Source organism: Drosophila sechellia, chromosome X, assembly GCF_004382195.2.
Source record: "Drosophila sechellia strain sech25 chromosome X, ASM438219v1, whole genome shotgun sequence".
Lineage (NCBI taxonomy): Eukaryota > Metazoa > Arthropoda > Insecta > Diptera > Drosophilidae > Drosophila > Drosophila sechellia.
The window spans coordinates 14827212-15097751 of NC_045954.1; the positions used below are offsets into that span (position 1 = coordinate 14827212).

Below are 270540 nucleotides of genomic sequence, written 5' to 3' on the forward strand. Positions count from 1 at the left end.
GGTTCATTAGCTCTCCGGAAAGGAGATGCCTTAACTCTGGATCAGCTATGAATTTGCGTCCATTATCCCTGTGGCAAACATGGAGCAGCCAGTTGCAGTTAATTATATGCATTAAAGGAACTAGGCAGAGAGGCAGCAGCGAGACAGGATGAGCCAGCCAATGAAGGGTGAACAAAATTAGGCGGTCGGGAGGACATTGTTGGCAAAGTTTATGCTAGTCAGCCAGTCACTACATCACCATCTCCGCAGCTCCTCATCCGCTGACGCTGACCCTCCTCCGGGTTTCACTCCAACTGGGCCACTGGGACAGCTCCTCCTGTTACTACTGCTCCTTGCTTGCTCCTGGGCCACGCATTAAAGCCAGAAAATTCATAAATGCCTGAGAGCGCTACTCGCTTACACTGAAGTGCTCCTTCCTCCTTCCTTTCGCCCTCTAATAAGCACTTACGGCACCAGCAACATTGGCAACATCCATAGTCCATGCTCCACTAACAGCACCAACAAAGAAGCTGTCGTTGGCGTTGTTTGAATTTTAATGAAATTAAAGATTACTGAGCTCAGCCAGCAGCCCTGCAGGAACAAAAACAGGAACAAAACAGCTCAGTACAGCAGTACCAGCAGCACAGGGGCGTAGTGTGAAAAGGGGGCATTTGTTGAGTCACTGAAATACCAATTCAAAGTCTATTTCACTGTGCAACTGTTGCTAACTTTGGGGCACAAGACAAGCTTGAATATGAAATGCTTTTCGGATGAAAAACCCCGTAATAATTGCATTCTTGATTTTGGTTAGAATAATTTTACACAGTTAAGAGGTAATTTCCAAAAAGGAACTACAGTTAATTGCAAGGTTTATTATTGCTGACGGATTTTTTTTTGTGTTTTTAAGTGCTTTCTTTTACGACGCTGCACAACACTTGTTGATTATAATTTCGAAAAATTAAAGTTGAAATGATTGTTTTATTTTTCACTTTGTTTGGCTTTACTTAAAGCAAATGACATCCTTTCATTTGCAACAGCTTCAGCTTAATTCCTTTTCAGCATTTTCCCGCCACAAGGATTCACTTGATTCACTGCTTCCTTCCTTAAGTCTAGCTCTCAGTCAAGCAGCATATTCCGCCCACTCTGGAGTATATTTAACCTTTAAATGCAAACATCTTGTTGCAATGCCTGGTCTAATGATTACATCCTTGCGTTGCGACTACTTCTGTCTTGGCTTCGCCTGATTCCAGCTATTCATAATCCTCATGTTTCAGTTGCTGCCGTCGTACTCGTAAGCACGCCCCACGTCCTGGCTGCCAATTTAACCCGGCTCGACTCAATCCGATCCTAATGAGTCTGTTCCTGGGCTTCACAACTGCCAGGACCTTCAGGAAAGGACCTCCCTGTGCAGCACCTGCACCTGCTCGGTGAACTTCCTGCAGTTTGTAATTAGTGCGTGTTGGACAAGTGAATCAACTTTGTTCGGCTGTCTTCTTTAATTAGCCAATTTGCCGCTGCACTTTCGTCATATTCCTTGCGATTTTATTGCTACCTTATTTCGCCTGGCCCTGATAATTGGCTAATCGAGTTGCGTAATTGACGCACAAGACAGCCAATTGATGGCAGGTTGACTGCTCATTAGGGTGTACTGAATGCGGATTTCGGCACAAATCGGTCTAACTTCGGCACAAAAGAGTTATGTGAGAGTTATGCCACTTATCGGGTAACACAGAAGTGGCATGGCCATTGTATGTATGTATAGGAATGAGATAAGCAGGCGAGAGTAAAGAATTTGTGGGAAACAATGCATAGATTACGCATACGCCCGATTGTCCGCTCGAATATCGTAATTAATTGTGAAACTTGTGCAAAATTTGCACATCTTCTGCCCAAGTGCGCAATCAATGCAATTGGATGTTACGCACGTTGCGTATGCTTAATGTAACCAAATTTAAATTGCATAAACTGCATTATTAATGCGTCTTGACAGCAAAACTGAATGTGAAAAGGCCTTGATTCGCATTGTTCAATTTAAACAATTTTACTAAAATGCCTTTCGTGCAATAATTAATTTCAGGAATTAAGTGCTGTCATTAATTTGTCATCGAACAAATTTTTGGGTCTAATTTCCAAAGCAAATAAATTCAAATTTGCTAAAAACCTATAATCTTTTTTTGTGTCGCTATAATTGGGTCTTAACGCTATCTGCACCGTTTTGATTGGCTTTCAATTAGTTAAAATACTGCGATTTAATTTGTGGTTCGATTTATGCAATTTCCTGATAAATAAATTCAATTGATTTTGCCACTTTCTCAGTTTCGAATTGCAATGTCAAAGAGCTGGGTGATTAAATGTGTTTAGACTCACTCAAATTTCAATTTTATTTGGCTTAAATATTCCGTACACGTGTATACGTTTTGTCTATTTTATTTCATATTGGCCAATCGTTATCAATAAAATACAAGTTATGTGTAATTTGAATGGTAGCCAGATTTTCTCTGTCTTGAATAAAGTTCTCATATTCAAGGAACTTGGCTTAAACGGGCTATGATTTAATGTGCAGAATATAGATATTTTTATAGTATTAAATAAATACATATAATTCAGGATTCTAAAGGTGGGCAAAAGTGAGCTGCAGTTTAATATTGTATACGAAAACAATTATTTTATTTGCAAACTTGCACACATCTCTTGTAGATTATATTCCCTCCTATGTTTAAATTAAACTAAATCTTAAATTAAAAACAAAAATGTATCTAAACGTATTTCTTCTTCTTTCTATTCCCCACAGTGCCATATGCAACCGATAAGACTGTGTGAATGGTCAAGTGGTCATCAGCATTGAAGCGATTCTCTCTCCCCGCATGTGTGTGAGTGACTGAGTGCGTGAGTGTGTATGTGTGAGTGGGTGAAGAAGAGCGAGTGAGCGAGCGAGAGAGAGAGAGAGAGAGAGAGGGTGAAAGAGAGTGAGACAGCATCAGAATGACGGACGCCCGGGGAAGCGAATTCCCCGCTGCGGAATTCAAATGAGCCAGATCCAAAGCCACGCAAGATCGGTTCTGGACGCACATCGACTTGTATTGATCTCCATCTGAGAATATCCTGCGAAATCAGGAGACAGGATCTAGGAGAAATCAGATATCAGGAACCAGGAAGAGCCACCTCCGCCGGCCATCTATCCATCAGCTGACAACTGTCAGCCGTCAGCACCTGTCAGTTGTCAGTGCAACGCAGCGTCCAGTGCAGGAGGCCAGCTGTCAGCGGAAGTGAAAGTGAAAGGGAAAGGGAAAGGAGAAACTGGGGAGCGGAAGGACACCGGGGCCAGCAAAACGGGACAGCAGGAGCAGCTGGAGCAGGAGCAGGAGCAGGAGCAGGAGAGGATTGGGCAGCGCGACGCGTAGCGTGTAGGCGGCAAAATGCCTGGCGGACGACGTGGACTGGTTGCGCCGCAGAACACATTCCTCGAGAACATCATCCGGCGCTCCAACTCGCAGCGTGAGTACTCCAAACATTTGCAACTTAAAATGGGGAAGATATAGTATATTCTTAAGGCATTCGAACGAAATACTTTCTTGAAATATTCTGCATGTTATGTTCAATTATAAGAACAGTTACATAGTTAAGTATTTCCTTTGAGCATTTAATAGCCAGCTATAATCCAGCAATGATCCATATGTTTACTGAAACTGCATCTGTAATCAAGATATTTCAACCTGCATTCGACAGGGCCTTCGAGAGAAATTGCCACACATCGTGGCATCGATGCATACTCGATTCTCCCCTGTTGCAATTGGCATTTAACGCATGCCACACAATTATCGGCTGCCTGCGGGCAAAAGGGGAAACCTTTTCGACCTGCAAAAGTGCGAGAGTGTGAAATGAATTTTCCGTTAAGTTGTCAACGTGAACAGGATGCTTTGAGCGTGTGTGTGTGTGTTTGTATGTGTGTGTGAAGAAAAAGAGAGCAAGTGAAATGAGCTATAAATAGAGCAATCGTGGTCGCACACTCGCACAACATCGAGAGCAATGGCACACACGCACGTGTGACCGAGAAATGTCCGATTCAGTGAAATTGAATTGTTTCACTGTGGCAAGTGAAAAGTGCGAGGAGAGTGGGTGAAGGTGGGTGAAAGTGGGCGAGAGCCGGAAGGTGCTTTGGCAATTCGAGACCCGGCATTGAAACCCCTTTTTGGCCTGCGGTCAATGGCAACACTTTTAATTAGGGCGGGCCAATTGAGGTTTTGGGCCAAGGGCCACAGAGTATTCCAACTCCAACTTTAATCGGATTTTCGGATGTCTCAGCTGCAGTCGCAGCTGCGTGAATTGTTTCTGGTATCCGCATCAGCATCAACTTCAGCAGCACGAATCCATAAATGGCCCCTGGCCGAACAGTTGTCACAGCAACTTGAGTTTCCATTTGTCCATTTGCCATTCGGCATTCGCCATTTCCCATCCCTGCAACAAAGTAGCAGCAACAACAGTCATCAACGGCAACACATGCAGCCATAAACAACATGAGATAATTAACAAAAGTCCTCCACTCCACTCCCCTCCTCCTGTGGAGCTCATTAGGGAATGGATGCCGGCGAAACTGAAGGGTCCGAGGCGAACAGAGGACCAGTGGACCAGAGGATCGCAGGAGTGACACAAATGGACGCACAATTGATGCACTCACTCCATTGCCATATTGCCATATAACCATGTGACTGACGCACAGAGTCTGCATTTCGACTGGGAATGCAAATGACCGAAAAGTATTCCGGGCATTCAGATGCTTAATCATCACCGGGGAGAGTCCGGAAAAATGACAGCACTGATGGCAATGGAATGAAAAGTTCGGACAAAATGGCTGGCCATTGCCAGTAATGATCGATTTTATTGGAAAAATCAAAATAGATACTGAAAATCATTAACATCCTTACATGAAGTAGGGATTTTAAATATAATATTATATATGAAAACCCCACAACATGCCACATCGACTTTATTTTGTGACTACCTGGCAATTCTCAACTGGGCCATAGAATAGCCATATTTATCGACCCAATTAGAAGAAATAAGCTCAAATATTATTGAGGCTTCTTTCAAATTCCATTTGACGAACGGCGACGGATGCTTGCCCCATCAGCTCCGGATTCCAATCTCGATAAAGGCGCCATCAATAGATTTAGGTAGCGGCCCCACGGAGAATAGACAGTTCGCTCCACTTCGTTCGCATAGTTTTCCCATTTTCCATACACGCATTTTCCCGACCCGGCAACTGTCGAAAGCGGATTACTGCGAAGACGCAAAGCCTTTTCCAAAAGGATTTCGTTTCGTTGGCAGTCCCCAAGTGGGGAGAAAAGTAAAACAGCTTTTAGGTCGCTGTAGGCAAGGATGAAAGTTCTGACCTGAAACGGACAGATACAGATACGTAAACTGGAAATGCCATAAAGGCAATGCACACAGAGATCCGTAAGTGCGGCATATTAAGGTGGCAAATGCAAATGACTTGGTGAGAAATGGGTCGCCAGGTGAAGCAAATAGATTCTAATGTGATTTTCATGACAAACACAAATAAAAAAACCAGGCACAGATTGAAGTGGCACTCGATGGAGAAATGGGCAAAGGCACCAGAAACTTAAGTTTAAGACCGAGTAAATGCATGGCTCTATTTGAATGTCTGTCTACAACACTTGACCTTCTTTCTCGGCCCTTGACTGTGTCCCAATTTAGTAAACATTAACGAGAAATTGAATGTATTGCTAAAAGCTGGGGGGTAGTTATCCTTTCTGGGAACAAAAACCTAGCCTCATTATTTTCCGAACTAACATGTTTTTATTGCAGCTAAAGTTATACATGAATACCATACAATAATTCTTTAAAAAGCATTCTGAAATTAAGCTAACTAAAACAAATGTATAATTAAGTTTTAGAAGAAAACATTCTGAAATCTGGCTAAAGCTAAAAAAATCCCTTATTCAAGTATTTCCCCCTGATATTTTGTCTAACTGAAATCCATCAACCGAAATAAATGGTTTGGAAAATTTAAGCAGGATAAATGGTTTGGGCTGGTCGGGTTCCACCCTTTCATGGTGTTTGTTTGGGCCAGCAAAATTTTCAGCCGCGTTGGCGATAAACTGACCAAAGACACTGCCCCCCTCTCGCCCAAAAAGAGCAAGTGGCTTAGACAGATTTTTTAATTAGTTTACTTTAACGCTTGCGAAAAACCCTTTTAGCGGTCTGTTCGATTTGTCCACAAGTTGCAAATAGGCAAAAATTCGTGTGTTTGTCCTTGTTTGGTAACAAACTCATTAAAATTGAACGCAAAGCCGGGCCCGCTGCACAAGGAAAAGCCAATACTCACACAGACACACAGGAAAAACCAAAATCCACAAAAATCCCGACTAGTCCGATGGCAAGCATTTTTCAGTGGTTTATCTGCGGACTGGAGGTGTGCAAAAAAAAGATACAAACAACTTTGCCCTTGTTTTTCTTTTTCTTCTTTTTTTTCTTTTTTTTTTGCCCCTGTGTTTGCCTTTTTTGGGTTTGTCACTTTTGCGGTTTGCCTCGCACGTTTATCTCGAGTGCACATTGCTCTTCCTCCAACAACTGCCCCCTCTCACCACCCCTCCCCCGATTAGAAATGGCCTTTGGCCCCCAGGAGGTCGCAGCTCGACACTTGGCGCGGCTGTTTGATCTTCGTCAGCAAGCCAAACAGCATTAGCAACAACAACAACAGCAGTAGCAAAAAGCGCCCAAAGTGACCAGTAGACATTAGAAGTGGGCGGTTGGCCCACTTATCCACTTCTCCACTTACTACACATACACCTCCAGAAAAAATAGATTTAATCAATGCATATAGATCTGGATTTTCTGCGATTTCTTGGAGAGCATATATGTTAATCATTTTATTTAAGTAAATAAATGTTGATGCCCCAAAATAACCTTTGTTTGTTAGAAACAAAGATAAAAGCTCTATAATTAACACTATTTAATTACGAAACAGATATTGACCCTCATTTTTCCTAAGTGTATTCATTCTCGTGAGTGTTTTGCTGTTGACAATTGATTACGCATACGCCTCGTGACCCACAAAAGAAAACACGTGCCTGGCGATATCCATCACTGCCTGGCTGGTTTTCCGTTTGCCCAGGTCAAAGCTGTTGGGCCTCCCGATGGATAAATGATAACCGAATAAATGATGAATCAGCGGACTGGGGGATTGCCAGTTTGAACTGGTATTGAAGCTAATGGCACATAAATTGCTTCGATTGAATAGAAAATTCAAGTGCTTGCAACAGGATTCGAGGATTAGAGCGTGTGGGTTATACTTTTCAATTGAATGGGTTTATTTATCTGGTAGATACTGTGCGAAAGAGATGGAGAATTGGATAAACACGTTCGCTTATCTGTGTGCAGTTGCATGCCGCGGCGACATGCAACAAGCCGCATTGCGAAACGCAACCCAATCGGTGAACAATTGCAATTATGCACAATCATTGTCTGGTGTCGCTCTGTCCCCCTCGCGGGCGCCATTCGCCCCACTTGGCGCCAGTTTCCATCCTCCGATGTCAGTGTGTTTGTTTATTATTGATTTTCATTTTTCATTTCGTTTTCGTTGTTTGTTTGTTTTGCTTGGCTTTTTTTTTTTTGTTATTGTCGCTGGGTTCGTGTAAATTAAGGTTGTTTTTTTTTTTGCCGCCATGGAGGCGGTGGCAAAAAGGGGCGGTCATTACATTTATTGATTTTTTGTCCCTGGTCTGTGTCTCTCATTTGTTATCCATTTCTTTGCTTTGCTTTGCCTTCGTTTGCCTTGCTTTGCTTGCGTTTTCAGTTTGCGACACTTAAATTTTCGCGTTGTTTGTCGTTTGTTGTTGTCGCTACCATTTTCATTGCTGTTGTTGCGTCTTTGACCCGTTTTCCTTCATTTTTGGGCGGCCGGAAATGCGCGACTGCACCCCATTGCCCAGCTTTAAAGAGCACCCCTCTTTTTGACCCCTGCCATGCTACCAAGCAGAAGGTCAAAGCATGGCGAATGCCTTGCAAAAAATGTAAAAGGAAGGAAACGCTGAAGAGCTGAAAAAACCAGGCAATAGCAATAATAATCCGCACTGACCTGGCCAAAAAGGTTGATCCTGGGCCGAGGACAGTTGACATGGACTCGGACTTTTGCACGCAGCAGTAAATCAAAGCAAACAAAAGAAAGAGAGAGAAATTTAAATAAACACTCTTTCTTTTGGCTGGAGGAGTTGATTCGAGTGCTAAGATTTCGTGTCATTTGGCCATTGCGCTGCGGTTTCTCAGGGGTTGGCGGAATCCGACTGGGTATAGAAATATTTGCGGCACATTAATCATACGCCACGTTGTCGCGGCAAAAAGCGGCAAGGTGTAATCATAACAATTGAGCCAGCAATCAACGCCCCAAAAAACAAGAGTGTTACGGAATGTTGGTAGGAATACGAAAAGTATATATTAACAGTTAGACGGGAAATATAATAAATGATGGGCAATTAATCGTATTTGCTAGCTTCTAGAGTTTTTAATTTTTCAATTAAGAGGAATTCCTTAAAGATAAATCGTATATTAACATTTCCATTGGCTTGAGGGCCTTGGGCCGCTTTGACCTTTGCCAGAAATTCCATGGAAATCAATGGCCACCTTTGAAAAAAAGGCCACTACTTGTGCCTGTGCCTGTGCCTGTGCCTTCAATGCCATGGCCAAAACCTGACCATCAGGGCCAACTGGCCCACGATCGCAGGTCTACTGGCCAGGTGGCGACAATTGATTGAGCACCGCCCCAGACGTTTTCAGCTTACTTGCCCATTATTCTTTACTCCCACGCTTTCTGATTGCGGCGTCCCCGACTTTTGCGTAATTTATGAGGGAGGACTGCGTTTATAATCCATTTCCCTTCCATGACGAAACCCCCACACTCAGCTGGGGGGGCGCAGCAATGGCCACCCTTTTTGGGTGTTGTTATGCGTTCGGTATTCTGTCCATCACTATTCAGCGGGATATGCCACAAAGTTATTGCCCATTATTATCGACATGTGACCAAAGCCAAATCGCTTTAATTAGACAACAGCGAGCGTGGGTTCCAACTACTTTTCGGATTGGTTGGTGGTCTGGGTTTTGGGTCGCGAGCATCGAGGAGGAGTGAGTGTGGGGCAGCACAGCAGTCAAACGACACTTAGCTTTAAGTAAAAGGCCATTTAAGAATGACCACAATGGTCGCTGGCGGGAATGGGGGCCCATGGGTGGCCAAGTCCAAGTTTCGCCTCCGTCCAGTCAAATTGGATTAAGTTGTTGCCCCATCCCCATCGCCCATGTCAGTGTGAAGTGCCTGGCAGGTGTGCCTGGGCGGGGGGCACAAAACAGGGGCCTACTGAAAGTGGCAGAGCAGACCACATCAAAATTAAGACACAGCCTAATCCCTGACAGAACCAGAACGTATTGCACACAAAGGAATGGGCAGAAGGGTTGGTGCAAGCCATCTCCCCATGCCGGATTCTGCGGATTTATGTATCCTATTTTATTGTTTAAGTAAACATTTAAGCTAAACTTCTCAGAAGCCACATTTTCACTTGAGATTTTATGCTCCAAATGCCTTAAGGGTTAATTAGAATGAAAGCTGATGTTTAGAAGAAAATTCGTTGTTCACTTAAGCTTCTTTTTCTCTAGTAGCAGGAAAGCTGTATTTATTGTAAGCCTTTATGTTTTATTACACAAATGGATCATTTTATTCGAATTGCACACAGATTCCTGCTTTTTAAAGTATTACATATGAAATGTAAACCACCCTGGAAGAATTATATTGCTGTGAAGCCCAGCTGTTTTGCTTTACGAACAAAGACCTGTGTAAAAATATTTATATTGGTATGAAACTACATATATATTGAAAGTATAAAAAGGAAATCATCAGCGCTGGTTTCAGAGTGGGTTACGTTATGTTTTATGTCCTATGAATAGTTAAAATTCAATTTACAAAGTGTTTATGGGTGTTTTTTGACCGAGTAAATAGAATGAATAGCTATTAGCTACTAACTTTGATCTAAGGATATTAATCTTCAGTTAAAACGATGCTTCAGTGTTAAGTACTTAAGGTGGCTACCGAAAATTCACTAAAAATCGCGTGTCAAGTGGCGTTTTCTCTTCCTTTCCGCAAACATATCGTTCGCTCACTCTATCTTACCCGCTCAAGCCATCAAGTGTGTGTGTGTGTGTGTGAGAGTTTCGAGGGTGTGTGAGTGCGTGGCTAATTTGCTTGGCACAAAAAGTGTAGCATGCTTTTTGGGGCCACTCGCAACACGCAACGCAGCGCAAAAGTTGCGGCCAAAATGCAAAATGGAGGCAAGGCAGCGAGAGGGAGAAAGACAGAGAGAGCGAGTGAGAGAGAGAGGGTAGCAGTCACACACACACACACATCCTGGTAATACAGATGTGAGTTTGTGTGGAACTAAAACTCGCTCTTGCACTTCCAAACTGGGGAAAAGTTGGCTGCTTTTCCCGGCCACTTTGTTGCTGGTTTTGGACCGAGTTGAAAGTTTACGCAATCAACTTTTTCGCCATTCTCTTTTTTTTTTATTTATCAGCCAAGGCATTCCCCTCCCCACGAACACACACACATTTACAGAGATAGAGAGAGATGGCGATGGCGATGGCGACGACGTTGACGGGGCCAAAAACTTTAATGTGGCATCAGCAAATGCGAGGCGAAGCGGAGCGTGGCAAACCGATGGCGCCAACAGCTCTGCGGTTGTCTGTGTGTGGGTTTCGCAGTGTGCCAGTGTGCCAGTGTGCGTGTGCGTCTGAATTTGTGTGTTTGTGAGTGTTGGTCAACCCACTAACACTTGCACACACTCGCACACAAAAAGAAAGTGCCAAGAATTGGCAAGCAATCGGTAGTTAATTCAATATGGCCGTAAAACGTGTTTCTTGGATTGGTGACAAACTATTAATGTTAGTTGAATAAAAATAATTCACTTTGAGATTGAATATTATGAAATTTAGCTTATTTTTCTTATTAGTAAATGTTGCCTAAATATGCTGAAGTTCTTACCTGTCAATTTATGTAACTTTTATACTTATTTTTGAGATCTTGAAAATTTAAAAATATTGAACATTCTGAAGTTGCCATTCATTTTTGTCGCTGTGTAGGCACGTACACATTTTGTTTGTTAGCGAAAGTCTCCGAAATGCTGGAGAGCATTTAAACTAGAAAATATTGGAAGGTCTGTGGAATATCGCAAAACCACAGGGCCGCGGGCCAAATTAAATGAACAGTTTTGGGTGGGCATTGCGATTGCGGTGGTATGGGTTGGTCTGGCTGTTAGGGGTGTGCACGAACACTCTGGTGACCTTGAAGTCAAATGTCCACCAAACAGTCACAGAACATGAAAAGTAATCAAGCAAAGTTGTGTGCTGGGCCAGGCGGATTGGAAAATGGAAATGAAAAAATGGAAAATGAAATTTGAGTCAAGCATATGGCAAGATCCAGTGAGGCATTCTTGTTCACAGCAAATTGAGAAAAGTCACAGTTTTTTTATTTTCATTACTGATAGAGATTCGTCAATAAGTACATATATATTCTTGATAAAGATCACTAGTCGAGTCGATCGAGTCGGAACTTATAGCTGGAAGAAATCTGACAGCTACTGACTTTTTCTTTCTAGTTTAATGTTGAAACGAGATTAGTTGTTAAGACTCTAGCAAAAACTTATTCAAGCTAAAACGATGAAAAGCAGAATGAGTTTTTCGTTGGAACTCTTAGCCCTTCTTTTTACTTAAAGCCCATTTCTTATCACATTCTTTCTCATTTTCATTTCCATTCCCTTTTTTTTTAGTTTTTTTTTAAAAAATTTAATTAATTTTTGACTCACCAGAAGCTGACTTATGCATTTTTTTCCGCCGACTATCTGTAGTTTCCCTTAGTTACCCAACGGTTTGGTTTCGTGCTGGATCGCAGCTTCTCACTTAATTATGCAAATTTAATAACAAACGCCAAATGGCGCGCATAAAGACAGAGTCAGAGCTAGGAAGTGCGAAAGAGAGAACAAGAGGTTTATTATAAATGCCATTATGCGACACAGAGCAAAAAAAAAGGGAAAGAAGGGGAAAGAAAGGGGGATGGAGGGCCTGAAAACTTGGCTGCAATTCTTTTCAAGCATGCCCCAAGGAGTCGTAGCGGTAACAGGCTGGCCTAATCAACGTGGTTTTGTCGTGTTTTCCCCCCCCCCAAACTTCACTTTCACCACCCCCGTTTACTCTACTTTACTTTACTTTACTTTCACCACACACTCTCACTTAACCCCCCGCTGGCCAACCCACTTTTGTGCATTCTCCAGCTGTCGCTAATGTAATTAAATCGCAATGCTGTCGGAGGCCGAGCCTTTTTTACTTTTCGGACAATAAAATTTATGCACTCGACTGCTGAAAAGGGACTAAAGTGAAAGCGAGAGGAGAAAGTGTTAGGTGTAGTTAAAGGATCTGCAAAATGGAGGCAGCTGGCAATCTGTGGCCTAATCGCAGTTTCAAAGGGGCTGCCAGCTACAAATCGTATAAAAGGTGGAGGAGCCTCTCTAGCCTCCCAAAAGAGAGCATAGAAAGGGGTAAAAAGAAAAGGAGAAGGAGGATAATTGCAAGGACCGTTGTGTCGCCTGAACCGTATAACGTTCAACATTCACACTAATGTCATAAAAACCAACCAAACAAATGATTCTGTTAGTGTGAGTTTAAGTGTGAATCTATGTGCGGGTATGCGTGTGAGTTTTGCGGTAGGTAGGTGTGTGTGTGTGTGGCTAGGTCTGTGTCTGTGACAAGTTCCAAACAATAGAAACAGCAACAGTAACCGACGACCACAAGGAAGATGGCAAATGCATAAACCACAAAAAAATAATGACAAAACTGGCCATAAAACTGCAGTGGTGGGGGGATGGAAATTAAGGGGTGCACATGAGGTAATATGGACGCAGGGGGAAAAGCAACAGTAACCGAGAAAAAGTGGTCCGCACAGTGGGAAAATTAAGATAATCTGGTAAAATAAAATAAAAAGAAATAATACAAACGTACACCATTGAAATCATAAATGATTATTTGAAAATTAAACCCTTTAACATAAAATGCTAACATAAAAATGGTAGCAACTCACAATAAAGTGTTTTCCATTTGCTTGTAATAACTTATTTAAACATTTTCTAAGGATTTAAAGTTATTTGTTGCTTTGAGGCGAAACTAATTAATCTATTATTAAATGATTTGATATATATAATTAAATGACCCACAATCTTTCGCTTTTGACCCACTGTGCGATGCCCAAGCGGAAATGAAAGTTTTGCGGAATTGCAACCACATTTGCATGTGTGCCAGTGTATTTAGTTAATGGACTAGTTTTGTTGTATCCCTTGGAGGTCCCCCATCCAAGGTCTCCTCTCCTTCTTTCGGCTAACAAATCCACTTAGGAGGACTATTTTTGGGACTGCGGTCGACCGCACAAATTCAAATCAATCAACGACAAGGCTCCCCGCTTTTCTACTTTTTTTTTTTCTTCGTTTTTGGGCCAACTTACAACTGTAAATGCTGCACGGCTAATTGGCCAAGAGTGGGGGCCTAAAGTGGGTGGTCGTTTCAGCCACCTCATCAATCATCGAGAAACACGGACCGCCTGCCGGAAAAAAGGAGCCCAATCCGAATCCCGATCCGAAATGCCTTTGTTTCTCTGCCGTCTTGTTGACATTTCAGGTTGAGTTGTCAGCTCCCAAACGCTGATCCCAATACAAAATTCTCAACACAAGATATAGCCTCCTTGCGAATTTTCCATACTTTGTTTGGGCCTTTTCCGCTTTTGTTTGCCTTTCAAATAAAAATCAAAAAATCATTAATTAAACCGTAAGTTACCCTCCTGGCCAGCCATATTTTTTTTTGTTGAGAAACAACGATTGGCGGTTGATGTTGACATTTATAATACATCATCCTTGATCGAGCTCATAAATAATTGGGCAATCAGGGCAGGGAGATGTTGCTGTCAATCAGCAATGAAATATTCATTTCCTAACGATATTATTATTTGATTTGGCGTTTTGAGTGCTTTATTAGTTCGAGATTCGCTATCCGTGTTATTTTCTGAGTACTTTCCTTGGCATACATACAGCCCCTTTAATTTATTTAAATCTCGAGCATCATATATATATATATATATATATATATACAATATTTATGATTACCTTGAAAGCAACTTCTCTTTAGCCGAATTGAAAAAAAAAACAATATTCTGAGAAACAGATGTAAATCAAAGTTGAAAAGGGTTCAAATGTCGGTTTAAATATTCAGTGACATCTGTTGAGCCGACATCGCAGCATCGCAGCATCCTAGAAGGACATAGTTTACACATTCATTGTGATCCGATTTTGTGGATGGAAATTGTTCCGGGAAAACCTTGCTCCCAATCTGCTTTCAAAACGGCTCCCACGGCATCCAGTTGACATCTCTGCCGCATTCTCGCTTCAGTTGCGGTGCCAAATCGGGTTAAGGGATGCCATGATGCGGTGGGCGGTGGTCGGTGGGCCAATGGAAGCCGCGAGGAGATGGCAGCAATGCAATCCGCGGCTTAAAAGCGACTGGAATTGCTGCCGGACAAAAATGGCCAAGGCAAATTGCAAAACTTTGTGCGCCAGCTTCGAATGCCATTAAGTGTCGCAGTCGCGGAGCAGCAGCCGTGCAACCACACATGACCGATTCTGAGCTACCGTAAGCCACCCTAAACCACCCTAAACCACCCCACGCCAACCCGACCACCCCAACCACCCCATGCAAGCCGTAAAAAATGTTGTGACGCCAACTTGCTGGCAAAATCAGGAACGCACATAAAGACAAACGCGAGGTTTACTCCACTGCAAGGATTAGACCGATCCGCGAAGGAACTGGCCATTTGACGATTAGAGTGGACCTTTGTTGTTATATCAACAATTATCCTAAGAGCTTAATGTATTCTTTTTATGCTCAGCCCTGCTCCTAATAAACCTAACACACAGTATTGAAATGTATGTTGGATGTCTAGTTGAAGCAATCGAATATGTACCAAAATGGTTTTTCTTTAGTGGAAAGTGTAAAAGAAATTTCCTTCCAGGGGTACTTTACGTCCCTTTTGGTATATTTAAAAACATATTGAATATGCAAAATTCTCAAAAAATATATTTATTGTTTAAGAATTAATATAAAATTGAAATTGCAAACTGGAACACCTGGCGTGTTGTATTCGCTTTAAACATATTTATTAAAATCGACATATTGACGCAATGAATATGCAAACTAAAGCCTGCCCACAAAAAGTAAACTGACCTGGATAACGTGGCGTATGTGTAATATTCCCATGCACCCCAAAAAGTTATAATTTGTTGTTTTTAATCATAATAATTATATATAAAATATAAGCCCAACGAGTGCCTATCACATGTGTTAGGAGAGTCTCTTCTGCCCCACCCAAAAAGTTATAATTTGTTGTTTTAAACATAATTTTCGGGTAATTAAGTTTGAGCTTGGCCATTTTAGTTTTTAGAGTAGGAGAGTGGTCTAACCCATTTTTCGGTTGTAAACGTTGAGGTTGCTCCTTTGCCACCATTTTTCCAGCAACAGTCAATTGCAGAGCGTAACGAGATAGCCGTTTGGACCACAAATGCAGAGCCACCCGCCCACCTCCTTCAGTTTTTCCTTTTCCTTTTTTGTTGTTTTTCTTTTTTTTTTGCTTCAGTCACGGCAACTGTTGACACTATAAAGTAGCAAACGTTGTTGTTGTTCTTGTTGATGATGTCCTTGTTGCAGTCGTAAAAAGTGCTCCACATGTGTGTGTGTGTGAGTCAGTGGACTTGCGTGCCACTGTGTATGTGTGTGTGTGTGTGTATCACATAAATATGCATTTCCCATTTGCCAACGGCAGCAGAGCCATCGAGCCATTTCATGCGAATATTTTTATACATATTCATTGGCTTGGCCATGTCCATGTCAATGTGGGTTAGTGTGCTTTTCTCCTACCCCTCCATTGCTTTTCCTCCCGTTTTCCCCTTGGATTTTCCCCGCATTTTCCAGTTCCTGTTTCGGCTGCTTCCGTCGTCTGGCACCTGCGACATGCAACTCGGGCCAGGAATGGCGTGCCTGCCACATTTGCATTTGCCAGCTGTGCCGGGACTCCACTAACCCATCTTCTCGATACTTCTACCTACCACGTCCCCCCACTTTCCACATAATGTCAATACAAAGTAACAGCAACTGATTTCCACACGCGTCCTTTTCCTTTGATGAACCGAATATGTTGTCAGCTACTTAGTGCTTAAATATTTTCTCGTTGCAAAGGATTGGTTATTTGCAAATATAGCATATCAATATTAAAAAATCAATTGTAGTAAATTGTTCAATTTATTAAGAATTATTATTAATTTACATTATGGAAATACTTTTTTTTTGCAATTTCCAGGAATTTTACTTCCGTTTAAATTCCCAGCAGGGAGGCCACCTCTAACGCCACTAATAAAATCACCCAAAAGTAAAACGAATGTTTGTGCCAAAAAAAAAAAAACAAAAAAAGACAAGGGAAAACAAGCCAAATGGCAAACAGCAAATAAATAGTAAAACAACCAGTCAGACTTAATGGGATAGTAACGGGCTGGTCTGCAGGTCGATGCCAGTTACACGTACGATGCCATGTCCGTGTCCGTATTGTTGTCCGTGTGTCCGTATATTTGTCTGTCCGTATGTCTGCGTATCCATGTCCGTGTCTATGTCCCTGCCATGCGATGCCAGCGCGTGGTTTACACATGTTACCTGCTTACCCGAGGACTTGAATTCGAATTTTAACTCGTACCTGTAACAAATTCAGCCATAACAACCGCCATTAGGCGATTCACGGACTGGAAGTGATGGGCACTATCCGTATATATAAACAGGTACTTGTATTAACTCTGTTTCCAAACGAGTTCCAGACCCTTTGATTTTCAAAGAAAATTTTAAAACAATTGACATTCCTGGCCAGTATTCAAGCTCAGAAATTTCTTTGGTAAATTACTTTTATTTGAAATAAAGCAAGTAATCCACGTACAAATCTATTACTTATGAGTTGAAATTGTACCTCCTATTTGGGTACAGTTTATTTCAGAGTACCTCTACCATTTCTGACAACTGACTACACCAATTTACCAAAAAGTGAGTGGGTGGCTGGCAGTCAATAAAACGATTTTGATTATGAATGACAACATTTGAAATGTTCCAATTACGCTCAAATATTTTGATAAACTTCCACGCCAAAAGCCCAATAGACTGACTTACTGACTGACTGACAATGACAAATTTGTCGTTGGCCATTTTCCGAGGAATTGGTGAAATGGAAAAGTTGTCCTTTGGAAATGTAAGTTCTTTTATGTCAAAATATTCGTACAATCGTGAATGAATTGGTGAAGAGGTGAATCTACTCAGGATAACAGGTGGATATTTGTTTAGTTATGTGTAGGTTTTGGGTGGAAAACTTAATATTAATGGTTTGATTGATATATGCATATATATTCGCTTAAATGTTTTATAGATTACGAATTAACTTGTGTAATTTGGTCTGTTTTTTTTTTTTTAGCGGACAGCTCGTTTCTTTTGGCCAACGCACAAATCGTCGATTTCCCGATCGTCTACTGCAATGAGTCCTTCTGCAAGATCAGCGGCTATAATCGTGCCGAGGTCATGCAGAAGTCGTGCAGGTATGTGTACGTATTGCCGATTTATACTCACTTCAACTACTTTCGCTCTCTTCTCGCTGTTGTTGGTGTTAACTGCGTTTGAATAATCGGTGCTTTAATTGTTAATCCCCAAATGACTATTGATATATGTAACTATATATATTTATTGGTGTCCTTGATGTCGCGGCTTAGCTGGCCGATAGCGCTGGCCAAATGTTGATTTATTACCATACACATATGTGGTTGTCAATTATTTTTATATTTATTGTATGTATACGATGTATGCGCATTTAATCATTTTACTTAGTTTAACCATCAATATATAGTCTGATTGTACTTCTTCAGATTTCATAGCACTTATCTTTGTGTACAACATCATCTATTTAACTAACTTTCTTAGGTTTGACTTTTAATCACGTTAAAGTTGCATGCTCATTTCTTAGGCAAATATTAGCTTTTGAGCAGTGCTGCTCAAACTGTAAGCTGCACAGTGGCTGCCGGTGGAAAATGGTTAAATAGAGGAGAAGCAAAAGCGGGGGCGTGGCAGTCAGACAGGGCGGAGACTCTTCTGGACATTTCCCTTTGGGAGACTTGACAGCTAAGAGGATTTTCCCGAGATTGCAGGAGATTTCTTGCCCCTCTTGTCCCATTAACAACTCGTTCACGCACCTGACCTGCCTCATCCGGAAAAACCCACGCCCACGCCGCCTTCCCCGCCCCATGTTTTCCACAATTTTCCACCGTGTTTATCTGCTTAACGGCTTATCCGCAGCTGCTTACACCCGGCCATTGAATGTGAAGTTCATTTATTGTTCCAGCTTCTTTATCCGCATATATTTTTCTGTTCTCTTTTTCCAATTAATTTGCGCATATTTTTGCTGGCCATTAAAAAACCATTGTCGAACTTAATGCACTTTGCTGCTCAGCGAACTTAATGCAGATGGACAGGAGGCTTTTACTATTTTTTTATCGTTTGTAATTGGGGAAAATGCCACAACGCATCATAAAGGGAATATACATATAATGCAGACGTAAGAATCATAAAAAAAACTATTAATAAAAAAAAGTTTGTTTTTAAGACAAAACGTTCATAGTCATTGTTAGTGAAAAATAAATAGAAAAATGGAATAGTTGCTCCACATATGTTTTAATCAATGCAAAAATTCCATCAGCAAGCTAAACAGGCTAACAGTAATGTTGTTAGTTTTGGCGTATTTTAATGCTTTTTTGGTTTCCCAAACACAAAGATGAAATTTAATAACAAATTACGCTAATATCTCTTAAATACATAATGAATATCCAAATCGGCATACCAAAAATGTTAAGGCAATGTGAATCCCCCTGGTAAAATTGGTTTAATTTTTCCGCGGGAAATTGGTCTACTTTTCCCCCTAACCCGTTTTTCTTTTGTGCCTACCGCTTGCGTTTCCATTTCCCGTTACACTGTTGCAAATTGCCTGCCGGTGGTCCTGGCCAAACAAATTTTCTATGCAATCCTTTGGTGAATTGATGTGATGGGTGGAATGGGAGAGAAAGGGAGTGGAATGTGAAAGAGATGACTATAACAAAAAAGAAAGAGACGGGGAGAAATAGTGTTAACTGCATTTGTTTGCCTGAATTCGGCGAGGACTTTCGCTGGTCGTGAACTCGGTCCCTCAACCAATTTTTTTTCTGCTTTCGCCTAAGCCCGTCTCTTTCTACTCCATCTCCATCTATCTCTTTCGCCCACCAGCCTCATAAATCAACAAGCGGCGGCCCAGAGGCCAGCGTATCCAATGATTCTCCCGAGAATTTTTTGTAATTTGCAGGCCAAAAAAGCGGCCCTAAAAAAGAATAGGAGTACGGTTCGTTCGTCAGCTCACCTGCTGCAGCATCAGCGGTCCCAAAAATTCCCCAGGTGGAAAAAAGTACAAGTTTTTAATGCCAATCTGCCGTTTAGCTAGCGCAACTGCCATCTCCTTCACACACTGGGCCCCTCTTTCTATCCCTCTCTTTCTTTCGCTCAATCCGCCAGTGTTGTTGTTGCTGTGACCCACTTTTGTTGTTGTCCTTCTTTTTGTTTGTTTCTGTTTTCTGGTCGCGTGTGATCCAAAAAACACAAAAAGAAAGCAATGAAACAACTGGAATGACGTCCAAAGGCAACCAGAAAACATTGGCCAGCAAAAAAAGCACAAAAAGAAGGAAAGGAAACAGAAGAAAGTGGATGAAGAAATGCAAAAAAAAATCCAAGGGAAACGTTTGATTTTCACTCGACATTTGCTTCAATGCAATTTCTTTTGGCGCAACGCAAATCGCCTTTCGTTGCTCTAAAGTTTCCTGTACAGTAGAAGCTCGTTGGGAAGATTTTCCATCTAGCTAAGACTTAAAAATGTTTTCTAACTCTTAGAAAGGCCAACAAGGTTGCGTATACGACTAGGTGCTCGAAATTTTTTTAACAATTTCTAGAACTTAAAATAATAACTTCTTCTGTGCGCACTTACTTACATTTGATTTCAATAAAAAATCCTGTCTTAAGAATTTCATCGCACACTTTTTAGCGCCATGAAAAAGGGTTTCGAAATCACTTAAGTGCATTTTCACCTAGTAAAGGCCTTTGTGTACGGCTACCCAGTATATGTTAGATTGAATTAGGGATTTTCGTTGAGTGCTTTTCCTTGGACCCCCTAGAAATTAATAGAATTTCGAGTGCTTGTCGAGGGCTTTTACTGTGCTCCACCCGTGAGCACATAAACACTTTGTGCATCCATATCTATACACGTACATATATCTATATCTATATCTATGGCCATATCCCCGAATCCAGGACCTGTTTTTTGTTTGCTTTGTAACCCAATTTCGTTTTTTGCGCCCTGTGTGTCTGTGTGCGAACACAAAGTACACACACACACACATTAACGAACCCGTGACGTCGCCGTTTCGTAGTTTATTGAACTTTTGTTCGGGGCACGAATAAAGCAAAACAACAGAAATTAACTACTGCTCCTCCATCTCCACTTTCCCCTTCGCGCTTTATGCGCATTTCCTTCGGCTGCGTTCTCGTTTCCCTTCGTTTGCCGCTGACGTCATCAAGCAAGCCTGGCCCGAAAAGTATGCAACACTTTTTGTACGGCACTGCAAATGGTTTCCCTGTCCCGATTTTGAGCTGACTTTTCCAAGTCAATACACATAGGCAACGAAAGTTTGGTGCCCTGTTTACCCCAGAAACTCGATCATTAATTATTTGGTTTTCGTTGGAAAAGCGAACGAAAAATAATACATTCAACTAAATTTATCCAAAGAATATGCATAAGGAAGCCAACCAGTTATGAACTTTTTGTTCGGAAAAGCCGGGAAAAGTTTTCCACGCATAACTTTCGGACATACGGCCGAGAGTATCAAATTTCCGAATATAGTTTTTGATTTCAATACTCCAGGTAAAGGCAACACTGGCAGAAAAGAGTGTGCTTCTAATGAGTAAATTACAAATTCTACGTTAGCATCTCACCAACTTTTAGGTTTCAGTAATTTAATATATTTTAGAATAAAAACCAACTGCATTTAATCTTTTTTAGCTCACGGAATTTCTTTAGGTATTGCAACTACTCCTTGACCTAATATAATATATAAATTATTGACCTGAGTCCCAAGGAAATGTGAGACCCCATCGATTGAGCAGCGGTGCATTAAATTGATATTTGTTTAATACTTTTTGCTGTGTGCAGTGAAGCTTCTTCGTATTTTTACCCGATGGGCCCCAGGTGCATCAATCTTGTTTTGTTCGGCATGTTTTCCTCCAATTGGAACGCTTTCTGTTTTCCCATTTTCCGCTGCATGTGCTTGCCCTGTTGTCCATGTGTGTGTGCATATGTGTGTTTCTTTTTCATATAGGTTTGCGTGTGTGTTGTTGTGTGTGTGTGTGTGCATTTGTGGCATGCAACCAATGTAAAGCTAACCAAGAATAATACCTCGTCTGCTCTCTACATCTCTTTCTATTTCTCCTGGCATCTCCATCCCGGCAACCTGACAACCTGGCATTCTGGCATCGTTGCATCCACATGCACATCCTTGGAAAAAAAAACCCTACAGATGCGGCTTCATGTATGGCGAGCTGACAGACAAGGAGACGGTGGGACGGCTGGAGTACACGCTGGAGAACCAGCAGCAGGATCAGTTCGAGATTTTGCTGTACAAGAAGAACAGTGAGTATGCTTTAGGAAGTGCACTGGCCTTTGACCCCCTTCCCAAGATCGATTGTTGTGTGCTAAATTGCCTGCGCCTAATGGCCGAAAGTTGAAGCTAATGCTATACCCACATCAAAGTCTCCCTGCTATGCAAAAGGTCCTTTGTCCTTTTTTTTACGACGACACACTTATGGTAGAAAAATCAGCTATTGTTTAGGAATAATTATTTAAGCAGAAATTGCAGTCTTTAAATTGATTTACGTAATAAACATTTGGAGGAGTTCAAGTAATTTTATAATACATTCTCTTTTTTTTTAAATATAACACCATAAAAAAGCTATCTTCCAACATGTAACTAAGTCATAATGTTCTTTCTACAAATTTCGAATCCAAATTAATTTTTTAACCGGCACTGTAGGCTATTTGGCTTTATGCTCGACTTGTGCCCATTGTAAATTGTTCATTTCGTAAATTTCTGACTCCGAACCTTTCATAATTCATTCCCAAACAGCCCCCCAAGCCCTTCGAACCCCCTTTGAATTCTATTTGCGAATGTGCACAACCCTCTACCTCTACCACCTGCCACCACCCCGTAATGCCAACAAATTGGGGCTGCGATGGCAGCCCGCCGGCACTTTTGAGTGGGGCCCATCAATCAAGCTGCCAGACCGCCCAGACACCTGTAGTATTTGCCCATATCCGTCCAATCCCAGATCCCCAAACTCAATCCCCAATCCCAATCCCAGCCAAATCAAGTGGAATCGAGTCGTGCCACGGCCACTCATAGAAGCCCCCCAGCGAGTATCGCCAGATATTTTTGGGTGTCCAGCTCATGAATTAACGCCTTAGAGTATCAATTTTCAGATTTGCAGTGTGGCTGCGCTCTCTCGCAGTTTGGCAAGGCACAAACCCAAGGTATTGAAAAGTGGTTGCTATTGAGGGGGTTTCGTGGGGGGGGGTGTGGAAGGGCGTCATTTTCCGCGCTAACAGTGGAATTTTCCGAGTGGCCATACTACTGCTGCCATGGTTTCCATCTCGATTCGTGTCTTGGCAGTCTGCCCGCAGCAATATTTCCACATCCTGTTGCCTATGCGGTCAGAAATAAAGGGGAAATATGGGGTAGGGGGTATAAATTGGCATAAATCAATTGCAAAATATGGGAAAGTGCAACATCTGGCGCACTTCGATTGGCGAAACCGAACTGAGATAGCAAAATATTTGCTTCGATTCGGATTTGGGCCAAGGAGAGCCAGACTACCGAGGAACAACAATAGCTGAATATCCCACTGACAGGTGTCCCCTGCCAATTGGATATAGACAGAGCAAATTAATCCAGTCAGTTGCCATCAATCCCGGCATCGGAATCGTATACTTATACATTTAGAAATGGGAACAGAGACTGAAACAGTGTGACCGCACATAAACATTCGCCGGAAACGGAAGTAGCAAATTGTGCTTGCAATTGGTGAATAATTATGCCATCAAATACAAACGCACACAATCGGAACGGAAGAGAGAGATGTCCTTTAATGGCAATTACGAGAATTGCGGTCGTTAGCAGTACGTGTAAAAAATAAATAAGTACTTGGCAATTAAAACTAACGTACTGGCTGCAGATACCTTTAATAACTAATAATTCTATGCAAAAACACATACATAGTCCTCTGATGAAGAAGTTTCTTTGTAAATTTTATATAATATAGAAATAAATACTACAATTATACTTCTATTATAAAATATATCGTCTTTAAACACGGACTGCTTTTAAGTAAATGAATGTGTGACTTTAATGCGTTCATGTACATTGGCAAGCCCCTCGATTGCTTCGACAATCGGTCGGCGCATTGGATTATTCATGCGCAGAGACAAAGGACAAACAGTTTCAGCTGTTGCACACATATGGAGCGCACTGTACGATGGCGATTTACATGCTGACCATTGTGTCTGAATGCTGCATTGAGCATTCCGAATCCAACATCCATTAACCAGCGTTCCATATCAATAATTGCAATCCAATGAAATGTCCGTCTGCCTGTCTGTGTCCCCGCTGTTTCCGTCTCTGTCTCCTGTCATGACCCCAATGCGAATGGAATTACCAATATGTCTGTATGGGTATACGCATCTCTGGTGTTCGTATCCCCTTTAGCAACGTCATTGTGCCGCACTTACCTATAATTGTTATTAATTCCGATTCGCGTACCCGCAGAAACCCCACTATGGCTGCTGCTACAGGTCGCACCCATACGCAACGAACGCGACCTGGTGGTGCTCTTCCTGCTGACCTTCCGGGACATCACGGCCCTCAAGCAGCCCATCGACAGCGAGGACACCAAGGGAGGTAAGTGACCGCTCCGCAGTTCCTTCTAGAAATCACCTATGGACCACGGTTGCCTGATGAAAATGGAAAAGCTCATAGTGTAAATATTTACATTATGAAGTTTTCTTTAACATAAAAAAAGAGTTGTTTTTAGTAAAGAAATAAATAGGAAAACAAAGAGCTCTTAGTGGTTTTTAATCAGTTTTGGCAGCCGTGCTTCATGCCCATTTTTTGCACCTCTACACGAATGTAGCCGTCTCTTTTCGCCTTACTACTCAACTTATCTGCTCTCTCTTTCCATGTCTACACACACCATCACACACGCACACAAACAATCACAACACCCACCTGTAAATACGCTTGAACAAATTGAAAACCAACAAAACGAAACCCCGAACCAAATCGAAAAACAAACCCAATTCGCTGTGCCAACACTCTCTATATTGTTTATGTACATATATATGTATATGTATATGTATAAACACCATCTCTGACTACTTTGTATTTGTTATACTTCTGTACTGGATGTTTACTAATTCGATGCACTGTTTATTTATCGGTGTTTGTGTGCGTGTACCCACCTCGTAGCGGTTAATCTATTTTTGCCAGTTTTAGGTCTCTCGAAGTTCGCCAAATTGGCAAGATCGGTGACCCGGAGTCGCCAGTTCAGCGCCCATCTGCCCACGCTGAAGGATCCCACGAAGCAGTCCAATCTGGCGCATGTGAGTCCTGATTCTGCGCCATCTTTTTACCGATAATATTACCCCTTTTTGTGCATACACAGATGATGTCCTTAAGCGCGGATATTATGCCACAGTACCGACAGGAAGCCCCCAAAACGCCGCCACACATACTCCTGCATTATTGTGCATTTAAAGCAATTTGGGACTGGGTGATATTGTGTTTAACATTTTATACAGCCATCATGGTGAGTGAGATACCTTCGTTGAAAAATAAAATTCTAAGTTTAAATATATCAAACATTTTATGGCGAGCTAATGCAACATCTCTTCTATGATAAATGATCATTGTTATTTGATTTATTTAGTATTCAATCGTCTAATATTTTCCAATTCTTATTTATCTTCTTACTCCATATTGAAGTACAATTTCATTGTATTATTATCATATTTTTCCCACCAGCAAACATGCTGTCTAACCAGCGATTGTGAAATGTTTTATGATTGGTTATGGTCTGGTTTTTGGACGCAGGTGTTGGCAAAGGAAAGGGTTTTTCCAGCAATGAGATTATCGGGGGGAGGCATCCCCCATCCCCATTCAGATACAGATTGCCACAAAGCCGCATGCGATGCCTTTTCATAAGCTGATGTCGTCTGTCTGCTCGAATTGTGTCTATTTCCGTCAACAAGATGTTAACATTTTCGCTTAAATTGCGCTCAACATAAGTTTTCATCCGCACACGTGTGGATTGGGATTGGGATTCGTATTCGGTTCGGGGTGCCCTTAACACCCTCCCCTGTCCCACCAAAAACCACTATAGTATATATATCAACGAAAAAGAAAGTTGCTATTCCCTGTTAGCTTCTTGTTTCGGCTTTCATGTTGCACACTTTTCGTTTACTTATTGTTTAATGACATTTTGCGGAATTAGTTGTTGTCCCAGGGTGTTTCTATATATTTGCTTTACCAGCTTGTTGTTGTTCGTGATTGTGGTTGTCGCAACTTTGAGATAAATGTATGTATAGCCAACGACAAATTAAAACTTTGTCTGCAACTACGCCAATACAAATTGCACACAAAAAAGCTGCAAAGTTCAGTGATATTTTAACCAGGTGGCCAAGGGATTTGGGAACATATAAACGACTTAAAGTTTCTGTGAAAGAAAATCTATTTTAAATCACTGAAAACAAAAACAAAGGCTGCAAATGGTAATTACTTACACTACATAGCTTTCAGCGACAAGAGCCATTCAAGGCTTAAAGTTTAAGCATAGCATTGCAATTTTACATATAGTATTAAATATAGGTATACAATCTTTTGTAACAGTTCTGCTTCCCCGCCTTCGCATCACCTTCAATTAGCCAGTTCACAGGTGTATGTGTGTATGTGTGTGTACAGTATGCGACCGCTATGGCCTACAATTAGGAAAATACCCTCAAATCGGATCAGAAGTGGCTCGTCGCTTGAGCTCAGCCTCAAGTGAAGAGTTCAGATAACGACCCTCTGTCAGACATTAATGTTTTGGTTCCCGCCCAGACAAAGCCGGCGAGGAGAACGAGTTGCTGGGCCAGGGATGGCAGCCGACAAGTGCACACATTTACATGACCAAGTGGCTGCTCAGACGACGAGTCCTTCCACCTCATCATCCACATTCACATTCACGTTCACGTTCACATCCCCATACCCATTTCTGCCGCTATTGCGGCCTCAAAGAGGGCGGCTTATGTTTCATGCGCTTAAATTAATATGCTCGGTCGGCGGAGGATGAGACAGTTCTTGACAGGACATAAGCAGCGGCATTCGTGGCTTGTAATCCAACCTCCGACCAGGACAAGACGAGCCACGTTAAGAGGCTTCTAACTGCCACTTGGGGCAACAGTTAAAACAACAGAAAATAGACGGGTTGGTGTTGGGGCGCAGCAATACCAACTGTTGCTCAGGTGATGGAAACAGGAATAAGCCAACTCGTTACTCACAGACTGACAGATCACTCTTAAATTATTAAGTATGCAAGAACACAATAACAAATAGCTTTATTTGTTTATTTGGAGTCATTAGAAATAAAACAATGAAATATGTAAAATTCTATAATACGGATTATGGGACGTATGAGTAATGTGATGAGTAGATAGCTCGTCACTAATACGCCCTGTTGACTAAGCTTCTTTTCATAAATTTTTAATAATGTTATCAAATTGAATTTTATTAAATAATGTTTTCAATGCCATCAACTGTTATACTTTTTTCCAGGTGCCATACAATGTAGCGTTTAAAAATAAAACCTCAGAGGATGTTTCCCTGCTCGTGGTCGATTCGATAGTCGATGTTATATTCTTTATAGATATTGGTGAGTAACCCACATACATATGTATGCCATACTTTACTAATATCTTTGAATAGTTTTAAACTTCCATACAACGTTCGTGGGTCCCGGAGGCGAGGTTGTTAGTGACCCAAAGGTGATCCGAATGAACTACCTAAAGTCGTGGTTCATCATCGACCTACTGAGCTGCCTGCCATACGACGTGTTCAACGCGTTCGATCGGGATGAGGACGGTATCGGTTCCCTGTTCAGTGCCCTCAAGGTCGTCCGCCTTCTGCGTCTGGGGAGGGTGGTGCGTAAACTGGACCGCTACCTGGAGTACGGGGCGGCCATGTTGATCCTGCTGCTCTGCTTCTACATGCTGGTGGCCCATTGGCTAGCCTGCATATGGTATTCGATTGGTCGCAGCGATGCGGATAATGGGGTTAGTATGAAATTACCCAACATTCCCTCGATCTAAATCATTTGTGAACCATTCCGTTTCAGATCCAGTACAGCTGGCTGTGGAAGCTGGCGAATGTCACCCAGTCACCGTACTCGTATATATGGAGTAATGACACCGGGCCAGAATTGGTTAATGGGCCGTCACGGAAAAGCATGTACGTGACGGCCCTATATTTCACCATGACCTGCATGACCTCGGTAAGTTTGTGTGTGACTGTGGATTATCCTTTGTAATCATTGCTCCCAACTAAATAATCCCTTAATTGTTCTCTATTCTCTGTTCTATATCCTCATTTGATTGTTCTCTTTTTTGTACAGGTGGGCTTTGGCAATGTCGCCGCGGAGACAGACAACGAGAAGGTGTTCACCATCTGCATGATGATCATTGCAGGTGCTGTGTCCTTAACACGTTCCGTTGCCGCGTCCAAGTTTCTTGATATTCCCGCACACGCGTCACGCTTTTGAATTCCGGTTCCGATCTCTCGATCTCGATTCCGATTTCATTTGAAAGCTAGGCCATCCGCTTGCGCCGCTAGAACTAATAAATCGCTCCAGTTATTTGGTGTAGAGCCTCATTACGATTCGTAGCCCATGTCCATTTGTCCATGTCCCAGTAGAGCAACTCACTCGCATTCTCACAATGCCAATCATTGATTGATCGCAGCCAGAATCAAGTGTCAAATCTTTTTCTCCACCCTTCTTCTGCTCCGTCGTCATCTAGTTGCACAATTTGTGGCCATGTGTGAGTTGCATTGTGTATTCCTCTCTACTCGTTGTCCGTAACTCGTTACTTGTTATACGTAAATCGGCAATCGTAACGCATGATCCGTAATAGTAACTCGTTGGACGAAACTCGTTACTCATCATTAGTAACTAACTCGTTGATAATAACTTCTTTTTTCGTAACCTGTTACTCGGTAGTCTTAATCTGTAACTCGTTATTTGCAACGCGTACCTTTTCTGCTGTAATGTACATGTCAAACAAAACAAGCAAAAAAAAAAAAATGATGTCGAACACTGCGCATGACTAGCACTTCAACAAATGCGAAAGAAAACTGCCATGGTAGTGCTGATCCTGCGCAGTATTTCGCACATTTCAGTGACCTTCCCACTCCCACATCCCCCCTTTCTTACAACTCACCTATTTGTCTGTGTCTTACTGTGTGCTCGTCCAATCTGTGGCATTTATTACTGTTCTAGCCGCGCACCTGTGCGTCTCTTTTTCCACAGCGCGTAGAATCAGCGAATACTGATAACACACACCCTATGACTGTCTAATTCACACATATCACACGCACACTTCACGTACATGCTGGGAAAAAATACCACTTAACGTTCTAAGTTTTTTAACTTGTTGATCTCTACTGCCAAAGACTTTAAATATCCTTTATTGTACAATTCATTTGATTTCATTGGTTGAGATTTACAAATAAAAATCTTAGTCTGTGGCTACTTTTTCTCTGCGCACTCTCACACATCTCAAGTGTTATCTAGCTGATCGTGTAAAGTTTGCTTTGAATGGAACCCCCAAAACTACGAGCTCTTCAACTTTGTGTGCACCGCCGTCGCTTAATCTGAATGTCTCATCACGTTTCTCTCTTTCTCTCCATTTAAAAACCCTCAACGATATAGCTCTGCTGTATGCCACGATCTTTGGTCACGTTACCACCATCATCCAGCAGATGACGTCGGCTACGGCCAAGTACCACGACATGCTGAACAATGTGCGCGAGTTCATGAAGCTGCACGAGGTGCCGAAGGCTCTCAGCGAACGAGTGATGGACTATGTCGTCTCCACCTGGGCCATGACCAAGGGTCTGGATACCGAGAAGGTAAGTTCTTGATACGACACTCCTATTCAAACGGATCTTCCAGGAAGCGAAATTACCTTGAGCCTTTTTTCGTTGCCAAATCAGCTTATAGCTTCCAGAATCATTCATTTTGGCATTATGTCAGATGGAATAAGGATACATTTACTCATTTTGTGTCTCATTTACAAACGCTTTTATGTATAACGTCAATGCGCTGGAACTGGGTTCCAATTGTACATAGCTGGCTTCTCCACAGAGCTTAGCATACTTCAGCCTTTCACTATCTCTAATGCACTTGGCATACGCACACATACATGACATACATTAAAGAATTGGCCCTCTCCACTCGTTACTAGCCACTCGCCAATTGCCACTATATTTTCCACAGCTGATTCTTCTGAAAATTTTTGTTGACACTTTTGTTTAAATCATATCTTCTGTGCGTCTTTCATTTGTATATTTTATTTATGTAACGATCACTCCATAAGTAAATTAAGTCAGATTATTATTTGGGTACTATACCAATAAGTTCCTATTATTTGGAAATTAATTTATTTATTGGTCAATCGCTTAACACAGACAATTTCACCATACACGAATTACTCGTACGTTAAACTACAGACACCACAATTCTCGCTAATTGTTATTCGCTACCTCACCATGACACCTGTACTATCTCTCTCTCTCTCGAAAACTCTTCGACAAAAACCTTTGGTCGCTGCTCTCGCGCTTTCTTTTTCTATTATTTTCAAGTTGCTACTCGCATTTCTTTAGGCCTAAGATCAAGTCCCATAGAAGCAAATAGCCCAATAGTCAAAGACTACCCACAGAGCAAGGTCCTGGTGATGGGTCCGAGGTAAGCTGTGGGTGGCCGAAAAACTGAAAACTTATAAGTGAAAAAGTGCGGAATCACCTTAATAGCTCTATACATCTAACGAAACCATCTTTAACAGAACTCAGCTAATCGATCTATCTTTTCATTCTCTCCATGTGTCTGCCCGCGAGCGAGATCCGTGCCAAAACGAAAAGCGTCCGTCAAATTCATGCCTTTAGATGAACCTGAACCAAACGGCGCAGCGCCCCCTAGAAAGCTATAAACCTATTACCCTGATCACAGAAATAACACAACTCAGGGGTCGTTTGCGCCTGAAAATTTGATAATATATAAAACCGAGTTTGGTTCACAGAGAGAAACATAGTTTACAACCGGTCTAAGCCGTATAAACTGACCTTTATAACTATCTCGTTGACTGTAGTTTGTGCCGCAATTAAGATACCACAAAATCCCCGTCCTTAAAACCCAAAATAAAATTGTGCTGTTACTTCCCTAAAAATTGGAAATAGCAATCAATAACACTCATAAAACCACACACACACACAAACAGTCACAGACGCAAACACTAAAAAATAAACAGGAAACACTCACACTGACACACTCGATCAATGTTGTATGTGTATTAGTGTATGTGTGCGTGTGTGTGCGTGTCCCGTTAGCCACTAGAGCTGAAGAATTCCGCCCAGAGGGTCAACTAATCTGGGTGGAAAACCTCCGTGGTGGTCCGCAATTTTTAAGTGTCCATACAGAAAAAGGTTTTTTAAATGAACCCGATAATCCAATTACCACAATCTCGATTGCAATCGCTTCGATTCGATTACTCTCGAATCGAAGCCTATCGAACCGCCACTCGCAACTCGTTCACAATTCGCAGGTACTAAACTATTGTCCGAAAGATATGAAGGCTGACATATGTGTTCATCTAAATCGCAAAGTATTTAACGAGCATCCGGCATTTCGTCTGGCCTCGGATGGTTGTCTCCGGGCACTGGCGATGCACTTCATGATGTCGCACTCGGCACCGGGGGATCTGCTCTATCACACCGGCGAGAGCATCGATAGCCTATGCTTCATCGTCACCGGCAGCCTAGAGGTGATACAGGACGACGAGGTTGTGGCAATATTGGGTGAGTTACGCGGTCTAGGCAATCGATTCGATTTCCCCTACTTCCCCACAGAAAAAACCGCAAAACTATCTACGCCGATTGTTTCGATTATTTCGATAACGGAAGTCAGTGCAATAGGAGGTATCAGGTAAAATGACTTATCACATATAACTTTAAATTATGTTTTAAAGGTAAAGATTTAAAGAAATGTGTTTCCAGGAAGCACAAAAGCGTGATGTATCTGTTATATGTTTTAAGAAAGTGACAAGAGACAATCGATATCGGCAATAGATCTGCGGCCCTTTATCGAACTATACTCCACACTGAGAACACTTTCTTTGCAGGCAAGGGCGACGTCTTCGGCGATCAATTCTGGAAGGACTCGGCCGTTGGCCAGAGTGCGGCCAATGTGCGTGCTCTGACCTATTGTGATTTGCATGCCATCAAACGTGATAAATTGCTCGAAGTCCTCGATTTTTATTCGGCATTTGCGAATAGCTTTGCACGCAATCTGGTGCTCACCTACAATCTCAGACATCGACTGATTTTTCGCAAGGTGGCCGATGTGAAGCGCGAAAAAGAATTGGCCGAACGGCGTAAGAACGAGCCGCAATTGCCCCAGAATCAGGACCATCTCGTCCGGAAGATCTTCTCCAAATTCCGTCGCACTCCGCAGGTCCAAGCGGGCAGTAAGGAGCTCGTCGGCGGTTCCGGCCAAAGTGATGTCGAGAAGGGTGACGGCGAGGTGGAGCGAACTAAGGTGAGTCCTTGGGATTGAAGTGTTCCTTGCTCTTTCTCTCTCTGTCTCAATCTCTCTCTGTTGCTGTGCATTCTGCTTTCTGTGTTATATGTTCCATTTTCTGTGTTTCGTTGTTGTTATTTAATGTTCCATTTTCATGTTTCGTTGTTGTATTCATTGGGTAGTTCAATATGCGGTATACTCATGACCTCTCGGCTTGTGCGATATAAAGGGGTATTTTAAGTTCTGCTCTACGAACGATCTTAGCTTCTAACAACCGGCTAAGATCAGTGTGGTACTGCAAATTTTGTTAATATATTGATATTTTAAATTCCATAAAACCTTATTGTTTTAGTATGTTCAATGTACTTTTCATAGATAAATACAAATTTTTAACATTGATAATGGCAGAAATTTACCACTATATCGCACAACCGCAGGAGTATAATCTTATGTTGCTGTTAAAATTCTTTGTTCCTTTCGGTTCGCTCAAATTCACCACGGTGCGAACCCGTTCCGTTGCCATTCGTTTCCGCCGTATTCTTCACAGTTAACCGAACTAACATTTCTTTCGAAGCCTCAGCCTCACAATTCACCAATCACAGCTCCAGCCAGAGTCCAAGCCCCCAGGCGAACTGAAACACCCGGGCACTGAAACACGATCGGTGGGGCAACTGTTTGCCGTTTACCGTTAACTGTTAACTGTTTACAGTAGTTAATAACCGTTATATTGCTTAACTAATGTTGTTTACTATTGAAGCGATAAACTGTTTACAAAGTGACTTATGCTCGTTGTATGTCTTTCTTTGTCTCTGTCTTTCTTTAACATGCTTACGCATAATGCATATAACTGTTCACAATTCACCACGAAACCACCAAATCTACCACCCATGTTCACCACCCACGAAAACAACACGTACACAAATGTATTTTTCGCTTTGTACATATTACGGTTTATGTTGTGAATTTGGCTAAATTACAATTGATATGAAATTAAACAAAATTACTAACGGAAAATTCTGTATTATTACCCTCACACCCGAATCAAAATTTTCCCATATCCTGCAACCCATGCGCTTCTGAAAACGCCACCCAAATCCCCCCCACACTATCTCTTTCTTTTCTCTTTCTCCCCCAAAAATTTGTTGATCGCCAAACGCCTGATATGATATGATACGATAATGCTTGCTCGGTAAAATGCTCGATAATGCCCCCCTTGCCAAAATTAATCGAATAAATCGACAACCAAAAATGCAACAACATATACAAGAAGCTACCAGCCAAACTGACACTGACCGAGGACGCTCGCATCCTCAGCACCGCCGCGGCGCCCTCGCCATCGCCATCCCCATCGCCCTCATCGGGTCCACCATCTGCGCGCAGTACACGGGCCAGCAAGTGGGGACGCCTCCTGGGCAGTTCAAGCGTCGATTCAGCTAGCGACACCAGCGCCAAGGTAGCCGTCTCGAGAAGTTTGAGCGCCCGCGAAAGCCTCCGAGAGAGCACCGCCCAAGCGCGGCAGAGTAGTACTTCGAGTAGCAATGGTGGACAAGGCAACAAAGTAATTATGCGCTTTATCAATCGGATCTGGGATCTGAGTAGCCGCTATACGGTATCCAGAGTCCGCGATCTGGCATTCAGCAAGAAACGAAACATACACTCAGAGACACAGGGTCACACAATAAAGCATTCGAATTATATAATGATTCACCGAATCAAAGCAACTAAATTTGTAATTTGATATAATAGCTTGATTCCAGTGACACTATGGTAAAAATTTGACTAAAATTCTGTAAATCCTTAAACCATAGGAAATGGTATCTAAACGTATACGTAATTTTTTGTTATGTATGCTGTTGTATGATGATGATCCTGAACTGTAAATCGTTGAAATCAAGCTAACTTTTACATACTACGTTTAAAAGCCTGTCTTCAATCTTAGAAGCACCAAATAAAAACTAAATCTAAATGAAATATCATTGGATGAGTTCTGTAATCCAGTAATTAATGATATCCAATTAAAAACGGGCATTTAAACGTAGTAACATTCACATAACAAGTATACCAAAACAGACATGTCGAGGAATAATGCTAAAATGCATGTTTGTTGGGGCTTTTCGAATTTAATGATAACTCTGTCTCTCCTTTTTTTTTTTGCATTTCGTTTGCTCTTCTCACTTCCGGTTACGTAATCGATATCGATGCGGTTACTCAATCATTTTACGTTCATTTTCTCAATTATCATTTTGTATTTCTCCATTTTGAAAATTGTGCAATCGAATTGAATAGCATTTACAATTAAGCAAAGTAAGTGTACGAACAATTAGTTTCTTAAACCGCTATTTTAGTTGGCTGTAATGTACCACTCTGGCACACAAAACACTGTTATCGGTTCGACAATCGATAGGCAAATGGGCGGGCAAATGACAATCGTAATAATCGTTATAATTGTAATAATGTTCATCAGTTCATAGATTATTATGCACTGTGTGTATTTATTGTATTAAAGCGCTTTAAAGTCCATTCCATTATAGATATAATAATACGATTGAACCGTAATAATGCCCGCCCATTGCCAAAACTTATGTCCCTGCACCACGCCCACCGCCCTTCAAGAAATACACCCAGCAAACTGCCTTTAGATTGTTTATACTGCAATGATCCCGAACCAAATTGATATATTTTTTCGATCTCTTCCGTTTATTGTTGACTTTTCTCTCTGTCTCGCAACTAAAAAACTCGAAATTGAAATAATAACATTGCCTGCCTTGCTACAACAACTAAAAATTGATTCCGAATTGGAAAAACAACAACTGCAACTCGAAAATGAATTGGATAAATATACAATGCACTGCACTCTGCCAATCTGCAATAAAACTACAATCCTGCAACGAAATAAATGCCTCAACAACAATCAATCAATCAATGAACCAACAAACCAACCAAATCAATCAAAAATGAAACCACAAAACTAATAACCCGAAAACGAAACCAAAAAACCAACTCAAACACAATTTTTCTCACTTTTCTCCCCTGCCGAACCGAACAAAAAACATGCAACAACCCGCCACCCCGCCTGTCTATCCCGCATTTGCATCCGCATCTCCGCATCGCCCATTGTTCCATTAAACGTCACATCCAGGTTTTTCCCAAGGCGCCCAAGCTGCAAGCTAGCCAGGCCACCCTTGCCCGCCAGGACACCATCGACGAGGGTGGCGAGGTGGACTCCTCGCCGCCAAGTCGCGACAGTCGCGTGGTCATCGAGGGTGCAGCCGTCTCCTCGGCCACCGTGGGACCATCGCCGCCAGTGGCTACCACATCCTCGGCGGCGGCGGCGGGAGCTGGAGTATCTGGAGGACCCGGAAGTGGAGGCACTGTGGTGGCCATTGTCACCAAAGCGGATCGCAATCTGGCCTTGGAGCGGGAGCGCCAAATCGAAATGGCCAGCTCGAGAGCCACCACATCGGATACGTACGATACCGGGTTGCGCGAGACGCCGCCCACGCTGGCGCAGCGCGATCTCATCGCCACCGTGCTGGACATGAAGGTGGATGTGCGGCTGGAGCTGCAGCGCATGCAGCAGCGGATTGGCCGCATCGAGGATCTGCTCGGCGAGCTGGTCAAGCGGCTGGCACCCGGTGCCGGTAGCGGTGGCACCGCTCCGGATAACAGCAGTGGCCAGACCACGCCCGGCGACGAGATTTGCGCGGGCTGCGGCGCGGGCGGCGGCGCGGGCGGCGGCGGCACACCCACAACACAGGCTCCCCCAACATCTGCGGTAACCAGCCCAGTGGACACTGTGATAACCATTTCATCGCCAGGAGCATCAGGATCGGGTTCGGGAGCGGGATCAGCAGTAGCTGGCGCTGGTGGCGCTGGTCTGCTAAATCCGGGCGCCACAGTTGTGTCGAGCGCGGGAGGCAACGGCCTGGGGCCACTGATGCTCAAGAAGCGACGCTCGAAGAGCAGGAAAGCACCGGCGCCTCCTAAGCAGACACTCGCCTCGACGGCCGGCACCGCGACCGCAGCTCCAGCGGGCGTTGCCGGGTCTGGTATGACGTCATCGGCGCCAGCGTCAGCAGATCAGCAGCAGCAACATCAATCGACGGCGGATCAATCGCCCACAACGCCTGGGGCAGAACTGCTGCATCTTCGCCTGCTCGAGGAGGACTTTACGGCGGCCCAACTACCATCGACATCGTCTGGCGGCGCCGGAGGTGGTGGAGGATCCGGGTCTGGTGCCACGCCTACAACACCGCCACCGACCACAGCGGGGGGCAGTGGAAGCGGCACGCCCACCAGCACCACAGCCACGACCACGCCCACAGGCAGCGGTACAGCAACGCGCGGCAAGCTGGACTTCCTGTAGCCCACGACGATCGGGAAGGAGCGAAGAGGAGAGGGGGAGGCCTCCAGCCAGGAGCAATAATACAAATATGGGGGAGTAGGGGCCCAGCCACGCCCACTCGCAAGCCTACGCCTACGCTTAGTTAGTCTATATACTTAAGATACAGCTGTAACCTCAACTCAACACTGAAACTAGCTCATCTATCTCAAACACTTTGCAAGTCCACTGCAACGTATTTATCCGAAGATTACGAAAGGCTTTTCGCAAAAAATAGTTTAAAAGAGGTTTTGAAAATCCGATTTTTAAAAGTTCAAATGCTGCGTACAAGAGAAACGCTTAAATACTCATAATATGGAACACAAGCGATTTAGGATTGCAAATTTTTGAATATATTGAATTGATATTTAATTTGAAGGTTGGATAACGTAACCTGAAAACAACTCCTACCATGAATATCATTTACTTACATTTGAGTAGTATTCAAATACTTTTTTCTTAGTACCTATAAGCTCTCTGGTGATACTCTTAATACCTGTTTGATATATCATTACCAACAATTTATTTATGATATTTTTTAAAGGCAAACGATTGTTACTAAGTTTTGTTTCGTTGAACATTTATTAAAATTAGATAGGAAAAACATGCTGTAGTGGAGTTTTGGATGAAAATCTTGTATTTTTTGTTGCATAGATCACGGCCGAGTGCTATCCCTCTCTCTCTCTCACAAACACATACACAAACACACACACTCTGAATGGACGTGCTCGATATTCAAAACTCTATAACCGTTACATGATTATGATTATGATTACGGTAGCGTTAGCCATAATGATAACGATTACGATTAAGGCAAGCATATTGCTTACGAATTTGCTACATTTACTGCAATTATTTACCTTTTTATGTATACACATATATACAAACGTTGTAAAGGACACACAGACAGAAACACACTCACATTTATATATATGTATATATATAAATATACATAGCTGTATGTATATATGGATAATTTTGTGATAACTGCTGAAGGAGGCAAAGAACCAGAAGAAAAAGCTTACAGACCGAAACAATGCCCGTGAATTGTACATAGCATGAAACTAAAACCAAACTAGAAGAGGATCCAACAGGATCCAACCAAACACACACACACACCCTCACTCACAGATAACAAGCTAACGAACAAAGTGTAAATAGGTATATATATATGGATATAACCCGTCCTAACTAACTAAACAAACTAACTTAACGAAACTCGGCTTGAGCACTCCGGCACTCGCACTCGCTTGGCTCCCTATATTGTAGGCTTATAGACTCGAAAACGATAACGAAAACTCAACTCAACCAAATAGTTAACTCAGCAACAGTAAAGCTTAAGTAAACCCAAAAGGATATAGACAGCAGACATGTGGCCGCTAAACGAAACGACAATCGACAGACCTAAGAAAGGAAAACGAAAAAAATACTAAGATCCACAAAAAAAAAAAAGAAATGACGGAAATAGCATTATCTGTAGTTACAAGCACGGCTCAAATATTATTTCTTCGGGCATTGTAAATACTTGGATTTAAACTTAGCAAAATATGTTACTACACGCCACTCACCAACACTAACAAACAAAACCTACACACATATTTTGTGATAAAAACATTAGATAAAGCAAAAGTTTAGACAAAAAGAATTAACCTAGATATTTGTTTATGCTGGCATTTGATAGGCTTGCACTTGGCATATAGTTTATACCGGAATAATACGAAAAAACACTCTTGGGGTGACGATAGTATAGTACGGTTAAGTATGAGATTGAGGAGAATAAGGAGTACGATTATCCTGGGCAGTTTATAGGCAAGGTTTCATTACGTTTAAGTCGCCAGAGACATAGCATCCATCAGTTGGAGTCCACTTGCATCTCGTTCGGTTATCGTTTTGATTACCTAGTTGGTATTTAACAATTGCTATTCGACATTTGATACTTATGATACCTAGCGTAGAGAGAGGGCAGAGCCGGAATACCCGATTACTTACATAAATACGAACTGTCTTCCCTGTATAGTTGGGGGAGTTAGGAGGGGTGGGAGGCTGCAGAAGCGGAGTTCTGGGTTCTGTCCGCGAAAGTTACTTAGTTCTAGTTGTAGATTTTTTTCAATTCCCATTCCCAAAAGGGCGACAGCCCCTCCCCGTTTAACCAAATCAAACCAAAAAGCAATTCAAGTGGTATTAAATCTGAGTAACCAACACTCACTCACTTACTCACCCAGTCAGACAGTCAGGTCAGTCAGTAACTCACACCCACTCCTTTTGCATATACGTATTTCCAATACTCAACAATGAATCAAAAGTTAATGGATAGCGAGGAATAAACATTTGTTGCATATGTTTAGGCCTTAAGTTCTAGTTGAAAGTTTAAATGATGTAGCGGGCTCACTGTAAATAGGTTTTTTTAATAACTAAAATCAAATATACCTAAACATAAATACATATATAAAAAAAACTAATTAGTTACGAATAATTAGGCAGCAAACCAACTGAATAAGGAAAGCTAAGACGCACTAGGCAGGAAATGGGAAATGATAAGACGCAGGTTTACCGATAGTCCTCATATGATGATACGATAGCACTGATACGATAGCAGCGTAGTACTCGTTCTGGTTCTCGACTCGTATTGTTTGACCCTTCCTCTCGCCAATCTCTCTCTCTCACTCTCTTAAGTCTGTCTCTCGCTTTCGCCCCATCCTTTGCATACTTCTCGGGTGGTTTAGACCCTACTACACAGAGCCTTATAAATATAACCTAAAGTAACTAAACCAACTCAAGCAGCATTCAGAAAACTAGCAACTCAGACCTAATACTGAACCTAGCATTAGCATTAAAAGTGAACGAAAACGTGAAACTAAAAATGGTGCAATTACAATTTTTAGATCAAGCTGAGCAAGCAATTTAGTCGAAATTTATATTGAACAATTTATGGGAGAAGAAAACTTGTGGATTTATATATGCGAATCTCATGTATATACACCCAGACAGTAAAAATGTTAGGTAGCTGAAGAATAAGAACCCCCACTTCTAATCCCAGATAAAAATGATCCCATGATGATCTGCCCCTCAATTTGGCCAATAAAACGCCTGATTCAGTCTGATATCTATACAGATCGCCAGATGATAGGCTACTAAAGGTCGGTTCGGAATGGGGTTTGGGTTCGGGTCCGGGTTCGGGTTCGTCTGTTGGGATATTTTCTGAGCAGCGCCAAAGAAACTGATTAACCATATTATTATTATTATTATAGACATGTACATGTATATATGTGTACCTCTAGATACACCTAGAAAGATACCGACGACAACCTATCAAAGTTAAGCTTTTATACGCCAGAATTTTTTTCTAAACAACTAAAAAACAAAACGGAAGTAAACTTAAAGAAACACTCAAGAATATACACAATTATTGCAAGCCAGAGAAGAGAGCATAATTAACACACAACACTCACTTAACGAATACCGTTTACAAAAAGCCCCAAGTGAAAACTAAATTAATTTAAATATACATTATACAAAGATAGAAAAAGCCTTAACCAAGTAAACACGCGCCTCATTTTCGTTTTTCCATTTATTACGTAAGTCCCACAGCAATGCTAAAAAGAAAAGTTAAGAAATACAAGTACTACGGCTAAAACATCCTAAATATACCGAAAATACCAAACAAAAATATTTAGCATTATGCTCTAGTCTCTAGACGAAAAGAACCAAAATTTTACAACAACAAAACGAAAGAAGAACAAACGCGATCAAGCAATGTTAAACATTTTCCACCAATTTGAGAAGCATAGTTGCTAAAATACAAAAAAATAAATACCCAAAAAGAGAAACCGAAAATTATTTCGTACACGCGCCCTTTTGTTTTTAAAATCGAAAAGCTGCCTATTTATATATTTACAACCAAACAAACGAAACTAATTGAAATGAAATAAACATGTAAGAGAATTACCATTTAACTACAAATTAAACAAGCCACTAAAATACTACATAATTCAATTGCAACATTCCATGTAATGAGAAAATACCAAAAATAATACAAGCATGTAAAAATAGTTTGAAATCAATTGAGTTTTGGTTCAACGCGCCGAAAACTTAGATACATCGAGCTACGGCTTGGCTGAGCAGATTTACAGTTATATACATACATACACCCACATAAGTATATATATATACACGTGCATATACTCCGATATATGTACATATAGGTAGTTTATACCATTTAAAGCTTGCTAAGACTCGTCCTTGGGCCACTGTTTAAACGACAGGAGACAAGCCGCGAAATCGATAAAAGAAACAGAAACAGAAACCGAAACCGAAACCGAAAAAGTTGTAACATTTATTTGAGAATCGCTGGATTAAAGCCTAAAGTTAATGTGTATAGTTACTTGATTATTGCCGCATTCGAACCACACTGACACAGACACACACACCCCAACACCAGAATCAGAATCAGACAGGCTTTAAGCCCATATTTCTGGGTCTAAACCGGATCGATCGAAAATAAGGGAACTCAATACTAAGAACGCGGCGAAGCAAAGAATGATGTTTCAGAACCGCAAAAGGCGCAGAACAGAATCTATGACACAATAAATGAAAAGAAACAAAGAAAAGAGAAATACATACATAAATGTTTTTAAAAAATACCATTCCATCTTATGATTTTCTCTATGGATTGGAAAAAGAATATTCAGATCGTAAGTATGATCAGCCACTATAAAATGATAATACAAAAAACATCTATTGATTCCAAAAAGATTAACATTGTCATTTGTTAGAAGGCGTCAAGGTTTTTTCAATATACTTACTATTTACGGTTTTTCATTTAAAAAAAGCAATATGAGATAACAACAACAGAATTATACATTCAGAATTGATTTTTATTGCATCCTTCCGTTCGTCGCATTCATAATACATATATATAATTAAGTTATTTGCAAAATTTATAAATATAGCATAATGTGCTTTTGTTGGAGTGAGGTTGAGGAGAAGGAAAGTAGGGTGAGGGACGATAGAAGGAGGACACAGAGGTCAGGGAGCAGGATTATTATGTACACACTTCTCGTGCTCTCCCCCGCACTGGCTCTCTCTCGCTTGCACCCGCTCGCTCGACTCCGAATTGTACATTAAATAATTAGTGAGAGAATTTTTGATCTTTCAATGGGAGATTCGATTCGGTTTGATTTCGAGCGTTACAAAATAATATTGCATGGGGTTAAAAATATGCTATACGCTATTTGCTATTTGCTAATCTGTAATCCAATATCCATCATCCAAATATCAGCTATTCCAGAAAATGCCTATCCATTTCCGATTTTCATTTCCTTTCCAATGAGTGAATTAATATCTAATGGAATGAAAGTAATATTCATCCATGTTGTGTACTGAGTGTGGGCATTTTTCTTCTTGGGGGATTTAAATCTCTACAAATATGTCCGCGAGTCATCTGACTGGGTCCAAACGCTCGACCACATGTCCGGCGCTGGATCCTCGTCGTCGTCGTCGTCCTCCGACTCTGGTTGGGTTTCCCATTGATCATCGCGCTTAATCAATGTGTGTGGCTAAAATGTTTGGGCATTGCGACAGACGCCGCAGCCAAGGGCGAACTCCTCGCCGGTGGGCGGATGCATTACGTGCAGCGGGCACTCGTCGCCCAGCAACTGCTTGGCCTTCGGTCCGGCCGGGCACTGCGGCAACTTGACCTTGGGTATATTGGTCAGTCGCTGGAAATCGTCGTGGCAGGTGTCACAGAAGTGTGTGGTTCCAAAACAGAAGAAAACCGCCACTGAGCAGCAGTAGCGGCACTTGTATTCCAAGAAATCGGTGCCATGCTTCGGACACATCTGTGCCCTGGCCACATCCGAACAACCGCCGCAGACCAGCTCCTCCGGATCGAACTTCTCGCCAATTTCCGCGTCACAGCGCGCCTCGCCGCCGTAGTACGCCTTCTGGCATTTAAAGCACACATAATAGGCATACCGATCCATTGCCAGCTGGGTCATGTTGACGTTTTTGCTGTCCGTGTCCTTTACCACGCCCTCGTATTTGATCCTGGAACAAAGATAAAAATGTGTTCACCAAAAGTTTGTAGTTAAAAACCATTGCCATTACTTACCGCATGAGAGCTTTCCGTTTGACGTCCTGTTTGAGACCATTGATCGGCTCCAGGATATCTGACAGCAGGGGATGCTGGATGTCCGCCTTGCAGATGGGACACAGGGAGAAGCCAAAGGTGATGCGTGGTCCGCTCCAGCGCTTCTCCAGAACCGCCTTGCAGCAATGATAGTGGAACACGTGACCGCACTCCAGCTGCAAGATCGTTAAGAATGATTGCAATTTCCTGAGACACAAGCTAGCATTCCACTTACATGTATAGATGGTGCACAGGACAATGCCTCAACGAAGCATATCATGCACATGTCGTCCGCATCCTGGGTGAGCTTCGGATCCCTCAACTCCTCGGCCAGCTCGTTTTCGCGCGTATGGCACACATGCTGCAGGCAGGGCAGGCACTTTCGCTCGCCCGTGACTCCTCCACACGCGTGACCACACGGCTTGGTCTTTAGACACGAGTTGGCCGCGTACTCCTGGCACTGGGCATCCGCACACACGTTGCCGATCTCCAGCAGTCCAGAGTTGCCGGTTAGGCCGCAGAAGCGACACCTGCCCACCGCCTCTTGGGGACCCGAGATTATCGTGTGACTGCCATCTCGGAACTCCACCATGGCCTTCAGCGTCTTAGAATCAGCCAAGGCCAGCAGCCAAAAGAGCTTCGTTCGGCCACAGGATTCATGCAGCTCCACACGGATGGCTTCCTCCTCCTCCTTGCACACCTGTAGTGCAAAATGGATGAATTTTGTGAGCATAAATATATGCGATACAAGGGTATGGCTACTCACCGTTCGCTTGTGGGAGCGAGTCTTGCGGTTCAGATGCAGGAAACGATCGCAGTCGCCGCAGAGCGATCCGCAGGTCTCGCACTGGATGATGGCCGCTGTTTCACCGTCGTCATGGTTGCTGCACAATGGACGCGTATCGCACAACTTGGACCACTGACCGGAGGACAGCTTCTCTACGTGATCGCGCTCCAGCACACACAGACTGGCCAGTGCCAACCACAATGTGGAGGTCTTGGTGCAGTGCTCTGGCGAGCGGTAAATCTCCTCCAGCCGGGTTAAATTTAACACGGATTCGGCTATGGCCGCCTTGGTGATCTGTGACCACTTTTCGCTGAGCTTACCCTGTAAAAAAAATAACGAAAATATAAGGAACATGTTTGCGGGTTTAAGTTTGCAGGTTTCACTTACGCTGGCCAAATCTCTTATGAGACTGATAATGCTCTCCGCCTGCTTGGTGGAAATGACTCCATTAAGGAACCACCGCTGGTTGAGGTTACGTTTCGATTCCTTTCTCGGTGGCAAGGCATCGAACTGGAAGGGATCTGTTGTTCCCGGCTCACCGGTGGGTGGTCGTGATCTCAGCTGCTGCACGGAAAGATCTAGGGAACTCCAGAGTCGCACGAAGGCTGGAGTCTTCTCCTGCTGTCCCGCCTTTAAAACAGCTCCTCCGTTGCCCGATGAACTGCCGGATACGCCTCCAGATCCAGATGGACCCGTTGAGGCTACTGTGGTTTTTACCTTCACCTGCAACTGAAGTGACTTGGCGATGACGGCCAGGAATATATCAAGCAGACCAAGACGGCTCATATCAAAATCACTGGCAGACTGATGAGCGATACTATAATCCGCTGGAGGTAATCTTTGTACTCCCAGTAGCTCGGCGAAGCTCTCGGGTGTTATTTCCGGTAGGATCCGGCGTAACAAAGCCGTAACCTGTCGTTGGACTCGATCACTCCCGGTGTGCAGGAGTCCCAGGAGATCCCTGAGCAAACCATGTTGCTGGGACAGATACGAGCGACCAACTACGCTGCCCGATAGAGCGAGCACCATGCTAAGCATCTCGAAGCAATAGGTATCCGGCGCTCGGCTCCTCTCCGGCGTACTCTCGCAGCTGGCGAAAGCGGCAAGAGCGGGCGCGGTTTGCTGTTGGGGCGACTGCTTCAGGACGTGCGCCAGGTTTGCCAGCTCCCAATCCTCCTTGGCTCGCTGTGCCTCCTTGCGAATGGCGTGGACAATGTGGACGATCACCTGTTTCTGCAGGTGAGATAGTTTGCTACGTGAGAATAGAATGCCCACCATGTGCTCCCTGAGATCCAGCGAATCGGCCAGCAGTGAAGTACTGGCTGCGCCGCCACTTGGAGGTCCTATACCCGCCGAGTCCGGTGGCACCAAATCCGAACTAACATTACTGATCAGTTTACCAAACACCTGACCGGTAATCAATCGGAAAACTCTCAGGGTTTCCGCCTCACAAATCTGCTGTTGGATGCGAGACGCATGGCTTAATCGCAGGTGAGGCTGGTGCTTGTGATCCGAAGAATCCTCCGAGCCCACTGCTCCTCCTATGGGCAGGCCAAGCAGCTTGATTTGACGCACACGTAGCGTGTTCTCCGGTCCATGGAGCTCCAATCGGAAATGCGTGCAGCTGTCATCGCAGATCTTCGCCGAAATCCAGGAGCAGGCCTTTGGATCCACATCCGCCGACTTGATTATGTTTGTGTCGCCCAGCGACTGGCCGGCATAGAACACCACGTTGAGTACCTTGTTCTGGAATAACAAAATGGATTAAATCAATGCCAATTTAAAAGATCCATTAGACCCACCTGAATATCTCGACTATTGTCGATGTGCACCAAAAGATAGCGACAGGCGTAGTTCAGCTTGGTCAGGGACAACTCGATGATCTTGCACTTGTTGCGATCTTCCTCGTCGCTCTCCCAAAATGTTTCCGTAGAGTTATCCGTCAGGGATTCCGCCATGGCTGGACGCGATGACACGGTTACCTCAAACATTCCAGCCAGATCTGTATAGCAAAGGAGCCGTGCTCCTGCACCTGACGATCCGTTAGTTGCAACGGGATGCACTTGATTGTGCTCCACATCGCAATCAGGCTTGAGTATCGTGGAAACGGCCATTGCATCGTTCTGCTCATCTGACTTGGATAGTATCTTCGATATGTTTCCAAATACATGAGAGCTATGTAAGAACTGATGGTCCGCCTGGCGAAAACGAATGCCAAAGCACTGGATAGCAACCCGTTGCAATGGCGATCCGAGTGGCAGGTGGAGCGTAAGATCCGCCACCGATTGCAGAAGCACGTGCAGGGACTGCGTGATTAGATGGGCAAATCTGCCGCTGATCTGGGTATAGGCCACCGGATGTTCCAGTGCTGGCTCGGACGCCTCCTCGCCCCTTCCATCTGGCTGATGACCAACAGTGGGATTTAGGGAGCTCACAAACCACCACATCAGATCGTGCAAGCAAACACCCTGGGTAACACTGCGCAGGAGCCAGTTAAGGGCTTGCAGGGCGTAAATCCTGCAGGCAGCAATCCTCAAGCTTCTTCGCATGGCTGCCCTCAGGCGGTCCAGTTCGTGTTTTTGAGTGATGAACGCCATGGCGGGACGGGTGAGCAGAAGGTTGCCTCCCCCATTCTGGCCAGCCGACTGGTCTAATCCCAGCGTGCCAGACGCATGATCCTTGCCGGTTCCCTCTCCGCTAGCTGTCTGCATAACGGAAACGCTGGCCAGCAGTTTTTGCGGCACCAACCGACGCAGATGCTCCGAGGGATAACAAATCAGCAGGGATCCATCACCCTCGCTGGTAGAGTTGTTCCTTCGCCTGTAGACCACCTTCGGTTGGCCGTCCACCGGTGGCGCTTGGTGCTGCTGCAGCTGCAGGTTCATCTGTTGCTGCTGGTAGTGCTGTTGCTGAGGATGGTGCGGTGGCGGGTGGTTATGCTGGGCCAGCGATGCCCAGCCCTGGCCCATCGAGTAGCTGCGATGGAACTTGGATAGATTACCACCCCCCACTGAGGCGGCGGCCGTGGTACCAGGCGCCAAAGAGCCGGAGAGCATATCGTAGTTATTTGGCTCGCAGGACTCGTAGGAGATCTCCGAGAGCGGCTGAGTGCGGGAAAGGAAAGATTAAGTTAGAAAAGGGCTCAAAGCTATTCCAGCAGCTTTCATATACTTACCCTATCGTAGCCATTGTCATTCGAGTTGGGACCCAAACCAAACATTTCGTATGGTAGGTCCTCGTGCCCAGCCGTGCCCAGGCACTCCAGGCAGGCGAAGCTCTCCGGCGCCAGCCACACGTTCTCCGGTGCCGCCGGTGGGCCACCCACAAAGCTTTTGCGGAAAGCTCCGCTACCGACACCTGGACAGAATTTGGAGCCACTTAACCGAGCCATACGGCTGCAACGACTGGTGCTCGGCTTCAGATCGGAGTTACCCAGCTGGTGCTCGATCACCACGGGCATGGCCACCACGGACATTTGCTGTGGCGACCGCTTGGAGCTGGAGCTAGTGGCGGCTAGGCTACCTGCTGCCCCGGATGCTGAACTGGAACTGGAACAGAGCTCCAACAGAAATGTGGCGTTCTCTCGCATCGTTGTGTACACCTCAGCATTGGCTATCAATGTGGTTGACTTCACACCAAACAGATTCAGTTCGTTGCCTGCAAGTTCAATAAGTATAAGGATTAGAATTTTACTCTACATAGTGAGCACCGGTAGACACACCTTCGGCGGCACTGGACTCCAGTTGACGGGCGGCACTGTTGATGTTGTTGGCGCTGCGACAAGAGGCGAGATAGCGATCGCGGCAGGGATCGCACATCAGGAACCAGGACGAGGCACCCTTGCCACCCTCGCCACAATTGCCAGCCCATCCCTCGCAGAAAATTCCCACGGAATTGTAGCCCTTGCCCTTGGCCGATTTACCGCAGCCAGGATGGGCAATCCTCATGTGATAGGTCACGGGCATGGGCAGGAATAGTTCGCAGATTTCGCACCAGCTGCCGTCGTCCTTCTTTTTGCGCTTGCATTTCCTGCCCAGATCTTTCTCCCCGGCGGAAACCTGGTCCGAATTCTTGCCCTCCTTGACCTCGGTGTCCGCATCTCCGTTGAGATCTCGGCTTCCGGGTGAGAGCAGCCGAGGCTCCCTCTGCTCCAAGGCATTCGACTGTACAATCTGAACGCAGCCGGAGCAGATCTGTTCCCACAAATAGACAAGACATCGCAGAGCCGGCGGCAAAACGCTCACCATTTCGGGCAAAGCCTGCAATTTCTGGGCTGTATCATCGCCGGAATTGATGGCTCCACCACCGCCGCTCAGAAGATTCTTTCGATACTTGCTGCGATTGTGCAGCGAGCAGTTGCCACTCTTGGTGAGGGTTTCCAATGTGCTCGGCCGGATGTTCAGGTAGTTACCCGCATTGGCCACCTCCACGGAGTGCCGCTGCTGGGCCTTTTGCTCCCTCGATAGCTGCAACCTAGGGTCCCCGCCCTCGCCGCGTCGCGTGACCACTGTGGCGCCCTCCTTGGGCAAACCGGGATGGAACTTGAGGAAACTGGCACAGGCCATGGCATCGTGGACAACACCTTCGTGCCAAAGGAGGGCAGCAAACACCGCACGGATGCTCTCCGCGAATGAAGGCGGCATGGCCCGTTTGATGGGACCCATGGTGTTCCGCTTGGAAGCCGAGGAAGCAGTGGAAGTGGTGGCCAGCTGCAGTTCGCTTTGCTGCTCTCCCTGACCCGTCGTCGTTGTGGTAATCTGCAACAGACTTAGCTCATCTTCGAGGCCACTGGTTTCACTCGCCACAACAGCACTCCGTTTGGGCGTATGCTTCGGAGTGGAAAGCAGCGCCGCCGTTTGACTGGCCGAATAGTTCGGTCTCCTCATACTGGCCAGACTAAATTCCGGATCCTGCTCCTGCTGGCTGCGATTGCCATTGCCGCGTGGCGAGTCCTGTCCACCCATCGCTCGTACCAGCTCACGCACCGACACTCCGGCGAGCGGAGGCGAGTGTGACGGCGTTAGGGGCTGGGGTCCATCGACAACGTCGCCCTTGAACCACTTCTGCAGGGCCTGCAACTTGATGGCTCCACCGCCAACGACGCCAGCTATGGCAGATCCTATGTGGGCGGGGAGTAGTTCAACGGCGGGCAGTGTCTCCTGTTCCGGTTCTCTATTATCGGCATCCTCATCATCCACCTGCTCCTCCTCCTTCTCGCGTTCCTCTTGCACTTGGGCCTCCCGTTCCGCGAGATCGGCGTGCTTCGCTGGATAGAGGAAGGGATTGGTGGACTGGTGACCGGATAGGAAGCGACCTGGCTTGGCCTTGGCCGGACTGAGGACTGGACTGGGATCTGGTTCCGGTTCGGGACTCGCCTCACCACTGGCCAACGGAGTTACAGGCGCCTGCTCCTCCTCCTCTTCCTCCGCACCCACGCCCTTCCGCACTGGATTCACCTCCTTGTCGGTGACCGGCTGTAGAAGCATCCTGGCTAGGTGCTGATTGAACTGCAGACACCATGCCTCCGTCGGATACCAGCCCATGGTGCAGTGCTGCCGTATGGACTCCGTGGATAGGCGCAGCCAGACCCCATCATCGTTTTCGATCTCGTCGATGAACGAGATCACACCGCCCACCCGCACCACGCCCACCTGTTCCGACTGCAGCGTGGGATGGGATCGTATCCGCAGTCCTGAACTGTGACGAGCCTGAAATCAGTATTGGGGATTAGATGCGAAATATGCAGCATATCGATAGATAGATCGACTCCACTATTGATCCTGATCCTTCCATCTGTTACCTACTATTCAACAAATCTAGTATACCCTATAACTCTACGGGTAAGGGGTATAAAAATGACGAGTTGCCTACCTGAAAGCGACGCAATTTGCTTGGTGCCTGTGGTCTTCGCTGGGCGCTGTTCCTCTGAGTGGGCGGTGGGAGAATGCCCTCCTTGACGTCCACGCGGTAGACCTCCTCCAGCGGTATGCCATCGATGGTCACCGCCAGGCAATAGGCGCCCACCGAACTGGGCGTCCACTGGACGCTGAAGGTGCCATCCTCCATGTCCTTGGCGTTGAGCAGTTCCGTGACTCGCGTTTGCACCGGACTCGCATAGCGCAGCTCCTCGAACGAGTAGTTGGCATAGGGCTTCATGAAGGTAATCGCCTTGAATACCATTTTCTCCTTCAAGGTGGGCTCGTAGTTGAGACGCGGTGGTGGCGCCATTCCGCCCCAGCCCCATGTGTCCCCGGAGGCGCGACGCATCCAAAGATTCGGACCGGGTGCGGAAACTCCGGGCGCAGAAGTGCCGGACGTTCCCGTTCCGATAGCGCTGCCATTGGGACCCGAACCCGTGGGTATCGCCTTGATTTCAACCTTGAGTTCCGGCACCAAAACCGCATCACCATACTGATCCCGTATGGTGACCGTCACCTGGGAGGGCCAACCGTAGCGCAGTGGTTCCGTGATGGTGTTCAGCTCACATCTGCCGAGAAGGTTGCAGTATTAGTAAGGGAACGCAATATTTGTAGTTTGTAGACATGGGAATGGGCAACCTACTTATTGGGATCCAGTCGTGACTCCGGCTGCAACCAGGCGGCCAAACGGGCGCCCGACGATCCTGGCGCGCCGCTAATGAAGTCCTTGAGGAACTGTCGCTCATTTGACTGCGATCTGAAATAAATACATAAGTGCTATGTATTAACATGCCCAAGCCAACGAAGTAATAAAAACTAAAAATATCAAATCTTATCACCACCAATATGTGCATCATACACATATACCATCACTCTGCAGTTACAGACAAATCATCTCAATTCATCAACCAGCTATATTTGAATCGTAATTTCAATGACTCAAATGTATAAAACCTTTCATTGCAAATATATATGTATATATATGTATGTATTTAGATAAAACTCTTTGAGTCAACCAATATTTATTTTCCAACTAATGTAATAATGTTGTAGAGGTATAAATGGACATGTATAAGTCAGAATTTCGGCCTGGATGTGGGGTCAAGCGTTAGGGTCACGAACTGATCAGGTAGAATCCCGATGCACTTAAATCCATTCCACTCAAATCCCATCCCATCCCGACCAATCCAATCAGACGCACACAGCATCAAAGTTGGACCGACCGTCTGACCTGCTGTTCGCAGGCGGAAGAAGTGCGGCACGTAGGGCGACTGGAAGTGGGGCGGGGGTTGGCTGGAAAGGGTCGAAGGGCACGTAACTGCACAGCGGGCGGTGCACATGCAGACAGGCACACACATGCAGCAACGTGCGAGAAAATAATAGGACAACCCACCGAACACTGATTCATGCCAGTTATCTTATCGTACTTATAATACTTATGTATCTTGAGTTAAAATCTTTGATGTGTGATTTTTAGAAAACTGTTTAAGCGATAGCTTTGGAAATGAAATGAAAAGTTTATATCAAAACTGCATTGGGGGTGCTAATCTGATGACTCGCAGTGTATAGTATAGAAAAACAACAGTATTTAATCCAGCTAAACAACTCTATTTTTTGTATTGTCTATTTATGATAATTACTCGAATATATAGTACTTATTAGTAATGACCGAAAATGCCTTATATATTTTATACTTTACTAGATAAAATGAATTTTACAAGCGTATTGATTATATTGACCATGGAATGTAAGGGACTAGAATCTATCATGATCATACATGACTGTATCCAATATAAGACTGTTTGTAGAATGTAAAGAGCATAGAATGATTATAATTTTAAATAGAGCTTAACAAATGTTCGAACGCGGTCAACAGGTGACTTTACTCGTGACAATCTTTCCGCTTTGGAAAATTTGGGGTGTAACGGTCGCATTTTTGGGGGAAAATAGGGAAGTGGAAATGGAAATGGGATGGGGAATCCAACCGAAACACACGCAAAGCTGCGTACACACATTTTTATTTACATAAAATGCAAATAAAACAATACAAAAAAAAAATAAATACATAATATACAAATAAAATGGAAATGGGTAACAAAAAGGGGAGTAGGGGAAAGTGGAGTTTTAGTGTTGCAATGGAAATGATAATGTCAGCCGGGGAGCCCCAAACTCATGGATGCGACCCTGCACTTCGGGGCGAAAACAAAACAAACCCGATAAACGGGGGGGAGAAAGAACGAAAGGCATAGATAGAGAGATGGAAAAACAATAGCAAAAACAACGACGAAGGCCAGTTGTTCATCATATGTATGTGTGAATGTGCGTGAATGTGCATGAGGTACCTGTGGGAAACACGTTTCCACTGCAATTTACCCCATTACCCCCCTGAAAATACCCCCTCCCCCAAAACCTTACTAACGCCTACACTTAGAGGAACATTTTTCATGGCTTTCTGCAAGTTCAGTGTATATAATTTGTTTTACTTTGACAAATGCTTATACATACACATGTACATATGTACATGTTTTTTTGGGAATATTTATGGAAATATCTTAAATATTTTTATAACTGTAATACTGTTAATACTATTAAAAGGACCTATAATATAATTTAAGCACACTGTTTTTGCTACCACATTTCGCTCAGTGCACAGTCGCACACAAGTGAAAGTAAGGCGCGGAGAAACAAGTTGCGGGGTCCCCAACTGGAGTTGCATTGATAGAAAGGGATGGAGTGATAGGAACCGGCCGGTGGAGTGAGCGAGATTGGTAGACGTGAGTGCTCCCTATTGCGGCAATGTAATCGTTCATTCATTCATTCAATTCAGTTTTTATCGTGCCACAAAATGCGGAAGAGTTGTCTCGTCCGAGGGGCAAAACAAAACAAACAGCAACAAAAAAGGAAACTGGGGGCACAGAGAAAGAGGGGATAGACAGAACGCAAGAACGAGACAAAGGCAAAATCTTTATCGCACTCGCACTCACTCAGGAAAAAGTCGAACCACTCTGCTAACTCGTAATAAGACATAAAATAAATAATTTCATAGTATATTTATATTAATCGTGGTTCTATTAACTTTAATGAAATGCCGTATTTTGATACAGCCAAGTAATAGAATAAGAACGAAATCGGAACTTACAAAAATATTATAAATTTAATTAATATGAACAGTAACTTGCTATAAAATAACAAAAAAAATGTTTTGAAACAAACGATTTTTAGAAACAAATACCTAAAATGCATCACTTAAAGATATCAGTTAAGCCTGGTAATTAACTCTTAGGCTATAAAATCACTTTAAATATTTAAAATACCAATTTATAGTCAAATGATATGGGTATTTTATTGATCCAAAGTAATGAAAACGAAATGTTTGGCTTGAGTTCACTCCAAATAACTTCGGGGATTCCTCTGGCACGCCCCCATTATAAGTTAATTTTTGTTTTGGAAATCGGGGAGGTTTTTCGAAAGGAAAATAGCATGATGAAAACTGAAACTCAGACAAAAATCACCGATACTACGATAATGGAGTAGGTTCGGATTGGACGGGGAACCCGTATCTGCGTCCACCCGGACTGATCATCTCACTCTTTCACTCGCTCGCTCTCTCTCTCTTACTCTCTCTTACTCTTACTCACAGCAACTTCCGCATTACGTTTTGGTATCAAATTGATTTGCACCAAATTGAGAGAAGGGTCAATATCCATTGCTCTCTAATGGCTTCAATTAAATGTACTAACCAATTTTTACCCCAACGAAATGCTTTCGTAGTGAAGTTCGTTCGGTTTTCTGTTAGTTTGGAAACTCAGGCCCATTGGATTTTACTAATTATATATAAAATATTATCTTAAGAGAAGGCAAGGCTTTTTGATAATGTAAAATATTTACGGAAATATATGTATATCTGATTTTAAAAGAGTCATCTGTCAAATATGTAGCAAAATTGAATTGATAATCTTCTGCACCAGAAGGCTATAGGAATATGCATCGGATCGAAAAAGACCGCAATGAATGGCGACTTCGAATGGAAAAAGTGTTCTGGTTATTATTTTTCTTTATCTACTACTTCACCGGCGAGTCAGCTTTTTATTTATTATTTTATTTATTTTTTAAACGTATAGCTGTGTTCATAAAAATAGCAGTGCATGGGACCTGTGAGTTTAAGATAAAAAATTCCTATGCTTTACAGTTTTAATTTAATTTTCAAATTGTTTTATAATTGCATTAGGTATTTAATTTCAAACAATTCAACAAATGTTTCACTGAAATGGCAGTGCTATGTAAAAATTGTAAAATAGTTTGAAGAGAGACCCAACATGGGATAACAGAAAAAGTGGTTTATTGGATTTAATTTATACAAGTATATACATGAAAAGCCGAACGAAGAAGTCAAATCAGCTGTCTGAATGTCTGCTGAATGTGAGTGTATGAGAGATAGAGAGAGGGCGAGAGAGTAAGTAGGCAGAGATACATTGGGCAAAACTATTTCTCTTCCACAATTCCCCAACATTAAATAAACAATGATTAGGTTTAATTAAATGAGTAATTTTTGCTGAGATATTTCAAATATTTTTTGATCATATGATTCTCCCAAGATATTTTTACAATAATAAATTAAGCTCCATGCGATTTAATTTTTGTTGGTAATTTAAAAATGCTTGTTAGGATAAATATCGTTGAATATTAAATAAAAACTTTCCATACAAAATATTTACAAAGTTTAAATATTCAACAGTAGAGATTCCTAAATATTTTTCATTTACAAGGCTTATCAATTTAATACGTGAGTTTGCAGTGTATTGTCTCTACACTGAGAGCGTAATGTAAGGGAACCGTGGAATCGGAACACGGGCACCTCGCTCAGCGATCGACGCCTGAGACGTAGCTTTATAGTCAAACGAACTGCCATCGGGTGAACAAGTCTCGCGACGTTCATCGTGTTAAATATACATATATTTTTTTGTTGTGCCTTTTTTTCTTAAGTTTTTTTCTAAAACATTATAAACATAAAACTGCGGATGACGAAGAGACACATTAATATGCGTTTTAGTGCGGCCCCTGAAGATCGGCGATCGTGAGAAGGGAAAAAAATTGTGTGGAAGTGAGCTAAGCGGTTTTGAAAATATCTATTGGCAAAACGAAAACGAATTTGTTAAAGCACAAATAAACAAAAACGAAATAAGCTAAGAGAAAAGTGTTGCAAAGTAGTGAAGAAAACCAGAATGAATTCGCGATGGATTGCTCCGGTCCTAATCGGCATAATCATTTCGTTTTCTGGCCATGATGCACTAACCTATCCGGAGCGCTTCGATCGCCTGCCCACGTGGGGTGGTCATTCCCAAATTGGTGGGGGTGCGCTCCTGTATCCCGCCCACCGGGAGAATCGGGAGAACAGGGTGGACCTGTGCCGGCACTGTTTCTGCATTCATCTCAAGGCGATCTGCGATTACAAGCTGAACAAAACGGTAAGTTTCGGTGTCGTCATATCATGTCACCTACGCACACACATACATAATATAACTCATCGAACCGCAGCCGTACAAAACGGTTTAAAATATTACTTAATTGGCCATCGATACGATTAGTCATCTCTACTGATGCATCTCATTAACACTCTTGACAGCGAGTTTTCTAATTGAGAAATGGGTTTATGTATTTTGCTTATTGCTTGTGGATACAATCCAAAACGCTCCATAATTCTATCAAATTGTTGACCATTCACATAAAATGGAAGAGTCTAGAACAACCAAGGCTTATCTTTCAGCCAAGTTAAGAAAAAGCTCTCCAAGTAGAACTTGCTGCAATAGAAACTGAATTAAAGCTGCACTTATGTTCATATATGTATGTACATATGTACATTAGGTATATAGGAAAGTGGACCTCCTACTTTTGGCACTTCGAAATACTTTAACTTGGTTTTCCAATTAGCGAAAAGTTTGAATGCTTTTGTCTGTTTTGGTGTGACATTTTTAAATGAACTTCATTATACTGTCTGACTTTTAAGTCGTATTTGGTAAAAATAACGTTTCCAATCGCATTTTGACCACTTGCTATTAAAAGTGGTCTAACATCGTTTTTTTTTAAATACAAGTTGCCTTTCGTCAACAATACCAGTGCAATGTAAAATCATTCCAATATTTTAACTATTATTGGAATAATACGTATTTTCATACTTTTTTTTCGTTTGAATAAGCCCAGTGAACTTTTGAAATGATACAAATAGCATTGTATAATAAATATATTATGCGTAGTTTTAGATCAAACTGGAATCACAGCAGAAATAGAATCAAAAAATAATGTGAAGAAACCAAATCACACCACAGAGTGTGTATACAAGATATTCACTGTATATTTTCTCCATGTACTTCAAAGATATTATCGCCTTGAAAAAAATAAACATTTTTTTCGCTTAATGTGTAAAATGTAAGGTATTTGACCGTGGCAATTTTTTTTTTTTTTTTTTTTTTTGGCGAAAATTATAGTTTTCCGGACTTGAGAAAATGCGCTCTTCCAGCACTTTTTGAAATGTAAACAAAAGTCAGAGTTGCGTGCAAAATAAAATGAATGAAAGAATAAACTGAAATGAAAGAAGACGGCGCCGTTGCCCCGCCCTCTTCCGCTTGCCGCCCCCTTCTACAATGTGGAACGCCCCACCCCAACCGCCTTGCTCGCCCCACCCGTTCAACAGGTTATGCTAATGAGTCAGGTGTGTTCATTTGTTGCTGCTCTCCGGACAAAACAAAAACAAAAAGACCAAGTGCAAGTGATCGCAGACTGAATTTATGACCAGTTACCCAGAATCTGGTTCTTATAAACACTAGGTATCATATAGTACCCTGTATATCTAAATTTTTAAATTTTATGTTCCAATGCTAGCTATATACTTACTTAAAAGTTATATTATTGTGAACTTAGAACTGGGAACATAATACTTAGCTATTTATTTAATGACGTTGTAAGTTCACCGATCTTACAATATGAACTACAGTTCACAACAATTATAAGAATATTGAAAATGCAAGTGATTGCTATTTATAATTGAGTTTGCACACCGCGATAAGCGGCGGCTCCAGTAAATAATGCTTTAATTAATTTACATACGTAGCTTAGCCGTCGCAGGCACTTAGTGTTATACTTGCAATTTTTAATTGAAAGCAACTATAATTTATTTCGATTAACAGAAATATGAAGGTCATTTTAATTATTCGGCCTACGTGCGCACATATATATGTAGATTCAATTGAGCAGGGAATACATACAATTCGAAATTGATTTTGTTATTTATTAAGCCAATATGTTTAGAAAACAAATCAGAGTGCCGTTCCAAGAACTAAATCAGTAATCAATAATCCAAATGCTCCACTTTTCCGCTCTGCATATACATACACACGCATATGTTTGTATATATAGAAAAGACATATGACCTAAGCGTGTTCCAATCCAAAAATATATCTCTTAGTTTCATAATTGATGCAGATATGCGCCTTCTATCGCTCCCATTGGATTCTGCACTTCCTCAGCAATTGAATGAACTTAGATGCTTTTTCCAGCGGATGTGGGTGACACTTAACCCACCCCCTCGCCCCGCCACTTATCGCTTCTTTGTGAGCGATTGCTTTTGAGTATGTGCGCGGCATGTGTCGTCATCTTATAGATACAGAATCTTATTTATTCTTTTGGCTGCAATTCGGTTTCAGTTATCTGTGCGCAAAGTGAACCAGACAGAAACCGAAAGCGAAATGAAAACCGAAAATGTAGTGGAAAAGCATTTCATTGTTGACTTGACAGTAATAAGCCAGAGAACACTGGAAAAAACAGGGCCAACTTCTCGAAGCAAAAGTGATTCAATCTATGGATCGTAAAAAAAAAAACACCGCAGCTGCACTGTGAGAAAAATGTACATCAACAGGGCCACAATTTGCTGCTTTATTTTTCAAGTAAATACGAAAACTGCAATATTTTCCAACATTTTCTCGCTGTGCGAGAAAAACGGAATTTTAAGGTGGGGGCTTATTTTGGTTTCGAGTGTTTCTGCTTTAGTGGAATGCGACTACTTAAATTCCCATTTCGAATGGCTACTTAAACTACTTGGGACGAAATGTTATGGCTGTGAGCTGCTAAAAATCCATCAATTGCCACAAATTGAATGCTCGTTCCACAAAAACAACAATAAACCAGCAACAAAGTGAGACGACGAGGAAAATCGAGAAAAGAGGAGTGTGAATGCAATGAGAAGATAGCGCTGTAGGAGGTATCCGAATGTGCACCAACTAAAGATACAGATACAAAGATAGTGAGTGCTAGTGAGAAGAACTGTGCACACTTTGCAAATATTTTCGTTAAACGGTGAACAACTTTTCGAATGTTTGCACAACCCACAGCCACTGAAAACGAGTTTTCCACTGAATCATTCACAAAACATATGCGCTCGATCTATAAAATCCCTATCCCTAGTCATTTGGGACAGCAAACCAAATGTTAAATCTTATCTTATCATTCGGGGTAGAAAAGGGGACGGAGGGGAGATTTGCAGATTATACTTTCTGTTTTAAGAATCCTAGACATTCGATAAACAAAGTTAATTCGATGCGCCAGCAAAGATGCAAAGATTACATAAATGTTGTTTATATAATCGACATTATTCGATGCAATTGGTAAACAGAAGAATATTCCAGTGTCGATCGACCGAATAAACATTTTCGCAGTACATTTCCATTAGGGAGTGCAGACTTCAGATGTCCAAAACACACTGGCTCATTAAAAAAAAACAATTGCGTGTTGTTTTATTTTATTGGTGCACAAATGCGATAATTCAGGATAGAAAACATTTGTCACTTTTACTGTAAGTATCGCCATAACTACTGTTTCGTTTTATCTAACTATTTCCCGAGAGCCTTAGTCGAAAATGATGCTAGTCCCTTATCCGAGCATTATGATTAATCGGAAAAGAAAAGAATTCTCTGCCAGCAAGTCACGTAGTCGTAGTTTTCCAAACGAACGTGTCATAATTGCATTATCTCGCATTTACACACAGATATCACACACCAGATGCATTCGCTGTAGGGCATATGTGCCCTGGGAAATGCATTGGGAAAGTCCTTTTCCTTCCATTTTCCAGCCATGTGACCAGCATGCCATTTGAATTTCGGTTTTCAGTTTTCTTGGCCGCACAATATATGTATATAAAGAAATGAAGAGATATAGATACAGATACTGAAAGCGAGCGAGAGGTGGATCATAATTTATTTTTAATTGGCTTTGTTTGGTTATTTATGTTCTGTTGTTGGTTTTGGCACTTCCAACCAGGCGACGGCAGCTATTTCCGCTTGTCTGCCACGCCTTCCGCCGCTCCGCCCACCGACCATCGTATCTCTTCCAAAACTCCATACCCATACTCCTTGCTATATGGATTCCGTTCCAAAAATATATCGCTTAAAGTTGTCGCCGACAGAAAAAAAAAAACAAAATGACCGGAAAATGTGAAAATTGTGAGGCGAAATCTTTTGGAGAAAAGCGCCCTTAGATATATCGCTTTGGATCAGTTAAAGAGTGAGAGGTTCTATATATAGAGCCTCGATATCAATATATAGCACGTATCTACACGGGGAGAAAAATCTTTATTAGGTATATTTTCTATCTGAAGAAAAATGGTGAAATTGAAGCCAAGATCTTTGGGTTTTTACTTTCTAAAATTTATAAAATATATTGCTATTCATTAAACATAGAATGTATGAGTGCATAAAATGCATGACTAATATCTAGGAATTTATGTAAAAGCTATGGATGTATTATGTATGTATGTTTAAAACGGTGACGATGTATGGACGTCGGCCGACGAGATACTTCAGAGAACTTCATAAACTTTTTCAGATATTTTGGCCACAATTTTGTTTGTTATTCCGCGTCGAAGAAAATGGGCGGCGAATGGGAAATGAGAGGAAAAACAAACAGAAAGAGAGTAGGGGAGAGATTGGAAAAATGGGAAAGGAAGCGGTTGGAAAAACTGTCTGTTAGACAAACAAGCAAATTAAAACTCACACGTAATTGAGACTTCCTCTTTAGAAGGGGGAAAAAAACCGAGAAATTGGAGCAATTGAAAGAAATTGCGCCCAAACTGTAACAAACTGACAGTTTTTTTTTTCCAACCAACGAAGGCGACGAAAATGATTAATGCTATGATTTTGAAGGAAAATCTGAAAACCGAAGTTAGCTCATTATAGATTATAGAACTCAGATAGTTCACTAGTTCCTTTAGTAGCAAGTATTAGAAAGTATTCACTATTAGTCAGATATACACATACATAACAAGTATTTCACCAGTATATCATATCACCTAATGATAATGCCCATTAAAACTGTAAATCATAAGATTTTTTATCATTAAACAGCGAGTACTGTGAGTGGAGTGTAAGTTGTGAGTCAGTGAAATACAATTGCCAGATATATACATATAGATACGAACTTAGCAGGAATGGAGCCGCGTCAAGTGGTTCAAAATGGCATAAAAAAAAAAAAGCAAAACCAAATCAACCCCACTTCAAGGTCACTGCATTAATCGTGGAGAAGCCAAAGCAGACGCAAGTGGACTTGTTGACTGCGCACAGCTGCATAAAATTATTTAGTGAAAAAGAGATATAAGCGACGCTGATATGGACGGACGGACGGACGGCGAGGCCCCTGATATTCATAACCCGCCATATATATATATATTTCCGTTTTTTTTTTTAAGTACGCATTTAGACTTTTCTTTTCCCGTTGCATTTTCATAATATTATTCAATCACATCACTTCAGAGTGATCTAAACAAATCTGAAAGCACAATCTCGCAAACCCTGGGATTTCTTCTGAAATCCTCAGCTCTTCGCTGCTTTCCATTCACTCTTAAGGGCCGAGGTAATCCAGATTCATTAACGCAATGAACAAGATCTTGTGCGCTACACAGCGTGATCAGCAACACGACCATCGTCATCCAGCATCATTAGCGACCATATGGCGATGGCTGGACATTTCGTCAGCCATCGCCAGCACTTTGGCTTGCAACTATTTTCACTTAATTTAATGAGAAAATTGCACCCTCGGGTGATGGTTCGAATGTGAGTTCGAGTTCCTCAATGGAGCAATGAACGTTGCGGTCAAGTTGCCGTTGTTGTCGTCTGACGTTGGTGCGTTGTTACTTCTGTGTCTGCTGCTGCTGTTGCAGTTGCTGATTTTGCAGTTGCAGTGGCTGCTGCCGCATCTCCCATTGTTGCTGTTGCAGACTATGCGTTTAAAAATAGCACTACAGTGAGAGGGATACAGACCGCAAGAAATGTAAGTCAAGCGGCACAGACCCCCGGCAACAGCAGCTCCAGACCATCAAAAAAAAAAAAAAAGTAAATGAAATGAAAAGAAAAGAATTGCGATAGCTGCGGAAAGTTCCTGGCAAAGCGCAAACTGAAAGTGCACCGAAAACATTTCTGAGTAATGTGTCATATTTAAAGAAGCTAGCTTCTTAAATGCCCAAATAAATAGAAGTCGAGGTTGGAATAAGACATTATCGGTTTGGGTTCAATTACAAACGCTAATCAACACAGGAATATTAAATTGTTGATAGTCACAACAATTGATATCTTTTCTTAACTATATTTCCATCAGCTCTCGAACGAATTTAACGATAAGCTATTGGTGCCGCTGAACATAAAATATATTGAAGTGCGACTGACTGCTGGCACCCAGTTCGTGATGTACGAGAACTTCTTCCAGGACAACCAGGTGAACTACTTTGGTGTGATCGGAGTGGGGAAAGATGACCAGGTGGAAATAACCAGCAATGCATTTAGCCACAACAAAGGCGGCTTTCCCAACATCGAAATAAGAAGTGTATTGCGGGTTTTCCTGCGCGAGAAATTCCTGACCGGTAAGTCAAAGGTTGTGGCAACTGGATCAGAGTTTATGATCTCTTATGATCATACAAATTATTAATTTAGGTGCGGACTACAAGCTGCTGGTGGAGGATGTTGCTCAGCTGTCCGTATTCTCCAATGCCCTTCAGATGACCAATCTGGACTGTTCCCTCAAGCGGATCAAGGAGCTGAATCTGATGAAGAACGCTTTCAATCCTGGCGTTGCCAAGTATGGGATAAATGTGAGTGCACTTGGAATACATGGGCATTAAAATTCGATAATTTTACATAAATCAATCGATTCCACAGCTCCGCATCGAGGACTCGAACATCAATCAGCTGGGTATCTTCGGCGTGTCCATGGGCAAGGTGAGCCTGTTGCGCTGCCACATCGACATGATCATGAGCAACGCCTTCGATGTCACCAGCATCAAGGAGCTGATCATCGAGGGCTGCAATATCGAGGTGATCGAGTCCCAGGCGCTAACCAACAAATTGCATAGCGATAAGGTGGCCATCGTGGACACGGTGATCGGTACGATTGAGGGTCAGGCGATCAGTCAGAGCGGTATAACCACCATGATTATGTTTGGCAATACGTGAGTCTACATCTATATATGTCTATGGCGATTGGCCTCTTCCATACTAAATCATATCCCCCCCTCCTTCTTGCCCATCCAGAATCACAAAAATACGTTCGAATGCCATTCAAATAGTGGCCGTTAGTCTGTTCATACGCAACAATTCAATGAGCCACGTGGAGCCCAATTGGTTGAGTGTCAGCCAGGCCGATCAAGTGGAAATTGCCAATAATCGCTTCCAGAACTACGGACGCTGCGAGCTGAACATTGGCTCCTCGAATTGCAGTTTTCGCAACAATATACTGCAGAATCCGCAGTCGGGTAGCCTCAATTTCACATGTCGCGTCTACCAGGTGCGCGTGGGCACCGAGTGTTCGTGCAACAAATCCTGGCTATCGGAGCTAACCGATCACGATCTGGAATCGGAAATCCTCTGCCAGCTGGCAGAGCGTGATGGCAACTGCTTCAATGCCACCAATACGGATGTCCGCCGGTATGTCAACGAGGCATGTGCCAGCAATGTGACCCGTTACTGTATGGGTGGCCAGTGGGTGACCAAGGCGGCCAGTGATCAGTCCAGCGACTCCGGCAAATTGACCATCGGAATGATAGCCCTTGGGATTGTAATTTTAACACTCTTGCTTGTTACCATTGTCTGTGTGTTGGCCAAGAACTGGGGCAGTGGAAGCGGCACCGCTGGCGGTTGCCAGTCCGCTGATAAATGCCTAATCGAGGAGGACATTCGCGACCAACTGCGCCAGCGCGCACAGGAACTAAGCGGGGGCAGTGCCACGCGCAAGGGCATACTGAAGCTGATCAACGGTCATCTGAGCAAGAAGGAGTGCAACGATCGGGTCTTCCTTATACTGGACAACATGCCGCAAAAATCGCAGGCGATCGAAAGCCTGCTGCTTAGGCACATATCACAGAGTCACATGGAGGCCAGTGACAGTGATGCTTATGCCAGCACCGTCTTTACTGACAGTGCCAATGCAACAGCACCACCACCGCCGCCCAGCGCGCCCAGTCCCAGTGCCAGTCAGGGCGGACTCGAAGATGAGCACATCTACCAAGTGCCCGATCAGCAGCGACCGCTCATCTGCGAGTACTCATTGCCGCCGCAACAAGTCGAGCATACGTACTCCGTGCCGGATAATGACATCAGTAAGTACGACAATGACCACAACCTCAACTACGACTGCACTGGCACCAACATCAGCTATAGTTCCGTGCAATCCTTGGATCCAAGTCCGAACGGGCCCCTACTGCCGATTGCAGTAGTCTAGTCTAGTCTTTTCCCTCTACTTGGCTGGGCTAACTGTTCCACGAATATTATATTATATAACAATCCATTATTGTACTTACATATAACCTAAATGTTTAAATAAGTATGTAGCGGATGTTGGTTTAAATATTGATAAATATTTATGCTGTTAAGCCACATCGCCAAAAAGTTCTCGGAATTGATCCTTTCAAGAGACTGACCTAAACCCTCACGAATATCGAAAACATTGAAAAACCTATAGAAAAAAACATGATCTGTATATAATAAAACACCTAAAAAAGGAACCAAAAACTTGGTACATGAAAACCTAATTTTTATTACTATAAAAATATAATATAATAATAATATATATAAGAACATATAAACTTAACCTGAACAATAACACGCATAGCACAATATCCATCTATATATCAAATCTATTTTTTTTTGAAGTATCTCCTCACTTTACTCTCGCACGTGTACGTAACTTTAGCGGCAAAATATAATTGTATAGCTACACAAAATTATTATTTAAGAAAACACAAGGAGTCGAGTCACAAACACATAATGGCAGAATGGCAGTTCGCAAATGCGGAACGTATTAACCCACAAAGGTAGTAAAAACAAATCGTAGTTAAATATTTCCAAATGCAACCCAAAAACATGGTGACGGTTTCCAAATTCTCTATTTTCTATAAGTATCTTCGGTACGTGTATGCTGTATGTATGTGTAGATTGCTATTCTATGTACTATGTTCTATGTTCTATATACTTCCCCTCAATGTTGGTGTAATTAACTGGTGTAATTCGTTTACTCAGCTCATATTTATAGCCAATACCATTATTCTTTACAGATACGAACGACATGCCACCGGCATATCAATATGCCACGCCGATGCGCATCCTGGCACGCCCACAGATGCAGCAGCAGCAGTCGTCGACGATGGACTGTTATGCCACCCCCGTTTGGAGGTCCACCCCAAGTGCCACGCCCACTAGCCGCCCGCCCTCGGGGTCACTGGGGGGGTCGGCCAGCGCCACAGCGCCAATAGCTGTCAAGGATTTGCGGCAGGCTCTGCAGAACTCCCCACAGTTCCATCCCAACCAGCTGACCTCAACGCGCAACCAAAGACAAATCCTGCAAGTTCTGCCGCCGCCCTACACTCAGAGGTCACAGGTCAGGGGTCAGCGGAGGCGCAGCTTCGAGTGCCTCGATGGCGCCGCCAGCTTGGCGGCCATGGAGCACATGGACTCCGGCTCGGATCACTCCGGCGGCAGTGATGTGACCGTCCAAATTGCCGATGTGATCGACTACGCGGATGCCTAAAAGAATGCAGAGCACCGAAATATATATAATACTACATATATATATATACCTATGAATCTGCCACAACTGTCACACCTGCCACCCACAAAAAAAAGTATAGGATGAGTGAATGATTAGAGAGAAACAAAAAAATACCGAAAACACAATGTGATATTCTCTGGATATGCGATGAACTGAGGAGACCTACGCATATGTTGATATACCTAATTAGCTAGGAAGAAGCGAATAAGGAGATATAAACTATAAGCTAGATTAAGTGAATTAAATTTAAATAAATAGCCCGACCGACCAAGTGCAGATATTATTTATTCCGGGGCTTAAATGGAAAGGTACGTCATATCTTTATCGATAGAGTTTTCATATAACTCTGCGCCCCAAAAGGCTGAGTTATCGATTAAATTTCGTATTCTAAAACAGAACATGATACATACATACATTATATGAGTCAATAAACAGATCATATTTTAAGTAGCTGTACCAGGAATGTATTGTAATGTATTATACTTCTGTTATATCATCAAGCTTTTCATTCAATCTGTGAATTCCGATGTGAATACATTATTGTTTGTAATTTCAAGTTCTCAGTCTGAAGTGACAAAAGCCCAAGCAAAGCAATAAACAAACCTTAGAACCCATTTATACAATTTTTTTCGAGAGGGTTGTGGCTTATCAAATGGCAATTTGACTTCTCAGTTGCTCGAACAAAGCACTCGCCAATACATAAATACATGCATATGTACATAAATATTAATCACTATTGGCTTACACAGCTGTTCAGCTGTTTTGAACAATCGGCTACTATAAACAAAAACTGAAAATATTATCAAATTGAAGCCCAAAGACAGAGAGAGACAAAGCCCAAGCAAAATGCCAGGCGGCGGGTGTGCTGAAATTGCATTTTGAAATGTTGCTTAACTTGATTTGCAAGCGCGATCGATTAAACGTTGTTGCCGCTTTTGCAGCCGCGGCTGCCATGCAAATGCGTTCTAAAAGCCTTTTCGAGTTATTAATGTGCATATATGGTCAGTAAGTCAGTCAGTCAGCTTGATCAGCCTGATCAAAATAAACGGTACACTGCGAGAAAAGCAATTCAATCAGATTGGTATGGAAGTGGGTTCTTTTTTCACTTTCCAAATATTTCATAATTGTCAATGTAAATTGCATTAGTATCTTAGAAAATATCAAATTCCAAATCAAATTAGTTATATTATTTATGTTAGCATGCCTAAATCATTTTTATTCATTTCAGTGCAGGTGTTAGCAAAAAGCAGCATACATTTGTTAAATAGAATAGGCATATTTATGACGAAATTACCTCACAGTCATCCATTTCAAAAAGTTAAATCGCTTGCTTGCTAATTAATTCTCGAAAACAGCCATAAATATGAAATGCTTAATTTGCCATACTATTTTTTTCGCATACAGGAATGAGTTCACCCATTCAAAGGTTGAGATATGGGTTTAACACAACTTGGAAATCCGTTTTAAATTTAACTAGTGATGTGAAAAAAGTTAAATAGTGCCGTTACAAACCGCTTTAACTGTGGAGCCTTTCGTCACATTAGTTTGTACATACATACATACATATGTACATATTTACATAGCCTGAATCTTGAAAAGCGCACCGCTAAGTGCTCCATGTTTGCAGTTGCCCCCGAGTAAATTTGATTTGATTTGTGTTGATCTACTGTCCACCTCTTCATTCTCCCCATTTCCCATCCTTTTCTCGTCTTCTCTTCTGCACTCTTCTTTGGCCCCTCTTTCACCGCTTTTTGCGGGGGCTTTTTAAAAAGCGGCAAGTGTCAAGTAATGCGTGGCATCGTTCAATTACGCGCAGCGCAAGAAATTCAGAATCAGATTTAAATTAAAATCCATGCTCAGCTTCAACTTGACATACACTCAGAAAAGCGGGGGGAAGTACCAAAAATTATTCTTGATTTCAGTAAAAAGCGAAAAATTCATTTAAAACGCAATTGATTTTAATGTTAATCTTGTATTTTAGTACATTTGGCAACCATTGTGGAAGCGAATTTCTCTGAGTGCAGCTAATAAACGCAAAAATTCTTCACCTTTTTTGTGGTATTTTTTGGTTTAGTTTTGAGTGTTTTGAGCTGGCGATCGTTTGAGAGAAGCAGCCGCTAAATCGCCGCAGCCAAAGTGGCGCTCGATCCACTGAAATCCGCTCAGAAGAGAGCAGAGAGAGATTACAACAGTGATGGCGGAAAAACGCTAAACAAAATTGAAAGTGTAGATATAAAAACGTCTCGCATCTAAACATTACGTATACGCCTCAGTGATGACAAATTACACATACGACTAGTTGAACGGGCTGAATTAAATTACTTTTATAATAGTTATAGCTTAATAATAGTTGTAGGCGCTACTCGCATAGATAATTAAAATTAAAATATGTTTAAATTTTATTATGGAGCGAACGTTCGCTAACAATCATTTGAGTGCCTTGCCCCAATGAAATTCTGGCGCATTAGTAGCCAAAAGAGCATCACTGACTTCTGGCCGGAGGTTGGGCATTCGCGTTTGGCGTTCGCCGCTTTGGCGCTCAGTTTGTCATTTGCACGCGCTTACGCCGGTTGGCCGCCCAACAAAAACAAGGCTGTAGAATAAAAAAAACCGCCTGACCGACCGCTCGCGTGTTTTAAGTTTTAGCAGCTAATATAAATACATAAATGCGACTATTTACTTGGGCAATTTGCGACTAAGGTGCGCTTAACTACATCACTTATTTTTTTTTTAAGGTGCAATAGTTTTCATATGTGCCGAAAGTCGAGAGTGTGTGCGTGTGCGTTTCTGGAACCGCCATAAAGTTCAAAGTAATAAAAAAAAGTAATAGGGAGAGAAGGAAAAACTGTTTGCAAATCTGCAGGGCAAGCCAAAAAAGAATGCAAATAAACGGAGAGAAAGAATTCATTCCTCTTTCAGCTCTCTTCTCCCGATTTTGTTTCTCGTGATCACACAGCCCACGCATCAAAACAAAACAAACAGAACACAAACAAACCGAAGCCCCAAACAAGAATTTAGCATCTCTCCATTCTTGTGTTTTATTCTTGTTTCGTTTTGCTTTTTTTTTTGCAATTCCCCCGGGGGAATATAAATTAGCAGTGTAGATTTGTGAACAAACGCCCCCTTGCTAAATAAAATACAAACGTACATATGTACATACGTATTTAAATTGGCAGACACCTTGCCATATATCCATATCCATTATGTCCGCTGCTCGTCATCGTCGTATTTCGATACTTCAAGGTTAAATGACGTCGGAGAAAAGCAAACGTTAAATAAAAATCTGTTTTTAGTTGGCGTTTGTCGTAAAAACTGTTTCGAAGCGACAAAAAGTCCAACCCCAAAGTCATTGTTACAAAAAGGTATTCGAAATTTGCTACAGGCCACAGTGAAGTCTCTGGAAAACGAACACTTTTAGGTGTTAATTGGATATGCTTACTAAGAATTCAAACGAGAACTAATGAATATAGAAACAAATTCATTAATCCCTTCGGAATCTAAGTTAAATCGGTTTTCTTTGAACCTTTTAAGACTTGCAATTTGTATTTTGAGATCGGTGGTTTCACTCAAGGAACTTTTACTTTTACGAAACGTTGATCGAAAATTGTGCCAAGTGTATGGAAAGAGGTGGCGCAGAACAAAAAGCAAAGCAAATGCCCGCTTTTCAAGTAGTAGAAAGCAATGAGCAGGCTAAAAACATTAACCCCATCAAGTGCCCTCAGCATTCTACATGTACGACTACTTTTTCGCTTTTTCAGGCGAACGAAGTTTTTGGCTAAACGAGCTTCGCTTTTAACAATGAACTTCGGGCTCTGAAAGAAAGTCGGTGACAATTTTGCAACAGATAAGAATTGCTAAATCTCTGGAAAGCTTGTAGTTAATTCGTTAATAGACATTTTTTGGAAAAAAAAAACGCATTTAGAATAAACGGTCAAAATATGCCCTAAAATGTTGGATATACTCCTGGTTTAAGCTAAGTCTGCTGAAAGTTGGATCTAATCATTTTTATAAGAGATAAAAAAAAAAAATATATTAATTAATAGCTTAGAAAACTAACAAAAACCTTTCTCAAACAATAGTTTCATTCTTCTTTTATGCATAAAATACGAATTTAAAATGTGCGATATATCGAAGTAAAACTTTAACTCGCAAATTTCCACCATGACTGATTTCCCCAGACATAAATACTCCAGTTAGTCATTAAGTTTACCGTTAATGCCTTTCGGCTGTGTAAACTGCATGGAGTAATACTTTTGAAAAGCTCTGGCAACGAAATACACATGTGTCATCCTGCGAGAGTTGAGTCAATTGGGTGGTGATGGTGAGGCAATCGGACTCATTTTGTTATCTTATCGAATGTACCGATACCAGGTGGCGATAAGAAAACCGTTTCGAATCGGGTAATCAATGGAGTTCATCGGCACTCAACCCAGTTACTAGTACGATGTGAAGTAGTACATTGCAAGACTAGCTTTCGATTCGTTCGGTTGTGCCTCGATTAAATTCAAGTCAATGCAATTGCATAAATGCAAGTCCATGAAATGTGCTAACTATTATTGGCACATGTGATTGTGGCCAAAATAACGATAACGATATGCCAAAATACATGTAGCATGTACATACATTCATTTTGAAAGCATTGCTGGGGCCCAACGATTGCAAAAATCCTTAAAAATTTTTATTGTCCAGTTGAAGAGTATGAATATTAATTGAAAGAGTGCACAATTCCATTGCCAGCTGTCATTATTAAGACCCTAGATTGTGGATTTAGTAATAGTAAGTTGTGATAATAACTTATCGAACATAACTATTCTATTTTTCCTGTTAAAGGACACCTTTTTTTAATTTAAATGCGTATAGATTTCAGGACCAAAAGGACATATATAACTTAAATAGTAAATATCATAATTGCCGCCTAATTGAGCGTAATTCAGAGGCTTAGTCCCTGGGGGGTTTTTATGGTCAGTGATTCTACGGATTTTACAGTGCGTGTGCGCGACTTTTTACTTGACAGGAAACGCAATTGCGCTTTAATTCAATTTCCTAACCGCAAGTCAACTCAATGAACGTCACTTGATTCACTTGATTCAACCCCAAAGGGTTGGCCACCGCGTCTGCGATGCATCCGGAATTCTAAGGCCCCGGCCGATAAAGCAGAATGTACTATACTTTAGCGTAGTAAAAGTGGGCAATAACGTATTATGACTTTCTATATTTATTTCCCATGTTTGCAATGAGACATTTGTTCTCCCCTATCTTAATTCCACTGTACTTGGACATTATCTTGACAATATATTTCGAACAAAGTCAAGTCAAATTGCAAAGGTACTGCTGTTATTAATGATTTTTTGTTTTTTGTTTTAAGGGGCTTTTTCCAAAACATTTTCAAATACAGCTCTGTGGCATACTTGGCACAATCGTATGTGATTTTGAACTTGTAGCCTCTGGAATGCCCATTCGTGCCGGTTTCTCGAATTCCTCGACTCGTGTGCAAATATTTAAGCAGCCGCCACTTGAGATCGAGATGGAGACTCGACTCTCGACTCGACTTAATTTTCCTCTCGCGCAAATTGAGTTCTATAAACAAATGGAAATCGAAATGGCCATAAACAAATAACAAAGCATAATTGCTCATGTTCGGGCTACCATCAGAGACCCAGACGACGTCTCCATTTCCAGGGCCAGAGAGATTTTCAGCCCAGGGTTTGGCCTCAGAATTCAATTAACGGATGGAGGAAACGGTGGTGATTGGAGGGCAAGAGAAACTACTGACGAAGTGATCACAATTGGAGAGGGTGTTGTGATTCAATTAGACCCTCGTCCACGTCCGCGACTTGAAAAACGAGTGTGTTTGCAGATCGTTGGGCAATATCGTTAGCTGATTATGATCGACACTCTCAACTAACCTAAACCCCCCCTTCCCGACACTAAAGTATATATTCGAAATTCGCCTCAAGATCGGTAATCGATCACTTTGTTTGTGGAACATGTGAAATTTTATTATGTCGTTCCTTGCGACACTTTTTCACTCAATTGGACACTGGAACTTTTATGTATTGATTCGCAACTTTCCCAAGAGTATTAAAATTGTGTAGCAATTTAAAACCAAACACTTATTATATGCATAAGCAGATCAGGAAACTTTTAAAAATGTTAGAATATAAACAAAAACACCTATGTAAGTCGTCCGCTTAAGTATCTGACTTCTCGTAATATCGATCCAATTAAAAAAATAAATAAATAACTTACATACGTTAACTGATCCTGTTTAAATAATCAATCGGGCGAGACAGGAATAAAATTTTTCACAAAAAACGTAGAATAACCGTGTATCCTCTACAAAAGCTAAAGGAATACTGATACTTTTGAATGTCACGCAAATATATACTGAAATCTTATCTTAAACTGTATCGGGACAGTTAAATAAAGCCGATAGAGTATACTATAGTCGAGTTCCCCAGCTATCAGGTACCCTGCCCAGCTAGTGTGAATGCGAACGCGAAATTTCATAATTTTTCTAGGATATCAATAGATATTGGGGAATAAATGAAAAAAAATTTTTTAATTGTTTCAAAGTGTGGGCGTGAACGGTTTGGCAAATTTAGGGCGTTAGAGTTTGCATAGCAAAAAGTTTTTTTGGCAAATCGATAGAAGTTTACAAGACTAATAAAACTATGAAAAAATTTCGAAAAATGTTTCAAAAATGTAGGTATGCCAGTTTTGTGCGGCTTGTGGGCGTGGCAACATGGGTCTTTGTCTATAGAATCTGTATGCTGAATCTCAACCTTCTAGCTTTTATAGTTCCTGAGATCGAAACGGTTATACGGACAGACTTTATATAGTCGGAAACGCTTTCTTCTGCACGTTGCATACTTTTCAACGAAATCAGAAATCCATGAATTGAGAATCAAAATTGATTTTCACGGTTGTGTACGTGGCATTTAACATTTAACATAACATTTATCATCATCTGCTATAAAGAGAGAAATATGAAGCTTGATTACAGAGCGGAACACAAACACATACACACACACACACCATGCAAACGCACACGGCAATAATATGAGCTTCACGTGTATTATAGATAAGAAACACCTTGAAAGATTAGGTTGGAGCGAAACGGTCTATAATCGGCAGTTCTACGGAACGCACACGGCAGAGAGCAGTGCACAGCAGAGCGGACGGTAAACACAACTAGAAAATGAACAAAGAGTGGACCGGAGAATAGAGAAGGCGAAACGAGCGAGGGCGCGCAAAAGGCACCAGTTAATATGAGTGAATAATTGGCCACAGGCGGATCAGTCGACCAATCATGCGGAATATCAGAAATCTCAAGGATCCGACGACATGGACGCGGATACTCCTGCCGTTCCTCTCCTGCCTACTCCTCGCTGTCCAGGCGGATCTGGTGAATGTCACCTGCGGGGAGTACGGCAATACCATCACTTGCGACTGCAATAACTCCGACCAGGTGAGTCAGTTATTTGGCAAATACCTAATGTTTACATAGCGTTTTATAAATTAATGAAAGCGTTAAGTGATATCATAACCATTCTTTAACCATTCTGCAAGCATATTCAGCTAAATTCTGGAATATTTTTTGAATTTGCATTGCTTATTTTTTGGTTTTCTATTGAGATATTATTTTATAAATAAATAATGACAAATACATGTCAAGTTCTTTAAAGTACATCAGCCTTTTGTCCCACTTACCAATGAGTAATAATTTAAGCAACATTTTATCGCTATTCTTTATCAATAGGCCTAACTGTTAGATTAGTTATAATGCGACCCTATTTGTTGTGCTTTTTCAAGCGGATGTTGTACATTGTAAATGCTTATTGATTTCATATACATAGATAGCATAACTATGCTAAGTCCCATAATTATAGTAAGAGAATTATAAATCTAGAAACTGAACTTATATTTCTATAAAGCTCATCCGTTTCATTATTTTCAGACCATGGGTTTGCCATTGTTGCGCGGAAATGTCTACATTATTGAGATCCGCAATTGCCGCGATCTTCTGGTGGAGGCCAATCGGCTGGCGAACACGATGGGCCTGCGCAAGGTGGTCTTCCGCCAGGTGGGCCAACTGGTGCTCCGGGAGCACGCGCTCAGTGTGCCGCGATATGCCAGCAATAAGGCACTGATCGTGGAGTTCGAGAAGACGAACCTCAAGCTGATCGAATCGCATGCCATCAACGGCAACATCGAGGAGATCTCATTCGTGGGCGGGCGGATTGAGCTAATGAAGCCTTTCGGGTTCACCACCACGAAGGATAGTGCCATACTGCTCAAGCTGGACGGGGTCACCGTTCAGCGCATCGAGAGTCAAGTGAGTGAAAGTATGTTGTCGTAAGTAGAGTCTATTACTTAAATTCTGTTTGTGCGTATAGGCCTTTAAGAAATTCGCCGTGGAGCAGATGAGCATCGCCAACTGCCAATTCCTGGGCGATCTGCCCACGCGCGCCTTCTACGAGCTCGAGGTGAGCAACGAGCTGAGTCTGCGAGGTAATCAGTTCCAGGAGGTCCACTCCCATGCCTTCTCCTTCAAGCGTAAGTGTTTGTCAGTATGAAATTATGAACAAAAACATAATTATGTCTGCCTCAGTTGTCTCCAAGTTAAGCCTGAGTGATAACCATTTCCTGTCCGTGGATGGTGAGTGGTTGGAAGCCCAAATCAGAGATGCGGCGACAATACGAGGGAACGAGTTCGGCGCCACCAGTGAGATTGCCTTTCGCAGCCTCACGGTTCATCGTTCGTATCAGTTGAGCGAGCGTCTGGAGCTGCGTTTCCACAACAACAGTCTGCGCAGCTCGCGACCAGGTGCAGATCCTCGAGTCGATGGCACCGCCGAGAATGTGACACCACAGCCCCTCCGATTCGACAATAGCTTCGCGCTCAACGTACGCGACATCCGCTATGATAATGCCTGGAGCTGTGAGCAGCTGGACAGGAATGTGGAGCCACCATTGCCGCGAGCGGAGTTCTTCCGACTGCACAGCGATCAGCTGATGTTCCATCCGCCCAATTTTGGCGGACAAGGCCAAATCCAGCCGTATATCCCACTGCGATCCCTGATCACGGATGAGTGCCGGGAGCGCACCTATATGGCCTATATAATCTCGGGTAGTGTTCTTCTGGGACTGCTGCTGCTCCTCCTGATCCTTTTGCTGTGGTGGCGCGTAGTCCAGAAGCGACGACGTCGCAAGCTGGACGTAGTGCAGCCAGAACCACGCACTTACAAGGAAACCCAGATAGTATACCAAATCGAGAACGCTGGCCTGCTAAAGACTGATTTGTAGACGCCAAGGAAAGACACATCATAGATCACAAATGCCTGTTTTGCACTGTTTTTCAGTACCATAGCAGAGCATCTACCCACAAGAGACACAGAGCTGAATGAAGCTAGAGGAGCGGTGGGCGGTGGAATGGTTGGAGCACCATTGCCATCATTATCACCACCGATCATACGGAACCACCAATGCGTGACCTTTCGCTGTACCAAAACCATAGCCTACAGTTAGTCGTAATATATCTTAAGCTAATTATTCATAACTCGCAATGTTCGTCAGTTGTAAGTGGCCCATGTATATAGTCGCATGTAGGCTGGGATCTTGCCCAGAAATATCCAGGTGGGTTAGCCATATCCCACCAAAAACGTATATGGAATAAATCAATTTAAAGCCAAAATGTGGTGCTCTTAAATGTATATGCTACATATGTACATATATGTTAATACTATTTGGAGGGAAGTCAGCTAATATTATATTGTATACAAATAGCGGATGACAGACGAGATGTACATATATATAAACAAAAGTTTTATTGATCCTATGACTTTCAAAAATATTTTTAGAAGCTTGACACATGTTTACAAGATAATCGTAAACTTTTAAAGGGAAATACTGTTGGAAGGAAGCCCATTTTTGTTTACGATACTTAAATATTTATAAATAATATTATGTTTCCCATAGTACTTTATGGACTCACCCGATGGGCAAATACGATTCCAAAGCCTGGTGAACAGTCAACTGGGGTTCAGATAGGGCAAATCCTTTAGAGAGCAGGGTATGATGAGTGTTGATGGTCTCCTCAATGCCGCTCATGTCCTCCACGTCTTTGTCATCTGTTGTGATACATATTTGGTTTTAATATAATCCTAAGTAAAAGTAATGCTCGCATAAATTACCTGGCAGATTGAGCTCCTTCTTCATCAGATTGGCACTGCACATGCCACCCAAATAGGCCAACTCCTGTTCCAGTCGTATCAGACACGAGTTGCTGGCATTAATCTGAGCGAGATGGGAGAAAATGGTTTAGAAAGAGATAGTATTACACACGGAATCAACTCACCGATGTGGGATTGTCATAGCCCACCACTAGACACTTGAAGCCATAGCGATTGTTGTGCGGATCCTGGGCGTAAAGTGAGGCTGTTTCCAAGGAGAACTCCACGCAGTTGCCGGGCAGGATGAGGACGTTGTGGAGCCAGGTGGAAGCACTATAATAATAAGAGCCATTTGGGATCATAACTCCTCATTGGGATTTGTTGCTACTTACGTATTAAACTTCTTGACCACAATCCACTCCCTGTCATTGGGGTCCTGGCTGCGCAGAGGCATGGAACTGGGTGCGGCAGCAGATCCCGGAGCCTTTCCACAACCTGGACTCCGGCAACAACTAGCCATGGTCAACTGGACACTCGCGGAGCGTTGGTGTGTGTGCGGTGCTGCTCCACTGCCGGCGATGCCACCGCCCGTAGTGCGCCTCCTGTCCCCCGCTCCATTCACATTGTTATCCGCCTGCTCTAAATAGTCATCCACATGCGGCACTGGCGGCGCCTGCGATGCTGGACGCATGGGAATCGACAGGAGCAGGTAATCTTCCAGCTGAGCGGTGCCACACTGCGGGTCAAACTCGATGGTGAGCCACTGTACGCAGGGCGGAAACTCCACGCGATAGCTACTAATGCTAGCACTCTTGTACGGATGGTCACTCTCCACTACACAATAATGGTTACTGGTGGTGCTGCTCGAATTGGAATTGCCAGAACCAGAGGTCTGTGTAGCAAAAAGAACCGGCTCCGGCTGTCGCTGATCCTTGGACACGTGCAACTGATTTAAGGCCGCGATGTGCGGCAGAATCTCCTTGATTAAGCCTAGAATCTGGACGGAGCTCTTTGGATCACTGCAAGCCAGATTGGCAATATGTGCATAGACCAGTGGCAGTAACGTATGGAACATATTGGAGGCGGCCAGATTAAAGACCTCGAGCAGCTGCACTGCAGCTGCCTGACTGCTCACTCCTGCCACTCCAGCAGATCCATCTGCCACACTTACTCCGCCACCGGCAGCCATGCCGGCTACCTCCAGAGGAGCCTCCTCCGAATCGGAGTGCAGATGCTGGGGCATTGACTGTTGAGCCGGTTGCTCGGCGAACTCAAAGTCCGCGGTTCGTTCATTGCCATTTATCGGAACACTTTGACTTTGACTCTGACTTTGGCTTACACTTTGGCTCTGGCCATTTCTCAAGTCTGCCGATTCCTCGACTTCGGTGGCTCCGATCTCAATTTCCATCTCGAAGGGATTCGTGGATCGCTTGTCGAACTTCAGGGTCTCCATGAGACCCTTGCTGAACGACTCAATACGTTTGCCCAAATCCCTGGCTGTGGACAGCTGCGGATCTATGGCTGTTGGCAGGGCAGCTGTCCTGGAATTGTTCGCCCAATTGATGTCCATGTGCTCCTCGATGGGTGTGATATTGTGCTCGGAATCGATGGTCTGAGTGTGATTGGAACTATTATCAGACGGCGAACAAGATGCAGCCATGGCATTGCGTGCCAAAATCAGCAGTTCAGTGCACTTTTTGGTTATATCAGCGGCGATCTGCAGGGCTGTATCGCGCGTGGAGATCTCATGGGGTCCAAGAAGCATAATCCGATCATCCAAATGAGTTGCTACATTAGATCCATCGCCTGTTCGCCCGCTCGCCGAGTTTCCATCCTGCTTCATAGGCGTGCTGTAGTACAGGATGCAAGGCAATTGACCCCTAGCTGGAGTGGTTCCATTGAAGCTAAGATCGCATGCATAGAAGTGGAACTGGGCGCCACAAGGTCCTCGAACCTCCGGCATTCCCGCATCGCCAGAGCAAGTTCTTGCTCCTTGGGAGCATAGCCGAAGGGCGTAGCGGGCATTCTCCTTGATGTGCACCGGATGGTCAAATTTTATCTCCGCCAGATCGTTGTGAACTGCTTCTTGATCGTAACTGCCGGATACCGATTCCAGGGTCTCCCACTTGTGCTGCGGCTGCAAATCCGCCGTATTATCGTACAGCAACTCCAGCTGATAGTCATAGCTCCCGGATCCCGAGTAAACCATGGCGCCAGCAATGGCCACACCGGGTCGATCCACGGCGAAGGCAATGGCATCGGGTCCAAAGTTTCCGGTATTCCAGGTCCTACTCACATCGCAGCGGGCAAAGCGAGCTCCCGTCGAATGAAGTGTTCTGGGTGGCATGAACAGCTTGTCATATTCACCCATCGCCGTTTGGTAGACAATCTCGGCCAGAACTCTGGCCAGCAGATGACAACAGTTGTCAATCAAGCCTTGATTAACACACTCTTTACCTCCTGGATAGCTAAGACTTCCCAAGCTCCGGCTGTATATTGCCTCGATGCGAGATCTTATGGGACTGGCAATAATGTCTAGCAAACGCACGAGTACATCCTTAAATGTCCAGGAATTGCTGAGAAAATCACTCTTCTCCTGCTGCGTGCGATAGATCATTTGCTCCACGAGCACGGGATACGGATGTGCATCCGTGGAGGAGAGCATGGGCAAGCCGGAGTTGTCGCTGGGACTGATGATTGACTGGCGTTCGTTTCCAGCCGCACTAAGCAGTGAGAAAGTGGCTCTGAGTTTCACCGATGGCGAGCATAATCCAGCAAGGATCGCGCTTAGCAGGCGAGAATGCAAGGCTCCTCGATCCATCTGAGCGAGCAGATCGCACAGGCAGTTCCACTTCAACGAGGACGTCGGGTAGAATGCATCGAAACAGGCCACAAAGCTCAGATGACACTCGTCGAGAATCTCCAGCGATAGTTCATAGCCTGCAAATTAAGAGATATCATAAATAGAATAGGTAAACTAACTTCCAGACTCAAACTCACCCTCATCCGTGGCTATATCCTTGAATATGTCATCGCAAAAGATGCCAATGAGCAGAGCTCTAACATTGCCAATGCACTCCGCCAGCTGGATGTTCTCCATGTTGGTCTTCCGGGTGACGAGAGTTCCGCTCCCAGGTGCCACCGCTGGCGAGGCCGATGTGGATGGTGCTCCTCCGCTGCTGGCACTGCTAATCATGGCTGGGGCCACCGATGGGGAGGGATCCCCAAAGTACTTGGCCATGACGGCTGCATTGCCCACCACACGAGGGGCATTCTTGTCTATAATTGAAGGAGTACATAAGTAAAATATTACATTAAATGGAAAGCAGATGCGTTCACCTTTGTTTGGCTTAGACTGAGCCTGCTTGGCAGTGGTCACTACGCCACTACCATGTGCTGCATTGGAGCCACCGCCCGTGGCAACCGATGTGGAGGAGTTCCTCTGCGGGTAAATCTCATTTGTATACTTGCGCAGCAGGCGGAGACATGACTTAATGACATAGCCGAGGTACTGCAGCGACTGTTGCAGCTGCAATGGCCGGGAGCGGTCCCGCTCCTCGCGCAGCTGCAGCTTAAAGCAATCCCACGACCAGCTTAGCAGAACCACCAGGCTCTCGAAGCACTCACGACTCACACTGTTGGCAAAAGCCCGGGAAATACGCTGCACAGGATCGGCGTCCATTTGGGCCGGCGTCTGTTTGCAATCCTGGGTGACCAAACGGTACAAAATGGCCGGTATCTGGCCCGAGTTGACATCGGTACCGTTGTTTGCCTTCTTGCTGGATTTGAAGGAGAAAACCACCTGATCCTCGGTGGTCACGGACGCCTGACCGCACGATCCGCAATCGGAGGAGGGACCTGCAATACGGGCCCACACCAAATACCATCTGCCAGCTACCGCACTGACCGGTTTGGGCAGAAGGATGTGGTGTTTACTTCTGGCGCCGCACTCGTAGGGCACCTCTTTGGTCTCGCTGATCAGGATGCCTTCCTTCTCGTAGCCACCACCGTCGCCGCCCAAATCGAAGAGCTTCAGTTTGCAACTGTACTCCCCGCGGCCACCGAACATCCCGAAGCCACAGATCACAATATCGGTGTCCGCCGAGAAGCGTATGGCCTCCACACTATGGCCGGAGTAGCCCCATCCGCCGCCAAAGTTATCGAACCGATTGACTACCTGGAATTCACCGGCCTGCGTTTCCGCCGTCTGTTGGGTTTGCTTCAACAGCGGCTGCTCGAAGCACCCGGGTATGTTGTCCTGCGCCGAGGTGAGAATGTCGAGACAGGCGAGTAAGTTCAGGGAGGCCTGCGAGCGGGCCACACGGGAATCCACCCGATCCGGCAAAGATAACTCCGGCGAGAGCAACGATCGATAAGTGGCCGCGTTCTGGAAGATAGTATAAGATAAGAGGAAAAAGGGAAAACTGATTTCATATATTAGCTTACCGCATCGCTTTCGTTGATGTCACTGGCCACCACATTGTGGCAGCGTAGTTTCCGTGCAGCTCCATCGAAAACCCAGAGAACATTGTATGTGGGATCCATGGTGAAGGCTAGTTGTGGTGGGGATGGAATGGGTTCCGGGGAACTGGTACCCTGCTTGCCACCACGACGACTCCTCGGCACAGACCCCGCCGATACCGGTGTCCCAGGTGCTGCTACTGCTGCAGCTGCAGCAGATGATCCCACCTCCGGTAGCTGTTCCTCAAAGATCTGATTCCTGGCCTCGTGCATGCTTCGGGACATCTGCTCGTTGATGGGCACTCCAGCCGTAGCTGTGCCCGTCAAAGCCGCAAGAAGCGACGAAGTGGAGGCATGTGCCGGCGAATCAGCAACCGGAGTCACGGCCACATCCAAATTGGAGTTTATCTCCGGTTGCTGTTGCTCCGGCTGTGCTTGCATCAGTTTCACAAAGTTGGTTTGTCCACGATAATGGGCAGTACAACTACCATCCCGCCGATTTATGGAGAGCGTGTGGAAGGACAGCGGAATGCTGGGAATGAGCACTATATCGGGGATGAGTAAAATAATGTTATTTGATTTTTTAAGAATCTAATGAAAAACTTACATATCGTCTTTTTGTTGGCCACCACATGCATCTTAGGCAGCATTTGTGCCGTGATCAGGGATTCGTCTATCTTGATAAAGGTTTGATCTCCATTGGCTCCAATCCAGGTTACCTTCTTGCCGTAACAGGGGCCCAAACCACTGCAAAGGATAATAGATAATCATTAGCAATCATTATTCTACTAATTCAATGTGGTTTTTTGCATACAAGACGGCTCCAGGTGAACAATTCCACAAGAACTTCTGACGCTGGGTGAGCACCGGCAACAGTGGAGGCATCTCCTTGGAGCCACTGGGCTGCACATTGGCCGGCGATTGGGATCGTTCCGGTCCAGGCATTCCGACCGGCGCAACTGTAGGTGACCCTCCTGCTCCTCCATCAGATCCAGCTCCCACCGGAGAGTCATCGTCCTGGGGCGGAGGCTTCAGTCCATAATCACTGGGCAGCCGGCCCAGTTGCCCCTTCTGGTAATTGCCAAACGTGTAGACCATTCCTTTCGATGTCAGCAGTACGGTGTGATTGCTACCAGCGGCCACTTGGCTGATGGCACCCGGTACCTGAACACGAACTGGTCCGCTCACCGGCTGCAGATCTCCACTGCCCAATTGACCATACTGGTTGCTTCCGAAAGTGTAGACTTCACCGGCCAAGGTGAGCACCACCGTATGGTGCAATCCACAAGCCACCTGCACTACAGGCGATGAGCTGGTGAGCTGAAGCAGCTGCGGCGCCAGTGGAGCCACTCGAGGCGGATCCTTGTCCAGGTCAGTGGGCGTTGCAGCTCCTCCTCCGGCGGCTCCCGTTTCCAGTTCGCCCTTGCGCTCCTTGCGGCGCATGATGAGGGTTTTGGAACGCTGCTGGCGCTGTTGTACGTCACTGGGTGGAGGTTTTAGTTCCGTTTTGGCCTCTGCAAGTAGAGATCGGTATTTAAAAATGTAACTAAGGATTTCTCGATCAGTAGATAAACTCACCATCGCTATCCTGGAGGGCAATGCAGGCGGCGCATAGGCCACACTTGGCACAACCCGCATCTCCGTGACCACAGGGACATATACTGCCCGCCAAACGCTGATCCAGTGGTACATTTAGAGCGGAGACACAGCTAACATTGTATCCCGTACATTCTCGACAAATGACGCACACGCGGCACTGACCCTGCACCAGATTATGGTCATCGTAGTCGCACAGCGTGGAGAAGTCCAGCTTGAGGCGCTTGTCCAGTGGCAGCAGGGATGCAAAACAGGCGGCGGCCGTTGAGGATGAGGCAAATGGCGGCACATCCTTCACCGGCTGCAACTTGTTGAATATCCTGCCGCACTGACCCTTGTTGTTCAGCCCGAACGAGAAGAGCTGCCCCTTGGCATTGAGGGCCACACAATGGGCCTTGCCCAGCGCCACCTTGGTCACATGCTGTTCCAGCAGCTCACTGACGAAGCCCATGGCATCGCAGTGGGCCGTATCCTTGCCATACATGATCAGCTTTCCGGTTTTGGTTACAAATGCAGAGGTGCCATTGTTGCAGGCGGCATGCACCACCACATGGCCATCTATCTTGGTCATCTTCTTCGGTTTAACCGCCTTCGGTTGCCTCCGGTTCTTGCTGCTATCACCATCTTCACCGCGACGAGCTGTGCCCGCAAAGAAAACGGTGCCATCATCATTGACCAACAGTGCATGAATGCCATCGTGTCCCACGGCCACATGGACTATATTGGCCGCCTTTGAGATGACCAGCTCGGTGAGCTTGAGGGTGGGGGTGCGACCCACGCACTTCAATCCGAGCGCAGCCGATTTTCCGTAATAGTAGACGCGACCATTACTGGCCCGCACCAAGCCAAACTCCTTGCCGCAGGCCATGCCCATAACATCCACATCCGCATCTCTGCAGGGAGCAGGTAGCTTTGGCTCGAAACTATTGTGGGCCGACTGGATGCGCTGAATCTGATACTGATTGAGCAGCTCGTCCTCGAAGGCCGCATACCCCAAGGTCCGGAACTTCTTGCGGGCCAACTGGAGCGGCAGTTCAAAGGGTGGCGGATCAATGTTGTAGCTATTGTGGTACAGATTTAGTTTCTTGACCACCAGTGTATCCTATTCAAAAAAAAAAAAAATAATACTCATTACAAAGTAATCTTATATAGTTATACATTCATTTTTAAATGTTAGGGATATTCTGTCATATTTTATTTGAAGAAAAATATTTAATAATCGAAAATTGATTTTAATTGTGTTATTTTCTATGATTATACTGAGATTTTAAATAAAATGCAGATACTTACATCGCGATTGCTGCAGATGGCATGCAGTGAGTCGTCGTCCGTGAAGAGCACGTAGTTGAGTCCTTCGCGCATGTGCAGCATACTCAATGGACTCATCGCCTTGATGGCCAGCGTGTCCAGGCCCACCATTTGCAGTTGGTCGCCAGCACTGCGGCGACAGGTGCGCCGGAAGTAGAGCTGCCCGCCACTGTAGCCCAGCCAGGCGCTCCTCTCATGGCTGAAGTCCTCATTCTGGGCATAGATGTGACCTTTGTAGGATCCCCCAAAGCCAGTGCCGATTTTTAGCAACGTTCCTCCATAGAGTAGATAGACAAACACTCCATCGCAGGCCATTGCTGGCGAGGTGATGGGAGCACCTGTGCTCAAGGGCGGCAACTTCACGGGAAACTATGAAAAAAGGGGAACATTTTTGTTTTAAAAAATTCAACACCAAACAAACACCTAGATAGTAGATGTAAACAAGGAAACACCAAATATAGTATAAAACATGAACTCTTTATAAAATAAAACAACAAAAAAACACTAACCATGTGCCTAACTCACCTCATCGATCAGGGAATTGTGCGGCACCCCGTGGCTGTGAAAATCCGGTCTGGTGGGCTTATTTAACGCCGCACTGATCACCGTGTGCTGCAAGGTGGCCAGTACCACCGGCAGCTGGACAATCTGGGCGGAGAGCTGACGCGGCGTCATCAGCATGGCGGCAATAGCCTTGAGCATCTTGCCCGTATCACCGCGTGCGATGCACAGTCCCAGGAGAGCGGCACAGGCCATGGCCGACCAGTTGGCCTCCGCACCGGTGGCCGAATTGAGTGCCGCCGGCATGGTGGCCAAATCGAGAAGGAGATCGTACAGCGGATTGATCAGCTCCTCTGGTTCTAGCTTAAAACTCTCCGGCTGCTGGCCCTGGATGACATCCAGCAGGGCCTTCAGCGCCTTGGTGCACAGCAGCGGATGAACATGCCGGGCATCGGCGATCAGCTCGAAGAGACTGCGCAAACCGGCGCCCACAATCAGCGGCACTGTGGCGTAGACGGGCTCCCGTTCGGTGGGCTCCTCCGTGTCCGAATCCGCATCGCTGTTGGCGCTATCCCGACGTGGTCGCTTCTCTGCTGGCAAACCGGGTCCTCCGACGACCACCGGCACTGGAGCCGGTATCCGGCCATCGACAAGGACCCCAACTGGTCCGCCAGGACCTGCATTCCCAGGCCCAACAGCGCCGTGCATAGCCATGTGCGCGTGGCAAGAGCAATCGAGTAGGTTGCTTATCATGCAACTGTGGGCACACATCATGCAGCAGGCTGAGTTCACGTTATTGCTCCACTTCTTCTGGCTCGATCCGCTTTGGCCACTGGGTGCACCGCCCTCCTGGAACAGGGAGTAGCGGGTCTCTGCCTCCAGCACCGTGGATCTAATTGCCGAGAAGACAGCAAACTTGGACGCATTTGGATCCAGTTCAATGTGCGCCACCGGAAACGAGGGCAAGATCATCAGTTGTTCCTTGACCAGCGGTGGATCTAGCGGATTCACCAGTCCCCCGGCACCCGCATTCCCTTCCAGAACCGCTGCAGCAGCTGCCGCTGCCATTGCTGCGGCCGATTTGTCCTTACGACTTTTGCGTTTCGTTAGCACCTTGCGATCGTGTTGCATTTTTCTGTAATAGAAAGGAATAAATGGGTTAAAAAATATTATACAAAATGTATGATGAACTTAAATAAATAATCAATAAGCGCCTACCATGAAAATAACATTAAGCTATGCAGAAAAAATACAAGAGATTGAGGAAAAGAAAACTCTAAAATTCATTAAAACAATAATATAAAATAATACTTTGTATCACATTTTTGAACTAAAATCCTTTGAAAATGCAGAAATCTTTTTATTTTTTTTAAATGTGTATCTGTTCGACAGGTGGAACGCACATATGTATATTTTGTACTATGAACTATGATAAAGTTGAAAACTTTGAATTCGTGCGTTATTTGTTATTAGTTTATACACTATGTAATAGTTGATAAGTAAAAAGCACGGAATTACCTTTAAACGGACTCACTTGAATGAAAAACTTATGAAAATATTCAGGGACACTAATCAAACTCTAAGTCATAAATCAAAAACGCATTCCAACTAACTGAAAAAGGGGAACAAGCTTAATTTGCGAGGTCCTGGCGAAGGACTTGCATTTGTTTTTGTTTGCCTACAGGAAGCTTTTCGCTCTTATTGGCTCTTATCAGCCTGCAAGCTTTTATCCTGGATGGCGGTCGTTATTTTTGGACGACAGATGCACATGCATATGTACACATATCGGGCACCAAGGTGCAAGCTTTGGGATGCACATATGTATATATGTATGCATACTCGTATACCCACATGACCATTTTTGCGACTGAATGCATCCGGAACTTTTGTATCCTGCAGCTGACAGGTGGTTTTCAATACCGTACACATGTAAAAGAGCTCAAAGTTCGAGAAGAAGCAATTACTGCCTCGAAAGTGTGTAACTTCCTCAAAGTCATTTACATCAATTCATTACAATGCTTAAAAGAGAGCACTTGAGGAATTTTTAAAAGGTGTTCCAAATATAAATGCTTGAAAAGTGTCGGTATCGAATGTAAATATTTAAAAAATAATACAATATGAAGTAATGTGTTTGTAAAAGCAAGTTCTTATTGGCAAACTCAAATTCAGTGTACTAAATCCGTGAAACTCGAAAACCCAAAACCTTGGTGAAAACGTTTAATTATTCTAAAGCAATTTGTCAGTAATCAATAAAAGCAAGACAATAAGAAACTTTTTACACGCCTCCTGCCAAATCGATTTTCTTGAGCTGATTCGACATTTTGCCAACTAACTGTTGTCCAGGTATTCAATTAAATAATATTAATTCCAAGGTCCCGAATTGGTAACAATTCCTATATATGCCCTATATTTAAGACTCAACTCATTAAAGCTATTAAAGCAATGTTTCCTTTTCGTAAACTTTAAACTCTATTGATCTTTGATCAATTCTAATGTTTTTTTTAAACTACAAATCTGTCATAGCATATATATTCCTGATCTTAAATATGTTCTAGACATTCAAATTAACATTTTCCTTCGCCAGATATTGTTTTGTTGATATATTATATGAATAATATATATAGGAATATCTAATCCCCAATCCGTTTGATGTGGTCTCCCAAAGATAGTGTTTTTTGGCGGTTTTAACGGGGAGGGACATTCAAAACGCCGCACCATCGCCTCGTGGGCCATCAGTGTATTAATGCAGGTCGCGAGGCACTCGGCAGTCAGCTGATTGAGAGCAGCGCTCAGCTGTTCGGCGCAGGACTGTTCACTTCCGCCCGTTGCAACCCCCAAAAATCGGGGGGTGCTGCGACAGCGCGGAGAGCGAATGTGAATTGCGTAGGGGTTGAAGACCCAGATTGGAAGCCGAAAGCCGAGTGCAGCAGATCGATTTTTCCACCCCAAGTCGGATGGGCTGTACGGGACGTAGGGGATGTAGGGCCCCTAACCCCTACATCCTACATGGCAACTTAATGGGACTCCGAGACATCTACTTATCCAGATGCTGGCGGGGATTACCTGCGCGTGCTGTTCGTGTACAGCTCGTAGAAGTGGTCGCCATACTTGAGCGGATTGAGCAGGCCAACCATTTTGGCCCGATTTTCCGTTAGATCCAGTGCTCCAATCGATATTTTCTATATATTCTAATGCTCCGTTACCGTAGCCGTTACTGTTGCCGTCTACCGTTACAACGTTATGCTCGCTCTCTCCCGTTTATCTCTTCTCTTCTTTGGCTAATGATTTATATTGCACAGCGGTTATTAAACAAAATATGAATTAACAACTAGAATTTAACTATTTTGCCGAGCATCGTCTGGCAATTTGAGTGCCCTTTGTTTTTGCCATTTGCCTTTTGTCACTTTCACGCAAAAAAAAAGGAAACACACACCGAGCGACAACGCAACGGTACAATGGGAACGAGGGAACTATAACTTTCGTCCCTCTTGCTCTTGTTCGCTTCCTGCGAGAGAGGACGCTCAGCTGTGTGGGAGACAATGACAGTGTTGGTAACAGAGCGGCATGTCCTATTCTGTGCTTATAATCTTAAAGATTTCGGAGCTTTTCGATTTAAGTTCTGTCTGAGATTAAGATTCTTTAAGTCGCAGGAGTATTTCATTCAATTTTTATGTTATTTATTTTAAATCAACAAATTTGGTTTCTACCTCTCAGCCTTTGTTAAGGTTTTATATTATGAAACAACGCAAAAGTATTGATTACTAAAATCACATTTATTGTTCAACTTTCAAAATCTGTTTGCCTTTTCCTTAAAAGTTCCGTTATAAAAGTTAACATTTAAAAATATTTCACATACATTGCAACACAGCAGCTGTTCGAGCAGTGCTGAAAAACGCCGACGTATCGCGAGCTGGCAACGCTGCCAGCAGCTGTCACTTGCAACAAAAACAACAGGGGCAGGAAGAAGAAGAACTTTGACAGCTGCGGCACAACCGAAATCGAAGAAAAACAATTTACGTAATTTAATTGAGCGAATTTCAATGGTTTGCGAGTGTACTAAAACGACTTTTCCCCACCCGCAGGATGGGCAACGCGCTGACGCACTACATGAAACCGGACGTGATGCCCGGCCCGGATATGGTGCCTACCTTTGACCCACTGATGGGCTTCGAGTCGCGCAAGGAGCGTGTGATGATCGCCACCCAGGAGGAGATGGAGTCCGCCAAGCTGCCGCTGGAATTCCGCGACTACTGCGCCCACCTGGCCATCGCCTACCAGGCCTGCCGCAGCGACACCTTCCCGTTTGTGTACAAGTGCGCCCACCAGAAGCACGAGTACCTCACTTGCGAGTACGAGGACTACGTGCTCCGCATGAAGGAGTTCGAGCGAGAGCGCCGCCTGCTGGAGCGCCAGAAGCGCCTCAACAAGGCCGCCTTGGCTTAGGCTAGATACCCCTATACACAAAAAAACACCCCCAACAACATCAGGCGACGCTCCTGGCCGCGGATTCACTGCCACTGCCCCATGTTGCAAGCTAGTTTCCAGCGGAAATGTCAATAAACAACTCCATGCTAGTAATAATGCGGATCTGCTAACCATTTTTTTTTTATTATCCATTAAACGATTGAAAAACTGTTCGAAAAAACCGACGAGTGTCTTGGAGATGTGGATCGTGGATGGATTATCCATTTATAAATGGATTTAGTTGGATGAGCAGTGGGATGAAGGTATGGATGTTATAGGAAATACGAACTGCAGTTGAACTGAGCGGAAATATCGATAAACAAATCGTCCAAAGTATCTGCCAACTATTTATTTCTTAAACAACGCAGTTGTTGCCACCAGTGACGAATACTTCAATAAGTTCCAAAATATTTTTTAAAAAATATAACTAATGCCTATACAATGCAATTCAATTCAATAGATTGCATAGATTCCAATTGTCAGTGTAGTTCCTAATGTAATTTTTGTGTTCACCTCACCATAGGTAATTGGAACACAATGGCGTTTGGTTATCAACAAGTATTCTTTATCTAAACAATTGGCAATTTTAAAAACATTTTACAACTTTGAGATAGCTGGATATGTCGTTCTTGCCCTTTGGGTGAGATGTTCATACAGGAAGTCTTTCAACCAATTAGCTTTAATAGCTTAGAGTAAACCCTTCCAAATGGCTTCCATTTAAGCAGAATTATTAATGAACTTAGCAAGCCCCCGTGTAGGCAGTAAAACTCCTTTTATTCACAAAATTTCTGCATTTCTCATCTGCTTACAATCGTACAATTGCTTTCGTTTAACAATGCAACGAACTTGCGCGCACACACAACACACCCCGTATATCACAAGCACACACCCGCATATCTATAAATATGCGGAATACTATATCTCTCCTGACTACATAATGTATGATATATAATCGTATATGCATAGATACTAACGAACTACTGATGATGGCAAGTGGGTTGTTTTATAAATTACATTCTAACTAGTGGGGGAGGATCCAGCTGCCGGATGCCGAGCAAATGCATCCTCGTTGCTCCGGCACACACATCTTTGGTAGAGGCTTCTCCTCGTCACCGCGCACAGGACCGACCCATCAAATGCCCAATTTGCGCCACAGATTGTGCATCCGTCCGCCGGTGGCAAAGATGCTGCGCAGCATGAACACCTGGATGAGGCCCACACCGATCATGGCGCTGATCTGCAGCATAGACCAGTGGTTGACCTTCTGGAAATTGGACTCGGCCAGATTGCGATCGCGTGCCTCGTGCGAACGGAGCACATCCTGCAACTGGCGGGCCTTGGTGAGCTGCAGACGAATGCGTCCTATAAAGTCCATAATGTCCTGCACCTTCATATCGTAATACTCGTCCCGCGAGAGCCCAGTTAGCTCGTCCACCTCGTTCCACTGCGAGTCACCCTGCAGCTCCTCTCCCTCGCGCTCCACAATCAGCTCGAAGAACACTGTCTTGCGGTTGAACATGCTGAAACTATTGTCGAAACAGAACCGATAATCGCCCTCCTTGGCCACCTCGTGGCGATGGACATTCTCCGGTTTCTTGAAGTCACTGACTATCACCAGGCCAATGGGGTCCAGCAGGGTGAAGCTGATGTCCAGGTCGCCGTGCCCGCCATCGATTACCTGGTACTCAAAGTCGATGATCTCGCCCTGGCGCACCGAGTGGTATAGGCACTCCGTTTTGCCGGCGTCCACATAGACGGTCATCTCCTTGTCGTACGCATCCGCATCCTGGACGCCCAGCAGAAGGGCTGCGATGGCAAGGAGCAGGACCAACCCAGGCATTCCCAGCCAGATCTGGACGCAGTGACGCAAAGGTAATGAGTAATGGTGGCTAAATTTAGCCGGCTCCTTATCTTACCGCTTGCATTGTAAGTTGTTTAACCTAATATTAAAAAATACAAAATGCTCGCTGTGGCAGTGTGACCGCTTGCGGTGCAGAGTTCGGAAGTTTAATAAGTGGTTTCGCTTTTCGCAGTTTTTCAGCGATGCAATGTCAGCTATTTTATAGCCAGATATGCCGACGTACAGATTTTGTATAAATATCTTAGCACGGTAATAATAATATGAAATGAGAATATAGAATAAAATAAAGATATACTTTCCCAATTAAATAACTTAAGTGAAAAAGTATTAGTTTTAATGGCCCGTGTTCTTAATCAATTACTTCGGCGAATTTGCTATCTTTCCTATAGTATTTAATAAACATTTAGCTAGATTTCAACGGGAAGATCTGGCAACGATGGCAATAACGGATTTTGAATTGGCGGCAAATTTAAATGAGAAAATTAAATATACCAAATTGTTAAAAACAAAAAAATTATATGATTAATACAATAAGCAAAAACAATTTTAAGCCCGTTTTTATAACTTTAAGTTTAACACTTAGACCTGTGTCGCAAAGAGATGGAATAATAATCCAAATATACTACCAACATAATAAGCAATCTCAAAAGTAATACAACCATAAATATGTTAAATTTAAACAATATGTCGTATTGCTTTTGTTGTTTCCAAACCCTTTTAATTAGTATTTTACAGTATTGAAAACAACTTTGCAAGGTCACACTGACCAGGCCAAGAATAAGCTCGAAAGAAAAATTGGAAAAATAGAATAAAAAACGTCAACAAAAAATCGGAAAATCAGGCGAAAAAGAGACAGGCATACCGGATTATATGTCAGTTTTAGCTGATCACGTGAAGAGCTTATTTGCCACGAATCGGTTAAATTAGCAAAGATGAAGATCCGAACCAGGAGGAGTCTTTCCTTTTCCGGCTGTGGCTTCTTGGGCATCTACCACGTGGGCGTGGCCGTCTGCCTACGCCAACACGCCCCCCAACTTTTGCTGGAGAGGATTGCCGGCGCATCCGCCGGTGCCTTGGCCGCCTGCTGCCTCATCTGTGATCTCCCGCTGGAATGCATGGCCGGGGATTTCCTGCGAGTTGTCCAGGAGATACAACGGCATTCGTTGGGCGCCTTCAGTCCGTGGTTCAATCTGCCGGAGTGCCTCCTCGAGGGCATGCGAAGCTGGTTGCCCGAGGACGCCCATCTACTGGCCAGCGGACGACTCCATATTTCCCTTACCCGCGTCAGCGATCGCCGCAATGTGGTCATGTCGGAGTTCAGCTCTCGGCAGGAGCTCCTCCAGGCCCTCATGTGCTCCTGCTTCATTCCCGGACTGTCTGGATTGGTGCCTCCACAGGTGGGTTTCTTAATTATTATTGGTGATATAGAAGCCAGAAGAAATCGCGTACTTTCCATAAAATATCTAATAAAGAAATTTAAGAAATTTAAATGCTTCTTTTCTGCGAAATTAAGATTATCAGCAACGACAAACCAAAATTTCAAACCAGGTGTTCCACTTGAATATATATGTATATATGAAATATATGTATGTCTTATCAGGTCCGAGGAGTTCGCTATATGGATGGGGCCTTTTCCGATAATCTGCCGCTGCTGGACGAGCACACCGTCACCGTAAGTCCATTCTGCGGGGAGAGCGACATATGCCCACGGGATCAGAACCCCCATCTGCTCCAGCTGAACATCAATTGGGCGAACACTTGCATCCGATTGTCCCGGCGGAATCTGCGCCGCATGGTGCGCATCTTGGTGCCGGGCAGGGCGGATTTCATGGCCAATTTCTGTCAGCAGGGCTACGATGATACGCTCCAATTTCTTCGCAGGAATAGCCTACTTAAGGAGGGATTCAGGGTCCAGGAGAAGGGCATGATCAGTTGGATCCATCAGCAGATGGAGAGGGAGAAGGAGCTGCGGGAGAGCCCAAGGGATCTTGAAAAGGAGCACCTAAATCGCATGACTACAAACAAAAAGGATGTGCAGCACAAGAAGCGAAGGAATCGAAAACATAAGACTCAAAGACCAAGTCCGCAGAGGATCAAGAAAAACCAGCACGAAAAGATCAGGAACGGAAGGAGTTTTGAAATGGAGATCAGAAATCAGGAGAAGAACCACCAAAAAAGCACCACCAGCGTGGAGAATGGGACACCGATCAAAGAGCAACGTCTGGAGAAGAGGCCACCAGAGGAGCACGATCACTATGGCAGCTCGCTCATGGGCTCCACCTGGGCGCTCCTGCGTCGCGTTATGTTCGCTCCGCCGCTGGCCAGGCACATGGTCCAAGTGATCGCCCGCCATCTCAGCCAGAGTCTCACGCTCTGCGAGCAGCCGCACTTTGATCTCGCTCTGATGCAGGCACCTGCCGCCTGCCACTCCGCGACCATCTCCTGCCCCCCATCGACGCCACTGGGTGATAGCGATAACGACAAAGTCAAGGCCCAACGAGTGTGCGAGGCCAGCCAAATTGAATCGGAAGATCAGGAGGCTGAGGTAAAGGGGACATCCGGCGTTCATTAGGCGCCATTAGCTTTATCAGCGATCGTCAATCGATCGGTTTCCAATTGATTTTTATGTCTGTTCGCGCAATTACTTTTATTCAATGGACAAACTTTTCCGCGTTTTGTTTTCTCAAACATAGTAGTTTTAAATGTTTTTTATGTACTGACTGCTGTGAATAACTTAATAAATTTGATCAAACATAATTGTAATTGATGTATAGCAACAAATCAAATGTACACGTTTTACTGAAAATATTTCAGTACACAAGATAAATGAGTTCACTTTATGACTGCATTTTAAGGTCCTAGCAAAAAAAAAAAAAGAAAGAAAGAAATCTCTGCGAAGATTCTAAGTATTTGGCTACCGAAATTGAAATCCGCTTGCTGCGTTGCACTCGATTCTTCTAGCCGAATAAACTGATATAACCTCCAGATCCGAGCCTCTGACGCAGATTCTTATCAGCTAGGTGCAACGCAGGAGAGAATGATGCACGACGAGATCAGAGAAGTCGGCGCAATAATACCCATATACATATGTACATATACGTGCAATATCATACTCAATAATCAGAAGCGAGAGAATGAATAATAAGAATCACGCCACTTTCTGCACTTTGCACCTCGCCCGTCTCGCTCGCACAATCGTGGTGATCAAAGGATGCCACGCCCCTTACGCCGAAGGCGGTTGCTCATCCTGAGGCTTTAACACCGCCTGCCCCCCGGAACACTTCCGCTTCAACTCTCTTTCTTGGGTCTCTTCCCTCTCGTCGGTGTTTGTATTTGTGTGTGTTTTATAAAGTCTTTCAGTTTTTTTTTTTTATAGTACTTACTCTTGATTACGTTTATAGTTGGAACGCCTGTATGGGTCCACTCTCTCCTCTTCCCCGCCCCCCTTTCACCGCGATAAGAATTGTCGTTGCCAGGCGAGGACTGGAAGACCAGACCTCGTCATCATCGCTGCGAGAAGAATCGGAATCTGAACGGGGGAGACCGGTCCAAAGTCCGGGTCCATTAACATCTTTACACTCGGAGGCCCCCCTGTGGAAGTGTACACACCTTGCGTTTCGCATTTCCATTACATTGGGCTGTCCAATGACGATCGTTACCTCCATGATCATCGGAACGGACCTACAAACGATCGGTGCATTGCACTTACTCAGAGGATCTACCCATCAAGAAAGTTAATCAACGAAAGACTAGCAGAGCTTCATCGAATATACAGCGAAGATTTACTTATCATGGCATCAAGTCTTCAATCGGAAGAATCGGATTTACCTATCAGTATCAATATGGTATCGAGGACTCTAGTGTTGTAGAGCACAAGAAGTAGATATACTTATCATAATACCAATAATGGTTCTTCTAGCGAAGAGATCCAATAAGACCATAATAGTACGTAGAATTGGTCTAAGCTAAGATTTGCGAGTTTCTAGGTATTCTACTAGTTAGCAGTTACATTTATTAAGTGATTGATTTTATTTTGATTCCGTTTTTTCTCCTTGTGCATGCCATATTAGTCGACTGCGGTTTCGGAAACCCGTCGAGCAAGTCATGGGTTCCATGGGTTCCACAAGAAATACCAATACCTCAGCGAAGCCCTTTTCTGGCCAGACCGAAACTCATGAATATTTTCAGACCAAATGCATTTCGCAAAACTCAAAATTATGCCAAGTATGCTGGGTCTGGACCTGAGATTGATTCCCCAGGCACCAGGCGGCGGTCAAACTGGAACCTAGTCCAGACTTTGGACAGACCCCTGAGCCCCTGGGCATGTTCCTCTGGTCGGGAGCGCAAAATTAAAGCGATCGGCCAGACGTGGAGCATACAAATGAGATGGTTGAGCATCGGGGGAGAATCCGCAAAGGAAGTGGATTGGCGAAGCCAAACGAAATGAAAAGGAAACTCCGAGAAGCCGACGTCGACGTTTTGCCCAATCTACAAGACGGATAATTGCATGGCCATTAACGCCGTCATTATCGACAGGGACAGAGTCACAAGTCCACTGGGCGACGACAGTGCGGCTCAAGAAAGTGGGATCTTAACTCTGGAACTGGAACTGGGCCAAATGGGCAAGCAGAAGTAATTCCCCCATACGTCATTGTAACTGGCAACCAAATACAAATTTTGGTATTATCTAGCCAGCTAATATTGGAATGGTTAGTTGACATACATATTATATGTACTATAATATGAAGCACATGGTTTTAGCAGCGATTTTTGATTTCCAGCAAAACGCACTTTAATATCACATGTTCGAAAACTTAGTGTACATACATATAGACGCCTTATCTGGCCAGCGAGTGCTCCATAAATTCATTCGCTGCAGCGACTGAACTCGAAATAAATCAGCGGACCGTACAGTGCTGTCCCGATAAGGCGCCTAATCAGATAGGGGGCAGTAGGAGCTCCTCTTTCTCCCCTTCGCTCATCATCGAGTGGCAGAGGCAAAAATAATTGAAAGAAATTCGTTGGCAATTCTCTTGTTCTTCGTTCCAGTTTTGCGTTGGTTCTTTTTATTAATATTTAATATTATCAATCTAATTGTTTAGAGCAAACATTATGGCTAGGTTCTCCATACAAGTGTGTGAGGGGAGGGGGGGTGTGTGTTGTGTTATGTATATATATATGGATATATATTAGGCATAATTCATTTTCATTAGCAATTAGACATCATCTGGTTGGACTCCCAGCGAGCGTACAATGGAATTTAAATAGATATAGAAATAGCATTAGGTATTATATTACGTATACGTACAGCTAAACCGCACTATGCCAACCGTGTGCGTGTGTTTCTCTCTATTTGTATATATATCATATATCTGCGTATATATCAGGCATATATAGGTGTGTGTTTTAGTATATATATATAATGTATTATTCAATGCATGCGTGGCACTTTAGCACAGCTAAAATTGACGAAAAAAAAACGCTCTCTTCTGACTCCCGAATCTCTGCGACTACTATATCTTACAACTAGGATTGGTGAGGGCTATAGTTCAAATAAATATTTACAAAGCAGGTGGCGCAGGAGGAGGCGGGCTTCTTGGGTGTGCGTTCGAATAACCTTCTCCACTTTAGATGATCCTCTATTGAAGTACTACTAGTACACTCAATGAAATAGTACGCAACAAAAAAAAAAAAGAAATTTATAAAATACATTATAAAATGGGCGGCGTGAGTGGTTGGTAGGGGGGTATCTTAGGTGGTGAGCGTGTGTGAAAGAGGATAATATCTAGCTATAGATAGATATAGTTGTAGATGGGCTGCTGTTTCTCCACTGCTGAGAAGACACCGCCGGCGCCCGTTTGCTTTCGGCCACATGTGGCTAGGCCACAACGGGCTTGTTGTTGCTGGTGGAGCTGGCTGAACTGGTGGTAGTGGTGCTAGTGGTGGTACCAAATGGCGAACAGGCGTCGCTGCTGCTGCCGCCTGACTGCTCCACATTCGTGCCCATCGACGAGTTAATAAAGTTGATGTACTGATGCAACTTGAGGGCGGCTATCAGGGAGCTCAGATAGTCGTTGATGTTGCCCTTCTGGACCTGCTTGATCTGTCGGGAGACATTTCGATAGACGCGACGCGAGATCTTGTTGGATAGCCGTCCAACCGTCTGTACTGTGTGTAGGACTGGATCCTCGCTGGCGGGAACTGGCACTACAAGTAAAATGAGCAAAGGCAATCGCCATTAGCGAGGGAAGCGAGCAATAGTAATTTGAGTATTTGTTACGGGTTATAAACAAGTCATTGATTGATTAGTAAGTGTGGCGCTGTGTGGGCTTGTGTGTGCTTACCATAAACTTGTTGAGTTCCCTATCGATAATGCCTACGATCTCTGGATTTCTTCTAACGTACTCAACAATTTCGGTTATGATTTTCAGGGACATGGACAGAAATACCGTCGAGGCGGCCACTAAGAATCTATCATCAATCTCTTGATCCTGATCCCGGTCGTAGCTCTCCCCAACAACAATAACTAACAAATGGCACAGAGAAAGAGAGATAGAGAGAGAGATATTAATTTAGAAAATTAGTGTCACTTTTTGGAGGGTGTTGGGCGGTTAATTAAAGTTAGGGGCGGGCACAGGACCAGGATCAGGATCTGGGTGTCGGAAATCCCAAGGCTAGAGACAACATTTATGGCTCGACTCGAAATCGTAAATATTTCTGTATATTAATTATATTCCCATTTTGTTCTCGTTTTGTGTGTGAAATTATCACCATGCTTGATTAGTGTTCATGCTTTTTTATTTACTTGCTATTTTTATGCTTATTAGACGGTGTGTTAGTGGTAGACAAAGAAACAAACGATCGAACGAACAAAAGATCGGATCGGGGATCGGGAACTTACTGTCATTTTCAGAACTCTTGCCATTCTTCACGACGGCATTTTGTTTATCATCTGAGAATTAAAAATATTTACGATTTATATTTAGAATTTTGTTTACACACCGCGCAAAAAAAGTGAGGGCAGCAGAAGGCAAACAAGCTAATTTTAAATTTTTGGGCCAACAGATGGAAAATGGTACGGAGCCAATAAATAATGTTCTCCACCATCATACAAAGTTCTTAAATAAAACTGAATTCTAAACTTATTCGCTCTGAAGACAGTATTATTACATTTTTTTAGAAAGAAGTATCTATTATAATAATAATGGAAGTACGACAGGACAAAATGATCTCATGTAGCTGATATTAAATTAATAAAAAAGTAGTTTTAAACGTAATGAAATGTTCAACAAGATTTCAATTTAGTTGCATCAATTAACTTTTATTTTAATAAATTTTAATACGAATTTTACGTCATGGCAATTGGGAGATTCCAAGTGAAACCACTGTGCAACGGCTCCAATGAATAAATATATAAACAAAAGAACCTCACATAGTGCCCTACTTTTTTGTAACTATACCGTCAACACTCACCATTATCTTCCTCCACATCCGACTCGCACTTGGGGAAGTAGTATTCCAGGAGGCGCTCGGCCAGCGCCGTGGTGGTGTCCACTCCGTTGACAGCCAGACTGCCGTACTGGGTGGCCAGCACCTCGTTGGCCTTCTGCCAGGCCAGATCCTTCAGCGAGGCGGCCTTCTGCTGGCCAGCTGCCTTGAACTTGACGACGCGCTCCAGATGGGGCTGCACCACATCGATCACCTTGCTCTTGGCCTGGTTGTAGATCTCCTGGGGTGTGTCCTTGATGATAGGGGCCTTTACCTCCAGCTTATCGATGCCCTTGACCAGGGTCTGGTCCACATAGGCGATGGGTCGGTCCAGTTTGGTGACGAAGGGAGCCGCAGTTGTCACCGCGCGCGTCACACAATCCTCGGCCGCCGTTAAAGCCCATTCGAAGACACGATTTTTGCCTGAAAATATGAATAGTTAACATTACGATGAAACATACAGATTGGAAATCATATAGGTATACTTTAAAAGTTAACAGCCTGTTTAATTTAGAGATCTAGAACTTCTAGAATTTCTAGAAATGTGTAGCAATACCCCACACATGTGACACAAGTGAGAAGAGCGCGCTTATCAGTTGCAACCGTAATAATAATAACAATAATAACAATAATAACAATAATAATAATAATACTAATAAATATGTAGCATTTCTGGCTGATAAGCAACTGCGCAGTTCACGAATCCCAGGGCCCCTTGGACCCCTATTCTATCTGTCTGGGGCCCGCCAGTTTAGACTTTGATAGTTCGTCACTCGGCAAACACATCATCCATTCCAATTCCAATTCCAATCCCAGCAACTGCAGCAACAACAACTGCGAAATATCACAAACAAGTCGAAAGTCCAACTAGAATTGTTGTTGTTGTTGCTGCTGCTGACGGTGAGACCCCAAGAGCCCCTTAGCATAAGTGCTGCGCGCTTTAGTTAGTTTCCAGCCAAATCTAGCTTTATTCGACAGCGGTAATTGGTATAATCGGTATTGTCTAGTAAATGCATTAAGTATTTGTTTTTCAGAGATCTGTGATTTTACGATCGGCAAACTTAGGCTGGGATCAATATTGAGATAAAAACTAGTAACTTTATTCTAGCTATAATTAAAGTATAACCTTAGCTTAACTTTTGCTCAGACCTAGCAGCACTGTCAGTGCCAGTGGAGTGGCCATTGGGTCTGCTTTGCTTTTTCTCTCCTCAAACGAGCCCCCTTTTATTGTCGGCGCCTCTGCGGCTGCAGCCTACGTGCGGTGGCCTTTTTGCCGCCCGCCAACTGCTCTCTCTCTCTCTATCTCTCTTTCGCTCTCTGTTGCGTTGGCCAAGATTGTTTTATTATTATGTAAATTTTAAGCGAACTTTGAACGCAACGCGTCACGAGGGCAAAGTGCCGGCCTTTTTGCTTTTCTTATTGCTAGGTCATGGTTGTTGTTGCTGTGATTTCGATTATTGAACGACCGGCAATCAATTTATATCAATTGAGCTTAATTTCTGGCCAATTAAAGTTAAAAAAAAATAAAAACAAAAAAAAAGAGTGGTTGTTGCTGCCCTCTATGTGTTTCGAGTTCGAATTGCAACTCGAATTAAAATGGCGAAGCAAAGTCAAAAAAGCAACGGTTTCGGTTTCGATTACGGCTTCGAGTGCATATGGTCGCTGCAATTGTTGTTGCTATTTACCTCCTCCTCCGCCGGTCGTTTATTCTCTATATGTGCCGTTAGGCGCGCCAAAGTAACGGGACTTGGCCGAGTTCAATGCACCCGGAGGAGGTCTTATTTTCATTTTCTTCTGTTTTCCTTTGCTGCACTTACCTTTTACTTTGCCATAGACATCCTGGGACTTGTCCCATGCCGCATTTACCACGGGCAATTTGATGATCCTCTCGAGGGATTCAAGGTGCGGCAGAAGGTCCTTGGCATCCTTGGGCTGGTCCACATCGTTTATCGCCGTTCCATTGCCAGTTGTTCCGTTCCCGGTGGCATGTTTCTGCTCTGCGCTGGCCATGATCAGTTCTCTTTGGTTCCTCTTGTGCTGCTTTCTGCTGCCCTTTTCACGTTTTCTTTCTGTCTTTCGCTATCAAGCTCTTTCGCTTGCCACCGCACTTTTCTTTTCGCCTCTTGCTTCTTTTTCTTTCACGAACAAAAAAACAGCTTAACCTGCTAGTGAGTGTGCAAATGTAGGGTATGTCTGTGTCTGCGTTCTGGAAGCACTCTGTTTTATTTTATTCGTAGCACTTTTTGGCACGTCTGCTCACTTCTGCTTGCTGGGACTCTCTGACTGATTTGCGAGCTGCGCGGCTGGTTTATTATATGAGCGACTGCCGCCGCCAGTGTTGCCAGCGCCGAGCAACAAAAAGCTATGGGCAACAGTGATGCCGCATCTGGCAAGAAGTGGATGAGGAAATTTAAGTAAAATAGCTAAAAAGTACAGTTTTTACCAACAGATCTTACTTCTTGGATCAGACCCCAGCGAGTTTTTCCAAGATTTATGATCAGTCGAGGGTAATAGGGCTATAATACAATTAATATTATTAAAATTGAACCATGAGCTTTGACAATCACGGTTGTTACACAATATAATTATAATACTAAACGCTTCAAGCTATAAACCATAAACCATTCAAACCATAAAAAAATTTGTTTATCAAATATGTTAAGCATTGTTGTGATAACTTGTTTCAGTAAATGGTAATATTGGAGACAGTGAATAAGCAGTGCTAAACACATAAAAAGGTTAAAATAACCAAAAATTATAAATCAGCTTAGGAACATTTCTTTGCAACATCTATCGTGAAAATAGCTAGATCGTTTGCTGCTGTAAGATAGTCTTCGCTGCGGAGAGAGCAGAGCGCCAAAACAGCAACAGCGAGAGATTGGATTAGGACTCTCTTTGGGGACCCCATATAATTATAATATGAATAATTGTACTCTAGTTTTTGACCAGAACACTTAAATTATTATGATAAATTATTACAGTACAAACGATTTGTTTGAAATAATAATTGTGTACTACATTTGTTTTAAATGAAAATGAAAAAATTTTTGACACAATTTTCATTATCTTCATTTTCGAGGTAAAACATAATTAGAAAATCAGGTGAAAAAACGTACCATTATCAATCTATAAACAGTTTTTCTATCATGATCTTTCCAAACTGATTTTGATCATTTTTCCCCGATCTATTCAGAGTTCATAGTGCAATTCTTCTGTGTTGTCCTTGAAGGGGGTCCAATTCTTCTGCCCAGAAAGCAAGAGAGCTGAAGAGAAAGAAAGAAATTTGGGAAAAGAAGAGAGACAGCGCCTATGTTTGTTCGGCATGCTTGACAACTAGATTAATTAATACGTAGTGTCGGGCGCAAACAATGTTTAGATTGAAGTACATTCCAAAATATATTTATGTAGGTGCATACACTTCGATTATCAATGGCCAATGGGCAAAACCACGCAAAAGCTTCGTGCGACCTTTGAACCCCTGCCACCGCATCGATAATACGCCACTGCACAGTCAAACAACTACATTCAGTATTCTACGTAATACTTGCCGAATGCTGTGTAATTCGCTTGACAATCCAAAGTCCGATTAGTGACAAACGAAAACAAATTACGAGAACTACAAGCGCGAAACGTGCTAGCCACTAAAAGTTAACCCCTAAAAAACGGAACCATCCCCCTTTTTTTTAAAAAACATCCATCCGCACGTTTTTAGTCCCTAAAATCTACAATTAGTACATAAAGGAATAATTTCCTTGATTTAGATGAAGCGTTAATGAAAACGTTGAAAAATAACCTAATTCCTGCATTTCAGATTCAACGGACTTCATTTAAAAAAAAAATAGTTAAAAATACATTTGTAACAACTTAGTATTCAGGTAATACAATTGGATTTCAATTAGATCCCAAAGAAACCATAAAAGTAGAGCATTCTCCATCTTTCGAAGCACCTAGATTCCAATAATCCAAAATGGGTTAATGGCCTCAGTGAATTATGAGCTATATAAGGTAATTATGTCTGTCTGATAAGGCTTAACCACTAATGCGCTTATTAACCAGGCCCTCGAGTTGGGAAGGTTACCAATGGCTGCCAGTCCGTAGTTCCAAAGTCCGGAGCTGTCGTCACAACACTGTTTATGTTGTAACCAAGAGCAGGTGCTGGACTTATCGTCACTACTTGGTCCGGGTTGCGATCGTCGACATCGGACGTAAATAAAGCAATGTAACCGATTCGATCAGTTTGTTGCACATATTTTAGTTTTTATGTGGTTTTATAAACTATTTTTAGTTTATTTTATGTAGGCGTGGTATCTGGACATTACAGTAAACGAAGGAAATCACTTCAGCCATGTTTACCTAACTGATTTCACTAGCTGATAATTAAGATTACTGGAATGAATAAATATTGGAGGGTTTGTAACGAGTATATTACGAAGCTATTTCATATTTTCTTTCTACAGATAAATAGGTTGAACAAGGTGAATAATTTTGAAATGAAATGTTAAGATTAAATTACGTTTTAGTAGGGTTGAGCAAAAAAGTATTTATACATAAAAAATATTCTCAGCTTTTTATGGATGGATGTATATGATGTATATACATGCATTAACAGAAGTTATTTGGAATTGGAATAATCCGCTCAAGAGTTTTATATATGTAGAGCCGATTAGCAGTTGGCCGCACGTAGACAAGCCCCAGACCTTATACTATAGGCTTAACAGGCCCCAGTATATATAAATACATACATATATATATATACATATTTATATATATACGATTGACCGTTATCGAGACCCAAAGTGTGTCCGTCTGTGGGTATTTTCCCAAACGGTTGAGCCTATAATTCCATTGACATCTAGTGCCAAAATTGTAGAAGCCTCGGCATAATCTTTATATAGAAGGAGGAAACATTCAGGTAATGATGACATATATTGGACTTTGGATCAGCGGCGTGAGTGAGTTCCTCTATATATGTACATACATGTCGGAGATTGAGTAGATCTAACGTATTATTTGAATTATTATTTAAATGCAACCGAAATTATGTGGTTGATCCGTTATGTCACGAATGAGCAGCGAATAATAAAATTCACGGAGAGCGTTCCGTTATTGAGTGGACATCATTTGTGTGTGAATCAAATGAGCATGGCACCTGTGGTGGTTTTGGTAGAGTTTCGTGGCAGCGAAGAAAGGATGATGAAATAATTGAGTGAAGTTGAGGACTAAAGGAAAAGCATCGATAGAGCGAGGCTTGATTAAGTTAGTCTGGTGAGAACGATCGAAGGAACAACACGCAGCGACATATTGCAATATGGACGCTGAAGAAAAATCGCTCTCGGCTTCTCCGACATATGTACACTTGTACATATGTACATACATACATGAAAGGCGAATCAGTCGCTTGCTGATTATATTAAGTTTTTATTTCCTTTTTTTTCGTACTGCTTTCTAGATGGATTGTACTTTGCAGATAAGGGGGTTTTGAATACTTTTTTTATACGCTGCTTCATTCATTTAATGCCTTTGTTTTATAATTGTCGCCGGTTATCGTTATGAGGTAAAGCCTTTAAGCCACCTATTAAACAAGGTTCGCCATGCTTATCGCAATCTAGTGACACACGGGTTCAAATTACTCGAGAGTCCAATTGCAGAGGCGATTAAATTTTTGAGATTCATTGAAATGGGCCAAAAGACCCACATACATATGTAGATTTCAATTGATGGGTGCTAACTAAACTAGTTGTGTAAGCTTTAGAATTAAGGTAAATCGTAAGCCTCAAGTAACTTGACCTCTGCACAGCTTATCACAATGAAATTTGGTATGCAATCTTATTATTAAATGTAATGACGATAAATATAAGAAAGTCGCCATTCAAAACATTTTTTTTTATTCTAAATACCACGCCCTACATTGGTCTAATGAACTATTTCAGTTCACTGAATTGTACGGCAATCGGATTCAAATCGTCATGGGGCGAAAACCCACAGAAGACTAGAAGGAACAAGAATGCCGGTCACCACAAAAAGTCGTGTGGCGGTTTGGACTTTGGACGGTTTACGGATGTCGTCGTCGTACGATGACGATGCCTCAGAGACTGAGAAAATTCGATTCTGGTGCTGGAGCGTGTGTGTTCCATTAAAAAACAGAAAAGAAATAAATACATAATAATGAACGCAAACCAGAAATTAAAGAACTCTTCGACTAATTTTAGACGGGGCCAAAGACCAATTCATGCGAATGCGTCATTGCTTGTAGATAAATGGGTGTCTTCGTACAATGGGGTGCAAAAGTGGTTCAAACTTGTTTTGACGTGCCCAAACTAGAAATAAAGCTGTTAGCTTAACTAGAACCCTAGTTACTTGGAGCTGATCTTATGTAACTTGACTATGGGATAAACAATATTTGTTACATTTAATATACAACTTTAATTTTCAGAAATTAGGCCTCTTAGATATTATTTACGAGCATTTTCTGACTGGTACCATGGATTGAAATGAATATATGGGTTTACAATATCGTTTGCAAGAAATTTCCCAGGTGGTACCTCAGTATCTTGGAACCAATCAATCAATGCCTCCTAAGCTATATATCTCCAGGGGGATATATATATGGGAAATTGGATATGTGGTATTGTATCAGGCTCCCTGGAAAATGCGTCTGTGCCCCAGATTGGGGATCACATCGGGCATGTTCCGAGTTTGAGTGGGTCTCCATTAAGCGGCAGACATCTAATCAGACGGCGAATTGCCTCGTTTCAATTCATTTTCGTCTGCCTGAAAGACGCTGACAAACCAACGACCCTACAAACATACGCACATGGATACTTGTATGTATGTATATTTTAATGATTTCTGCGGTTTTTGTACACATGCTGATAGTGATAATATAGTTGGCCCCACGCATTCAAAGCGTGAAATGTTCGCTCTCTTCTTTTTTCTATCTGTCTGCTTCCGTTTCCCCCTCCCCTGTCATCGAGCTGGTGATAATTTTCTTTAAAATATAAAATTGATATTTAATTCCAAATGAGCTGTGTAAATAATTAGTAGACATACAAACGAATCGAGTGATTTAATATTAATTAACTGCCATGTTCAGAGAATTTAAGGTTATTATCAGTGGCTGGTTGAAATATAGGTGGCTCCCTTTACGTATAATTCGAAAATTGAAAAGTGAGCGCTAGATGGCGCCTTGAAATCTTATGCTGTTGCCATGTAGATAATATGAAGAAAAAGTGAAGTCTTATTTTTTTGAAGTCTGTTACTTTAGTGGATTATCATTTCTCAAGTTGGCTTGAAAAACTGCTGGGGGAATACCACATAAATGGGGTCGATGGGCAGTATTTCCTTTAAATTATTAATAAAGTGTAAATGAGGCCAATTGAGGGAACCATGTCACCTGTTGTGCTTCCTCCTCCACAAATCGGCCTCCTTGGCCACGCAATAACCTCCGGACTGTTGACGAACAAGGAACACTTGCCATGGACAACGGACCGACGGATGCCACGCCCACTGCCGCCGCCTTCCGGCTGATTCTGCTTAGCAAATCGAATCCCGTGATGGGCTGCTACATGTTCTGGACCAGTCTGCTCGTGCTGAAGATGCTCGTTATGTCGCTACTCACCGCCCGCCAGCGCATGAAGACCAAGACCTATGCCAACCCAGAGGATTTACGCCTCAGTCGGAGTCCGGAGGTTCGGTTCGGGGATCCCAATGTGGAGCGAGTGCGTCGGTAAGCGAAAATAGTTGGACATATAAATAAAGGTACATTGCTACCACCTCATACTTTAGCTCTAATCAAGTTATATTTAGCAAACTAAGATTACCTACATGTTGGATATCCGAAAGTATGGAACTGTTATATACTTTTTTCAGTGCCCATCGCAATGACCTAGAGAACATTTTGCCCTTTCTTCTGATGTCGCTGGCCTATGTGGCCAGCGGACCGAATCCCCTTACCGCCCGTCTGCTCATCCGGATCGGTGCAAGTGCCCGGCTTCTCCACACGGTGGTCTACGCCATCATCCCGGTTCCGCAGCCAGCAAGAGCCCTGGCCTTCTTCACCACCTTCGCCATCACCTGCTTCGAGGCGGGCTACGTGCTCGTCTGCTGTATCAAGTACATTTAGACTACTGCTGACCCCACTTTGCCAACTAACTACTCCTCACCCACTCGCATTCATAGCACCAGTAATTTCAAGGTACTGATATGGGTGCTCATTTTTAGTGAAAACTTATGGTTTATACATTTAGATGCTTTAATTTAGCAGCATTTGTCCTAACTTTGAAGTATAAGTCACCTATAATTGGTATAATTGGTTGGTACGTTAAAGAATATATAGGTAATGCAATTGGTTAACAAAATTTTGATATAGATTATATACACTAAATTAAAACTTATTAAAAACATACTTTTGTCAAGTCCCACGTAATAATAATCATTCAACATCAAGGTTTAAACAAAAAAAAATTCAGAGGGAAAATAATCAAATTTGCATTAGTTTTATAAGTAATATTTAGTTTATAATACATTTTTTTGCATACACATATGTTTTAGTTCTAAGAAATCAATTGAAATACTAGTGTACCCTGCGTAGAGGCGTAGTTTAGCTGGCCCACATGGACAAAGTAGAGATACTACTTGTCCCATGGCTGCACAGCACCTTAGATTCGCTTCGACGCAATTCGTAACCAGTTTGGTCGCATGCTTATGTGCTCCAATCTCCACAATGAGCTGAGAGTGCGTCTCTACCATTTGTCGAGATCGGCTCAAAGCGAACGCACACACATTCCGCATCCGCCATGTCGGCCGCAGCTAGTAATTCCAGCAAGATGATGACATCGCCCGGCGATATGTTTACCCTGGAGAATCCAGTCTTTTGCTGCTATCTTTTTTGGTCCACGGTCCTGGTGGTGAAGATGCTGCTCATGTCGCTGCTAACGGCCGTCCAGCGTTTCCGGTACAAGGTAGGTTATATGGAGATAACTTTATGTCGCTGCACTTGCTCAAAGGTCATCATCGCTCCACCATTTCATTCACAGCTGCTGGCGATCGTACCGTTGGCACTGCGGCGCAGGGTAAAAACTTCAAATCTCCATGTCATCGCGATCACATTCGATTATTTAGATTAACCTGTTTTAGCCTCGTTCTAAAAATGGTTATTTTCCGCTCTTATAGATCTTTCCCAACCAGGAGGATCTGTTCTTCAAGAATCTCGAAGTGCAATTCGATGATCCGCATGTGGAGCGGGTCAGAAGGTGCGTTATTACCTTTAATCTACCAAACAAGAAGTTTTGTCCTTGAGGAAGTTAAAAACTAGTAGCAACATATTTATCATACATGTGTGTTTCTACTTGACTCAACCGTGATTTAGAGAAGTTCGACTGCAGGCCATGCAACTATAGGTTCTCATCTTAATAACCTTTATTACTTTACTTTCCTAGGGCCCATCGCAATGACATGGAGAACATTCTGCCGTACTTTATCATGTCGTTGATTTATATCAGTACCAATCCGAATGCCGATGTGGCCTGCATACTGTTCCGAGTGGCCTCCGTGGCCAGGATCATACACACTCTGGTTTACGCCGTTTATCCGGTGCCGCAGCCATCGAGGATTCTGGCCTTCGCCACCATGCTCCTGATCACCTTCTACATGGCCGCCGTGGTCGCTCTGCGGACCCTAAGCTTTATCTGAATAAATTCAAGTCCCTTTTGGCTTAACTCTCAAATATAATATGAGCTTTTCAAGAAGATTAACATTGCGTATCTAGTTTCTGGGTTAAAGGACGGAAAAATTAATAATTTCCCGCTTCAACTGCTAAATCTTTAGGGACCCTCATTTGCGAGCATAGTTAATTACGATGTTGATAATTAAAGCTCTTAAGAACTACTTTTTGAATGACTAAAGGGGTACTTATTTCCTTATTGACCAATTAAAATCTAACAAACTGCTATTAGCGGCATCCTTGGACAAGAAAATTGCAAACCGGTTGGCTTTCAATTAATTTAGTTCTATAATTAGCTTGAGATGCAACAAAAACAAACAGTTGAAGGGACTGGGGATCCGAGGTGTGGCACAGGGCGTGTGTGTGCAGGACTAGTGTTATCCTATAATCCTGGTGTCCTCATCCCAGGATATGTCGGTATATCTAGATATTGAAGCCGGCATCGCGCATGCACTTCTTGTGCGCCTCTATCAGCGCCAAGCAATTCTCCTCGCCGTTCTCCACAATGCTGGTGGGGATTGGGTATCGAAATTGGATAAGAATTTAGTTGTTAGCCATGTGGTTGCGTCATGGGATGCAAGGTGCACACTCACCAGGCGTCACGTGCCCGCTTGGTCTCCGGGCAGGCGCAACATGCCTTGCACTTGGGCTTCTCGCCGGATGCGGTGGCTGCGGATGCGGTGGTCAACGGGTGGGCCGCCGAAACACTTGGAGCTGCAACTCCCTGAGATGCACTGTTGCCCATTCTCCAATCGGGTATCGGTCAAAAAACGGCTGCGAAACAATAATATGGACGTTACTGAACCGCCTCACGTTTGTTTATATAATAAAACTCACTTCGAGACGGATATTTCACCACAATTCGGTTTATCGGCGCACAGCACACGAAAATAACTAAATTCAAGTTCAGCGAACAGGGCTGCCAATGGCTGACAAATATCGCCGTGATTGCTAAGGGTTGGTAGTCCGTGAAACTATCGTTACGCGTTGCTTACAATTGTTAGGAAATTGTTGTAGGAAATCTGTTATTAAATCTGTCCGTTTAAAAATAGTATGCTACTACGAAACTATATTAAATTGCAGATTCTTTTCAGCATTGTATATACATATATTTGGCAATTCTTTCTCAGTTGCGGAATTTGTAAATAAAGTCATGATTTTTCATTTAGTACTATAATCTGTGTTATAGTGTTTTAATATCAGGTTTCAGAATTTACGGCACGCAAGTTTTTAAAGCCATGTGACAGATGTACGACACGTGACAACCCTACCGAAGTTTATTTTAACACACAGAACAGCTCCGCCGCCTATCGATAGCGAGTAGTGTTGCTCAACAGCAAAATGCGAATGTCAACAAACAAATAAAATTTTAATTTATATTTATTTTATGTTTCCATCTGCTCGCTGGTTTCTTTTTTCTCAGACTGCTCCTTCAGCCGCTGCAGCATGTTATGGGAGACCAGATCGAGTTTCAGGTGCTGCACACTGAGCGCACTCCCGTCCCAATCACGCAGCATTTTCAGCTTGAGTGGATCGCAGAGGTTCATCAGCTCCAGACCGCCAGTGCGGAATTCGTTGCACTCCTTCTCCAGCGTCATGGTGATCACATCCTTGCGAGCGGCATGCTGATTGGCCCGATGCTTGCCAATCGACTGCTTTAGGTTGATCTGCTCCAGCTCCTCGTCGAATCGCGTGAAATAGAGCTCAATCAGGTCCTCCAGCTCCTGCGGCGTCAGCGGTTCAGTGCGTCCCTCATCAATTTGGCCAAGAAACCAGCTCAACTTTTCGCCGGTGATGTTGCTTTTGATGGCATGACCCAAACGGACCTTGTGCTTGTTGTTTTGGCGACGTGCCTTCTTGCCCAGCGCCTTGGTTTTCCGGCTGTTGGGGTGCTTGCATTTCTCCAGTTCCTTGCGCAGATTTGTCTGGGGTTTGAAGTTGTGGCAACTTTAGTTTTACAGATAAATTGCGATTTATTTACCGCGCACTTACCATTTGTACGTCTGCTATTGTTTTTCACGTTGTTAGTTCTAGTGCTGGTAAACACGGGCAAGCACATGTTATGTACGATCAGCTGGATCCCTAGTGGTGGGCACTTTAGCACTGACGATATTTAATATGTTTTCATAATATAATATTTATATTTATTGAAAAATTAAATAATCATGCATTGTGAATGCAATAAATATATTTAGAAGGGGTTTATATTGATTAACCACAGTAGTTCAGCTTGTTTTTTTAAGTTATGCATTGGTGATCTTGCAGTTGTATCGATACTTTGTCTATCCCTTCTCTGAATCATATGTTGCCGCATGCACACATACAAACACACACAGGCACAGCTGCTCGATCGCATGAGGCTAAAACCCACGATCAGATCCGCGTTTTTATCCCTTGCATTTCTAGGTTCCAAAGTCCCGCTAAATGGCAACACACCTCCTCCGTAACGGCGCTACCTGTTGGCTGTTCAGGAACTGCATTTCCCAACGTGCCACGGTGAGTAGCCACCAAAAACCACCCGCAAATCGGTGGCCAAAAGAAAAACAACACCGCTGTTATGTAATCTCACAAACACCATTCGCGCGCGAAAGCGAGATAGAAGTACATATCTCTATACTCTTTCAATCGGCGGAATTTGTTTTTCTTACACAGAGGAAAAAAGTGAGATCAAAGATCATCAAGGTTTAGATGTGTCGGAATATTTCTAAAAAATAGTTTATTCTCAAATAATTATTGATTTCTCATGTATGTATTTGTAGTTTAATTTTTAATAATAAAATATATGCGTTTTTGATAGGGCATTTTGTGTATTAATGAAATAACTTCTTGTTATTCCTCTTAACTTTAATTCATATGTATATCGCAATGCATTAGAAATTAATTTTTAAAAATTTTTATATTGCTTTAAATTTAAAAAATTGCTATGTATGTAAATCAGTAGTACTGTAAAATCAGTATATATAGATATATAAAAGATAAAGAATACAAATTCGTAGCATGAGTTAAATAAATATATATTTTCCCCCATCCAGTTGAGACGCTGCCTGCATGTGACCTCCAGCCTGGATAAGACGGTCTCCTTCAACCTCAGCGACATTGGCGAGGGAATCCGCGAGGTGACCGTCAAGGAGTGGTTCGTAAAAGAGGGCGACACCGTGGAGCAGTTCGACAATCTCTGCGAGGTACAATCGGACAAGGCATCGGTGACCATCACCAGTCGCTATGATGGCAAGATAACCAAGATTCACCACAAAATCGATGAGATTGCCCTGGTTGGCAAGCCTCTGCTCGATTTCGATGTGGTGAATGAAGAGGAAGATGAGGCGGAGGACTCTTCTTCCTCCTCCTCCTCCTCCTCCACATCTTCCGATAGTTCTAGCAGCGAAAACGAGGAGAAGAAATCAGCTGAAGCCTCTGCGACGCCCACAGGTGGTCGTGTGATCATACCCGCCACGCCCTCGGTTCGTCGTCTGGCCAAGGAAAACCAGTTGGATCTGGCCAAGGTGCCAGCAACGGGAAAGAATGGTCGTGTGCTCAAGGGTGATATCCTGGAGTTCCTGGGCCAAGTTCCTCCGGGTACCAACGTTCCACATCCCACACTATTGGCCAAAACGCCCAGTGCTGCTCCCACTGGAGCAACGAGTGTTCCTGTGCCCGCTGATCGCGTCGAAGTGCTCAAGGGAGTGCGCAAGGCCATGCTCAAATCGATGACGGAATCCCTGGTAAGTGCTTCACAAACTAACGCACTGATTAATTACTTATTACTTACTTTTTTTTTGTCGCCATAGAAAATCCCCCATTTTGCTTACAGCGACGAAATCGACATGACCCAGTTGATGCAATTCCGTAACCAACTGCAATCGGTGGCCAAAGAGAATGGCCTGCCCAAGCTCACGTTCATGCCGTTCTGCATCAAGGCTGCCAGCATTGCGTTGTCCAAATATCCAATTGTTAACAGTTCCCTGGATTTGGCCAGCGAATCGCTGGTCTTCAAGGGTGCCCACAACATAAGCGTTGCCATCGATACACCACAGGGTCTAGTGGTGCCGAATATTAAGAACTGCCAGACAAAGACTATTATCGAGATTGCCAAGGATCTGAATGCACTGGTGGAGCGCGGTAGGACTGGCTCCCTGTCTCCGGCCGACTTTGCCGATGGCACCTTCTCGCTTTCCAACATAGGAGTGGTGAGTACAACTGAATACTTGGGAATGATTGCAAAAACGATCATGTTGTGGTGTATCTTACAGATTGGCGGTACCTACACACATCCGTGTATAATGGCGCCTCAGGTGGCCATCGGTGCTATGGGTAGGACCAAGGCGGTGCCGCGTTTCAACGACAAGGATGAGGTGGTCAAGGCGTACGTGATGAGCGTTAGCTGGTCCGCCGACCATCGCGTCATCGACGGCGTGACCATGGCCAGCTTCTCCAACGTCTGGAAGCAGTATCTGGAGAATCCTGCTCTCTTCCTACTGCACTAGAGAGTCTATTACTCGAAAACGCTAGCTTTTACGGATGAGGCTTTTTCCCATGCATTTATCTAGACATATCTTATATTGTAAATTGTACGACAATCTGTTTTGAGCTGGAACGGGTGCCATGTGCCGCCACCCATCCCCAAAATGTGCATTTATAGGAGGTAAGCCACTCTGAGCGGCTCCTCGATTACTTTAAGCTCCTGGCGCACATGGCTAACTTTCCGTTTATCTACTTTTATCGTTGTTAACCTGCATTTATATATCAGTTTTTTTTTAAGTTTGTTAAGCAACAACTTCGGCGTACAGTTCAACTGTAGTGCATGCATTTATATTAAAGCTTTGTTTCAATGGCTGTCCAATAAATATCAGAAACGGTTTATGTAAAGCCCCCATCTTTTTGCATATTATCCGGGGAACTAAGTGAGTTTAAAACTGTTTGTAATTGTCTTATAGCTTAATCTTGCGATGCCTTTCCTTGCTTGGTTTACCTTGGGTATCTCTTTCAAGCTGGAATTAAGTAAGTTAGTTTGCTGTTGTGGATGTTCTTGAAATGTGTTTCGCTTAAATTTTGGGTTTAAACACTCGTTAGTACTTAGGATTATTATGTTTTGTATAATATAGATAATTCAAGCTATTAATGTTACTATTTATTGTTGACATAAAATGAACTAATGCAGGTTTTTAAGAACACTTTTGCGTTTTACTATCCTAACTCGCTATGCGGATATGTACATGCGAGCTTTAAAACTTTGTTTTGCTGCAGGTTTAATTTAATTTTGGGCATCCGGTCGTTCCGTTCAGCTCCTGCTCCTCCAGGACCCCCAGAATCACTCGCACCAAACACCTTACTATATATGTATGTATGTAGGTATATATATGTAAGATTGTTTATTATTATTAATTTAATTATTAGTTTAATTCTAAATGCGGTAATTATATAAAGTATTCTTAGTTTGTGACCGAACGACTGCTGCTGAGAACTCGACTGACTGCTACGCTGACTTCCACCCAACTCTACTGCTGCCTTGCGATCGTTCCTTCGATGACTGATTGTCGATAACTTCGATTTCCGACAATCATGTTGCTGCTCAACAGCGCTGCCAACCGGGTTGTTGCCAGCCTTCAGCCTTACTCCATGTTACATTCGGCCCTCCTGATCATCATCATCCGACCCGGATGACAATAGGTCTGCATTTTCGGCTATGTACTTCCACAACTTCATGTTGTCACAGCTGGTGGATGTGACATTGGGTCCTTCGACGTTTGCTGCTTTTTTAACGTCATATCTGCCATTGTCTTTGACTCCTGTGACTTCGTATGGACCTAAATACCCGCTTGCCATCTTGCGGCCAGCTACAAATTGGGTCCTTTTAATTGCAACCAGATCATCTGCTTTGTATTTGTATTCAGCTCGGCGCTTTTTGTCGTAATTGCACTTGTAGTCCTTCTGCGCCTGCTCGATGTTGCGTTTTACCAGCTGTCTCATCTCATAGCGGTCCTCGTTGAATTGACAGACCACTTCTTCTTGGAGCAGTTCCAGTAACCGATCCTCAACTCGGGTGTACATCTTGGTGCCAAACATGACCTCAAATGGTGACAGCTTCAGTGATGAATGCACGTGACAGTTGATCGCCTTTTGTACCTCAGGCACATATTTGTACCACTTCGACGGTTCGTCTGAAGACAGCTTTGGTATTATTGCCAAAATTAAACGATTTACTCGTTCTATCTGGCCGTTGCCTCTGGCCACTCCAGTAGTTGTGCAGACGTGTTCCACGTTATGGCTGCTCATAAATTGTTCGAACGCACCACTCGTAAAGGCCGTTCCTTTGTCGCTAACAATTCGCTTAGGGAAACCAAAAATGTTTGACCAGTCGGTCAGCCTCTTGACCACTTCTTCCTGTCCGGTTGATTTGGTTGGGAATAACCAGACAAACTTTGAAAACGCATCGACTGTTGCCAGAATGTATTTATACTGTTTGGCCGATGAATCCATTGGCCCCAAATGATCGATGTGTAGTGTGTGCAACGGTGCGTCTCCTTTATCTATGCAATTTAGATATCCCTCCTGCTTTCCCAACTTTTTGCTGTGGATGATACATTTTATACAGTTAGAAATTAGCTTTTTTACCTTGTATTCCAAATGAGGAATAAAAAATTGCTGCTGTATGCTATGCATCGTCTTTTGCAACGACAAATGGCCCACTTCATGTGCGCTTTGAATCACCTCCCTCTCCATTAGTGCAGGGACAACCAGTAGTTCATTGCCATTGACCATACTATACAACAGGCCACCTTTTAGCTTGTAGGGTTGGAATAGACGATCTTTTAGAATTTCCAGGATTGCTCTAATTGAATCATCGTTCTGCTGCGACTTTTTAATACGTGCTGTCAACTCGGATGTTATCATCATGCATGCTTGGGGATGGCGGCTTAAAAAATCAACGTGTCTCATTCTTTCTCCTGCACGATGTTCGGGTTGAAAATTAAAATCCTGCATATAGAGAATCCATGGGCCAACTTCTCTTGGGACATCTGCTTTTTTTGTTGTCTGTTTAAATGCGACACAGTCCGTGACGAGCTTGAAAGGGACTCCCAATAAATAGTGTCTGAACTTTTTCAGAGCTAAGTATGCGGCTTTTACTTCAAGGTAGTAACTATGACGATTTGATTCGGCTTTTGTAGTTTTTCTGCTCCAAAAGCAGACTGGGTGAAAACTGCCTTCGAACTTCTGCAATAAAACGGCTCCTAACCCGTCCTTAGAGGCATCTGTATGAAGTTCGGTTTCTGCTTCTCGTGAGTAGATCCTCAATACTGGTTCGTTTACCAGAATCTCTTTCAGCTTATTCACCGACTGCTGCTCTACTGGTCCAATGTTGAAAATGGCATCTTTTTTTAATAGGTCCGTCAGTGGTCTCGCAATTTGGGCGTATCCAGGTATGAATTTTCTGAAGAATCCTGTGAGACCCAGAAATCCTTGAACGGCTTTTACATTCTGAGGTGTTCCAAAGGAATTCACTGCTGATGTTTTCTCTTTTCCAGGGCATATTTGTCCACCTTCGATAATATGTCCCAGGAAATGAATTCGCCTCTGCATAAAGTTGCACTTCTTCCATTTTATTTTTAGACCAAATTCTGCAGCTCTCATAAGTACCATTTCCGTCTTTTCCATGCATTCTTCTGGGGTAGCGGCATATACAATTATGTCATCCATATATAGCTGCATTATATTGGAATTAATTAGTTCTTGAAAAATAAATTGAACGAACCGTATAAACGCTGCTGGGGAATTCTTAAAACCAAAGGGCGCTTTGTTAAACTCGAATAAGCCTTCTCGGGTAACAAATGCTGTGTACGGCTTGCTGGCTTCTTCTACGGCCACATGAAAAAATCCGTTCTGTAAGTCCATGGTTGTAAACCATTTGGCACTCTGCAGTTTTTCAAGCACCTCCTCCATTATGGGTACCGGAAAACAATCCATCAGAACCATGGTGTTCAATTTTCTATAGTCCACGCAAACGCGTAGGGTACCATCCTTTTTCTTGACAACGACTATGCGACTGGCAACATTTGATGTAGATTTACGGACGATTGACTGCTCGACCCATTCCTCTACCTGCTTCTTTACAGCTATAGCTTCTTCTTCAGATAGTCGGGTGTGTCCATGGCGAAAGGGTTTAATCACGCCATCAGGAATAATTTTGAGTTCGACTGGACATTGCTTTATCTGCTTGGGTGGTGTTTCGTATGTTCTCTCTATCATGCGTTCAACGTCTTCTCGGTATTGTGGTGCAACTGTAAAAGAAGATTCTTCACAAATATTAAACATTTGGGAATACTCAACCGCTTGTTTTTTATCTGCTTCCAGGTCAAGAAAAGTATAGCCTTCTGCACTACAGATAAGACGAAACTTGCTGATAAAATCGTGTCCCACTATTCCATCGCAACTGAATTTAGAATCGTGGACGACTAAAACGTTGTGGCTTGCTTCCACCTGGTCGGTCTTGATTAATGCTCTGAAGCATCCAATCGGCTGTGTTGAGGCATTTCCCAAACCTCGCAATACTGTTGCAGTGCGGTTTAAATCAACATCTTTCATCTTCTTGAATATAGCTTCTTTAATTATGGTCACATCTGATCCTGTGTCCACCAGACAGTTGATGATAATCCCATTTATGATTACTGGCTTTGTTCGTGCACTATCAACGTGAATGCGCATGCTGTTTACTTTTTCCGGACACTTGCTTGAGATATGGCCCTCTTGATTACAGCTGAAACATTTGGTAGGAAGTGTACAATCCTTTCGTTTGTGTTCCCTCGAACCACAGTTGAAGCAGTGATCTGCTTTTACACCTTGTGTAATTTGCTTTGGTTTTGGTTGAATATTCGGCTTGTCAACAATATTCAGACTCTCGTAGATTTCGAATTCTTGCTTTAATTCCTTAAGAGTTTTACAACGGAGCATAGCACCCTTATACTCCTTTTTAATGTCGAGGCCGTTTACGATATGAGTTATCAAAGCAACTGTTTCAACTTCACCTAAGGCTGCTATTTTCTTCATTTGTAACAAATAGTCGTGTAGAGTCTCCTCCCTCTTCTTCTTCCTGTCTTGCAACTTTTTGTGAATAACGGCGCTATTATAGCTGCCTGAAAATTCTTCAATTAGTAACTCTTTGAGTTCAGTGTATCCACTGACACATTCAGATTCTAAGAAAAGTTCTGCTGATCCAATCATCTTACTTCTGGCTTGAACATATTTTTGTTTCTCCGAAAGTTCATATGCCTCGGCATTTTTCTCAAAAATTTCAAACCATTTTTTAATAGGAATTGATTTGCCATCACAGTCACTTACAACTTTTTCAAATTTTTCTGCAGCGATAATTACTTGCCCCTCTTGTTTAGATTTTGCCAACATGCTCTGGGTTAGAGTATTCATCATTTGTTCAAATTTCTCTTCGACTTTAGCACTAGCGTCTTTATTCTGCTTCTTTGCCTCTGCTTCTCCTACAGGCGCCAACTTTTGATCTTCTTCGTTCATTTTTTCTTTTCTGCTTTCGTCCTCGCTTTCGTTCTCTAGAATTGCTTGTATTTGGTCGGTGTTAAGTTTTTTATTTGTAGGTGGTGTACGTGTGAACATTCCGCGACAAGGCACTAACACCAGCAAACAACGACAATGTTCTAACGGCGCGACGGTAGTCGATTTTGCAGACGGCGCCACCGGTTAAAAGACAAATTTTGATTTTCGTTAGAAACGAATTTCACCACCTTTGCAATTTAATTGTTTTAAATTCCACAACAGCAAAACGACTTGAGTCTGTATGAGTTCAACCGATTTTTTCAACTTTCAATGCAGTAGACGTAGCCATAACTTTACAACTTTAAAGACTAAATCCACGCACACGACAATTTCAACTTTATCAGTTCTCTCTAGCAGCTTTCCCGACTTTTACCGACTTGTGTTCAAACAAAATCTGTACAACTGATTTTTCCAACTTTAAATGCAATAGATATAGCCACAACTTTACAACTTTTAAAGACTATATCCACGCACACAACAATGTCTTTTTTCTTTAAACAACTGCACCTTCATATAACCGATTTAGGACTGGACGAGCCCCCATGTAAGATTGTTTATTATTATTAATTTAATTATTAGTTTAATTCTAAATGCGGTAATTATATAAAGTATTCTTAGTTTGTGACCGAACGACTGCTGCTGAGAACTCGACTGACTGCTACGCTGACTTCCACCCAACTCTACTGCTGCCTTGCGATCGTTCCTTCGATGACTGATTGTCGATAACTTCGATTTCCGACAATCATGTTGCTGCTCAACAGCGCTGCCAACCGGGTTGTTGCCAGCCTTCAGCCTTACTCCATGTTACATATATGTTGCTACATGTTTGCCTAATATGGCCAAAAGTGCTAAAAACGTAAACTATAAAGCTAAGACCATCCATAATATTTTTTACCACATTTTGACCTAATAAATCAAATTTAATCTGAATGCGAGTTCGTGATATCTTCCAAATATTGCAGAAGGTATAATAATGTTTAAAAGGACATTTGTTTTTATGTTTTATTAATGTTTAAGAGATTTCTCCAATAGCCCCATGTACCAAAAAAAAGCTAGTTTCCAAAAGCGACAAAGTGCCATCACCAACGTAGCACCAACTTCAATGTGCGGGACATGCGCAGAAATGCGAGAATCCAACAAGTGCGGAATGGAAGTGCTATTCGGCTGCCTTCGTATCGCTTCGTTTCATTCGCAACGGTACTTTTTCAGTTCGAACAGAGCAGAGGAATTTCAACACCACCACGCACATTGCACTAGCGCCCGAGCAGGGGCACTGCGGTGGGTATGGACTTGGCTTGGCGTCCTTTGGTTAAGTTGCTCGGCCCGACGGCCAGAAAATTCAGTCACACCACGGCCATCGCGCAGTCAGCTACAGAGAATCAGAAGCTCAACGACCTGCTACACAGAGGTCCTTCGTCTGCAACTGACCACGAGAGCTGAGCAAAGAAGAGCCTATATATTTTTTTTTGCTGTTTTGTACAATTGAAACGACATAGGTATAGTGATTGGTCCGGTGAATTTTGTGCGTGCTCAGCCATGTCAGCAGAATGCAACCATCCGATGGGAAACTACCTATAACTACCTACTGAAGTTAAACAAACAATAACTAGCACATTAAGGTGAGTATTTCAACATAAAATTCCAAAAAATCGAGAGCCCCAAAGTACTCATATGAGTACGTACATGTAAAATTGTATATACAAGGCATTTACTGTATCATTGTTGTTTCTATTCCGCCGTCGAGTGTGTATTTTTTTTCGTTCTTAACGATTTTTCCAGTGACCTTGTTGCGTACGCTAGAACGTACAAATTTACTCGGTATGTGTGCGTGTGTGTGTGTGTGTGTGTGTCGCTGCTGCTTAGCCTTGTCCGCCCCCTTTTATCCACATTCCGCATATACACATACACACATCTCGGTGTTGTGTTCTGCGCATATATTTTGGGGCCAAAATCGGTAGCATACTTTTGAATTTATGCGGGAGTTTTGTCAGGGCCGAAAAACCCGACATCCAAGGCATTTCACTTAGCATATTGCTTATTCCCGGGTTTTTGCATACCGTGGATTGTACATACAGCCACAGCTGCGGTCACAATAATAGCCCCCCCCCCCCCCCCCCCCCACAGAAAAAATGTACCCATAATTGACTAAGCTTACATTGTTCCAAGACATTTCCAATTAAGAACAATTATAGACTTGACTAATGGAGAGCTAGTTGGCAGATTATGTTTGGCTAAATAATTAACACACATTTGGACCAAATTCTTGCATAATATAGTACTATGTATGTTTCCTTTTAAATACGAGAATTGTTTATAAAAGAAAGCAGTACTATTGTTTTGAGCGTTATCGTACTTTGATTGGGGCATGTTAATACCCGAATGATAAGACCATTGGGCATCAACATTTTTGGTCTGGCCTTGATGTACGATTGTATATACTATATTTGTATATGTACACAAACATGGATGATGGCTTCAGCTTGTTGTCAGGGAATGCAATTGCCGAGCCCTTTATTGATTTTATGATACCATGGCCAGGAGGAACCACCATCCACCATCCGAAGTCCAGTGCCCCGCCCCCAGCGGTGGCACGTGCAAAACAACAAAACAAGCGGGCCAACAACAAGTCATTACACAATTGGAGTAGGAGATGTAGATGAAACAGGGCAAAAAAAAATGATGAAAAAATAATGCAGAAGTAGAAGCTGGAGATGTGGGTGTTGAATGAAAATTGCAAACCAGAACTCGGCTGGCTTACAGACAGGCCGCCCACTCTAAGTGGCTCGAGTGGTGACAGGAGGGCTTTTAAGAGAAAAATGCATTCTTTTTTCTGCGAGCTCCGCTCAGCTTCCATGAACCTTTTCCTTTTCTACGCTTTCGCTTAATTCAGCGAAGGAATTCCATTGCATTCCGTCATGTATCTTACCCTGAGGCGCCTTGCACGACGATTGGCACAATTGGGGCCTAGACACACGTCGAGAAAAGCTTTATTTGCTATATCCGGTTTGAAAGAAAGTACGATTGTTATGGACTCCTATTGTAAGATGCCAACAACCAATGGAGAATGCGTCCATTTCCTGGCTAAGTTTTATTTATTCTATGACTGTATTAAAAATGGCCTAACTAATTGAAAGTAAAAATGGTGCCAGAAGCTACATACATCCAAAAACCACACCACTATGCTAAGTACCTTTTCAATGTATTCCATTTCATTTCCAAGCTGTGTCGCCCTGAAAGTCTCAAGTGACTGGTCAGAAAATAGGTTTGGCGCCATTTAGCGAGCTTTTTGGGGCTTTCAGTCTCAAGTGACGGCTAGAAGTTCTTGGAGCACTTGAAACCACGCAATCAGAACGCATGCCACGCGTCACATCTCCGATTCCGATGGCGGGTGATTTCATAATACGCACGCTGTCCACGACGTTGACAATTTTTCGGTTAATGACAGTTTCGCTCTTATCCCCGCTACTCTGGACTATTTTTAACCGTAGTCGAAAAGAGTTCGGGAATGGGAAATAGGGATTGGTATTAATATTGTAACGCCTATCACGTCCAGGCTGATGTCATTTTGCGGAGTCTGCGGTCTATGGATGGTATGGGGTCTCCGCAAAGTGGCATCCCTTCAGTGGGTTCTTCCTTTTCGCGGAACGCGTTACCCGGAGGTTGGGGTTGCAGCTGTAGCCTTGACATGATTCGCCCTGACATGTGGTGGGAGGTGGACTGACGAACTGGTTGACCAAGTGAACGCGGGCGTCCTTTGTTGGTGTTCTACTCTCTCAAGTATGTATGTTTAATGTAAAATGTCTGTGTACTTATATTACATGACTTTTAAAAGCTTAAGAGTCTAACACCGAAATAAAGGACCTTCATTAAAAGAAAGAGGTTCTGGGATCCTATAACTTAAAGGCACTCAGTGAATGATGGCTTTCATTATAGAATGCCATCGTTCACTTGGTGCTCATCCGATTAAGAAATACTTGACTTATTCCGAGTGCGCCTGTCAATGATATTCATTTGTGATGGATGCGCTAATGTTGGCTGTGGATTTTAATATAGCATCGCGTTCTTTCCTTCCATTTTCTTCATTTTCCCTCGTCCTTGGGACAAATTCCACGTGGAGAATTACGAAGGGATTCGCATGCCAAGCGGGCTAAATTGGCATTCTTTGGACCACCCACAGTACATTTTGGCACCTTAAGGGCCCAGAACCCAGCATTAGCTCACTCCCACTGACGTCAATGGGGATTTGCAATTTGTGATTGGGCACTTTAAAGTATTTCTGCTTTGACATTCAATTTACTCGACCTGGCTTTGTTTGCCCTCCCCAGCTCGTCTCCATTGGCATCCCGCCTTCTTTATCCCGACTAGTTTGCCAGCGGCAAGGTCATGAGCCAACAAAGAAAAGGCCACTGGGTTGACTGACTGACTTTAACCCGAAATCTGTGGAAATTCCAAAGGAGCTGTCGTGCCTTGATTAATTTGATTTGACTAAAAGGATGCGAAAAACTAGAAAGTCATGTAAGACTTAAATCAAATCAAACTAAAATATAATATCTGTATGAGGAAGCAACACGACAGCTACTACTTAGTTGGGTGTCCCTGAGGGGGATTTCACTTTTTAATAAGCTTTTGCCTGACTGCTAACGATATCAGCCTTGAAACTCTTTTACATGCAACAGTCCTTGGATAAATAATCCTTTTCTCGTCATCTTTACTGTCATGGCAACTCATGTTTTCGCATTTCCCCTTCTGCCTTTCAATGACAGCAAACACAATCCAGGATGTCGGACCAGCAGAAAGCCTCCCTCTGTCCCCGTCTGGTGGACTACATGGCCATAGTGGGTGCACACACGACGCCTCCGATGCCGAAAGGACTGCAGGGCCTCAAGGCTCCGCCAGTGCAGGTAAGTCGTCCATTGATTATGTAGGTTACTCGATTTATCACTTACTGCGGATTACAGCGTACAAGTGCCATACTTTACAGGAAAGCATAAGAACTCGCTCTAGATTGGTTTTATATTTAAATGCCATATTATTATTTAATCTTAATTATGTTTGTTTTAATTTTAATCTGTCGCAGGTGCCCGACCTGCTGCGTCGCTATCCCCCCTCGGATCATGCGGATTTCCCGCTGCCCCTGGACATGGTGTACTTTTGCCAACCGGAGGGTTGCACCAGCGTTGGACCTCGACGCACTGGCTCTGCCATTCGGGACATGACCTCCTTTGTATTCGCGCTGACCGACAAGGATTCGGGCAAGACACGCTATGGCATATGCGTGAACTTCTACCGTCCCATTGAGCGACCTAGTTCGGCGGCGGGATCGGCGGGAGCTGGCAACGATCGTCCGGGTAATGGAGGACCTGGTGGCCATGGGGGCGGCGCTGGAGGAGGAGCCGGAGGCGGAGGGCGTGGTGGAAGACGGTCGTCGGCCTTCAGGCGGGAGTCGTGGCGCAAAAGCATGGAACGCAGCTCGGATTCGGCATTTAGCAGGCAAGTGTTGTGGGCCAGACGGATGTGGGCGATGTGGTGATAAGAGTATATTTTTTTCTTATGCTAAAGCCTGTCTAACGCATCTCAAACCATTTCCATAATAGTTACGGCCTCTTAACTTCTTCTAGCGACTACAGAAGTAACGTAGCGCCTAGCGATTCGGACCGAGAACTGACCTCGCGTCGCGATTCGGACCAGCAGCGCCTGCACTCACACCACTCGCACCACCAGCCGCATCATCCGTCGGCGAGCCCGGCAGTGCCCAAACTGGGTCTGATGGCTCCCTCGGCGGACTCCGAGTCCGGCGGCAGTCATTCCCCATCGCCGCGGGCCTCGCGAAAGAGGACGAAGCTGCGCAACCAGTCCCTCACCTCACTGTGCATCATCTCGCATCATCCGTTCTTCACCACCTTCCGCGAATGCCTCTTCATCCTGAAGAAGCTTATCGATGCTTGCAACGAATCCTCTTCGCCGAAGCGGGTTGGTGCCTCCCAAAAGATCAACCGGGACAATGTGTGGACGGTGCTGACGGGCCATGTCAGCGATGCCACGCCCTCGATTGTACTGCACGATGTGCGCGAAATCGAAACCTGGATCCTGCGACTTCTCTCCACGCCGGTTCCTGTGCCAGGATCGACCAGAGTTGAGGTGAGTGGTTGGGATCATTTGTTATACCTAAAACATATCACGTTTCCTTCTAGGTTGAGGTGCTGTCGCCGACGGTGCATGAGCCCCTGCTGTTTGCATTGCCTGACCACACTCGCTTCTCTCTGGTGGACTTCCCGCTCCATCTGCCGCTGGAGTTGCTCGGCGTGGAGACGTGCCTGAAGGTATGGACTCTGATCATGCAGGAGAACAAGGTGCTGTTCCAGTCGCGCGACTATAACGCCCTCTCCATGTCGGTAATGGCCTTCGTCACTATGCTGTATCCGCTGGAGTACATGTTCCCGGTCATCCCGCTGTTGCCCACCTGCCTAAGTTGTGCAGAGCAGCTACTGTTGGCACCTACGCCCTTTGTCATCGGGGTGCCCGCCTCGTTCCTGGTCTACAAAAAGAACTTCCGGTATGATGAACATCTGGTTATTGAAGAAAATTGTATTGTAACAACAGATTCTTTTTAGTCTACCGGATGACATTTGGGTAGTCGACTTGGACTCCACCAAACTGACGCCACCGACTGGTGGCTATGAAGAAATACCACCGCTACCTGAGCCCGAGGGCACCATTCTGAAGAACCACCTCAAGCAGGTAAGCCCAAAAGCCCTAGCCCTAAACTCCTGTATATAACCAAATTTCTGAAATCTAATGGATGCAATGAAAATAATATTTTTCTAAATTTTGGAAATTCACCCAAACATAAAATGGGAGTAATATATTACTTGCATAATGAAGGGTTATATATTTTTTTATATTTCTTGCTTGCACTATTTAATTTGTCAAACGAGAATGTTGAAATTTAACTTGGCAGCTCAATTAATGTTTTCCAGGGAAGATTGACAGTTATTGAGCAGCTCGACGCAGCTGTCGTAGAGGGTGGTGTCCAGTTGGCGCAGCTCCTGCTCCTTGTCGATGTCGAGGAAGCGCTTCAGCTTGTCCACCTCGTTGCGCATTTTGAAAACGATGCCAGGCAGCATGCCCTGTGCCTTCTTGAGCACTTGCTCCTGGATCTGCAAACGGCGTTCGTTGGCTCCCTCGCTGCGGAATCGCTCGAGACGCCGGAGTTCCAGCTCCCGCTCGTGGTCATAGTGGGCCTTCTGCAGCAGCAGATGCTGCAGCACAGCCCGATAGACAATCAGTTGCTCCAGGCGTGGATCCGTGGGACGACTCTGGGAACGTAGCGTGGCATTATGGCGCGTATCGTTGGCATGCACGGCCGATAACAAGGCGATGTGGGGATTGTTCATGGTACTACCTGATCACTACAACGGATGAGAATATTTATGAATATGTAGGCACCGACATCGGGCTAGTGATTCGATTATGATTATGATTGAAGTAAAACTCAAGGGCTTCTGATTTTCTGGAGTTTCAATGAGGGTAATGCTTGGAATTTTGTTTTTAAATGTTTAAATATTTATAGCCAGATCGAAATATAAGAAGATGCTTTTCAAAGTTGGTGAATTTCCAGAATTTAAAAAATATGTGTGTCAACTTAAGGCATTGTCACGCGGTTTTATATTCTATAATCGTTATAAATACTCGCGGCACACAACTGGATATCGCTTTTCCATGTCTATTTACCCGATGTTTCCTGAAAATGTATCTGCATCTGGGAAGAATTTAATCAAAAGTTGTATTACTCAGAGCAGATGCATCTGAACGGCGGTTACTCATTCTAGCTAACGTTATCGCTGTCATATAATCGTTATCATTGCTCCATTCAAGTTTGGTGTGATTGTTTTAATTCAAATGATATATATCTTACCACATTCTGTGGCCTGTCACAGAGCAAATATATATGAAGAGAGCACCCCAGCGATATTATAATTTGAATTTGTTTCTATATTTCATTAACAAACTCCTCTTACACTTGTACAATTCTCTATCTCTCTCTTTCTTTTATTGTGTTTTTTTTTGTGTACTCACTGCCTCCCTTTCTGCCTATCGATGTGTGTCCATCTCTGTCTCTACTCTAATGCTATACTTTTTACACTCATGCATTATCTGTTATATGAAATTTATAATACTCGATCACAACTTTAACTACAACAACAACTACTACTACAACAACAACAACAACAAATCGTATATCTACAACAACAACATGGGCAGGCTATGCTATTGATGGATGAAGCTGGACTTGGTGTAAATATCGTTCGCAAAAGTGTTAACTACGTTTGGTTTATCGTTATATTTGAGTTGAAACCGTTTGTACATACTAAACATAATCCATATTTAATATACTAGCTATATGTGAATATTCGTAACGATAAAGTACTTGACATAGAACATAGAACTAACCGCATGCACAGTCATTCTACATAGACGTAACGACCCTCTCTTAATGTTCAACTTTTCAAAATCGGAGCTCGAAGTCGGGCTCTCAATTAGCTAGGTTTAACTTTCAAGGGGTTAAACTCCTATCATATTCTCAACCTATCAGTCGCTGTCCTTAGTGTTACGTGTTTCGTGTGTGCATGCTCTGTCAGTCTTTCCTTCTTCCCTTCCGTTTATCAACTTCTATATCAACCTGAGTACCTAACTGAAGTGGCCTTACGCCCCAAAAAGCTTTCCAAAAATCCCCCCCCAAAATCTTATAGTTAGACAAGTTGGAGTCCTCATTTAGATGGCTAGTCATCAAATTAACACCGTGCTAATTGCTCTAAATGGATTGTTCCACAGGCACTTACCTCGATGACGGCCACAAATACGGCGGTCTCCTCACAACAGCTATTACCATCGGTGCGGGATAGTCTTCAGGAACCACCGTTGCTAGGGTAAGTATTAAAGTCTTAAGACAACACTACCACAGAGGTTCAAAAAGAGTTTGTTAAGTCTTAAAGATATCCTCGACTCTCATCCTTAACCTCATGTTTTTTTTCTGATTATCGAACAGGGTTTCTCAAGTGAGACTTCCCCTCCAGACGCCTCCTCACTCGGCGCAGGCCAGTCAACGGAACTCGATGTCCGCCCAAGGAACGATTAGTTCCCGCCAACCGAGCCCGATGAATTCACCAGCCCTCAATCCATTCGTTTATGGAACGGATGTGGATTCCGTGGACGTGGCCACGCGGGTGGCGATGGTGCGATTTTTCAATGCTCAAAATACATTGGCTAATTTCGCTGAGCACACGCGCACTTTGCGGCTATATCCACGTCCAGTGGTGGCATTCCAGATCAATAGTTTCCTACGATCCCGACCAAGAGCCTCGCAGTTCCTGAATCAATTTGCCAGGACTCAGGCCGTAGAGTTCCTGGCCGAATGGTCACTAACGCCCACGAATGTGGCGTTCCTTCGAGTGCAGACTGGCGTTATGGATCCCATGCAGGTGGGCGATAAGCCCAAGTGGTTCGCCCACGCTCTGACCCCCATCCGATTTTCGGTGTGGGACGATGGCAGCTCACTGAATGGAGCCCTACGATCGCTGAAACAACTCGAGTGCCAGCCGACGGACGAGAGTGGTTCGGACTCAGAGGGAGCGGATAGTAGTAGCTCTTCGTACAGCTCACTCAGTGATTTTGTCTCGGAAATGGCTTCCTCCGATCTTTCGCCCAGCCTGCATGATGTCTTTGGGTCTTACAATCGGCCACATGTTGTTCCTCAGACTCTCTCCTCGAATTTGGATCCGGCCTTGGTCTATCATCCGCCCAGCAAGCTGCAGTATCCCGAAGGCATTGCCGATGCGGTGGCCAGCAAAGAGGAGGAGGATGAGGAGCGTGCCGATAGCCCTGTGTCCTCGTCCTCCAGTCGCTCGGATCTGAGTTCGCCCAGCTTCAATCGCGATTCGGAGTTTGATTTCCAGCCGAAGGGCGGACAAACTCTGGGATCGACTACAGTTGGCAGTGGAGCGGCTGCACCCAGTTTCGAGTTGGCCACTCCGTTGGCCATGCGACTGGAGGCCACCATTAAGATGGCAAGCATTGAACAGGAATCTGACACGGTATCCACGGCGACGGCCAAGACCATAGCCGCCGGTTCGAAATTACAAAGACATCCCAGCGACTCCGAGTCGCGACCTGAAAAAAAGATTCCGGTAAGTAAAGGTTTATTGAATCTTTAGGGTAGCTGATTTATTTCTCAATAATGTTACCTAATCATTAGCCACCACTTACGCCACCGGTGAAGCAGCCTGGAGTAAGCAATATCCTGGCCCGAACTGGTAGTTCCGGCTCCAGCTCCAGCAGTCCTGGACGTCAGAGTTCCCAGAGCTCCCTATTCGAGAACTTTGCCTCCCATGCCAAGGAACTGGTGCGCGAAACAACGCGTCAGAGCAGCCAGGAGGGTCTACTGGCCCATGTGGATAAGGTGAGTAAAATTAAGGTTCATTCTATGGGCTGGTTCTTTAACTAGATGTGCTGTTGTACTATGATCGTTGATCTGATTTTCTTGCCTTTCTTTCCGTCCGTAAACGTGATTATTATTTGGACTTTTCTCCTTTATTTGTTTTATTAATTTTAATGGGTTATTTGCGTTGGTTAATTGAACCTGACATAAATGTACCGTACTGTAGCATGCGCTGGACGAAGATCTTGACGACAAAATGCGTCATACCTTCGAAAAGGTTGGTACTCCCGCCGCACTGTCCCATCCCATCCAGAATCGATCCCACCACGCTTTCATGAACATTGCCTTAATCTTATACCATTTCTCTATTCATCACATTGCACACCACATACACACACACATCATTAATTGAACAAAGTGAGTCTGGTCATGGCCTACTATCAATAAGGTTACAGTATATTATACCCATATATACACGCGCTACTCATTTCTCTAGACACTATTTTAGGCTATTCATACAAGTACATAGAATATTTTTTTAAATGTTTATCCAAACAGTAACATGTTTTTTTATCATTCAAATGCACCCACACTTCCAACAAGAACTGAGACTAAATCCCTCCTTGAAGCATCCTGACACCCATATCCTCACCACACCTTTCCGCAGATTTGTAATTCCCCCATGGGATTCGTAGTGCCATTGTAGATTGCTTCAAACTAGACCTCAATCCGGTATCACTTGGGGTTGAGGGACTCAAGCTTTGATTGTTAGCACCACTTAGGCGATTGTGTAGTCTTGGAATACCAACCAATTTAGGTCTTGATTACTAATACGTATTCGATTTCGGATTCATAGTTTACGCTGCACGCAAAGAAGGCAGCTGGAGAGGCTTCGAAGCAGGCCCTGGAAGTGTCCAAACAGGCGGCTGGGGTGAGCAAGAATACCCTCGAAGATCTCACATATGTGGGCAAATCGACGCTGGGCGATCTTACCAAAACGGCCAAGGAGGCTGCCACCAAGAAGGGCATCATTAAGATTGAGGAGCATACGGCGGGTGGTGCTGGACCACCGCCAAAGTCACCCGGTTCCCAGCTGGCGACACACAAACAGGTGCAGCAATCGGGCGGCCAGGGTGGCAACAACTTCTTCTCCGCGATTGGGACGGATTTCAATGGGCTAGCCTCATCCACATCCACTATGTTTTCGGGCATGTTTGGTAAAAGTAAGTTACATTTAAAGATGTTCTAAAAGGAATTTCTGATCAAGAATTCTCTTCTTCCAGAGAGCCAACAAAAGCAGGTTCCTGTACAGCAAAAGCAACCTAACGTTTCCGCTGGGAAGGCCAAGTCTGGCATTAACTTCGATCCATTTCCTGGTCGCAAGGGACTCGTGGAGCGGACGCCGTTAATCAAGCATTCGGGTCCTAGGCAAACACAAGAGGAGCTGACCCGCCAGCAAAACCAGGAGCGTTCGCACAGTAATGCTGAGAATCAGACCTTCCTCAAGGATGTGACCAATCAGGTGCTCGCTGGAGAGGGAGTCGGTTGGCTGAAGCTCAATCGGTTTAAGAAACTAATGGAGGACGAGTCCTATCGCACACTGGTGCTCAGCAAGCTCAATAAGACGCTGGACAAGAAGATTGCCCCAGATGATCATATTGACGATGTGGTAAGCTTAAAATATTTGGTATATTGAAGTTCCAGGGTAACCCCATCGTTTATCCCTCAAGTGCGTGACGAAGCCCGTGTGGAAGGGTATGCTGAAGTGCATCCAGGCCATAGCCGGCGGGTTGGACGTGACCTTTGCGAATTTCGGCCTGGGCGGTATGGCTTCTGTGTTCCAGTTGATGGAGGTAGCCCACACGCATTATTGGAGCAAGGAGATCAACGAGGGCAGCGACATGTCCTCCAGCCTGCTCTCCAGTCACGCCGCCAGTCCCATGGGCAGTAGAGAGAACCTGCGATCGCCTAGCTCGCCAAATGGCTCCCACTCGGCATTGGGCAGTGAATGGGCATCGCCGCAGGAATCACGAAAGAGTTCCACTCAATTGGCACACGGTGGACCGGGTGGTTCGCATTCGGGAGCACCGATCAACCGACGATTGTCGTCGGCGGACAGCCAGGATGGTCAGTCCACCACGGAGATGTTCAAGGACATGCTGTCGCAGAAAAGAAGTGCCTTGAAGAACATGCTCACCTCCTTCGATTCAGATGTAAGTTGTGTTGCTCGATGTAGTTCCTTGAGATATGAATAGCCCACTCAGACATTTATAGCCGCCCATTCCATCAATGCCAATTGTACTCAGCTTGTCAAACCAATCCTGTATTTCGCTCAGTGTGTATATATATATATATATATCGTATCGTAGACTCGCCTATCAGCATTTCAGTAAATAGCTAAATCAGTACCAATTAGCATATATCAGTATCCACCAGTATGTAACATATACATGTATGTATGTCACATAGCGAGTGTCAATCGATGTAGTCTGCCGATCCTCCCACCGTAACCTCTCAACCGTATCTATATATTCGTAACCGCCACCCGTTCCGCCTACATCCCGTATCGTTACCGTCCAACCGATATACCCGATTGTAGAGTACTCTAACACTCATAGTGTGTAATCCGTAGGCTGCTGGCTCCACGGGTGCGCTTTCCGTTGTCAGCTTGGGCGTCCGCTTGCCCTCCAGCTGCCGATCCACGGTTTCTGACACCGAGTACGAAAATGTAAGTACACCAGAGGGTCAAAAATACGGCAAGTTATCCATTGAATTTTTTGGAGAAAAATGAATATTCTGAAGTTGGCACAAAAACAGAAACCTCTTTAAACCGAAAGAGAAATCTGAGTGCCATTAAAATCTTCATTCGGGAAATCATTCTAAAACCTCCGCAACAACCTTTCCAAATAAATTAGTTGTCTACCATTTCCTGTAACAAGCTTTGGGTAGACATTTTAAACTTAAGAGTCCTTATCCTCGTTTGTCCTAAATCTGGTCCGAAATCAAAATTTCCGACCAAATCTAAACCGAAATTCATTTTGCAGACAACCACGTCGAAGGATTCCAAAAAGAGCTCTGGAAATCTATGGTCGGGCAAGTCAACGCTAAGTGCCGGATTTCGTTATACTGGAGGACACCTGATCAACACGTCATCTTCTCCCTCGCCGGACAGTCCGCGGGTTTATCTCTTCGAAGGGTTGCTGGGCAAGGATCGCCTTAATCTTTGGAACCAAATGCAATTCTGGGAGGATGCCTTCCTCGACGCTGTTAGTCAAGAGCGTGATATGATCGGCATGGATCAGGTGAGTGTTTGTTTGGCAACGGTGGCCTTCATTCCATTAATACTTCGATTATTTCACAGGGTCCTATTGAAATGATGGAGCGCTACAAATCACTAAGTGAATCGGAGCGCAAGCGTCTTGAACACGACGAGGATCGTTTGCTATCCACAATGCTCTACAACCTGACGGCCATCCTGGTGATGCTGAATGTCGCCAAAGACGAGATCCGACGCAAGATTCGTCGCCTTCTTGGAAAGAGTCATATTGGCTTGGTGTATTCCCAAGAGGTACACAATGTCGTCGATCAGATAAACAATCTGGTAGGTTATAGAGTTAAGAAGGCCTGATTTATATGTTTTGTAAAATACACTTTCTTGTTGCAGAACGGAAATGACATTGATCTAAAGCCCCTGGGTTCACGATTGCTGCACCGCCAGAGCTTCACCGTCCACCAGGGCACGGATGTGAATGGACCACTACGATTCATGGAGGTGCGGGACGATGGTCTGGTACTGCGATCAGTGGATGGCACCATTGTGGAGCGCTGGTGGTACGAGCGGCTGGTCAACATGACCTATTCACCCAAGACCAAGCTGCTCTGCCTGTGGCGCCGCAATGGCGGTCAGACGCAATTGCACAAATACTACACACGAAAGGTGAGTGTTTTTAGTTGGTCAAGTAAAGATATAGCCCATCATAGCAACGAATACTCTTTTCCCGTACAGTGCAAGGAGCTGTATAATTGCATCAAGGAGGCAATGGAGCGGGGCGGCACGCCCACCAATGTGCCCGAGCTGGGCGGCGAGTTTCCCGTTCAGGACATGAACACAGGCGAGGGCGGCCTGCTGCAGGTGTGCCTCGAGGGTGTCGGTTTGTTGTTCTCCAACAGCAAGGTGAGTGCCAGAGATATATAGACTTGCCAAAAATCAAATTCCCCACCAACACTTGGCATACACAAAACATTGTAACACACCCAAAACTTATACACAACCAACCAGCTTCATCTCCGAATGCCTCAAACTACTAGTATTCGTTTTTTTTGTACACCACTCCTCATCAAGCAACGCATATATTTCCCAATACGAATCCCTCAAACCAGATCCATATATAATTGAGTACAGATACACTGTAAGCTTATGATAAACTTAATTAATCCGAAGCATAAATGAAAGACCTTGATATTTTTATTTCGCTGTTTGGGTCACCAAATTGGGTGTTGATCTGGGTCAACCAATATCATACCAATGGAACACCAGACCCCAAAAATGACGGGATTTACATACAGATTGAAGAAAAAAGATATTTACGCCTCAATTGGATTACCCAATATAACGCCACAAATGGTGTTCACCTGGGTCACCTAAATAATCCAGAGTTAAACTAGGACTATACTCGTACAAATTCGCGTCTATCTGTCCAGATATCGATACATACTCCCACTGCCTTCGTTTCCGTGTTTTGTTTTCAGTCGTTACGTTTCATTTCGTTTCGGTTTGGTTCAGTTTTCATTTCCGTCTAGCTTTCTTTGGTTTCTTTTCCTTACGATGTATAAGTTCGATCAATTACCAATAATTTTCTTCTTGTGTGTGTGTGTATCGACTGCATCAAGATCAAGGGCCCTCTCAATATACATCTCTATGTATAAATATATATATCAAATATGTTCGTTTTCAGTTCATGCCTTTCTGATATGTCTAACCTAATACTAATTTGAATGAACAACCGAAACAGATTATAGAAGACTTGTGTAGGTCCGCCCAGTCTGCTTTGAAAATAATAATAAAAAATATGCTATAACCGAAACTGAATGTGAGAATATATGTTAACCTCTATATTCCTGGCCAAGAAGGTCTGGATATCGGACTTTATCGACGACTGAGTCGATTCTTGTCGGGTCTTTTCATTTGTTAGCAATAACCGGAACCCCGTCTCCACCTATCCAACTACCCAAGCTAAACCCAACTACGTATTATATTTTACCGATCTCTCTCTGTCTCTCTTTATCTATCTATCTCGCTCTAACTCTTTCTCTTTTGTTCATTGGCTTTGGTTTTGGCATTTTATTTTGACTCGCCTTCTTATATATCTACTTATATTATTCCTAAGTCATTATATAATCCACAAAAAATTGAAAAATCAATCGAATCTTTTATCTTATCCAATTTCTAATCGATCAAGTGAAAGTATATATGAACAAATAAATATATATATATGCAGAAAAATCCATCTATATCATACCCATATATTGTGCTAGTGAATGTACTGAATGCTGTATTCATTATACTCTCTATTTTATTTATTACCTAACCGATTCAATGATAACGCCATCAAAACCAATAGCAAAAGAAAAATAAAAAATCCCAATTCTCCTTTTCATTCTTTTCGATTACGATTGTCATTCTAACGATCCTTACGTTTGGTTACTTATACTCACCGTTTGATATGTTAATATTGTCATCTTTATCTCATTTTGATTGTCTTTATTATCGATTACTCAGATTACAAATTTACCGATTTACGATTACCGACTAGTATCGTTCCTAAGAGTACTGTACTTCATAGAAAACAAAAACGATATTTGTATGTATGTACCCTCGAAGCACCCACGACTAAAGTGTTCCTCATATCCACATAAAAATCGATTTACCTTAAGAAAAACTTAAACTACAAGAAATTATTAAGTAACATTTAAACCTTTGCCTCGAATATTTCGAATAGGTCCCTCGAACGTTATTGGAGTCTATTCAATTTCGTATGTCCCTTGTTCATTACTTTGGCAAAGTGATTTGTTTTCCTGTATATATATAGAATACCCTCAATTCTTTGATACGGGAAAAAACAATTGTAGCACAAGGGTCTAATTGATTCTGGGTTAAAACTAAGGTATATTGTTGTTTATTTATTTTATATTTTCCTTATTTATTTATGTTAACCTTTTGGAGCTCGCTATTGAAAACAAAAATAATAAATCTATATATATTCATATATATGTATGACATAGAAAAGCAATGCATCGAAAAAAAATATGGCAAATTGTTTAGCAAGAAACAAAAATATTCTAAGCTGGTAACTTTTGAGATGGTCCTTGTGCAAAATCCTCTAAAGTGCTTTGTTTTTTCGTTTTGAGTTCGATTTGGTTGGTTTTAATTTGTTTTTTTGGTTTCCTGTCTCTAAGTTTGCTATTTCTATTGACATATGTGCGTATATACATATATAAATAACTTCCTTTTTATATATAAATATATATATATATCTGTCTCTGTCTATCTTTCTTCTAAATCTAAATCTTTCTCTTTTCCGTGTTATATATGCGATATATAAGAAGTCTACGTGAGCTCAGAATTTTCTGTCTTACGCAATTTTCGGTTCCATTGTTCCATTTCAATTCGATTGCGTTCTTACATTCAGTTTTAATTTATGGTAGTGATTTCATGCCAAATTGTTTCTTAAGTATGATAACTAAAACCAACAAGTACAAACAGCAAAAGTAATATAAGCTATAGTAGACATTTCCTACCCCATGATATCTCCACATTTACCGTTGTAAAGCCGATAGACAATATCGATACCGATACCGATACCAAAACCGAAACCGAAAATCCTCAAAAAATAATGTCCCACCGTCTTTAAGCAAACGACTCTAACATAACAACAACAGCAACAACAACCACATTTCATATCGTTTCTATTTAGTCTACCTACAAAAAATCAAAATATATACAAAAATAATACAAAATTCGCCAGCAATTTGGAAATTTGAACAGAAAATAAAATGAAACAAAAATATTTGAATGAACAGTTTAAAAAACAGTTTTCTCAACTTTCCTTTTTATAATTTTCTTTGTTGTTTGTTTGATATTCTCTGTCGAACGCGGAACGCTGCACCGTTGCTCGCTCTCCCTCCTTTGTGGACCAACCAAAAATCACGTTCCGTATTCGGAACGTACCGATCCGATCCGAAACCAAACTGAACCGAATTGAATTGTATTATTCCAATGATTGGTCTACTTTTCAAACGATAACAAAAACAAAACCCAAAAAACAAATCAAAAATCGAAATATAATCAAAAATCTATGATAAAACGATCTGAAAATGTCTGAAAAAACGATAAAGGATTTCGAGGTATTGCAATGAACCAATTTCTTGTTATATTTGAACTTAAATTTATAAGCAACTATTGTTCTTTAAATGCCCTGCTGTCCACCACCCACCCAATCCCTGAACCCATCCTCTTTTTCCCACCTCAACCACCCACTGAATTAACCTGCCCTTTTATATGAAAACAAAGAAAAATAGTAAATATATATTTTAGTTTGCGTTGCCCTTTAGTTTTAACTTGGACTCTTTTGCGTTCATAACACTTTGTTTTATCCTTCACTTTCACTCACCCAATAAAGGTAAAAACCAAAAAAGTATACAAAATAATCTGATATGGCATTAAACAGTTAAAAAAAAAACAAAAACCAAAAATTTGTAGTTGATATTGAATTTAAACCTTAAGCCGCAAATAATATATATACCATAATGTAAATTATTTACCCATATTTTTTGTGTTTTATTCTCTATATCTCTCGCTATCTCTCTAATCCAACTGAGATTTTCGTTTTTGAACTGTTGGTTGATTGATTGGTTGGTTGGTTAGTTGGTTTGTTTGTTGAATTGAACTTGATTGAATTGAATTGAAACTGAGCCGTACACTTTGTATACCTTAATGCCGATTACCGATTGCCGATTATCAATTGTTGATTACTGTAATTGATTAACGTTAGATTTACCCAATTATCATTTGGGCCCCCAGTTGTCGACACATTATCGATTTTCATTTACCAAGCCACCTGCGATTTATGATTTTTTTAATGTTAGAGAGCACACACACAAAAAACGCAAGACTTCAAAATAATGAATGGTCACACTCTTCGCCCAACTCATAGATGGTCACACTGGGCTCAAAGTAAAATCTCCAGACTTTGAACCTAAGCATGCTTAGCACACTGCACAGTTTAAGTGCAATTACTTACAAGGACTGCACCCGAATTCACCACAGTCTAACACAATTCACCACACTTGCATATGTCCTAGTCTGTCCGATATCCTTTCTATAAGTAGATAACCATTTAACTAGACATGATCACGATTTTAGTTATATAACACACACAAAAATAACATATATACTTGAATATACACGTGGCTGTACTGATCCATTCCATTTCGTTTCGTTACTTTCCGTTCTATTCCGCTTAGTTCCGTACCATTAATTTTCGTTGGTTGCGGCCAAAGTTAGATGACCTTTCACTTGGAGGGAAAGCAGCCCCTAAGCACTTATAAAACCTTTTGAAAATGATGCAGGGTTTGTTTAGTGGTCACGAAGATACTATCACATCTTTTTAGTAAAGACAAGATTAAAATAATATAGTATTCAGATCACTACAAACTAATTACAAACCCTGTGTCTCACATAATTTTGCTATTACCTTTCCTTCTAGTTCCCTTATAGAGTGTGCCAGACAACCAAAACCGAGTTACCAACAATAGACCAATAAAGATTACTTAGTGTTGATTTTGAGTTTGCTTGTGTAGAGTTACTTGTTTAGCAAAGAATTAAACGCAAATTGTAGTTGTAGTTTATTAATTAAGAAACCAAAGGAAAGTATTAAATAAAATGAGACAAACAGATAATTATACCGTACACTTAGAGGTAAAATTCCCACTTAGAAACCCCATTAATATAGTCGTAAGCTAACTACCAAAACTGCTGGAATTTTCATTTCAATATCTATAAGCAATTGCTAAAAGTCTGGCTTTTCCGCCCATCTTTTCCCCATCTCTCGCTCTTTATCTATTTCTAATTTACTCATTTTCAGCCTGTCTCTATCTCTGTTTACCTTCTTTAAGCCTTTGATATCGAGCCAAAAAAAAAAAAAAAAAAAAAAAAAAAAATAGTATAGAGTATAGTAAACTGTTTGAGTAGGATGCTCAATATTGATCCTATTCCGATTATATTCACTGGTTCTTAGTGGTAGCGCCACATGCTGCATGCTGTTACATGTAATTATCCCTTACTCCTATATCTCCCATTTCCCAACTGACAAACATTCACCCTATAAAGCTACAAAATCTCTATAAACACATCGACCAACGTATTGTAAGAGCGACTGTACCAAAAATCTCTACTTAAATCTATTTATTACTTTTCACGGAATAATAAACGGGTTGCCCTCAGAGAATCCTCTGATATAACCCATTTAAAAACGTAATAAATATTTGTTTTAAATACTTTTTTTTTATATTCAAACCACTTCTATAGAGAAGTACACACACTCGGACACCCAACACTGTACCTAACTTTATTCATTTAGCGTTTGTATTAGTGCAATTTGGGGTTGCTCAGGAGAACAACTCTCGTCAATATAAACCATAATTATGCATAGAACCAATGCGTCTCCGTATCCAAAATTCAAACAATCTAGTATACGACCATCTCACAAGTGCTAATTGGAAACGTCCTTTATCAAACAAAAAAACTTAAAAATAACATTTAATATGGAAGAAAAATTATTTTTTACAATAAAAAATAGCAAGTAAAACAAACTAATTACCAAACTTTCATTTGATTTTGCTGCATTCTCTTTCTGTCTCTAACTCAATCGGTCTGAGTCCCTCCGTTGAATTCCTTTAAGTTTTTAGTTCTGCCATTCCATTTGATTTAATATTGCGTTTGGTTTAATTTCGTTTTAAGTCCTGAGCACTGATTATCGCCAAAAGCACTTGATGCGTGCCGTGTACATAAATAAATGTCGTTAACTGTACTTGGTGTCCTTGTCTTGCTGCCTGCATCGATTAGATTGGCCCATGCGCTTGCGTAGCATTTAGCTTTTGTTTGCCTGCCTGCCTGCTTGCTTGTGTTCCAATACCGTACCGTACCGTTTCGTTTGGTTGGGTTGGTAACTGTACTATTGACGATACAATAAAAAAACAAAATATGAAAACTTTTCAAGGAATCCGCCAAAAACCTCCCAGTTGCTATAATTTATTACATTTTACTGCCCACGCGTAAATGCTATCTCTGTTCCAACGCTCTCCAACTATCTCTCTCTAACTCCCACTCTGCCTATCAACCAGTCTCTTCCTCTGCTGAACAGCGTTTGTGTGAAAGCTTTTTGGTTTGAACCGCCTTATAATTTGCATTCCGTTACCGTTATTTTAAGTTGCGTTCCGTTTTGCTTGATTTCGTTTCGTTTCGTTTCCCCCTTTACGTTATGTTCCATTCTTGCGTTCCGTTTTGCAACGGAGCCTTGAAGCCGAAGAAAGAATGAAAGTTGTTTGGCATTGAAGCTTAACTGATTCCATTCTCCGCCCGTATTTCAGTTCTTCGTCCGATTGGACCACATCCGCAAGTGCTTCACCCAGAAGGGTGGCATTTTTGTACTGGAGGAGTACAGTAAGTACTGTATAAGTTGTACTCTTGCGATTGTTTCCAAACCAAAGTCATACCCTTGTATTATCTGCTTTTTCAGATCCCAAGACGCGCAATCTCATTCAACGAAAGTACCAGTCGAGCATGGTAAGTGACTTAACTAAACTACAAATCAACCACTATTCGCCAACACAGCCATCATGCACTTCGCACCACTTGTTCCGAGTTGCATCCCGTTCCGTTCCGGAACTATCGTTAATCGATTAAATGTACATAAACTTGCTTAAGCCTGCCGAGTTATGCAATTTTCTGTACAAATCAAATGTGAGCCCCAAGCCCATCTCAATATACATATGTATATCAATATATCTGCATATATGGAGATTTCAGAATTTGTTTACCACTGTATGATATGGCACATTCAATTGCACCGACAGTTTGTATATACGATATTGAGATAATCTCTTTGATTTTCGATTTTTCTTTTCTTTCCGTTTTCGTTTACCCTTTGGTTATTTGCATTCGTTTTCTGTGAATATATTTCTATGTCAACGACAACTCAACTACTCAACAACAAACAATGCCTGCAACAACAACACACAAAACACCAATAACACCACTCATATGTCATCAAACCAAAATATAATACGACCACACACCGCAAAATAACCTTCACCAATTAAATTTGAAACTGAAATCGAAACACCCGAATGTGTAATTGAAACCAAAGGCGTCGGAAATTGTCTTGAGCTTCCATCGCGTTACCTCCGTGCAGTTTGCCTACATCTGTCATCTCAATGGCGAGCGAGGTACAGTCACCAACAAAAGCACAACTGGAACGATGGAATCGGATACAGCTAAGCCTGTGGACCCACTGGAAACGAAGGAACCACCGCTGGCGAGCGTATAAATAATGTGCCTAATCTGTGAAATCTATGTAAATAAAATCAAAAATCCTTTTTATGTAACTCCTTTGTATGTATGTATTTCCTGTGACATCTGAACGAGAAACACCACAACAAAAATCAAAGCATAAACAACAAAAATAGTATTTTAGTTTGGCTTATCGTGATTTTAGTTTAAAAGAATGTTTTCCAAATTTTTTACTTCGTTTCTTTTTTTTTTACTTATTTTTGTTAGTTGTCTCTACTTCCAATTTTGTAAGACGCATGCTTTTAATTATGCTTTCCTGCCTTGTTGTGTTGTGCAAGCACCACCCACCAAAGAAAAACCAACCATCCACCTCACTCAAAAAACGAAAGACACTTTTCATTTTGAAAAACAAGAATGTGGCCATTAAGCAGCACTTAAAAATTACGTATACGCTCCGTAGTCCGATCAGATTTGCTACTCGGTGCTGTGCGTATTCTCCTACGTGGCCGCCGGTCAGGATCAGAAGAAGAATCCGGTGGTCATCACTCCGCAAATCCAGGACATTCATGCCCAGCAGAAGCAAAAGCACCAGCAGCAACAGCAACATCAGCAGCCGCAGCAGCAGCAGCAGCCACATCAACCGACCACGCAGCAACATCAGCCCACAGCAGTAGCATCTGCAGTGCCCACAACAACTGTTCCAGCCGGACAAGTCAATCCCAACCGGATGACGGGCAAATCGCAGGCCGGCAGCATCTCCATACGCCACACGGTACCCATGCAGAAGCCCACTATCACCATGTCCACGGTGCAGCCGCAGGCCAGGATGCCAGCCCAGGTTGCAACCGCATCTGTCACTGGTCCGGTCACTGTGCCAGTTCTCCCCACTCCCGCTCCACCCACATCCAATCCCGTCAAGCTGCCGCAATTGCCGCCGCGCGTACCATCGCAACCTTCCACGGAAAGCCTGGCCTCGATCTCATCACCGCCTCCAAAGCTACGGACACCCATGTCCGCTCCACCCGGACCACCGCCGGCCATACCGCCGCGCACGGGGGCCATTTCACGGAGCGGATCGGTACCGGCGGCCCGATCCTTTGTCCGCCAGGCATCGGCAAACTCCACACCGCCACAGTATACGCCACAGCCGCCGCCGCCCTTCGTGATACCCAAGCGGCACAGTGGACTGGCCAGGGCATCCACCTTGTCGTCATCCACATCGGCATCGATGTCATCATCGTCCGCCTCCAATCATCCCGGGCATTCGCAGTCGCAGCAGCGCGCCAGTCACGGCAGCGTGGCCGCTGTGCTGCAGTCAATGCCGGAGGCTGAGCCCGGTTACGGATCCGGCTCCGGTTCGATATCCGGGTCCAGTTCCGGCTCCGGTTCGGCATCGGGCTCCATTGCCAGCGCTTCACCGCAGGCCCATCGCAAGCACTGACGAAGGAGTTCGTTCTTCAAGTTTGGAGGCGGCGGAGGCGGAGGTGGTGGCGGCGGACCAGGGGGCGGGGCCAATCCAGGGGCAGGAGGCGGTGGCGGCGGACAGATGGGCGAGGAGCCACACCCACATGCCCATCGACGTGACGTCTGCCGCACCATCTGCATCCCCTGGCTGTGATCCCGGCAGTCGACCGACTAAGACGGTTCATCATTCCAAGCGGGGCTTTCCTGATCCATGTTACCCTCCACAAAAACCAGCCAGAAAAAGGTGCCACGTTTATGCGCATAATATAAATACATCTAGCTTCTTTGAACACAACATATTTCAAAATTGTTAAAACATTTGTAAGTCCTTCAACATAAAATTATGTATATCTTTATGGAGGGAAAAAGTATAAGAGGTCAAAGTAAAGAACGTATCAATGAAATTTAAAAATAAATATTAACATTAAAAGAAGATTTTGTCAAAAGCTTTTCTACCACAATGCTTTGATCTTAATTTCAAACAACTTTCACATTTGCAACCTTTTAGTAAGTCAAGAATAAATTTAAATTAAAGTTCTTTTCAAAGAAGTGGACATATGCTTAAAGACAAAACAATCAACTCTATGAATATATATTTATTTAAACATAGTGGTGAACAAATTATGTTACAAAATTGCGAGGTTTTGCTGTCTGTAAATACACGAAGTATCAAAATGGACCTTAAACTTAAGCGTGCGCATAAACGTGGCACTGTCCTCGGTCTCTAGAGCCAAAGTTACAGTATTTTCCAATCTTCCTCTTCCGCACGGATCGCGAAAGCCCCATCCGATCCATCAGTTATGCTTTATACATATACATATATATATATATATATGTACCGTATTCGATTATATTTTAGCCAAATCATATCATTAGCCGCCTCTAACTAATCCCATAGACAAATTGTTTCCTGCTAAGCTTTAAGGCAGAAAGCGCCAAACAAAAACAAAATCTCGCTTACGACTACCTAAAACATAGATAATGACAAATATATATACATACATACATATATATACACTCAGATCGGGACTTGACTTCACTGTGGGCCCTTTGAGAGGGCACAAAACAAACGAAACACAAACGGAAATTGAAGGCAATCTAGTTAGGGATATAGTATACTATACCAACTAAATTCAAACAAACAAAATAATAATATTAACACCCCAAGCATATGTTTATGTGAATATCTATCAGACAGCTACGATCATACAAAAAGTAAATATATATAAATATATATTTATGGTAAAGGAATTTAAATAGTTCGTACAGAAAATATTAAGAGATGGTATGGCAGCAAGAAGTGGTCCTAAGTTCAGATCTGTTGGGATCGGTAGTTTAAGGAATTTTCAGGGAACACGAACACGGACGACGGAGAGTTTTGGATTAACGGGGACTCTGGAGAGCAATAAGTATGTGTCTGTGTATGTAGTTTGTAGAAGGAGATCGGCGTACATCCAAAATACACACACAAATATATATATATATATATCTAAATATATATACACAAATATAACTATTTTTTTGTTTGCTGGCTCTGGATGTTAACCACAAATAAAGCCGAGCGCACCCATATACATGCACATATATATATACCTCTTTAGTCGTGTATATATGTATATGATCGATTGTATTTTTCAAAGTTCAAAGCGAGAAATAAACAAAGAAAAAACAAAAAAAAAAAAAACAAAAAAACAATTATCAATGTTTTTCTAATCTATATGGCAAGGTTGTAAGTGATAAGAAATGGGCCCCCAGCTGGGCTTTTCAAAGTGCGTCACTACGCTAAAATTGTTTTTCATTGTTCACTATATCGTTAGCTTAATCCTAATCTAGACATGATGGTGGTGCCCTAAAAAACTAGCAATCATATTGAGATAATGGCTTTATGCTGTCGTTCCGTTCTCATCCCGTGGCAAGATCCGAAGTCGAATGCCATTTCCACTTTTTGTCACCAATTCGGCCAACGGCTTTGGCTGATGATCCCCGTCGGGCAGGAAGCGATAGCTTCTCAGCAGCATCGATAGCGAGGTCTTCAACTCCAACATGGCAAACTTTTGACCTGAAAGCAAACAAACAAGTTAAACTAGAGTCATATCAACAAACAATGCACTGTGGTTTTTTATGCGTTTTTTTTGGCAGAAATTCGAAATGATGACCTATCTTCACCAAATTTGGTTTGTGTTACTCTTTTCTTCCCCCAAGATGATTCACAAAGTTTCAAGTGATTTGGTCAGCTTTCATATATCTGCCATATAAACGATCTGGCCGATATGCCATAAAAATATTTACCTTACCAAAAAAAAAAAATTTTGTATCTATATTTAATTATATTATATAAGCATCATATTTAGCATCAAAAATATCTGAATTAAAATCATTCACATTCATTAAATGCGTTGACTTTGCTCCGCAAATCGGGCAACATTGGCAAGAGTTACATCCTGTTAATATGTTTAAGACTTTGCCGTCTATTAGTGTCATTTGACCGACATATTTTACAAATATTTTAATGTTGTTTATTTTATGCAAATATATGTGCAGATTACAAATCTGGGTATCCAAGTTTTCTTTTTCTGCTAATATAAGCTCTCGAGTTTCCTTAATAAATTCAATTTTTAAAGGACGACAAAACCGTAGCTATCTGTTGATCCAAAAATGTGCATATGAAACTAGTTGTATAATATTATACACATGTTAGTTAATAACTTGCCGTTAAAATTCTTTTGAAGTGGTTTGCCATAAAAAAGTTATATTCCACGAAACACAGCTACATTTGTTAAGTTGACTGTAAAAAAGGTACATAAACAAAACACGATACAACTACACAAAAACATATAACATACACAAAAATTTTACTAGAATGGTAAGTACTAAATTCTTTTAAAAGCCTTTAGTTTTTGGACACTTCTTCAAAATAATCTTTTGCTGCATTGTGTTTTCATAAATGTTCAGCTCACGTTTATGAACTTTGAGCTGTGAGTGATGTGCATTATGAAATAATCTTGGCATTATCAACAATTAATCTAAAAATATATTTTCATTACTCTAATAATAAATAAACCTATTTTAAACAGTGTGATCTTCCTGTAAACCAGGCATCCGAAAGCTTTTCGTTCTTATCAATTGTTTACATTAAGAAATGTTTTTTTGGAAAGCAACGAATGACCTTCACTCCTTCCTTACGAATTTAAAATCGAAATTTTCGGGTTCTGTGACCCGTAATTTTACCTGCTGATTGTTATATTTAGATTATACACTTCGAAGTTTTAAGAACAAACTTTTTCAGGGTAAGTAAGTGACTAGATGATCTTACCTATGCAATTTCTGGGTCCCGCACTGAAAGCGGCGAAGGCGAACGGATGCATTTGCTTCTCGTTGAGCAGGAAGCGATCGGGATCGAATCGCTCGGGATCGGGGAAGTTCTTGGGATCACGATGGAGCATGTAGATGAGGCAGCTTATCGAGGCGCCCTTCGGCACCGTCAACTTGCCCACCTCCAGATCCTCGAGGACTTTCCTTGAGAAGAATGGCACCGAGGGGTAGATGCGCAGCGTCTCCTTGATCACCGCCTCCAGATAGGGCATCGATTCCTTCTCCCTGCCCTCCAGTTCGCTGGCCTCCTCGTAGGCGCGCTGCTGTACATCCGGATTTTTGGACAGCAAACTCAGGGCGAAGGCAATGGCCGAACTGGTGGTGTCGTGGCCCTCGAACATGAAGGTGTCCACCTCCTCGCGAATATCGGTGTCGCTCAGCTCTGCACCGCCCTCCATTTGGGTGAGCAGCAGCATGTCGAGGAAGGCCAGTCGCCGCTTGGCGCCCACATCGTCCTGCTCCGCTTCTGGGCGGGATTCGTTGCGCTCCTGGATGAGCTGCTCACGACGCAGCCGGATTACCCGATTGGTCTCGTCGTGGAGTACCTTTAGAGCTGCCTCTCGCTCTTTTCCGGGCTTTGTGTGCTTGAAGAACACGTTGAGTCGCTGCCAGAAGGAGAAGCTCTGCTTGTGCATCACACGGCAAATACTGTGGTTAAGAGTAAAATAAAAAATTTGATTATAAATAAAATCATGGGAACTTTCGCTGATTTAAGCAGTTTTAAAATTTATACTTACGATTGAACAGCCTGCACATATTCGGAATCGCTCTGCAGCTGGGCGTGCTTCTTGATGCCCATGGCCGTCTCGCAGATGGCGTCCAGGGCGAACAGGGTAATATAAGGATAGATGTCGAAGGACTCGCCATTGGCCTTGGCCCTCAGCCGACGCACCAGGATGCGGCAGTTCTCCTCCATGGGCTCCTTGAACTCGCCAAGGATGCGGAAATGGAAGCCCGGAGTGAGGAGCTTTCGACGACGATGCCAGGACTCGCCGCCATTCGTGAGCAGACCCTTGCCCAGCCAGGGCTCGAGCAGTTCGTAGTTCCGCGACTTGGTCAGCAACTGGTTGTTGCCGAGCAGCTGCTTGATGTCCTCCGGATCCGTGAACATCACCATCAGGTCCTTGCCGAACCAGATGCGGAATACCGGACCATGCTTCTCCCTCAGTTCCTTCAGCCAGTTGAGGATCTCTGGGTAACGAAGAAAGGTATTGGACTTTAGTTTTTACGTATTCTATTCATTAAATGAAAACTGAAATGAGCTCCAGCTAAAAAAGTCTATAATTTAGCTTGTTAGCTAAATCAAAAAGCACACATAATATTACGAAGTTACGACCTTATAAGTTATGCCAATTGCATGCGAGTAGAATTACAGCAGCGAGGGCAACGCTGCGTATGCGTGATAAAATGTAGAACAATTTCATGGGTATTGAATTCACTTATTTAAGTCTCTTTGCACAAACTCACCGCCTTTCTTAACATTGGCAATCAGTTCGCCGATCGTGGGACCAGGCAGAGTTTTCGCAAATCTCTGCAGTCTCAGAAAGTTCAGAATCTTGGGTAGGTAGCGCAGAAAAGCTGCCCAAAGGACGAATGCCACCAGTGCCAAAGTGCTCATTTCGACACCGAGTTCAGTCCACTACTGGCTCAACGACCCCAAAAACGACGGCTATATAAATCAAGTGAAAACTTGGTAATGTGATGAGCTCGCGATACTGGACGACTTTGCTGGCGAACTTAAAGTTTGTGCGAACTGCTCGACGATGCGGCTCGTTTGCAACTAATTCGCACTCGGAACGCAGCTGTCTGATTTGTGGGTCTGGGGGTATAATATGCGGTGTATGTGGTATATGGTCCGAGCTCTGGGTCTCGACAGATAGCAGATCGCCAAGGTGGGGCACTCTGGATGCCCTCCGATTGGCGATAGGCGGCCACCAGGTGTATGCGAACGGAAGTGCGCTCGAGATTCCGAAAAGATGTAGCATCACTTCGGCTTGTAGCATGAATAGTTTATTAATTATTCCTACTACCACTACCTAATATCTTTAATGAACCGCTATATATTTTGTTTTCTTCGAATACCATTTTACAAGTTATCTTTTCTTCTCTTTTCTTCGTTTTTCAGATCGGACCACTTTTTGACCTACAAACAGCTACAAAATATTGCGTAGGCAATCTGATTAATTGTTCAAAGTACGCCCAAAAACACTTTGGTCATAAACAAAAAATTACGTGCTCGAAACTAGATTATGACGAAAAACGAACTAAATGAGAACGTTACATATTAAGCGGGGAATTTCAGAGTGAAAAAAGGTACAATTTAGAAAGCTAAAAAGATGAATATTGATGTTTACTACTATCTATTATTATTGAGTATGTATATATGAGTATGTAGCCTAAACCTTTCAACTGCATATTTCAATTCCATGAAAAGTATTCAAAGGTGTGCATACGATCGAACAGGTGTAGCGAATCGCTCGCCAAATTGAGGATCCCATGGAGCTGGACGACGGAACGTGTCAGGGGCTATCATTGCATCGGTGCCGTGTGTCAGACCCAAAAACGAGTTCTATTACAACGACCTTCGTACGAACGGCAGATATGTGATAGGCGTTGACCCACTTAGAACATGTGGATTTCTTTTAAGTATTTATAGTAAAACAGCTCTTTAGAACTGGTTCTATTTCTCCACTTACCCCCATTGATATAAAAGATTTCATCATTTTGTTTTAAGGTGAAAAACAACTTAATCATTGGGAATAGTAATGCTAGTGAGAGCAAAGTTCATGTTTTTCACTGGTAGAATTTAGCTTGTGTACAAAAATATAAAAGAATATAATACATTGTATAATTATATCTGTCTTTTTTGCGCCATATCTTATCTTGTGAAACTATACAATCAGGGAGTATTTCAACTATAAAAATTTCACAAAGTTGTTTATCGCCTTAGTAACTTAAACTAACTAAGACCACACACCTGGCAATCCAAGCTAATCAATGTAATTAACTGAATTTGATAGTTTAACCTGACTGATTACTGGCTGATTGATTAATCTGTTTATATTATTATTTCAATAAGTTACATTGTTCTTATCACAACTATTTTCTAGGTTTTTTACATAAAGCTTATCATTTGCGGATGGCATTTGCTTAGATTTACAGGAGGAAGTTATGTGCTCTTGAGAAAAAATGGTTGATAAGTTTTTACATTATTTATAATAATTAAGAAAAATATATTATTGTGCATGTTAAGCTTGTTAATTTTGCATTCCCTAAAAGCTTTTGGTTATTTTCAGATTATTTGGAATACTTTTAGGCTGTGATAGTGAGCATAGCTAAGCAAATCTAAGCTTTTTCTAATACTAAGAAATGTGTGTATTAAAATAGTGTTAGAATAGCTTGTTATATTATTGAAAACAATTTGTATCTTTAAGCTAAAAGGTACATATGATTTTATTTGTATTTCCTTGTGTTAATGAAAACACATTGAAATTGAGTAAATTATACACTATTATGATAAGAATTATAAAAGAACATAAGCAGTTGGTTAATATCTAAAATGCGAAACTTTAGGTAGGCATATCTAGAGTGTGCATGTTTTTCTGGCACATTCCCAATGCCCATGTCCAAAACTGTTTACTTCGCAAAAAGCGAGCGAAAACAAGTGAATAACCAGCGAACAACCGGCCACAATATGGTCTTATAGGGTGGGTCAAGGTCGAGCTGCACTTCGAGCCGGGCGCCCAGTTGGCCAATAAGTTGGTAAGCCAAGGCAAAAATCCAGGGGAGCTCCCGCCGTCGATTTCGCATACGAACGTGCTGACAGGTGTTGGCCAAATCGGATTCAAACAAAACTAAACAAATAAATAGTAAAAAAAAGGTAGATGTTCAAAAGTCCAGCAGCGAAAACCCTTAGATTAGATCACTCCGAACCGGTTGCCAATTTGGACTCGTTGCCGCTGTCTTCGTCACAATTAAAAGCGGTTAAACAGAATTCAGCAAAAACCGATTGCCAAATAAACCAAATTGTCAGCAAGAGCCAAGCCCCTATACGATATAGCCAAATATCTGGGTATACAGATAGCCAGTATTTCAATAGCCTTGGCATGCCAGCGGATTTGCTGAAGACGGCACGCTGGTACCAACTAAATCCAAAGAAATGAATTAAAATATGGTAAACCTACACACTGCAGATGGGTCAGCAGAAAAGCCATGGCATAGAATGGATCTTAACCTGTTCGGGTTTCGAATATTCCGGATCGACCCTTAAATGGCAACCGAGTCCAGAAATAGAATTACGTACCGGTGTAATTAGCATATTCCGGCATTCTGCTGATTGATTATTTATGCATAAATTTCAGATATTTGTCGACTTGATTACCCACACTTGAGTTTAGAGACTGTACAAAGTCTAATTTAAATAAGAAACTGCTAACGCGCCATGATAATTGAATAAGAAGAAACAGAAAGTGGATAAACAAAAATGTTCTAAGAACGAGAATCTGTATTCTACTGTTTAATGATGTTTTTGCTCACCTTCCAAACGACATTAACTAGTTGAATTAGTTGCAAATTGGTTAGCTAAACACAGTAGCTTATAGCGAGCTACTATACTATATAAATTATAAGAACTTCGATATAGAACAAATCTTTGAAATGCCAACGAACTATCTGTATTTTGATTAGAGCCAAACCTGACCTAAGAAAAACCGCAAGTTCTATATTATTAGTAGTCCAATAAAGTATCGAAATAGCGCCATTAAAACCACTCTCTCTATGCAGATCGTTTTGAAATCAATTCAGTCTGAATTCATTGGCCCCAAAATAGACGTGTCAATGACTTGAGTCAACGTTGGCCAGCCTCAGACATACTGACCGCCATATCATCTATTACCCGCCAAGAATGACTCGGCACTATATATAGCACGATATCGGGGGAATAGGAAGAGCTAATGGGCGGGCCAGACGTTCAGCTTCACCGATTACTATTTGAACTATATTCGAGGAACCGATCGGATGTATCGGCTTCTATTTTTCCTACCACGCCTCAGTGCTTCGTATGTTTCCGGGACAAAAAATCGCAGATAATCCCAATTCTCGGCTTAGCGTCCCATCGATTTGGGAATAAAGGCGCCGCTTTTGGCCATGAGTGCTTAAAGTTGACAATTAAATGTATGCAAATGCAGAGAGACTAGTTTTGGCATCATATCCCGCCATTAATCTTAGTCCGAAGCATTCGATTTGGCAAACCACTTTCGGAACTTCGACGGGATTCTGGTATTGGAATGCCAGAAATGAAAGAACCAAACATTGAATATCAATTCTTGTTCACAAATTCGATTGGTAGATTCTGTCAAATGTAAACACGGAGCTTTGTTTTAGTGCCTTTATTGTGGGGCCTTGAACCTGCGAAGGGGGAGGCTGATCTCAGTCATCTTTATGAATTGGCCAAAAGCAAACAGACAATCGTTTCCATATGAGCGTGGCTATGTGCACATATCTTTTGGCGACAGTGCGCGACGAAAGTGAAAGGCTATCCTCGTTGAAAGTGAATAACTCAACTCACATTTCAATTCAATTTATAAACGATTGGAAATATATTTATAAGTGTTTAAAATGTTGTAATATAATGAAATTATCTCATTGCCAATGTTTCAGACTGTTCAGCAATGTTCAATTTTCAAAAAAATATATATGAGGTTAAGTAACCTGCCTTACAACGCTGTGACGCACTGTATCTACGGTTCGCTTGGATTTTTTCGAGGCGTAAAATACGCGAACATAAATCGTTTTTACGGCATTTAAATTGCTGCCCGCTCTTCATCTTTGGTTGGCTGCTGTTAGTTGTTCGTTTTTAGCTATTCACTTGTACAATGTGGATTTAGTTATTCGGTTATGGACATACAAGTACGAGTGGTCATGGATGTGTTTTGTGGCAATGTGTGCCCGCTGTCGACTTCCTTGTTCTTTGGCCACTTTTATGATGCATCCAGGTACTTGGAAGTGTAAATGTAGTAGCTATTATGGCGGAACACGGTTTAAACTTCCTTAAAAATCACGGAACAGTCACTTCAATTAAGGTAACAATTAAGTTACTGAATCGCGAAATTGGCGCTAGTATCATGGTTCTACTGGAGGTCTTTCTGAATTTATACTACGTATTTGCTTACAGAAAGTAAATATTTTATAAAATTTTTACAACTATTAAAATTTATGTTGGCATTAAGTTATTTATAACTAAACATACTCATGCTCAAAAACTGATTGACATCTTAGGCTTTTTTAACATAAATAGCTAGAGGGTACATTTTAATGTGTCGCGTGTCAGTTTTTTGAATAGGAAAAATGATTTAATGACTATTAATCTTAATTTCAGTTTCAATTCTATGATCTTCAAACGGGGAGCAAAGATCGCTGGACTTCTTGAAAGTTGTTTGTTCCGGAGCATAAACCTCTATGTTTGCCCTCAGGTGCTGCAAATTTGATGATTGTGGAGGCATTATGCGAATTAAGTGCTCATTAAATTCGTGCATTAAACAAATTTAAATCAAAACTCACAACCTAAACCAGTGATGGCGACTAAAATAATGTTTCGACGGGGAGATTCTGAAAAATTTAATTATATTTAATTACGCAGTGCGATTTGAGTTTGAACTTTAGCATTAGTTCAACTTGTTAATTGGACAAAGAGCCATTAAGCTGAAAACTTAAAAATACAATAATAAAGTTTAAATAAAATAAAGATCGCAAAGTAAACACGAATCCAACATGCAATGTGAATTGGATGGATTTGATGTCCGGTGACGTGGCCACGTTTTTTGGGCCTGGCTAAAAACCAATCCCAATCCGATTCCGAGTAGGAATTAGCCAAGCTACAGTGCCCTTCGAGCCAACAAGACACTTGGACCCGGGCTATCAGCCAAGTGCCATCGACATCATCATATGCATATCGTGGGCCAACTCAAAATACGAAATACGACAAAGAAACTGTTTAAAATTCCACATACAAATCGTTGCAGTGGCAGCCGTTGAAAGCGAAATTGAAGCCGAAATCGAAATTGAAACTGAAAATGGGTTACAACTGTTCAAGGTCGTTGCAGGAGTTGGAAACCAAAGCGAAAGCGAACCGAAATGGGGGGTAGGGCTGTTTGAAGAGGCCCCCCTTCAATGCACTTTTGAAAAAAATCACTATTATTAAAATTTAATTACTTTAAATGTATAGCTTACTACACGTTGACCCATGCTCAAGTGGATTTTTGATTGGATTGGAAAACCCAAAAATGGGAAAAAGATGCGTGTGTCTGAAACGATCGCACGCACATTTGTTTAAATTTATCTCTGATTAAATGTTTTTCATTACTATTGCAAAGAGACGAAATGAGCAATGGCTAAGTCTTTTTCGTAAGTTGTTTATTCAATTTGTTACTTTTTTTTTTGTATTTTAAAAACAAATGAGGAATTCCTATGTTTTTTCGACAATACCAACATGACATTTCTTCCTTTTCTAATTGTTTTTTAATTACACACACTCTTTACGCAATTCTTGATTACCAAAAGGCTTAATTTCATTTATTTTTTATGTCTAGCCACTCATTAGGTTTCATTGACATTATGCATTCTTACGCTTTGCCACTTTTTTATGCGTTCTAAAAAAAACCAAATCACTTGTTTTCCAAGCGCTTGTTCTTCGCTGACTCTGCATTTTGCTCACACTATTTAATGTTTGATTTGCAACTCTATGTATTTGACCGGCAAACATATTTGTACACATGCAAACAAACAGAGACATCGTGTTATCAATACGCCCCGTTGGCTTTAGCCGATCCACGAGTGTTGCCATCGCATTTGATGGATTTGATCTTTCGCCATTGGATCGCTGATCTTTGGATGTCGCTGGTGCATGTTGGACACCATACTGTATACGACGATATACACCATTTGGTAACATCTCTTTGTTTTCCCGGGGAGAACCGGTTCGTTTGGTGCATTCGAATGCATTTGAAGCGCCGCAAATGGGTAAGAGATGAAATGGCATGGCCCTCTCTGTTTGCCCAGGCAAACAAGAATTCTAGATGGCTAATGGAGTCGAACAGCCGGGAAAATTCACGAAAATTCGCACGAAATGCCAAAAAGCCAAGACGGCAACATTTCAATTGGCAAAGCAGCCACGCAAACTTCACAAAATTGCCAAACTCGAGTCAATCAGTCAGTCACTCCGTCACTCCGTACGTCAGTTGGTTAGCCACTTGTTGGAGCCGCAAGTCGAGTGTTGCACGTTGCCGTTTGGACGTTGGTTGTTGCCTTTTGAAAAATCGCAACAGCAACTTGCAACTTGGCCTGTTAATGAGTCGCAGTCGACGTTGGATCTTGGTTCCGCGGAACCAAACTCGCTCAGATTGCCACAGGCCCCCCAACAGACATGGCCAAAACTACGGCCAGCCGTCACAGCTACAGGTGCACTTCGAAAAACGTAGCTAGCTTTTAATTAATTAATTTTAATTAATTTAATTTAATACCGCCTAAAACATGAGACTCACAATTTGAGGTATTCTCCATAGGATCTCACAAAGTGTAACAGTACTATAAATTCATTGCTATTCTAATTAATTTAAATAAATTACTTTATTTTACATAAATTGTATTTTCCATAATGGTTATGTCGTATTATAATTTAAATAGAATATATAAATATATAAACACACATTTTTTTTATCAGTGTGGAATCATAGCGGCAGCTGCAGAGTCAATTGCCACATTCTTCCTTTTTTCGAGCCGACGAAAGAGAATGGTTACTTTCGCATTCCCTGTAAATCTAGTTCGATTTCATGGGTAGATCAGCACACATATATCACTCAGAACATCGTCATATTTGACATTTCAAGAACACTTTGATAATATATATCTGAAGCTTCAGCCAGATTAAGAAGCTATATTTTATTACGTCAAATTTCAAGTTGTATTAGAACTGGATTATTTATTGCGATTTATCTTGCAATTAATTTTGTTCTGAAAGTAGATATTCATATTATTCTTGACTTTTTTAATGAGAAATTTAAAGCTAAGCTTTATTTGATATTGGCTAAATGATTTTATATAGACATGGCCAGTTTAAGTTATTTATACAGTTTAAGATGCATTATTTTGTGTGAATATTTTATGAAAAGAGAGTAACAAAAAAGTCGTTGCTTTTTTTAAATACTTGTCATCATAGATAAGCCTGCGGGCTTTTGGGGGCCCACGATGTGTGTTTTATTTTGTTTATGTTTTCCTTTTCTTTTTTATTTATTTCTTTTTTTTGCTTTGGTTGGCACTGCTCTGGTTCCGCTTGCAATTGGCGCCTGTTGCAAGAACCCGCTGGCCAGATATGTCCACAGCCATACACACATATATATCGGTGGATAGAGCACTGAGCCTGGCTATATGTATAGCCAAATGGACATATGGCTAACCGAGCTGTAAATTGCCGGCGTCGGGACGGCTTGGGTAATTTGATATTGGCAACCAGACCAGACCGGACTCACTTTCAATGGATTTGCGTCAGTTTCCATTGCGAATGTGACTTGCCCCATTAACGGCGGTGGTAAATGGCAAGTTCTGGTAAATTCTTAATCATCTGCTGATTTTTTTGTAGAGTCATTGGAGATTCTCCCGCAAATATTCATATCATCGAAACGAGTTATCGGCCCATGTCGGCAAATTGGCTGTAATTATATTTCCAAACTTTTTGCGACTAGATGTCCAGAATGCGATTGATCAGCAAGAAATGGTTGCGAAACATCTTCATGGCCAATTTGACCTCAAAGTTTGGTTTATTTGCTTAAAAGCTAAGCTGATGTCATTCACCCTTTCTTTGGAATCTTTTACCGCTTTCGATTCTGTCGCGTCATGCCAATTTGCAAATTTCCCCTCTATTTGTATGTGTAACCCAAAAAAAAAATAAGAAAAAAAAAATATTTTAATTTTATAATATCAAAATCAAGTTTTAAGCCATATATATATGATGTTGTTTATGTCCCAGAGGTTGGACTTTAATTGGAACGTCTTAATTTTGATTGCAGTTGCAGGTATTTTTTTTTTTTTTGGAAATTTTTATAATGCGTAGCGATAATTCTTGGGAAAATGAAAATATTTCTTGATCACCAGACGAATCGAATAGAGCAATCAGGGCCCTAAGTGTGGTCACAATTAGCACTAGTCGATAACTGAATAGATAGTGGCGAATGTGGGAAGAAGAGTCTGGGATTCTCGGTTGCAATAAGCAGGCTAACCATTCGGCCAATGCAATTCTCAGAGCTACGAGATCGGAGATCGGAGAATGGGAATCGGAATCGGCTATAGGCGCAGTCAGTCGCTCAAAATTCGGCTTGCATTTGGTTTTGAAATTCGGTTTGCGGCTAACACAGATACATGACGCCAACACAGATACTAACCTACACATAGAGCCTCGCTGGTTTTAGGCCCCCGAACCGCTGAGCCGCTGAGCTGCTGAGCCGCCGCCGAACCACCCAACCAGCGAACCACCGACCCACCGAACCACCGAACCGCCGAACCGCCGAACCTGAGCGGTCTTCGTATGCTCGGCGGCATTTGGACAATCAGTTGACGTTGAATGTTTCGTCTTGGCGGTCGCTTAATTTAATTTGCTGAACGCTGACACGAACGATCCGAAAAATCATCGATCGCCGCAGTTGCAAGACAAAATTGACTATTTCAATAGTTCCCATTTTTTTTTTTCTGGTGTTCACTTCTGTTGCGTCCTTTGCTCTTGTGTGTGGAGTAATTGTGTGATTATGTGCCAGAGAACTGCAAGCTTATAAGTCGCATAGAAAAGTACTTAAAAGGGGTTGGGTTAATCCAGGATCATTGACAGGATGTCGCGGCATATGCTAGCACTACTACTGGTAGCTATTGCCAGTAGTCAGGCGCTCGAGGGCGTGGTCCAGCCCACGTGCAATCTGAAGGACAATTGCAATTTGGGCGATAATCTTTTGGCCGGAGCTAATTCCGCATCCGATGCTGGCGATGTGTCTGCTGATAAGCTGGAGAGCAAAATAGCATCGATTTTCGAGGATAAGGTCAACTATAGTCTGAAGCTATTTGCGGACGATGCGACGACAACAATCCTAGAATATCAGACGGCCAATTTGAGTCAGCTGCATGCGGTAACGCCTGGAAATTACACGATACACCAGATGGAACAGGCGGAGGATGACGACGACCAAGTGGAGGAGGATGAAAGGGGTAAGTCAAGTGGGCGATCCATTACCGATCCATTACTTTCTCACGACGCCCACATCGTGGCCTTGGGCACTTTTGAACGCTCGTTCGTCGATTTCTGCAATTGTAATGGGATTTTCGATAGCGATTGCATAAGTGGCGCGTGCGTCAAATCAAAATCAATTGCTTGACCGTTTCGTATTTGGCCAAGATGCGTCACCTTTGTGGGCCACTTCCGGCTGATCGTACCTACATGTGTACATATGTATGTTAGGTCCATCCCGAAAAGTGAGCTTAAATCACGGCTTATCTAATCGATGGCTCGCCTTTTGTTGGCCACTTATTCTTGTTAAAAGGTTTGGCCTTGTTGGATCTTTTTTATTTTCTTTTCCGGTGCCAAATATTTGCACTTAAAGTTAGGACCTCATTTCGGACCTGGCTGATTGGGGGGTTTTCCAGACACTCGATATTCACTGGTTCCTGCGAACGGAGTGGCCCCGTCAATGCAATGTGCGAAGTCTCACGTAAACGAAACAAATTTTCTTTGTATTTTATTGCATTTTTGCTCTGCATAATGTGATAAGGTCGCGCCGCACGTAAGCGAGCTCAGAAATTTGGAGGTTTAGCCCATATAATTGTTTCGACTGTTATCGCCTTAAATTACAGAAGTAATTATCTTAATTGCTAAGCAGCATCTTAGGATTATTCAGCAGCTCATGTTGTTATTTATGTATTTATTTATCGTCGCCTTAATTATTTGTCGCACTTAGAGAATGTCGAAATGAGCGACATGTATTATTTGTTTGCAAGTTATTTACAATGTGCATGCAGTAAAATATATTTGTAATGTATTTATTATGATCAAAGCTTAATGCACAGAAAACAGCTGATGTATTTTTATAATTTAAAAAAATTTAGATAGCTTAACATGAAAGCTGAATATCGTATTTTATATCGTAACGAATATCGTATTATATTTATACTCAAATTATAAGAAAAACAAATTACATAAGTTTAGAAATTCGTGTATAAGATTAAGGCTATTCCAGTACCTAACCCTTATATCGTAAGCAATGTCGTAGCGAATATCGTAACATCAAATTGTTTTGCCATTTCATCAAGCACCATCGTAATGACATAACGTTATGCCAATAACACTTCCTCGCAAGCACTCGAAAGTGCCAATGCGTAACGAATATCGTTTCGCAGCAGCGCCAATTCTGAGTGTTATGTCCGATGAAGATGTTTCTCCCCCATTCAAGTCGCAGTCGTAGTACCTCCAAAAAAAAAAAAAATAATAAAAAATCAGCGCATAACATAATACAACCGAGTGCCCAGCCCATTTGACGACCCACCTTAAGTGGCTTTTGGTTTCGGTTTCGGTTTTTTGCCCACTTTGTGGCTGCTTAGTTTGTAATTGATCTTCGCCGAGTGGTTGCTTGTCGCCGATTTGTTGCTATTGCTCTCTAGTGTTGTGTTTTTATTTTTTTATTTTTTTACTTCTTCTTTTTTTTATTCGTGTCGCACCTGTGAATGTGCATATACTTACACCATATCACGAAGCCATCATCCCACCCATAAGTGCGCGACCACTTGACCAGGTACCCCAGGTACCGTTAAAGGCCTGTCATAAAACGCATAACGTGTTGCCCACCATCCATACATCCATCCATCCATACATCCAACCAACCATCTTTCCATTCATATGCCCAAAATAGTGCGAATAACGATTCACCAAATAGTTATGATGATGGAAATGGAAATGAATATGACTGCGATAATGAGTCGTCCAGCTAAAGGTTAAGATATCTAACCCGTTAAGATACCAAGAACCTATAAACGGTGGCAAATTGGCTACCTCCACAAGCTGCTTTTTTTTTTACTGTTCGGTGGCAAACCAAAGTTAAACTGCCAATTGACTTGATAAATATTGACTTAAAAGCCCAGTTTAAGTTGAGTAGTGGTGCACTGTAAGAAGTTGGGGGTTTTTTTTTATTAATACTATGAACATATATTCAGTTGTTCTACAGTTGTAATTTTATACTATTGGCATCCATTTAGTGGTAGGATTTATACCACATCTTGTCTTTCATAGATTTAAAAGTGCAGTGCAAATGCGAATATTTTTGTCTCAGTGTATGATGAGCAAACAAACAAAACACTGTTTCATCCGGGGACGAAGTCGATCGTGATCGCATTGCAGTGGCTGGCGAAAATGTTTTCGAACACAAAGTGACAAGTGCTGATCGATTTTGTTTGGACTGGTTACCAGGAGAGGAGGTGCCAACAAATAGAGATAATCCGCTGCTAATTGGCTTAGATGAAATCATTGTGCACTATCAAACGAGATGGGTTGTTTGCCAGCCAAGCGAACATGAGCTGCTGTTCAAATAAATCAAAGCCAAGCAACCGCAAACAGCCAAGACATTAAATGGCCCATTCACCGCCACAATTGGCCATTACAATTCTGGCTGGTGGCAATCGAAAACCAGATCCACTAACTAGAACGCTCTTTTGTAATCGCAGGATTGCGCGAATTCGTTGGACAGGAATATTGGCCAATATTAGCGAGTCCAGCTGCCATTTAGTTGAGTTGGCTCTTGGCATTCGCCCGATACAGTGCTGCTCAGTTTTTAGTAATTTCAGTTTTCAGTTTTTCAGTGTTCAGTTAGCAACTCGGCCAAGTGGGTCAGAGACGAATACGAAACGCACACTCAGCTGAGATAGACGGTTAATTAAGCCGCCAACTGGCAGCCAGTTGCCACTTGCACTTGTTGGCCCGGTCCAAAGTGCGATTCTTGTTCAACATGGCATTCTCTGCCGGCCATTTAGCAAATGCATATCTTTCAGTTAGCATTTTCTGGCCAGCGAATTTACTTTTCATTTTGATTTGTTTTCATTGTACGAATGCAAGCAATGAATTGTCTTGGCTTTTATGGTTCGAAATTTACGATCATGCGTTGGCTGGAAGATCGTAAAAAGTCTCTGTGACTCTAAGTTTAGGATTCGGCAAAACTTTTGATGGACTTCGTTTAGATGAAATGGGTTGGAAACGAATTGCATAATAATTAACTAAGGGGCTTGTTAGCAGGATCCTGCGATTTATGATCCTCTTAAACAATAGTGTCAGTACCTCCATAAATGGCTATTTTATTTCTAAACCCACTTGAGTCACTCAAACCACAATTAAAAACTATATTTTCGAAATCCTAAAGTGGCAGTGCCTTAAAGTAACGTATTGTGAAATGAAAATTAAATAGAAATGGCATTCAACCGCGGTTTTCCTAGAACATTGGAAGCGGTATCCCAAGGGAGTTACCAGCTAACTCACGCCACATTTACAAACTATCCTAAAGATCTGTTTTGTCATATCAATGCCTCTGTATCTTCATAATTTGCGATGCTAATGAGCTGAGCCGGTTGTAAATGTTTCGCACGGATGCCATTGTTGCCGCATCTTCATGACGGGACTGACAATTGTAGAATTCTCCATTCTTCCTTCTTCCCCGCTGAGCTCCGTAGAGCCGGCGAGTTTTTCCAAATTTAGTTTAGATATAGATACATATACTCATATATATATAGAATATGACGACAGGTGGCGAAAGGCACTCGGTAGTCAGATCTCGTCGCACTCTGACGCATTTTAGCACTTTGGGGACTGCCCAGAGATACCCCCCTTTGTTTTTTGGGATGCCCCCTTCTACGCCCCAAAAAATAAATATATATATAAGTAGACGGATGCAGGCGGCGACTGATATATTGATGTTCGATGGCTGGAGCCACGCGATCGGCATTTGAAATGAGATCTGCCTAGCATAAAAAGTGGGCAGCATGATAATGAACATGTTAATTAGGATTGGGACACCAGTTTGGCATGCTGATGAACGGCTGTTCACTTGGACTTGGAAGCTCTCCAAGATCCAGGCGATGTTCTGGCATCACCATTTTCTTCGTCCATTTGGCGGCGCCTCATTATCCATCTTGGATCTCAATGAATGGCTGCTCGGTTCGATTCACTTCCTGTTTGTTCGGATGGCCCACGTGCCCAGGGGCCTGACCTTGTCCAATTTGGTGTCCATCCACATGTGCATATTGTGTGCCTTTTGGGGTTCAAATGGCCTGCAATCAATAAACAGGCCCCATTTCGAGTGAACATGGCTACGGATCAGTTGTACAATCAATAATTATTGCAATTGTATAAGCAAAGTGATTTCTTTAATGCATAGAGAAAGGATTTAACATAACTCTACTCATAGTAATATATAGTTACGTTCTCTAACTAAATAGCACACATCCTACAATAATTTTGTAAAATTGAATATATATTAAATAATAAAACGAAAAATCACTTTGTTACATGATCTAAATCGGATTAATAGACCAAAATCCGGTCCAAAATTGATAAGCATTAACATAGTGATCCATAATCAGCGGTTATCAAATTCAATCACAAAATGCTTACTCTTTTTTGCAACGAAAAAATATCAAAAATTTAAAACAATAACTACCAATTACAAATTACCAGTGATTTATACAGAAATCATTTCGATGCCTTGTAATTTCCGTTACGATGATTGTTTAAATTATAGCAAACAGGTAACAAGTGGGACTTAGTGGTTTTCTGAACTGTTAGAAAATTGTTCATATTTGTTGAACACGGCTTAGAGTTTGCTTGTAAATATGAAAAATAGTTTAATGGCTTGGCTGACTTGCAACTTCGTTTGTTTATTTGGGTTACAGTGAATAACGGGGTTTTTTAATTCTTAATAACAACGAGTAACAATTGAAAATCAAATTTCCTTTGCTTAAAAATAATCATAAAAATCTATAACATAATAGTACATTTGTTAACTAAGTGGGCAGCATTTCAAAATTATGTCAGCAGCAAAGTAGTCATTTCAATATCGTATAATTTAGTTAACTACCAGCTTTGAAATATGGAAAAATGTACTAAACGGAAAAGTGTAATTGGTTATTTAATGCGTTAAAATAAATTAAACAATTATTTTGTTAAGAGTAATAAAAAGTGATTTTTTTAAGTTTAATGTATATAAATTTACTAATAATTCCTATGCACTTCCTTCCTTCCAGCCTACTTGTACAACATTGGCAAGCGTTTTCTGGCCATTACGCAACCATTCGACGCGGCCAGAAATCCGGATGCTTCGACTTTGTGTCGCCGGCAGATGCATCAATTTCTGAACGCCTTGGACAACTTCGATCTGTGGGCTTTGAAGAGTGAGTACTCAAAAGCTGGCTAAACAAACTTGGTGGTGGTGGTTAAGTTGGGTTGGGCTGAGCTGACTTGGCTTGGGGGCAATTGCAAGGTCACGCCATGACAGTCAACAAATTGGCCAGTTTGGCGTTGGGGTTCTAGTTCTGCAAGTGGACACTTGGATGCATAGAACCGGAGAGCTAAGGAACCGGAGAACGGTAGAACCATAGAGCCATCCAACCATATAACCAGTCGGGGGACGTTCGGCTCGAATTGGAGTCATTGCCAACTGGCAGCAGGTGAAGCTGCAGTCGCAGTCGCCGTTGACTTTCAGCATCGACTTCGACGTGACCGCCAGACGAGTCGACATGAATCGAAAGACCCCAAAGTCGAATGCATCAAATGATACTATTCCGGCTAAGATAATAGATACACAACGAATATATAATCATACGTATTAATGGAAATTCTAAAAGCATGACAAAGTTACTAAGCTAAAGGAAGAAAAGCATATTAGAAGAGTGCAAATTTTAGTGAAAATATATTTTGAAACAATTCTAGGAAGTAGTTTGTAGTTGTTTAGGAAGCAAGCACATGCCTTACTTTTATGGCCGGCACTGTAGCTGCAGCTGTATGTGATCCAAAGTGAAGGCCAATGGTCGAACTTTACCCACATTCACACACACACACCAACACTCAGATGAACGAGCATGTGGCAATGCCAGTTGCATCTAGCGAATTTCCAGCCAAGAGCAGCAAAATTGCAAACATGAGCGAAAATAGCGATTTCAATTGCCACTGCGAACGCGAACTTGACACAAAAGACCGCAACGACGTCGACGTCGACAGAGGCTTAGAATCAGAACGAGAGGCGCTACGAGTTGCGATCACAGTCAAGGTAACAGTCGCGCCGCCCACCGCCCACCGCCCACCGCCCATCAAAACACACACACCCACCACTCGAAAGCGAAACGTGAAGCTGAATGGAGCACATATTCAGCTATTCGAGGAATCTCCAACTGAATGAATAAGATGAATGCCAAACGAATGGGCATTCATATTTCGAAGATCACATAATTAAATAGGTATAGTAGTGAAAATACTGTGCCATGTAATATTCATAATATGAATATATTGATATGAATTTCATATATATTTAAGTTAATCTATTATTTTTCAATCGGTCGCTGACTTTAAACGACTAATTCATATCAATATGCTAATTCCTCACAAGTTTATTGACATTTACTATTTGATGAAGACAGCAAGATCACTTCTTTATATGTATACCCATTAACCAATGAGTTCTGGTTTACTGGGAATGAAACAAACATTAGGAAACGGGAGAAATTTAATTTGCATTTAAATGGATAGAACCTATTTTTAAGAACAGAACTTAAAGCTAAAATGCAAAGGTCCTACAAAAACTCCAATGAAGACTTGCCAAACGAGTAGATACATTAAAAATTCAAACTTAAAGGGGGTTTTTATACTGTAAATATCAAACGTAAACCTAAAATATTTACTACTTTTATTTTTATTAATAGTGCACGACTCCAGTGGCAAATTGAACTCGGGCATTTTGAATGGCAACATCAATCAACCCGGCGACTTTGACCAGTGCCTGGGCATTCAGCAGCGCATGAAACCGGATCAGGATGCGGGCCAGGATCTGGATCTGGACTCCATCATCCGGGGCCAGTATTGTTTGGCCTATGCCCAGCCCGTTCTGCCACACAACTCGAAGCGTTTGAAAAGTTTCTTCAAGCTGATCCAATCGCATGGACCTTTCAAGAGCGAGTTCAACGACGTGAGTAGTAGCCAGGCATTTGAGTTCCCACATCGCAAGGTTCCTTTAATGGAGCACGTGACTGGGATACCAGATCAAGGGAATGAACTGCATCACTTGGGCACGCGGAATTTATTGATCTCAAATATATGACATACATATGTTTTTTGCGCATTCTAAAATTGATTAAGTTAAATCAAATTATACTATATATATATTTTGGGTTTGTTTTGTTATTTATTTATTTTTTATTTCGCAAACATTTTTTTTGCTTGTGTATATGAAAGTATATACTTGCTGGCCAAATAAATTGATTAGCATTGCTCCGCTAAAATGTTGGACTTCGACATTGAACTTGACCAAAGACGAAAAACTGCCAACGGAAGGCGAAGGCGAAATAATCAAACGCGATAGATGGTCGTAAAATGCAAATTTTGAATCATAGCCAAGAAATCGAAGCCGTAAGCTAAACTCAGGCCAGTGAACCCAGAAACCGGACAAACGGACAGCCGGACGGACAAATTACGGATCTCTACATGGGAAAGAAAAAGAAAAGAGTCAGGCATTTGAATATAAAGTGTTTGTTGTGATTTATACACTTATGTCAACGCAATCAGAATTATATAAATTTCACTAAAGAATGAATAAGTAAATCGTTCCGGTTTTGATTTCATGTAAGCTGAACAATTTTTAATTAACTTACGATCGCTTTGCAAATACTTTTTAAATATTATATATAATCATTTGGGTGTTCAATTAAATATGCGCATAGTTTACTAAGCTGAAGATCTTAACAAGTTATTTATAAATAATACCAACAATGGCGAACTGATATAATGGCGAACTAATATAACCTACATATTGAAATATTCTTTTTATAACAGCAAGTCAGGAAAAGAAAAACAGGTTCGAGTGAGCAGTTAAAATCGCATAATTGAAAAACCTATGTAAACACGTAATTTACCGTTGAAAAGATAACTTAGTTTAGAACACACATAAAGATAATGTTAATTGCAAAATTATCAAGTGTACGGGCGGAACAAACGCGACCTGGCTTAATTGAATTGCCACTCGAATCCCGTTCAACTAGTCATTGTTTTTATGTTTTCGAGAGTAATGGAGGCGTGTGGGTCAGAGACCCCGGTTGATTCAGCATCGGCAATTAACCTGGCGAGGATGGGGCGGTTCTCCTGCGTCATCGCCAAGCGAACGATCCGCTCTAAACGTTTACATTTCTTGCGATTCCAGCCTGGTCACCGAGTGCCCCGCTATTCCTTGATCAACTGGGGCCTCTGTGTGCCCTCCGGCTGCTCCGCCCGCGATGTGGAGTACAGTGTGACCGAGTACCTGGGCAACCAGACCGCCTCCACGGGCATCACCTTTAATGTGCGCGTGGAGCCCCAGATGTGCCAGGTGCGGGATCAGCGGCCCTGGGATCGGAACACCACGTGGGCGGTGCGCTTCTTCCTGCTCGTGCTCTCCGTGGCCGTTCTGTCCACCATCTACGATCGGTCCACCAAGTGGCAGCCCAAGCAGAGTGAGCTCTCCAAGCTTTATATCTAGTTGCAGTCATATAGCTAAGGGTGATTCCATTTTCAGATCCCTGGTTCACGGCCTTCTCGCTGGACAAGAACCTCCGCTGGCTCTTCAGCACGAGCAGTGCTCCCGGAGACATTGAAGCTGTACATGGCATCCGCTTCCTGAACGCCATCATGCTGATCTTCTCGCACAAGTCCATGGCCATGTTCTTCAATCCGTACAACAATCGCACCGCCATGTCGGAGAGTCTGGGTCAGCCGTGGACGGTCATTGGGCGAGCTGCCTCCCTCTACACGGATCCCTTCCTGCTCTTCAGTGGAATGCTGACAGCCTACTCCCTCTTTGGTCGCCTCATGAAGCAGCAACCCATCAGGCTGAAGAACGAGTACATTAGTCGGCTGATGAGGTGGGCGTAGTTAGATTTTATTAGTTAGTTGCTTGTACTAATCGAATTGGTTTACCCGCTGCAGGATTGTTCCGCCCCTGGCCGCCTTGATCCTCTTCTGCACGTATGTGCTGCCTCTGTGGGGCAGTGGACCCCAGTGGAATCTGGTGGTGGGCCACCATGCGGACATCTGCAAGAAGAACTGGTGGCGCAACCTGCTCTTCATTCACAACTACTTTGGGTTTAGTGAGATGTGCCTGACGCACACGCACCATCTGGGCATCGATACGGAACTCTTTGCGGTGGCTCCACTCCTCATCCTGGTACTGTGGCGCTGGCCACGACGTGGTCTCTTCGCCCTCCTGCTGCTCTGCACGGTGGGAACGGCGGCTAGGTACTACACCACGATTGTCAACCAGCTGTCCAACTATATCTATTTTGGCACCAAGTGAGTTTGGCCATAAGTGCAAATATATGATGGAAATTTCATCGATATGCTTGTGATATTCCTTCCCAGCATTCAGCGCCTGTTCCGCACCGCCGACTACATGTACTCGTTCCCGCCCCACCGCTCCACGGTCTACATAATGGGCATCCTGCTGGGCTACGTGCTGCGCAAGTATCAGAATGCCCGGCTGAGTAGCCTGCAGCTGCGACTCGGTTGGCTGGTGGCCACCGTCTGTGTGCTGGCCTCTCTGCTGGGACCGGCGCCCATGGGTGACATCAACTACGTGTACAACTCCACGCATGCAGCTATATACGCCGCCTTTGCGCCGATCGCCTGGTGTCTGTTCTTCTCCTGGATCGTCTTTGTCTCCCATAATGGATATACAAGTGAGTGTTGTGAACGAATATCCATGGTTTCGAGTTGTTAATTTATTTTTGTGTTATTTTACTCAGATAAACTGACGAAGCTGTTTGCCTGGCGCGGTTTCCAGGTGTCCACAAAGCTATCGTATGCCATTTACCTGACGCAGTTCCCCGTGTTCTTCTTTAATGTCGGCCGAAGGCGTCACATTCACCACTACTACAACTTTGTTTCGATTATTGTAGGTATCCCCCCAGGTCTAGCATTTATAGAGAATTGTATTTTTTTGTTCTATTTGCTCATCGCAGCTCGATACCAACGAATTCATATCGATCTTCCTGGCCTCCGTGGCCCTGACGGTGCTCTTCGATGCGCCGTTCCAGAATCTAAAGAAGCTGCTGATCAAGCGACCCACTGCGGCAAAGGTGGTGAAGGATAGCAAAGCCAAGGGGGCAGAGTCCCAGGATGCGACGACAACGACACTAGCCTCACAGCCCAGCAGCACTGCCCTCCTACAATCGCATCATCCGCACTCGGATTAGTCTGGATGCACACACTCTTTCTTAGCTATGTATAACTTGTAAATGTCTTAGCATTTAGTGGCAGCGAAATCCCCGTCCATGTGCTCATCACATCCCACAGCCTTTCCCCCCGAATTCAATACAACAACGCCCCTAGTTTTAGTGGAACGCTTTATACATTGTAAATTGTAATATTAGTCAAATCGAGCGACAATTAAGAACCGAACCGATTCGTAGTCATAAACCAATCAATCACTGCTTGATGTACGATATTATCTTGCTTGCTAAACCGGGCCTCGAGAGGTAGTCTCTGCTGGGGAACCCTATATCATATCATATTCACATGATATTGGGGCCCTGGACTTAGACTCTCGGGGCCCATGTTTATCAGAATACTTATGTTACCTTAAGCGATGTCGAATGTCAGTTTTTAAATGGTAATTTAATTAATAAAATATTTGAATATGTTACAAAAAACCTTCAAGCGTTTGGTGTGAATGAATTCCTCAAAGTATGCAATATTCGAATTCAGAGCATACAGTTTTGGAGCGATTGAAATGTGATAAGAAGCGCGGCTACAGTTTGAGCAGCCATGGTAGCGAACGCCAAAAAATTGGTTAAGTTTTAGAGGGACTAGATCGCCAATACCAATACTATAAAACTGTAAGTACCAAAACGTAAATCGATTTTAATAATACCTTTTATACTTTCATTATAGGCAAGTGGCAAGTCAAAAAAGCTTGTGTAAAAAAAACTTATGCTTTCTGTCTAATTCAGTACTCAACACACTTGTCATGTTTTTTATGCTGGTATTTGTTGCAAATAAGAAAACCTTCAAAATGCAATAAGCCCCAATTAAATAAATATTAATTTCTGCCTGCTACCCTAGCTGATTGTAACTAGAATTTGGTTAAGCCAAGTGGGAAGCAAAAGGTTTCGATGTTACATCGTTAAGAAATGTGAACGGAAATAAATATTTGGAAATATCACATTTACATTCCTAAAACATATTAGTAATTGATCTTTAATATAGGCATATATTTATATTTTCGACATTGTTTGCTGTCTTGCTTGTTGAATTTTGTGATAAATAAATGTTTTAGGAATTGGCATTGTAACAACCGGCAATAAGTGTTTTTTCTGATTATTTTTAGAACTAGTGCTCTCATGAATTAACTAACTACAACCATTTTAAATCGTTAATCGTTAACCATGTGTTTTACTATATATGGGGCTACGTCCAAAAAACAAATTATTGCACTTCAAAGTAACCAGAAACTATAATTTTATGAACAGAACACGTTTTTCGAGGCTTTAAACGATTTATGGTTTAGTTAAGTAAAACAATAATCAGAATCAATTGATTGGCTTTAGAGTATGAACTAATTATGAACTGAAGAATATCTAAATAAGTTTATGTCAAACAATGCATTCTAATTAGAATAGTTTGTATAGCACAGAAAGCGATTTTACTTTACATTTGAGTGGAATAAATTGCCATGCTTTTGGTTTAGTTACTGAAGCTCTGGGATTTTATAGCTGACTATACCGCGTTTATAAAAGCGTTCTTTTTTCGGTTTCAATAAAAACTGCTTGTATAGCCTGCCCTAGAAATGTCTTCGACTGCAAGCGGTCACTAACAATTTCTGCGAAAACCACGAGGAAATCAGCTCTACAAACGCTTGGTTATGGATCTTGGACGTTTGCACGCTATCTTTTGATCGCTTTTCGGTCACATTTCACTTTTGTTGCACAAACAATAAAAAAAATATTCACCAGTTTCACTTAATAAAAAAAAACGTTCATTTATTAGCGCTCGAGCGATTTATTAGCCATGTTGAGGGGCCATTTTCAGTGGATTTTGGATGGTGTGTACACGTTGATCAACTGGAGGCTGTCGTTATCTGCGGTTAAAGGACCAGCTGCTATCACCGTCCATATATCCCGGTGTGGGATATACATCCAGGGATACACAGAGCCCTCTACTTGCTGGACTGAGCGGCCTTCTTGGGCTTAGCCTGGGTGCCCTCGCGGAATCCGTTGCGGAAACGGCGACGCACAACCTTCAGGTGCTGCATGCGACCGGTGCCGGTGGTTTTCCTCCTCTTGGCCTTCACGGACCAGTTGTCTAGTGTGCGGGGGGGGAATGCAATTATTAACCTGGTTACTGGGCGGGGATTGGGGCATCTTGACTTACAGGAACGCAACTTGGCGGCGGGGTATCCGCACTGGGCGCAAGTGGACTTCTGGATGTGGTAGGAGGAGCGGCCACAGCGACGGCACAGAGTGTGCGTCTTATTGTGGCGCTTACCAAAGCTGGAGGTACCCTTCGTCTGTAATGGAAACACGCAGGGTATTAGTAATTCGGCTTGCAGGCACACAACACAATTAAAAAAAATATAGGGGAAAACACTCGAAATGGGCTGCCTGGCTGGCAGGGAAAGTGTATTTCGTTTTAATGAGCACATTGTACTCACCATCTCTCGTGGCGAACGGTTCAAGAATCGAACGAAACTTGCAAACTACAAATTTAGCACGTGGCTTCTAGTAATGACGACTTCTCCGGAAGCGCAGCAAAAAGAAAAGGGAAGAAGAAGAGACGCTGGTGGTGAGCAGAGATTAGTGTGGCCGTGTTGCGTGAGTATCGATAGTTGTGTTGCGCAGGGTTGCTTAAATACCGAAAGTTGGTATTTATGGTGCTGCCATTTGGTGGCTTAGCAGGCGCAAAGTTGCCAGCCCGATAGGAAATTTTATTATATACTGAACTACAAGAATACTTAATTAATGTACAGCCACTTTACGTAATTATAGAACACTTCACAATAATGTCTCCGTTTTATTTAAACTATTATTGTTTATATTCAAACCGTTATCAAAATGAACAGCCTCTTATCAAAAAATACCAATTACATAAATGTCTCATAACAGCAGACTTGCGCCTAACAGCACTACTATCGGTTGCCAATTCGATAGCACAACAGCACGTGGCATGCAGGCACTTTAACAGCGCCCCCTATGTTAAATCAGCTGCTCCTACAAAAGGCCAATAGATGGCGCTTATTGTTGCCCGCCAATTTTGTAGTACGATTTTATTATGTTTATTTACAAACTTCGTTAATTGGAAATGATAAAACCAACCAGAAAGGTAAAAACCCAAATCTTGTTTAGTAAAAATATTCATTGTTTTATTTATGAAATAAATTATTATTATTTACATTGGAAATAATGCACAAAATTCAAATAATATTGCATACTGAGCGACATTTTAGCTCGACGATACACACGCGAAAACAAAATCTACAAATTACAAGACTCTGGAAATACAAATACAGGGCGATATATAATGGATAGGTACAAAAACATAATGAAATGGTGTAGCTTGGTGAATTGGGGATAATAATAAATATACTCTTTCGATCCTGTGCAGATTTTTATAAACTGTGTGGTGTATAACGGTGTGGCACGCGTACTACGATATTATTTGCTGTTGCTGCTGCTGCCGATTGGAAATTTGTGATTTGTTTTTGAATTTTTTTTTTTTGGATTTTTCTTGAGGAATGGATGGGTAGTTCTATCTAGTGTAAGTGTTTACGTAACTAATTTGCGACTATGAGCAAGTCGATTGGGCTTGAGACCTCAAACGAAACCAAGTTGCACATAATTTGGCTGCAGCTGTGTGATCTGCTTGCTGGGTGAAGGGGAAAGGGGGTGGAGTGACCTTCGGGGGGTGTGGATGTGGGTGGACTGGTGCCTTGCAACTAATTACTACGCCTCGCCTTTTTGCCCTTTTTTCACGCCTTTACATACAACTAATTCATAGAGAAAATTTAACTAAGAACCTTACGAAAGCTTTGCGAATAAATTATACGAGTTCGGACCAAATCTTAGCACGAGTGCATATATACTTATATATGGGGTCGTCCCCGAAACTCTGGGACTTTAAAAACCATATAGTTTTGGTAAACATTTAAGCAAATTTTCAAGCGGAGATTCAGGGTTTTGAGTATAGATTTTGTAATTTTGTTTCCTAAAAGTTCTCAAATGGATATTTCATTAACCAAAGGTTTTAAAGTCTCCGGAGATTTCTGAGTTTTAACCCAAAAAATAAACATCGCATACGATTATATAGCTAAGTACTGACTTGCAAGTTAAATGATCTCTTGCGCTGATGTTTTAACATTTCTCTCTTTTTTACTATAAACAGAAAAGTTTTCTCCTTTCATTTTCCGAACCCTTGTTTTCTTCATCTGTGGCTTACATAACTAATGCGCGAAAAAAAACTGTTGCTAAAATTAAACAAAAAACGTTTCGTTGTTGCGCTCGCATTGCAGTTCTCAGATCGCGATTTTCGAATCTGAATCCAAATCCAAAACCAAGAACCCGAGTCCAAATCAAAATCCAAATCCAAGTCCGAATCCGAATCCGATTTCTACGCCGACTGCTGCTGGCCACTATCGTTCGTTTGGCTACTGCCGCTCCACGTTGATGGTGATGACCATGGTTGGTCAATAGTGGCCGCCACCACCGCCTCCGCCGCCACCGCCACCACCGCTATGTCGGTGGTGCTCGCGTCTGCCGGAGGAGTGATCCCGATCGCGGTAGTCGCCGTTGCGGGAGCTGCTCTTGTGGTGATGATGGTGATGGCGCTTCTTCTCGCCCTTCAGGCACACATCCGACACCACCGAGGACACCACCATCTCGGAGTCATCCCGCATGCCGTAGTTGTCCCTGCCGCATCTGTTTCGGGGAATGCAACTGATTAGAATTGAACTCCATTTGGGTATCTAATAGTTCCTCCACTCAATGACCAAAGGTGAATGACTAACCTGTCGAGATTTTCGCGGGATCGCTGCATATTGTCGCGCAAATTGTCGCGGGAACGGGTCATGCTCGGTGGATCGAGGGTCTCCTTGCGGCGCAGGGCGTTGTGCGAGCTGTTCTTCGAGGCGGACTCGTGCAGGTTCTCCCAAGCTTGGCGGTAGTACCTACGAATGAGAATTTTTAATATTATTAAACTATATATTGATTCAACGGCACATCAACTATAAACGCTGATCTTAAGATCATATATTAATATTTGTTTTTAGAGTTATGAAGCTGTTTTGGACCCACCTGTTGAGTCCATTGCGGGATCCGGAGGTGGAGCTATCGAAGCTGGCCACAGTGTTGCAGTCGGGCGAGGCGCGATGGCGATAGTGTTGCGTGGTTCGGTTTCTGGGGATTATACGAGAAATTACATTCATCAGTTGATATTTCTAAATAAATAGTAATAATACTGAATGCCAGGACGAAACAGTGTTGGGTTAGTCACAAAATCAGGCCAAAAAGAGGGTTAGACACGGAGAAATACGCACACAGAGACAGAGACGGATAGATATGATTGGAGAGAGACAGATGGAGGGCTAGAGAAAGAGACAGGCAGGCAGGCAAAAAAAGACAGAGACAGCGAACCAGGCGTGCAGTGTTTCTGTGTGTGTGTGTGTGGAAGAGAGTCTTGTTGGTGGGTGATAGATGCATTGATTGATTGACTGATTGATTGATGGAGGTGCAACAGCAAGGAGTAGGATTATCGCTTCACAGCCCACAGCATTCGCAGCTTTCAGTATTTTGTTTGTTGGTGTTTGTTTCAGTGTTGCTTGTTTGATTGACTGACTGATTGATTGTTGTTGTTTCGTGTGGTGTTGTTGTTGACTGATTGATTGATTGATTTTTGGGCTGCTTACATTTGTGCATATGGCCGCTTTGTTTGTTCTTGCTCTTAATTATTTTTAATTCGTTTTTTTGTCTTGCATCTTTGGCACGTTTTTTTTAGCTTTAAGTGGTTTTTCCAGGTAGTAGCAGGTCTCTTTGGCTTGGTTTTCCATCGGTTTTCCATTGGTATTTCCTGTCGCTTTGCTTTTCATTCGGCTGCTCTACATATGGGAGTTGCTGAAGAGTCCAGCCCGGGCACGATATCCGCGTCCATAGCTGCTGAACTCCCGGCGACCCAGCTTTTGATCATCGAAGGGCAGTGCCAGTACGCTGTACCACATGGATGGCGCATGGACCAGACCACCAGCACTGCTCGATCCCACGCTCCCATAGCCACCGCCGTCGGGAAAGAGGTGACTCTGGGTTAATTGGGCGGTGGATGCGTAGCTGGTGGCACTGGTGGCCGTCGCCGTGGCATAGCTGGGCAATCGACTCGGTCGCGGTATCCCGATCCCGATCCCAATTCCGATTCCCCCCTGGCTTTTCTTCGATTGCGATGGCTGCTTCTTTTGACGGTGGCTCTGATGCAGTTGCTCCTGTTGTTGGTGGTACTTCTGTTGCTGCTGGCGTGTGTGGTTCTGGTGGTGCTGCTCCTGCTGCTGCTGGTGGTTGCGGTGGTGGAATTCCTGCTGGATCTGCTGGTGGTGGTGATGATGAGCATGATGATGTTGGTAAGCGGTTAAGTGTTTGGCTAGGTGCCGCCGTTGGCTGTTCGGGGTGCTGACGAATGGTTTTGCCAAAAGACAGAGAGTGGGAGAAGCAAAAACGAAAAAAGAGAGTTGTACAACGAGAAAGAGAAAGCGTTCGATGTTCAGGTGTGTGCGTGTGCGTGAGAGACTCTCTTTTTTCTGTACAGGTGTGTGTGTGAGTGTTGAGGTTTTCACAGAGAGATAGATTCAAAACTCCGGGGATTACTGAAATCAAAATAAAACCATCCAAAATTTGGGGGGCGCTCAGCGACGAAAGAGAGAGGTTGTGACATGAAGAGCGAGACGGAGACATCGTTTGTGAACTAGAGGGAGCGAGGCAGACAGATCGAGAGAGAGAGAAAGAGACATACAGAGGACGTGAAAGGGACAGGGGGTGGCTGGGCAGGTGGTGACCCCGACAACGACATCGACTTTCCTCCACACACAACATAATTATTGATATGAAATCACGGTCAATCTGATCTTATTACAAATTCCGTTACTGTGACAATTTAAGCATACTTAACAAAGATTAAAATCGAATTAGATTTACTGGTATAGTTTGGCCACAGTATTGCATTTGGAAGATATTACAAGATATTTGAAAAAATTACATTTAAATGTTTTCATTGATTTAGAAAATATGTTTTGCTATTAAAAATTATATGAGTGAAAATCATAAGTGTTTATATAAACTTAAATCGAAAATTCTTTAAGTTTATCCAATTAGTTGCATTACCATTATAATTTGAATTAAATGTATCCCTATTAAAGCCTATTAAAGTTGTAATATATTAAAACGACTAAATGTTGGATAGCAAATCATCGCCTTGATTATCTGTGGAAAACCTAACCAAATTGACCCCGAACATATCGGACTGATCACTGATCCCATATCTGCTCCCATTTTTCTGTGCCCGTTTACCCGGCTGGTGGACTCACCTTCGCACAAGGATCACGATCGTGGTGATGACGGCGGCCAGGAAGACGAAGCCACCAAAAGCGCCCAGAGCAACGATGGCGCCCAGATTGAGTTTGACCTCCTTGGTCTCCTTGCGGTCGGGATTATCGACGGCGAAGGGCACGTTGACATTGGGCGACTGGTTCTGTTGGATGTTGACGCTGTCGGGGATCTCGTTGTCTTGTGGATGCGAGTTGGCGATGATCTGCTGTGTGTTCCGCGTGGTGGTCTCCACTCCGCCGGCGCTATTCGGAGCACCACTTGGTCGCGAGCTGCGCGGTGGTGTGGGTGCGTAGGTGGACGGTGGTTGCGGTGGCACCTGGTGGGTGGTGGGCGGCATGGCAGCCGGTGTGCTGTTCGGTTTCTTCGGAATGAGCACTGGACGAACAGTGCGTCGTGGTGGGAACTCCTCGCGAACGGTGCCAGGCACTGGAGGCACATTGATTTCCTCCTCGGATTCAGCTGAGGATTAAAGGTTAAAGGTGATGAAATTAGGAATAAGTTGCATACAAATTAGAAGTAAAAAGGCTCTACGAATCTCTCCAAGAGATAACTAACATAAGACCCTGGAACATGAGATTTAATTCGTTGCTCTACTCACATTCGCCGTTGATCTCCACCTGCGTGGGACTGAGACTGGGATACGTGCCCACAGTGCTGGTGGAGCTGCCGCCGATGCCACTGCTCGCTGTGGAAACTGCTGGGCGGTAAGGGGTGCGGCTGGTGGTCGAGCTGACCACCTTGGGGCGGAACGGTGGTGGCGTGGCCACGGACGAGGGCACCGGAATGGTGGACGCGGCAGTGGGCTGAGTGGATGGCTCCAGTTTGATGCAACGCGGCAGGGCACTGCTCCATTGACCACTGGCCAGGCAGGTAAGCACTCGGGGTCCTTCCATGCGGTATCCGGGTGGACAACTGATCTCCGCCTTGGAGCCGTAGTAAGTGCCATTGGGAGCGTTGATAATGGTGCTGTAGTAGTTGCCAGGCAGAGTGTCGCACTCCACAACTAGAAAATGGTAAGAGAATCATTGGGATTAGGGATCTCTATCGATTGAGTTATATATTTATGTCTACTCACTCTCACAACGTGGTGGAGGTCCATTCCAGCGCTCATCAAAGTCGCAGGTGAGCAGAGCTCGTCCTATCATCTCGTAACCCTCCTCGCACGAATACTTCACCAGGCTCAAGTAGCCAACCGTGTTGTTCAGCAGGGCGTAGGAACCATGGGCAATGCTGGCCGGCAGACCACATTCGATGTCTAGAGTAGGATTAGATATTAATTACCATACCATCAGAGAGATTCCTATGTGAAGTTGTTTCTCAACGGAGTATTAATACATACACTTGCACACTGGCGGGAACTCATTGTAGAATCCAGTCTCCAGGCAGGTCCTCGTGGCGGGACCCACCAGCAGGTGATTAGCATCGCAGCTGTACTTGATCTGGGCGCCCACCTCGAATCCGTTCAGGGCCACCATCGTGGAATTGGGCGGTTGCTCCGGTCGTCCACAGGTCTTCGGTTGGTGCTGACAGATGAAGTTCAGCAGCGTGTTGCAGTTGGTATCGCTCCAGAGCCAGCCCTTGGAGCCATCAAATCGGGCACAATCCTCATCGCCGCCGGGATGACTCCAGAAGGAGACGGTCAGCTCGTCGCCATTCACCCATTTCCAGCTGCTGCGATCGCTGCCATCGCGTACCGCTCCCATCCAGTACTGCGAACTGACGTCACTGCGATGACGTCGCCACAGCTCCCAACTGATGAATCCCTGCAGCGCCGGATTGCTCTCACTGATCAGTGTACCGCCACGGGATCGGCAGAAGGACAGTGCGTCCAGGAAGTTCAGCGGCTGGCGGTTGTAGAAGATGTAGCACTTGCCATTGTACGAGGCCAGGGCTCCAGGCGGCTGATCGCGGAAGGTGGGACACCGCTCGATGGGCAGCGCCTGGTCCGTGTAGACGAACGCCTCGCAAATGGACAGCGGATTGGGTGTGCTATTCTCCAGGTGGACACTAACGAAGGCTCCCGGCATCGGGGGATTGCAGGGCAGGAAGAGCGGCTGTCCGGCCTCCAGGAGGCCCGTGAATCGGTTGCAGATCGGATTTGTGCCCAAGTCCGGTCGGTTGTTGCCCACTCGCACCACAATTGTGGCGGGTTTATTGCCTGCAATGGGAGCATGTGGCAATAAATGTTATTAAGGTTGCTGGTCAAAAATGTTTTAACTTTAAACATACATTTTTAAATTAGAATTCACATTCTGATTCTCCTTAAAAAATAATCTGCCTTTTGGCCAAAAATAAGAAAATATTGGTCCAAATGTGGAATGTTTCACCTTGTTGAACTCGTAAGAGAATTTGCAATCGAGTGGCATTTACAGATAAAATTATTAAATTTTGGCCGTTTTTCGCAAAAAATTATAAAAAATGCAAAATTTTGTTAAATTTTTAATTCTGGAAAAACATCAGGAATGCAAAAGGAAATGTTAGAAGGAAGTAATTACTTTAGATGTGCGAGCATTTCATGTTTTTATTTTCCGCAAAAAATATGAATTTAGCCAAAACCAAGAAAATAATGGACCAAACTACTGTCTCACATTCATTTTCAACAAAATGTTTATTTTCATTTGATTCTATAAGCAATAGACCTTTGATTAGGTAATCACTTGTGATATACAAGTTTATATACCATTAATTAGGCGCTGCCTAGTTTCTCAGCTATTTCTATTGGTATTCCTGTTGTCACCATTTGGGCTTTGGCTTTGTCTGTCAGCGGGTCAGGCGGGTTCAGTTCAGTTCAGTTGAGCTCGGTTCGGTTTGGTTTTGCTGAAAGCTGCAGACGACTCTGCCTCATAGTCAGCCAAGTGAAAGTAATCATAAATTTCGGGCCGCACTGACTCACTGGGTCTGGGTTTCTTGGGTTTTTTTCAGCTAGTAAACCGAGTCCGAGTCAAAGTCGCAGTCGAAGTCTTCGCTGTCGTCGCCAGAGCCGCACGAAAATCACATAACCAGCCAAAGATTCGAGGAGATGGAGATGGAGGCGAGGATGAAGATGAAGTTGGAGATGGGGATGGAGATGGGGGACTTCAGGTTGCTGGCAAGTGAAAGCATTAGGGAAAACTGGCTGGCAGTTGTTTGCTTTTGCCGCCGTTGCTGTTTCGGCAACCCTTTTTTTCACTTAAAACAAAGACGCTGTTTGGGGAAGAAGATCGTGCAGCATTTGCCATTTCAGCCAGTGAAGCTGGAGAGGTGCTCGAAAACCTGGTGGTAGCCTGGGCAGACTTATAGACTGGCTGACTGGCAGCCTGGGAAAAGCGGGGCATTGAACTGTCCGTCGGGCAAGAGAGTTTCGTCCACAGAATGTGGTCCAAGCAGGTCTATTATTCGACTGTATCGCCATGTATATATATTTACTATATGCTTGCGACAGGTTTAGGGTTGGGCCGTCGCGATAATGGTCGACTGCGGTTTGAATAAAAGCGAAAAACTTGCCCAATTTAATCAATTTGCTGGAGGATTACCACGGGCTAAGCGCCATTTACTCGTTAATTTTCTGTCTACCAAAGTTGCCATATATTGTGGCAACCGAAAAAGGGAACAAAGTGTGCAGCATTCATTCACTTTCCATTTTTATTTGGATTTTTTTTTGGCCAAGATAGTGAGGGGAGTAAGATAAAGCTACATTAAGTTTCCTACAAATATGCAGTCAGCAGATTTTTACTATTTTTTTCGATTTTTAGTTATTCAATTTCCTGATTATACACACATGCTTATTTATAGGATACTTGGATCTAAACTTACCGCAACAGGATTTTCCAAAGTCCAGGCGCACCAGTTGCACCATGTAGGGTTCCAGGAGGTTCACATACCACCAGGGCGATCGCTCCGCCTTGGTCAGCGAGCAGGTCTCCGGCGTGAAGAAGGCGGATGTGGAGCCATCGATGGCCTTTTGTGGAGCACCGGCGCCATCAGTGGAGATCTGCATGGGCGCCTTGCCAGCGGCAACGTTCAAAACTGTAAGTAGAATGTCAAATTAATTGATAAGTCATAAAGTCATAATGTTAGGATGTAGATATGATGTTCTGTGTCACTTTTTTGTAGGAATAAGTTCTTAGGTGCTTTCTCAAAATATAGTATTAAAACTAAACCTTAATAACTAATTGAAGTTCTTTCTCTCAAATGCTTGTGATTTCAAAATGTAATATAATTAGCCATGATCCTATGTAGAACCAATGATAATTTATGCTAACTGCGTTGTTGATGAGCAAATATTAAGATAGGGGTCATTGGTAATTATTTGGGAATTCAAGGCGCATTGCGGCGATGAAGATATCAGTCTTGGTCCGCTTTTCAAGCGATTTGCTAGCCAGTTGGAGTGGGTCTTGGATTCAGTTGGTCCGAGGGCCAGAGTTCCCAGAGTGGGCCCAAGGCCCGGCTAATTGGCCGCGGGCCCTGACACGGTTTGTGGCCAAAACGAGTGAAGACAAAACAATAACAACTCGAAAAGTCCAAAAAAAAAAAAATCTAACAATGTTCTGCCTGACGAATTTGTCAAGAGACCTTCGTTCTTCTGGCCCGGGCCCATTGTCTTTTTTTTTTTTTAGTTATCTTGACTTTGTTTTACGGACCTGGAGATTTTTATGCGCTGGCCAAAAAGCAAAAGTGAAATTTAATGTCGGCTCAACTTTTACTTGCTCACCTGGCCGGGCTTAATTACATCGCTCGCCACGCACTTCTGCGGCATTGGGATTCATTAATCAGATGCATCTGTCGGATAAGACGGGTTTGGTTTTGGATCCAACGGCTTGGAAACTGTTTTTTGCGACGACTGCTTTCTAACTTGGACCAAGCCACCGCCCAATTTCGCTCTGTGTAGCCAGCCAGCAGGTGTTTGCCGGTGTGACAAATGCCTTTTAATTTCATTTAATTAATTTCCTATCGCCTGTCTAGCTGCCTGCCTGCTGAGTCACATCGGATCAAAATTCGAATTACAAAACCAGGCCCACAGATCCACAGATGATCAGGGAAAAGCCGATTTTAAGTTCGGGCGATCGCGGCTTTGTTTTCCTTTTTCTGTAACAGCGTCATAAACTTGCAATCAGCCAACGCAGCGGGGGATTTGGGGGTCAGATACAGCAGCTATGGGTCTATAGATCTCACGATTTACTCGACCTCGTGTCAAAGAATTTTAAGGGAATATTAATCGACTCACACAAAGTGGCGGAATTAAAATCAAATTGGGTCAATCAAAGTGAAATCACAAATTTTAGCGTGAAATATCGTTCATTTGATTTTACTTTCGATGTATGAATTCTATGGATCGCTTTCTAATGAAAATATGTATTTTAATTACGCTTTAATTTACTTTGAAATTGTGTGATTATACAAACCAATAAAATCCCCTGATTTTCCCAGGCATTATCAACGCGTATCAACACCTACTACTGCCTCAGATTGATCGACTTATCGTTGAGATCTCTAGCAACAAAGAGCCCGTTGAAATTTTGATGGATCGTTAAAGGCCCGCCTTTTTACCAAGAATTATTTCACGCCCCCCAAATCGATCGATTCATTCAACAAATGCCTTCATTCATTGACTAGCAATCCATTTGCCGCCGCTCTCGTTGTGTCAATCAATTCGGGTTCCGTTTTTTTATTCGGCCCACGGAAGTGCATGTCTGGTGGTGAATTCACTTAGAACATTTATTTATTTTCGTGCCCGACACGTTTTACCCTTTTATTTGTTCGTGTCCGTTGGCTTTTCTACGTTCAAAGTCACAAAAGTGGGTCAATCTGATCGAGCGAGGCAATTGTTGAATTCTTCCCCCACCTCGCGGCTTCTCTCTTCGCTGGCCAGTCTTTCTTCACACACACAATCACACGCATTGGATTTTAGCCCAATTTTGCGCGTTTTGTTAATCATGTTTCGCTTTCGGTTAACAACTTTGCATTCAATTGGAATGCCATGTGCTCTCTTTCACAGCGGCCAGCATATGTACATATGTACATACAAAGAAAATCGAGTTTGAATTAAATTGTTTTAACTTTAATTAAGGAAATTTAATCTGGAAAAAGTTTTTAATTTTGCTCAAAAAATTTTGGTTAAAATAGTGCCTGTTGAAATGCCTATTTATATTTAACTAGCCTCTTTATCTACAAATAATATCATTTCTTTCTGTGTTACGATATTTTGAGAACGCTTCCAACTTTGTGGCGGTGAAAGTAGTTCCCAGTTTGCGGCCACGTCCGATTTGGAATCGAAGTCGCCTCCGAGGCGCTAATTGAGTTGACGAACGGCAACGGCAAGTTCGTGTCCGCAGTCTTTTGTTTGGCTGTTTGGATTTGTGAGTGCTTGTTTGTATTTCTTGCTTACCGCAGAACGGAATGCCCTCGGGCACCCACTGCCCCTTGTCGCAGACACGACGCGCCGGTCCCAGAAGCTCGAATCCGCGCTCGCAGCTGTAGGAGGCCACCGTGCCCTGGGTGAGATTCGCATTCGAGAAGACGACGCTGCTGTGCGCCGGCGATCCCGGGAAACTGCAACCGGCATCTGCAAGGTAGAAGAAATTATTATTAGATTATATGGCCATCAATTACACGTATTCCTCAGCTTCTTCGATTGCCGCAACAGTTCTCATCACCGAGTCTCCACTGCACTGCACTGCCCCTAAGCGAGCAAATCATTTTTGATTGATTTCCCAATAAGGTTTCGATGCGGTTCTCAGCGAATAGATTTGCTAAGGTATGGATATTCCCCGCATCATTTATCAAATTAATGCCCCACTAAGGTTCTCGATTAAATGTTGATTAAGTCGAACGGCTGGCATGAGATAATATTGATTCTAAGATTCTAGAGTGGCGGGAATGATTGAATATTATTTAATTGAATTTAGACAAAAGGAGAAAGCCAAGAATTGGTTGAATGGGTTTATGGGTTTAATTGAATTAACAGATTAAATATTGCTTGTATAATCGTTAAGTATAAGCGATTCACTGTTGTGATTTTGTTTTATTTCAGTTAAATTTTGCAAATCGAAATACAGATTTTTGGAGTGTAGGAAAATATATATCATTTGATATTATAGCCTTATTATTATTAGTAAGCATTATTATTTGGTTAAACATTAATAAGAAACTGATCCCGTAAAGCATTATCTTGCAAAGATTTGCCTTCTATGTTTCATTATAATGACTCGTTATGATTCGATTTAATTTCCAATCAATGAATCTAAAACATTTCCAATTATTACGTGTTATATCTTTTGCCGCTTTGTCGGAGGAATTTTCCATTTTCCCCACCACTTGATTGACAATTAAGCAAGTTCCGTTCCACTTTGGTCACTCGAATCGACGCCAAGCGAAAAATCTCTGGCATTCGCAGATTGCAAAATGTTCTCGACTGCAGTTGCTGTTGCCTCTGTAGTTGTTGTCAATGCAAAGCGTGAGAAAATGGCCACAACAACATAAAAAAAAAATAAAACATCAGGAAAAACAGACATCAATTTAGTTGTAGCTGCCGCTTTTGTACGAGTATCTGAGTATCTATGCAAAAATGCGAGCCAGCCGTGTGCAATAATCAAATGTGTTGCTGGCTGCTGCAGCATGATTAGTTATTCAATTGAGCAGTTCCCAGGCTATCCAGCTATCTGACTATCCAATCCAATGTCATGAGTTTGATTCATCCCCACCGAATGCTAGCTGCTAAAATTGTTCTTCTTACCAAGTGCGACTTTGCATAATCGGCGAAGTGGGAACACTGTGGCCAGTCAAAAAGGCAGTCAGTCAGGCGGCGATTCATGCCATAAATGGTCGAATAACTGCAACATCATTTGACCAACAGCCAACAAGCAGCAGTGCAACTTTCCAAGCAGCTGCAGCAGCATAAAAAACCATAGAGAGCGCTATAGTTTGGTGTCTCGACTATTTGATACCACCTGCTCCGCAAGTAGCAAAGTAACCATAAATCAAACCAAACCCATTGACTATACTAACTTACACCTCATTCTATTCGTTATATACTTTTCCACGGACGTAGGATACCCTTCACTCTGCGAGTAATGGGTATAAAAAAGGGGATGAATGATAAAAAAAACACGTCTTGCCCAGTTGTTGCTACACATTGCAGCCAATTGCTGCAGCAACAGCAGCTTCTTATACAATCTCGATGCACCGATGCCAATGCCAGTGCAATTTCATCATAACGGTTTCTTCTTAGCCAACAACTCATCCAAACGCTTAGTTTTTAGCCACTCCAACTCAGCCATAAAGTGTGTATTAAATGTAATACCCCCCACTGAAGAGAGCAACACAAATCAAATTAGTTCGGGCAAATTGAAATTAACAAAAGGCAACTTTTAGGCGAGTCATTTGTCATGCAGGGCAAACGCAAATTAAGAAATCAAGTTCATGAGGCATTTTCAATTTCGGCTCAGATTCGGTTTCAGTTTCAGTTAAAGCCAGTCCAAGCAACAGTTCCCCCAACTTCAAACTTAATGACGACTCCCACGCTGTGCGTCGAAAACCGAGAAAGAAACCAAACCAAACCAAAGGTTGCCCAGTCGACCATGCATGACAATGCGGCTCCAAGTCTTCGGCACTATACAATTTTTTTTGTTTTTTTTGGCATCTGTACTTTGGTTTTTCTGGGCCCGTTTTTCCCGCTCTGTGTTTTTTTTTTATAGAGCTAGCTGCTAGTGGGAGCCAATACCTTAAAGTGCAAAGGCAGACAGACAGCAACTTGTTGCCATTGCCGTTTGCGTTGCTTTCATTTGCTTTCTATGTGCGCGAACTTAGTGAAAGTGATACCCATACTCCATACATATACATAAGCTCCACACAGCAACAACAAAAAAAAGCACGCTACCATTGACAAAACAACAGCAGCAATTTGTTAAACAAGCAACTACAGCAGCAGCAGCCGCAGCAGCAGCAACTCCACCAACCAGCAACATCCAACATTATGGAAGTTGGAATATTCATTGTGCGCGGATCTAAATCATCTAATAATCATTATAATCATAATAACCGTTATAATTTCCAACTAGTTTCGGACATGGTCCGTTGTTGCTCTTGTAACAAATTACCCATCAACGCCTTTTCTTTGATTGCCATTGCCTTTGCTTTTCTCGTTTTATTTTTTTTGCTAGTAAAATGTGGTGCGGTGTAGCACCAAAATCGAAATTGTTATTTGCACAGTTCACCAAAAAAAAAAAAAAATCATACAAAAAATTAAAGAGAATTGAATGAAAAGAAATATGATTGAATAGCAGCGGAGGTAAGAAAAGCATGGGTAAAAAAAAAAACGAAAGCGGGAATTAATTTTTGGTTGCTGCGGTCTCGGGAAAGGAAACATTTTTTCACATTTAAGGTGGCAGTTAAAAAATTATAATCATAAGAAAACTAATAATTCTCAAATAGAAAAATCAATTGTATAAGTCTAAAATGCTTGAAGATTAAAAAGAACCATGCTTATAAGAAATTATGTGTTTATCTGGACCAAACCTTAATTCTAGAGTTCATTATCGTTTTTATCGAATATTATTTTAATAAAATACTTCGTTCATTAAGAAATATGATACGCTGCTTAGAAATTTTCTTTGATAAAATATCAATTTAGATCTCAATTGAAAAGAGCTAAATGCAAATGAATTAGTTTTGGTTTGGGAAAAGATTATAACTTTTATGTCATACCATTGAATCAGTCATCGCCTATTTCGACTTATTTACAAGCAAGAGACGAGTTTTAAATCGGAGTGGCAAGTGTGAATGGTCCACGATTTCCGCTTGAGTGGAGCCCTCAATTAATGCGATTCAGTGGATTAAAGTGCAGCTTATAGTGCAGCTGAACCTGCAATCGCTGCGTAGAAAGTTGCACTCCAATGGCTAATGGTGACCCCCACTTAGGCCTCATGGTCTTATGGTTCGCTCCCAGGCCCAACCTGCATTCCCCATTATCCATTCTTCATTTTCCAGTCTTCAGTTTCCATCTTCCATCATATTCAGTCTGCAGTCTGTAATTTGCGTATGTCGGCTAATTTCATTTTAAATGCAAGTCCGCACCTGAAGGAATTCGTAACTGGGGAGTGGGCACTACCTATTGTTTCTGCCCGTCTTATTTGGCCAGCTCATTTGGGGACGGCTCTTGACCCAAGCGCTAATTAGTCTCGGCTCTCTGTAAGTGAGAAACTGACGAGAAAAACGAGAAAATGTCTAAATGAAAAACTAAAGATTCCAGATCTTAGTTCCCCGAAAAAGGTTTTCTGCAGTGAGTGCAGTTCTGGGACGTCATGCGCTGATTGCCAAGCGCCTACGCTTCGTCGATTACTCTATATCTGCTGATCTCGATGTTAAGATCTTGCCGTGTTTTTTTGGGCGGAAAGTGCAAGTGCTAGTACCCGATGGCCCAATTGCGATAGCCGAGGTTTTCCCTACACTCTGCCTACGGATGGAAAATAAACCATGAGGAGAAAAGAAATTTTCATTCCATTCACACAAACGGCGGGAGTCGGGTCGAAAAAAGCCGCTCTAACCGTTAACTCCTCGTCATAATGGCCATAATATAATGATGATGATGATCGAGGGGGAAGAGCGTTTTGGTCGCTGATTGGTTTTGGATTTACATAAATTGGCGCTGGAATGGACCGGGCTCTCACGCAGCTTCTTCTCCTTTGCGGCGCGCTTCTCTTGACCCAGTTTGCTAAGCTTTTTGGTGTTGCTGTTTGCTGTTCTTGTTTTTGCTTTATTTTTTGGTAATCCAAATTAGTAGAACCTCGTTAAAATCGCACACAAACAAATCGACACACACTCGGAGAGTCGGAGAACATCGAAAAAAGATTTCGCAAGTTAGTCGGTTTGCGCAATGTGGCCATTGTTGCTTTTGTTGTCGGATGCGCCTGGCCAGACGAGACTTGTGCAAGCTGCAAGTTCGTTGCCTAAGTCTTTTGATTTGAACTTCCGCCAGAGGATCTCACTTGGGCGACTTTTGGGCACTTATTGCTTGATGAGCACTAAGCGAAAATTGTGTGCTATATATCATCAATAAAGTAAATTATAAAGTCACCTTGCTTGACACTTACAGCAGAAAAATAATTATAGAAGTATTTATGAAGTATAGCACAATTCTAAGACCAAATTTGTCATTTCAGTAAATGTGCAAATGACAAAACGTATAATTAGGTTTGTATAAAATCATAGTTCCTAAACTATTATTAAACCCAAGAATATTTAATTAAGCAGGCCATGGTTTTTTTTTCGGTGTCTCTGTCCGGGGGACTGCCCTTGGCTTTTGGTATTCCTCGCCAGCCGTTCGTTCTTGCCTTTTGGAATTAATTGCGCATAAAAATTGCCCATCATGCGCAGTAAATGAGACATCAAAGAACGTCTGCGAGCTAGTTGGCTGGCTAAGAGCTGCTAAGCGTATTAAATAAACATGCCAGCGATGGTTTCCCTCCTCCTCCGCCACTCTTTTATGTAACGGTACGCACAGCAACAATAAATTTCAAGCGTAAACAGTTACGTAAAACAACAAGAAGAACAACAGCGGCGGCAGTGGTTGAAGAACCAGAAGAATTGCTGCTGGCTGTCTTCTGCTCACCACAATGACAGCATCCATTCCATACCATTCCGTTGGCACAATGACAGCATCCATTCCATACCATTCCGTTGGCAAGGCAGCATCTTTCACCCGAAGACACCCCCTCTGAAGATCGCTAGATCGGTGGGTCTAACTCGAAGCTTTATAACAGGTTCGATATGATTTTGCGGCACTTTTGCCGCAAAGGAAACGCTTGATTGCCGCTTCTAAAGCAAGGCCAAGCAACGGCAATCGTCAGCGGACCATCGGCGCAAGCCAAAAAGACGATCGACGACATTGACCGACGATGCTGAATGCTGAACACTGGACTCTAGACTCTAGACTCTAGACCATAGTTACTGGATACTGGATGCTAGGTGGTGGAAGCTGGAAGTTGGAAGCTGTAAGCCGTCTTTGCCGTTTGCCAGTTGACCGCATTCCAAGCACCGGCAAGCAAATCAATGTGCAAACGTAGAAGCAACATCATCAGCCCAGTTGCGGTTGTCCTTCTCCTCGCAGCACAAAACAAAATTATTGTATTGTACTTTACATTATATGTGTATATTATTTTAAAAAGTTCTACAAATTTACCAAAAAAAAAAAAAATAATAATGTCTAATATGAAGTGTTAGTTACAGCCAGTGCAACCGATTATCAAAATATTCTACACTTTTTTCCATAAAAAAGCGAGCAAAAATCATGCCCAATTTGTTTCACTGTGCTGGGTTGCAAACTGGGTCACTTCGGCCCAAATGCAGTTTAAGATAGAATGCCAGCTGGGTGTGTGTGTGTGTGTGTTTGCCAGCTGCGAAACACCTGCAGCAGCAACAGCCACAGCAGCAGAAAAAGCAACTGCAGCAGCAGCAGCAGCAACATCGCCGCTTTTCAGCTCGTGCCACAGTCAAGACTTCACAGTGAGTGATTGCCAGTGGGGAAATGTGGCGAGCGGTGGCACTTAGCCGGCGCCCACTGTGCACTTTAGATGCGTTCTCATTGCAGTTGCTAATTTCTGTGGCTTTTGCATCGGCTTTTGGTTTTGTGCCTAATTTGCTTTGGCTGTGAACGTTCTCAATGCTATGCGAAGATTGCCCCCACTATGCTTTTATGGACCTTTTATTTCTTTTTTTTTGGTGTTTTGTTTTGGGCTTGTGGCCTGTGTCTGCCACCAAAAGTGGACAAGCGCTGGGGTTAATCTTTTGGTCAGACCGCTTCCAAAAACACGCACACACACCAGTGCAGGCAAGTAGTTAAAAAGAAATGGAAATGGTAATAGAAATAGAAATAGAATAAAAAACAACAGTTTACAGTGCAATTTGCATAAGAAAGGAGAACACAAAGCCGAGAATTTGTTGGCTGTTCTTCTTCAATTTCAGCTGTGCTTTTTTTTTCTGGGCCTTTCTCTGGTACTTCTTGGACTTTTGTCAACTCTTCTATGCAAATGGGCAGCCACAAATCAAAGCTTGGCCCCATTACGAAAAGGAAATTAAAGCCGGTTCAGAGGGAATAGAAATCCCAAAAATGTTAGAGGAGGGAGACCGAAGTTTTGTCATAAATATTTTCACTTCGCACATTTTTGTGGCCGCCTCTGCGGCGTGGTTAATAAAATCGATATTTGTTGGAATTCGATTTGAATATTTTTACCGCTAGTCGCGGGGCTGGTTACGACATCAAAAGATCGGGATCGAGATGGGGAATTGGGGTTCGGAATCAGGTGTAGCAACTTGCCACAAGACATAACTGTATCTGCTGCAACTGCTGTTGCTGCTGGTGCTGCAACTGCTGCTCTCTTATTGATTGGCCACAGCTGCAAAAGTGCCAAGTCATCCTGAGCCTGTGCCGATGCTGCACTTCCGATTGCCCAGAGAAGCGGAGAAGCAGTCAATGAACTTGCCCCCCATCATCGGCACCATCATCATCTTCATCATGATGAAGATGGCGCCATCGCCTCTCCATTCAGCGTGCAAGCGGAACAAAAGCAACTGCAACACCAATGCAACTAGCAACATGAGCAACATGAGCAACACTCGCAACATCATCAGCAACCATAAAGTACAATTGAACTAAGCAAATTGCAATTTCCACGCGTTGCCTGCCGCATCCACATCCACATCCACATCCACATCCACATCCACATCCACATCCATGTCCATGTCCGATGTCCGCAATTAGGTAGCCAGCCCCATCATAATCTATGGTTATTGTTATGGCCATTGTTATTATAAGTGTTATCGTTATGGCTAAAATATTAAAAAGGCTTAGGGGAAATGCACAAATAAATTCAGTGCCTGCCGGTTGGCGATAAAGGTAGCTATTATGGATAATTTATATATTTAAAAATATGTACAATACATGTACTGGCTAATTCTCTATTGATTTCTTTACATATCAAACTTTAAACTTTCGTTTAACCCATTTCCAAATGATCTGTAAAGTAGACCAAAATCATTTAGCTACACCTTGGTTAACTTTTCACACTTGAGACCTCGATCAATGCAATCGATCAGTAATTAACGACAGCTGTGTCAAATTATCAATCACTATTCACGATCGTTTTCATATATTTTGCGTTCGATGGCAACCGTCTGTTTTTTGGGCCAGTGACGAAACGCACCAGAGCAACAGAAATGCCGCTCCAACAGCGTTTAAAGTTATTAACAAAGCAATTATTAATAACAATTTCAATTGTTTGCCTTTGCACTGGCGGTGTGGCATTGGTGGTTGCCAAGTGAGTCGTGAATCACGTTGCTGGCCAATTTGCAGTGGCCACAACGGCACAATTGCACTTGTACTTACTCGCACATATATTACAATTAATTAAATTGAAGAAAAAAAGACATATTAAAGAAAACGCGCATAAATTCTGTCCAACATTTTTATCCAGCTCTTTTTCCATTTTTTGTTTGTGCAACGCGTGTTTCTCTTTCGCCGGCGACTTTCTTGGTGGCATTTAAATGCGCTGCTAATAGCAAACAATTTCATTTATTTATTAGACGTTAGTTTCACTTTTCGAGCATTTCACTGCGACATTAAAATTTCACACACGACCATCTCAGCCAGCAAACAAAACGCGAAAGTTGCCCACAGACCACGGGTGCTGTTTATTTTTTTTGTTTCTTTTTCTGTATTTCGCGGCGAGATCAAGATACTATATATGAAAAATATTTAACTGCAGTATGCCATTTATGTTTATGGCAATTAAAATGATACTGTGACACCGCTCACGCCTGAGAATCGTCGGTAGTAGTGGGGCGTTTAGCCCAGCCCACAAAAAATCAGCTAAATGGCATCTCGCAACTGATTGAAATTTATGCCACAATCCAGACAAACGACTGAGATCTATGGTCTGTCTGGGGATGAGATGCGATGAGATCAGATCAGCTCGCATAATGACAAAGGCACTCCCTCGCCATGGCAATTCTTCGCCAGTTTTTGGTATGAAATCATTTGGCCAGAGAGACATCTTATTAGCCAAGATTAGGTGTAACATTTCGCATGTCTACCACACAAACATAGGGTTAAGCTAATATGAACTCTGACTAATTCTAAATTGTTTTTACCAGAAATTCGTAAGTTTAATTCCTTTTACGCTGAAACAAGAATTACTTGCGATATGAAATAAGTGGCAATAATATTTGAGAATACCCATTTTCCTGTGGAACCAGGCATTTTGTTCAACAAAAATGTTAACTGAATTTATTCAGTTTCTTTTTCAATTGTTTGGCATTGCTTGGCGACTGGCTTTGAATGCTCGTCACTCTTGGTGATGATTTACATATCGAGTGCATGGGTACCTGGCAAGGCCATTGACAGCTTTTGCGCAATACTCAGCCCACCTACGTGCCAGGAAAAAAAGTCCCAGAAAAAAATAAAAAAATAAAAAACGAAGTCGAAAAAGTTGCGTAATTAGTTCAAGTCGAACATGCTCAAGTTGGACTCTCGAAACCATTTGGCAGGCAGTGTCACCCGCATAAACAACATTATCATCATCATTATAATAACTATTTCAGTTGAAAGTGAAAACTGCGGACTCCGAAGGTCTGGCTGTCCCACGCACAGTGGTAGGTTTTCCAGAAAAGCTTCCTACTTCCTTGTGGTTTGAAAAGAGCCCCAGGTCTTACATAAAAACGACGACCACAAGCCACAAACAAAAAATATATATAAAAGGAGGCAGGCATGCGTGCACCACCCTTTCAAACAAACAAATTGCTGCGGTTCATTGTGCAGCAATCGGCAGATGGCAAAAGGTATCGTTTCAGGTATCTTCATGCCAGTTACAAAAGGTACGAGTACATGGACGTACTCATGAGTACGAGTGTCTTTTCTTTCGGAGTTTCGCATGGCAATTAAGAGGCGCCGAGCTTCCGCATCTGCCGCTGATGATGATTATGATGAGTTGGTGGTCATGCATGCCCATGCCCATCCCGATGTAACCATCTAATCATCTAACCATCTCCATCCATCCAAACCCATACCCATTGCTCATCATATTACATTTTGGCCATTAGATGTTGGGCACATGCTCGATCAGCCCAGCAGCTAGCGATTCGCCATCGCTGGCTGGCACTTTTACTTTTCTTATTGTCAACAATACGAAGGAAAGCAGTAGATGTGTATGTATAAAACTTTCCCAGCATTACAGATTTTTACTGAACTCAGCTTGTATTTTTTTCCTTTTCTCTCTCTCTGTTGTCGGCCAACTGCAATTGTTGTCGCTTTTCTTGTGGAATGACTGCCGCAGATCATAAATTTTCTTTTAATTTCAGTTTCTGTATGTTCTGCCTCTGTCTGTGATTAAGTGGTAAAAGTGTTGAGTAAAAGTTAATGCCTTCAAGTCTCCTCATTTCCTCATTTCAATTTAGGTTCTTTGTTGCAATTCGATATGTTACAGGTAATTGAATATGGGAAACAGTGACAGGTGTTTTTCTCTTCCTTGACCCAGAAAAACTATTGATACTTTGGTATTTGGGTAATGAGAAAGGTGGAGATAAAAGTTGTTGGAATTTAACATTACACCTGTTTATACCACTATACTGAACAATTTATGAATTTTGTTTTAATATTGTTATGTTATCATTTAAATATTGATTTATATACTTGAATTTTATTTAGTTCTCCAGTGTAGTTAAGCCGAGTGCACTTGCCACGTGCATGCGGCAAGTTTGGTGCCTAAGTCTTTCGTGTGCCACATTTTGGATTGCCTGACCACGATCGTCGCCGATTGTTTGCTGACCCAAACAAACATCCGTTTCCTGGCAAATGCACGAGTGGCACGCCCCCCAACGCTCCCCTTTTTGTGTCGCATATCCCACGAACCAATTAACCGGCGGCAGAGAGCACTTGACTCGATGGTGCTAAAGGCAGAAAAAAAAAACAAGACGGGAACCCAGAAGTGGGCTGGGTGTGGAACTGGAACTGGAATATGGCTAACAGTCCAGTTGGCTGACAGCCTGGACGCCCGTTTATTAACGTGGGAAAAAAACGCGAAGGCAGCCGAATTAAAAATAATACAAATTATAAAGCGTTGCCTTTGTTTCGAACCAGAACCGGAAATCAAAAAAAGCAACAATCAGCCGAAAAAAATGTGCGCAAAAACAAACCAAAAAAAAAAATTAAATGTGAAAAAAATAACAGAAAAGCATTGGCTTTTTAAAGGTGCGCCGCTCACACACGAAAGTGCAACAAAAAATGGGTGATGAAAATGGGCAAAAACAACAACAGAAACAGGCGGCGGAGAAAGATGGGAAGAAGAAGAAGAAGCAGAGCGACAGCAACAAGTGGGATCCACAACAAACGAGAACGAGAGAAAATTTGTTTGCTTTGGCTCCGTGTGCCGTTGCTGGTGCGGTTTTGAAAAAATACTCTACAATATACAATAGGGCATGCGCAACTAGTCGATAGAAGCCTTTGTGATTTGGAAAGCAAAATAAATGTGATAATCATGATGTGTAAAGATCTTCTCATAAATAATATCCATTTAGTGGCAGTACAAATAAATTAAATGCTTTTCAGTTGAAAGGCATTGTCTACGTGTCAAAAGATTTTTGAGAATGATTTAAGCGTTAAGACCAAGCTTATTAAGATTTCATAATTTATGCAAATGAGCCTGTATAAGAACTAAACTTCACAAATGTTCCCACATGTCAAGGTGAATGCTGAAGGTGTTTCCCAGAGCTCTCTAAATGTGAATAATATAATTTTAGCTTTAAACGTTCTAATGGAGAACAAAAACAAACTAAAATTCAATAATAAATCTCCGATAGCTTTTTAAAAAGAAGTTCTGTAAGAGCGAAATGAATTCTTTTTCAAAAATATTGAACTCAGGCAATTCTGTGTAGAAATGTACCTCCATAACCCTGATACTTTTGAGGTGAAAAACTTTTGAATATTCCCAAGACGTATTCCTAAAGAACCCATATCCCCACTTGTGCAGGGTATCCGCTGGTCGTTCTGGCACCTTTCGCAGCACTTCTTTCTTGTTTTCGTCTTTCGCTTGACACACTCACCTATATTCTGCGCCTGCGCAAAAGCCAGCGCCGAAGCCAGCGCCAACGCCAGCAGCGGCAGAGGCAGCGGCAGCGACGGCTGCGTGCGGTGCATTGTTGCTGTCTCGCTCACGCCTCCTGTCCGTCCGTTATTAATTTTTTTTTAAATTTATTGAATTAAATATTAGTTTTGGGTTTTTGATACTTTTTCGCTGGATTTAGCAATTCCCTTGGCGACACTTGTCAACTTCCTTGGAATTTTAGCACTTGGCACGAGTTTCGGATTGTTTCAATTGCTGCCTCGACATGCCAGGAAGTGTGGGTTCGATACTCGGTAAACAAAAAAAAAATTGTTGATCACACTGCACGAGAGCACCGAACTTAAAAAAAATATATGTAAATATTGATTGCAAGTCGCGACGCGATAATCCGCTGCATGAACCGATCGCTTGGAATTCTGCAGGGTAACTGAAGCTATTTGAAGTCGGCGATCGCGCTCGAAGAATTCTTCGCTGGTTTCTCGGTCTTTCACTTTTCGCTCGCTGGCTCTCTCTCTCTCTCTCTAGAGATAGTCTCTCTGGCCCGCTGTTCGCGTTTCGTTCTCTCTTTTTTCACCCGGTAAGCGGCGAAATGTTAAACCGTCGCCTTGTGCAGCTCGAAAGCAACTGAAAGTTGGAGACGTCGCGCCGTGCGTCTTGTAAGCTTGTAAGCTACCTGGTTTACCTGTCGCTGTCTCCGTCGGCGTCGCTGCCGCGGCCACAGCAGTTGCATGCGTGAGCACTTGCTGCGCTTTTGGCAAGTGCCAACTGCCAACTGTCGGAGCCCCCCTCGCCGCCGCCATTCCGCAGCAGAATTCAGGGCCCGCTGATCAATGGACAAGCCAATCGGTTCTTCGGGCCATCATCTCCAAAACGGTAATAACAACTAATACAGGTTATGCAACTGTAACGGAGCACTAAGAAAAAATCAAAGAATAACGCTATACGTTTCGTTATTTTTGGGGCAATCAGAAAAGAAAAATAGAAAAACTGGGCAAGAAAACATATTTTAAGCCCTTTAACATATGATTAGATTTCAATCTAGTTTGAGAAAGAAAAAATATATATATTAACTAAAAACATACAACTTAAAATTTTTCCATTCTATTTATTTTTTACATCATTAATAATAGAGAAGTGTTACTTTCAAAATAATACATTTTGCTTAACTCAGATAAATATCTGCGATGAAATTTCGCTACAGTGCATAATTCTTTCTGCCACAAACTCTATGAGCTTATGTGTGTGTGAGTGAACCAATTTAGAAGAATTCCTCGATGGATTTGGTCTTGGTAACCTGCTGGTTTTGTGGTCCCGAAGCTGGACGTGAACATTCAACGTGGAATAGACGTCGGAAATTGAACACTGGGATGTCCAACGTTGCACAATGCTGCATTTGCATGCCACACGAAGCGGCGGCGAAAAGTAAGACAAATGGTCAGGAAAATGGGAGCAGTGCACAGAATCCAGCTTCATGGGGATGCACTGCAGCATCCCAGTTTTTTCTCCATTCCATAATGTTCGGCCAACGCACACATAGCACTCCTTATGTGTGTGACACATGTGGGCCAAATGCAAAAATGCTCCAGACTTATGCTAATGATGATCATCGTGAGCTGGCCAAGATCGAACATGGAAGTGCGATGCGGAGCGGTGGGGCATTGGCCATGTGACATCGAATTGGGTTGCGAGCAAAGTGCAGTCGAGCATTCCACACACGATCTGGAAATTGGAGATGACCACGGGCATGGTGCTCCGGGCAAAAAGCGATTGATGTGCTACAACATGGAACAGATGAAGTGGATTGAGTAGATACATATAGTATAGACCAGCTGCAATCGGTAGAGATGGGCATGTTTAAACCATATAGAACAGTTAAATAGAGAAACAAATTTGCTAAATTAAGGGAAATTGGAATGTATTCAAAACAAAACTAAAATTGTTGTCGGTATAAGTGACTTCCTACCATATTTCTAAAGATATATATTTTATTAGCTTTAATAAAGCCTTATGTTTAAACGAATATTGTTCTCTTTCCTTAACATGTTCGCAGTTTTTCGATTCGATTGCCTTATATTCCACACGACTATGATTTGGAATTTGTGTCGCATTGATTGCCTGGGGGGCCAGCTAAAATTGTTCGGTCATGTCAAAGCTTCGAGTTCACGGATTGGTCCATGTTCGATCTTGCCAAACATCTCATTTCCCCCGCGGGTTAGCTAACATCAAAATGAAACAGGCAGTTTGGCTTGTGGCAACATTTAATTAGAAAATCGCTGGAGCAAGTGCCTGCCTGGTGGTGGTGGTGATGATGGTGGTGGCAGTGGTGCAGCTGGGATATGGATGTGGATGCTCGATGGGCTTGGTCTTGAAGCCTCTTCTTCGGCTCCACAGCCGCTCATTGTTCCGCTTGCTTGACCAGGCAGCAGCAAGTACAAGCTGTAAATACACTGAGAAAATAAAATTAATCCGAAATTGTATCTAGTTCTCTAGAAGAAATCAAACCTTATTTCATTGCAATTTTTGAAATGCTAATGTGCTTTATGTAAATATTCTTTATGTAAATAGTACTTTTACCCACATATGTTTGTTTATTTTGATAATTTTGGAAATTGCTAAGAACTTTTCTCAGTGTCATTACTGGCAACATAGCCACGTGCTGGTGGCTCCTCCGCCTCCTCATCGAACGACGCCCACCAGTGGCTAGTGAGTAGTGACTAGTGGCTAGTGACTGCTGGCCAGTAGTTAGTGTAGAGTGACCATAACAAGGAAATCAACTCAGCCAGCCAACAAGTTCGGGGAAAAGCTGGGAAATGGGAAAACGTATAGCTGGAACTGGGAGAATCTAGGACGCAGCCAAGCAGAGCGAATTGCTGCATCTGAGCCAGGTTGCTCCCTGCCGAACCAATTCCATGGCCATCCAACCCATCCCAGTCCATTCCATACCTCCTCGCAGCCTCGCTTCATTTTCCATTTAGTGCTTTATTATTTTTAATTTCCAGCCAAGACTTCCGAGATTAATGTTCTGAGTCGCTGCTGCCGTTGCCCATGGGGCATATTCCCTTCCAGTTTTTTTTCAGTTTCCCCACCTAGCAAATCAACCTTAGGCTTTGGGACCCCCCAGCAAAATCATAGACAACTGTGCTCCACTTCGAAGCATTTGTTTTCCCGTTTTTCAGCTCGAAAATCTATACAAAACTAGTTCAGTTTGCGGCCTACAAATCTTTAATGGGCATTTGATTATGAAAAAGCGAAGATTAATTTCGAGCTGCTGCCGGTATTAATGAGCTGTTTGTTTGATTTTAGATAATGGAAAGTAATCCAATGTACTTTTCCTGGATGTAAAGATTGGGATTTTAAAGACAAATTAAATAAAAAATTCATTTCAAGATAAAATAAATAGTAATATTTTTTTATATATTGAAAACTTTTCCATATAAATATGCTGGAAAATGTAGAAATCCTAATACAATATTGTATTATGTCTTTAGCTGTAAATATTTAAGATATTAATAATAAGCCCCCTTAAGTTGAGGAAACCTATGAATTTGGTTTTCGCAATTTTTGCAAAAATTTAGCGTTGGCTAACATCCGCTTTTCCACTTTTCTCCTTTGGTGGTTTTGGATAGTTTTAGTCGCTGGATTACCAAACACTTTTCGGCTTTAAACGGTGGCAACTGAGGGCTATCAAAGGGAGGGCTGATTGTGAGGGGGGTTTCGAGGAGAGTGCATATGTTTATTATTGCGCAATCGGCTCCCACAGAAAGTGACTGCATTTGGGCGGCAGGAGGCGTGGCACCTGGCGATGGACAGTGCAAGGGATAGGTAATCCGCCCCTTCCAGAGATTACAAAAAGAAAATTGCAAGAGGCAAGCCCCTTAGTGAAATGTGTGTCTGTGTGTGTGCCTGGTCTGACATGAAACGAAAGTAAAACTCTTGTCTTTTGTCTATGCCAACTTGAGTCACTGCCGCTGCTCCTCTCAACCACTAAGCCAGGCACCAAAACTCATCCACCACCCCCACCGACCACTTATTACACTGACAAGTGGAGTGCTCTTTTGTTGCGTTTTTGATATTTGCAATCATTTCATTTTTGGACACTAATGACGATGATGAATGCAACCGAAGAAGTGGATGTCCAGAGCGGAGCCAAGAGAATTCAGAGCTTACATAAGGCACCACCAACAGCAGCAGCACCATCAGCACCACTGCACCGCCAACCACCGGCGACTGTGTGACAGTAGCAACAATAAATATTGCAAAAACAGAAAGAAAACCATCAAAAGAAAAACAAAGCAATTGACAAAGAAGGAGAGAGGGCAGCTGTCTTACACTCGGAAAAATAAATCATTAATAGTGTAAGATTGAAAGTTAGCAATACTAATACATGTGACTGGAATACTAGACAAACTATTGTAAAATCCAGGTTAAACTTATTATGAAACGTTTAAAGATTATAAAATTTATAAAAACAATATTTCGAAGTGCACAAGTAGCCTCCGTTGGAGTCTCAAGTGGATCAGGTCGCTCTGGACAGAGGTAGCGTTGTTGATTGTGTCACCTTAATGGAGCAATCGCAGCTCATTTGGAGCAACAGCCAGGCAGCGAAAAAATGACAGTGAGATGACATGTTTCATCTGCCGGAAAAACAATAATTTGTGGCATTAGCACACACTGTTCGCTGATCCCAGCGACCTGCGACTGGCCCTAATCATTCGAGTTCGTTGCCTGAGTCTTTCGATTTAGTCCAAGAACACGTGGGTGCGAGAGCGAGACAGAGAGAATGAGAGAGATAGGGGCAGAGAGGAAGAAAGGAGAAAGGGGAACAGAGGGAAATGACCAACGATGGCTGGTGGAGAAATTTGCATTTAATTGCTCCCCACTCACACCCACACAACATAAAAGTTCAAATTTCTTATTTGCGCATTCTATGCACGACTTCTCTTGTCTCTTCATTTCGTTTTATTTTTGCCAATTTGACAATTTTATTGATGGCCAGCAGTTACGTGCCCATTGCCCATCGCACGCACTAACAAACGAGTGAAGAAAAAACCGAGCGCAAAACTTTCATTTTGATAATGATAATTTAATGAAGAGAAGTCTGAACATAAAGATTGTGTGGTAAGTACTGCAAACAAGTTTTAATTGAATAAAAAATATCTACAGGATGTATTCAATCAAATGTTGGATTTTTGTTATGTATGTATATTTCGTGTTTCGGAATATTATTCTAAAGTTTCAAATAGAAATATGTACTCGATTTCAAATACACTTTGCATTTATGCATTCTTCTGCGAAACTTTCTGATTTCCCCTGCCAAAACGTGAAGGCCAACTTTCATGCCCAATTGAGAGTAGACCCCCCAGTCAACAGAAAAGCAAAGTGCTTGAGCGTATCAATTTCATTGGGGGTTCTCGAAATTATTTTATGGCCCTGCCCATTCAATGGCTTTGTGGGTCTCCAATGAGCTTCACTTTCGATGGTCTGATGGCACCACCACCAAACCCAACACCACCCTCATCTCCGCCCGATGGGCAGGTGTCAAGTGCTTTTGTTGTTGGGCAGAGCAGAGTAACGCCTCGTTAGGCTGCTAAGCGTTGCCCATCAGCGGCAGGTGAATTATTGGCTGGCAGCAGCACCTGGGGAAGAATACCCATAGAAGACCCAGCGAAGACCCCGAATGAAAGACCAAAGACCGGAGCTAAAGAACTTGGCTCGAACAGGGCTAACTGTTTGCTCAGTTGGCTGGCTGCCCGGCCAATTAACGCATTCTTTGAGTTTCTTCGGAGGGAAATATGCAAATACATTTCGGACAGGCGGCTACTTATGATTATGGCTTTGCCGAAAAGTTTCTACAAAAATATTCAATTCTGGGGCTTTGGCTTAAACTGCTTATGATTCAGCGGGTCAATAGACGCCCAAATCGAAAAGCACTGAGAGAAATTCATTTAAGAAGAAAAAAAGGTTAAAATTGGTATATACATATTTTTATATTTATATATAGTAATTCCTTTTAAAGTTGATAAAGTTTTAAAGTTATAAAGTTGATCCCTATGTCTATAATGCTTATGCACTTCGTTATAATTTAATTGCAATAATAAATAATAATTTAAACAGTAGCTACAGATTGGATCTAGTTTTTGTTTGTTTTTTCCTTCTGTAGTCTTAAGACAAAAACAAAATCGAAAACAACGCCACAGCAATTTCTGTGTCAATAATTTATTTTAGGAATTGGAATTGGAATCGGGGAACTAAACGAGGTCGGGAGAAAGTTACTGCACAACCGCCAGAATCGCTGCGAAAAAAGCACTTGTCGCTGGTTGCTAAATTGACTGGTGTTATGATTAGCTGCTGCTGCTGCGAGGATTGCAGGTTGTCAGCGAATCGAGACGTGTGACGATTGGCCTGAAAGTGCAGCCAGTGCGGCCAAAATCGGGGCTTGGATTCGGCGGCAGCCAAACATTTCCGCATCGCAACGCAGCAACCTGCAATGTGCAGCAGCAGCAATAGCGGTAGCAGCAGCGTGAAAGCTGCCACAAGGTCAGTCAGCTGACAATCGGGATGTGTCAATTGGCCAAAAAAAAAAAAGAAATATATATACATAAAAAGAAAAACATGTCTGGGAACGGGAAAACCCAAACAACAATGACAGCAGCCAAAAGCCATTGCAACTGCAACGCTTATCGTTCAAAAAATCAATAAAAACGAATGATGAAAGGCAACAAACGAAGTTGGTTTGCCCTTTCGGCCAACTATTTGGGGGAAAGCTACCCGGAGGCCTGGGAAAAGTAAAGTTGGCCAAATGCCTAAAGGATATGTTATAGATTTCTTAATCGCTGAAATTACCCAATTTTTTTACAAAATTTAATTATCAACGAAAATGCTGGGGAAAACAAATGAAAATTGTGCAAGAGCGTGTGCGAAATGCAGGTAATATAATTTACAGCCTGGCCAAAACTGTCAGCGTTGATGACCCACTCATTAACAAGGGGGGGAAATGGGGGGAAAATAGACGAAGAAAAACCGCGTGACAAATGCGTGAGAAAAATAGTCAAGTTGGCAGCTAAATGGAAAACACAAATTTTGCCATGACACCCCATGACTTAAGCCACCAGAAGTTGTCAATTGTTTGGTGGTGGTAAAATATGTCTTTAAAAAAGTTTGTGATGTATAAATATTGAATCTAAAGGCTCAAGCAAAAAAGTTAAATATAATCAATTGGCATTCTGAAATTTATTAAAGAAAGTAATTATAATTTTGTTCATATTTTAAAATTTGATTAATGAAATAAATATGCGAATCATAGAGCAGAACGTTAAATGTAAATTTGTATGCAGAATTTTAAAATTGAAGATAATATTTAATGTTTTAATTACCAAAATATGGTACACATCCAAATCAGAGGGCATAACTTTAATTAGAGGCAAGAGAAAGTGTTGGAAAATCAAGAGTTGACTTTGAAGCGACCGCCCCGAAGATTGGGGTTGATTCGAAAGGTAAGTTCTGCCGACAGCCCAGCCAAATGAGACACAGAAATCTAGTGTAGCCTGAAATTGGCTCATTTATGCCGCTCTCGACTGATTTTTATCATTGGCCGCGTTTTAATGGCAGTGAAATATCCGCAGTTCTTCTCAGCAGCAGAAACTCTCATCGCTTTGATTGAACGCCTCAAACCCCATCTTCATTTCCATCCATTTCTAAAGTGACTCTGTGCCAAATGTGCAGCCCAGAAATTTTGGTTCTCGGTGGCAGTTTTGTGCTATCAGCACACACGCATCTGGAAGATACACGAGAAAATAAAAGAGAGATGACTGCCGCAAAGCCCTCACATTTATTCATTTACCCGATTACTTTCTTAATGGTTTCATTTGCCGCGTGCTTTCCTCTACATTTAGTATCCAAGTATCCGAGTATCCAAGTATCTGCATGACTATCTCGGTATCTGCCATTGACAAGTGTCACTCTTTGCGGTTTTCAGCCATACACACGCTGAAATTACTTAATAAAAGTGAAATTATACTTACGGGCATCTCTCTTTTCTTCCTCCTCTCCTCGCCATGCCACAAAACAAGTTTAGTAGTCGGAGTCTTTTCTAAAGCAGAAAACGAGAGTGAAATTTGTTGTAAACTAAAGTCCGCTGAGCGGAAGTGTAATTAGATTAGTCAGTTTGGTATTCTGCTTCAAAAACTTTTCGAGTTTGTGGCCTAAGTCTTTTGTCTTCGCTTGCGCGAATCTTTCAAAGTGGCAGCAAAAGAAATTTATTTTGTAATTTTAATTACAACACAAAAAACAAGTTTTTTTTTAGTAATTCTTTAATAATATTTTATTAACCGTGCCGCACTATATGGTTTTAAAAGTATCTCTGAGCTTCTAAACATATTTCATTATAATATTTATGAAATCTAAATAAATATGATTCATTCAGTTTGCCATCGACTTGTTTACCTCCACATTTGTTTTTAAAATTACGCACAAGTATTTCTGCTGGAATCCCTACCTTTCTGGGCGCGTTTAAAGAGGTCACTCGGCGGGGGAATTTTCGAGGAGGATTCGGGGTAACTTTCACTTGGCGCAAACGCTCAACCTGCCAAGACGACCGCCCGAAACGACGCGACATGGAAATGGAAATTTATTAGCGAATTATGATTTCTGGGCACAGGCTGGCGGACACTCGCTGATAAAGGCGTCCGGCCCAACATGGCTCGAAAATACAAGCCGAAATATAAATAAAAAGAAAAGAGCTCTTGAAAATGGCCACAAAAATTGCGGCAAATGAACTCTGAGCAATTCAGGGCAGGCTAAGGAACGTGACTGTGAGACTTTGAGAAACCGAGGGGCCTTTGCCAGAATCGAGGAGCGGTGGTGATATGATATCCCCCCTCTAGCCACGCTATACCCCTGACCCTTTGAAGTAATGAAAACGAAAACATCGGCTAAGCAGCAACTGCAACAACAACTGTGCAAATACAAGCACACACAACAATTTTCTCGAATTTCTCGACAGGTTTTTTTCTTCTTATTTTTCGGTGCTTTCGCAGCCAGGCAAAATATTTGCTTAACAATTTCTACTGTAACAAATAAATAAACTTGCTGCCCCGGACAATAATGCCCATTAATTGTTGCCAGATGATGATGAAATGCGAACAAAGTTGGGGCATTGTCTCCCAGGCGATGTTGCAATCGCGTTGTCACCCACGTAAAATGGAGTCATAAAGAAGCCGCAGGTCCACCGAGGATGACTCAAAAGAAAGTGAAATTTTTGTCGCAGGGGGGAACGGATACGGATGCCAAAAATGGGGGAAAAAATACGAGAAACCCAAAGAAATTGACCGAACGAACGAACGAACGATGACAAGAAGCGAAAGTGAAATGCTTTCGCGGCCATTGATGATTCAATCTGCCACGCCCCTAGGTTAACACCATCATCCAGCCGCCCCTGAAAACTTGCATCTGAAAAATGCGAAAGTTTGGTTATCAATCCGCACCCAAAAAGAAAAAAAAAACAAAGCTTGGAAATATTTCTCATACATAAAACGATCATAAACTCTGGGCGGCTGTGGGATATTTAACAATTCAGATGAGACCCCTGCGATAAGTATGTGGGTTGCATAAGTCCGATCTTCAAAATAAACGAGATGCGATTGTCCGTTCAAATTGGATGTGGGGTGACCAATGGACTGATTTATTACCGCGAGAAGACGGAAAATACCGTATAAATAAACGAAGAAATCTGATTTATACAAAGGATTGCACTGTGTTAATAACTAATATGATAAGAACTATATTCTGATTGATGATTGAACTTAGGTTGACCTTTAGTTCACCTGTTAGAATGCGTTTCAATCTTCAGAACAAATATTAAAGCCGATTTATAAACTTCAACAACATACAATCTTGTTGGATTTCGAAGTCCTTTTTTTTGCGGATTAAACTGAAATGCGCTGCAGGAACTTAAGTTGCATTTACCAGTCCGGTTTCAATTGGCAAGCAAATCGCGATTGACGGGCAAATTTAGCAACGGATTCGGATTCACAATCGGATTGCTGTGCTTCGGTTCGCCATGCGGGGCACGTTGGGAAATGGAAATTGCGAGCTGAGCGTTGGAAAAGCGGCGCATATAAATCGACGCCGGTTGTCAACATGTCGTCGCTGTTGCTGTTGCAGTTGCAGCAAATGCAAGCTATTGGAGTTGCATTCATGGCCATGGTCGGCCAATTGCGGGATCGCATTTCCATAGGCAGGCCGTCTAAAGTCTCAAGTCTAACGTCTAAAGTCGAATGTCTGGTGGCGTCAAGTGCGCACCGCTCAAATTAAAATGAGCCGTTAAGATGCGACTGCGAACGGGCCAGGTTGAACCGATAAAATCGCTGGCCGTTTGCTGTGCATTTGGCGGTCGTGTCATTGATTGATGCCGCATAAACAATAACATTAACCCCGAAATGCAAACAACGTAACCATATGGTAGGCTCTGCAAATACTCTAGGATGTGACAAAAAGCTATCAACTCTTTGTGTGTTTCGTTGATTCAAAAACAAATGGATTTAGAAAACAGCTTTTGTTTTTTGTTATAAGCCATAGTCTTGCTTATTTCCATCTGAGGAATGTGGGTTATTTGGTGCATCTGAATCAATTACCAATCAGTTACCAACACCACGGTACCCACTCGATAAAGGGTATGATCTAGAGGCCAAAGGCCAGAAGCCGTACGCAATATCCATCGGAATTGCACTTAAATTTAAACTTCAACTTCAACTTCGACACCGGCGGGCAATTGAAACGCTTTGGATTTGTGTGTTAATGGGGCTCGATCTGCGCCGATCCAGGGGCGGTTTGTGGTGATTTGGGGGTATGTTGGGGGACTCGGGGCTGCGTGCTCATTACGCTCGATAAATGCGGCCGGCCTCGGAGTGATTCGAACGTGTAACGGCTGGCGGAGAAGAAAGCGTTCCGCCAAAAAAGGGGCACAAAAAAAATATTAAAAAAACACACAAAAAGCGCAAGACAAACAAACTGCCAAATGAATCTCTTTGAGGTCAGCAATTGAATGTGCTCGATGGGCAGGCACCCAAAGGGGAATTCAATTAAGTTTTCTATCACCTGTGTGGGTGGTGCTGTTGGTGGTGGTGCTACAGGTATGCGCATTGTTAATTTTTCAAAATGCAAATGCTCTTGCCAGGCAAATTGCTAAAGCAATCTCACCCACGGGCAACATAAGATACAGATACAGACATCTGCACTGCAAATAAAACACACTATTCATTCTTAATATAAAGCCTATGATTGTTATATATTTGTTGAACACATAACTTCGAAATCGAATTATAAGCTTACCATACACTTAAGTTTAATTCGACTTTTAAAAAACCTATTAATATTATAACTTCTACATGTAATAAATGTAATATAAATATTTCATTATAATGTAATGAAAATTTTAAGATATTTTCTTTCATTTCATACGAAAAGAATGATATATTTTCATTCCATATTTATTATATGCCTAGATTATTTTTCAGTGTCCAGAAGGAGCGTGTTACTCAGGCAGGGGGATTCGGGAATTGACATCTGTCCAAGTCCAAGTCGAACCGAAATCCGGAATCGAACGGTGCTTGGCATTAGACTTGTGTCTGGCGACGTCCAGTATTTAACCGCCCATCAAACGGAGACGCAGTCCAACTCGGACTTGGATTTGGATTCGAGTCCAAAGACCAAGACATTTGGGAGTGTCGCCCGCGGGGACTCGCCTCGAATTCCGCAGCGTAGACAAAAGAAGTGTGCATGCCAATCCACTCCAGAAGAAAGATCCAAGAGACAGCGGGTCAAAAACCGAAATGTTTACGTAATCCCACTGGCGAATTATTTATGGGAATTATCATGCGTGTTGCATGATCAAATGGCTATATGTATGTACATAGTATGCAAAGCATTTAGGCACCGAGAATCCATGAGGAATGCAATGTGAGGGAATGCTTTTGAAACGATTCCCAGAAATGCAGGCAAATGTTCTGTTTTCCAATGTAAGCTCATTTGAATTTTTGATACGGCAATAAAAATGAGTTATTTCTTTAAATGTAACTACTCTCATAAATAACCAAATTACTTCACATTCCTTTTTGTCCTGGAAACTATTCGGGAACAAATTTTTTTACATTGGGGTTTATGGGGAATGAGTGAGAAAAATAAGGTTAAAATAATAACGAAGTAGCGAAATTTATGCATTTAATACCAAACAATACTATAAATTAAACAAGAAACTGATAGGTTTTCATTTATAAATGTTAATTTAAAGGCCAAGAAATCAAAGCTTCGTCTTAAATAAAAGCTTGCGAGTACAAAGCTTTCCCATGTACTCTGTAGGGTGTATTAGAATCATATAAAAATAATTATTTTACACTTTATTATTTAAGCCGACACCTAATATGTTTCGTGTTATTTTTTCAACAAAAGCGCATTCATTTTGTAAAGAAAACATAAACTTGGTTATTACTTGACATCCCCGCTCTTAGCCGTGACACGAACCACCAGCTGGAGCTGAAAAGTCTCCAAACTCTCCGCACGTTTCTCGCTGCGTTAACCAATACTTTCGCCATCCGAAGTTCGCTGTGCGTTCGGGGGAAATCGGCAGGATTTCATCCGAAGTGCCGTCGAGTGTCCTTTAAGGCAGATGATGCTTCGAAATTTGCGCAGTTTGCGTGCGGTTTTCGGAGCAATAGGATGCAGCAGCAATAGAAGCAATAAAATCAACGGCCGCCAAAGAATCAGCTTCATCAGCGGGCTAAATTCTAGAAAGGAGTTGTGAGTCTATTATCTAGCCTCCCGACCCCACACCAGGCCCTCCTAGCCCACCCAACACGCACTCCTTATAGCAATCCTCACGAAAATCCTATGTGAATTCCCAGTAAAGCATCCTGCAATTTGGCGCGTTTCCTGCGCGTTTTTGCGTGTTTTTCCGCGTTTTAGCATTGTTGTTGCCGCTGTCATAACAGCATCGAATTCTCTGGCGGTTTCTCGCGGTGTATTCTCGTTTCTAGTTTTTTTGCTCAATTTTTTGCAGTGTCCACAGTGATTGAACTATTTAACAACTATATATAGAAAAGCTGAAATAAAAAATAAACAGTTTCAAGTGACTTTATCAAAGAAATTCAAAGAGAGTGTGGAAATTTGTGTGGTTTTTTGGGCTCTGCAAGGACCCTTGGATTACCTTGCGGGGCGAGTGGAATCGGGAGCTATAACTTTGCCGGCGGTGAGTCTGAAACCTATATCAACAAATACGCATGGCGTCAAATTAAGAACCCCCAAAGCCTTCTTATATTTTGTTTATTTAAAAGGCGGTATTAAACGGAGAACCTACATTTAAATAATAAATACGTGAATGGGTTCACCGTTAAAGTAAATTGGCCTTGGACTAAGTGACTTCATAGCTTTCCGAATTTTGTATTTACAAACTAGGTTTCGCGCTTATCATAAAAAATTAAAGAGTTTGAGTGCATTTACTTTCTATGTATATATTTTATATTTTACAAATACCAAACAAACTAAACAGCACTCATAAATGCTTACATACATTTTGTTTATTCAATATTTTGTGGGTTTCTTTATTTGCTTTTAAAATGAAGTGCGTGCCACAAGTTTACAGGAGTTTATATTTTAAATTCTACTTGAATTCATACCGTTAACGTGGCGGGCTTGTGTGTATTTTTGCGTATTTATTTAGGCTTCAGTTTTTGTGGCCCGAATGAAATGGAGAATTTGTTTATACGAGTGTATAATGTGAATTTTTGTATTTATAGATATTCCTTCCATATCATTACGGCTGCCATTATCAACGCCTTTATTACGCTTCCGCTTTTGTGTGGCGCCTCCTTTGCGCCCATTTGTTTTTCCACAGCCGCAAACTCTTCCCTTTTTTGTGCCCTTTGATGTTCCACAATAGTTGCGAAATGAAGGGTCAAAGGTCGGCGGTGGTGGTGCGGCGATGATAAGCAACTTGTTACGATGACCATGATGATGAGCGAATTGAAAGCTTTTTCCTACCCCATCCGCCTGCGGTTTTTAGCCCATTTCTATGCTCCCATTTATACTAGTGTAGATTCAACCCTTTTTTGCAGCCTGGGATCAGGGCCAGGGCTGTGAAATCGAATCATTTTGTAGGCTTTATATTTAATTTGCATGGTCTGGTCTGGTCGCACCACCCCTTGATAGGTTAGGGTTCAAAGGCACCCGATGGCCGTGTCTAGCAGTCCGTACCTTAAATTTGAACTCTCTGTGGGTTAAACTTCCTGGTGCATGTTCCTTGGCCAGTTGACTAAATTAAATTAAGGCGGCAGCAACAGTTATGCGGTGGTTTTTCTTAGATCCGGCACCAAGAAGAATACCATTGAGTTGTGGGTAATATATCTGGGGAGATGGCGAAATCAAAGGAGCTTGATTGATGACAAAGTACTTAATTGGTCGCTAATGGGCTCAGTTTGAATTTTCATGGAAGTACAGGATGGGGGCTTATATATAGCAATATTATTAGTTGTTATAATATCAATTATATCCACTTCTTTTTAGGAAAAACATCCAAGGTCGCTTGACTCTTAACCGCTGGATTTATATTCTAGTTTTCTCTCCTTTATTTTCCCGTCATTATTCTAGTCGTCCTTATTGTTTCAGACATTGCAAGCTGGCAAACACTTTTCACATTTTTCTTTCCTTTTTTTTTGTTGCCGTATTGCTGTTGCTTCATTAGTTTCATTGGATTTGCCATTGAGCAATGCAATGCGATGCAATGCAGCGGCAACAACAATAAGTTAAATTGTTGCTTCTGCCGATTTCGTTATTTCAAATTTCATTTCCATTCAGGATGCCATTGGAGTGACGGCGAAATAAACCAGCAGGAAAGGAGCCTGCAACAAGGAGATAGTTGCTGCAACAACTGGGATCAAATAAGGGATTATAGCAGCAGCCCTAGCCCGTTAAGTGCTTCAAAGCGAAGGAATAAAAGGAAAAAATATAGGTCGGCTTTACCACCCACGGCCACATTTTTTCGGGCAGTGCATATATTTTTAAGCCAACAACAAAGACCGCAAGGACGCCGCCAACGGTGAGCAGCGGTTGAAGCGGCGCTGCAGCCGCAGAAAATGGCCGCATCCACAAGTGCAGCGGCGATAACAATAGCAGCAGCGACTGCAGCAGCAGCAACATGAATGAAACCTGCAGCAACTGCAGCAGCAACATTCCACGGCACCGCCGATGATGATGCAGATGATGATGATGACGATGCTTATGATGCAGACGACGATTACGATGATGACGACGTTGCCGAGTTGCAGTTTCAAGAGCCACAACACAATGCCAAGTGCCAACAACAAGCTGAGCGAAGGGGGAAATTAAGTGCCAAAGGCAACCGCAGCAACATAGCAACAGCAACAGCAGCAGCAGCAACAGCGAAAAGATTTTTCTCCAGCCAAACTGAATCCAAACTAAATTTGCATAACAAAACACGTGCAGCGAGCACAGAAGTAAAACCTCCATTTCCCAGAAGCGTAGTCAATAAGGAGGCAGCAACAGCAGCAACTGCAGCAATATAGCCAGCTGCAACATGCCCGGCAGCAACATGTCGCTCTCACTGGGCGTTCGTGGGCGTAGCGCCCTCTGGTTGGCGCTCCTGCTGGCCACCACTGCATTCTGCGGTGCTGCCTGGGCGGCGCCCACAGTGGGTGGTGCTGCGCCAGCGCCGGTGGTGGGGCAGAAACAGTCGCACCACCATTACCACCACTTGGAAATCGGAGTGCAGGGCAATACGCCAACGCTGATGGAGGCAAGCACCACCAGAGATGGGAAACATGCCACAGTGGCCATCACTCAGGCACCACCAAAGCCCAGCACCACCGCCACAAGCACTACCACCACCAGCACCACCGAGATGGCAAGAGCCACAGATAAACCAGAGGTGGCCGAAGAGGTGCCAAGCGCCGAGACAAAAGCATCTGCAATCAGAAGCACCACTGATAGTAGTACCACTGAAAGTAGCACCACTGGGAAAATAAGAATCACTGAGTTCAGCAGCACCACTGAGAAACCAACTGCAATCAATGAAACACTAAGAAGTTCTGTCATAGAGAGAACCACAACAACAGTGGCAGCAGCACTAGCAAGCAAGGAAATTAATACAGAAGATTTGCAAGTGGTGCGGCTATTAGACTTGGAGCACACAGTGGCACCACCATTGGACAGTGGTCACGATGGCCGCAAACTGACCAAGAAGAAGCAGCTGCTGGAGCAGCACTTTCCCACCACAACGGTGGCCACCACCACCATTGAAACGGAAATGGAAAGGATACCCACAACCAGCAGCAGCACCACAACCACCACAATTTTGAGCAGCAGCACCACCAGCGCACCACCGCTCCCGTTTACATTCCCGCCGCTGCGACCCTCCAACCTTGCTTTTCTGGAAGCGATATTTTCAACGGCACCACCCATGACCACTGACTTCGCAGGTATAAAATCAACCAGGACACCACCGACCCCATCCACGTTAGCGCCATCGCACCATGGCTACTTGGGACCGATATTTATGGGCGAAAGAACTATCGGTGTGGTGCATCCGCTGAAGAAACCACAGCCGGCGAGCCACCAGCACGTCGCTTCGATTGAGAGCCAGCTGCGAAATGGCCGTTTGGTGGAGATTCTGGCGCCCACGGCGCTGCTCGAGCAGATTCCCGAGCCCAGCACCACCCACGCACCACCACAGCTGGGAGCTGCATTGGTGCTGTCCACCACCGTTTTCCAAGTGCCCGATCTGCAGACCAGCACCACCCGCTTGCCCACAAGCAATAGCAATGAAAATAATGTCGCTGGTGGTGCCGAGGTGGCTGCACCACCACGCACCGAGTCAAAGATCTCGGACATTCAGATCGAGGTGTACGATTCCACGGTGGACTCCATAGTGGCTTCGACGAATTTCCGCGACAGCGAAGGCTTCTATGCACCACCGCAAACCCATGTGGAAATTGGCACCACCAAGCCGCCACATGAGATGCAGTTGCCGCAGGAGCGGTTCACCCAGTATGTCATCGATCGCGCGGATGTGTCCACCCAGCCGGCATCGGGTGGTGTCGCTGGTTCTGGTGGGTCTGGTGGTGCAGCGATGGGCAAGCCAGAGCCGGCGGCCATCGAAATCCACATCAATGTGTCCGAGGCATTTGGCAGCGAAAGCGAAGATCTGGAGTTCTCCTATCGACAGCCCTCGTTGGCGGCCGATAAGCCGGGCAAGTCCGGCGATGAGATTTTGGTAGTTGAGATCATCGACAGTGGTGCGGACAATAGCAGCTCGGAGTCGGGCGGCTCATCCTCCTCAGCGAGCGGGGAGCACATCAATCCGATCTTCACCTTCCGCAACTCGGATGCGGCGGCTGCACCACCACCCCCCGTTCGCCCACCGCAGTCCGTTCAGGATGCTGACGAGCTTTTCATGGCCGATCTGAAGGACGGCGGTGGTGGTGCAGTACCACGCCCGCCGCCTCCACCACCGCCACCACCACCGCGAAAGCCCAGCATCGATCGGGATTCGGACACGATCTTTTACATTTCGAACACAGAAGTCAAGGTGGGTGAATCGCTGCCGACGATGGTGCCAGTGGGTGAGCAGCAGCGCAAGTTCCAGCTGGAGAACCAGTTCTTCCCCGCCAGCTATGTGATGGATTCACAGCAGCAACAGTTGCAATCACAGCAGGCGCAGCAGGCAGATGAGGACATCATAATATCGCCACTGCACCACAATGCGGATGGATTGAAGATCTTCCGCAGCTCCTCGTCGAGCAGTGGCGATGGAGCACCACCGCTAGACGTGACCTATGTGGGTGAGTCGGTCATCGAGGTGGAGCAACAGCCGCAGGGTTGGAGCAGCACTTTGCCACCAGGACAACAGCAGCAGCAGGACATCGTTATTCAGCCGGCAGTGCTGCCGGACTTGGCCATTGGGGTGCCCGTCATCGGCGAACTTCCACCGCAAATCGAGCTCAAGGAGATCGACTACATGCCCGGCGAGCTGGGAATGGGTCAGAACGGAATTGGCATCTACGAGAACGACATCCAGAGCAACAGCATCGACAGCGAACCGGATGTCGTCGAGAGTTCCATCCAGTACGGTGGGGATCTAATTGACGATGGAGCCGGCGGTGGCTTTGATGGCGTTGAGGGTTCGTATCCCTTCGACAGCCCCGCGCACCGCCAGCAGCAGGTGGGCCTGAGCCACCAGCCCCATCGCCAGTCCGCCAACCATTTGCACCGCGAACAGCTCTCTGTTGCGGAAATGGTCAATGCCACGCTCCTCCAGCGATATGACAGTGGGTCTGGATCGGGATCCGGTTCAGGATCGGGATCGGGGTCTGCATCGGCAATGGCTCCTCTGCTCGCAAGTGGAAGTAGCCGTTCTGGAAATGCCACTGCTTTCTCGGAAGATCCTCTGGCTGACTACGATGGTGAGTTGAAGGATTTGGAGGTATATAAGTGAAATATATATCTATATATGTTTTCTTTTTTTAAGGGTTCTTTAATCTTTTTGCTGTTTCCATGGGCCTCATCATTGTCATCCTACCCTCAGCTCTTTTGGTATCTATGTACTGCGCTATAAAGTAAGTAAAATATACATATGCTATTATCGATATGGCCAAAGTATAGGGTTTTATAAATTCTGGTAGATAAGTATATAAGGTCCAAAAATCCCCACAATAAATATAATTATATACTTGGGTAAACAACATAAAGCCGTAGGGGAGCCATAAATCGAAAAGTAGGAATCTTAAGTTATCGAACCTTCTTAAATTTAAAAAGAGTCCATCGCCCGCTTAGCCCCCACCACAACGTCCTGCCACACAAAATGAATTGTCATTCCTGGGGCCAACTGTACACAGACAGTATGTTCTTTTATCCAGGACTCCTTAGCCATTTGGCTGAGCTAATTGGTTACGCCTCGTGTGACGCTTAATCAGCTTAGACGGCGATGTCCCACACAAATCAAAAATAATTGCAAGAAATTGCGAGGAAGCAGTGACAGCGAATGGGGAGCAAAAGGGATCAGAAGGATGCGGAATGGTGGATACGGAATACGGGTTGCGGGTTGCTTGGAGCAGGATGAGCTGGGACTAAAGCCACCTTTAAATAGAAGGACAGCAGATGTGGGTGGGGCTGAGCCGTGAGTGGCAGCCAACCCCAATCCGATCCCAAGCGCAAAACCTTCATTTCAAGGATTCCCTGGGCGAGATGTGTTGCCTACTTTAGAGCGACGACCCACGCATGGCAAAAGAATGCACTCAATCTAAAGCAATTTGCCGGGGCAACCACCTGACCCCTTGGCATCCACCGCCTTCTCCCATCCGCCCACTACCCACCGCCTGCCCCCGCAGCGTTGCGCTGCAGGCAAGGTGTGGCAAATCGCATTTATCAGCTTCATTCGTGGCGGTTTATTTCTCATTCGCATTGCCAGCGACAGACAGCAGAAGTAGTACCAAAACATTGACAAATCTCTGACGGAGTGGTGCTGGAGGTGCTTTCGGTGGGTGAATCGGTTGCCTGGTTGGGTGGCAAATTTGGGAGCAATGCCAGGGACGCACATCCTTTATTGCCCGCAGTTTGGCCCGTACATAAATCTTGGCCACGCCACGAATTGGGTTAAAAGCTGTTGGTGAAGCTGCTGTTTCTCGAGATGCGGATTTATATGTAGAAATTCCTACATATATAGCTAAATATGGTATAATAGTAGTCCTTGTGTACATTTTTTATTAGTGCACAATTTATTTGCAATCGAACCAAATAAAACAAAGAACTACAATTTGCAATAAAAAATATTTTCAAAATTATACTAAAGTTTCTTATTATGATTATTATACATTTTATTACACTATGATATCAAAAGATTAAAAACGAATATGAGAGTGAAATTGTAAGTTTCGTCGACCTTAAAGGTGCATAGCATTTCTGTCTGTGTACACACACACACACACTCGCCGGGCACTAAATGCCAAACAAAATGAAACCGGGGAACGGGCATCTGGGAGTGTCAGGTTGATGGGGAGCCCGGAGAAAACTGAAGGCGCAACAAATCAACACGGCGGAATTAAGAATCGGCGAGGCCGGAAACGGAAGTCGCCGCACGCACACACACACACACGCGCGCACACAACACATCCTCATTCTCGGATGATGTAGATGCCAGAAGCTAACAAGGCAGCTGATTCTGGGGAAGGTGATCCCAGCTTTTGCCCGAATTTTCCCGCTTTTCGGCTGCCGCAGGAAAAACGCATAAAGCGGCAAATGGCAAACCACAAACGTTGCCAGTTTGTTGTTGCTCACCCTCGTTTCCAACCGCCAGCAAAAATATAAAGAAAATAAAAGGAAAAAAAAGTGCCGTGAAAAGCCAGCGTCAAAATAAAAATGAAACACACAATTTATTTGCCTTATTCCCAACTGGCGGGCCGGACTGACACTGTGGGCACATCGGTTGTCTGGAAGGAAATTGCACAATAAACTCTCGAGACGAGAAATTAGTTGTGCGTGTGGCTCGTTTCGGCGGCTTCGCAACTTGAAATTTGTTGAGTGCCAATAGCATTACGAAGGCTAGAAAGGACCTCACTTTGCAGGTGGGGGCACAACAATGGGATACTCTTGGGGCAACGCCAGGATATTCACTCACTCACGAAACTTTCCCAGCCGAGTGCTAATATCTATGGCGCTTTCGCAGGAATTTTTGGGCGTCAAGCATTCGCAGATTATTCCAGAGCTTAAAACTTCTTATATTACGCTTTTCTTAGACACGATTCAACCTTAACTACTTACTACTTTGCTGGCAAATATAGCCCAGGTAATTTGGAATTTTTAAATTTCCAATGTAATCAGATTTGTCGGGATGGTTAGCATTCCCCCGAAGCACTTGTTTGCCCTGATTAAGTCAAAGTATCGCCGAGGTGATTGCAGCCAGCCGCAAAGTAGGCAACAAAATGTTAATTTCATTCGCGGCATCATTAGAAATGCATTGGATTTTGAAACTCTGGGCTCCAAAAAGCTGCGGCAAGACGTCGACTGCTTAACAACTTTGCCGTTTTTGGCCCAAAAGACATTCCATCAGTAACCACCTCGCGTTTTCTCATCCCTTCCACTACTTTTTTCACAGGTATGTGCTGAGCAAGAACTCAGGAGCGGGCACGGGTGGCGCCCACGGCGATGACAGCGAACAGGGCCAGGACTCCAAGCACGAGGTGAGTTCATAGCGAATAGCTGAATAAGCCAAAGACCCTCCCACACTCCCACATACACCACCTGTCGAACACCCACCCCCACCCAGAAGTCCCCTCCTCATGCGCCGCATGGAAATTGAAATTCAAACGCAAGTGCCATCGCAGGGTGTCTTTAACCCGCAGTTTCCCCCCAACCCTTTTTGAATGCACTCGTCTGCTGAAGTTGCGCTCTCGGGCTCTCGAGAAAATTAAACAATGGCGGAAATTTCCGCGAGAAATTTTATTGCGTTCCCGCTGAAATTGAGAGCTGAAAGGCCAAAATTAAAGATGATACTGCGGTTGTCAGTAAGGGTAATATTTTTAACAATTTAAGAGAAAACAACATAGCCCAACAGGATGTTGTTAACAAATGCCCATCGGAATTACATTTTCAATTAGTAACGTAGAATACTGCTTAAAGTATTTAATGCTATTTAAAAAACTAATCGTAAAGTATTCATTTAAAAAATGGTTAAGACTATTGTGAAGTAGCTGCAGTGGAAGGTTAGGGTTAACGTTTTAATGGAGCGCAAGTTGACTTGGTATAGGAATAAATTCCCCTGGCTGGTAATGAAATTTTCTTGGTTTTGTGATGGTGTGCGGGCACAGAGTGTGTGAAAGAGACGGAGTGCGCGCGAGAATTGCATTCCAGTTAAGTACAGTGCCTGCTCTCTCTCCTTCCCTTTCTCTATTCGCCTCTTGCAGTCTAAATCGTCGTCATTCTCATCATCTGGCTCGGCCACCGCTTCAACCATCCCGCAACCACGACCACGCCCAGTGCCACCGCACCACCGACCGCCCACTACGAGGCCCCCGAGCGGCGTCAGTCAAGGCCATTTACTGACGCCTGGCCTGGAGTGCCTCGAGTTTCGATTCGAAGGAGGCGGCGTGAGCAAGGTGGGCGAGGTGGTCCAGGTGGGTCTGGAGGCGTTTGGTGATGGTAATGGTAATGCCTCCTCTATTGGCGGCTCAAGTGGTGGCATTGGCGGTGGCGGCTTTGCTCCCTGTGGCTCCGTCACCAAGATGACGCTCAAAGATAATCATCTGATTGTTGTCACCGAGGAGCGGCACGTAAGTTCGTTAGTCATCCGATCGGCCCGTCGTCCTCTTTAACGCCGCCGCCACCTCTGGCCTGGATTCTGGATGTGTCCTCCTCTGTCTCGTTTCTGTTTCTCTGTCTCTGCTCGAACTCTCCTCCTCCACTCGGAACAGGATGTGCCTGTGCCTGTGCCTGTGCCTGCGCCTGGTTGTTGTCGTAGTTAGTTTGGTGTTCTGTTCTTGGTGCCTGCCTATCCAATCCAATCTCTGACTTGGCCTGCACACCACCGACATCCAACAATTTTGATTCGATTGCATCCAACAAATCCTTTTATTTATGTGTGTTTGAAAAGTCTTCTCCTAAGATAAATATACTTTCTAGCTGCAAAGTAAATTTACTTGAAAAGGCACAGATCTTTTTAGTTTATGATTGATTCGATTTGGGTAGCAACTACTATTATTTCGTAGGCTATTATTATTTATATAATTTTATTTATCCTTTGCAAAGCAGCATTGTTTCGTACATTTTATGCTTCGTTAGTTTCTTGAGTTACCTTGAGGTGGGCACTTTGCTGTCTCTGTTTCTGAACCTTTTGTGTTTAAAGTGAGTACTTTATTTACCGCACTCTCGCCCTCTGACACTTTGGGGAAGCACTTTCCCACTTGTTCATTTGCCCTGGCCTTGAATGTCTTTGGGTGGTCCTGGTTGTCCTGGCGCATCAATGGGCTCCTGCGGGCCATGAGACAACGAACAGGGGCCTGATTCGAGTCCGAACAACGGCCCGGTGTCGTCTATTTGTCAACTTAAGAGCCCCTGTGCCAGTGTGTGTATGTTAGCGGTGTATCCTTGGGGCGTATATGTGCCACAAGCATATGCAAATGCAATTTTCGACACTTTCCGCATGGCAGCCAACCGATTTGTCCGCTCTGTCGCTTCATCCGTTCTCCGTTTTCCCTCTTTTCTCCTCGTCCCTCGACCACTTTCTCCACTTTTCCTCACCTCTACTCCAATATCAATCTCGTATCCTTGATGTTGTAGCCGCTGTGTTGTGTGCGTGCGTCGATGTTTTGTGTGAAAATCCTGCACCTTCTAGCTAATATTCTGGGTTTTTGGGTTACCTGCCCATCGATTTCAATGAAAATTTATCTCCCTCTTCGCAGGACATTTCACGAAACGCCCGAGAGACAAAAATGCATACAGACAAGGATGGTGTCTTCGTGGTGGAGGTGGCCCGAGGCATCGACTCCAAGCAGCTGACCGGCGATCATTCCGGCGTTACCTTGGATTCCACCGAACTGCCCTTTGACAACAAACTAGCGCCCAACGGGGGCCATTTGCTTGAAAAGACTCTGCCCAGCCACGAACAGGTCCAGATTCATGCACCGCCCCAGGACTTCGCCACTGGCCATCCTGCCCCACTGCATCTCATCGAGGAGGCCGAGGAGCACGTCGCCGAGGATCTGAGTCAGCAGGCAGTCGAAACTCCCTCTAACTTGGCACGGACTGGACTCTCGCAATCAGATCTCAGCTCGACTTCCTCCAGTGACTCCAACAAGCGTTACTCGTACGGCAACCAGGAGCTATATGTTATCGAGCAGCCGGGCTATGCCACCAGTTCACCCACAGCAAAGCCCATTTTGATAAGTCCAAATCAAAATTCAGGCCAGGATCTGGAACAGAAGTCACAGCTATCCACCAGTACTGAACAAACCGAAATCGATTCAAGCCAAGGAACTAAAAAGTCAGATGAAGAAGTTGCTAGGCAAGCAGAGGCGGTGAAAGAGGTTATTTCGGAAAAGGAGGTAGCCAATCCTCCCCAGAAAGAGGTAGATACTCCACCTGAATATGAGGTGAAGGCCACTCCGATAGATGTAAAACAAGAAGAGCCAGTTGTTCCGGAAAAATTGACAGCGGTTCAACCTATAGAGGAGGAAGTGGTTTCACGCAAAGAGGAAGAGGTTCCACCAAAAGAAGAATTGCCTCCGCCAACAGTTGAAGTGTCTCCACCAAAGGAAGATCAAGTTCCGATTGAGAATAAGATGCAGGAGCAGGAGGAGAAAGCAGACAACCAAGTTGAAGTCCAAACCGAGTCAAGCCCAGATCCCACTGATATGAACGCAAAGTTACCAGATGAATCCCTGAAACCAGAGGAGACAGTGGAAATCCAAAACGAACCGGAGGCCGAGAGCAACTATGACAGTCTGATGAGCCTGCCGGCGCCACCATCCACGGAGGAGATCAAGGAGCTGGGCGACTACGCGCTCATGGAGTCCAACCAGTTGGACAGCCTGCCACCACCACCACCGCCACTCCAAGATGTCCCCAGCACTCCGCCTGCGAGCGGGAGGCCTGCTGCCATCAATGTCAGCAATGAGAATGGGACTGGCAAGGTGTCGGTGGTGATCACCGGCGGCGGACTAGTTGGTGGTGGGGCCGAGGAGCCCTCCACCCTGACACCACCCGCCTCGCCGCCCGCTACTCCACCACCATCGCAGACTTCGACGCAGTACGCTAGCAATGGACTCACCAATGGCATCCATGCCCTGGTTGTGGTCGATGTGAACGGCAGTTAAGAAAGGCCAGGTGAGATGGGCAAATAAGTATATATGTTTTTTTTTTCATCGGATCTCGAAGAGATCAGCCCGGGTGGCGATATTAACTATTCCACGAGGAGAAGGCTAGCTTGTAAGGATTACTAGGAGTACTGAAAACCCAAATAGGGAAAACATGAAATGTGGCAAAAACGTTCTCAACCAAAAACTTAAATTTAAATATACACTAAATAGAGAGAAACTTTTTCCACTTACTGTTTGTTGATTTTCGAATATAACGAATAATAACAATTAAATGCGATTAATATAAATATAAATATGAATCATAATTAATTGTTTGTCTATTTGCGGCTGGCGGCCTCTCCCCCCACCTACCATCCACCCACAACCACCCATTCGACCCACTTCCCTCTCCATTTCGGGGGGTCGGTGCGGCTAACGAGTATTTCAATGTCTATAAATCTACAATAAAGCTAACAAAAAATACAAAAATAACAAGAAAAAAATAGTATACAAATGGAAAAGCAAATACAAATACAAATACGATAAAATCTGCATACGAACTACATATGAGTATATGATAAAAGAAATGCGATACATAGGCAAACAGAATAGAGCTAGGTGCGCCAAAAAGAGAGTAACTACCGATATGTAACGATGCATAATTAATTAGGCTAATTATTTACACACACAACAATGCCAAAAATGGTAAATGGTAAACGGTGAATGTCAAACCAGCAGCAACCGCATAAATGGCATAATTGTAGTAAATTTAGTTGGGTTCGATTGAATGGCCAATAAGATCAAAGTGTGTCCTGTGTCCGGATTCCCATTGAGGTGTAGGTATAAAGAGTTTTAATTAGCAGAAATCCGAAAGGAAGTCCGAGTTGGTTTCAAAAACATCAATTGTTGTCTAGAGGGATTATATTGAAAACGGATTTCCGATGAAAACAAAGTCATTTTAGCTGAATACCATATTCAGGGTCAACATTAGAAAGTCCTACAAAATTCCAACTTTTGCATATATTTGAATACAGTATTCGGTGAAGCAAGTGGAAAGTTACATATTCCGGACATAGGCACACCCAAATATCGTTGATATTTCGATATTCAGATTTCGCAAATAACACAATTCACATGACAAAATCAAATGTGCCGAACTTTTATAGCAAGCCAACATAATTTACAAAGAGTAACGAACAATTTATACAATGCCAATACGGTGAGTACAGCATAATATATGTAACCTTTTAAACGATAATCTAGTCATAGTCCTAGTCTATATAACATATGTGTATGTATATTTTTTTCGTGTGTGTGTATGCAGAAATGAGGCGAATCGAGGACTTCAACTCTAAGCAAATGAGACGAGAGATAGCAAACTAGATAAACGCAGATCGTGAACATTTCCGATATTATTGCTCCACATTAATGGTATACACACATATATACAGCATATAGAAGAAAACTTAACTCTTTGAAATAAATTCTTAGATGTTAAGCCGAACGGAATAATAAAGTAAAACCCAAAATCCGTGCACTGCAAGTGGCGCGTTTTAGTGTAAGTAGTAGGAATTATCTATGCCCCGGATATATAGTGATGGGGTCGTTTATAGGTGGAACATAATCCCTGGCTAACGATTTAACCACTTTTGTTGTTTACGTTTGTTCCAATTGTTTTATTGACAATTAAGCCCGATGGTCGAGCGAGCGGGGATGCCAATGAGAAAATATTATGAATATTACAAAATGAATAGCCCAAAAACGAAACACTAATCGTAAATCAAATATAAAAGTTAGGAAAAGCGTGCAGACATTTTTTTTGGCGGGTCGAACGAAATAAAAGAAATAAGTAAATGTGATTGTTATTTAACCTTAAGTTATTATTAAAATCGAACTTAAACTGATATGTGTGTATGTGCGTGTGAGTTAAAGCAAGTAGCAAGCCAAATGGAACGAAGCGAAACAGAACGAAACGAAACGAATGGCAATGGAACGCTCAAAAGCAAGCGATAAACGATAAGCGATTACCGATTAACGATAGCTGGCAACTAGGCGAGTTTCAGGCCCTGCTAAAAGAAAAACAAGAAGAAAAACGGGACTCACCCGAAATAAATTCAAATGAAATTCAACATTAAGAACAATGGCGAACCGAAACCAAACGAGAAATACACACAGAAAGCAAAGTCAAGCGAATGCATTTTCATTGGGCGGGGGCCATTGGCATTTTGGAATTTTTAATTTTCCATTTCCCGTGTGTTTCAGACCAGACTCCATCGATTTGCGGGCTGCCATAAAATCGAACGGAGCAGAGCCACTCAGGCGATTTGGTTCGGTTACAGACCCATAAAGCCCCGTCAGTCGAGGGCGTAAGGATGCCAAACTACGAGTATTTGACTGCAATGTGGGCAGAGGACGAGCTGCGAATGGGAGCGCACGGAGCAATGGAGCGGAAGTAAGGTGGGTCCGGAAAAAGGGCGTCCAGGAGGGCTTCTTCAAAGGGGCGTGGCAGCCCGAATTGCAGCCGGCACTTGGGCTGGACGTTTTGAATTTCAGCTGAGGCAAACAGCTACAATCACCTATGGATCCTTGTACCTACATATATACAACCGGCATGAGCATGGAATGCTACCCTGGAGATCCCTGGGGAGATTTAGGAGGGGCATAACAGACTATTGATGAGGATAAGTAGTTAACTTGTGGGTGAAATGCTGTTTTGTAGATATATAACAACATTCTCCTCAGATGATTAGCCGTCATTTAAAGTTAAATTATAAAATAATATAGCTATCCTAAAAACCAGCCAGACTCAATATGAAATATATACTATTATTTCATCAGCGTATCCGATTAATATTTAAGTGTACTTAGAGAATTTAGAGCACTTCATAAGACAGACACGAAGTTGCCTTGTAGACTACTTCTTTTGACACATATTTTCCAGGGTATCTTGCAGTCGTTATCAAAGGTCCCATCTTTTCCCTCGGCTTCGTTTCCACTTAATTGCGGGGCAGCTCATGTTGTCTGCTCGTTCCGTTCGGGCTTTAACTTTTTTACTAATTTTAAATGGCGCTGAAGGATTCTGAAGGATGTGGACGTGGATGTGGAGAAGGAGGAGCAAATGGCGGTGGAGTGCTGCGGATGGAGGGCAGCTGCCAGTGGTGCTGGGTGCTCTTGTTGTCAAGTGCTGTCCTCCTGTGTGTGCTCGAAAGTTGAGTCGACTTGAAATTTTAATGAAATGCGCTGCTGCTGCTGCTCTCGAGGCTTCATCTCCATCTATATCTGCGTCTATGTCTATGGGCATGTCTATGGCCCCGGGTTTTCTAGCTTCTGGCTCCTGGCTGGTGGCCACCAACTCCCAGCATCCGTCTGCATTTCAAATTATTTTTAATTGTCATTTCTGCGGCAACGCCGGCGATGGCGTCTCATTTTCGGGCCTGTCAAAGGCATAAGGAGTTGGTCGGTTGGTTTTTGCCTTTGCGGCCATTGGCGCATTTGCGGCAATCAAAATATTTATGCCATGGACAGTTGATTAACCGCAAACGGGCAAATGGGGGCTGCTGGACCCGTCCTCGTTTATAATTAAAATCAAATTAACCCACACACACAAAAGAGCAGCTAGCTACGTCGCCACGTATTCAGTTCGTTCGTTTTGGCCCTAAAAGAGGTAAGGGTTTAGTTAGATTTTGGGGGTGCTATCGCCATAATTTCACATTTCGGTTGGCATTATGCAATTTGCTTTGGTTTCCCCGTTCACTTTCCCATTCCCTCAGCCGCACCCGTTCCCATTTCCGTTCCTGTTCCTTTGCCACACCGTTCCCCACGCCCGGATAAAACCTGCAATCAGTGCCATCGACTGGATACAATATATTCTGGCCGCAGGGCGGCCCAAAATGAAATTGACATTTGTACCGGCTAGGGTCAAACTAGAGTCATTTATCCCTCGTAACACCCGCCGGCATTACCCCGCCGGAATGACTGGAAAAGGGGGGAAAAACGGAGAGGAAAAGTCAGGAGGGTCGATGCAATTTAAGCCAGGACACAGATCATTAATCAAACAAGTGCACAATGGACAAATAGGTTGCATGGCAAGAGGAACTCCAGTGCGATTGAAATATTTCCAAATCGAATGTTGGTTACCTATACGCAAAGGAATGGAAAAAGGGGAATGGGCGGAGTATGGAATTTTAATATTGTAATTCAATAAATTAAAAATACATATTTAATACAACTGCAATGAACTAAATGTGCAACAATGAAAGCAAGAAAATCAAATGAAATATTTAAAATATTTCGGATTTAAATTTAAAGATTATATTTGCATGCAAAAGCTAGGACAACATTCCACAATGGTTTTATCCCTATGCATGCTATTTTTGCTTTTCCATAATAAAGCAATTGACTAATTAAGCAGATTGCATGCAGCCTCATTTTTCGTTTTCGTTTTTTTTTTCTGCCTACAGATCAACTACTGACACAAGGCAGAAATAAATGCATTTGGCTTAAGCTGATGAAATTAGTGCGACAGATTGATTTTTGGCACGTTGCGCTGATTGATGGACTGAGTGATTGATGGATGGATGTCCATCCATGGCTGCAACAATTTTTGCTGGATTTATGGGTCAGTGCCCAGCGAGTATAATTGAATTTAATTTGTTACAAGCGAAAAACGGGACAACAACCATACATATATCCATCGGCTGGGCCATTTGTGCAAAGTTAAAAGACTTGCCTAATGAATTTGCAGGATTTATGCATCTCCACGTCGAGATACATCTCGATTTTATACGCTTCGATTTGTTAAGCTATTGAATCAATTTGTTTTTATCAAAAGCACCGTCAACTTCTGCGATCTAGGGAATACTGCGAAAATACCCAAAAATAAATCAAAATAGGTCGCCGATGCGTGGCCAGCAATTTAATTGATTCAAACAATTCAAACGATTTGCACATTAAAAAGTCTGCTCTCGGCCGTTTCGGCCATGGCCGGCAAATCAAATTGAAATGCCAATTGAATGGCCGAGAACTGGACTGCTGACCAGGTCCGTGTCCCATGTTCGAAAAATGCTGGCATGAATTTAATTTTGATTTTTATTTTGATTTTTATTTGGTTTTTAAAACGACGAACGATTTAATTGAATTGCTCACGGTCCGGTCACCGAAAATCCCATCCTGGATAATATGCAAAGTGGGCGGGGCGGGGCGGTGCTAATTTCATCGCCGGCCACGTTTCCCCCCGGCCAAAATGGCCAAAAATCAAATTGAGGAGAACCGGAAACGGAAGCATTGAAGAGGTGGGGGCAGGAGAACAGGACGACCGGAAGGGGAGAAGGGTCGTCGAAACTGGTAGTCATTGCCAGTGCCATTGCCTTTTTCATGTAGCCGCAAATTGAACACGCCGGATGCGGGCTATTCGAATATGTATATATATAAAAAGAGATATAATGCAGCGTATGTGTTCCTTTGGGGGCCATAACCGGGCTATAAGTGCCGTCCTTAAAGTCATCGGACGATGCGAAGTGTCCACTTCCGTCAAATGGAAATTTCCATCTCAATTTCTACTTTTACCCCCGTCGTGTTGATTTGGCTAATTAAAATGGCTTGCTCGAGTGGAAACTTGAGAACACATCCTCTATCGTCCAGTGAACATATGCAAATACACATAATTTTGACAATTGTCTGATTGTTCTGTCCAATGAGGTGTAAGAGTGCTGTAAATTGAAGAATTCAACGAGATATGAAAACATTGTGGCAATATAACTGAAGAAAACTGCTCTAACTAACAATAGAACATAAAACGAGGGAAAGCTTAGCTGTCCACAGGATTCTTAACCGTAGAATAAATACAACAATTTAATGAATTGGTTAGCTGATAATTTCGATGAAACTACTTAAAGCTGTTAAAGTGCTATTTAGTCAGTGAAGCATAGATTCACTTGAAAAATGTATAACTAAATAATGAAGAAATGCATTAGAAAATGCACAAAAGTATGTTAAGAGCATTAAATTAAATAGAGTTATAACAATTGCAAACTGAGTAGTGGAAACAACTGGAAATGTATTTGACTAAATCATTTACATATAAACTTTTGATTAAAGCTCACTTTGGCGATTAATCAAACACCTTCAAATCGAAACACCAGCTGATCCTGCAGTGCATCCCACATATTACTTAACCAACTTGAGGGACAGGAACAAGGAACAGCAGCTGGCCTTCTTCGAACGGAACAAAAACTGGGAGGAAGGGGAAAGAAATAAAGGCGAGTGCGTATGTCCTTTGTCATTTATCATTTGCCATGTCCCGGCGACTGTGAATCCTTTTTGCACTCCTCATCCACATCCACTTCCACATCCACATCCGCGTCCACGTCCTCGTCCTTGTTTGTGGATGCGGGTCAACGGAACGGGCGCAGTGTCACTGCACTGGCCACGCCCTCAGCTGCATACATGTGTCTGCTCGGAGTCCAGCACAACCTCACCCCCACCCCAAATATCCCTAGTACCCCTATGTTGCCCATATATACGCCATATATACCCCCTACCAATCCGCTCAAAACAACAAGCTATATTACCCTGTTCACACAGCCCCTTCCCTTGTTGTATAATCGAAACCTTCTGTCATTTTCTTGTCGCTGTTTGTTTGCCCCTCTTGTTGTTCCTTTTGTCGCCTCTCCTCCTCCTCCTTCTCTTTTTGCTATTACTTTTTTTTTAGTTTGTTATTATAACTGCTTGATGGCTACAGGGTAAACGTTACGTATACGACTAGTTGTCGCTTGGATTTAAGCTGCAGCTGTGTAGCAGATGTAACTCATCAAAATCCAATCAGGTACAATATCTAATCAATGCACCATAACGCATTGCCGCGGGATAGTTGTTGCGTATACGACTAGTTGGCTGCTTATGGCATTTGTGTTAGAAACCAATGCCAATAAAAATGTAAGCAATATAGATAGCAAAATGAAAACTAACTTGCTTTACATAATTTCAATTAGGCCCATGATCAAACTAATTGAAGATCTAATAGCATTTTGCCTTATCTAAGGCAAGTAAGAAGGGATGTCTTCAGTTTTCCTCATGGGGTATCAATAATACGGTCATCATTCGCTATCCACGTACCCTTGTTTTGTATTCATTTGCAGTTTGTTTTTAATGCCGCCAACGCTGGGCATTATTGCATCGTGACCAGCGTGGCGTATACGCAATGTACGGAGAGCAGAGCACTTTTGCCCATTCCCATTCACCTGACTGCTAGACAGTGTTGTTGTTGTTGCTGTTGTTCTGCATTTCTGCTGTGTTTTTGTCAGTATTGTTGCTTTAATGCAACAAAAAATGTCACAACAAGCCCAAAAATGTGAAAAAACGAGAAAGCCAAGAGCTGGAGCACGAGGAACTGACCTCATTTATGCAACTACGTACATATATAGCCATACATATATATCCATGTTTGTTGCCCTGCCATGGCTGTCCCTTTATTAGTGGGCGTGGTCGGATGGGGACGGTGGTTTTTTGCCAGGCATTTAATTGCGAATTTTACGCTTGTTCTAAATTTGCTGCCGGATAGCAGGCAGACAGCTACACACAACCAGCGAAACCCACTGCCGCCGCTAGAATTTCATAATTGCAAAATGCACTAAACACCCTTTTTTAACCATCCCCCATTTCGCTTCGATGTCAGTGTCGTGTTCATTAGCCAGAAATTCTCCAGCTCCCCCTCTTCTTTTTGGTCCCTTTTCCACACACAGACTGCACAAAGCGGTTTACTCGTCGTCGTATTCTGTCTTCCGGTTTGCTGCTGCTTTTCCGGGGAAAATTCATGATTTTCACTCACAATAAAAGCGACAAAAAACGCAAACAAAGGGAATGAGAGCCATAGTCAGTCATCGTCGGTTGAATCGTGCTGAGGGTTCAGTGGCCATTATGGGTAAATATCAAATTGTTGAGTGTTGGTGCATAATACCCCTGGGAAGGATGTGGAACCCAAGGGATCGGATTTGAATTGCGATTGGGCTTGGTGAATGGAATTCCGATTTTAGTTAGCCTACTAGCAAACAATTCATCATTCTTTTCGGGACATTGCCAAAACACATCGACCCCAGTTGAAAAACATCCATTTTACGTAATTATTCAGCAGGGATGAGGTTGGGAAATCATTTTTCATAACGTGTGCGTTCTTCAAGCATTGATATCGAGGCGAAAATGATTGTTAATCGATCTACAGCTATTAAAAAATTTAGAATAGGTTTTTTCAATTCGAACTTTCTAACTTAAAAGTCTTAAATACTTATAATCTTTTATTGATACCCATCATCGCATTAGGAGACAAGTACCTTGGCTAGCAAGAAATACAATGCAAGCTTAATTAAAATTCAGTTGTAAGTAATCAAATTGATAATCAATTCGATTAACTTGGTAAACATATAAAATAAGCCGTCGAGAGAGATCTTATGTCGGCCTTAAATCAACACAATCAGAGGCCTCAATCGCAATATCAATGAACTCGATGGCACACACATATGCGCATTAGCACTTGCATTTGCCAAACCGGAACTGATGTGGACGTAACATTGCATCCGTTTCCGTTTCTGGAGAACCAAACAAATGAACCAGTCGGTACTTGTCCTTCGGTTCGTCGAGATCCTCCAGCAGTCAATTACAACGCTTGTAGGCTTGACTTTAATTGCAACTCCTTCTTAATAAGCAAATACTCTACGTTTTCAGTTCAAAGGCTGCTAAACTCTTGTGCGCAAAACACACACATGTACTGTATAGATGGCAATGTCCCAAATCTAATCCAACTGTATGTGTATATTTTGATATATTTTTCAGCTACCTGGATTGAAAGCAAACATACACACGAATGCGGAATTTGGGCAAAAAAAAAAAAAAATGGAGAAGAGAATGAGGGGGCAAAATGCCAAAATGAAAATATTCGTTTTACGGGAATGTGTATCTAATAGATATGCAGTGACAGCACCTGTATTTATGTGTCTGCATCTGTATCTGTATCTGTATCTGCATCAGTATCTGTCCGAGTATCTGTTTCCGTATCTATGTATATGCCATTTTGCATATGTGACCGTATCTGGATGGCAATCTGCATTCGCCCCTGCATCTGTATCTGCGCATGAGTTTGCATAGAAATTAAATAAATATTTGCGTGCAACTAAATTGGAATTGGAATGCTGGCCCTGGCTCTCTCTCTGATTCTGATTCGCATTCTGATTCTGCTCCTGATTCTAATTCTGATTCCGGCTCGCCCTGAACGATTGCAAATCGAATTTGCATTGATGCAAATTCCAAGCCAGCCCATCAACCACGCCCCCATAATAATAATAATAATTATTTTTATTATTATATTATCGACAGCGACAGCAGCGGCAACTATATCACTCCTAATTGCAATTTGCGCAAATGTCGGTCGGCGGCGGAAGTTTTTATGTCACATACAGGAAATATCAGCTAGGAAAAAAATTAATATTGAATTATGATAAATTAGTTGTTTCTAATCTAAATGCATAGATGTGAATAAATTATTAAATTAATATATTTTTTTTACGAAATTAAATTTGCTTTTAATTAAACTTGCACCAGTTTACATAACTTCCAGTTTGAGGTCATAACTTCCAAAATAAAAATGTAACACAAATAGCGTGTTTATTCTATCAAATTCCCAAATCAACCATACAAGTTATTTGACAACCAAAATATTGAAATCAAACAATTTAGAATGCTTGTGTGCATTTAATGAAAACTCTAAAACGTTTGATTCATAGAAATATTTTTAAATGTCTATAAAACTAGAATTAAAAAATAAAAATACGGCCTAATATTTACAATATTTAATTTAAGCTGAACTGCAATATAACATTCATGTCTAGGATTTGTTAAATTATTCACGTATTAAATATAACATTACCTTGAATATGCCAATGTAGATAAGGGATTCCCTTCACTCACTTTTTAATGACACCTTTACAATTTGTTTTCCTGCAGTTAAATTGAGAAAAAACTGATGCACATAGCATACATATATATATATATAAATCCTCGGGGATTACGAGTTAATCATCATGACCAGCGCACTAAGCACTCTCCACCGATTTTCATTTTTCATTTCGCATTTTCCATCGATTGTCCAGGGCGCATTTATCGTGTCAAGTGGTTTGTCGCATATTGTTTGTTTAGTGGCGCACCTGAAGTCGGCTGAATGACGTTGTCAAAGGATTCAGTATGGAATTATGTGCAATTATTGGCAGTTGTCCGCTTTTAAACTCGTAAATGGCCCGGAAGAGGGGGCTTTGCGTTTACCAATGTGTAATCACACATGTGATGTTGATGATTTATTGATGAGTTTTTAGCGGGGCGCGTTGCTCTTTGACCGACTGAAACGAAAAACGCCATGAAAAACTAGCAATGGGTTTAAATAGTCGCCTTATTTTCTTTGTGCATGCAATTTAAATACTTTACCATACATTTGTTATAACTTTACATATAAGTCACCTATTCTATATTTTACTTCAAATCCTATACATTGTTTATAGTTGTATCTATAAATACTTAACTAACTTAATACTTACTTACTTATTATTAGGTTTCACATTTTAATTGTTACATAGGCCAACAAAGGTATTGCCTCTTTATTGTAGCTATTTACCAAACTATTCTAAGTAATATATTAAATAATAATTGATGGAGACATAGACAAAATACGAGCTTGTCAATGGAACCTTTTAATAACCCCATCGATGTCCGTGACTAGTGTATTTCTGGGGCACACAAACGATAGAAAGCCAAGTCCTAAAGTTGGTCAAAAGGAAAATGAAAACATTAAGCACTGTATTTAGCGAGAGAAGAATGTGGCCAGTCGGGGGTAAATGAGAAAAATTGAGGAAAATAGGGAAAATGTGTAAAAGGGAAACTCATGCACGGCTGCCTATGAAACGTCGTCCATTCCACTCAGTGCGTGTATCATCTGGCCCCTCTTTTCCTCCCACCACAGTCTTTCACTAAGAATTTCCCAGCTTTCCACCCCTTTCCACCGCCCCCTTTTCTCCTCCACTTCCATTTGCATGCTTCGAGAGCCAAAAATTGCTCTCCAATGCGTGGCAAAGCAGAGTGCAAAGCCAAAAGGAGAATGGAAAACTAGCAAAGCCTCGATAAAGGAAAAGTCCTCTTGAACCGAAAGGGAAGGCGGGGTGGAAAATTCTGGGTGGCATGTTTAGGGGTGAATGGCTGGCATACTGCCTAACGATCTATTCACGTTGAGAGGCGTCTCGAGACTCCTGGCGACGACAACGAGAACTATTGAAGCGTATTAATTCTTTTTAATGCCAAAATAATAACGACGCCATTATGCCGAGTAACGGTGCCCCCACCACCACCACCACCACCTCCTGGAAAAGCCAACCAATACCACCCCCGGCGCACCACCTCTTTCGGTTTTCGGTGGCGCCGGCTGTTTGGCCAACGAGACGGCGACCAAAAGTCTGCATTGAAATGTTTTCCAATTGACCAAACAGCGCAAAAATAAAAGCCAGCAACAGCAGCACACCACGTTCAAAACAACAAAATCATGAGAATAGACTTAGTGATATAGGTACAATTAAATACCCTTAAGTTAATGCGGCGATAAGGGCTTTTTAGTGAACTTTTAGGCCTAGATATCGAATATTTCGACTGGCAAACTCAAAGCAATTTTTGGGTATATTTATAAATAATTGTATTTTTCAATAAAAAAAAGGGTGGGCGTGAGATTTCATATAATTTTGATAATGTCATATGCATACGGTTTTCATCAAATCCTTCCTAACATAGATATCAGAAATATTCAAATTTCTTGAATTAACAAGCGAACACTATTATGCCCAATGGCAACTTATGAAGTACTAAGCAGATATTGCACATAGTACTACCTAATTTGTTTTGCCAACTTATCAAACTAATGATACCCCATTAGTAGGGTATATTTATCGACAGAATGTGCTTGTGCATGAGTCCGATACTTATAAGCATAAAAACTGATAACGAAATCAAAACGTCGAGCCAAACGATTTGGAAATACTTGGACAGCAGCAGCAGCAGTAGCAGGAGATGTCCGTCCAATGACCAATGGCAATGCCAACAACAATGGGCCGGAACGCAACAACAAAGGCCCTAGTCCTTCTGTCCGGCCGTAACATCAATGTAACGGCCATACAACATTATTATCATCGCAAATGGCAAGTTAGACAAACACATTGAGTGCCCATTTAATGGCCAACCTCCTCTCCTTCCAAGGACTCCAATGACTCCAGCTCTGGCAACCCAAAGCCAAGTCCCTTTTACCCAACTCAAGGCTAGACAGTGGGTGGCAGTGGGTGGCTGTGGGTGGCAGGGCATCATCAGAAGATGGTTATGGGTCTAGGCACATAATGACCAAGCTAAACAGCAAATGAACTTTTAAACGTATTGAATTGACGTTCCTCACAGAGCTGGAGGATCCCAGAATGAGGCGTCAAAAGCGCCGCTGGCCGTAAAAAAGCAGTATATATTGGGTCCTTCGGAGGGGGCATTAATGGGTTGCCATGGCCAGCTCTTAGATATAATGTCTACTGGCTATGGGCAAAGTGCGTGTGGAACGACAAAGGGAATAGCAAACATGGAGCTCAAATCGGGCAACACAGCAAGGCACAAAGGTGGTGCAAAGGAGTCCAAAGGATATGGCCACTACAGGGAAATAATGAAACAGTATGGTCCATCGACGGACAGGCAGATTCCATGCAAAGGCCAAACATATTCACTGCTTCGACACTGTGAGTTTTCGAAACAGGTAAATTTTAAAGAAAAATAAATCTCAGTATTTTAAAACTTAAGCTTTAAAGTAAAAATTAATACACATATAGCTCAGCTTGGAAATGTTTCAAAGTCACAACTTAACTTGGATTAATCTTAATATTATTTTCCAAATTTTGTATTTTTAGAGCATATTCAGCTATCCCATACATAAAGTATAAATTACTTTGAGCCCGATAAAAAATGCATATATGTATATAAACGCCATTAAATTTTTCCCAGCGTAGAATAAATTGGAATTAGGGCCGTGATTTGCCATTGTGAGACCAAAAAATCAAGCATCCGGCCAAAAATGCGGCAACAAATGAGATTTCGATCAGCACCAGTCGACATTTTTCCATTGAATTGAAAAGAATGGAATCGTTTTTGTCAATTTATTATGGTCACGATCATTCGTCACCTCGTTCGCTCTATGGTCGAAAATAACAAAATAGCACATGACATGAAAACCCCACTATTTTTTATTTTTTATTATTTTCCTCTTTAAGCGGCACTAACCTCTCGAATGGCAGGACGTGACTGGGCAGCTGGGGAAAACGTTCGAGTTCGAGTTGCACAGTTGATTTAAACGATCCAGCGGCATGCAGATGAGTTTTTGATTTTCCATTTTCCAATTGTGTTTGCTCTTGTTGTTCGCTATTTTGTTTTTACGAGCTGACTAAATGGCAAGCCGACAAACTGACGAACTCGACGCTAAAAACGCCAGAAAATAGGCAGTGAACGAGAGGCGACAATAACAGACAGTGGACCCAAAAAGTGGGCGGGGCCACGCATAATTTAACATTCGAAAGGGGGGCGGGGTGGGTGGGTGTGTGTGTAAGAGCTGGAGTGGTTGGGTGGCGAATTTTCGTCTGTTCTGTTTGTGTTTACATTTCGTCTTAGGCTGCGACAAGATGCCGCCATATATTTATCACATGGACGCCACTTTTACGGCCAACAGGAGTGAGGGTTTTCCGGGGGATTGGGGCTGGGGCTGATGGGTCGGTTAGCCCCGGGGGCATGCCGACATGGAGGGGGTGGTGGCAGGGGCGTGCAGAACAATCGACGAGTGGATATCACAAGCAGTGGCATAACAAGAGCACATGGCGAGCCAAAAGAGGAGTTGTGTGCAAATAACCTTAAGCCGGAAGCTCGTCAAGTGACTTTGCTGACAAAAAAAAAAAAGAATAAAAAGGAAGGAAAACCCCACTACAACAAGTACACTAACGAAAATATTGAAAGTTGGTAGGAAAAGCAGCTCAAGGGCAGCTACATATGTATAGGTTTATATGTATTTACAAATTTTAAGAAGTCGTCACATTTTAAGTTTAAACTAAATAAAAATGCTACATCCTTTACTTAAATCTTAGCAACATTTTAAATATAAATTTATGGGTAATATTAATTTATTATCATTCATTATCAAATTTGCAGCATTCAATGTTTGCTGTGCATTCACAAACAAATGCTGCTCCATATCAACGTATCCAAAGTATTTGCATTTTGTATCACTTAAGCATCAGCTTTGCCATTGTTGCCACTGGTCACAGGAGACATTTATAGCTAAACACACACATATAAAACTTGCCCCTCAATACACATATGTACATATACGGTGGCATACATATAAAACTTGCCCCAGTCTTTCCGGCTTTTCCTACCAAGCTGCGTGCCTTATTTGCGACTCAAACGTTAAGTAATGGAATTATTCGTGATCCCAACTACTGTCGAGCCTGCCCCACCAGAAAATCAGCACCCGCTTCCATTTTTCCCTCCCCGCCACCCGCGTTCGACAATCAAATTTGGCTTGGCAACAAATTTCGGACAGCGCTGAAGGAGGCGCGTGTAATTGCCAAGACAAACATTGTGTTAAGTGGACTCCCACACAAACAGAAGCGGTCCATTCGCTGGGAAAACTGTAGCCAAGACAGCTGTGTGTGTCTGTGTGTGTTAGCTTTGGCTTTACAAGCCGAGTTTGACTTCTCCGCAGTATGAAATACTTGATTTAAGTTTATTTGCTTTGATTAAAGATATTTAAATTATCATAAGACGGGTATAGACGGTAAGACGGTCATAGTAACGGGTATAAAGCAACAATCAATTCGCATTAACAGATAAAAATCTTAAATTTTCATTTCGCATTATCACAATTTGTGAAAAATTGAAAAAGCCATGAAAATTTGAATGCAAATTTGCGAAAAATTGAAAAATCCCAGAATTCCCAAACTTGAATTCAAATCGATTGGTATTTAAACAACGAACTCAGCGAGGTATGGCATTCCCTATTTTGTTAATTATTTTCAATGTTTTGATCAAAATACCGATTATTTTTTTCACAAAAAAACTGGAAAACTATTTTTGGCAAAAAACTTAATTTTCAATTTGGCTTTTTTGGCTAAACATGGTCACACAGCAAAAAGAATTACCATTTTATACTCCTTATAACCAATACTAACCACCCCTTTCACTTTTAAACAGATTTTGTAAAATTAATTTTTGGCCAAATTTTCGCATTTTTTGTAAGGGATCAAAATTCATCAAAATTTGCGAAAAATTGAAAAATCACAGAATTCCCAAACTTGAATGCAAATCGATTGGGATTTAAAAAACAAACTCAACGAGGTATGACATTCCATATTTGGATAATTATTTTTAATGTTTTGATCAAAATACCGATTATTTTTTTTAACAAAAAAACTGGGAAACCATTTTTCCAAAAAATGAAATATTTAAGAACGGTTTTTTGGGTATAGCTCGACTAAAAATGGCCACAAAGCAAAAATAATTACCATTTTATACTCCCTGTTACCAATACTAACCATTCCTATCACTTTTGAACGGATTTTGTAAAATAAATTTTTATCCAAATTTTCGCATTTTTTGTAATTCATCAAAATCCTTGTGTAGCCTCTTAGAAAATATGCAAAAATGTTTCCAATTTTAAAGTCAGCAGGAAAGTTATACAGATGTTAAATTGGTTTATTTAATGCACAAATCAAATATTATGTATATTGTGTGATTATTTTTAGCCAAGTTATGACCAAAGCCACAAAGTTTAAAAAGCCCCATTCACTGCATAATTTAATCCTGTTTTAAATGTTCACTCCCAGTAACATGAAGGGTTTAAATAGTATAATTTCCCATCTGTACCCAGTTTCAGCTTCTCTTTCACCCTATTAAAGTTATAAAACAGATATCGGCATGGAGCACATCATTTCCTCCAGGCTAACAGTGTATCTGTTTCTTGAGGATCCACTGCACGTATAAAACACAGCACAAGTTGAGCATCATTTCCCAAAGGGTCACCATGCGCTCCAGAGGTATCCTGGCATGTCGCCGGATATCTAATAGCAGCACAAACATATCGCTGGTCAAGATGATGACGGAAACCACAACGAAGGGATTTATGTAATGCGGCTTCATCTGGATTAAAAAAATGGTTGCAGTGACTTATAACAATGGTGCAATACATATTGGAAATTAATATATTTTAAGGGCCTTTATACTCACGGATACCATGCCGTATATCACTATCATCCACGCTTGCAGCATTAAAAAGTTTTTGAGGGCTCGTAAGCGCCCCGAATGTGCGCCCCTCAGAATCAAGAGACACCTTAGCCGTCCCAACTGCGTCCCTCCCATGAAAAGGTTCACGAAATCTATAAAATTGAATACCTGCGAATTTGATGTAATTAGTTCGTTACTTGCTGCCCAGCAAACTATAAATATATACTCACCACTCGAAGGATACCGAAGCTGAGGGTATAGAAGAATATCATTGTATCGATATTTGTCGAGAATTTCCAGTTGCAGCGTGTTTCGCAATAAGATATGGGTATCTTTAGGTTGGTGTGCATAACGCCGCAAAACTGATCACTAATCTGCTCGAAGAAATTCATGGCGAAATGAGGTGTATTTGTACAAATAAATTTTCGAAATCTATAAAAGATATCAGGAAGAATGTATATTTATACTTATTTAAGTGTTTGACAGACTGAAAGGCAACGAATGAAAAACGAAAAAGATTAGGGCACTAAATCATGGCCAACTAGTCCCGCTGGCTGGGCAAGGACAGGGACAGATGTACAGATGGCACGACAAGATGTACAACGATGATGGTCGGCCGCCAGGAGCTTCACTCGCAACCATAAAACTTGAAATCTTGGTAATCAGCTAAAATCTGTTATAGCTAGTGCGACGTATAAATAGCATAATTGTATACCATTTAATAATATCATAATATCCTTAAATAATATAATAAGTAACCAAAGGGAAAGGAATAAACCGCTCAAGATAACCTTAAACAGAGCTCCCCGTTTTGGGTAGTTCCACTTGCACTTCTTTGTCCATTTTGTTGTTTATTCTAAGATTTGTTTCCTTTGTATCCAATTACTCGTTTATTATTCTCTAGTCGGCCTGCTTAATTTCCTTCACTCCACATTATTTTACTGGCCCATCTTTTACGCTTTTACCCTTTTTCCTGCCTACTTATTTTAATTTAACCTTCACTTCTCGCAGCGGGCTGAGGACATTTCACAAGCCGCCCACCATTGGTGTGGGGTGGAAAATTGGAATACGGTCAAAGTGTTAAGCCATTGTCGCCGTTGTTGGCATCTGCTCCCTGTGCCACGCCTCGTGCCCACGGAAAGGGGTGGTAAATTTGGGGGAAAAGACCAGATGACGACGAGGGCAAAGAAATTCGCAATTAATCACAATTAAAAACGGCCTGAAATTTCTTCTTATTTTTTATACCGCCATGTATACCTTTAACTCATGTACATATATAGATGGCTATTTTATATATGTATTACCATCTTTTGCACCCTTTGTCCACGTCATCCGCATTTAATTATGGAAATGTTAATTTGCTTAGCACTTCAGAGCAGCGACCCCCAGTTACCCATTCTTTCCCGCCGCTTTTTCACAGTTTTTCTCAAACGCATTTTCCCCTCGTTCCGCCGCTGAACTGGCTCCACCTTGCGTTGGCGAGTCAGCGCAAATGTTCATGTTTATTTTTTTTGCCATCGCGCCATTAATTTTCAATTAACACTATGCCAGAAGCAGACGACGCGGACAACGACAGTGATTATGGCAAATGGCTGGCGGATTATGGGTGGCGGTGGGCAAGTGGTGCTCCTTTGCAAGTGGAGTCGACACCGTCTGGGTCACCGTTAGTCAATGGCACAATGCCCTAATCAGGGCGTAAGTATTGGTCCAAGTGCAAAGCTGCCGACGGCGCGTCAAAATGATACCCTGGAAAATGAGGTGCTGAGGTGCTAACCTCATTTGAGAAATTAAATGATTCGAGAACTTGCCAGATATAGTATATTATATTATTTAGCTGCATTTTTTAATATTTGATAATGAACTTCAATTAACCGGATTGCAATGAAATAAATGTTGAAACCTCTACCAAAATTAACTTTTTAAAAGTAATGGCCATCTGCTAGCCTAATACTCTTCCTGAGCCCTGTTATTTCTTATTTATTTCCTCGTTCGTGCATTCATTGGCACCCAACTTAACCTGGGCCAACCAACCCAAGTGGTCCTGGCCCAATCCCCAACTAAACCGAAACCAAAACCAGCCCCAACTCCCTGTCCACCTGTAGTTCATTTCATTTACCGCTTGTCCCTAACAAAGTTCAATCCTTTGTTGTTAACCCAGCCCAAGCACCCCCCTCTTTTTCCCTTGGCCCTCTTTTGGGGGCGCCCCTGTCGTTTGTGCTTACGCCATTAACTTAAAGTGCCATTGGCTCCAAGATCGGTGGCGGGGAAAAAGGGGGCAGCAGGAGGAGCATCAGAGCATCTGGTCATCTGCGTAGTCTGGGAGCACTTAACTTAAGCGCTCTAATTGTATTAAAAGCGTGTCCTTTCCCGCCTACGGCTGACCCTCGCCCTCTCTTCCCCTCCCTCTCACCATATATCTATATATCCCGCCATATCCTTAACCATTTTTCCTTCTGGGCGGACAGAGCAATGCCACATAGTTGACGTTGACGTAATGTCTCGTCTCGGCTCGCCTCGTCTCGTTTTTGGCCTGGCCAGCATCTCGTTTTCCCCGGCTAATTCGGCTAAGTGATTTTCATGACTGCGTGCCAGGGCTGCTAGCCCGGTTTTATCTGACTTATGGTTTAATTAGGGTCAGGCGAAAGGGGTTCTCTATGCCTCACCGTCATTGCAATTAGTTCCGATAAACCCTAACAAGGCGAAAACTTATTTGTGGAGCTGCATGCGTTTGCATATATACAAAGAAACTGTGATAAAGAAATAAATTATTGCAATAGGTGCAATTATTATACAATTTATTTTTTAGTTTTATATCTACCAAAGTTACCCAAAAATACTGTTGAATTTGCCAAATCTTTCTTGTTCAAATCTCTGACCAATTTCGTCGACTTTCCTCGCAGTGCAGCATCCGTTTGTGGCTTTGTTACAATCCTTCCGTTCGCAATGCGCTTCGGTTCACCTTTTCGGCCCACTTTGTCAGCTTCTTCCCGGCCGCTCCACTACTTGACCTCCTTCTTGGTTGGTTATTTTTGGCTTGAAAACGCAAATAACTTGCAACACACACACCGCAAACACACCGCGCCGTCGACATTCCATGGCTTTCGCATGGCTGGAATCCGGGTAAATGTTAATTAAGCATTATTTACGCATTCAGGCCGCCATAATTTGCAGCGACAATGACACTGACAGCGCCACAATGTTGCGACAACTTTGACAAGCCCGCCAGCCAGGACACAGAAACGTAGTCTTGGAGTCCTGGAGACACGGAGCCCGACCCTTTACCCCATTTACCCATTTACCACACTGTCACTCGGCATGCAGTCAAATTTAATGTAACATAAAAGGTTTTCCATTTTATTCACCATCCTACTTAATGTATATCTGGGACGTAATGGTTCCATTAGGACAACCGCAAATGTTCCACGACATTTTCTGGAGGTCTGGGGAAAAGAAATCGTTCAATAAGCAGATATCTGAAAGAAACGATTGACTTGGCTGGAAGATTGTTCGGACTACGTGGCGTATGACAAATGTTCAAAGCGCAGTGTTTACGTATACGCGGTGTATACCATGCCCAATGACTAACATTTGGGATAGCTTATAGATATTTTTATAAATTTATTATTGCATAAACCTAGCATAGCCTTATCTATGTCCTGGTCCTGGACGCGATTCCCCTTTTGTCCGAGTCCCGGTGCCACACCATCTGCTGTTGGTGTCCCACTGTCCAAGCGTCCAATGGCCGCTTATCTTTCCCAGACAATGGACCATGTGGCCGTGGATTAGCTCAGCCAAACGGTTATTTAGCGGCGTCCAGAGCGAGGATTGTCTTCACCATCCACCTCCTGCTCCTTTCAAGGACTCCGCCAAATTGTGGCCACAAAGCGGCCGGTGAAGTGCGCCCAACAGCTGGCCAACAAAATTCAGAGATGGCCAAAAATACATCCAACAATATCCAACAATGCCAACGTCCAACGACCAACACAAAAAAGCAACAAATCGCCAACTGTAGAAACAAAATAATAATAAAGACAAGCAGCAACGTGGAATGGCGGAGCACAAAACCGAAATAGCAAATAAAATTGCACAGCAAGGATGAAAATGAAACGAGTGCAGGAAAGGAAGAAGAAGACAAGGAAAGGAGCTGGGGAGTCCTGCAAAAGAAAAGCCAAGAATAACGATGGTACGAAGAAATTCGGTGGAACAACACGTGAATTACCCTAAGGGAAAATAAAATAAAATAACTAATAATTATTAACTTTGAGTATTGCATTTTTTAGTTAACTAACAATCAATGGATCATGAGCACACTATTCTAAATTCAATACAATTTAAATTTCCTTATTTTATGAATATGTTTATACTTTCGCATTGCTTATAAACATTTAAAAATACACTGCAAATACTATGCGCTTAGAAAATATGTGTATTATATTTAATTAAACTAATGTTAAAACAGTTAAAACCAAAAATGACACCACTCGATATTACAGGGTATCGCCGATAGAGTAAGAGGGCAAGTTAGGGTCGCAAGTCGCGCACACATTTCTCACACCAAATGCAAATAAAACGACGCCTTTGAATTGAAATAGAAATAGAAAATTGCCAAACAAAAATGGCAGCATAAACTTTTGCTGTTTGCCACTTCCGTACGTCATTCGTTCTGCTTTCACCTCCTTTCTCCGTAGGTCGTAACTCTCGCACACACACACACATACACAATAAGAAAGGAGAAAGCGAATAAGACACAGTGGCACATATACGCACAAAAGTCTGCTGCTTGTCGACATTTTGGTAATAAATTGAGTTTTATGGCAGTCATATTATTCTTTATTAGTGGGTAAGAATTGTTGCCTTTTGTTGGCTTTTGTTGCCGAAACGATGTCTCAACCAAGCCAACATCCTTGCCATCCCGAGCATCCCTAGCATGCTGAGCATCTTGAATCCTTAACCCACAATGGCTAGATATCACTGGTTCGCCTCCAAAGTGCCTGCTCTGTGTGGCTTAATTAATTTGGCAGTGTTTTGGGACTTGGTTGTCAATGGATTGGACGGAATTCCCAGAAGCCCTCGACCGAATCAATCAACGACAACGCCACGGCCCTCGTATATTTACTCTTTCATTTCCCAGGAACGTGGCTGGTAAATCAAAAACTCTCATCCAAAATTCGTTACTTGGCGTTAAATTAGTATCGGCTTTCGAACTTCGCGGGCATACTAATCAGGTCCAAGGCGTCCGCCCAAAATGGGATAATCCGTCAATCGAAGCTCGCAATTTTCACAGCTGTCAACGCAAGCCAGATTGGTTATTTCAAATAGCATTGCCTAGCTGCATAACAAAATATTTTAAAATAAACTTCAAATACAAATCAAATGGTAAACACAAGCGGGCTTAATTAAGGTATAGTTTCTAGGGTTAACAAAACTATGGTTCTATTTCATATTTCATATTGATATTTATTTAAATTTGTCTTTAAAGTGTTTCTTTGTTAAATTACAACATTTGACTTAGTGCAGTATTTCGAGTTTCTTTCCGTGTAGCGACGTATCATCAAGGCCATTCAATTAGCAATCATGGAGGAGCCGTCAGCTCCTCGTACCTGATGATCCATGAAACGTTCGAATAGAGCGCCCAAAACTTTTGCCTCATTTCCGGAAGCACTCGAGTCCGGGATCAGAGCAGCCACAAAACTGTGCATAATGCTCCGCCCGAGCAATTTATCATCCTCAGTTCCAGTTCCTGCGAGGCTGTCGGCCAAAACCAGCGGTCGGTAGTAGAACAAAAATTTGGTGGCGAGTGGGCCGAAACCTTTTTGGGTGGCCAAGGGAATGTGGTGGAAAGGGACGGTAGCCGATGATTAATTGCTTGAATGTCCAGTCGAGCAGAAAATTCACAAAACATTTCCATCATCAAAGCACAACTGATTTTTCTGTGGAAAAGTGAATCCTGTCAACGATGAAACGAAGGCAGACAGCTCTTGAAGTCCAATGTTGGAATAATGCTCAGTTTGATTTCAAGTTATTTGCCTAATTGCGAATATAGTTTATTTGCCTTCACATCTATTCGTTGGTAATTGCACATTTCAAATTTCAATTCCTTTCATTGCAGACTAATTAAATGCTTAAATGCCATATATTTGGTTTCACTAACCAACTCCTTGTACGCATTATCAAAAAACAATCAATGGATAGACATAACTGAAAGTAAACAAGTTCAAGGGATTTTTTTTGGAAATGAACAAATCGGCAACATAGCAATTTATTAATGCGCGAATTGACAAAATTATAAAATAAATCAGACAGGAAAATTAGGTAAGGTTTGTTGGTGCCTGTCATATTAATTAGGTGTGTATAACAGCATTTATTATTGAATGTTATAAAGTTATTTATTTAAGTTGACAGTGCATAAATTTTATTTTATTTCAATTGTTGAAGAATTTGCTTTCAAGATGTTTTCTTCCTTATTTAACGTTTATTTGCGAAACATTTAAGATATTCCGAATTCTAGCAGTAATGTAAAAAAAAGTTGACAGATGAAACCTACAAAAAATTTTTGAAAATATTAATAAAGCCATCACTGCCACAATTGTCACCCTTCAATTCCATGAAAAGAAACTCACAGTCAAAATTTTCGGCGCTTTAAGCATGGAGTTGGAGCAGAACTTGACCGCCGCCCTGATGCAGTCGTCGGCGGAGGATAACAAGTCCGAGGAGGCGTGGCCGGCGGTCGCCCACCTGCATCAGCCGGCCGAGGCGAATCAGCTCCTGTTGCCGGAGCGCTCCAGCTGCCTGGCGGTGAAGACCTATCTGCGCATGTGCAACCTACCATTTGCGGAGCACAACAGCAACAATGCGGAGTTTATGTCACCTGGTGGTCGGTTGACCCACCTGCCGCTGCTCCGTTTGGGCCCCGTGAAGACTTTTGCGGAATTCGAGCCAATAGTGGCCCAGGTGGAGGCCATGCAAGGCGGCAATTGCCTGGGCAGTTGGATGTCCGAGGATCAGCGCGATACAATACGCTGTCTGGTTAGCTATGTGGAGAATGTCTTCACCGTGGCGGAGATTCACATGAGCTTTGTGGATGAGGCAAACTACCAACTTTACACGGCAACGCGCTGTGCAGCAACTCATCCGTGGCCGTTGAGTACGATTCGCCGGTTTGCCAAGCAGAAGGACGCACAGAAGATCCTCAAGGTCTACCAGTGGCAGGATCTGGACAACGACCAGGTAATCCAGGAGGTGGGTATCTGTGCCGACGCGTTGGTCGCTGAACTGGAGGAGGACCAGGCGAAGAGCTATTTCGGCGGCTCACGACCTTGCAAATTGGACGCCCTGGTCTTTGGACATGTGGTAGCCATAATGACCACCAAGCTTCCCAACATGGAACTGGCCGAGGTCCTGGCCACCTATCCACGTCTCTTGGCCCACTGTCGCCGCATCGATCAGAGCCTGTTTGATGGCAAACTCCTGACCAGCGCGGTGGAGGAGCAGGAGAAGGAGACGGAGTAGCAAAAATAGAATAAAGGAAAGGGCAGGACTCGGAATCTCTCTGGCCCGGAACAAAGGATTCTTATTGTTTTTTTATTTGGCCAGGGTCGGGAAGGCAATCAAAAATATGCAAAGCATTTACAATAAAAACGGCAGACAAGTCGGAGGAGGAGTGGGTTTTGCATGGGTAGTGGCACGGGGAAACTCGAACCAGAGTTAAGCCAGCGCACAATGCCATAAAATACAGCAACAGACAAGGCAAGGAACACTGAAAAAAATAAGGTAATGAAATCAAATAAATAGAAAACAAGTCCAAAATAAATGATTGTTGCAATTTTTAAATTAGATATTTATTTTAGAATAAATGTAGTTTCCAGTCATATAATCATATAAATCTAATTTTTTTATATTGAGATAAAATAGGCCTATAATGATATACACTTTTATATTTCGAGTGTACTAGGCAGTATTTTCGGCGCGGGCTGGCATTCAATTTAAGTTCGCCCTCGACTTGTAGGTTCGATTTTATGACTGGCCCAAAGTCACCAATCTCAATGCAGAGTTCCCTGGGAGAAGAGTTTACGAGTCTGCGAGACTTCAGTACTCCGGCTAACCCGTGTGACATGGCCGCATCGTTCGGACAATCAGGGCCATCATCGACATCGACTAGGTCCGCTGTCAGCCAGCTCCCCATGTTCTCCTTCCATTTTTGCTCCCTTTTTGTGCTTCGCAATCAGAAACTCATCATGGCCTATTGATGATTTTTTCCGTTGTTCTTTTTTTTGTGTATTTTGCCTTTTCTACGACTCCCAGAGGATAATCTTCGTTGGCCTTGATGGCTGTCCCTGGACTTGGTAATTTATTGGAATTTGCCAAAAGGATTAAGTACGCCAATAAGCGTTGCTCAACGTCAATGAGCGCGTGAGCTCCATCTCCATCCCTATCTCCATTATTTTGAAACCCGTTTTCGTTCTGCCATCGGAGTGGGAAGCTTCAGACATCAGACGGCATCGTCATTATCGTTGCTGCCGGCCATTTTTAGCCCTTTCGTCTGTTTCCGCTTCCGCCCGACTTCCGGTTTGGAGTGTTGGTGCGTGTAGGCTGCACAGTCCGTTGCCCAAAAACTGATAAACATGGCCCGTGTTGAGTGCCAACCTGATTTGTATGGATTAATATTTCAATTTCGACATCGTGGCACTTAGGTAAAAATCATTTTATCAAACTACAAAAAATATAATATAAAATAATATATTTCAGTACCAATTTAAAGAGTTTTTCAACTTTGCAGTTTCGCTTAAGACGCATTTAAGAATATAAGTTCTTTGAGATTTCATCCTAATCACCGGACATTACTCACTCGATGTTTATAACTGAATGGGATTCAGTCAATTTGTTCTTCATTGATTCAATAGAACCTTTAGACAGACAATCGCTTTTGCCTTCGAATAACCACGGCACTTAGGGCCTCGAGTCATCTGAACCTGAACTTTTACGTCACGTTGTGCTTTATTGCTTTATTCCGAGCTGCGTCGCCCGATTATCCATCATCCGGATCCGAGGAGTCCCCGTCATCATCAGCGACCTTCAGCTTGCATCTTCCGCTTGCCCGAGTAACCCCAATGGAAAGTATATAAAACACAATTTGTTTTCATTTTGTTCTCCCACAGAGTCGCTGAGCGACTATCCCGACTTTCTCCGACTTTTCTCGATTCATCCAATCCCCGTCCACCCAAATTTTAGCGACTTTCCCTGCCGCTGGCCTCGAGTTTTCAGCGCCTTATCCTGCAGATCCTTGTAGCATACCGAATTCAGCATTCTGTCAGCTTAACCGCTGCCACTTGCCATTGTTGGCTGTTTATTTTGGTAGCCGGGCTTTTTGCGAAAACTTTTGCACATGCCACGCCCAGACGCCCAAAACGCCCCCAACCACACCCACCGCCCCTTCCTGCCCAACTGACTGCCGTAGGGCCACTAAACAACAGATAGACTAAACGGGACAAAAAACACAGTAGGTATGCATTAAGATATATACACACAGATGTGCACTTAAAAAAATGGTTTTCCATCATTATAATAAATCGCAGATCAATGGATTGTATAGTAGCACTAAAGGGTTAATGGTGTTTCGCCCATTTCTTTATTTACCATAATCCTTTTAGTTATGTGCATCATATTGAAATAGCTTAACCTTTTAAATTATATATATATTTTTAGTTCTATTTCGTGTCTGAAAATGGAAAAAATTTCCAAAAACATGACGGCAATAATCGTTTATATCGTTGAAGCCAAAAAGTCTTCATGATACACCTTACATAAACCTCAAATTTTCTCGCAGTGTCTAGCATTTATACATGGAAAAGTTCTGCGCCATGGCTTGGTCAGAAGTGGGGGGGGCTTTGGGCCAAAACTTTCTATAGCCTACAAATTTTCTTTTGGCTCCAAATTGGCTGAGGGAAGAAAGTTTTCCTTGCGGCTACTTTCGCCGCTGCTCGGTCACCGATGTCGCAGGACGATGGCCTAGTCCATCTATATCCACATCTTTATCTCCTTTGCCAGCTCCATTCATCTCGCCCCACCACCACTCACCAGCATCTTGTGCCCATCCTGGCCAGGCCAGAACGGAGCCTGTGCAGTGATTAGGCAATAATTCTGTGGCACGCAAACGGCGCACATATTAACCCGCCCAAGGAAATATGGCGTGTCATTGAACAACTCAATATCGCAGGGCTCCAAGCGCCACTCACTCACTTACTCGTTGGACCGCCGACTCCACTCCGACTTTTTCGGTTGTTAGGCAAATCACGTAAATTCCTTTAAACGAATTACTTTCAAATTACCGAAAATGTTTGGATCGACTGGCTGCTTTCCCGAGCAGGTGCTTGTGTGCCCTTGCGCGCTTTTCCACAACGACAACAATGGGCGGGAATTTCGGCAGAGAGTTTTAAATAAATATTATTGCGTGTAATTTATATGAAAAGTTTGCGCCTCGTGTTTTAAGGTTGTGATTTTACGATTTTCCGATTTTCATACTCAAAGCCATGATTTTCGGCTGAAAGGCGAACAAAAACTCCGTCTCAATTTATGCAGCTACAACAAAAGCGGTCTCAGTTTATAAAGTAGCAACAAATAATTGACCACCCACACATGCTGCCGGAAGCGGGGAAAATTGTTGCCGCTTTTAGTGGTTTAAAAAAAAAACCCCGAGAAGGAAAAACTGCGAGCAGAGAAAACTCAGCGGAAAACCCGCTCAAGTGGCAATCATCATGATGTTGCCGCTGCTGCTGATGATCATTATTGCGGGCTGCACTTGGCAATTGTTGCCACCAAAAAAAAAAAAGGGGCGGGGGGGCGGTGGCAGTCCAGCCCCCCTTAATTCCCAACCCCCTCCTTCCATCATCGTCCTGTGAACCGCCCTGTTGAGTGCTTAAAAACACATTGCACGTTCAAATTGAAGTGGAAATGCAACGAAATGCATATAAAAACATCCTTACCCAGAGGTCCTGCTGAAAAGGTATATCTCCTGGAAAACGCCAGAGCGATAATAAGAAACGAAAGTTTAGTATTTATAAATAAAATCATAAATTAATCATTATAAGCATTGGAAAACCTTTACATAACAATATTAAATATTTTTTCAGCATGCAATTCTAAATCCTTGAATCATTAAATCTATATCTATATCTATCTTTATAACTGACAAATAATTAATGAATGCAGTAACAAAATCCCGATAATTGGAAAGCATCAGTGATTTGCGTCTCAATCCGTAAGCATAATGTATTTATGAGATTAGATAAATACTGTTTTGATTTTTCGTAAGGCAATCTAGCCGGGGAAATCGTTTATCGGTACGTGGCGAAAGCACGGATACATGGGGCTTATACACTGGCTTTGCTCGCCGGCTGGCTTGTTGTTATTGGATCTACCTTGTGACCGCCCAAGCAGCCATGCCAACTACCTTTTACCACCCCAAGCCACCCACAACCACCTGGTCACGTGGCGTCGGCGATAACAAACAAATGCAATTATGGATTTACGCGGCGTATGCGCCATATTTATATGTTTTTTACGCTGCCGCTTGCTTGTGCAGCTGGCAGCACAAACAAAAAAACATTAGTTGTATTTGTTTCTGTATCCGTATCTGAATCGGCATCTCCGAAACCGGAACCAACCGAAATGTGGGCAAGTGTTGGGTGGCGTGAAGGAGGAAATTGATGCGCTTCGGGTGCAAAAGACATCAAACACTTGAAATATTTTGTGTAAACTTGAAAAATGACATGAAAGCGGCCTGAAATAACAGCCCAAACGGTGGGTGGATGGGGGCTGGTTGTTTATTTTTTTCGAGTGGATGGATGGCAGAATGGCATGCAAAAGTAAACAAACAATTTGCGGGTCTTGTCTCTGACATATGAGTTCGAATATTTCTGGTGGGCGGGGGGAGTGGGGGGGGGGGGTGGTGGTAGGGCGGAAAGGGGAGCTGTGCCCGAGGTCTCTGGGTCTCCGGGTCTCCGGGATCTCACATCTTACTCGATGTCTCCTCGAGCTTGTGAGTGGCGTGCGTGGGCTTGCAAAGTGTTTCTGAAAGATGATTAATACGATTTGGAGTGCTCCCAGGGCCGCCGACATCCGCTTCCCTCGATCCGCTCCTGAATTTGCCGCTCGGGGGCGCCGCATAAGCGGCGGCGTAATGAAGCGGAAATCGATTTGCGAGCGGGCGCGCGTTTTCAACCCGTGCGACCCGGGAAATCGCTCGTCGGTAGCGGGCGTGCGTGAAAAGTTTGACAGCAGCCAGGAGCAGGCCACCAGACATACACCACCCACTATCCAACCACTCAGGCAGCACCACCCGCACCGCCATCTCACGGGATGATGAACAGTGGGGCGCCACCAGCAGCACCACTCGCTTTCCCGCACCAACAAAAACCACACGGCGAGAAAATATATTTCCTTATAAATACTGCAAAAATAATATTTAATAATGCTGCACATACATAAAATAATATAATTAAATGGCATTTTTTTGCAGTGCACCTTTTTTCCCCTTTTTTCCCCTTTTTTCTCGAAGAAAGCGTAAACAAGAAAATATTAAGCAGCTGCGAGAGCAAAACAAAAACGTAACGCTGCCGAAAAAAACTTGGAGTAGGGAAAACGAAGTGCGCGAAACAAGTTTTCCGGGAGGGTGTGGGAAAACAAGCGAAATAAAGTAAAGAAACGAAACCAAAGGAAAGGAAAGATGCTGTGCGGGGTGGGGGGAAGCGATTTCCGCCGCTCGCTCGTAACTTTTCACTTAAGCATTTTTGTCACGTCTGCCATTTTCCCTTTTCTCCATTTTCCGGCACACCCGCGCCTATCCGAAAGCCTTGTGTAATACATTTTTGTAATATTTACTCTGCGCTTTGTTGGGGATCTGTGCATCCTTGATCGGCATGGGTATATACGCTATTGGGCCGCTCGGAGCATACTTTCCCAATCTCCCAGTTGAAAGGAAATCCTTGCGCACATTAGAGCATTGGAAATTCGCTGTGTGCAAAACCCCATGTTGAGTTGATATTTTTTTTTTCTATATATACAGACATATTTGTTGTTGTTTATTTTACGCCAACCCAGATTCCCAGTGACTTGGTGTCCTTTTTCCGGGTTCCGGCCAGTTCCTTAATTTCTTTTCGTGTTTTCTCTTTATACATGCACACCCGCTCTTTGATTTCCCCGCCAGGCAAAAATCATATTTTATTGTTATCGAAATTTAGTGGCTTCCCATAAACATGGGACCGTTTTTTTTCGCCCTCCTTCTTTCGGCATTGGACTTAGTGATTGGGCCTTTGCGCCCCATCCCTCCAACGAAAACAGGAATTGTGATCCATAACTTCGCCGTAAACTGGGTCAACTCCGGACTCCATGCTCCATTTTCCGGACCCGTCAGCCTGCCAGCTCTCTGGCGACAGTTTGGATTAATCCGGCTGCTGGAACGTGGCCGCGTTTTCCACTGTCATCCGGAACCGCGGGCCGTACAAAATTAGCCGGGACAGCACCGAAGTCTCAACGGGTTTGCTCGGTTTAGCACCGGAACTCAACAGATCCTATCTGAAAGTGCGGCTAAAACAGAGTTACGGGAAGCTGGTTCAACGAAATAGAGCTGCTAATAAATCTAAGTGCACCCAAATGGGTGGCGATAATGTCTGCATATGATGTATGCACGGTTGCCTTCGGGAGATTAGAAGCCAAATAGCATTTTACTCGATATAAACCGAATCAAATATAAACCAAATATAAATAATAGTGGACAATTAATATACATGATTAACGGAGTTTTCAAATTTAAAGATTCGTAAAGTGATGGTTATAAGGAACTTGAATGCATATCGAAATATGTTAGCAGATGTCAAAAGTTCTATCTTTGAAGGTAGAGCAATTGGAATCCGCAGCCCACAAAATAATTATTAGCAAGGGTCAACGCTGCGTATGAGTGATATTGTAAATAGTACGTCAATTCTACACCTTAATATATATATAGAATATATATAGAGGATTATAGAGGAATAGAATAGTGTTTAAAACAATTTGTATATTAGAAATTCCTTAAATTCCTTTGAGCTTTTCTTTAAGTCCACTCAACTTGGGATCACCCTAATGGCTAATGGATAATATATGGCCTTTATTGGCTTTGTACTGCGTTTATTTTGGCCATGTATTATTTGCTTTTTGTTGACCCGTAATCTTTATGGCCTTGTTAGGCCACCGAAGGAAATCAACAAATCATCCGAGCACTCTTAGACATTTTCATTAGCCGCAATTTGGGCATTAAAATTTGAGTTGGCCCCGCTTGCCACCTCGTATATTTTATGGGTCTCGACACCTTCCGCAATTGGGCGCATAAATTGTCGAGTGCGGCAGTTAACTGGCTAAAACTAAGCCGGCAATCCATCAAACTGGCAAGTAGCTTTATATATAGGGTAGTGTATGCTTGCGCATACATATTTATGTGGGGTATATAAGGCACACACCACAAACGAGCCAAATGAGAGGCTTTCGGTTTTCTATTAACTGTCAGCCGTTTAATTTACAAGCACTTTTCGAACACCTCACTCGCAGCAGGGGTGTCGAAAAGTGGTGGGGGGGAGGGGGGTTTATGTTCAGTACTCAGTAGTATTCGGCATTCGAAGGGCCTTCTTGGGTTTTTGTGCTTGGAGCTCTGGAGGTGACCAATAAATTAAGAAGCAGACGAGAACGGAAATGAAATGTCTGTGCGTCGGTGGCGGGGATCGGAAGTGCGGTTTTGGTGGGTGAGTGGGTTAAGTGGGTGGTACTGTGGCGTAGGTGGACTACGTTGCCCCCGTTAAGGACAGCTATCCATGATGCCGTCCCTCCCTCCTCTCCACACAACTGGCAACTGACATTTTCCTGCCTTCGTCCATTTCCATGTCGCATGTCAAGCGATGCGAATTCTAATTAAAATTTAATTGTTTACACTTTTCGGCCAACGAGCGGAAATGGGAGCGGATGCGCCAAAGGCTTGGCCTGCACTGCGAGAAAATAAGACATATTTGTATATAGGAACTCAAAAATTATAAGATTTTCTGAAATCTTAAAAAATATGTATAAGAAGGGGCAAGTGTATGATGCTTATGGCTTAGATTTCAAATTACTAAAATGATTAAAACCACACAACATATTATAAGCATTTGTCATATGTAATGTAATGTAAATTTAAAAGTTAAGTACCTTTTTTCGTAGTTTTTTTTCCTGTGGCTCTGCCCCCTTCTTTCTGATTGTCCGAGGTTTAGGTCCGTGGCCATTAGGTCTAGTATTGTCGTGCTTGGCGCGTTTAATTGTCGCTTGGCCTGATTTACATGGACGGCGACAAAAGTTCGCAAAACCAACATCTGGAAGGGGGGTTAATTCTTATGGGGGACAGCGTTGGGTGTTGGCGGCTTTCCGTAAGATGGGATGGAGGGGGGTTTGTCAACTCGAACGTGCCTCGCATGCCAATGGAATGCTTATCAAAGTATATAAAATTCATAGAAATTATGACGCGAGCGTAGAAAGTTGCAAGAAAAAGACGTTTGACGTTGACACAATGTTGTTCCTCTGTGTGAGTTTGTGCGTCTGTGTGCCTATGCGTGTGTGTGTGTTTATAAGCGAGGGGCAGCGTTGGGCGTGGCCAAGTTGTGTGCTTAAGCGTTTTATTGTCTTTAAGCTTCATTAAGTCAAATGGCGCTATCGTTTAGAGCAAATGAAAAGCACATCACGAAGCTCCGAAATTAGAGTGCTTTGAATAGCCAAGATTTGCGCAGTTACCTTAAGAAAATAATCTGTCTTCTAAATTAGAAAAAAAAGGTTAGCAACTTACCGTCATTTCATTTTAATTATTATTTTGAATTGGTATTGCAAAATACTTCCAATCGAGTGGCATTTACAGATAAAAATCGTAAGTCGTGTAACCTCTTAGATAATATGCAAAAATGTTTCCAATTTTGAAGTCAGCAGGAAAGTTATACAGATGTTAAATTGGTTTATTTAATGCACAAATCAAATATTATGTATATTGTGTGATTATTTTTAGCCAAGTTATGACCAAAGCCACAAAGTTTAAAAAGCCCCATTCACTGCATAATTTAATCCTGTTTTAAATGTTCACTCCCAGTAACATGAAGGGTTTAAATAGTATAATTTCCCATCTGTACCCAGTTTCAGCTTCTCTTTCACCCTATTAAAGTTATAAAACAGATATCGGCATGGAGCACATCATTTCCTCCAGGCTAACAGTGTATCTGTTTCTTGAGGATCCACTGCACGTATAAAACACAGCACAAGTTGAGCATCATTTCCCAAAGGGTCACCATGCGCTCCAGAGGTATCCTGGCATGTCGCCGGATATCTAATAGCAGCACAAACATATCGCTGGTCAAGATGATGACGGAAACCACAACGAAGGGATTTATGTAATGCGGCTTGATCTGGATTAAAAAAATGGTTGCAGTGACTTATAACAATGGTGCAATACATATTGGAAATTAATATATTTTAAGGGCCTTTATACTCACGGATACCATGCCGTATATCACTATCATCCACGCTTGCAGCATTAAAAAGTTTTTGAGGGCTCGTAAGCGCCCCGAATGTGCGCCCCTCATAATCAAGAGACACCTTAGCCGTCCCAACTGCGTCCCTCCCATGAAAAGGTTCACGATATATATAAAATTGAATACCTGCGAATTTGATGTAATTAGTTCTTTACTTGCTGCCCAGCAAACTATAAATATATATACTCACCACTCGAAGGATACCGAAGCTGAGGGTATAGAAGAATATCATTGTATCGATATTTGTCGAGAATTTCCAGTTGCAGCGTGTTTCGCAATAAGATATGGGTATCTTTAGGTTGGTGTGCATAACGCCGCAAAACTGATCACTAATCTGCTCGAAGAAATTCATGGCGAAATGAGGTGTATTTGTACAAATAAATTTTCGAAATCTATAAAAGATCTCAGGAAGAATGTATATTTATACTTATTTAAGTGTTTGACAGACTGAAAGCAACGAATGAAAAACGATAAAGATTAGGGCACTAAATCATGGCCAACTAGTCCCGCTGGCTGTGCAAGGACAGGGACAAAAATCTGGCACGACGAGATCTACAACGATGATGGTCGGCCTCCAGGAGCTACACTCGCTGCTCCAAAATTTGTCAAAATTTTAAATCTTGGTAATCAGCACAAATCTTTTATAACTATTTTGACGTATAAATAGCATAATTGTATACTATTGTCCTTTCACTTATCCTTTAATAATATAATGAGTAACCAAAGGGGAGGGAATAAGACTCTTAATTTTATTAAGCTTTAAGATTATTTTTCTCACAAAAAAACTGGAAAACTATTTATGGCAAAAAACTCAATTTTCAATTTGGCTTTTTTGGCTATAACTTGACTAAAAATGGTCACACAGCAAAAATAATTACCATTTTATACTCCTTATAACCAATACTAACCACCCCTTGCACTTTTAAACAGATTTTGTAAAATTAATTTTTGGCCAAATTTTCGCATTTTTTGTAAATTTTTTTCATCAAAATTTGAGAAAAATTTTAAAATCACAGAATTCCCAAACTTGAATGCAAATCGATTGGTATTTAAACAACGAACTCAGCGAGGTATGACATTCCTTATTTGGGTAATTATTTTCAATGTTTTGATCAAAATACCGATTATTTTTTTCACAAAAAAACTGGAAAACTATTTTTGGCAAAAAACACAATTTTCAATTTGGCTTTTTTGGCTATAACTTGACTAAAAATGGTCACACAGCAAAAATAATTACCATTTTATACTTCTTATAACCAATACTAACCACCCCTTTCACTTTTAAACAGATTTTGTAAAATTAATTTTTGGCCAAATTTTCGCATTTTTTGTAAGGGTACCATCATCAAAATTTGCGAAAATTTTAAAAATCCTAGAATTCCCAAACTTGAATACAAATCGATTGGTATTTAAACAACGATCTCAACGAGGTATGACATTCCTTATTTGGGTAATTATTTTCAATGTTTTGATCAAAATATCGATTATTTTTTTCACAAAAAAACTGGAAAACTATTTTTGGCAAAAAACACAATTTTCAATTTGGCTTTTTTGGCTATAACTTGACTAAAAATGGTCACACAGCAAAAAGAATTACCATTTTATACTCCTTATAAGCAATACTAACCACCCCTTGCACTTTTAAACAGATTTTGTAAAATTAATTTTTGGCCAAATTTTCGCATTTTTTGTAAATTTTTCGCATCATCAAAATTTGCGAAAAATTTAAAAATCCCAGAATTCCCAAACTTGAATGCAAATCGATTGGTATTTAAACAACGAACTCAGCGAGGTATGACATTCCTTATTTGGGTAATTATTTTCAATGTTTTGATCAAAATACCGATTATTTTTTTCACAAAAAAACTGAAAAATTATTTCTTGCAAAAACACAATTTTCAATTTGGCTTTTTTGGCTATAACTTGACGAAAAATGGTCACACAGCAAAATGAATTACCATTTTATACTCCTTATAACCAATACTAACCACCTCTTGCACTTTTAAACAGATTTTGTAAAATTAATTTTTGGCCAAATTTTCGCATTTTTTGTAAATTTTTCGCATCATCAAAATTTGCGAAAAAGTTAAAAATCACAGAATTCCCAAACTTGAATACAAATCGATTGGTATTTAAACAACGATCTCAACGAGGTATGACATTCCTTATTTGGGTAATTATTTTCAATGTTTTGATCAAAATACCGATTATTTTTTTCACAAAAAAACTGGAAAACTATTTTTGGCAAAAAACACAATTTTCAATTTGGCTTTTTTGGCTATAACTTGACTAAAAATGGTCACACAGCAAAATGAATTACCATTTTATACTCCTTATAACCAATACTAACCACCCCTTTCACTTTTAAACAGATTTTGTAAAATTAATTTTTGGCCAAATTTTTGCATTTTTTGTAATTTTTTGTTTGCGAAAAACTTAAAAATCCCAGAATTCCCAAACTTGAATGCAAATCGATTGGTATTTAAACAACGATCTCAGCGAGGTATGACATTCCTTATTTGGGTAATTATTTTCAATGTTTTGATCAAAATACCGATTATTTTTTTCACAAAAAAACTGGAAAACTATTTTTGGCAAAAAACACAATTTTCAATATGGCTTTTTTGGCTATAACTTGACTAAAAATGGTCACACAGCAAAAAGAATTACCATTTTATACTCCTTATAACCAATACTAACCACCCCTTTCACTTTTAAACAGATTTTGTAAAATTAATTTTTGGCCAAATTTTCGCATTTTCTCATCAAAATTTGAGAAAAATTTTAAAATCACAGAATTCCCAAACTTGAATGCAAATCGATTGGTATTTAAACAACGAACTCAGCGAGGTATGACATTCCTTATTTGGGTAATTATTTTCAATGTTTTGATCAAAATACCGATTATTTTTTTCACAAAAAAAATGGAAAATTATTTCTTGCAAAAACACAATTTTCAATTTGGCTTTTTTGGCTATAACTTGACTAAAAATGGTCACACAGCAAAAATAATTACCATTTTATACTTCTTATAACCAATACTAACCACCCCTTTCACTTTTAAACAGATTTTGTAAAATTAATTTTTGGCCAAATTTTCGCATTTTTTGTAAGGGGTACCATCATCAAAATTTGCGAAAAATTGAAAAATCACAGAATTCCCAAACTTTAATGCAAATCGATTGGTATTTAAACAACGATCTCAGCGAGGTATGACATTCCTTATTTGGGTAATTATTTTCAATGTTTTGATCAAAATACCGATTATTTTTTTCACAAAAAAACTGGAAAACTATTTTTGGCAAAAAACACAATTTTCAATTTGGCTTTTTTGGCTATAACTTGACTAAAAATGGTCACACAGCAAAAAGAATTACCATTTTATACTCCTCACAACCAATACTAACCACCAATTCCACTTTTAAACGGATTTTGTAAAATTAATTTTTGGCCAAATTTTCGAATTTTTGGTAAGGGGTACCATCATCAAAATTTGCGAAAAACTTAAAAATCCCAGAATTCCCAAACTTTAATGCAAATCGATTGGTATTTAAACAACGATCTCAGCGAGGTATGACATTCCTTTTTAGGGTAATTATTTTCCATGTTTTGATCAAAATGCCGATTATTTTTTTCACAAAAAAACTGGAAAATTATTTCTTGCAAAAACACAATTTTCAATTTGGCATTTTTGGCTATAACTTGACTAAAAATGGTCACACAGCAAAAAGAATTACCATTTTATACTCCTCACAACCAATACTAACAACCAATTCCACTTTTAAACGGATTTTGTAAAATTAATTTTTGGCCAAATTTTCGAATTTTTGGTAAGGGGTACCATCATCAAAATTTGCGAAAAATTTAAAAATCCCAGAATTCCCAAACTTTAATGCAAATCGATTGGTATTTAAGCAACGATCTCAGCGAGGTATGACATTCCTTATTTGGGTAATTATTTTCAATGTTTTGATCAAAATACCGATTATTTTTTTCACAAAAAAACTGGAAAACTAGTTTTGGCAAAAAACACAATTTTCAATTTGGCTTTTTTGGCTATAACTTGACTAAAAATGGTCACACAGCAAAAAGAATTACCATTTTATACTCCTTATAACCAATACTAACCACCCCTTGCACTTTTAAACAGATTTTGTAAAATTAATTTTTGGCCAAATTTTCGCATTTTTTTTAAAGTTTTCGCATCATCAAAATTTGCGAAAAATTTAAAAATCCCAGAATTCCCAAACTTTAATGCAAATCGATTGGTATTTAAACAACGATCTCAGCGAGGTATGACATTCCTTTTTAGGGTAATTATTTTCCATGTTTTGATCAAAATGCCGATTATTTTTTTCACAAAAAAACTGGAAAATTATTTCTTGCAAAAACACAATTTTCAATTTGGCTTTTTTGGCTATAACTTGACTAAAAATGGTCACACAGCAAAAAGAATTACCATTTTATACTCCTCACAACCAATACTAACCACCCTTTGCACTTTTAAACGGATTTTGTAAAATTAATTTTTGGCCAAATTTTCGAATTTTTGGTAAGGGGTACCATCATCAAAATTTGCGAAAAATTTAAAAATCCCAGAATTCCCAAACTTTAATGCAAATCGATTGGTATTTAAGCAACGATCTCAGCGAGGTATGACATTCCTTATTTGGGTAATTATTTTCAATGTTTTGATCAAAATACCGATTATTTTTTTCACAAAAAAACTGGAAAATTATTTCTTAAAAAACACAATTTTCAATTTGGCTTTTTTGGCTATAACTTGACTAAAAATGGTCACACAGCAAAAAGAATTACCATTTTATACTCCTTATAACCAATACTAACCACCCCTTGCACTTTTAAGCAGATTTTGTAAAATTAATTTTTGTCCAAATTTTCGCATTTTTTGTAAGGGGTACCATCATCAAAATTTGCGAAAAATTTAAAAATCCCAGAATTCCCAAACTTGAATGCAAATCGATTGGTATTTAAACAACGATCTCAGCGAGGTATGACATTCCTTTTTAGGGTAATTATTTTCCATGTTTTGATCAAAATGCCGATTATTTTTTTCACAAAAAAACTGGAAAATTATTTCTTGCAAAAACACAATTTTCAATTTGGCATTTTTGGCTATAACTTGACTAAAAATGGTCACACAGCAAAAAGAATTACCATTTTATACTCCTCACAACCAATACTAACAACCAATTCCACTTTTAAACGGATTTTGTAAAATTAATTTTTGGCCAAATTTTCGAATTTTTGGTAAGGGGTACCATCATCAAAATTTGCGAAAAATTTAAAAATCCCAGAATTCCCAAACTTTAATGCAAATCGATTGGTATTTAAGCAACGATCTCAGCGAGGTATGACATTCCTTATTTGGGTAATTATTTTCAATGTTTTGATCAAAATACCGATTATTTTTTTCACAAAAAAACTGGAAAACTAGTTTTGGCAAAAAACACAATTTTCAATTTGGCTTTTTTGGCTATAACTTGACTAAAAATGGTCACACAGCAAAAAGAATTACCATTTTATACTCCTTATAACCAATACTAACCACCCCTTGCACTTTTAAGCAGATTTTGTAAAATTAATTTTTGTCCAAATTTTTGCATTTTTTGTAAGGGGTACCATCATCAAAATTTGCGAAAAATTTAAAAATCCCAGAATTCCCAAACTTGAATGCAAATCAATTGGTATTTAAACAACGATCTTAGCGAGGTATGACATTCCTTTTTAAGGTAATTATTTTCCATGTTTTGAGCAAAATGCCGATTATTTTTTTCACAAAAAAACTGGAAAATTATTTCTTAAAAAACACAATTTTCAATTTGGCTTTTTTGGCTATAACTTGACTAAAAATGGTCACACAGCAAAAAGAATTACCATTTTATACTCCTCACAACCAATACTAACCACCCCTTTCACTTTTAAACAGATTTTGTAAAATTAATTTTTGGCCAAATTTTCGCATTTTTTGTAAGGGGTACCATCATCAAAATTTGCGAAAAATTTAAAAATCCCAGAATTCCCAAACTTGAATACAAATCGATTGGTATTTAAACAACGATCTCAACGAGGTATGACATTCCTTTTTAAGGTAATTATTTTCCATGTTTTGAGCAAAATGCCGATTATTTTTTTCACAAAAAAACTGGAAAATTATTTCTTAAAAAACACAATTTTCAATTTGGCTTTTTTGGCTATAACTTGACTAAAAATGGTCACACAGCAAAAAGAATTACCATTTTATACTCCTCACAACCAATACTAACCACCCCTTTCACTTTTAAACAGATTTTGTAAAATTAATTTTTGGCCAAATTTTCGCATTTTTTGTAAGGGGTACCATCATCAAAATTTGCGAAAAATTTAAAAATCCCAGAATTCCCAAACTTTAATGCAAATCGATTGGTATTTAAACAACGATCTTAGCGAGGTATGACATTCCTTTTTAGGGTAATTATTTTCCATGTTTTGATCAAAATGCCGATTATTTTTTTCACAAAAAAACTGGAAAATTATTTCTTGCAAAAACACAATTTTCAATTTGGCTTTTTTGGCTATAACTTGACTAAAAATGGTCACACAGCAAAAAGAATTACCATTTTATACTCCTCACAACCAATACTAACCACCCTTTGCACTTTTAAACGGATTTTGTAAAATTAATTTTTGGCCAAATTTTCGAATTTTTGGTAAGGGGTACCATCATCAAAATTTGCGAAAAATTTAAAAATCCCAGAATTCCCAAACTTGAATGCAAATCGATTGGTATTTAAACAACGATCTCAGCGAGGTATGACATTCCTTTTTAGGGTAATTATTTTCCATGTTTTGATCAAAATGCCGATTATTTTTTTCACAAAAAAATTGGAAAACTATTTTTGGCAAAAAACACAATTTTCAATTTGGCTTTTTTGGCTATAACTTGACTAAAAATGGTCACACAGCAAAAAGAATTACCATTTTATACTCCTCACAACCAATACTAACCACCAATTCCACTTTTAAACGGATTTTGTAAAATTAATTTTTGGCCAAATTTTCGAATTTTTGGTAAGGGGTACCATCATCAAAATTTGCAAAAAATTTAAAAATCCCAGAATTCCCAAACTTGAATGCAAATCGATTGGTATTTAAACAACGATCTTAGCGAGGTATGACATTCCTTTTTAAGGTAATTATTTTCCATGTTTTGAGCAAAATGCCGATTATTTTTTCCACAAAAAAACTGGAAAATTATTTCTTAAAAAACACAATTTTCAATTTGGCTTTTTTGGCTATAACTTGACTAAAAATGGTCACACAGCAAAAAGAATTACCATTTTATACTCCTCACAACCAATACTACCCACCCCTTTCACTTTTAAACAGATTTTGTAAAATTAATTGTTGGCCAAATTTTCGCATTTTTTGTAAGGGGTACCATCATCAAAATTTGCGAAAAATTTAAAAATCCCAAAATTCCCAAACTTTAATGCAAATCGATTGGTATTTAAACAACGATCTCAGCGAGGTATGACATTCCTTATTTGGGTAATTATTTTCAATGTTTTGATCAAAATACCGATTATTTTTTTCACAAAAAAACTGGAAAACTATTTTTGGCAAAAAACACAATTTTCAATTTGGCTTTTTTGGCTATAACTTGACTAAAAATGGTCACACAGCAAAAAGAATTACCATTTTATACTCCTCACAACCAATACTAACCACCAATTCCACTTTTAAACGGATTTTGTAAAATTAATTTTTGGCCAAATTTTCGAATTTTTGGTAAGGGGTACCATCATCAAAATTTGCGAAAAATTTAAAAATCCCAGAATTCCCAAACTTGAATGCAAATCGATTGGTATTTAAACAACGATCTCAGCGAGGTATGACATTTTATATTGGTATTTAAACAACGATCTCAGCGAGGTATGACATTCCTTATTTGGGTAATTATTTTCAATGTTTTGATCAAAATACCGATTATTTTTTTCACAAAAAAACTGGAAAACTATTTTTGGCAAAAAACACAATTTTCAATTTGGCTTTTTTGGCTATAACTTGACTAAAAATGGTCACACAGCAAAAAGAATTACCATTTTATACTCCTCACAACCAATACTAACCACCAATTCCACTTTTAAACGGATTTTGTAAAATTAATTTTTGGCCAAATTTTCGAATTTTTGGTAAGGGGTACCATCATCAAAATTTGCGAAAAATTTAAAAATCCCAGAATTCCCAAACTTTAATGCAAATCGATTGGTATTTAAACAACGATCTCAGCGAGGTATGACATTCCTTTTTAGGAATGTCAAACTTGAATGCAAATCGATTGGTATTTAAACAACGATCTCAGCGAGGTATGACATTCCTTTTAGGGTAATTATTTTCCATGTTTTGATCAAAATGCCGATTATTTTTTTCACAAAAAAATTGGAAAACTATTTTTGGCAAAAAACACAATTTTCAATTTGGCTTTTTTGGCTATAACTTGACTAAAAATGGTCACACAGCAAAAAGAATTACCATTTTATACTCCTCACAACCAATACTAACCACCAATTCCACTTTTAAACGGATTTTGTAAAATTAATTTTTGGCCAAATTTTCGAATTTTTGGTAAGGGGTACCATCATCAAAATTTGCAAAAAATTTAAAAATCCCAGAATTCCCAAACTTGAATGCAAATCGATTGGTATTTAAACAACGATCTTAGCGAGGTATGACATTCCTTTTTAAGGTAATTATTTTCCATGTTTTGAGCAAAATGCCGATTATTTTTTCCACAAAAAAACTGGAAAATTATTTCTTAAAAAACACAATTTTCAATTTGGCTTTTTTGGCTATAACTTGACTAAAAATGGTCACACAGCAAAAAGAATTACCATTTTATACTCCTCACAACCAATACTACCCACCCCTTTCACTTTTAAACAGATTTTGTAAAATTAATTGTTGGCCAAATTTTCGCATTTTTTGTAAGGGGTACCATCATCAAAATTTGCGAAAAATTTAAAAATCCCAAAATTCCCAAACTTTAATGCAAATCGATTGGTATTTAAACAACGATCTCAGCGAGGTATGACATTCCTTATTTGGGTAATTATTTTCAATGTTTTGATCAAAATACCGATTATTTTTTTCACAAAAAAACTGGAAAACTATTTTTGGCAAAAAACACAATTTTCAATTTGGCTTTTTTGGCTATAACTTGACTAAAAATGGTCACACAGCAAAAAGAATTACCATTTTATACTCCTCACAACCAATACTAACCACCAATTCCACTTTTAAACGGATTTTGTAAAATTAATTTTTGGCCAAATTTTCGAATTTTTGGTAAGGGGTACCATCATCAAAATTTGCGAAAAATTTAAAAATCCCAGAATTCCCAAACTTGAATGCAAATCGATTGGTATTTAAACAACGATCTCAGCGAGGTATGACATTTTATATTGGTATTTAAACAACGATCTCAGCGAGGTATGACATTCCTTATTTGGGTAATTATTTTCAATGTTTTGATCAAAATACCGATTATTTTTTTCACAAAAAAACTGGAAAACTATTTTTGGCAAAAAACACAATTTTCAATTTGGCTTTTTTGGCTATAACTTGACTAAAAATGGTCACACAGCAAAAAGAATTACCATTTTATACTCCTCACAACCAATACTAACCACCAATTCCACTTTTAAACGGATTTTGTAAAATTAATTTTTGGCCAAATTTTCGAATTTTTGGTATTTCATCAAAATTTGCGAAAAATTTAAAAATCCCAGAATTCCCAAACTTGAATGCAAATCGATTGGTATTTAAACAACGATCTCAGCGAGGTATGACATTCCTTTTTAAGGTAATTATTTTCCATGTTTTGATCAAAATGCCGATTACTTTTTTCACAAAAAAACTGGAAAATTATTTCTTGAAAAACACAATTTTCAATTTGGCTTTTTTGGCTATAACTTGACTAAAAATGGTCACACAGCAAAAAGAATTACCATTTTATACTCCTCACAACCAATACTAACAACCAATTCCACTTTTAAACGGATTTTGTAAAATTAATTTTTGGCCACATTTTCGAATTTTTGGTAAGGGGTACCATCATCAAAATTTGCGAAAAATTTAAAAATCCCAGAATTCCCAAACTTTAATGCAAATCGATTGGTATTTAAGCAACGATCTCAGCGAGGTATGACATTCCTTATTTGGGTAATTATTTTCAATGTTTTATCAAAATACCGATTATTTTTTTCACAAAAAAACTGGAAAACTAGTTTTGGCAAAAAACACAATTTTCAATTTGGCTTTTTTGGCTATAACTTGACTAAAAATGGTCACACAGCAAAAAGAATTACCATTTTATACTCCTTATAACCAACACTAACCACCCCTTGCACTTTTAAGCAGATTTTGTAAAATTAATTTTTGTCCAAATTTTCGCATTTTTTGTAAGGGGTACCATCATCAAAATTTGCGAAAAATTTAAAAATCACAGAATTCCCAAACTTGAATACAAATCGATTGGTATTTAAACAACGATCTCAACGAGGTATGACATTCCTTATTTGGGTAATTATTTTCAATGTTTTGATCAAAATACCGATTATTTTTTTTCACAAAAAAACTGGAAAACTATTTTTGGCAAAAAACACAATTTTCAATTTGGCTTTTTTGGCTATAACTTGACTAAAAATGGTCACACAGCAAAAAGAATTACCATTTTATACTCCTTATAACCAATACTAACCACCCTTTGCACTTTTAAACAGATTTTGTAAAATTAATTTTTGGCCAAATTTTCGCATTTTTTGTAAGGGGTACCATCATCAAAATTTGCGAAAAATTGAAAAATCACAGAATTCCCAAACTTGAATGCAAATCGATTGGTATTTAAACAACGATCTCAACGAGGTATGACATTCCTTATTTGGGTAATTATTTTCAATGTTTTGATCAAAATACCTATTATTTTTTTCACAAAAAAACTGAAAAACCATTTTTGGCAAAAAACACAATTTTCAATTTGGCTTTTTTGGCTATAACTTGACTAAAAATGGTCACACAGCAAAAATAATTACCATTTTATACTCCTTATAACCAATACTAACCACCCTTTGCACTTTTAAACGGATTTTGTAAAATTAATTTTTGGCCAAATTTTCGCATTTTTTGTAAGAGGTACCATCATCAAAATTTGCGAAAAATTTAAAAATCCCAGAATTCCCAAACTTTAATGCAAATCGATTGGTATTTAAGCAACGATCTCAGCGAGGTATGACATTCCTTATTTGGGTAATTATTTTCAATGTTTTATCAAAATACCGATTATTTTTTTCACAAAAAAACTGGAAAACTAGTTTTGGCAAAAAACACAATTTTCAATTTGGCTTTTTTGGCTATAACTTGACTAAAAATGGTCACACAGCAAAAAGAATTACCATTTTATACTCCTTATAACCAACACTAACCACCCCTTGCACTTTTAAGCAGATTTTGTAAAATTAATTTTTGTCCAAATTTTCGCATTTTTTGTAAGGGGTACCATCATCAAAATTTGCGAAAAATTTAAAAATCACAGAATTCCCAAACTTGAATACAAATCGATTGGTATTTAAACAACGATCTCAACGAGGTATGACATTCCTTATTTGGGTAATTATTTTCAATGTTTTGATCAAAATACCGATTATTTTTTTTCACAAAAAAACTGGAAAACTATTTTTGGCAAAAAACACAATTTTCAATTTGGCTTTTTTGGCTATAACTTGACTAAAAATGGTCACACAGCAAAAAGAATTACCATTTTATACTCCTTATAACCAATACTAACCACCCTTTGCACTTTTAAACAGATTTTGTAAAATTAATTTTTGGCCAAATTTTCGCATTTTTTGTAAGGGGTACCATCATCAAAATTTGCGAAAAATTGAAAAATCACAGAATTCCCAAACTTGAATGCAAATCGATTGGTATTTAAACAACGATCTCAACGAGGTATGACATTCCTTATTTGGGTAATTATTTTCAATGTTTTGATCAAAATACCTATTATTTTTTTCACAAAAAAACTGAAAAACCATTTTTGGCAAAAAACACAATTTTCAATTTGGCTTTTTGGCTATAACTTGACTAAAAATGGTCACACAGCAAAAATAATTACCATTTTATACTCCTTATAACCAATACTAACCACCCTTTGCACTTTTAAACGGATTTTGTAAAATTAATTTTTGGCCAAATTTTCGCATTTTTTGTAAGAGGTACCATCATTAAAATTTGCGAAAAATTGAAAAATCACAGAATTCCCAAACTTGAATACAAATCGATTGGTATTTAAACAACGATCTCAACGAGGTATGACATTCCTTATTTGCGTAATTATTTTCAATGTTTTGATCAAAATACCGATTATTTTTTTCACAAAAAGCTGGAAAACTATTTTTGGCAAAAAACACAATTTTCAATTTGGCTTTTTTGGCTATAACTTGACTAAAAATGGTCACACAGCAAAAATAATTACCATTTTATACTCCTTATAACCAATACTAACCACCCCTTTCACTTTTAAACAGATTTTGTAAAATTAATTTTTGGCCAAATTTTCGCATTTTTTGTAAGGGGTACCATCATCACAATTTGCGAAAAATTTAAAAATCACAGAATTCCCAAACTTGAATACAAATCGATTGGTTTAAACAACGATCTCAACGAGGTATGACATTCCTTATTTGGGTAATTATTTTCAATGTTTTGATCAAAATACCGATTATTTTTTTCACAAAAAGCTGGAAAACTATTTTTGGCAAAAAACACAATTTTCAATTTGGCTTTTTTGGCTATAACTTGACTAAAAATGGTCACACAGCAAAAATAATTACCATTTTATACTCCTTATAACCAATACTAACCACCCCTTTCACTTTTAAACAGATTTTGTAAAATTAATTTTTGGCCAAATTTTCGCATTTTTTGTAAGGGGTACCATCATCACAATTTGCGAAAAATTTAAAAATCACAGAATTCCCAAACTTGAATACAAATCGATTGGTTTAAACAACGATCTCAACGAGGTATGACATTCCTTATTTGGGTAATTATTTTCAATGTTTTGATCAAAATACCGATTATTTTTTTCACAAAAAAACTGGAAAACTAGTTTTCAGTTTTGCTGGTCACACAGCAAAAAGAATTACCATTTTATACTCCTTATAACCAATACTAACCACCCCTTGCACTTTTAAGCAGATTTTGTAAAATTAATTTTTGGCCAAATTTTCGAATTTTTGGTAAGGGGTACCATCATCAAAATTTGCGAAAAATTTAAAAATCCCAGAATTCCCAAACTTTAATGCAAATCGATTGGTATTTAAACAACGATCTCAGCGAGGTATGACATTCCTTTTTAGGAATGTCAAACTTGAATGCAAATCGATTGGTATTTAAACAACGATCTCAGCGAGGTATGACATTCCTTTTTAGGGTAATTATTTTCCATGTTTTGATCAAAATGCCGATTATTTTTTTCACAAAAAAATTGGAAAACTATTTTTGGCAAAAAACACAATTTTCAATTTGGCTTTTTTGGCTATAACTTGACTAAAAATGGTCACACAGCAAAAAGAATTACCATTTTATACTCCTCACAACCAATACTAACCACCAATTCCACTTTTAAACGGATTTTGTAAAATTAATTTTTGGCCAAATTTTCGAATTTTTGGTAAGGGGTACCATCATCAAAATTTGCAAAAAATTTAAAAATCCCAGAATTCCCAAACTTGAATGCAAATCGATTGGTATTTAAACAACGATCTTAGCGAGGTATGACATTCCTTTTTAAGGTAATTATTTTCCATGTTTTGAGCAAAATGCCGATTATTTTTTCCACAAAAAAACTGGAAAATTATTTCTTAAAAAACACAATTTTCAATTTGGCTTTTTTGGCTATAACTTGACTAAAAATGGTCACACAGCAAAAAGAATTACCATTTTATACTCCTCACAACCAATACTACCCACCCCTTTCACTTTTAAACAGATTTTGTAAAATTAATTGTTGGCCAAATTTTCGCATTTTTTGTAAGGGGTACCATCATCAAAATTTGCGAAAAATTTAAAAATCCCAAAATTCCCAAACTTTAATGCAAATCGATTGGTATTTAAACAACGATCTCAGCGAGGTATGACATTCCTTATTTGGGTAATTATTTTCAATGTTTTGATCAAAATACCGATTATTTTTTTCACAAAAAAACTGGAAAACTATTTTTGGCAAAAAACACAATTTTCAATTTGGCTTTTTTGGCTATAACTTGACTAAAAATGGTCACACAGCAAAAAGAATTACCATTTTATACTCCTCACAACCAATACTAACCACCAATTCCACTTTTAAACGGATTTTGTAAAATTAATTTTTGGCCAAATTTTCGAATTTTTGGTAAGGGGTACCATCATCAAAATTTGCGAAAAATTTAAAAATCCCAGAATTCCCAAACTTGAATGCAAATCGATTGGTATTTAAACAACGATCTCAGCGAGGTATGACATTTTATATTGGTATTTAAACAACGATCTCAGCGAGGTATGACATTCCTTATTTGGGTAATTATTTTCAATGTTTTGATCAAAATAACGATTATTTTTTTCACAAAAAAACTGGAAAACTATTTTTGGCAAAAAACACAATTTTCAATTTGGCTTTTTTGGCTATAACTTGACTAAAAATGGTCACACAGCAAAAAGAATTACCATTTTATACTCCTCACAACCAATACTAACCACCAATTCCACTTTTAAACGGATTTTGTAAAATTAATTTTTGGCCAAATTTTCGAATTTTTGGTAAGGGGTACCATCATCAAAATTTGCGAAAAATTTAAAAATCCCAGAATTCCCAAACTTTAATGCAAATCGATTGGTATTTAAACAACGATCTCAGCGAGGTATGACATTCCTTTTTAGGAATGTCAAACTTGAATGCAAATCGATTGGTATTTAAACAACGATCTCAGCGAGGTATGACATTCCTTTTTAGGGTAATTATTTTCCATGTTTTGATCAAAATGCCGATTATTTTTTTCACAAAAAACTGGAAAACTATTTTTGGCAAAATACACAATTTTCAATTTGGCTTTTTTGGCTATAACTTGACTAAAAATGGTCACACAGCAAAAAGAATTACCATTTTATACTCCTCACAACCAATACTAACCACCCTTTGCACTTTTAAACGGATTTTGTAAAATTAATTTTTGGCCAAATTTTCGAATTTTTGGTAAGGGGTACCATCATCAAAATTTGCGAAAAATTTAAAAATCCCAGAATTCCCAAACTTGAATGCAAATCGATTGGTATTTAAACAACGATCTCAGCGAGGTATGACATTCCTTTTTAAGGTAATTATTTTCCATGTTTTGATCAAAATGCCGATTACTTTTTTCACAAAAAAACTGGAAAATTATTTCTTGAAAAACACAATTTTCAATTTGGCTTTTTTGGCTATAACTTGACTAAAAATGGTCACACAGCAAAAAGAATTACCATTTTATACTCCTCACAACCAATACTAACAACCAATTCCACTTTTAAACGGATTTTGTAAAATTAATTTTTGGCCAAATTTTCGAATTTTTGGTAAGGGGTACCATCATCAAAATTTGCGAAAAATTTAAAAATCCCAGAATTCCCAAACTTTAATGCAAATCGATTGGTATTTAAGCAACGATCTCAGCGAGGTATGACATTCCTTATTTGGGTAATTATTTTCAATGTTTTATCAAAATACCGATTATTTTTTTCACAAAAAAACTGGAAAACTAGTTTTGGCAAAAAACACAATTTTCAATTTGGCTTTTTTGGCTATAACTTGACTAAAAATGGTCACACAGCAAAAAGAATTACCATTTTATACTCCTTATAACCAACACTAACCACCCCTTGCACTTTTAAGCAGATTTTGTAAAATTAATTTTTGTCCAAATTTTCGCATTTTTTGTAAGGGGTACCATCATCAAAATTTGCGAAAAATTTAAAAATCACAGAATTCCCAAACTTGAATACAAATCGATTGGTATTTAAACAACGATCTCAACGAGGTATGACATTCCTTATTTGGGTAATTATTTTCAATGTTTTGATCAAAATACCGATTATTTTTTTTCACAAAAAAACTGGAAAACTATTTTTGGCAAAAAACACAATTTTCAATTTGGCTTTTTTGGCTATAACTTGACTAAAAATGGTCACACAGCAAAAAGAATTACCATTTTATACTCCTTATAACCAATACTAACCACCCTTTGCACTTTTAAACAGATTTTGTAAAATTAATTTTTGGCCAAATTTTCGCATTTTTTGTAAGGGGTACCATCATCAAAATTTGCGAAAAATTGAAAAATCACAGAATTCCCAAACTTGAATGCAAATCGATTGGTATTTAAACAACGATCTCAACGAGGTATGACATTCCTTATTTGGGTAATTATTTTCAATGTTTTGATCAAAATACCGATTATTTTTTTCACAAAAAAACTGAAAAACCATTTTTGGCAAAAAACACAATTTTCAATTTGGCTTTTTTGGCTATAACTTGACTAAAAATGGTCACACAGCAAAAATAATTACCATTTTATACTCCTTATAACCAATACTAACCACCCTTTGCACTTTTAAACGGATTTTGTAAAATTAATTTTTGGCCAAATTTTCGCATTTTTTGTAAGAGGTACCATCATTAAAATTTGCGAAAAATTGAAAAATCACAGAATTCCCAAACTTGAATACAAATCGATTGGTATTTAAACAACGATCTCAACGAGGTATGACATTCCTTATTTGGGTAATTATTTTCAATGTTTTGATCAAAATACCGATTATTTTTTTTCACAAAAAAACTGGAAAACTATTTTTGGCAAAAAACACAATTTTCAATTTGGCTTTTTTGGCTATAACTTGACTAAAAATGGTCACACAGCAAAAAGAATTACCATTTTATACTCCTTATAACCAATACTAACCACCCCTTGCACTTTTAAACAGATTTTGTAAAATTAATTTTTGGCCAAATTTTCGCATTTTTTTTAAAGTTTTCGCATCATCAAAATTTGCGAAAAATTTAAAAATCCCAGAATTCCCAAACTTTAATGCAAATCGATTGGTATTTAAACAACGATCTCAGCGAGGTATGACATTCCTTATTTGGGTAATTATTTTCAATGTTTTGATCAAAATACCGATTATTTTTTTCACAAAAAAACTGGAAAACTATTTTTGGCAAAAAACACAATTTTCAATTTGGCTTTTTTGGCTATAACTTGACTAAAAATGGTCACACAGCAAAAAGAATTACCATTTTATACTCCTCACAACCAATACTAACCACCAATTCCACTTTTAAACGGATTTTGTAAAATTAATTTTTGGCCAAATTTTCGAATTTTTGGTAAGGGGTACCATCATCAAAATTTGCGAAAAATTTAAAAATCCCAGAATTCCCAAACTTGAATGCAAATCGATTGGTATTTAAACAACGATCTCAGCGAGGTATGACATTCCTTTTTAGGAATGTCAAACTTGAATGCAAATCGATTGGTATTTAAACAACGATCTCAGCGAGGTATGACATTCCTTTTTAGGGTAATTATTTTCCATGTTTTGATCAAAATGCCGATTATTTTTTTCACAAAAAAACTGGAAAACTATTTTTGGCAAAATACACAATTTTCAATTTGGCTTTTTTGGCTATAACTTGACTAAAAATGGTCACACAGCAAAAAGAATTACCATTTTATACTCCTCACAACCAATACTAACCACCCTTTGCACTTTTAAACGGATTTTGTAAAATTAATTTTTGGCCAAATTTTCGAATTTTTGGTAAGGGGTACCATCATCAAATTTGCGAAAAATTTAAAAATCCCAGAATTCCCAAACTTGAATGCAAATCGATTGGTATTTAAACAACGATCTATAACTTGACTAAAAATGGTCACACAGCAAAAAGAATTACCATTTTATACTCCTCACAACCAATACTAACAACCAATTCCACTTTTAAACGGATTTTGTAAAATTAATTTTTGGCCAAATTTTCGAATTTTTGGTAAGGGGTACCATCATCAAAATTTGCGAAAAATTTAAAAATCCCAGAATTCCCAAACTTTAATGCAAATCGATTGGTATTTAAGCAACGATCTCAGCGAGGTATGACATTCCTTATTTGGGTAATTATTTTCAATGTTTTATCAAAATACCGATTATTTTTTTCACAAAAAAACTGGAAAACTAGTTTTGGCAAAAAACACAATTTTCAATTTGGCTTTTTTGGCTATAACTTGACTAAAAATGGTCACACAGCAAAAAGAATTACCATTTTATACTCCTTATAACCAACACTAACCACCCCTTGCACTTTTAAGCAGATTTTGTAAAATTAATTTTTGTCCAAATTTTCGCATTTTTTGTAAGGGGTACCATCATCAAAATTTGCGAAAAATTTAAAAATCACAGAATTCCCAAACTTGAATACAAATCGATTGGTATTTAAACAACGATCTCAACGAGGTATGACATTCCTTATTTGGGTAATTATTTTCAATGTTTTGATCAAAATACCGATTATTTTTTTTCACAAAAAAACTGGAAAACTATTTTTGGCAAAAAACACAATTTTCAATTTGGCTTTTTTGGCTATAACTTGACTAAAAATGGTCACACAGCAAAAAGAATTACCATTTTATACTCCTTATAACCAATACTAACCACCCTTTGCACTTTTAAACAGATTTTGTAAAATTAATTTTTGGCCAAATTTTCGCATTTTTTGTAAGGGGTACCATCATCAAAATTTGCGAAAAATTGAAAAATCACAGAATTCCCAAACTTGAATGCAAATCGATTGGTATTTAAACAACGATCTCAACGAGGTATGACATTCCTTATTTGGGTAATTATTTTCAATGTTTTGATCAAAATACCGATTATTTTTTTCACAAAAAAACTGAAAAACCATTTTTGGCAAAAAACACAATTTTCAATTTGGCTTTTTTGGCTATAACTTGACTAAAAATGGTCACACAGCAAAAATAATTACCATTTTATACTCCTTATAACCAATACTAACCACCCTTTGCACTTTTAAACGGATTTTGTAAAATTAATTTTTGGCCAAATTTTCGCATTTTTTGTAAGAGGTACCATCATTAAAATTTGCGAAAAATTGAAAAATCACAGAATTCCCAAACTTGAATACAAATCGATTGGTATTTAAACAACGATCTCAACGAGGTATGACATTCCTTATTTGGGTAATTATTTTCAATGTTTTGATCAAAATACCGATTATTTTTTTCACAAAAAAACTGGAAAACTATTTTTGGCAAAAAACACAATTTTCAATTTGGCTTTTTTGGCTATAACTTGACTAAAAATGGTCACACAGCAAAAAGAATTACCATTTTATACTCCTTATAACCAATACTAACCACCCCTTGCACTTTTAAACAGATTTTGTAAAATTAATTTTTGGCCAAATTTTCGCATTTTTTTTAAAGTTTTCGCATCATCAAAATTTGCGAAAAATTTAAAAATCCCAGAATTCCCAAACTTTAATGCAAATCGATTGGTATTTAAACAACGATCTCAGCGAGGTATGACATTCCTTATTTGGGTAATTATTTTCAATGTTTTGATCAAAATACCGATTATTTTTTTCACAAAAAAACTGGAAAACTATTTTTGGCAAAAAACACAATTTTCAATTTGGCTTTTTTGGCTATAACTTGACTAAAAATGGTCACACAGCAAAAAGAATTACCATTTTATACTCCTCACAACCAATACTAACCACCAATTCCACTTTTAAACGGATTTTGTAAAATTAATTTTTGGCCAAATTTTCGAATTTTTGGTAAGGGGTACCATCATCAAAATTTGCGAAAAATTTAAAAATCCCAGAATTCCCAAACTTGAATGCAAATCGATTGGTATTTAAACAACGATCTCAGCGAGGTATGACATTCCTTTTTAGGAATGTCAAACTTGAATGCAAATCGATTGGTATTTAAACAACGATCTCAGCGAGGTATGACATTCCTTTTTAGGGTAATTATTTTCCATGTTTTGATCAAAATGCCGATTATTTTTTTCACAAAAAAACTGGAAAACTATTTTTGGCAAAATACACAATTTTCAATTTGGCTTTTTTGGCTATAACTTGACTAAAAATGGTCACACAGCAAAAAGAATTACCATTTTATACTCCTCACAACCAATACTAACCACCCTTTGCACTTTTAAACGGATTTTGTAAAATTAATTTTTGGCCAAATTTTCGAATTTTTGGTAAGGGGTACCATCATCAAAATTTGCGAAAAATTTAAAAATCCCAGAATTCCCAAACTTGAATGCAAATCGATTGGTATTTAAACAACGATCTCAGCGAGGTATGACATTCCTTTTTAAGGTAATTATTTTCCATGTTTTGATCAAAATGCCGATTACTTTTTTCACAAAAAAACTGGAAAATTATTTCTTGAAAAACACAATTTTCAATTTGGCTTTTTTGGCTATAACTTGACTAAAAATGGTCACACAGCAAAAATAATTACCATTTTATACTCCTCACAACCAATACTAACAACCAATTCCACTTTTAAACGGATTTTGTAAAATTAATTTTTGGCCAAATTTTCGAATTTTTGGTAAGGGGTACCATCATCAAAATTTGCGAAAAATTTAAAAATCCCAGAATTCCCAAACTTTAATGCAAATCGATTGGTATTTAAGCAACGATCTCAGCGAGGTATGACATTCCTTATTTGGGTAATTATTTTCAATGTTTTGATCAAAATACCGATTATTTTTTTCACAAAAAAACTGGAAAACTAGTTTTGGCAAAAAACACAATTTTCAATTTTGCCTTTTTGGCTATAACTTGACTAAAAATGGTCACACAGCAAAAAGAATTACCATTTTATACTCCTTATAACCAATACTAACCACCCCTTGCACTTTTAAGCAGATTTTGTAAAATTAATTTTTGTCCAAATTTTCGCATTTTTTGTAAGGGGTACCATCATCAAAATTTGCGAAAAATTTAAAAATCACAGAATTCCCAAACTTGAATACAAATCGATTGGTATTTAAACAACGATCTCAACGAGGTATGACATTCCTTATTTGGGTAATTATTTTCAATGTTTTGATCAAAATACCGATTATTTTTTTCACAAAAAAACTGGAAAACTATTTTTGGCAAAAAACACAATTTTCAATTTGGCTTTTTTGGCTATAACTTGACTAAAAATGGTCACACAGCAAAAAGAATTACCATTTTATACTCCTTATAACCAATACTAACCACCCTTTGCACTTTTAAACAGATTTTGTAAAATTAATTTTTGGCCAAATTTTCGCATTTTTTGTAAGAGGTACCATCATCAAAATTTGCGAAAAATTGAAAAATCACAGAATTCCCAAACTTGAATGCAAATCGATTGGTATTTAAACAACGATCTCAACGAGGTATGACATTCCTTATTTGGGTAATTATTTTCAATGTTTTGATCAAAATACCGATTATTTTTTTCACAAAAAAACTGGAAAACTAGTTTTCAGTTTTGCTGGTCACACAGCAAAAAGAATTACCATTTTATACTCCTTATAACCAATACTAACCACCCCTTGTACTTTTAAACAGATTTTGTAAAATTAATTTTTGGCCAAATTTTCGCATTTTTTGTAAGGGTACCATCATCAAAATTTGCAAAAATTTTAAAAATCCTAGAATTCCCAAACTTGAATACAAATCGATTGGTATTTAAACAACGATCTCAACGAGGTATGACATTCCTTATTTGGGTAATTATTTTCAATGTTTTGATCAAAATACCAATTATTTTTTTCACTAAAAAACTGGAAAACTATTTTTGGCAAAAAACACAATTTTCAATTTGGCTTTTTTGGCTATAACTTGACTAAAAATGGTCACACAGCAAAAAGAATTACCATTTTATACTCCTTATAACCAATACTAACCACTCCTTGCACTTTTAAACAGATTTTGTAAAATTAATTTTTGGCCAAATTTTCGCATTTTTTGTAAGGGGTACCATCATCAAAATTTGCGAAAAATTGAAAAATCACAGAATTCCCAAACTTGAATGCAAATCGATTGGTATTTAAACAACGATCTCAACGAGGTATGACATTCCTTATTTGGGTAATTATTTTCAATGTTTTGATCAAAATACCGATTATTTTTTTCACAAAAAAACTGGAAAACTAGTTTTCAGTTTTGCTGGTCACACAGCAAAAAGAATTACCATTTTATACTCCTTATAACCAATACTAACCACCCCTTGTACTTTTAAACAGATTTTGTAAAATTAATTTTTGGCCAAATTTTCGCATTTTTTGTAAGGGTACCATCATCAAAATTTGCGAAAAATTTAAAAATCACAGAATTCCCAAACTTGAATACAAATCGATTGGTATTTAAACAACGATCTCAACGAGGTATGACATTCCTTATTTGGGTAATTATTTTCAATGTTTTGATCAAAATACCGATTATTTTTTTTCACAAAAAAACTGGAAAACTATTTTTGGCAAAAAACACAATTTTCAATTTGGCTTTTTTGGCTATAACTTGACTAAAAATGGTCACACAGCAAAAAGAATTACCATTTTATACTCCTTATAACCAATACTAACCACTCCTTGCACTTTTAAACAGATTTTGTAAAATTAATGTTTGGCCAAATTTTCGCATTTTTTTTAAAGTTTTCGCATCATCAAATTTGCGAAAAATTTAAAAATCCCAGAATTCCCAAACTTGAATGCAAATCGATTGGTATTTAAACAACGATCTCAGCGAGGTATGACATTCCTTTTTAGGAATGTCAAACTTGAATGCAAATCGATTGGTATTTAAACAACGATCTCAGCGAGGTATGACATTCCTTTTTAGGGTAATTATTTTCCATGTTTTGATCAAAATGCCGATTATTTTTTTCACAAAAAAACTGGAAAACTATTTTTGGCAAAATACACAATTTTCAATTTGGCTTTTTTGGCTATAACTTGACTAAAAATGGTCACACAGCAAAAATAATTACCATTTTATACTCCTTATAACCAATACTAACCACCCCTTTCACTTTTAAACAGATTTTGTAAAATTAATTTTTGGCCAAATTTTCGCATTTTTTGTAAGGGGTACCATCATCACAATTTGCGAAAAATTGAAAAATCACAGAATTCCCAAACTTGAATACAAATCGATTGGTATTTAAACAACGATCTCAACGAGGTATGACATTCCTTATTTGGGTAATTATTTTCAATGTTTTGATCAAAATACCGATTATTTTTTTCACAAAAAGCTGGAAAACTATTTTTGGCAAAAAACACAATTTTCAATTTGGCTTTTTTGGCTATAACTTGACTAAAAATGGTCACACAGCAAAAATAATTA

At 41.8% G+C, this 270540-nt stretch overlaps 23 protein-coding genes and 2 long non-coding RNA genes across 59 annotated transcripts; 13 read left to right on the forward strand and 12 right to left on the reverse strand.

Moving 5' to 3' along the window:
• Window positions 1–2774: 2774 nt before the first annotated feature.
• Window positions 2775–41109, forward strand: LOC6619580 (potassium voltage-gated channel protein eag). 4 transcript variants are annotated; one of them, XM_032725052.1, is made up of 16 exons: window positions 2775–3474; window positions 17570–17696; window positions 21735–21847; window positions 24036–24167; window positions 24762–24868; window positions 24931–25074; window positions 27078–27174; window positions 27228–27574; window positions 27637–27792; window positions 27913–27985; window positions 29227–29426; window positions 31115–31367; window positions 31691–32106; window positions 33356–33646; window positions 34375–34392; window positions 35228–41109. In XM_032725052.1, the coding sequence occupies exons 1-16, from the start codon at window positions 3396–3398 to the stop codon at window positions 36452–36454; spliced, it is 3780 nt and encodes a 1259-aa protein (XP_032580943.1). In that variant the 5' UTR covers window positions 2775–3395; the 3' UTR covers window positions 36455–41109. The 4 variants fall into 4 exon arrangements, with proteins under 4 accessions (XP_032580943.1, XP_032580944.1, XP_032580945.1 ...); XM_032725053.1 differs by having other exon boundaries at window positions 17570–17690; XM_032725054.1 differs by lacking the exon at window positions 34375–34392 and having other exon boundaries at window positions 24756–24868.
• A 213-nt stretch (window positions 41110–41322) lies between these two features.
• LOC6619582 (E3 ubiquitin-protein ligase highwire) lies at window positions 41323–85816 on the reverse strand. Its single transcript, XM_032725051.1, has 23 exons — window positions 85481–85816; window positions 82442–83552; window positions 81899–82285; window positions 80591–81710; window positions 79827–80526; window positions 79620–79759; window positions 78998–79557; window positions 77891–78938; window positions 77552–77830; window positions 74944–77491; window positions 74737–74884; window positions 74573–74675; window positions 74374–74509; window positions 49945–50058; window positions 49255–49870; window positions 47105–49091; window positions 46559–47040; window positions 45186–46487; window positions 43771–45129; window positions 43363–43704; window positions 42832–43296; window positions 42579–42772; window positions 41323–42514 (listed from the first exon to the last, which is right to left on the reverse strand). The coding sequence occupies exons 1-23, from the start codon at window positions 85549–85551 to the stop codon at window positions 42025–42027; spliced, it is 15702 nt and encodes a 5233-aa protein (XP_032580942.1). The 5' UTR covers window positions 85552–85816; the 3' UTR covers window positions 41323–42024.
• Window positions 54124–63896, forward strand: LOC6619583. Its single transcript, XM_032725057.1, has 5 exons — window positions 54124–54766; window positions 60936–61197; window positions 61268–61425; window positions 61493–61782; window positions 61865–63896. The coding sequence occupies exons 1-5, from the start codon at window positions 54524–54526 to the stop codon at window positions 63048–63050; spliced, it is 2139 nt and encodes a 712-aa protein (XP_032580948.1). The 5' UTR covers window positions 54124–54523; the 3' UTR covers window positions 63051–63896.
• Window positions 66920–70592, reverse strand: LOC116802043. Its single transcript, XR_004362443.1, has 2 exons — window positions 70023–70592; window positions 66920–69953 (listed from the first exon to the last, which is right to left on the reverse strand). It is a non-coding gene; the product is annotated as an uncharacterized LOC116802043 (long non-coding RNA).
• On the forward strand, window positions 66926–74073 carry LOC6619584. 2 transcript variants are annotated; one of them, XM_032725059.1, is made up of 5 exons: window positions 66926–67076; window positions 71461–71847; window positions 72337–72714; window positions 72776–72935; window positions 72991–74073. In XM_032725059.1, exons 2-5 carry the CDS (start codon window positions 71689–71691, stop codon window positions 73683–73685), a joined length of 1392 nt encoding a protein of 463 aa, XP_032580950.1. In that variant the 5' UTR covers window positions 66926–67076; window positions 71461–71688; the 3' UTR covers window positions 73686–74073. The 2 variants fall into 2 exon arrangements, with proteins under 2 accessions (XP_032580950.1, XP_032580951.1); XM_032725060.1 differs by lacking the exon at window positions 66926–67076 and adding an exon at window positions 68872–69152.
• A 509-nt stretch (window positions 85817–86325) lies between the features above and the next one.
• LOC116802042 (NADH dehydrogenase [ubiquinone] 1 beta subcomplex subunit 7) lies at window positions 86326–87012 on the forward strand. Its single transcript, XM_032725061.1, has 2 exons — window positions 86326–86434; window positions 86500–87012. The coding sequence occupies exon 2, from the start codon at window positions 86501–86503 to the stop codon at window positions 86858–86860; it is 360 nt and encodes a 119-aa protein (XP_032580952.1). The 5' UTR covers window positions 86326–86434; window position 86500; the 3' UTR covers window positions 86861–87012.
• A 624-nt stretch (window positions 87013–87636) lies between these two features.
• LOC6619585 (transmembrane emp24 domain-containing protein 5) lies at window positions 87637–88905 on the reverse strand. The gene is made up of 2 exons (XM_002043764.2): window positions 88798–88905; window positions 87637–88733 (listed from the first exon to the last, which is right to left on the reverse strand). The coding sequence occupies exons 1-2, from the start codon at window positions 88804–88806 to the stop codon at window positions 88014–88016; spliced, it is 729 nt and encodes a 242-aa protein (XP_002043800.1). The 5' UTR covers window positions 88807–88905; the 3' UTR covers window positions 87637–88013.
• Window positions 88906–89510: 605 nt separating this feature from the next.
• Window positions 89511–91569, forward strand: LOC6619586 (1-acylglycerol-3-phosphate O-acyltransferase Pnpla3). Its single transcript, XM_032725058.1, has 2 exons — window positions 89511–90139; window positions 90343–91569. Exons 1-2 carry the CDS (start codon window positions 89675–89677, stop codon window positions 91312–91314), a joined length of 1437 nt encoding a protein of 478 aa, XP_032580949.1. The 5' UTR covers window positions 89511–89674; the 3' UTR covers window positions 91315–91569.
• Window positions 91570–93770: 2201 nt separating this feature from the next.
• LOC6619587 (lipid storage droplets surface-binding protein 2) lies at window positions 93771–98521 on the reverse strand. Of its 4 annotated transcripts, XM_032724123.1 has the most exons (5): window positions 98048–98521; window positions 96216–96653; window positions 95644–95694; window positions 95087–95268; window positions 94711–94949 (listed from the first exon to the last, which is right to left on the reverse strand). In XM_032724123.1, the coding sequence occupies exons 1-5, from the start codon at window positions 98238–98240 to the stop codon at window positions 94806–94808; spliced, it is 1008 nt and encodes a 335-aa protein (XP_032580014.1). In that variant the 5' UTR covers window positions 98241–98521; the 3' UTR covers window positions 94711–94805. The 4 variants fall into 4 exon arrangements, with proteins under 4 accessions (XP_002043802.1, XP_032580015.1, XP_032580014.1 ...); XM_002043766.2 differs by lacking the exon at window positions 95087–95268 and having other exon boundaries at window positions 93771–94949; window positions 98048–98519; XM_032724125.1 differs by lacking the exon at window positions 95644–95694 and having other exon boundaries at window positions 98048–98520.
• A 1437-nt stretch (window positions 98522–99958) lies between these two features.
• On the forward strand, window positions 99959–100653 carry LOC116801947. 4 transcript variants are annotated; one of them, XR_004362321.1, is made up of 3 exons: window positions 99959–100235; window positions 100287–100435; window positions 100530–100653. It is a non-coding gene; the product is annotated as an uncharacterized LOC116801947 (long non-coding RNA). The 4 variants fall into 4 exon arrangements; XR_004362323.1 differs by having other exon boundaries at window positions 100021–100105; window positions 100175–100235; window positions 100287–100653; XR_004362322.1 differs by having other exon boundaries at window positions 100037–100105; window positions 100154–100235; window positions 100287–100653.
• Window positions 100654–103655: 3002 nt separating this feature from the next.
• LOC6619588 (microsomal glutathione S-transferase 1) lies at window positions 103656–104775 on the forward strand. Of its 2 annotated transcripts, none has more exons than XM_032724127.1 (2): window positions 103656–103988; window positions 104100–104191. In XM_032724127.1, the coding sequence occupies exon 1, from the start codon at window positions 103706–103708 to the stop codon at window positions 103958–103960; it is 255 nt and encodes an 84-aa protein (XP_032580018.1). In that variant the 5' UTR covers window positions 103656–103705; the 3' UTR covers window positions 103961–103988; window positions 104100–104191. The 2 variants fall into 2 exon arrangements, with proteins under 2 accessions (XP_032580018.1, XP_002043803.1); XM_002043767.2 differs by having other exon boundaries at window positions 103657–103956; window positions 104100–104775.
• Window positions 104776–104971: 196 nt separating this feature from the next.
• Window positions 104972–105982, forward strand: LOC6619589 (microsomal glutathione S-transferase 1). Of its 2 annotated transcripts, XM_032724126.1 has the most exons (4): window positions 104972–105190; window positions 105266–105301; window positions 105402–105481; window positions 105668–105982. In XM_032724126.1, exons 1-4 carry the CDS (start codon window positions 105026–105028, stop codon window positions 105918–105920), a joined length of 534 nt encoding a protein of 177 aa, XP_032580017.1. In that variant the 5' UTR covers window positions 104972–105025; the 3' UTR covers window positions 105921–105982. The 2 variants fall into 2 exon arrangements, with proteins under 2 accessions (XP_032580017.1, XP_002043804.1); XM_002043768.2 differs by lacking the exon at window positions 105266–105301.
• Window positions 105983–106215: 233 nt separating this feature from the next.
• On the reverse strand, window positions 106216–106896 carry LOC6619590 (cytochrome c oxidase copper chaperone). Its single transcript, XM_002043769.2, has 3 exons — window positions 106789–106896; window positions 106545–106725; window positions 106216–106459 (listed from the first exon to the last, which is right to left on the reverse strand). The coding sequence occupies exons 2-3, from the start codon at window positions 106694–106696 to the stop codon at window positions 106375–106377; spliced, it is 237 nt and encodes a 78-aa protein (XP_002043805.1). The 5' UTR covers window positions 106697–106725; window positions 106789–106896; the 3' UTR covers window positions 106216–106374.
• A 417-nt stretch (window positions 106897–107313) lies between these two features.
• LOC6619591 (translation machinery-associated protein 16 homolog) lies at window positions 107314–108050 on the reverse strand. Its single transcript, XM_002043770.2, has 2 exons — window positions 107944–108050; window positions 107314–107876 (listed from the first exon to the last, which is right to left on the reverse strand). The coding sequence occupies exons 1-2, from the start codon at window positions 107944–107946 to the stop codon at window positions 107337–107339; spliced, it is 543 nt and encodes a 180-aa protein (XP_002043806.1). The 5' UTR covers window positions 107947–108050; the 3' UTR covers window positions 107314–107336.
• Window positions 108051–108267: 217 nt separating this feature from the next.
• On the forward strand, window positions 108268–111120 carry LOC6619592 (lipoamide acyltransferase component of branched-chain alpha-keto acid dehydrogenase complex, mitochondrial). Its single transcript, XM_032724121.1, has 4 exons — window positions 108268–108447; window positions 108984–109673; window positions 109740–110138; window positions 110202–111120. The coding sequence occupies exons 1-4, from the start codon at window positions 108376–108378 to the stop codon at window positions 110433–110435; spliced, it is 1395 nt and encodes a 464-aa protein (XP_032580012.1). The 5' UTR covers window positions 108268–108375; the 3' UTR covers window positions 110436–111120.
• Window positions 111121–116766: 5646 nt separating this feature from the next.
• Window positions 116767–140631, forward strand: LOC6619593 (MAP kinase-activating death domain protein). Of its 13 annotated transcripts, none has more exons than XM_032724324.1 (23): window positions 116767–117128; window positions 120273–120410; window positions 120587–120999; window positions 121104–121647; window positions 121701–122062; window positions 122121–122247; window positions 123772–123804; window positions 124342–124436; window positions 124556–125693; window positions 125762–125965; window positions 126171–126221; window positions 126801–127167; window positions 127228–127613; window positions 127675–128157; window positions 128577–128672; window positions 128989–129246; window positions 129306–129545; window positions 129609–129881; window positions 129951–130118; window positions 133340–133348; window positions 136592–136664; window positions 136741–136787; window positions 137371–137608. In XM_032724324.1, the coding sequence occupies exons 2-23, from the start codon at window positions 120288–120290 to the stop codon at window positions 137548–137550; spliced, it is 5670 nt and encodes a 1889-aa protein (XP_032580215.1). In that variant the 5' UTR covers window positions 116767–117128; window positions 120273–120287; the 3' UTR covers window positions 137551–137608. The 13 variants fall into 13 exon arrangements, with proteins under 13 accessions (XP_032580215.1, XP_032580216.1, XP_032580217.1 ...); XM_032724325.1 differs by having other exon boundaries at window positions 121128–121647; XM_032724315.1 differs by lacking the exon at window positions 137371–137608 and adding an exon at window positions 137974–140631 and having other exon boundaries at window positions 116783–117128.
• Window positions 122383–123664, reverse strand: LOC6619594. Of its 3 annotated transcripts, none has more exons than XM_032724330.1 (2): window positions 123425–123664; window positions 122383–122918 (listed from the first exon to the last, which is right to left on the reverse strand). In XM_032724330.1, exon 2 carries the CDS (start codon window positions 122901–122903, stop codon window positions 122469–122471), a length of 435 nt encoding a protein of 144 aa, XP_032580221.1. In that variant the 5' UTR covers window positions 122904–122918; window positions 123425–123664; the 3' UTR covers window positions 122383–122468. The 3 variants fall into 3 exon arrangements, with proteins under 3 accessions (XP_032580221.1, XP_032580222.1, XP_002043809.1); XM_032724331.1 differs by having other exon boundaries at window positions 123586–123645; XM_002043773.2 differs by lacking the exon at window positions 123425–123664 and adding an exon at window positions 123241–123328.
• Window positions 140586–144137, reverse strand: LOC6619595 (probable cytochrome P450 4s3). The gene is made up of 4 exons (XM_032724329.1): window positions 143817–144137; window positions 143087–143540; window positions 142291–142997; window positions 140586–141036 (listed from the first exon to the last, which is right to left on the reverse strand). Exons 1-4 carry the CDS (start codon window positions 143965–143967, stop codon window positions 140861–140863), a joined length of 1488 nt encoding a protein of 495 aa, XP_032580220.1. The 5' UTR covers window positions 143968–144137; the 3' UTR covers window positions 140586–140860.
• An 8817-nt stretch (window positions 144138–152954) lies between these two features.
• LOC6619596 lies at window positions 152955–164301 on the forward strand. Its single transcript, XM_002043775.2, has 9 exons — window positions 152955–153590; window positions 158658–158804; window positions 160329–160591; window positions 161819–162107; window positions 162170–162515; window positions 162580–162942; window positions 163012–163328; window positions 163395–163543; window positions 163611–164301. Exons 1-9 carry the CDS (start codon window positions 153221–153223, stop codon window positions 163842–163844), a joined length of 2478 nt encoding a protein of 825 aa, XP_002043811.1. The 5' UTR covers window positions 152955–153220; the 3' UTR covers window positions 163845–164301.
• A 1307-nt stretch (window positions 164302–165608) lies between these two features.
• Window positions 165609–166412, reverse strand: LOC6619597 (probable 60S ribosomal protein L37-A). Its single transcript, XM_002043776.2, has 3 exons — window positions 166301–166412; window positions 166021–166156; window positions 165609–165951 (listed from the first exon to the last, which is right to left on the reverse strand). The coding sequence occupies exons 1-3, from the start codon at window positions 166301–166303 to the stop codon at window positions 165806–165808; spliced, it is 285 nt and encodes a 94-aa protein (XP_002043812.1). The 5' UTR covers window positions 166304–166412; the 3' UTR covers window positions 165609–165805.
• Window positions 166413–167300: 888 nt separating this feature from the next.
• Window positions 167301–189936, reverse strand: LOC6619599. 3 transcript variants are annotated; one of them, XM_032725508.1, is made up of 11 exons: window positions 189294–189935; window positions 177592–177768; window positions 175020–175232; window positions 172567–173385; window positions 172303–172482; window positions 171826–172230; window positions 171206–171686; window positions 169740–170294; window positions 168936–169037; window positions 168650–168808; window positions 167301–168560 (listed from the first exon to the last, which is right to left on the reverse strand). In XM_032725508.1, the coding sequence occupies exons 1-11, from the start codon at window positions 189385–189387 to the stop codon at window positions 168329–168331; spliced, it is 3417 nt and encodes a 1138-aa protein (XP_032581399.1). In that variant the 5' UTR covers window positions 189388–189935; the 3' UTR covers window positions 167301–168328. The 3 variants fall into 3 exon arrangements, 2 of the variants coding, with proteins under 2 accessions (XP_032581399.1, XP_032581398.1); XM_032725507.1 differs by lacking the exon at window positions 169740–170294 and having other exon boundaries at window positions 189294–189930; XR_004362528.1 differs by lacking the exons at window positions 167301–168560; window positions 168650–168808 and having other exon boundaries at window positions 168960–169037; window positions 169547–170294; window positions 189294–189936.
• Window positions 189937–202008: 12072 nt separating this feature from the next.
• LOC6619603 lies at window positions 202009–216352 on the forward strand. Of its 4 annotated transcripts, none has more exons than XR_004362529.1 (7): window positions 202009–202105; window positions 202365–202553; window positions 204158–207780; window positions 207846–207933; window positions 210468–210552; window positions 212770–215595; window positions 215656–216352. XR_004362529.1 is itself a non-coding variant. In XM_032725516.1 (7 exons), exons 3-7 carry the CDS (start codon window positions 204897–204899, stop codon window positions 214180–214182), a joined length of 4836 nt encoding a protein of 1611 aa, XP_032581407.1. In that variant the 5' UTR covers window positions 202009–202105; window positions 202365–202553; window positions 204158–204896; the 3' UTR covers window positions 214183–216352. The 4 variants fall into 4 exon arrangements, 2 of the variants coding, with proteins under 2 accessions (XP_032581407.1, XP_032581406.1); XR_004362530.1 differs by having other exon boundaries at window positions 212770–215383; window positions 215489–216352; XM_032725516.1 differs by adding an exon at window positions 211276–211641 and having other exon boundaries at window positions 212770–216352.
• Window positions 216353–229927: 13575 nt separating this feature from the next.
• LOC6619604 lies at window positions 229928–230980 on the reverse strand. 3 transcript variants are annotated; one of them, XM_032726123.1, is made up of 4 exons: window positions 230946–230971; window positions 230709–230852; window positions 230482–230646; window positions 229928–230394 (listed from the first exon to the last, which is right to left on the reverse strand). In XM_032726123.1, exons 2-4 carry the CDS (start codon window positions 230826–230828, stop codon window positions 230197–230199), a joined length of 483 nt encoding a protein of 160 aa, XP_032582014.1. In that variant the 5' UTR covers window positions 230829–230852; window positions 230946–230971; the 3' UTR covers window positions 229928–230196. The 3 variants fall into 3 exon arrangements, with proteins under 3 accessions (XP_032582014.1, XP_002043819.1, XP_032582015.1); XM_002043783.2 differs by having other exon boundaries at window positions 230709–230980; XM_032726124.1 differs by having other exon boundaries at window positions 230347–230420; window positions 230709–230980.
• Window positions 230981–237064: 6084 nt separating this feature from the next.
• On the forward strand, window positions 237065–238045 carry LOC6619606 (metaxin-2). The gene has a single exon (XM_002043785.2). It carries the CDS (start codon window positions 237124–237126, stop codon window positions 237985–237987), a length of 864 nt encoding a protein of 287 aa, XP_002043821.2. The 5' UTR covers window positions 237065–237123; the 3' UTR covers window positions 237988–238045.
• An 8408-nt stretch (window positions 238046–246453) lies between these two features.
• Window positions 246454–247505, reverse strand: LOC6619609. Of its 2 annotated transcripts, XM_032726122.1 has the most exons (4): window positions 247474–247492; window positions 247237–247380; window positions 247008–247172; window positions 246508–246920 (listed from the first exon to the last, which is right to left on the reverse strand). In XM_032726122.1, the coding sequence occupies exons 2-4, from the start codon at window positions 247354–247356 to the stop codon at window positions 246723–246725; spliced, it is 483 nt and encodes a 160-aa protein (XP_032582013.1). In that variant the 5' UTR covers window positions 247357–247380; window positions 247474–247492; the 3' UTR covers window positions 246508–246722. The 2 variants fall into 2 exon arrangements, with proteins under 2 accessions (XP_002043824.1, XP_032582013.1); XM_002043788.2 differs by having other exon boundaries at window positions 246454–246920; window positions 247237–247505.
• Window positions 247506–270540: the final 23035 nt, after the last annotated feature.

What these genes read in the sequence shown, in the direction of transcription:
- LOC6619587 (XM_002043766.2), bottom strand. Translation starts at nt 98,240, where the DNA reads ATGGCCAGCGCAGAGCAGAAACATGCCACCGGGAACGGAACAACTGGC. An exon ending in TGTCTATGGCAAAGTAAAAG is followed by an intron (nt 96,654 to 98,047) that starts GTAAGTGCAGCA and finishes TCATATTTTCAG; the next exon opens with GCAAAAATCGTGTCTTCGAA. An exon ending in CAAGAGTTCTGAAAATGACA is followed by an intron (nt 94,950 to 95,643) that starts GTAAGTTCCCGA and finishes TTTTACTTGTAG; the next exon opens with TGCCAGTTCCCGCCAGCGAG.
- LOC6619596 (XM_002043775.2), top strand. Translation starts at nt 153,221, where the DNA reads ATGTCGCGGCATATGCTAGCACTACTACTGGTAGCTATTGCCAGTAGT. An exon ending in TCAAGAGCGAGTTCAACGAC is followed by an intron (nt 160,592 to 161,818) that starts GTGAGTAGTAGC and finishes TTGCGATTCCAG; the next exon opens with CCTGGTCACCGAGTGCCCCG. An exon ending in TACATTAGTCGGCTGATGAG is followed by an intron (nt 162,516 to 162,579) that starts GTGGGCGTAGTT and finishes TACCCGCTGCAG; the next exon opens with GATTGTTCCGCCCCTGGCCG.
- LOC6619594 (XM_032724330.1), bottom strand. Translation starts at nt 122,903, where the DNA reads ATGAACAATCCCCACATCGCCTTGTTATCGGCCGTGCATGCCAACGAT.
- LOC6619595 (XM_032724329.1), bottom strand. Translation starts at nt 143,967, where the DNA reads ATGAGCACTTTGGCACTGGTGGCATTCGTCCTTTGGGCAGCTTTTCTG. An exon ending in TGCCAATGTTAAGAAAGGCG is followed by an intron (nt 143,541 to 143,816) that starts GTGAGTTTGTGC and finishes TTCGTTACCCAG; the next exon opens with AGATCCTCAACTGGCTGAAG. An exon ending in GGGACCCAGAAATTGCATAG is followed by an intron (nt 141,037 to 142,290) that starts GTAAGATCATCT and finishes GTTTGCTTTCAG; the next exon opens with GTCAAAAGTTTGCCATGTTG.
- LOC6619603 (XM_032725516.1), top strand. Translation starts at nt 204,897, where the DNA reads ATGCCCGGCAGCAACATGTCGCTCTCACTGGGCGTTCGTGGGCGTAGC. An exon ending in TCCTCTGGCTGACTACGATG is followed by an intron (nt 207,781 to 207,845) that starts GTGAGTTGAAGG and finishes TCTTTTTTTAAG; the next exon opens with GGTTCTTTAATCTTTTTGCT. An exon ending in TTGTCACCGAGGAGCGGCAC is followed by an intron (nt 211,642 to 212,769) that starts GTAAGTTCGTTA and finishes CCCTCTTCGCAG; the next exon opens with GACATTTCACGAAACGCCCG.
- LOC6619588 (XM_002043767.2), top strand. Translation starts at nt 103,706, where the DNA reads ATGGACAACGGACCGACGGATGCCACGCCCACTGCCGCCGCCTTCCGG. An exon ending in AATGTGGAGCGAGTGCGTCG is followed by an intron (nt 103,957 to 104,099) that starts GTAAGCGAAAAT and finishes TACTTTTTTCAG; the next exon opens with TGCCCATCGCAATGACCTAG.
- LOC6619604 (XM_002043783.2), bottom strand. Translation starts at nt 230,870, where the DNA reads ATGAATTTCTTCGAGCAGATTAGTGATCAGTTTTGCGGCGTTATGCAC. An exon ending in GCTTCGGTATCCTTCGAGTG is followed by an intron (nt 230,647 to 230,708) that starts GTGAGTATATAT and finishes TCAAATTCGCAG; the next exon opens with GTATTCAATTTTATAGATTT. An exon ending in TGATATACGGCATGGTATCC is followed by an intron (nt 230,395 to 230,481) that starts GTGAGTATAAAG and finishes TTTTTAATCCAG; the next exon opens with ATGAAGCCGCATTACATAAA.
- LOC6619580 (XM_032725052.1), top strand. Translation starts at nt 3,396, where the DNA reads ATGCCTGGCGGACGACGTGGACTGGTTGCGCCGCAGAACACATTCCTC. An exon ending in CAGCGAGGACACCAAGGGAG is followed by an intron (nt 24,168 to 24,761) that starts GTAAGTGACCGC and finishes TGCCAGTTTTAG; the next exon opens with GTCTCTCGAAGTTCGCCAAA. An exon ending in TATATTCTTTATAGATATTG is followed by an intron (nt 27,175 to 27,227) that starts GTGAGTAACCCA and finishes ATCTTTGAATAG; the next exon opens with TTTTAAACTTCCATACAACG.
- LOC6619589 (XM_032724126.1), top strand. Translation starts at nt 105,026, where the DNA reads ATGTCGGCCGCAGCTAGTAATTCCAGCAAGATGATGACATCGCCCGGC. An exon ending in TCCAGCGTTTCCGGTACAAG is followed by an intron (nt 105,191 to 105,265) that starts GTAGGTTATATG and finishes TTTCATTCACAG; the next exon opens with CTGCTGGCGATCGTACCGTT. An exon ending in CGTTGGCACTGCGGCGCAGG is followed by an intron (nt 105,302 to 105,401) that starts GTAAAAACTTCA and finishes CCGCTCTTATAG; the next exon opens with ATCTTTCCCAACCAGGAGGA.
- LOC6619586 (XM_032725058.1), top strand. Translation starts at nt 89,675, where the DNA reads ATGAAGATCCGAACCAGGAGGAGTCTTTCCTTTTCCGGCTGTGGCTTC. An exon ending in CTGGATTGGTGCCTCCACAG is followed by an intron (nt 90,140 to 90,342) that starts GTGGGTTTCTTA and finishes ATGTCTTATCAG; the next exon opens with GTCCGAGGAGTTCGCTATAT.
- LOC116802042 (XM_032725061.1), top strand. Translation starts at nt 86,501, where the DNA reads ATGGGCAACGCGCTGACGCACTACATGAAACCGGACGTGATGCCCGGC.
- LOC6619583 (XM_032725057.1), top strand. Translation starts at nt 54,524, where the DNA reads ATGAATTCGCGATGGATTGCTCCGGTCCTAATCGGCATAATCATTTCG. An exon ending in GCGCGAGAAATTCCTGACCG is followed by an intron (nt 61,198 to 61,267) that starts GTAAGTCAAAGG and finishes TTATTAATTTAG; the next exon opens with GTGCGGACTACAAGCTGCTG. An exon ending in ATGATTATGTTTGGCAATAC is followed by an intron (nt 61,783 to 61,864) that starts GTGAGTCTACAT and finishes TTGCCCATCCAG; the next exon opens with AATCACAAAAATACGTTCGA.
- LOC6619584 (XM_032725059.1), top strand. Translation starts at nt 71,689, where the DNA reads ATGCGGAATATCAGAAATCTCAAGGATCCGACGACATGGACGCGGATA. An exon ending in TTCAGCGCATCGAGAGTCAA is followed by an intron (nt 72,715 to 72,775) that starts GTGAGTGAAAGT and finishes TTGTGCGTATAG; the next exon opens with GCCTTTAAGAAATTCGCCGT. An exon ending in CCATGCCTTCTCCTTCAAGC is followed by an intron (nt 72,936 to 72,990) that starts GTAAGTGTTTGT and finishes TGTCTGCCTCAG; the next exon opens with TTGTCTCCAAGTTAAGCCTG.
- LOC6619606 (XM_002043785.2), top strand. Translation starts at nt 237,124, where the DNA reads ATGGAGTTGGAGCAGAACTTGACCGCCGCCCTGATGCAGTCGTCGGCG.
- LOC6619582 (XM_032725051.1), bottom strand. Translation starts at nt 85,551, where the DNA reads ATGGTTGGCCTGCTCAATCCGCTCAAGTATGGCGACCACTTCTACGAG. An exon ending in ATGACAATGGCTACGATAGG is followed by an intron (nt 46,488 to 46,558) that starts GTAAGTATATGA and finishes TCCCGCACTCAG; the next exon opens with CCGCTCTCGGAGATCTCCTA. An exon ending in AAACGGAAAGCTCTCATGCG is followed by an intron (nt 42,515 to 42,578) that starts GTAAGTAATGGC and finishes TCTTTGTTCCAG; the next exon opens with GATCAAATACGAGGGCGTGG.
- LOC6619597 (XM_002043776.2), bottom strand. An exon ending in CGCCGCCAAGTTGCGTTCCT is followed by an intron (nt 165,952 to 166,020) that starts GTAAGTCAAGAT and finishes CCCGCACACTAG; the next exon opens with ACAACTGGTCCGTGAAGGCC.
- LOC6619590 (XM_002043769.2), bottom strand. Translation starts at nt 106,696, where the DNA reads ATGGGCAACAGTGCATCTCAGGGAGTTGCAGCTCCAAGTGTTTCGGCG. An exon ending in AAGCGGGCACGTGACGCCTG is followed by an intron (nt 106,460 to 106,544) that starts GTGAGTGTGCAC and finishes AATCCCCACCAG; the next exon opens with CATTGTGGAGAACGGCGAGG.
- LOC6619609 (XM_002043788.2), bottom strand. Translation starts at nt 247,398, where the DNA reads ATGAATTTCTTCGAGCAGATTAGTGATCAGTTTTGCGGCGTTATGCAC. An exon ending in GCTTCGGTATCCTTCGAGTG is followed by an intron (nt 247,173 to 247,236) that starts GTGAGTATATAT and finishes TCAAATTCGCAG; the next exon opens with GTATTCAATTTTATATATAT. An exon ending in TGATATACGGCATGGTATCC is followed by an intron (nt 246,921 to 247,007) that starts GTGAGTATAAAG and finishes TTTTTAATCCAG; the next exon opens with ATCAAGCCGCATTACATAAA.
- LOC6619593 (XM_032724315.1), top strand. Translation starts at nt 120,288, where the DNA reads ATGTCGGACCAGCAGAAAGCCTCCCTCTGTCCCCGTCTGGTGGACTAC. An exon ending in TCGGATTCGGCATTTAGCAG is followed by an intron (nt 121,000 to 121,103) that starts GCAAGTGTTGTG and finishes TTTCCATAATAG; the next exon opens with TTACGGCCTCTTAACTTCTT. An exon ending in TCGATCAGATAAACAATCTG is followed by an intron (nt 129,546 to 129,608) that starts GTAGGTTATAGA and finishes TTCTTGTTGCAG; the next exon opens with AACGGAAATGACATTGATCT.
- LOC6619592 (XM_032724121.1), top strand. Translation starts at nt 108,376, where the DNA reads ATGGCAACACACCTCCTCCGTAACGGCGCTACCTGTTGGCTGTTCAGG. An exon ending in GCATTTCCCAACGTGCCACG is followed by an intron (nt 108,448 to 108,983) that starts GTGAGTAGCCAC and finishes TCCCCCATCCAG; the next exon opens with TTGAGACGCTGCCTGCATGT. An exon ending in AATCGATGACGGAATCCCTG is followed by an intron (nt 109,674 to 109,739) that starts GTAAGTGCTTCA and finishes TTGTCGCCATAG; the next exon opens with AAAATCCCCCATTTTGCTTA.
- LOC6619599 (XM_032725508.1), bottom strand. Translation starts at nt 189,387, where the DNA reads ATGCACCGCACGCAGCCGTCGCTGCCGCTGCCTCTGCCGCTGCTGGCG. An exon ending in TGCGCAGGCGCAGAATATAG is followed by an intron (nt 177,769 to 189,293) that starts GTGAGTGTGTCA and finishes TCTACCTTGCAG; the next exon opens with ATGCCGGTTGCAGTTTCCCG. An exon ending in ATCGTGATCCTTGTGCGAAG is followed by an intron (nt 170,295 to 171,205) that starts GTGAGTCCACCA and finishes ACCATTCGTCAG; the next exon opens with CACCCCGAACAGCCAACGGC.